At 44.9% G+C, this 279,478-nt stretch overlaps 4 protein-coding genes across 14 annotated transcripts; 2 read left to right on the top strand and 2 right to left on the bottom strand.

Moving 5' to 3' along the window:
* Positions 1–3,562: 3,562 nt before the first annotated feature.
* LOC106970565 (proline-rich protein 36) lies at positions 3,563–9,373 on the bottom strand. The gene is made up of 2 exons (XM_015067240.3): positions 7,596–9,373; positions 3,563–4,151 (listed from the first exon to the last, which is right to left on the bottom strand). The coding sequence occupies exon 1, from the start codon at positions 9,199–9,201 to the stop codon at positions 7,645–7,647; it is 1,557 nt and encodes a 518-aa protein (XP_014922726.2). The 5' UTR covers positions 9,202–9,373; the 3' UTR covers positions 3,563–4,151; positions 7,596–7,644.
* Positions 9,374–47,054: 37,681 nt separating this feature from the next.
* Positions 47,055–62,016, top strand: LOC106970474 (group 10 secretory phospholipase A2). Its single transcript, XM_027043203.2, has 4 exons — positions 47,055–47,192; positions 50,173–50,323; positions 52,034–52,140; positions 61,250–62,016. Exons 1-4 carry the CDS (start codon positions 47,141–47,143, stop codon positions 61,390–61,392), a joined length of 453 nt encoding a protein of 150 aa, XP_026899004.1. The 5' UTR covers positions 47,055–47,140; the 3' UTR covers positions 61,393–62,016.
* A 1,889-nt stretch (positions 62,017–63,905) lies between these two features.
* On the bottom strand, positions 63,906–97,975 carry BFAR (bifunctional apoptosis regulator). Of its 9 annotated transcripts, none has more exons than XM_053213591.1 (9): positions 97,832–97,849; positions 84,883–84,942; positions 83,147–83,483; positions 81,391–81,595; positions 80,157–80,326; positions 77,325–77,469; positions 69,315–69,488; positions 67,164–67,366; positions 63,906–65,235 (listed from the first exon to the last, which is right to left on the bottom strand). In XM_053213591.1, the coding sequence occupies exons 3-9, from the start codon at positions 83,407–83,409 to the stop codon at positions 65,043–65,045; spliced, it is 1,353 nt and encodes a 450-aa protein (XP_053069566.1). In that variant the 5' UTR covers positions 83,410–83,483; positions 84,883–84,942; positions 97,832–97,849; the 3' UTR covers positions 63,906–65,042. The 9 variants fall into 9 exon arrangements, with proteins under 9 accessions (XP_053069566.1, XP_026899007.1, XP_026899006.1 ...); XM_027043206.2 differs by lacking the exon at positions 97,832–97,849 and adding an exon at positions 97,726–97,794; XM_027043205.2 differs by lacking the exon at positions 84,883–84,942 and having other exon boundaries at positions 97,832–97,975.
* Positions 97,976–101,550: 3,575 nt separating this feature from the next.
* PARN (poly(A)-specific ribonuclease) lies at positions 101,551–265,741 on the top strand. Of its 3 annotated transcripts, none has more exons than XM_027043208.2 (24): positions 101,552–101,711; positions 102,160–102,237; positions 103,660–103,739; positions 104,205–104,272; positions 104,357–104,438; positions 111,388–111,448; positions 116,357–116,522; positions 117,714–117,779; positions 118,514–118,552; positions 119,875–119,917; positions 122,685–122,765; positions 127,021–127,077; positions 131,026–131,103; positions 135,403–135,446; positions 136,540–136,582; positions 137,721–137,796; positions 140,255–140,365; positions 140,684–140,753; positions 161,768–161,823; positions 163,232–163,318; positions 166,553–166,627; positions 224,357–224,546; positions 254,520–254,713; positions 255,111–258,515. In XM_027043208.2, the coding sequence occupies exons 1-24, from the start codon at positions 101,693–101,695 to the stop codon at positions 255,125–255,127; spliced, it is 1,881 nt and encodes a 626-aa protein (XP_026899009.1). In that variant the 5' UTR covers positions 101,552–101,692; the 3' UTR covers positions 255,128–258,515. The 3 variants fall into 3 exon arrangements, with proteins under 3 accessions (XP_026899010.1, XP_026899009.1, XP_014922730.1); XM_015067244.2 differs by lacking the exon at positions 255,111–258,515 and adding an exon at positions 264,667–265,741 and having other exon boundaries at positions 101,553–101,711; XM_027043209.2 differs by lacking the exons at positions 131,026–131,103; positions 255,111–258,515 and adding an exon at positions 264,667–265,741 and having other exon boundaries at positions 101,551–101,711.
* Positions 265,742–279,478: the final 13,737 nt, after the last annotated feature.

Raw genomic sequence — 279,478 nt, 5'->3', positions numbered from 1 at the left:
TAGTGGACCCCTACTGGTCGGGTGCCACGAGTATTATCTTTTTGGAGTCAAAGCATCCCTTAGTCAAACTGAAGAAACCAAAGCTCTGGTTAACACCAGCACGCAGAGACAAGGGGCAGCCGGGATTCGAACTAGGCTGCTCCACCCAGCATCTAGTGGGGGGGTGGGGGAGGGCTCTATACCCTCTGCGCTATCCTCACAGACTTTGGAACTAATCTTATCTTTGCGGAAACTGAGGTTTGACGGAGCGATTTACCCAGAAAACTCAGAGCCGAAATAAGAGAGGAGTCAGTTTTCAAGAGGCGTTAGTCCTTGAACTTAAATTTTTTTTTTAATTTATTCATTAATTTTGAGACACAGAGATAAAAGCATGAGTAGGGAAGGGGCAGAGAGAGGAGAGAAAGAATCCCAAGCAGGCGCTGCACCGCCAGTGCAGAGCCCAACGCCGGTCTCCATCCCGCAAGCTATGAGATCATGACCTGAGCTGAAATCCAGGGTCCTCAGTAGCTTAACCCAATGAGCAACCCAGGAGCCACTGAACTTACATTTTTAAGGGAGGTCCAGGGGTCCGCCAGACCTGCTGCAAGCAGGGAAGGGTCTTTTAGTATAGGGAAGGGCAGGGCCCAAGGCACGGTGGGGGGGAAGGAAGCAGAGGGAGCCCCACCCCTTAGTTTCTAAGAATGGAAAATGTTGCAACCTTTGGAAACTGTATAGAATTATCAAAAGGACATTAAGCCAGCTACAGCGACTTGTTACATATAAAGCACTGTTCGATTTTGCAACAGTGTAAAATAAGTAACTCTCTGCCAACTCTATAAGGCACCACCATTTCTTACCCCACTGGTTTAGGGTTCCTTCAGAATGTTGGGCAGAGATTTTCAGTGTCCTGAGAGCAGGGGAAATTGTACCCTAGCTCACAAGGATTTCTCAAGACAGCCGTTGAAGTGGGAATCTCTTCCCCTCCATCCCCAAAGCAGAGGGGGGGAAAATCACAATTCGTTGGAACTCTCATACACTGTCAGAAGTTTAACTCTGCACCGCCAAGCAATTTGACAATTACTTATCCTTTCATTTTTTTCAAGTCTGACATGCACGAAAGAGTGTAAGTTAAGAGCTCCCGGGTGGCTCAGTGGGTTAAGCGTCCCACTCTTGATTTCAGTTCAGGTCATGAACTCATGGTTCATGAGTTCAAGTGCCGTGTCAGGCTCCATCCTGACAGCGCGAAGCCTGCTTGGGATTCTCTCTCCCTCTCTCTGTTCCCCTCCCCTGCTTGTGCACTCTCTCAAAATAAACTTAAAAAAAGAGAGAGAGAATATAGTTAATCTAAGTTATAAAACATAATAAATACCTGTGAATGAACGTACCACCCAATTTATGAAACAGAACATTAACCCTTACTATGGAAGCTTCCTGTGTGCTCCTCCCAAGTCCCACCTTCTCCCTGCTTCCTCCTAAAGATAATTACTATCCTAACTTTTTAAAACCATTTCAACTTTTCTTTAGGTAATTACTATATATATATATATATATATATATATATATATATATATTCCTAAAGTACATATGTTTTTGCTTGTCTTTCCATCATAAAATTATCTCCATTCTGCATTATACCTTCTACTGGTTCATCCCATTCCTGTTATATTAGTTGTTTCTCGCCATGTAGCATTCATCCATTATATGAATATCCCACAATTTATATTTCCATTTTCCTATCACCAACATTTAGATTATTTTTCCTCCCCCCCCCCCAATTATGTACATTGCTGTGAATATGCTTCTACAGTCTCCTGAATCATGTGTGTGAAAATTTTTCCAAAGTAGAATTGTTGGCTTAGAGGGCATATAAGACATGTTGAGTTTTCCAAAGTGGTTGTGCCAATATACATTCTCAGAAATATCTCCTTAAATTTAAGCACAGCTCCTTCCTTATTTTCCCAAAGCACAGTGAAGACTAAGCTTCCATGTTAAAAAATTTTCAGCGGAAGCTTCATCATAATATAAGGAAAATCTGAAAACTAAACAGCTTAATTCACTGTTGGGAGTTCTTTGATCATGTCTCTTCATTGAAGATTCTCAATTCAGTTACCCTCTTCCATGGGCCAACTCATCTTGCCTTTTTTATCCAGTTTTGCCTTCCCTGGAGTCCCATCTCTTTTGGTCCCCAGCTCTAATCTAAGAAGGTAAAGGCTGGAGCACCTGGCTGGCTCAGTCAGTAGGCCATGGGACTCTTGATCTCAGGGTCATGAGTTCAAGCCCCACGTTGGGCATAGAGATTACTTCTGGAAGGAAGGGAGGGAGGGAGGGAGGGAGGGAGGAACCTCCAAATGAGTAACAGAAAGGCAAACAAGTATTAACACACAGCATGTAAAGACAGCCTTGCCCACAATGTGGTTGTTCTTATACATCACTGAGCATTGTACTTGTTCATAATTGTTCTGAGCTTCTTCATTCCAGGATGAATTTTTGCTTTACTTTCATACACCCAGAAGACCCATTAAACTGTTTTTCAGAAGAGCGGCCTTCCCCTAGAGATGAATTTTACAATCATCCCTAGAATAGTTCTGTTGGTTAAAGTTTCTTGGCCTGAAAGTAACAGAAACTATCTCAAGAGGGCTTAAGCAGAAAAGAATTTGATACTAATGATACACGGATGTCTTAAGGCAACAGAAAGTAATTTCTCATTGGCGAAGTTTGAGTTGAGTGCCCTTCTCTAACTCAATCGAGAGAGGTGAGGTCATAGTGTACCAAATGGCTTCCAATGAATACTTGCTACAGATGAGAGGTAGTTTATTTATTTTGAGAGAAAGCCCGCGTGTGCTTGAGCAGGGGAGAGGCAGAGAGAGGGAGAGAGAGAGAGAAGCCCAAGCAGGCTGTGCGCTGTCAGTGAAGAGCCGGACAAGGAGCTGGAACTGTGAGATCATGACCTGAGCCAAAATCAAGAGTCGGCTGCTTAACAGACTGGCGCCCCCAGGCGCCCCTAACCATTTCTAAGCATAGCGCCCAGTAGTGTTAGCTACATTCACAATGTTGTGCAACTACGTCCAGAATTCTTTTCACCTGAAACTTGATGCCAGTAAACAACTTCCCCTTCTCCCCTCCCCCCAGCAACCACCATTCTTTCTGTCTCTATGAATCTGATTCTGTCATATGAGAAATGTCATAGAAGTGGAATCATACAGTATTTGTCTGGCTGTGAATGGCTTACTTTACTTAGCTGGATTACTTCACTTCCGTTATTCTTTTTTTCCAAATATCTGCCATGCGTAGTCTTTCAGCCTGAGTTAATTATTTTAAATTATAATATAGAAATATAAAATAGAAATTTTAAATATAATATAGAAATTATAATATAGAAATATAATACAGAAATACCAAAGCATGGGACAGAAAGGGGGAAGAAATATAAAACAGCTAACGTTTTTGGGAGTTTTGATCAAAAGTATCGTACCACCTGAAAACATGCTTTTGCCTATAATGGAAATCTCTAAAGAAAACTATCCCGATTTTAGAGCATTCTTGCATAAATAACCTACTGATACAAAGAAAGAATATAAGAAGACACTCTCAAATGAATTTTATTTGATTACCAATAAAATGTACAACCCAATCAGATTTTAAAAGCCTTGGGAAAAATAAAAATCCTTGGGAAAATGGGAAATTCATGTTCACTAAATGAAATGAACATATAAATATAAATTGTAGCATGTTACAATGCATTGATTGTGTTGACTTTTCTATTAGTTAATGAGGTCACAAAGTAATCTTAAATTCAGAGTTAGATTTTCCACTGTCCGTTTCTGTGGGGACTACACTTACTTCCGTCTTCACCCAGAGTTTGTGAGGCATTATTTTCTACTTGGAATTCTCTCACAAGAAGTCTATTTTAAAAACAAACTTTTTTTAAAAACAAAGATCATTTAGAATAGCATAGTTTATTATGGCTTAAGATTCTGGCAATAACTTTATGATCTGAAGCTGGAAAATCCTCCCCAACACTGACACACGTACACTTGGCAAAGGCCGTCTAGTAGGCCCACTGGCCTGAAAGAGATCAGCACTCCACATGGAGGTTTCTGAAACGAGGTTAAGAGGTAAGTACTTGTGCTTTTATAAAGTTGGCACTTAAGTCTGTAGAAACACTGGTGATTCTGGAAAGAAAAAAGCAATTTGTATTTGAGATGATATTTATAAACAGAGTGGAACAAAAAAATTACAGAGTTCTCTCTGGGAACACAGCTTTCGAAAGAGGAGCCACCCATAGGTTGATGTGGGGTATTACAGCTCAAGTTACAATTGACGGGCTTACGAAGAACGCTCTTTAATAACTTTAACTTGAAAGGAAAGCTTATAATCTACGCCTTATAACAAATCACACATCAATTATACCTCAATTCCGGCTCCAATGGAGCCCACCTCTGATTGTTAGGACAAACAAGACAATCCCTGTACATTACTTAGTACCGTGTGTAGTGTATTATAACACCCAATAAATGTTAGCTGTTGTTATTGACAAATGCCCCAAGTGCATCTTAATTCAAAATGGGAATATGATGATAAATATAACAGGGGCTCCTGGCTGGCTCAGTTGGTAGAGTGTGTGACTCTTCATCTTAGGGCCCTGAGAACAAGCCCCATGTTGGGTGTGGAGACTAGTTAACAAAATAAAAATTTAAAAATTTAAAAATAATTTAAAAAGAAAAGATAAATAAAACAAAGGTGAATAAGATCTTCATGGTCTAAAAGATACCATGACTAATTAAGAGCTAATAAGTCCTCTGAGGATAAAAATATTTTTCTTTAAGTACCTCGTGAACTACAGAGCAATTTTTTTTTTATTATTCTAGATCAGGGTTCCTCAATCTCACAGTAATAATGGTTTGGGTGGAATAATTCTGTGTTGGAACGGGCCAACCAGGGCACTGTGTTTTGCAGCACCTCTGGTCTCTACCCACCAGATATCAGGAGCGCCCCTCCTCAACTCTGCATCTTTCTGTTGCTGGGGACTATCACTGTGAGTTCAAAGGCCAACGTGGGCATCAGTTTCCACCCCTGCTCCCCCCAGAGCTCCCGATGCCTGCCTGTCTGGCCAGTGTCTGCTCAGGGCCTGAACATCACCATCTACACATTCTAGACTCCACTAGGGGCAAATGCCAGGCACCAAACAGTGGAATCTCAATCTGGGAGTCAAAGACTCTGGAAATCACCTCCTCTCAGGCCAACGGAACAAGAGATGACCAGGTTCCCTGAAAGATCAATGCTCTTAGATGAAAGCCTCCAGATGACTCAACGGGAGTCAGAGGAACTATGCAACCTACCCACACACACTGGGGGCCGTTTTCTTTTCTCTCTCGGTATATAAGCAATCACATAATATCCTTGATTTTGCCTTTTGGCCCATAGAGCCTAAAATACTTACTATCTGGGTCTTTATAGAAAAAATTGGTCAACTCTTGTTTTAGGTAAGTATCTTACGGTCAATATAGAGAAACGTGTCATAACATTTGGTGTTCATTCTACCTGACGTCATCTTTGTAGCAAAAAAAGGGGTGGGGGGGTGTGCCTGGGTGGCTCAACTTGTCAAGTGTCTGACTCACGGTTTCGGCTCAGGTCATGATCTTATAGTTCGTGAGTTTGAGCCCCTCATCAGGCTGTCCGCTGTCAGCACAGAGCCCACTTTGGATCCTCTGTACCCCTCTCTGCCCCTCCTCTGCTCGCTCTCTCTCTGTCTCAAAAATAAGTATTTTTAAAAAGGATTTTAAAAGAAGTTATGTGCAAGTAAATAAACATCTGAAAGCATTTTCCAAGATGAATGCCCATGGAGCCTACACTTGGGTTAGAAACTGTTGCTAATGTCTAAGAGGCCCGTTTTCAGCTTACAACTGGTAAAGATCTTAGAATTATTATCTAATTATTGGCCTACTGCCATTACCTTACAACAGAGACCACAGGTAGAATTGTAACACATCTTATCTTTCTTTCTTTTTTTCTTTTTTTTAAGTAGGCCTCATCCCCAGCACAGAGCCTAACAAGGAGGGGCTTTAACTCATGACCCTGAGATCAAGACCTGAGCTGAGGTCAAGACCCCAAGGCTTGGGGCCCCTGGGTGGCTCAGTCGGTTTAGTGTCCAACTCTTGATTTCAGCCCCAGGTCATGATCCCAGAGTCATGGGATGGAGCCCCGTGTCAGGCTCCACTACTTGGGATTCTCTTTTTCTCTCTCCCTCTGCCTGTCTCCCCTGCTCACGATCTCTCTCTCTCTCTCTCTCAAATAAAAACATAAAAATAAAAATAATTTAAAAGCTTTAAAGAAAAAGAGTCAGAGGCTTAACCGAATGGGCCACCCAGGCGCCCCCACACATTATCCTTCTTAACAAGCCTAAAGAAGAAAGAAATTAAGAGTTTGACTTCCACAGAATATTCAGTTGTTACCCCTCGCCACCCCCCCCCCCGGAAATGAAACCAACCAGTATGAAATAACCTTCTTGGATAACATGTTGATAGCATTTAAACAGGGAGCATTAACATAACCTCAAAATACTGCTCTGCTCTATACTCTCCCCACCTCCAGAGCAGGTCATTTATGGAATAGGATTAGAGAAAAAGATCAGGAAATTGATACTCAGCAGTGAATACCATTATGACAGCACTTAACCCACTGAGCAGGGTCACCAATTTTGACCTTCACATGACCTTTTCTACCTTTCTAATTGACAGAAGGTTGAGGAGTTAAGTGGAATTGGTCCTCAATAGCCTCAAGCATAGAGTTCATCAAACAGGTTAGCACAGAGAGTCTTGTGACCTAGTAGAAAGTTCATGGGATTTAGTACAAATAGCCAAATGTTTTCCAAACTTCAGGATCATTCAACCTTCACTATACAATTAATTTTTTACCTTTAAGTTGGCTCATGTAAGTGTTTGAGTTTTTTTGGTTTTGTTTTGTTTACTTAACTATGAAAAGTTACTTACTTTACTTATACTGTGAAAAGCAATTGGCACTATTGTAAATAGAAAAACCAGTTATTACTTGGCATAAATAGAAGTCACCCATTGAAATAACTTTAACACACACGGTATTAAATCCTAGCTGGGTACAGTTGTCCTCTACCAAAGCATAAGAGAGGTGCTGGAGATCACGAACCCCAAACTAAGGATGTTCTCCCGGACAGAATCAAAAGGACCACAAAAGAATTTAAAGGGGAATAACTTCCACCCCTGGAGGACTTGTTGCTATTTAATGCTGTGCCCCTGTACTGCCTACAATCATCCTGTTTCAGAAAAAATGCAGAGTCCCTCTCCCCACCCCCCCTACAGCTCCTGGTGGAATGTCTTACTTACCACCCTGTCCTTAGTAAGCCTAAATAAGAGAAATCGATCTCACTCTGGGGGTGAGCAGGTAAAGCTTTAACAACACTGTTCCACGCACAGCACTAGGTTTCAAAAACCTCCCGAAGTTCAAAAGATCTAATCCATGCAGGAACAGACCACTTCACCTCCACTTGCCTCATTTTTTTTTTTCCAACAGAAGGGAGTGAGGAAACCAGCAGAACACAGACCCGGAAACAATCAAGGAATACTACTTCCAAAGGCACTTACTTGGCAAAGGCCTGAGCAGCCACTCGGATGGCTGGGGTCTGGTTCTGTACTAGGGAGGGTGACTTCTCGTCTCTGAGGCAGGGACAGGTGTGTTCTCAGGGGGCACTGACTGCTGGGCCTGGGACCCAGGGGGTGGAGATGCGGTGGCAGGGGGTTCCTGACTCAGCTCCTGGCTCGCTGGTAGGGGAGTCTCAGAAGCCTGTGCAACTGGCTTCTGAAACTCTTGGGCAGACGCAGACTGGCTGGGAGTCATCTGGCTGGGAGTCATCTCTCGAACTAAAGACATGATGCTCTGGGGGTCCTGCTGGGTGTGACACAGGGCCTGAAAGTCCGGGACAGCAAGGGAGAGCCGCAGGTCCACAGTTTGGTTCTGAAAAGACTGGGATGACAGAAGCTGGATCACAGACACTGGGGTGCTCAGGGCCTGGGCTTGGGGAGCCAGAGCAACTGGAGATGTAGTTTCAGAGACCAGAGAAAGATTCTCAGTCTGGCTCTGTGAGGCTAGGGGGGCTTGGAGGTGGCTCTGTGAGGCTGCAGACAACAGCCGGTAGCTTTGAGAGGCCAAAAGGGCCTGGAGGTTGCTCTGCGCAGATGCTGGCACCAGGGGATGACCCTGAGAGGCCACGGGCACCAAGAGGTGGCTCTGACTGGCCACGGGCACCAAGGGTTGGCTCTGCGTTGGCAGAGACACCAAGGACTGGCTCTGAGAGGCAGGGACGAGTCCAGGTTGACTCATGGAGGTCGAGGGGGCAGCGGGCAGACTCTTAGAAGCCAGGATGGGCGCAGCCTGACTGCCGGAAGCCAAGGAGTGGGCAGGCTGACCCGCAGGGGCAAGACTGACTGCAGGCTGGATCCTCAAAGAACGCACAGCTGGAGGCTGGCGGGCGGAGGCCCAGGGGACTCCGTGCTGGCTCCTGAAGGGGAGGACGGCTGGGGCCCGAGGCCGGTCGGGAGGAGACACAATGAACTCAGGCAGCCCCAGATGCGTGGATGACGATCCCTTCACGAACCCTGGCAGCCCGGCCCCAGGGCCTGGGGAGCGAACTCCCTCGGAACTTCCGACCGGTTCAGGTTTGGGGCCCAGGTCCTCTGCGCGCAGGTCTTGCGCGTCGCCGCTCTCCTGGACACTTTGCGTCGCGTCTTTGTCCTGGTCCTCCTTCTCCAGCCGGTTTTCGAGCTGGCCCGTGACGGTCATATCCAGCGAAGCAACGGTCTGAAGGAACCTCCTGCGGCTGCAGCGCCGCCGGAAGCCCCTCAAGTTCCGGGACACGTTGCAGATGGTGAGAGAGAAGCGGTGGCTGACCGTCTGGCTTAGCGCGTCCACCATGGTGGAGGAGAGCACGTGGAACGGCCTCTTCGAGGGCTCTTCCGCAGTCAGTTCGATGTTGCCGGTGTACCAGAAGACCCACCACAGCAGGCTGAGGAAGATGATGATGGAACCCAGGTAGAGCAGCAGGTCGGAGAAGACCAGGCGCGCGAAGACCCCTGTGAACAGCACGGTCGCGCCCACCGTGTCGAAGGCGACGCCCAGCCAGAAGAAATGCCTGCAACGGCCGAGGCCCGTCCGCTTCCGGGTCTCCTCCACGGAGTTTCTTGAAAGCTCCATGAGTTGCCACTGTCGCCGCCGCCAGGTCCGCAGAGGAGACCAGCCCGCCACCCTCCGGTTGTGGCCTCTGGGTCGCCATGGCAACGCCCCTGACGGGAGGGGGGGTAGAGTGGGCGGGGCGAGAGGGAAAAAGAAGCCGCCTATTACCTGCCGTGAGAAAAAAAAAAAAAAAGGGCGGGGGCACCGCCCAAGCGAGGGGCGCATGCGCCGTGCATCCCGTCGCCCGCGCGCACGACCGCCCCGCATGCGCAGTGTTTCCGCCCAGTGCGTCTCTCGCGTTTCCCCAGCATCAGGACCCGAACGTGGGGAATTTCGCGCTGGCGCCGGTGGTCTCTGTCCCGCTTTCGGCGGGTGAAGTGCTGCATTCCGCTCCCCACGCCCTGCCTTTGAGGGCCCGGGCGAGCTTTGAAGGAGAGCAAAGGTCAAGGACCCTCTTCTAGTAACTTCGCCCGCAGCTGGGAGTACAGCGTGGTCCCAGGTGCTGCCACCTCCTGAGGAGTTAATGGTGTCCTTTGTTTTGGTGAAGAAGCGGCTAGATTAGGATCTATTGTTAGAGCTTAATTCCCATTTTATCTATTTGCTGGTAGTTACGTTCTTGCCAGTTAACAGCACACCTAGAAGTGAATTCTCTGAGGGTTTTTCCACTCTCCATTGTCTTTCCTTTTATTGTTACCATTTTTGTTCACCTGTTGGCCCTGGCCCCTGGGGATACTTAAGTATCAGCGTTTCCCACTCTTCCCAACAGAGTAAGGTAGGAAAACTGTGTCAAAAATAGGAACACCGACTGGAGCCCGAAAACCACAGTAGATTAAAAATGAGTTCATTGGAACCTTGGGAATTGGGCGTGAGAAAATTAAAACCAGCGTAAGACCTGGTGTCATTCAGGTTCTGTTAATAAAAAGTCACAGCCAAGCACCGGCTCCTGGTCTTTAAGTTGCTAAAGGTGGAATTTTTTTTTTTGATGATCTTTTATTTTAAAATACATTAGATGTGCAGAAAAGTTGTGAAGAGAGTATAGAGAGTTCCTCTATACCCCCCAAACACCCAGTGTCTGCGCTTTGTGTTTTAAAATGGATTACAAAGCAGCACCTTAATTCTCTTTATAGATATTTCTACAAGTTTAGGAACCAATGTTTCATGAATTTCTTGAATCAGTCAGTAACATTACTTCTGAACTTGAGTACTCCTGAAGTATGCTAAGGGATACCTGATGTCCCAAGACAATATATAGTCTCTCTTCCTACAATGTCAATTTTCCTTGATGGCAAGTATTTTAAAACAGTAATATTACAAAAAATAAACATGTTTTATGGAATAGAATCTAAAATGAGAAAGTAGGGGCACCTGGCTGGCTTGGTTGGTAAAACATGTGACTATAATCTGAGACTTGTGAGTTTGTGCCCCACCTTGGGTGTAGAGATCTCTAAAATCTTGAAAAAGAAAGAAAGCCCCTATCCTGGAGATACAGCATAAATCTGTTCCTCCTATTAAATGCATAAGGATATTCTGTTCTCCATAATTTCTTTGTGTTTATTTTGATATTATTGAAACAGTTAAAAATATATAAGAAAATAAAAGTTAATATTTCATGTAAAAATTTCTCCAGTTTGTTACTACCCCAGGGCTTGCTTTCTTTTAAAATTAGGAATACTAGATTAGAAAATTTCTTTTGAAGGGTTCCTGGTTGGCTCAGTTGGCTAAGCGTCCGACCTTTGATTTTGGCTCAGGTCATGATCTCATGGTTCGTGAGATGGCACCTGAGTCTAGCTCTGTGCTGACAGCGTGGAGCCTGCTTGGGATTCTCTCTCTCCCGCTTACTCTCTCTCCCCCTCCTCACCCACCCTCCCTCAAAAATAAATAAATAAACATTTTTTTTTAAATTCTGTTTGAGAAATACTGCTGTATATAGGATGGTGGCATAAGAGAAACTCCATTTTTGGAGGAAAATAAAATAACCCTGCCAACAAAAGATGTCCATACCAATATAAAAGAGAGAGAAAACACAATTTATTACTGAGTAATTACTAATACGTTTATATGCATGTAAGGAAACACAAAACCTTTGGGTTACCTTTGTGGTGTCGATGTGGGAAACAAAGGCAAATGAAAAATTAAATTCCCTTGCCGCCTATAGCCCATTGACAAGTCCTTGAGACCAAGAGGGTCACCTCCCTCTAGGAGCCCAGCTGCCTGGATGATGACACTTTGCTAAGGGCAAAAGGCAATCTTAGCTTAACATTATCCCAACCCCAGGATCCTGTTAAGTCTGCTTTGACATCGAAGAAATTCCTTTGGAAACTGCTTTTATCTCTACATCCCAAGATACTTGTTGGCAATCCAACTCCAAGCTTATGGCCCCCTGATATACATCTGAAGGGTCTCATGACTGAGTTTTTACCACACGGGAATAAATGGCCTTTTCCTAACAACAGCTAGCGCCTCAAGGTCCCGGAAGCCTTGCTTCTAGAATGCCTCAGAGACTTAGGTCATCCCTAACCCCCTCCCAAGCTGAAGGTATATAGTCAGCTATTTCTCACAAACCCAGTGCAGCTCTTTCTAACCATGGGTCCTGCCCGTGCTTTAATAAAACCACCTTTTTGCGCCGAAGATATCTCAAGAATTCTTTCTCAGCCAACAGCTCCGAACCCCAACACTCCAAACCACATCATTATTAGGATATGCCTGCTGAAGGAGGTGCCCCTGTGACTTCAGAACCAACTTGGTGCCCTATACATACCGAGGAAATAATTTTCTTCTTGCTCCATGACAGCTCTGCCGAGCCTTCTCTGGAATCATATTTCCCAATTAGCAACCACTGAACCTTGCCTATTCTGGACTCTTTCCCTTCTCGTCTGACATTTTCACAAGTTTTTATTGTACAAACTACCCATTTATGGAGAGATCTGATGCTTCCCAATCTTAGCATGCTAAAGTATTCTTTACAGACTCAGGACTGTTTCTGGGGAGAGAAATTCTGCTACAAATTTAAAGAAGGGAAACACATTCAGTCAGGAAATGAATATACAAAATATCGAGACCTTCCTTCCAAGAAAATAGGTAGGGCATGCAGCCAGTGCCCAACCAAGTCGTATTGATCGCAGAGGTGAAAGAAAATGTGTGCTGGTACATTTACACTTCTGTTAATTTTTTTTTGTGGTTAATTTTCCCTACAGTGTTAAAACAGTTGAAACACATTGAAAAACTAAAGGGGCGCCTGGGTGGCTCAGTTGGTTAAGTGCCCAACTACAGCTCCGCTCGGGTCTTGATCTCACGGTCCAGTTCGTGAGTTCGAGCCCCATGTCAGGCTTTGTGCTGACAACTTGGAGCCTGGAGCCTGCTTCAGATTCTGTGTCTCCCCCTCTCTCACTGCCCTTTCCCTGCTCTCACTCTGTCTCTCTCTAAAAAATAAATAATAGGGGCGACTGGGTGGCTCAGTTGGCTGAGCGTCCGACTTTGGCTGGTCATGGTTTCACGGTTTGTGAGTTCGAGCCCCGTGTCGGGCTCTGTGCTGACAGATCAGAGCCTGGAGCCTGCTTTGGATTCTGGGTCTCCTCCTCTCTCTGCCTCTCACCTGCTCATGCTCTGTCTCTCTCTCCCTGTCTCTCAATAATAAATAAACATTCTAAAAAATTTAAAATAAATAAATAATAAATATTAAAAAAAATTTTTTTTAACTGAGAACTCGGGGCACCTGGGTGGCTCAATTGGTTGAACAACCAATTCAGCTCAGGTCACGATTTCACAGTTCGTGAGTTTCAGCCCCTCGTTGGGCTCTCTGCTGATGCTTTGGATCCTCTGTCCCCCTCTCTCTCTGCCCCTTCCCTGCTTGTGCTCTCTCTCAAAACTAAACAAACCTTAAAAAAAAAAAAAAGAAAGAAAAAGAAAAGAAAAACTGAAAAGTGAAAAAACATTATTTTAAGTTTAATTGTAATATATCAAAATTAGAATTACAATTTTATATTCCTAGCTCTAATGGAAACAAATATTTTTTTTGATTTTTTAAATGTGTATTCATTTTTGAGAGAGAGAGAGAGAGAGAATGAGTGGGGGAGGGACAGAGAGAGGGAGACAAAGAATCCAAAGCAGGATTCAGGCTCGAGCTGACAGCACAGAGCCTGACACAGGGCTTGAACCCACAAACCGTGAGATCATTACTTAAGCTGAAGTGGGATGCTCAACCAACTGAGCCACCCAGGCACCACGCAAATAATATTTTTTTAATGTTTATTTATTGGAGGGGGGGGGGCAGAGAGAGAGGAAGAGTAGAATTCCAAGCAGGCTCCTGGCTGTCAGCCTGTCAGTACAGAGTCCCACAAACCTTGAGACCATGACCCCAGTCAAAATCAAGAGTCAGATGCTCAACCAAATGAGCCATGAAGGCACCCCAGAAGCAAATAATATTTTCAAAATATACTTCCTGGTGTATCTTGCTTCAGTAGAGAGAATTGCCATGTTTTGCATTTTCTCATGAACCAGTCACCATCACAAATAATTTCTGATTGCTTTTGGGAATGCAAGCAGGTGCCGCCCCTCTGGAAAACAGTATGGAGCTTCCTCAAAAAACTAAATATAGAACTACCCTACGACCCAGCAATTGCACTACTAGGCATTTATCCACGGGATACAGGTGTGCTGTTTCGAAGGGACACATGCACCCCCATGTTTATAGCAGCACTGTGGACAATAGCCAAAGTATGGAAAGAGCCCAAATGTCCATCGATGGATGAGTGGATAAAGAAGATGTGGTATTTATACACAATGGAATATTACTCAGCAATGAGAAAATGAAATCTTGCCATTTGCAACTACATGGATGGAACTGGAGGGTATTATGCTAAGTGAAATTAGTCAGTCAGAGAATGACAAAAGTCGTATGACTTCACTCATAAGAGGACTTTAAGAGACAAAACAGATGAACATAAGGGAAGGGAAACAAAAATAATATAAAAACAGGAAGGGGGACAAAACAGAAGTGACTCATAAATATGGAGAACAAACTGAGGGTTGCTGGAGGGGTTGTGGGAAGGGGGCTGGGCTAAATGGGTAAGGGGCACTAAGGAACTTACTCCTGAAATCATTGTTGCACTATATGCTAACTAATTTGGATGTATATTAAAACAAATAAAATTAAGAAAAAATAAAAAGAAAAGAAAAAGAAAAAAAATAATTTTTGATTACTTTACACTTATTGAAACATTTTTCAGGACCCCAACATTGTGACTGTTATTGTAAAAAATATATATATATATATACATAAAGGTAGCTTCCAAATTTAGATAATACTGCATTAAGCAAAATTTGTGACTCAATTTTAGATGAACAAAACACAATGGTGAATTTTCAAAATACGAATTGTTGATCCTGAATGCTGCTTAAAATCACTGGAGATGAAATTTCAGCAGGACTTAATTTTGTCAGAATATTGGGGAGTCAAATCAGTGGCTACTGGCTCTAAATCAGATCTTTTTGAAAATAGTTTTCATAGGGGCACCTGGGTGGCTCAGTCGGTTAAGCGTTTGACTTCGGCTCAGGTCATGATCTCATGGTTTGTGAGTTTGAGCCCCGTGTCGGGCTCTGTGCTGTTTGCTGGGGGGTCTGCTTTGGATTCTGTGTCTCCCTCTCTCTCTTTCCTTCCCCCTCTTGCAGTCTGCCTCTCTCTGTCTCTCAAAAATAAATAAATGTAAAAAAAAAAAAAGAAAAGAATTTTCATCATATAATATCTGAAGACTGTTTAATATCCTAATATTTTTAAGTATGTCTATTTCCCATAATTGATAATTTAATCCAGTGGCTCATACATTTCCAGTTTATTTTTTAATTCTTTTTTTCTAATTCAGAGGGTATATTCATATATCTTGCTGAATTTTTCTGTGGATCAGGCATACTTACAAAGTGACTTTCCTTTGTTGTAAGCAAGAAGATAGGGCTTCAAAGAAGGATGAAACTTTATACGTTGTCAGGTTTTCTCACTGGAGGATAGTATGCTTTTTTTTCTATATGATTCAAAATTCATCTCACACTGAAAGTTCCATTAAAAATGTGTGATCTGTTTGCATCGAGATGCTTTTGATTTCAGCAGAGTGTGTTTCTTCATTTGACATTTTATGTGTTAGTATTGGGTGACAGCTAATTTGTGGGGTAAAAGCCCTGACTGCATCTGATCTTGATGTCCATTGATATCCTTATGTGTTTATGTTTTTATTTTAAACACACCCACCACAGAGCCTAACGCTTTGGGGCTCAATCCCACGATCCTGAGATCATGACCTTAACTGATATCAAGAGTTGGTTGCCTAACAGTCTGAGCCACACAGGTGTCTTTATGTTTTTAGAATAGACATAAGAATAGCCCATCTGCTTGTTGAATGTGCTGAATAAATTATAAGTCATTTATAAAACTTTTAAAAGTTATAGTTGAATCATAGACACAGATGTTTTGCATGTGAAATTATGGCAGAGCAAGGCACAAATGTGGGATAATCATTTGCGGGGAGGAAATGATGGTTTCTACTCTTTTATACACCTGCCATAGTTGCTCCATTATCTTTTCTCGGGCCACAAGCATTTGTATGTCAATATCATCCTCTACCAATTAAGAATTTCCAGGGGTGCCTGGATGGCTCGGTTAAGTGTCCCACTTCGGCTCAGGTCATGATCTCTCAGTTTGTGAGTTCAAGCCCCGCATCGGGCCCTGTGCTGACAGCTCAGAGCCTGGAGCCTGCTTCGGATTCTGTTTCTCCCTCTCTCTGTGTCCCTCTCCAGCTCACGCACTGTCTCTCTCTCTCTCTCAAAAATAAACGTTAAAAAAATAAAAAACAAAAAAAGCATTTCCAAAGCTTGGGGTGCCAGCTGGCTCAGTTGGAAGAACGTCCAACTCTTTATCTTGGAGTCACGAGTTTCAGCCCCACATTGGGTATAAAGATTACTTAAATTAAAAAAAAAAAAAAAAAAGAACTTTCTAAGCGTGACCATGTCAAAATTTTTCTTTCACTTCAATCAAGTCAATACATCTTTCTTGTACTGTTATGATAGTACTCAGTGTGAACATAATTTATAATCTGACACTTTTGTGTATGATGAGTTGCACCTGTTCTACTGCATCAGAAAGTAAGAAAGAATTTTCCTTCTTACATTCTCCATGGTATTTCAGGTCTAATGAGATTTCCTACTAGCATTATAAATTCCTTTTAAATTCAATTAAACAGAAGCACCTGGGTTGCTCAGTCAGTTCAGCATCCAACTTCAGCTCAGGCCATGATCTCACAGTACGTGAGTTCAAGCCCCAAATCGGGCTCTCCGCTGTCAGCTGAGTCTGCTTTGGATCCTCTGTCTGCCGGTGTCTCTGCCCCTCCCCCACTTGCACTCTCTCAAAAATAAATAAACATTTAAAAATAAATAAATTCAATTAAGTAAATAAGGCACAGATCCCCTTCTATCATTAGCTAAATCAACATTATCATAAGCCATAAATTCATCTAAATCTCAAAAGATTCTAGGGTTTAGTCTTCTAATGCTCTCTTGTGATCCTCTAAGAGGTATATATTTTTTTTGCACAAAACGTAACAACACCTAAAATCCCTGGCAAATATTCCACCTTTTTTCTCTGATTTTTATGACTCTCTACTAAGCATCATCTAGCAAAGTGTCAGTTTGAGTCTTTTTGAAGCTTCTATTTTAGAAAACGTGATGAAATGTTTTCCATTTCATGATGATGCACCTTTATGGTCGCAAATTCTGTTTACATTCATCCTATCTTTGGGTTGTTTGGGTTGTTTTTGACTTGCAAATATTTGATTCTGTTGAACTACTGCCAAAAAAAATACACATGGAACTAAAACAAAGATTCTTTGGAATAAGAGAGACAGTAAAAATGAATCAACTTGCCATTAGAATATTTTTATTTACGAAGCAGTCTTTGGAAAATGTTCAGCCATCATATGAAATGGATTCTCCAAAATCTGAATCCATCTCTCGTCTGGAGTGACCCACTTTTTTACAGAACCATTACAGGACACAGCCAGAACAGACCAGAAAACCCATAACATCATATACAATAGACGATTTTATGCTTATTTTTTTAAAACACCAGAATGTAGAAAGTAGATATACTTTTTTAAGTGTATATTAGTTTGTAGTATTTACTTTTCTTTGTTCTACAAACATGCTATTACTTAAAATTTTTTTAAACATGTATTCATTTTTGAGAGACAGACACAGAGTGTGAGTGGGGGAGGGGCAGAAAGAGAGGGAGACACAGAATCCGCAGTAGGCTCCAGGCAGGCTCTGAGCTGTCAGCACAGAACCTGCCACGGGGCTTGAATCCACGAACCTGGGTTCAAGGGATCATGACCTGAGCCGAAGTTGGACACTTAACTGACTGAGCCACCCAGGCGCCCTAAACAATGCTATTACTTTTAAACAAAATAACAATAGGACTGGTTAATAGTGGCAAGAAAACTTTGCAATTTTATTTTATGGTTTTTTTAATGTTTTATTTATTCTTGAGGGAAAGAGAGACAGAGCAGGAATGAGGGAGGGGCACAGCAATCCGAAGAGAGGGAGACCCAGAATCCGAAGCAGGCTCCAGGCCCTGAGCTGTCAGCACAGAGCCCGACAGGGGGCTGGAACTCATGAGCCGTGAGATCATGACCTGAGCCGAAGTCGGACGCTCAACCGACTGAGCCCCCCAGGCGCCCCACTTTGCAATTTTAGAGTCTCAAAATTACGGAGTTCTAACACAGGCCTAGGAAACCACCATTCTTCAATCTTCAGTAGAAGGACTCACCAGTGGCCATCTTTTATGGAATGGGACAACCACCTTCTCTCTTACTTATTGCAACTTCTTCAAGAAAGAGTGAATTGTCCAGCAGAGAAACATTGTACTCTATCCTCCAGAGTCCTTCTTTTTCGGTTTCTCCATTTTTAGTTCAGGCTGGGTACAGTCATATTTTCAATTTGGGTTATGATAAAGTTCTCACTAGCGGGAGCCATCACCAGTATGAGACCCTATGTGAAGTTTGTACCCCCATCTTTTTTTAAATTAAATCTGTCAGTCTGATGCTTCATAGTTTTTTATAGTTCTTACAAGTTTGCATTTACACCCTTTACACACGAAGACAGATTTCCTTGTATTACTAGAAGGTTTACAGTAATAGTAATAGCTTCACTTAAGTGCTTTCTTTGTGGTGGGACTGTGCACACTGACCTCTTTATCTGCACCGTCATTAATTTTCAGAACAGTACCGTGAAGGTTATCATCAGTGTTTTATGGTTGAAGAAATTGAGAAAAGGAACCAACTAGTTCGAGGTCAAATAGCCACTAGGTGGCAAATCAGGACACAATTCAGAATAGTGCAGGGGACTAGAAGGCAGGAGATAGGGCTTCAAGACTGAAGCATTTTTTTAAATTTTTTTTAACATTTATTTATTTTTGAGACAGAGAGAGACAAAGCATGAATGGGGGAGGGTCACAGAGAGAGGGACACAGAATCTGAAACAGGCTCCAGGCTCTGAGCTGTCAGCACAGAACCCGATGCGGGGCTTGAACTCACAGAGTGTGAGATCATGACCTGAGCTGAAGTCGGACGCTTAACCGACTGAGCCACCCAGGCACCCCAAGACTGAAGTATTTGAATACACACTCTGTGATGAAAGCCGTGGCTCTGGGCACATTTGAGTGGGATGCTTAGAAACAGTTTACAGCCTGGGCTGCCTGGGTGGCTCAGTTGGTTAAACATACAATATTTTTGATTTGGGTTCAGGTCGTGACCTCAGGGTGGTGATTTCAAGAGTCGTGAAATTGAGCCCCAGGTCAGGCTCCAGGCTAGGCATGGAGCATACTTGGGATTCTCTCCCTCTCTTTCTCTCTCTCAATCTCTCTCTTCCTCCCCCTTCCCTGCTCGCATGAACAGGCTCTCTTTTGCACTCTCAAAACAAACAAACAAACAAATAAATAAAATGTAAAATAAAAAGATGATTGTTTATTAAAATAAATAATAGTAAGAGCAACGCCTGGGTGGCTTAGTTGGTTAAGCCTCCAACTTCAGCTCAGGTCATGATCTTGCAGTTTGTGCGTTCGAGACCCACGTCAGACTCTGTGCTGACAGCTCAGAGCCTGGAACCTGCTTTGGATTCTGTGTCTTCCCTACTCGCATTCTGTCTCTCTCTCAAAAAAATAAATAAACATAAAGAAGAAGAAGAAAAATTGGAAGAAGAAGAAGAAGAAGAAGAAGAAGAAGAAGAAGAAGAAGAAAAAGAGGAAGAAGGCAGAGGAGGAAAAGAAGAAGAAACCACTTAGAGCCTGATGGAGAGAGATCTATGGCATCACATTTGTGTTACAGGTGCTGGAATAAAGGTACATACGAGGGACAGTGGAGAAATAGTGGCCAAGAAAGTGCACAGAAGTGGAGTACAGCTCTGTTCTGTTCACCTTAAAAATAAAACTGCCAATTATTCCATCAGCAACAGCTGGGTTTATTCAGGAATAGCAGAGAATTGCAATTAGGGATAAGCAAGCTATGGCAAAACCATAGGCAAGCCTTACAAAAAAACAAAAAAGAGAAAAACTGTTGTTTTATGGAGAAGGAGGAAGTTGGGAGGGGTTGTTTGGAACAAAAGTCCATTGGAGAGAAGCAAGAGTTCAGGGTGATGACGGTTTCTCATCGGCTGAGCTGCAGGGGTGGTGGATTTCTCCTAGGAGATGTAATGTACGTCTTTTCCCCTTTGGGGTGTGTAAATGATTCCTGTTGAGATTCTTCTGGTCTGGAATCTGTAATTGACAATTCTTCCTGTAACTGACACTGGGTGGCAGGGCTCCCCCTTCTGGCACCCAGAATCCACCTTAATGACATTTCCTTTCATTAATATTCGCCTTTCCCCTTTTTGATGAAAGTCTTTCCTTGAAAGCATCACTCATCAAAAGTTAGGTTTTTTTGTGTATAGTGGTTTTGTCCGTCAGTGCCAGGAAGGACCCTTCCTGGTTGGAATGTCCCACCCTGGAAGGAAAGCGCATAGCAGTTGGAAACCACATAAGGCACATCTGAATAACAAGGAGGTAAGAAGAGAGAGCTCTCATGAACTTCCCATCTGAAGTCTGCATCTTCTCAAGGTTGTGAGTGTTGGGGATCGTCTTGAAGGATGGAGCCAGCATCACCTTATTGGGTACACTGCTTTTACAAAAGATTGACAAGTACAGAAGCAAAAATAACATGACAATTCCAAACTGTATGTTGGTACTAAGCCATGACCCTAGGTCTGAGGGTAACCAGCCCAAGATATTTATTGGCACTTTTTCTGACCTAGGAAAGAAAAGTTTGAAGGCAAACCTGGACTCGTATGCCTCCTGGAAGTCCCTGCTTAAAGCGGCCATATGAAAGCAGAATGGTAAATACTGCCAAGAGCACGCTGAAAGAGTTTACCTAGTGCTTTTGGGAACATACAGGGCAGGTATACACTTAAAGCAATAGCCGATGAACTTTAAAGTATTGTTATGTCAGGGTACCTGAATGGCTCAGTCGGTTTATGGTAGGGCCCCCTCCCTAAGGAGAGAGAAAAAGAAAGAAAACTTCAAGGTAACCTGGCTATGCACCTGCGTGACAACATCCCTCATGACCTTGTAAACTGAGACTACTTAATCAGACTGCACGTTTGTGTGTGTCACCATATATGGGAGACAAAGAAATAGAAAATGTATAAAAAACTAGGTCGTGTGACATTCGGTGCCCAGTTCTTCGGGTACGAACCCAAATGAGCAGTCCCAGCACAAATAAAGTTGCTTCCTGGAAATTAAATAGCCTCGTTGTCAGGACTCTCTGTGTGAGAATCCTGCTACAGGTTAAGCTTCCGACTTTGGCCCAGGTCCACGATTTCCCCGTTCTGTGAGATTGAGCCCCGCATCAGGCTCTATGTTGACAGCTCTGAGCCCGGAACCTGCTTCCGATTCTGTGTCTTCCTGTCTCTCTCTGCCTCTCCCCTGCTCACACACTGTCTCTCTTTCTCTCTCTCTCAAAAATAGATGAACATTAAAAGAAAATTTTTTTTTGAGTATTGTTATGTCAAAAGAGCTTTTGTGAAAACAAATGTTATTGAATAGTACAGTCTATAAAGTTGTAAATTAGGAGACCATGAATTTGGATAAAAACCCAACATCAGTAGTTCTGATGAATTCTGAACCTTCTAACCCTTCAGAAAAAGCAAGTGAATCATGGGATCATGATGATGCTGTTTCCAAAAAGCATAATCAAAGAAAAGTTTTCCCCCTTTCATAAGGGTTTGGGAAATGCAGACAAAGATGTGGTGTTTTCATGGGAAAGAGAAAAGAAGCAACAGTAAGAAAAAGTTATCAGGGCGGGTCAGGACATCCCAGGAAAGCTGTCTTTCCAGACGTCATCCTCAGCCAGGAAATCTTAAAAACTCACTTCGCCAGATGGTGTGCAGACCCACTCGGGGTTTGCTGCTTTCTTTTTGGATTGAAAAAAAATTTTTTTTAACGTTTATTTATTTTTGAGAGAGAGAGAGAGCGTGTGTGCGCGCGCAAGTGGGGGAGGGGGAGAGAGAGAGGGAGATGGAGAATTCAAAGTAGGCTCTGTCAGCACAGAGCCCAACGTGGGGCTCAAACCCCTCAACTGTGAGATCATGACCTGAGGTGGAGTCAGACACTCAACTGAGCCACCCAGGTGCCCCAAAGCATTGCATTTTTAATAGAAGCAATTGGGTCTTTACGTTCTTGAAGCAAATCTCCTTTTATCAACTGTGGGTCAAAGGAGGCAGGGGCCAAATGTATGACTTGGCCCTTGACTGTCTCAAAGGGTAAGGGTCCATGAGTTCCAAAGGGGTTGGATGTGAGATTTAGAAACACTAATGGCAGGGTGCCGGGGTGGCTCAGTTGGTTAAGCATCCAACTTCGGCTCAGGTCATGATCCCACGGTTCATGGGTTTGAGCACTGTGTTGGGCTCTGTACTGACAGCTCAGGGTCTGGAGCCTGCTCCCGATTCTGCGTCTTCCCCTCTCTCTACCCTCCTTCACCCCTCCCTGCTTGTGCTCTCTCTTTCTCTCTCTCAGAAATAAATGAACATTTAAATACTTTTAGAAGGACCAATGACAATGCTTTAGGGCAGGGTAGTTGGAGGGTCTTTACAGATTTTGCCTATGGAGTCTTAACAGTGCCATTGGTGTGTGTGACTAACCCTCAGGAGGGAGGATGATACTGCGCAGGGACAAGAATTTCTGTCCTCTCGAAGTTCCTTCCAGCTGGATTATGAATCAGATTGACATGACATGAGACAAATCAACAGGAGAAAACGGAACGTAGTTTGCACACGCAGAGAATCCACATAGACGAGCAAATTCCAACAACAAGCGGAATGAGGTGTAGAGGTCTCCCTGAACTAAGGAGAAGGAGGTAGGAGTCTGGGACTTCAAGGGAAGGAATGCACTTCCCAGGGCGATAAGAAGGGCAGATGTTTGCTAATTAGATGTTTGCCCTGCTCTACAGATGGGTCGCACAGATAAAAGTTCTCTCTTGTAATAACCCTCATTCTGAGAAAGACGCCCAATTTATATTCTTCTAGGTAGTTAAGGGAGGGGCAAAGTTTCTTCTGAGCCTGCAGGCTCTTGAGTGACTTTGGCTCAAGATAATCTTGGGGTGCTTGGCTGACTCAGTTGGTAGAGCATACCATTCTTGATCTTAGGGTCGTGAGTTCAAGCCCCACATTGGGTGTGGAACTTACTTAAAAAAAGAAAGAAAGACAAAGAAAGAAGGAAATAAAGAAAGACAAAGAAAGAAAGAAAGAAAGAAAGAAAGAAAGAAAGAAAGAAAGAAAAAGAAAAAGAAAGAAAGAAAGAACCTTCATGCCAGAGTGGCTTGTGACAGCTCAGAGTCCGGAGCCTGCTTCAGATTCTGTGTCTCCCTCTCTCTTTGCCCCTCCCCCGCTCGCACTCAGTCTCCCAAAAAGAAAATAAATGTTAAAAAAAAAAAAAAAAAAAGATATTGGTTAGGGATGCCTGGCTGGCTTGGTTGGTGGAGGGTGTGAACCTTGATCTCAAGGTTGTGAGTTCGAGACCCACGTTCGGGGTAGAGATTACTTAAAAAAAAAAAAAGATACTGGCTCTCCTTATCAGTGCAAAACTGCACAGCATAGATCAGTTACAGTGAAAAATTTGCTTTTGGAGGGGAATATACGTGAGTGGCGCACGGGGGTTAGGAAAAACAGAGTGCTGAAGAATAAAAGTGTCATTTACTGTTTGACGTCCTGAACAAACCTCCATCCTTGGCAGTGGGTTTTCTCACAGGTAAAATAGGGGTATTACAGGGAATAGTGCAGGGGATTATGAGGTTCTGAGCCTTATAATCTTCTATTACAGGCTTGATGCTTTGAAGGGCTTCTTTACTTATAGGAAATTGATTCATTAGGGGGAGAGGTTTTGAGGGATCTATTTGAGTCTTGATAGGAGATGCACTGTGGATTCTGCCATCAGTTGAGGACTTTTCCCATAAAGAAGGTGGTGGCTGATTCAATAGGAACAAATGCCCCGTGTCCCCAGACACTGCTATAGTCCCATCAGAGACAGAGCCCTGAGGAGATGCCAAAAGGTCATTTATTTCCCCTGGTTGGTTATTTCAGTTACTGCTATCAAATTCTAGAATTATGTCTTTCTTTTGGGAGAAAGGAATTCCAGCATGGTACTTTTCTAAGAAATCTCAGCCCAAGAAATGAATAGGGCCAGAGGAACTAAGGAGAAAAGGGTACATTATCTCTCAAAGAGCCTCGACAAAAGGGAATGAGTTCAGACATAGGAACCTGTTGAGGTTTATTAGAGACCCCCACGTTTGAACTGTTTTAGTACTCCAAGACCCAGGGTGCTTTATAGCAAAGGGGTTGAGCACCAGGAGTGTGCTTCCAGTATAAACAGGGATAGAGTGATTGATTCCCAATGTGGAGACTGCTTTCTCTGAGCCGGTGGAGAAGGAGGGTTGGAAAGAGCCCCTGTAGTTCCTTGGATCCCCATCGTTGATAATTGCTTCAGTGGGTAACTTTGTTTTTGTTTTTGTTTTTTTTTCAAATGCCCTGGCTCTTTGCAATAATAGCAGAAACTAGGGGATTTTTTTTGTTTAGAACCTTCATTTGCTGGAGGTGAAAACTGAGAATTTTAGCAGTCTTTCTTTTAGGAGACTCATCTAGGACGTGAGCAAGCCGGTTTGCCAAATTACCTAACTCTGGAGTGGGCACCTATGTGAAAATGTTGGGGTTCGGAGGAAGAGGTCAAGAAAGAATTCTTGAGACATCTTTGGTGCAAATGCGTGGTTTTATTAAATAAAGCACAGAGAAGGGATCCATGGGCAGAAAGAGCAGCACTGGGACTGTGAGAAAATGGCTGGTTGTATACTTTCGAGAGGGGAGGGGTTTAGGGAGAGCCGACTTCTTCTCTAAGGAATTTTGGAAGCAAGGTTTCCAGGACCTTGAGGGGTTAGCTATCGTTAGGAAAAGGTCATTTGCTACTGTCTAATAAAACCTTAGTCATGAGACCCTTCCGATGTATATCAGTGGGCCATATGCTTGGAGGGGGATTGCGAACATATATCTTGGGGGGTAGAGATAAAGGAAGTTTCCAAAGGACTTTTGTGTGTTTAAGTGAGACTTATAGGATCCTGGAGGTCAGGATAATGTTAAGCCAAGATTGCCTTTTTCCCTTAGCAAAGTATTAACCTCCAGGCAGCTAAGAACGTAGAGGGAGGTCACTCTGTCCCAAGGACTTGTCAATGGGCTGTAAGTTGTAAGGAGATTTAACTTTTTTCTTTTGCCTTTGTTCCTGACAGGAGGCAGTTTCCCATTCCATCCTGATCTTTTTAACTAAAAGTGAAGGATCTCGGTTCAGCTGGTTAATAACCACAGTGTTAAATGCGACTGGGGTGGATTCAACATCTAAACGGAGGTCAGGGGCGCCTGAGCGGCTCAGTTGGTCAAGCATCTGACTTCAGCTCTGGTTATCGTCTAACGACTAGTGAATTCGAACCCCGCCTTCAGGCTCAGAGCTTGGAGCCTGCTTTGGAGTCCGGATTCCATCTCCCTTTCTCCCCTCCCCTGCTTGTGCTGTCTCTCTCTCAAAAATAAATAAACATTAAAAAAATAAAAAAAAAATTTTTTTTAACACTTACTCATTTTTAACAGACAGAGACAGAGCATGAGTTGGGGAGAGCAGAGAGAGAGGCAGACACAGAATCTGAAGCAGGCTCCAGGCTCGAGCTGTCAGCACAGAGCCTGATGTGGGGCTCGAACCCACGAGCCATGAGATCATGACCTGAGCCGAAATCAAGAGTCGGATGCTCTGACTACAGAGCCACCCAGGTGCCCTAAATTACTTTTTGTTAAGTCAGTAACCTTAGTTACTAACTTCGTAACTTAGTTGTAAATGTACATGTGGAAGGACTGTAGTTTTGCTTTTGTTTTTTAATTTTTTTTTTAATGTTCATTTATTTTTGAGACAGAGACAGAATGCGAGTGGGTTAGGGGCAGAGAGAGAGGGAGACACAAAATCTGAAGCAGGCTCCAGGCTCCTAGCTGTTAGCACAGAACCTGACACAGGGCTCGAACCCACGAACCGTGAGATCATGTCCTGAGCTGAAGTCAGACGCTTAACCAACTGAGCCACCCAGGTGCCCCTTGCTTTTGTTTTTTAAATCAATGTTATCAACATTTCTGGGTGTTTTTTTATGCTTATTTATTTTGGGAGAGACAGAGAGAGAGTGCTCAAGCAGGGGAGGGGCAGAGAGATTGGAGAGAGAAAGAATCCCAAGCAGGGTCTTTGCCGTCAGTGGGGAGCCCCATGAGGGGCTTGAACCCATGAACTGTGATATCACCACTGAGCTGAAAGCAAGAGTTGGACACTTAACCAACTGAGCCACCCAGGCACCCAAAAGGACCATAGTTTTTAAACATAAAACAGGCCAGAGTTTCAGTAGGGAGGGAAGAATCCCATTTCTTAGAGTGGAAAGAGAACAATGACTAAACAGCAGTTTCAGCAGGAACAGCCTGGTCCCAAAAAGGAGTCAGACCAAAGGCCAGCAGTTTGGTAGGAACAGTCCAGTTCCAACTAGGACTGATACCAAAGGGTGAAGAAGTACTCTCAGAAGGTAAAAGCAAACAAACAAAAACAAGAAAGACAAGAAAACCCAAGGCCTTAAAGTAGATCTTGAACATACGGCATACAGCTTGAAATTCAGGAGAAAACTTACCTTCAATCTCCAGGGTTGGAGAGAAAGCAGTGAGCCTGATTGGGTGTGTGGGTACTGGCACCTGTTTGCACACCAGCGTCAGAGTTTTTAGGGGTCTTCTCTGGATCCCACATCGGATAATCAAGTAATGTTCACCCTAAAAATAAAACTGCCAATTATTCCATCAGCAACAGCTGGGTTTATTCAGGAATAGCAGAGAATTGCAATTAGAGATAAGCAAGCTATGGCAAAACCATAGGCAAGTCTTACAAAAAAAAAGAGAGAGAGAGAGAGAGAGAGAAACTGTTGTTTTGTGGAGAAGGAGGAAGTTGGGAGGGGTTGTTTGGAACAAAAGTCCATCGGAGAGAAGCGAGAGTTCAGGGTGATGACGGTTTCTCATCCGCTGAGCTGCAGGGGTGGTGGATTTCTCCTAGGAGATGTAATGTACGTCTTTTCCCCTTTGGGGTGTGTAAATGATTCCTGTTGAGATTCTTCTGGTCTGGAATCTGTAATTGACAATTCTTCCTGTAATTGACACTGGGTGGCAGGGCTCCCCCTTCTGGCACCCAGAGTCCCCGTTAATGAGATTTCCCTTCATTAATTTTCACAGTTGGAAGCATAAATCTGAAGGGAAAGGAGGGCCAGCATGCGTAGTGGGTCTTTCAGCTAAGCGGGGCCATTGTGTGAGCAGGGGACAATGAAAACAGCCTGGCATATTAAGGAAACTGCCAGTGGACCAGTGTCGTTGCTGGAGGTGCCTGTGTATTCGGGGAGAGTGCTGGAGACATGGGATAGAGACACACACGTGGACAGATGAGGCTAGAAGGGGTTCAGTGGTCAAAGAGTTTAGGACATGATATAGCGGTTAGCATTTTGTGAGCAGGGGGAAACCACAGAAGGGCGCTAAGCAAGGGAATGATAACGGAATTATGGTTTCTGAGACTGCGCTCTTAGGTAGTGTGAAAGGTAGATCGAAGACAACAAGTTTATCATCAGCGTCCCAGTTGGTTAAAGTTCAAGCATTATTTCAGCGTTAAAAGTATGGACTGAGGCAACAGGCGTGGGTTAAAGAATTAATGCCTGACACGGGGCACCTGGGTGGTTCAGTCCATTAAGCATCCGACTTCAGCTCTGGGCATGACCTCATGGTTCATGAGTTCGAGCCCCATGTCAGGCTCTGTGCTTACAGCTTGGAGCCTGGAGCCTGCTTCGGCTTCCGTGTCTCCCTCGCTCTCCCCCGACCCCACTCATGCTCTGTCTCTCTCTCAAAAATAAATAAACGTTAAAAAAAAAAAAAAAAGAATTAGTGCCTGACAAGAAAAGAGTTAAGAAAGTAGAATTGACAAGGGAGAGTATGAGGGAAATTTCACTGATGAGTCATAGCCCGCAGCTTAAAAACACTGTCCTGAGGTCCCCCCTGACCCGGTGGCTTTTTTGTAGTCTGAAGTGTTTTTTGTTTTCTTTAAAAAAAATTTTTTAACGTTTCTTAGTGAGAGAGAGAAAGATGGACAGAGCGCGAGTGGGGGAGGGGCAGAGAGAGAGGGAGACACAGAATCCAAAGTAGGCTCCAGGCTCCGAGCTGTTAGCATAGAGCCTGATGTGGGGCTCGAACCCACAAACCATTAGCTCATGACCTGGGCCAAGGTCAGACACTTAACCGACTGAGCCACCCAAGTGCCCCATATAGTTTGAAGTTTTATACACTATATCTGCTATTTGTTTGTTTGCTTTATTGAAGTAGAATCAACATACAATGTTCTATTAGTTTCAGGGGCACAACATACTGATTCAACCATTCTGTACTCAGTGCTCACCATGACCTGTGTGGTCGCCAGCTGTCACCATGCAAAGTTATTACAATATTGAGTCTCTTCCCTACGTTGTATTTTTCATCTCTGTGACTTATTTATTTTATAACAGGAAGTTTCTCCCTCTTAATCCCCTCTTTCCTCCCCCCCCTCCCGTCCCCTACACCTCCCCACCTCCTCTCTGGCCACCACCAGTTTGTTCTGTGTATTTAAGGGTGTGGTTTCTTTGTTTGCTTGTTTTGATTTGTGAGATTCCACACATACAGTAGGTCCTTTAAATCACAGGCTTGGAACCTCTGTGAAGTCAGGGCCCAACATCCATCGTGCTCACCACTGTATTCCTGCTGAAGGATCCTGAAACAGATTTTAAAATAGCTATTACAGGGGCGCCTGGGTGGCTCAGTCAGTTGAGTGTCCAACCTCGACTCAGGTCATGATCTTATGGTTCATGGGTTCCAGCCCCACTTCGGGCTCTGTGCTGACAGCTCAGAGCCTGGAGCCTGCTTCAGATTCTGTGTCTTCCTCTCTCTCTGCCCTTCCCACGCTCACCCTCTGTCTGTCTCTCTCTCAAAAATAAATAAACGCTAAAAAAATTAAAAAAATAAAAAATATAGCTATTACAGACCAAAGATTAAACAGTATGTTCTTTGACTAAAAGAGTTAAAGTCTGGCATCAGATGTGAGAAGAAAATTCAAGTTACTTAGCCTGATACAAGCAAAGTTTTTTTAAAAAATCGTTTAAATGTTCATTTTATAATTTTTTGAGAGAGAGAGAGAGAGAGACAGAGCACGAGCAGGGGAGGGGCAGAGAGAGAGGGAGGGAGACACAGAACCTGAAGCAGGCTCCAGGCTTTGAGCCATCAGCACAGAGCCCAACGCAGGGCTCGAATTCACTAACTGTGAGATCTGACTGAACCACCCAGGCGCCCCACAAGCAAAGCTTTTGGGGGGCTTAAAAGAAGACCACATCAGAAATTTTATTAAGAACTGCTAAAAGTTAATGACATGTGAGAAGATTTTCAAATTCTTCAAGTTGAACAGGGCTTAGAAGAAATTACACCTGCATTTTTCAGTGTTTTTTTTTTTTTAAGCCATAAGATATTTTTTGAGTACTCAAAAAAAGTTATTATTTTTATGAAAGAAATGCTTACTTTACTTACCTGATGGTGAAAAGTAGTTCTTATACAAGAACATAGAACAAAGCCTTTCAAGACAAAAAGCACAAACGGGCAGTGGATTGTTAAAAAGCAATGCCATGGCAACTCTTTCTTTGAGGCAGGGTCTTGATTAGATACTTATGACAACATACCTTCTCAGAGGAAGCCACTTTCACACCTCAGATGAAGTGAATCTTAATTTTTTAAAGTTTGTTTTTTTTTACTTCACTCATTTTTTAAAAATGTGGTAAAATACACGTAACATAAAACTTACCATTTTAACTATTTTTTCCAGCTTTGCTGCGATGGAATTGACATCTAACATTGTGTGAGTCCAAGGTGTAAGATAAGTTGATTTGATACACTTGCAAATTGCAAATTGATGACCACCATAGACTTAGGTCACATCTCCATCACATCACCTAATTACCATTTTCTTTCCATGGTGAGAACAGGTGAGGTTGACTGTCTTAGAAACTTTCAAGTATATAATGCTGGATTTTTTTTTTTAATGTGTATTTATTTTTGAGAGAGAGAGAGAGAGAGAGAGAGAGAGAAAAAACAAGAGTGGGGGAGGGGCAGAGAGCAAGGAAGACAGAGGATCTGAAGCAGGCTCTGTGCTGACAGCAGCGAGCCTGATGCAGGGTTCGAACTTATAAACCATGAGATCATGACCTGAACCGAAGTCGGAAGGTCAACCGAGTAAGCCACCCAGGTACCCCGATAATACAGGATTATTAATTAAAATCACCATGCTGGATGTTAGATCCCCAGAACGTACTTGGCTGATAACTTAAAGTTGGTACTCTTTGCCCAACATCTCTCTATCCCTTCTACCCTTGCCCCTCGGTCCCCTAGACGCTGGTGACCACCATTTTCCTGTTTTTACCAGTTTGGCTTCTTTAGATTCCACTAACACTGTATGTGATGAACAAACAGCCCTTGTCTTTCTCTTGCTTAATTTCACTTAGTAAAATGTCCTCAGGGTCCGTCCGTGTTGTCTCAAATGGCAGGATTTCCTTTTTGCTGATGGCTGAATAATATGATAGTGTGTATATGTAGCTCTTTCCTTTCTGATTTTATTTATGTGAGTCTTGTCTTTTCTTAATCTAGCTGAAAATGTGTCAATTTTGTTTATCTTTTAAAACAATGCTCTCAGGGGCGCCTGGGTGGTTCAGTCGGTTAAGCGTCCGACTTCGGCTCAGGTCATGATCTCACAGTTTGTGAGTTCGAGCCCCACGTCAGGCTCTGTGCTGACGGCTCAGTGCCTGGAGCCTGCTTCAGATGCTGTGTCTCCCTCTCTCTCTGCCCTTCCCCTGCTCATGCTCTGTCTCAAAAATAAACATTAAAAAAATTTTTTTTTAATAAATAAATAAATAAATGCTCTCTGTGTCACTGATCTTTTTTATTGTTTTTCAGGTCTATATTTCATATATTTTCTGCTCTGATCTTTGTTATTTTCATCCTTCTGGTAACTTTGGGCTTAATTTCTTCTTTTTCTAGCTCCTTGAGGTGTAAAGTTAGGTTGTTCATTTGAGATCTTTCTTTTTAGGAATTTATAAAGTTGCCTCTTAGAACTACCTTTACAGCATCCCATAGGTGTTGTTGGAATGTTGCATTTTCATTTTGGTATGTTTCCCTTTGATTTCTTCTTAGACTAATTGTTTGTTCAGGATTGTGGTGTTTAATTTCCATATATTTGTGAATTTTCCAGGTTTTCTCTTGTTGATGTTTTTTGAAGTTTTCTTTATTTTGAGAGAGAGAGAAAGCAAGCAGGGGAGGGGCAGAGAGAGAGGGAGAGAGAATCCCAAGCATGACACCCCAGAGCCCCACTCAGGGCTTGATTCCACAACCCTGAGATCATCACCTGAGCCAAAATCAGAAGTCAGACACTTAACCAGCTGAGTTACCCAGGTGCCCCTCTCGTTGATTTAAAAAAAAAATTTTTTTTTAATGTTTATTTATTTTTGAGAGAGAGAGATTGGGAGACAGAGTGCGAGTGCGGAAGTTGGGGGTGGCGGGGGCAGAGAAAGAAGGAGTCACAGAATCCGAAGCAGGCTCTAGGCTCCGAGCTGTCAGCACAGAGTTGGACGTGGGGCTCAAACTCACGAGCTGTGAGATCATGACCTGAGCTGAGGTTGGAGGCCCAACCCCCTGAGCCACCCAGGTGCCCCTCTCTTTTTGATTTTTAATTTTATACCACAGTGTTTGGGAAAGATACTTGGTATGATTTTAATCTTCTCAAATTTGCTAAGACTTGTTTTGTGACCTATTGTATGATCTTACCTGGAGAACATTCTATATGCTATTGTATAGAATGTGTATTCCGGTGCTGTTGGATGGAATATTCTGTATATGTCTGTCAGATGCATTTGCTCTACAGTGTTATTCAGGTCCTCTGTTTCCTTATTCAATGATCTATCCACTGTTGAAAGTGGAGTATTGAAGTTTCCTTCTATTATGGTCTTATCTATTTCTTCCTTCAGATCCACTAGTATTTGCTTAATATGTTTAGGTGTTCATATGTTGGGTGCATATGTATTTACAATTGTTATATCTTGTGCATGAATTGATCCCTTTATCATTATATAATGAACTTTTTTGTATCAAACCATTTTTAGCTTTAAGTCTATTTTGTCTGGTAGAATGGTAGCTATGCCTGATCTCTTTTGATTTCTACTTGCACGGAATATCTTTTTTCCATTCCTTCACTTTGAGTCTAAGTGTATCCTTAAAGCTGAAATGAACATTTTGTAGGTACATATAGCTGTGTTGTTTTTTACTTTTATAGGGTTTTTTTTCATGTTTATTTATCTTTGAGAGACAGAGCATGAGCGGAAGTGGGTCAGAGAGAGAGGGAGACACAGACTCCCAGGCAGGGCTCCAGGCCCTGAGCTGTCAGCGCAGAGCCCAACGTGGGGCTCGAACTCACAAACCGCGAGATCATGACCTGAGCCAAAATCAAGAGTCGGATGCTCAACCGACTGAGCTACCGGGTGCCCCCCATAACCACTCTTCTACCTTCTATCTCCATGAATTTGACTATTCTATGTCCTTCAGAAAAGAGGGATCATACAATATTTGTCCTTTTGTGTCTGTCTTATTTGGTTTCTTTATTTTAATTTTTAATTTTTTTTCTGATGCAAAAAAAGGTGTTTTTATTGAAGCCCAGTGACAGGAGCCATGGACAGAAAGAGCTGCCCTGGGGTTTGTGAGGAGCAATGGCTTATATACCTTTAAGTTGGGAGGGTAAAGATAAAAGAAGTTTCCAAAAGGATTTTCCTCTGTTAAAGAAGACTTGTATATCTTGGAGGTTCCGGCTGTGGTCGAGCTAAGCTTGCTTTTTGCCTCTAGCAAAGCATTAACATTTAGGAGGTCGTGTTCCTTGAGGAATGTCATACTCTGTATATCTCAGGTATTCATCAATGACTGCTGCTTGGAAGGAAATTTATCTACATTTCTTTTGTCTTTGTCCTCCTTATCGCTTACCCCTTGAACAATTTTGACCACCTGGAGCCAAGACTCCTTCACTGCCAAAACTTCAAGCCAAGAGATGATCCTTTTTTTTTAAAGTTTATTTATTTTGTGGTTTTAAAAACAATTTTTTTTTAAAGTTTATTTCTGAGACGGAGGAAGACAGAGCATGAGCAGGGGAGGGGCAGAGAGAGAGGGAGACGCCGAATCCAAAGCAGGGTCCAGGATGCAAGCCGTGAGCACAGTGCCCAACGCGGGGCTCGAACTCACGGAGTGCGAGATCATGACCTGAGCGGAAGCCGGACGCTCAACCGACTGAGCCACCCAGGTGCCTCCACATCATCCCTTCCACTCAAGGAGATTCACACGTGTTGTCCACCTTGGATTCGGCGACCTCTACCTTTCGTAACTCTGATGTATAAACTCCCCAGCTGACCAACGTTGACCCATAGGCGACATCTCTGTGCCCCAAATCAGCAGGAAGAAGTGACAGAAGAGAAGACCTTCCGCTCTCAGCAACCTTCGAGATTTAAGCGTCCGTCTTCTTTCAGTTAGCACCCATGTCGTTCAGGTTCATTGTTGTGGCACGTGTCAGGATTTCATTCCTTCCTGAGCTCATTCATTTCCATTGAATGGATAGCCTGTGGGGCACCCCGACTGAGGGGAGACCGGCGGCCCAGGTGGAGAAAGAATTCATCCAGAGCAGAACAAAGGGGATGGAAATGTACCGGATACACCACCAGGGAGTGGCAAGCAGGACCGCAGGGGAGAGACTGTCTACCACAAGGCAGTGGTGGGGGCTGTAGTTGAGAGGGAAGGTGAGGAGGTAGGGGAACGTAAGGACTTTTCGTTTTTATGGTAACTGTATCCAGGTGCAAGTTACCCAAGGGTCAGCTAAGGCTTCTGGATATTTGGAGGTGGGTCACTTGATGGGCCTGTTTATAGCTAGTCGGGAGGCCACTGTGGGTCCTCCTACCTTCCTCAGTTTTCCATTGTTGAGGCTGGTTGCCTAAAAGAAGCTTCTACACAGACATTCTGTTTATCCATTCATCAGTTGATTGACGTGGGCTCTTTCTTCCTTTTGGCTATCTTGTCTTTAATCTTTTTTTTTTTTTTTTTAATTTTTGAATGTTTGTTTATTTTTGAAGGAGGGAGAGACAGGGGAGAAGGAGGAGGAACAGAGAGAAAGGGACACACAGAATCTGAAGCAGGCTCCAGGCTCTGAGCTGTCAGCACAGAGCCCGACACGGGGCTCACACTTATGGACGGTGAGATCTTGACGTGAGCCAAAGTTGGACGCTTAACTGACTGAGCCACCCAGGCTGCCCTGTCTGGGCTTTAATGTTGATCGTCAGTCCAAGAATCCTATAAGTAGTCCTCCCCATCAGTGTCATTTGAGGAAAGTACGAGCTGTCTGGAAATGAACGAATTCCAACCTCCTTGCAATGATCTTTAAGGAAATGATAGCCGAAGACCCCTCCACGTTACATGTAGAATCTACCATTTGAACTTTAAAAATGCATTTTTTTTATTACTGGTATCTGTTTATTTCTATGCCATCTGTCTGTTGAACTCTTTCCTCCTTTCCTTTAAGAAATTTAATACTTTAGGGGCGCCTGGGTGGCTCAGTTCATTGAGCATCCAACTCTTGATTTTGGTTCAGGTCATGATCTCAGGTTTGTGGGATCGAGCTCCGCGCTGGGCTCTGTACTAACAGGCACAGAACCTGCTTGGGATTCTCTCCCCTTCTCTTTCTGCCCTTCCCCTGCCCATGCTCGCTCTCTCTCTCAAAAATAAGTAAGTTTTTGAGAGAGAGAGAGAGAGAGCGAGCATTCGTGCAGGGGAGAGGGGCAGAGGGGGAGAGAGAGAGAATCCTAAGCTCAATTCAGAGGCCAACATGGGGCTTGACCCTGGGATCATGACCTCAGCTGACATCAAGAGTCAGATGCTCAACGGACTGAGCCACCCAGGTGCCCCTCACCTGGTTTTACCTGTTCCAAATTTGCCAGAGTGAAATATACTAAGAGAAGGATAATTGTCGTCCGCCTCAGTTCAGTTTTCTCTACAAAACGATTAATTTTAGCCATTTATTAAAATAAGAATGGGACGCCTGTGTGGTTCAGTCAGTTGAGCGTCCAACTTCAGCTCAGGTCATGATCTCATGGTTTGTGGATTCGAGCCCCATGCTGGGCTTTGCGCTGGCAGAACCCTGGAGTCTGCTTCAGATTCTGTGTCTCCGTCTCGCTCTCTGTCCCTCCCCCACGCATGCTCTGTGTCAAAAATAAAAACATTTTTAAAAAATCTTCAAAATAAGAACGTGTATTTTTAGAAGACAGATGTTTATTATGAAAAAGATACATCATGAAAGGGAACCTGGGAAAACAGAACAAATGAAAGTGTAATAAAGAAAAACGTATCATGCATAACAAAGTCTCCAAGAAAACGCACCAAAGGTCAATGGCAATTAGGATTAGAGAGGCACTCAAAAAACATGAGTTACACAATTTTTTTTAAATAAACTTTTAAGTAGGAAGAATTCAGAATAATTTAAGTTACTTTCTGGAAGAGCCCTCATTTTCACCGTGGGGGAAACAATCAAAGCACTAAACCCTATTTGTTGCCCGTATATAAAAACAATGCCAGGAAAGAGGCCAGTTAAGATACTCACTGTATCTCTCTAATACTTTTCAAGTTAAAAAATATTCTGAGGACCAATACCCATTATAATCCTTTCTAAGCAAAAAGATCTTACCTTCACACGAAGGAAGTGTTTGTTTCAAAGGAAAAGTAAACAACTTCTGAGTAACACCAAGGCATTTTATAAGAAATTTTTATTACGTTTACCAATTACAAAAAAAATAGCTCTTAAGCAAGGAATTAGAAGCCATTATAAGAAACAGGCAAGATATCTTTTAACCATTAGAAACCACCTATTTCTGCAGAGAAGAAATAAAACATACAAGTCTTCTCCACCTCTTGCCTGTTTTAAATATATGGGATGGATTGTCCTTAATTACAATACCATCGGTTTTCAGAGGGACTCACGTTTACGGCTCCAATTTGTAATTTTTTCCCCTAATTAAGCTTGTGGCTTCGTGTTCTTCTCTAAGTGGTGAAGGATCTCATTAACAGAGGCTGTGAGCAATATTTCTTACTACGGGGAATGTTTCTCAGTCCTGTTGCCTGGAAGAATCAAACATCTAAGTTGCTTTAAAAAATACAGATGTGGGCGCCTGGGTAGCTCAGTCCGTTAAGCCTCCGACTCTTGGTTTCGGCTCAGGTCATGATCTCACAGTTCATGGGTTCCAGCCCTTCATCTGGCTCTGTGTTGACAGCATGGAGCCTGCTTGGGAGTCTGTCTCCCCCCTCTCTCCCCAGCCCCCCCACCTCTACTCCCTATCTCTATCTCAAAAATAAATAAATACACTTAAAAAAAATACAGTTGCTTCTGCTCTGCTCCAAACCACCTGACAAGAATTTCTGGGGGCCACATCCTACACCAGAAGAAATGAAAAGTTCCCAGGTTGTTCTAAAGATCATCCAGGGTCAACACCTAGTACTGTAAAAGAAGTAATTTGAAGGTAATTACGTATAAAATTAGAAAGTAATACAATGATTTTATGTATTAGTTTTATTAGTTAAAATATCTTCAAAAAAATTTTTTTTAATGTTTATTCATTTTTGAGAGACAGAGACAGAGCATGAGCAGGGAAGGGGCAGAGAGAGGGAGATACAGAATCCGAAGCAGGCTCCAGGCTCTGAGCTGTCAGCACAGAGCCCGACACAGGGCTCGAACTCATGAACTGTGAGATCATGACCTGAGCTGAAGTTGGTTGCTCAACCGTCTGAGCCACCCAGGCGCCCCTTAAAGTATCTTTTTTTAATAAAGCACTATAATACCCCTGGACGTGCAGTAACGCTGGGTTAAATACAGGATTCCCAGTTAAAACAGGAGTTTCAGATAAACATTCAATAATTTCTTAAGTATAATTTTGTCCATAATATTGTCTACGATATACTAAAAAACTCATTGTTTGGGGACCTGGCTGGTTGAGTCGGTGGCACATGCAACTTTTGATCTCAGGGTTGTGGGTTTGAGCCCCACGTGGGGTGGGGCTTAAACTTAAAAATAGAGTCTTGGGGCGCCTGGGTGGCTCAGTTGGTTCATCATTTGACTCCTAATTTCAGCTGAGGTAGTTCTGAATAGGGAGCCTGCCTGGGATTTGCTCTCTCTCCCTCTCTCTTTTCCATTCTCTCTCTTCCTTTCTCTGTCTCTCTCAAAATAAATTAAAAAAAATTTTTTAAAACTTAAAAAATTCATTGTTTATCTGAAATCCCCATGTAACTGGGCATACCATATTATTTATTTATTTATTTTTATTTTATTTTTTAAGTTTATTTATTTTGAGAGAGACCACAAGCAGGGGAGAAGCAGAGACAGAGAGAGACAGAGAGAGAGAGAGAGAGAGAATCCCAAGCAGGCTCTGTAATGTCAGTGAGGAGCCCGATGTGGGGCTTGAACCCATAAACCTCAAGACCATGACCTGAGCTGAAACCAAGATTCGGACACTTAACTGACTGAGCCACCCAGGTGCCCCCTGTATTTTTATTTTCAAAATCTGGCAATCCTATTTAAATCTCCCCAACATGGTTTTAAATTTTAGAGCTGTAAGAACAAGATGAACACACCCTTTTCAGAATAAATGCTTTTTTCTTTATAAAAATAATTTCATATAGAAAATTTGGAAATGATGACTCAGTTAAAAGAAGAGAAAAAGCATCCCATTCACTGAGAATTCAGTGTGGAAAAAATACACGAGAACGTTCACAGTGTTTATGCCAGGTGGAATGCTATCATGAGTAAATGACATTATTTCCATATAGACTTGAATTTTGAATAATTCAGAACAGTTTGAGTTATTCAGAAGTATTCCCATTTCACTGAGGCAACATGAAACACAAAAGGGGGTTCTCAAATGATTTAAAAAACAAACAGAAAAGAAAAAGAAAAATCAACCTGTTACCTATTTGGAAAATTTGTAGAGAAACAGAGAGTTTACTTATGGAGTCTTTATTTTAATTAGTTTCCACTTCTCTCACTGGACAACTTCTGCTGTGGGGAGGAAGGTCCTGGAAAGAGACAGATTAAACATGGAATTTGGTGGGGAAAATGGAGCCTGGTTTTGGCATTTGAAAACATATTTTTAAACATTTCTGTTTCAGGGGTCCCCTGGGTGGCTCAGTCGGTTCATGAGTTTGAGCCCCGTGTCGGGCTCTGTGCTGACAGTCCAGAGCCTGGAGCCTGCTGCTAGGTGCCCCTCATTTTTTTTTTAAAGATTTTATTTGTAAGTAATTTATACACCAATGTGGGCCTCGAACCTACAACCCCAAGATCAAGAGTTGCACGCTCCACTGGCTGAGCCAGCCAGGAGCCACCCCCCAAAAGAATTACCTTCTTCTTAAAACATGGTTTTAAGAAACCAAAACATAGTTTTAAGAAACTGATTGGAAAAGTAATATTTATTTTTTTGTGCAAAAATTAGAAAATTATAGAAAAACACAAAGGATAACAACCAACAGAGAAAATTTTATTTGTATACAGTATTTGTGACTTTTTTCAACACCATATAGACCTCTAACAAATGAAAGGGTATATATTACTACACTTAGTGTCTTGTGACCTAATTTTTTAGCCCCAAACATATATCAATCCTTTCTCAGATAATTACATTTTCCCTCACATAATTTTGATGGGGACATAGTAGCTACTTATAGGAATGGTTATATAATTCTGTACCCCTCCCCATTGTTGATTATTTACTTTTCCTAGGTTTCCCAGTTGTGGATATGGAACATCCTTGGATTTACGTGTGTGTGTGTGTGTGTGTGTGTGTGTGTGTGTGTGTGTGTATGTGTTTAAGATTTTATTTATTTTAAAGTAATCTCTACACCCAACGTGGGACTCAAACTTATAACCCCGAGATCAAGAGTCACACCCTCTACTGACTGAGCCAGCCAGGCGCCCTGATCCTTGGATACAGGTTGTATTGTATATATCTGATTATTTCCTTGTCCTTAGAAGGGGCTTTTCTGGATCACAGGGCATTCTTGTTAAATGCAGCCACAGGAATTTCACAGGACATTGGGGAGGACTTTCCTTGATGCTCCAGAAATGGCAAAAAGGACCAAAGTCCTTCGCAGGGGACAAGACCTTCAGCCACCACCCTGACCATCCATTCCCTTGCTGTCTATTTAAACTGACCTGGGAAGGAGAGATATCAGGCTTGGGAGCTTTGTGGGCAGTGCCAGCAAGGAAGCCCCAGGCAACGACTTACAGAAAGACTTAGAGGAGGAGGAGGCTGTAAAGAAGGGAGAGCGGGTAGCTGGATGTGTGCTAAGGCAGGGAGAGAAGGACCTGGGAGATGGGAAACCAGAATGGTGTTGCTGGACAGGCCAGCTTTCTGCCATCTGCTGTAGCGAGGATGTAGGAGTTTTCCCTGCCCAGGTGGACCCTGGGGAGGTAGAAGGTTTTCAATAGAAAATGCAAAAAATATAAATTTTGAGAGATTGAGATAAAGATGAAGCAAATAATATATACATCTATATTTTTTGTTTCGTTTTGTTTTTTGAAAGGGCGAAAGAGCATGAGCTGGGGAGGGGCACAGAGAGAGGGAGACACAGACTCCCGAGCAGGCTCCAGGCTCTGGGCTGTCAGCACAGAGCCTGACGCGGGGCTTGAACTCACAAACCATCAGATCATGACCTGATCCAAAGTCGGATGCTTGACCGACTGAGCCATCCAGGTGCTCCATGAAGTAAATGATGTTTGAAAAAATCTCACCAACCACAAGAGCATCATCCTGTCATTAACTGATACCTGGAGTTCTAATGCCTAGTTAGAGTAAGTTTCAACGTTAACCATCCTGGACATAAAAGCCTTTCTTCAAGAAGCCTTCTTAATAATTTTCCATTTTCTTGGTGGATTATTATTTTTTCAGATATGATTAGATTGTTATTTTTACCTCCAATATAGTTGGACAAGAGCTCCTTGGGGGAGTCAAAGAGGCATCAACTCTGCCGTTTTTTGGTTTCTGCCCATTTTGTGAAGGTCAAGTTAGAACTATTTTTTTTTAATTTTTATTTTTAACGTTTATTTATTTTTGAGACAGAGAGAGACAGAGCATGAACAGGGGAGGAGCAGAGAGAGAGGGAGACACAGAATCTGAAACAGGCTCCAGGCTCTGAGCTGTCAGCACAGAGCCCGATGCGGGGCTCGAACTCACAGACCGTGAGATCATGACCTGAGCCGAAGTCGGACGCTGAACCGACCGAGCCACCCAGGGGCCCCAAGTTAGAACTACAGGGGCCCCAAGTTAGAACTATTTTATAATTTGTAAATCCAGTGACTACCCACAGGGGTACACACAAAATCCTGAAAATGAACAGGTGAGAGAGAATGTCACTGTCAGCTGCTTTCTGTTGTGGTTCCTGTACTCTCCTGTTAATAGATCTGGGTGCTGACATAACCCATGGGAAATGTGGCTGTGACATCACGTATTCATCTACATTAAGTTACCAGCAAAGTTTCACATCTTTCATTTTCTTTATAAACTTAAAAAAAATTATTTTAGAGGTGGAGGAAGGGGCTGCGGAAGAGAGAAAGAGAGAGAGAGAATCTTAAGCAGGCTCCACATCTAACATACATATACATATATATATATATATACATATATATATTTAACGTTTATTTATTTTTGAGACAGAGAGAGACAGAGCATGAATGGGGAGAGGGGCAGAGAGAGAGGGAGACACAGAATCGGAAGCAGGCTCCAGGCTCTGAGCCATCAGCCCAGAGCCCGACGCGGGGCTCGAACTCCCGGACCGCGAGATCGTGACCTGGCTGAAGTCGGATGCTTAACCGACTGAGCCACCCAGGCGCCCCAAGCAGGCTCCCCATCTAGCATGGAGTCCAACGCAGGGCTCGATCTCACGACCCTGGGATCTTGACCTAAGCCAAAATCACGGGTTGGACGCTCAACTGACAACTGGCTCAACTCACCCAGACAGCCCTCGTTTTCTTTTTAGATAAAAAGAAATGTAAGTAGAAGTTTCCATCTTTTCTCTCACACCCCCACTGGATTACTGGATTTGTTCATTCCTTTAGGTTCAGGCACCTCTCTATGAAGACTACTGGCTTAGGAAAAAAAAAAAAAAAAAAGGAAAATGAGGATATAGATGATGTCCTGCCTCCTCCATTTCATCTCTGACTGCAAAATGGGTAGGAGGAAGAACCACACATCCTTTACAACAGCGGGTTTTTTAATGAAAGTGGAATTTTTCAAAAAAGACTTTATTTTTTATTACTTTTTAAAATGTGTATTTATTTTTGAGAGAGAGAGAGAGAAGAGTGCGAGTGTGGGAGGGACAGAGAGAGAGGGAGACACAGAATCCGAAGCAGGCTCCCGGCTCTGAGCCGTCAGCACAGAGCCCATCTCGGGGCTTGAACTCATAGACTGCAGTTCCTGACCTGCAGGAACTGGGTCGCTCAACCGACTGAGCCACCCAGGTGTCCCAAAAGACTTTATCTTTTAAAAGCAACTTTAGATTTACAACAAAATTGAGAAGAAGGTACAGGATTTCCTGTGTACTTCCTGTCCCGGCATACGAATACTCTCTCCCGTTATCGACATCACTCAATGAGCCTACGCTGGTCCATCATCATCACCCAACATTCCTAGTTCGCTTTAAAGCTCACTCTTGGTGTTGCGCCTTCTGAGTTTGGCCAAAAGCATGATGACTCAGATTCATCATTATAGCATCATATAGAGTATTTCCACTGCTCTAAAAGTCCTCTGAGCTATGCCTGTTCATCTCCCCGAACCCCTGCAACTATGGATCATGTTGTCGTTTTCATAGTTTTGCCTTTTCCAGAATATCATAACGTTGGGATCATATAGAATGTAGCTTTTCTGGGAGAACTTCTTTTCACTTAGTGACATGCATTTATCAAGTTCTTCCATATCATTTCTCTTTTTCCTTTTTTTTAAAAAATATATATTTTTTAATGTTTATTTACTTTTGAAGGAGAGAGAGACAGAGTATCAGAGGGGCAGGGGCAGAGAGAGAGGGAGACAGAATCCCAAGCAGGCTCCACACTGTCAGCACAGAGCCCCATGTGGGGCTCGAACTCAGGCACCGTGAGATCATGACCTCAACCGAAGTCGAGTCCCACGCTTAACCAACTGAACCACCCAGGCGCCCCTCCTCTGTATCCTGCGTGGCTTATAGCTCATTGCATTGTAGCACTGAATACCATTCCATTGTCTGCATGTACCACAGTTTATGTAGCCCTTCACGTCATAAAGGATATCTCGGTTTGTCTCCAAGTTTTGGTCGTTGTGGTTCAAGCTGTGTTCAGTTTTTGCGTGCACACGATCTTTCAGCTCTTTTGGGGAATCCCAAAGAGAGCAATTGCGGATCACGTGGTAAGAGTATATTTGGTTTTGTAAATTGCCAAACTGTCTTCCCACTGAGGCTGCACCATTTCACGTTCCTGCTAGCAATGAACGAGAATTCTTGTCACTGCACATCCTCGCCAGCATCTGGTGGTGTCAGTGTTGTGGATTTTGGATATTCTAACAGGTGTGTAGAGATACCCCACTGTTGTTTTATTTTTATTTTTTGTTTTATTTTTCTCGCTGTGGTTTTAATTTGCACTTCCCTGCTATAATAGGGAGCATCTTTTCCTATATTTCTTTGCCCTCTGTATATGTTGTTCGGGGAGGTGTTTGTAAAGCCCTTTGGCCTATTTTTAAACCAGGTTGTTTCCTTTCCCCCCTTCCCCCTTTCTTTTTTATCGTTTTAAGATCACTGATAAGAGACTCACAAGAACTTGCAAAAATAGCACAGAAAGTCTCCATATACTTTTCATCCAGTGTATCCCAATCATTACATTGTACATAATTATAATACAATGTGAAAACCAGGAGATTAACACTGAAATGATATGTGTATATGGTTGGATGTTATTTTATCACATGGGTAAATGATTGGCTTCATATTTCTGTTTTTTTAAGTTGTTTATTTATTTTGAGAGAGAGAGTGTGCATATGCAAGCAGAAGGCAGGGAGCAGAGAGAGAGAGAGAGAGAGAGAGAGAGAGAGAGAGAGAATCCCAAGCAGGCCCCACGTTGTCAGTGTGGAGTCCATTGCGAGGCTGAGTCATGATCAAGAGTCAGATGCTTTGGGGGGCGCCTGGGTGGCTCAGTCGGTTGAATGACCTACTTGGGCTCAGGTCATGATCTCATGGTTTGTGAGTTCCAGCCCACATCGGGGTCTGTGCTGACAGCTTAGAGATTGGAGCCTGCTTCAGATTCTGTGTCTCCCTCTCTCTCTGCCCCATCCCCACTCATGCTCTGTCTATCTCTGTCTTAAAAATAAATAAAACATTAAAAAAATTAAAAAAAAATAATTCAGTTGCTGGGTTGAAAGGTAAATGCATATGTCTTTATATTTATTAAACAACAACTTCCTCCTTTTTCCTCCCTTAGCTCCTAGTAACCACAAGAATACGAAGTTTTCTAAAAAATTCAAAACGGAAAACCCCAAACCGATGAATATTTCTACTTTTATGCCTTTGTTTTTGTGTTTTTAGAATAATACCAAGACAACTTTTCAATCTTTTTTTTCAATCTTTTTTTTTTAATTTTTTTTTAACGTTTATTTATTTTTGGGACAGAGAGAGACAGAGCATGAACGGGGGAGGGTCAGAGAGAGAGGGAGACACAGAATCTGAAACAGGCTCCAGGCTCTGAGCCATCAGCACAGATGCCTGACGTGGGGCTTGAACTCACGGACCGCGAGATCGTGACCTGAGCTGAAGTCGGATGCTGAGCCACCCAGGTGCCCCTCAAGAGACAATCTTTATTGAATTAAAGCTTACGGCTTTGTTTCGATTTTTTCCCCCGTCTGAATCACAAAAATTGAGGTTCTCATAGAAATTTGAAAAATAAAGAGATAAAAATAAGATCCAAGCAACTCCAGCCTCAGAAAATAATCAGAATCTGGGGCGTCTGGGTGGCTCAGTTGGTTGAGCGACCTACTTGGGTTCAGGTTATGATCTCATGGTTTGTGAGTTCAAGCCCCGCATCCCGCTCTGTGCTGACAGCTTGGAGCCTGGAGCCTGCTTGGGATTCTGTGTCTCCGTCTCTCTCTGCCCCTCCCCTACTCATGCTCTGTCTCTCTCTCTGAAAAATAAATAAAGAGGAAAAAAATTTTTTTAAAAAGTACATTTATCATGATAAGTTCTGGGGATATATAGAATTGAATTACTATATTGTACACCTGAAATGAATATAACACTGTACGTTAATTATACTGGAATAAAAATAAAAAAGATAATCAGTATTACATTTTGATACCTTTCATTCCTTTTTCCTATCTTTCTTTTCCTTCTTCTTCCAGAGAGCCCATGGATCTATGTGCACTGGGTATGTGCATAAAGGCATGCTTATACATGGCTCTGTCTCAGTTGTATAGTCTATAATTATAAAGGTAGGATTATACTGTAACTTTCTGCTTGTTTAAGTTTTTTTTGTCTTTTTTTTTTTTGTCTTTTTTTTTAGAGAGAGAGAGAGAGCATGTGAGTGCAGGAGAGGGGCAGAGGGAGAGAAAGAGAAAATCTTAAGCAGGCTCCACACTCAGCAGAGCCCAACTTGGAGCTCAATCCCACGAGTCTGGGATCATGATCTGAGCCAAAAAATACCTTTCTAAAGTATTTTTAAGGGCACCTGGGTAGCTTGGTTGGTTAAGTGTCCGACTTCAGCTCAGGTCACGATCCCACGGTTCATGGGTTCAAGCCCCACGTCGGGCTCTGTACTGACAGCTCAGAGCCTGGAGCCTGTTTCGGATTCTGTGCCTCCCTCTCAGCCCCTACCCCCCTCTCAAAAATAAACAAACATTTAAAAAATTAAAGTATTCTTAAATGGCCACTAAAGGTTCTTCAAAAACATCCTCTATTAATTAGAATGGATGTGTATTCTGGCAGATGAAAATCCCATGAAGTTACTACTATCTTATTGTTGGAAACTTAGGTTGTTTCTAGGTTTTTGCTCTCTGGTCGTGACCAATGTGGTGCCTAAATCTTGTTTAGAGCGTTTGATTTTCTTAGAACTAGCCCCTAGAAATAGCTGGGTCAGAGGATGTGGGAGTCTGAGAATTCACTGTTCTGTTTTCCTGGGTCTCATGGGCTGGAGAAAGCACACAGATCCACAAGCTCCCCTTTAAGTGTAGAGAGTTATGTTAAGTGTAGAGGTCGTAGAAGATACCCACTTCTGTCAGACAGAAGAAGAAATCATTTCACTTAGCAAACATTGGTAGAACCTTTTATCAATGGACCCGGATGAAACCTGAAGGCATGTTTAGACTCAGACCTACACCAGGGCACATCTCATTGGTCCATATAACTCCCCCTTGGGAAGTGAGCCCGTTTCTGACTGCATTCCATTCTGTGATATCCCCTCATCTCTTAGCACATTCAGCTGAGGCGCCTTTGCACATGATTTATAATTTTGGTTATTTTTAATGTGTTAATGGAGAAGAGCGTGACTTCAGTATCTTTGGGGATGGACCCAATGCCTCCATTTTTTGACATAATTGTGAACTGATTATTCTGTGCACACGAGCCTTGCAGATGATGGAGGCTAACTAACCAGTTAAAGTGGTCAAGGTTGGGTACACAAGTTCTGATGCTGAGAACAGTTTTTCCTTACTTCTTAATTATAATGGACCTATTGTGTCAAGTTGGCTTTTCCTCAGTTTATATTGACTGGGAAATTCCTTGAAAGCGAAAACATTTCTCCTGGGTTTACATGGGTGACTTAATCTCCCATTGCTCGTGGGAGACCCTGAGAAGAAAATGTTTTTTTACCCCATGTTTTGGAAAGTCTGACACCCATACTCCCTGAGTGGGGAAGCCTGCATAGAACACTTTTTCTGTGTCAGGCAGGCCCCTTCTGGGTGTTCAAGAGAGGCCCAGGCCTTGCCTTGAGGGGCTCACTCCATTTGGGGGGACAGTGAACGCAGAGTGGGGCTCACTGCAGTGGGGGGACAGCGAACGCAGAGTGGGGCAGCTGCACGGCCTGATGTCTCAGGCTTTCATAGAAGGAAGCAGACAGTGACTGAGCACCAGGCCAAAAGGAATTTGAATCTGGACCCTCCTAATTCTTGGTTCTTCGCTTCTCTGATCCTCAGTGTCTGTCTGTGAAATGGGGACACTGGGGGTCTGAGGTTGTGATAAGATCTGGTGCCGGCTGCCCTTAGCACACGACAGCTGATGAGCCATCGTCACCTTTGTTACTATTACCTTCACCAGAGCTCGGCTGCTGCAGGTGGGGAAGGTGGGGGGTTCCGCTGGCAGAAGTAGTTATGACTCAAAATCAACAGAAATTGCTGACTAATTTGGGTAGGGCTAGCACCAGAGACGAAGGAGAACCAACGAGTGTGAGCGTCGCGATTGTCATCTGTCTCCAGTACCGAGCACCTGCTGCTGTGGTCGACCTTCCCAGGCCTCACGTCGTCGCCCCTCGCGGCCCTTCTTTGCCCCTGAGCGGATGGGAAGCCCGAGGCGAGAAGGGACCGCGGTGTGGGTTTTGCTCAGACCCGCCTGCAGCCTCGTCCCCCTCCCCCACGACTCCAGCTCCGTCTAGGAATCTAGGGTGGGGGCGAGGGGGTGGGCGTCGCGGAGGGTTGATTCCGCGAATCAACCCGCATTTAAACTGTTTAAGATCATCAGTGCGGTTCCCGCACTGTTCCCGCATGTTTCCCGCATTTAAACTGTTTAACATCATCAGTGCGGTTCCGCCCACCCCGCCCAAGACTTGTGCTCCTTTGGGGCGCCCAGGTGAGCGCCGGGGGGGGGGGGGGGGGCTGCAGGTGACCACCGTGAGCAGAGCACCTCTGTTGCACGTTTGCTCCTGGACCCGACCCGTGCCCTCTCTCCGTAATTCTCCCCAGTTCCCCGTCTGAGACCCCAGGGCCCGATTCTCCCTCCGGCCCGGCGGGCCCACTGCCCACCTGGGGGCCCAGCTGCGGAGGTCCTGGAGCGCCAGCCCCGCCCGCCCGCGTGCCGGGGGCCCCGGGGCGGGGGGGGGAGGGGGGGCCGGCTGAGGCCGGGGGCGGGGCCAGGCGGGGCGTCCCGGAGCGGGTGCGCCCTGCCCGGAGGCTAGTCCCGCCGCCTGAGCGGCCCGCACCTGCAGCCGTCCCTCAGTCCGCCGCCTCTGAGCCCGCGCGTAATGCTGCCGCTGCTGCTGCTGGTGCTGGGACCCGGACTCGGGCTCGGCGCGGGTGAGTGAGTGAGGAGGGGGGGCCCCGGAGGACCCGGGAGCCCCGCCGCCCCGTCCCTCTGCAAACCCTCCGACCCATCAGCCTCTCCAGCGTCCCCGGAGCCCTACAGCCCCCAGCGCTCCTTCCTGGCCCCACTGCTGCTTTCCTTAGCAAGTTTCCAGGAACTCTGTCCCCCCTCTCCCCCCCAGACACCCGGCCTGGGGTCTGTGAACCGATCCTTCACTCCACCTGTCCCTGAGGTAGGACTCCCTGGGGGACGCCTGGGAGGAGCAGGGGAAGTACACAAGGTGGCTTTCTCGCCTGCCCCTGGCCATCACCCTTGGGGAGGTCTCCTCGGCAGCTGACTATTTCTGGGGTGCACAGACACAGCCACTCACAGGAAAATACACAGACGCGCCACAAGCAGGGAGACAGGCGGGCACAGGACACCTTCAGCCTCACACATGCAGACACAAAGATACCTCGGAGGGAACACACACACACACACACAAACTCACACATACCAGACAGCCCCACATAGACACACACACACACACACACACACTCTCTCTCTCTCTCTCTCTGTGTCTCTCTCTCTCAGGCCCATGGGACGCCTGGATAACCTTGGTGCTGTCGTGGGCAGACAGAGCAAACAGACCCCAGAATGACCTGCCTCACCTAAGTTGGCATGGAGGGAGTGTTTTCCTTGGTTCCAAACCCAGTGCTGGGCGTCTTCCCCATGTCTTGGTTCTGTGTAGGGCTGTGCCCAGGACCCTGAGATGCCAGAGTGTGGTCAGGTCAGGGCGGAGGACCTCTAGGGAGCGCTTTTGGGTGTGGGGTTAGGACTGGGGCCCTGTTAGATATGCTGGGACTGGGAGTGTTCCAAGGGGCTTGCTGGATCCAGGGATCAAGGGACTTTTTCTGGAAGCCCACTTCATGCCAGCGAGATCATCTGGACCTGTCTACAGCAGAGATCCGCCCTCAAAGAGCTCCCAGTCCAGAAGGGCCACTCCCATAGGCAGACAGCAGCCCAGCGTGGTGAGGACCCCTGTGGTCACCTGGGGACCAGGCAGATTATAGAAGGAGGTGACAGGTGAGCTGGGTGAGCATGGGGTGAGGGCATTTGCAGCGAGGGGGTGTATGTGATAGGAAGTTTGGAGGAGAGGGTACTGGTGAGCATGGTCCATGTGGGGGCGGTGAGACAGGACTGCTCCTATAGGACCTCTGGGTCGTGGTGTGGCCCCCGAGCTTTATCTGGAGGGTGGGGGGAGCCACAGGCAGAGGTGTGGGCAGCTGGGAGCAGCACCTGGCCAGTTCGACAAGAGCAAGGACTGATCACCGAGGAAGGCGAAATTTTGAACTAAACTCGTTTCTACCTTTTCTGTTTAACTCATCACTCTCCTCCTGCCCCAATAAATGTGGTAATTTTTTTTTTTCCACTGAGAAAAAACAACAGTGGGTTTAATTTTGGCCAGGACTCTTCACAAAAAGTCAGGGTGGGGCGCCTGGGTGGCTCAGTCGGTTAGGCGTCCGACTCTTGGTTTCGGCTCAGGTCATGATCTCACGGTTTGTGAGCTCGAGCCCTGCATCGGGCTTTGTGCCAACAGTGCAGAGCCTGCTTGGGATCCTCTCTCTCCCTCTTTCTCTGCCTCTCCCCTGCTAGTGCTGTCTCTATCTCTCTCTAAATAAATAAACATTAAAAAAAAAGTCAGGGTGATGAAAACTTGTTTCAGATGAAGAGTTGAGATGTTATGGGCGGGTGGAATGCACAAACCCTCTCTGGACCCTCAGTCCCTGAGCGGTGGAGAGCAGACGCCCAGGAGTCAGGCACAACCCGGCGGGGGTTACTGCTCTGGGCCTTGCCAGCCCTGGGAATCTCCTACCCTCAGTCTCCCAATCTGTAAATGGGGTAATGGCTGCCCACAAGACAAGGCCGCTATGCTGTTGACAACAGGAGATGCCTGTAAATTGGGGAGCACAGTGCTTGATGGGAGGTGAGGTTTAAGGGATTGGTTTTGACCAAACACCAGAGAGCAGACTCGTTGCTTCACCAGAAGGAGGAGGTGCTTTGCGATTCACGGATGCCCAGGTCACAGCGGGTTTGGGGGCCCCTGGCCCCAAGCCGTGGCCCCATTGATGCCCCTCGACTCTGTCACCCTGACTGGCCTCCTTCCCTTGCTGTTATTGGTGAAGAGGAAGGTGTGGAGGTCATAAGCCTGGGCTGGAGCCCCCGGGTCAGATCAGGTTCCTGTTGACTGTGGGGGTCGTCCTTCCTACGTGGCTCTCCTGTTCCTCATCTGTGAAATGCAGGGCTGCGTGTCACAGCTGCACGGGGATCCAGAGAATGGCTGGGCACAGGCTGCAGGGCCTTCCAATGTGGGAGCAAGCCATGCCTGGGCAGTGGAAATAAGGAGATGCAGAGGGCCAGAGCCAGACTCTGGAGGGGACTGGTGGGGGAGGGAGGGCAGGGGAGACCCAGGGATAGCAAAGCACCTGCAGAGGAGCCCTCCTGGGTGGCAGGGACCCTGTTGAGCTCATCTCTGGTGCCCAGTGCCCGGCACAGGCAACTGGACAGATATTTGATGTGGGACTTGCGATCTGACTTCATCTGGAGTTGACTAGGGCAGGAGATTAGAAATCAGGACATTCCAGGAAGAGGGGCCAGCCCGTGCAAAGGCCCAGTGGTGTGCTCTTTCAGATACGGTGGCTCTGGAACTTGTTTTCTCTTTCACGGCTGCCTTGAAGATAGTAATAACAGAGCTTGTCATGTGCCACGTGTTTTACATGTGTGATGTCATCTCATTCTATGAAGCGAGGTCTCCTTGTCTCCCTGTTTTATAAATGAGAAAACCAAGGCACAGAGAGGTTGAGTACATTGTCCAAGGTCACACAGCTAGGAAGGAGGAGAGGCAGGATTCGAACCCAGTCATCCAAGCCCTTCTTGGACTAGTGCCCTTACTCAAGCCCTGCCTTGCAACCTCTGACCTTTGTTTCCCCCTAGCTTCCTGGAGGTCACATGTGCACCGGCGTGGGCTTCTAGAATTGGCAGGGACCATGAACTGTGTTGGCACCCGCAACCCCCTGTCCTACATAAGCTACGGCTGCTACTGTGGCCTGGGTGGCCATGGCCAGCCCCGGGATGCCATCGACTGGTGAGTGCACGCTCCAGCCTGGGCTTAGAAGGTCCCCCACTCCCTGGGGTAGTTAAGGCCTATAAGGAAATACCCACAACTGAGGTTGCTGTTTGGACTAAGAAGATTCCAGCACATGGTACAGCCTTGCAGGAGGCTCAGGGCCTCCTGGGTAACATGGCCAATGAGGGCACACCTTGGTGTCGGCTGCCCCCCAGCCTGGCTGTGGGCTGATTACTTTGGTTGAAAAAAAAAAACCCATAAAGTTGATCCGACTTATTATGCACCAGGATCTGTCCTGAGAACCCCTCTCATCCTCACAACAACCCATTTCAGAGATGAGGACACTGAGGCAGGAGATGAAGTAACTTGTCTGGGGCCACATAGAGGGCAAGGGGTGGGGGCTGGGATCTGAACCCAGGCAGTGTGGCTGGATTTGTGCCCCTAATCACTGTGCTCCGCTACCATGTGAGAAGTGCCTGTTCTGTGCAAGGCTGTGGGTTTAGATCTTTCCAGACTGGCTTTCATTTATCCTGGTCATCCTTGGAGGCGGGCAGGCGGGCCGTCCCCGGAGGCTCAGGGAGGCACAGCCACCCGTCCATTTCCACACAGCTAGTAGGTGGCAGAGGGCAGAATTTGACAGTCTCTTCCCTGGCTTAGAGGATTTGATTGTCAAGGACAGCTTTTGGCTCCTCCCTGCCCTTCCCCGGCTCCTGCTGCCGGCCCTGCGTGGTTGTCTGCTTTCTCCAAGCCCTCCAAGTGCAGCCCAGGCACTGCCCCCTTTGGGAAGACTTCCCCGAAGGCTGGCTGGGCCTCGCATACCCATTCTGGCCTCTGGCTCCCAGAATCCCCATCCCTTTTCCCCCACTTTCCAGCACTTCTCACCAAGCACGTGGGGTCTGGTGGCTTGTTTCTCCCCCACCAGCCTGGGGGCTCCTTGAGGGCGGAGCGGAATCTGGCCGACCTCTCCCTGCAGGACCCCACCGAGGGCTCCACAGAGCGACTCCACTGGCGGCTGGAGGGAGACAATACCAGTGAATGAAGGAAGGAAGGACAGGGTTAGGGACATTTGTGGATGTTTCTCAGAATTTCGCAACAGCCAGTTATTATTATTATCACTGAGATCCTCTTATGCAGCAGGCCATGGCTGGACACGGGGGACACTGTGCAGAATGGAGCAGAAATGGTCTTGTCCCCATAGAGCTCTGGGGCTCTGGCCATTGAGGAGGACAGAAGCTGATCAGTCTTCTCCGGAAAGTGAGGGTCTCATTGTAAACCTGCCCTGAAGGGAAGGACCTAGTTTTATGAGAGGGTGTAACCAGGACGCTGTTATAGACTGGGGAGGCCAGGGGCTGGATGACATCCTGGGATGGGAGCAGTTCTTGGGCTGAGACCTGAGGGAGGAAGGATGGGCGGGAAGCTGCCCCAGGCAGAGGGCAGGTCACGTGCAAAGTCAGGAGGCACGCGGGGCTCGGCTCACTCCCAGCACAGAGAGGCAGCGGGTGTGGCTGGAGCTCAGAGACACAGAGTGAGACAGGCAGGGGCCAGGGGACCGTGCCAGGGCGCCCCACACTGGGATCAGCAGAATCATTTCCCAGGGGGGGATTCTCGGGGACAAAGCTCGGCCCAGAAGATGCTGACCCCCTGCGAGACTTCGCTTACCCGGGAGGATGGCCGAGAGGGCATCCCCGCCTCCACCCACCTGCTGGCCTGCCCGTCTGCCACCCACAGGTGCTGTCATCGGCACGACTGCTGCTACACGCGTGCCGAGCAGGCCGGATGCAGCCCTAAGGTGGAGCGGTACTCGTGGCAGTGCGTCAATCAGAGCATCGTGTGTGGTGAGTCCCCAGCGCCACCCGCACCCGCTTCCGCGAGTGGCCCCGGGCGTCCCGGCTGCAATAGCTCACCCCAGCTTCCGATGGTCGACACCACCCCCCGGGGGGGTTTACTACAAGCGATCTTCAACACGGAGCGCTGACAAAAACAAAGAGGGGCACGCGGGTGGCTCAGTCGGTTAAATGTACAGCTTCCGCCCAGCGCATGATCTCGCGGCTGGTGAGTTCGAGCCCCGCGTGGGGCTCTGGGCTGACCGCTCGGAGCCAAGGGCCTGCTCCGGATTCTGGGTCTCCTTCTCTCTCTGCCCGTCCCCCACTCGTGCTCTGTCTCTCTCTATCAAAAATAAATAAACGTACCAAAAAAAAAAAAATGCAAACAAAGAAACCTATTTCTTTGTTGTCTGGACCAAAGCTAAAAGAGATATCACCAGGTACCTCCAGCCCCCATGCCCATCCGATGGGGCCTGGGTAAAGAAACCCATGAGGTATTCTTACTGCGGGAGACGACTGTAGGGAGCGGAGGAACAAACCACAGAATGATATGTCCAGGAAAGCACCATTTCTGTTAAAAAAAAAAAAAGCAGCAGCAGCTTGCAAACTAGTAGCCTACTTGCTTTCCGTGGCTACGTGTAGACACTTGCAGAGCTCAGAAAAAGGTATGTAAAGATACACTGCATGACGGGATCAGGCTGGGGGCGGCGGTGGCAGAAGGCAATTTCACGTTCCTGTAATGTTTTCCTTCCCCCCTCCCCCCCCAAAGAGAATGTCTTCATGAATTACTTGTGAATCACAGCTTAAAAAGAAAAGGAATAGGGGTACCTGGGTGGCTCAGTCGGTTGAGCGTCCGTCTTCGGCTCAAGTCATGATTGCGCAGTTTGTGGGTTCAAGCCCCGCGTAGGGCTTTGCACTGAGAGCACGGAGCCTGCTTCGGATCCTCTGTCTCCCTCTCTCTCTGCCCCTCCCCCGCGTGTACTCTCTCTCTCTCTCTCACAAATAAACATTAAGAAAAAAAATGCTCTTTGAAAGAAAAAAGAAAAGGAAAGGCATACACAGCCTGAACTGTTGAAGGGTAAAGTGCCTGATCTCTGCAAATTACCCTGACCGGCATTGAAACAAAACACAATAAAAAGGTGGACAGACAGATGGGTGGGTGGACAGACGGAGGGGTAACGGGTGAAACAAAATGTCAATGGTAGCCTCTACGAGGTAGGTATGCAGATGTTCTCTGAACAGTTCTTTCAGCTTTTTTCTGGGTTTGAGGTTTTCTACAACAAAATGTTAGGAAGCAAAAGCAAATGAAAGCAAAGAGCTTAGTGAGAGGGGCCCACGCCTCCCTTTCCTCACCTCCCAGCCCCAGTGGGTGAGTCTCAAGATGCAGGCCAGCTCCACCTTGGTGTGGTTTGATGACCCCCCTATGCCATAGCTCTGAGACTCTGGCCTCAAATGTCCTTGCTAGGAGGACCAGAGGCTATGGGTTCTTTCCTTGTGAAACGGGGGTGGGGGTGGGGCGGGGAGTAGAACTTGGACTGACTTTGTAGTGTGAGTGCTCATGTCACTGGCCCTTCCTCCCTAAGGCTGAACCGGCAAAACAAGTCCGTGTTCTACAGACATCTACCACTCACCATTTGGGGACCCCAGGAAAACCCTTTCCTCTGTCTGGAACACTGTGGGCTCCTCTCTCAAAATAGGGATAACAGTATCGCAGTTTGGTGTCCTGTGGGCTACGTTTATCCTGCAAACATCTTGCCTCACCTGCACAATGTTTGGAACAGTTTGAGCCAGTATTTAAAAAATCAGGGGTGCCTGGGTGGCTCAGTTGGGTGAGCGTCCTACTTCGGCTCAGGTCATCATCTCACGGTTTGTGAGTTCGAGCCCCGCCTCGGGCTCTGTGCTGACAGCACGGAGCCTGGAGCCTGCTTCGGATTTTGTGTCTCCCTCTCTCTCTCTGCCCCTCCCCTGCCTGTGCTTTTTGTCTCTCTCTCTCAAAAAAAAAAAAAATAAATACACATTAAAAAAATTTTTTTTTTTTATTAATAAAGTAGGCTTCACACCCGGCACGGAGCCCAAAGTGGGGCTTGAACTCATTATCCTGAGATCAGCACCTAGGCTAAAATCAAGAGTTGGATGCTTCACTGACTGAGCCACCCAAGTGCCCCCTCTTTCAATTCTCTTGATTTTTCTAACTTTGTGGAGGAGAAGTTCTCAGTTCATTGCTACTTTAGCTTTCACATCCCTGGAATATTTGCTGACTTTTTTTTTTTAAATGTTTATTTATTTATTTTGAGAGAGAGAGAAAGAGAAAAATCCCAAGCAGGCTCTGTGCTGCCAGTGCAAAGCCTAACGTGGGACTCAAACCTACGGACCATGAGATCGTGACCTGAGCTGAAATCAAGAGTCGGATGCTTAATCACTGAACCACCCAGGTGCCCTACTTTTTTTTTTTTTTTTTTTTTTTAACAGAACAGGCTTCTGGCTTATATCCAAGAACACCAGTTCATCAATTTAATTCTGGCTTGAAAAAAAATTCTTCCTATCTACCCATCCATTTATCTACTTATCTTTACTGCCAAGTGGCATGCATTTAATGAGGATAATTGTAACAGAATCTATCCTAACCTTACTGTACATTTTATAGGCCCAGCCACTTCTGAAATTAAAAGAACAATAAAACAGCAGTTAAAAATGTTAAGTGTCCCTCAGGGCAATCTTACTGGTTTTTTGTTTGTTTGTTTGTTTGTTTGTTTGTTTTTTAAACAAAGCAGTAAGAAAAGAACTGGGGCATTTATTTTTAAGATTACCTTCTGATGGATGGATGATATTTTCAATTTACAGCTTCCTTTCAGTTAAAAAGTGGAATCCATTTTATTTTATTTAAAAAAAATTTTTTAATGTCTATTTATTTTTGAGAGAGACAGAGAAAGAGACAGCATGAGCAGGGGAGAGGCAGAGAGAGTGGGAGACCCAGAATCCCAAGCAGGCTCCAGGCTCAGAGCTGTCAGCACAGAGCCCGACAAAGGGCTCGAACCCACAAACCGTGAGATCATGACCTGAGCCAAAGTTGGATGCTTAACCGACTGAGCCACCCAGGTGCCCCTAGGTTCACCCATGTTGTAGCAGGTAGCTAAAACTCCTTCCTTTTTACGGATGAGTAACACTCTGTTTGTAGGGATCAACCACATTCTGTTTATCCATTCATCTGTTGGTGGACATTGGGTTCTTCACACCTTCTGAGTACTGGGAATAGTGCTAGTCTGAACATTCGTGAACAAGTGTTTGTTTGAGTGCCTGCTTTTTATTTCTTTGGGGTACATCACTGCCAGTGGGATTAACTGGGTCATCTGGTAATTCTCTGTTTTACTTTTCGAGGAGCCACTCAACTTTTCTACAGCAGCCACACTGCATCACATTCTCATTCAGCCGTGTCTGAGGGATCCAGTTTTTCCACGGCCTTATCAACGCTTGTTATTTTCCATGGTGTTTTGTTTGTTTGTAGTGGGGGTGATGTGTGTGCCTCAGTGATTCTGGTGTACATTTCCCTAATGGCTAATGCCGTTGAGCGTCTTTTCATGTGCTTGTTTGGCCGTTTTTATATTTTCTTTGGAGAAATGTCTATTCAAGTCTTTTGCTCATTTTATTCATTCATTCATTCATTCATTCTTAAAGTTTCTCCTTTTAAGTAATCTCTACACCCAACATGTGGCTTGAATTTGCAACCCCAAGATGGAGAATTGCGTGCTGTACCAACTGAGCCACCAGGCTCCCCTTAGCTCATTTTTTTTTTTAATGTGTGCTTTATTTAAAAGATTTTTTTAAAAGTTTGTTTATTTACTTTTAGAGAGAGAGAGGGATGCAGAGAGAGACAGAGAGAGAGAGAATCCCAAGGAGGCTCCATGCTCGTCAGCACAGAGCCCAACTCGGGGCTCAAACTCACAAACTTTGAGATCACGACCTGAGTTGAAATCAAGAGTTAGGTGCCTTAAAAATTTTTTTTTTAAGTTTATTTATTTTGAGAGAGAGAGAGAGAGAGCAGGGGAGGGGCAGAGAGAGTGGGAGAGAGAGAGAATCCTAAGCAGGCTCCGCACTGTCAGCACGGAGCCTAATGTGGGGGTTGAACTCACGAACCATGAGATCATGAGCTGAGCCAAAACTAAGAGTCGGACACTTAATGGACTGAGCCACCCAGGTGCCCCATCCCCTTTGCTCATTTTTAATTGTGTTGTTTTTATTGTTGAGTTATAGGAGTTTTTTATATATTGTTGGTCCTGGATTCTTATCAGATACGTGATTTGCAAATGTTTTCTCCCAGGTTGTAGGTTCTCTTTGCATTTTATCAATAACATCTTGAATGCACAAAAGTGTTAATTTTGATCAAGTCCAGTTTATCTATTTTGTCTTTGGTTGATCAGGTTTTTGGTGTCCTAAGAATCCACTGCCAGATCCTACGTCATGAAGACTTACCCCTCTTTTCTTCTGATAGTTGTATAATTTGAACTCTTACATTTAGGCATCGATCCACTTTGAGTTCATGTTTGTATATGGTGTGAGGTAGGGGTCCAACGTCATCCTTTTGCCTGTGGACATCCAGTTGTCCTGGCACCATTTGTTGAAGAGATTCATCTTTCTCCATTAAAGAGTCTTGGGACCCTTGTTGAAAATCACGTGGCCCTAGATGGATACCTCCCTGAACTTCCATTCCCTTACCTGGAAGATGGGTGTTGTACAGATGAAAAAGGGGCTTATAACATGAGAAACAGATCCGATGGGGGTTGTTATTCTCTCTCCTCCCTTCTCCAGCTGTCCTCCTGATCTGAACCTCTCTCTGACCCCTGCCACCTCCACCAGAGAAAACAGAGGCTCTGGCATGACTCTCCATTAAGCCCGCAGCTTCTGTGCTGCAGGGAGGAAACCGTCAGAGCGGTTACCCGAAGGGCTGGTCTTAGGTATTCATGGGCTCTCAGCTGTATCTCCCTAGCATGAATCAGCATTTGGCACAGAGCAAAGCTGAATTAGTATGGAGACATGGTATCAGTTTTTAGGAGCCGAGAGTACCTCAGACATCCTCTCCTTCAATCCTCTTACTTAGAGTTGGGGAAGCTGAATGAAGGTCAGGGAAAGAAGTGTCTCACCTAATGTGGTGGTCACGTGTCTACTCCCAGGCACATCCCCTGTCCCCCTCCCATTGTGAGCAGAGAGAGGAGGTGAAATAGGGCTTGCCTGGGAAAGCTGTTAAAGATCTCTGCCTTCTCCCTCCGACCTGCATGTTTCCCTTGCCCCTAATCATATGAAAGTGGTGTCTATAAAATATTTATTGGTGTGTCTGCTGGTGGAGCCCATGGCTGTTTACAGACCTGTCCTCCCTGAACCAAACGAAAAGAACCAAAATATCTATTCTGCATTTTAGGGGGGCTAAAAATATTCTCTTATTCTGTTTGGAGATATTCTGAACATAGCTGTTTACCTAATTACAGGTGTTGCCCATTTTCCATTTATGGGCCTGGCTTCAGTATATTAACATTTTTTTAAGCCTGTAATAATATTTACTGGCAGGCCTTTATTTTAAACTTAATCCTTGGGGGCTGCTTTTCCTTTTAAGTTTTTGTTATTCCTGTTTTTAAAACATGTTTATTTATTTTGAGGGAGAGAGAGAGACAGCATGGGCGGGGGGGGGGGAGGGGGGTGCAGAGAGAGAGATGGAGAGACAGAATCCCAAGCAGGCTTTGTGCTGTCAGTGCAGAGCCTGGTGCGGGGCTTGCTCCCCCGAACCGTGAAATTATGACTTGAGCTGAAATCAAGAGTCGGACGCTTAACTGGCTGAGCCACATGGGCACTCCCAAGTTTTTATTATTCTTGGATGACCTGATGCTGTTGCTTTCCTAAGGCCATGGAGCAGTGAGGCCAAGTCTTGCTTTTGAGAGGAACTTTCTTGCTCAGGGAAAAGGGTGATAGCATTAGGCAGATACAGGCATGGGGTCAGCCGATCCTGGGCTGGAATCCGGGTCCCCCCTCTGCTTAGTGCTGTGACTTTGGACAAGTTACTGAATCCCTTTGAGCTCCTCTTTCCTCAGCTGTAAAATGAGGATAATAAACTTTAGGTGCTGGGCTTGGATGAGAATTGGAAACGGCGTATGGCTTTGCTATTGTTCTCCCAACAGATGGTAAGAATCTGCTCTGTGCCCGGCTTCATGCTAGGCTTTGAGCGGGAAGGAGAAGCAGGAAGCTATAGTCTAAGAGGAGGAGAGGGAAATCGTGTCTGTGCTAATTGCTATTGTAAGTGCTGTGTTGGAAAGTTAAGGCAGGAGAAGTATCACACCTGCTACGAGGTGGATGAACCTTGAAAAAGTCATGCTACGAGAAAGGAGCCGGACGCAAAAGGTCACCTAATGTGTGATTCCACTTATGTGAAAGGTCCAGGATAGGGATAGAGACAGAAAGCAGATTCGTGGTTGGCAGGACAGACTGCTGGGACTCAGGTAAGGGATCATGGGGAGTGACTTCTAAATGGGAGTGACTTCTAAATGGGGTTTCTTCTGGAAGTGATAGAAATGTTTCGGATCTAGATAGAAGTGATGACTGCGCGATGTTGTGAATGAACTAAATTCCACTGACTTGTGCACTGGAAAATGGTAAATATTGTCATGGGAATATTGCCTCAATAAAAAATGCAGCAGAGCAGGTGGGGGACACTCTTTTCTTTTTAAATTTTATTGTTTGTTTGTTTGTTTATTTGTGAGAGAGTGCAAGCAGGGGAGAGGGGCAGAGGCAGAGAGAGAGACAGGGAGGAAGAGAGAGAGAGAATCCCTAGCAGGTTCCACCCTCAGTGTGAAGCCAGATGCAGGGCTCAATCCTGTGACCCTGGCATCATGACCCTAGCCAAAACCAAGAGTTGGACATTCAGCCGACTGAGCCGCCCAAGCACCCCAGGGATACTCTTTTAGACCCTGGGTGCCGTTGTGCAGATAAATACCTTTAATCAAGTCTACTCACAGCAGGGCCTGGGAAGATGATTTCCAGAGAGTGCCTGCCTTCTGCCTCTTGTCATCCTGTCCCTCCCTCCTGGTGCAGCCAGGCCTTCTGGCTCTCATGCTTCACCTTGCGATGGTCTCCGAGGAACATTTTAATTTTTTTCTTAAAGGAAGGAAGTTCTTTTTTTTTTTTTAATGTTTTTTAAAAAAATGTTTATTTTATTTTTGATTGAGAGAGAGACAGCATGGACAGGGAAGGGGCAGAGAGAGAGGGAGACACAGAATCCGAAGCAGGCTGCAGGCTCTGAGCTGTCAGCACAGAACCCGATGAGGGCTCACACTCATGAACTGCGAGATCATGATCTGAGCGGAAGTTGAACGCTTAACCGACTGAGCCACCCAGGCGCTCCTAATGTTTTTTTATTTAATTATTTGCTTCAGAGAGAGAGAGCACAAGTTAGGGTGGGGCAGAGAGAGGAGGACAGAGGATCCAAACAAAGCAGGCTCTGCGCTGACAGCAGGGAGCTCATGTGGGGCTTGAACTCATGAACTGAGAGATGGCGACTGAGCCCTAGGTTGGATGCTCAAACGGCTGAGCCCCCAGGCGCCCCTCCAAGGAACACTTTAAGAACGGATCCTTAAGGAGGTCAGCTGCAGCTTACTGAGTGCCTGCTGTATGCTCTGCATTTTACACGTTGGGTAAAATGACCTGTTGGGTGTTTTCTCACTCTCCCAGAAGCCCTTAGAAGTAGGTATTATTAGTATGCTCACGTTGGCCTGAGGAAGCATCTGGAAGGGGTGAAATGATGTGTCTGAAGGCACAGAGCTGCTACATCCGTGGCTGAGCCGGTTAACTCCAAAGCTGGTGCTTCACGGTGCCTCTGGAAGGAAATTTGGAAGGATTTAATGGCGGGTGGGTTTTATATTTACATCTATGTGAATAACTAAAAGCTAGCACTAAGAGGCCACGGGTGGCATGGTTGGGGGGGGGGGGGGATTTCCAAAGCTGTTTCAGGCATTATACCTTCTAGATTAGTAAGATACCACTTGAAGATCACCAAATCATTCTAGTCCCAGGTCGGGAATCTCTAGTGGGAGGATCACCAAGGTAGAAGGAGACTTTGGGTGGCTGCCTCTGTGCCAGGCAGGTCCTGGGCTGGTGGGGACAGATGGACACTCCAGAAGAAGCATGTGGAAGCGATGTGGAGAAAGAAGGCAGAGATATGCGGGTGGAGCCAACGTTGACCAAGTGTACGTCCTGTGCCAAGCCCTTCTGGGTGCTTTCTGTGGGAGTTGTCACTCAGGCTTCCCGGGAGCCCTGCCAAGTGGGTATGCCCCTGGTTTTCCAGGAGGATTTGGCTCCGAAAGCTTAGGCAAGATCACACAACCAAGAAGTAGCAGAGCAGGTACCCCAGAAAAAGCTCTAGTTGGTTCCCGGGCACCTACCTACTGCTTATCAGAATGGATCCTCAGATGAAGGGGTATGCAAATATATATACTATATATATGTACATATATATATACATGTATATATATATACACATATATATACATGTATATATATATACACATATATACATATATATGTATATATAGTATATATATATAGTATATATAATATATATATACTATATATATGCAAATATATATACTATATATTATATATATATGCATATATATATAGTATATATATTCATATAAAATGTTTTGGGGGAGAGACACAGAGAGGCAGAGAGAGCCTCAAGCAGGCTGCACACCCCAGTGTGGACCCCGACGTGAGGTCGATCTCATGAACTGTGAGATCATGACCTGAGCCGAGATCAAGAGTCGGACGCTTCACCGACTGAGCCGCCCAAGGCTCCCCAAAGCGGTGTAATATTGATGCGGAAGAGAAGCCAAAAGGTCGCACGGACTTTGAACTTTGCATCTGAAAACGCTTCCCTGGCCACTTCGATTTCCTTTTCTGTAAAATGGGTTGGACGCCACCTCCCTCCGGAAGCTGCCATGATGGAGATCACGCGGTGACTTGTCCCGTGTCGCATAGATGCGACGTATGACGCTTCCCGCCTCCAGCGTCGTTGGCTTCCCTAGTGCCTGTTCTCGAGTCTCTGCCACCGCCTGCTCTAACTCAGTCTCCCCACTTCTTCCAGGACCCGCGGAGAACGAATGCCAAGAAATCTTGTGCAGGTGCGACCAGGAGATCGCTAACTGCTTAGCCCAGACTGAGTACAACCTAAAGTACTTACTGTACCCGCGTTTCTTGTGTGAGACAGACTCGCCCAGGTGTGACTGACCAGCCTGACGTGGAATGTTCTTTTGCACGAGGAAATAAAACTCTTTTTCACTCATCAGCAGCTGCGTTCAGTTCTTGGCAGGAGGGAACGGAGGCCGAGTGTGAAGGCTGCAACCCTTGTTTGCTTTCTCTCCCGGAACTTGGGCCGGAGCCTGTGTGGTTTCCAGTTGAAGGTCAAAAGTCCCATGCTTATTTTATACAAACCACAACCGTGCTTGTGGCTGTATTGGGTTTGGTGCCATTTTTGAGGCTCGCCCTTTATATGAAAAGGGCTGAACTTGGTCTTCTATCCTGCTCCTGATGGCGGGTGGTCAAACGTGAAGGAACACCCACCGTGTGCCTGGCCTGGCTCTGGGTTTCCGGACGAGGCCGTAAACAAGGTGCTCGCTCTTGGGAAGATCTAGTCTAGGAGTTAGGAGCTTAAGAAAGAATATTCTTTCCCATCCCTCTCTGCCTAATGGTTGAACTTCCTGATTACAGAAGTGGTATATAGTCAGTGTTTACAAAGATAAAGGAAAACAAAGACAAATATAAAGGAGGGAGAAAAATCACTTCCACGATCCAGAAAAACTACTTGTGGCATTTCTGTGTGCTACTGTCATTGTTTTCTGTAATGTTCAAAAATGCAGTTGAGACCATCACATGGGATTTTTCTAAGTTTTTCCCCAGGTCATTAAAAAACCTTTGATAACTTCATTTTTAAAAACGTTTTATTTATGAGAGAGAGAGAGAATCCGAAGCAGGCTCCAGGCTCCAAGCTGTCAGCACAGAGCCCGACGCAGAGCTCGGACCCACAAACTGTGAGATCATGACCTGAGCCAAAGTCGGACGCTCAATCGACTCGAGTCACCTAGGCACCCCCAGAATTTCATTTTAAATGGTTACCTACTGTTTTATAGGTTGTCGACTTTGGGGGTACTGGTGATATTTCCAGTTTTGATCGATTGTTGATGTGATGAGGATGCTTGTGAATCTTTGCCACACCCCACCACCCATGTTTTGATTGTTCCTTAACCCAGAGTAGGGGCCGAGGGCAGGCGGCCCCAGCACGGGAAACTCTGGCCTGAAGATTATTTTGAGCTGAAGCAACAGAGACCCTGCAGGCTCAACAAGAAACCCCTGCCCCTCCCTTAACTACCTCGAAGCATCTAAATTGGGGTCTGTCCTAGAATAAGGGTTATTACCAGAGATAAATTTTATCTGAATGGCCCATCTGTATGGCAGGGCAAACATCTCATTACCAGACATCAACTCTTATTGCCCCGTGAAAGGCATGCCTTCCCTTTGAAGTCCCACACCCCTACCCCCTTCTCCTTAGTTCAGGATGGACATAAAGGCCTCGTTTTGCCCATCTTTGGAATATCCATGCCCGTGTGGCTCCCCCTATGTACCAAGTTAAATTTGATTCTCTGTCTCCTATGAATCTGATTCTTACTCGACCTGGAAGGACCCTGAATGGGATCAGGAATTCTTGCTCCCTGACAGCAGACTTGCAGAAGTGGAGTGTTTGCATCAAAGGGTCTGAATGTTTTTGACCAACGCCTCCTTCTGATGTACCCAACCTGCTATGATCGAGCGGGTCTGAGGGAGGAGGCGGCCAGTGGCCCTTGCCCTGACTGTACCTGTCTCTGCTCTGGCAATAAGAAGCCAGAGTCTGGCCCAGTCCGCTTGCTCTAGGCCAGTCTTTGCCCCTCCTCCTTCGCAGGGCATATGTGGCTATTACACACTCATCTTTGGAGCAGGATGTGGGGAGCAGGTGGGGACAGCGTGAGGCCACAGGGTGCAGGTGGGGGCACTGGACCGGCAGCGTGGCCTGGGCCCAGCTCCACCAATGCCAGCCAGCCTCCACGTGCTCATCTGGACAGGAGAACGGTGGCTCAGCCAGGCACCAGACCAGCGATGTCAAATACTGTGTGGTGTCTCCAGACCTGTCGCTGTCCGTGAAACACGCAAAGTCAGGCAGCCTTGGGGCCTGACGAGCAAACGCAGGAGGTAAAAAACGCTGTCCCTCCTTTCACTTAAGACACCTTGGGGTGGCTCCCTGGTTCCATGTTCACAGCAGGCTGGGGGATTTAAGCGTGACTAGTAGGTTGGTCAGGCAATGCAGATTTTCTGCACAGTTTCTAAGCAATTTTTTCTCTATATAGAATTAAAAAGATTTTTTTTTTAAGTTTACTTATTTTGAGAGGGGGCGGGGGAGAAAGAGACAGAGAGAGAGTGAGAGGGAATCCCAAGTAGGCTCCACTCTGTCAGCCCACGTGGGGCTCAAACTCGAAATGTGGGATCATGACCTGAGCTGAAGTCGGACGCTTAGCCGACCGAGGCACCCAGGCGCCCCTAAAACGTTTTTTAATGTTTATTTGGGGGGGGGGCAGAGAGAATCCCAAGCAGGCTCTCCGCTATCAGTGCAGAGCCCCATGAGGGGCTTGAATTCACAACCTACGAGATCACGACCTGAGCCAAAATCAAGAGTCGGACGCTCAACCAACTTGAGCCACCCAGGCGCCCCTATAGAACTTTTATCTATATAAAAATCTTTATTTTACTTTCAAGTGATTTCTTCAAACTTTCAGATGCAAAGTTTGAGTGAAATCTTCAAAGATCAAAGGAGTAACGAGTGGTTCACAGAGTCACAAAACTTACCTCTGGAGCCAATCTTCAGATGGCTCAAATTCACACTTGATGTCTTCATACCAGAAAGAAATAAGGGCCCTGCCTCATCTTATTCATATTTACAACTACAGCACTTGGTGTAATTATACCTTGCTGTTTTATACATCAGAACAGGACAATAAGAGAATACAGTGTGAGGTCAAAGTACAAAATGTTTCCTCATTGAACATAAGGGCTCTCCTGGATTTTACAGATTAAATTCCTGAAAACCAACCATATAAACCCCCACACAGTAATTTTAAGTGGCACTGAGGCAGCGCGGCCTGATGAGAATGACCCTCCGTTACTGCTTGACTTCGTCCTCGACACCCCCCTGGGAGTTAGGGATCCAAAGTTGCAGTGATTAAATGCAGAGAACACTGACGACAGTCTGACCACCACTCCGTCTCGAACCCTTTTAGAGGCTTCCATCTGAAAAGCCTACCACCTCTTTAATAATACAGAATCGTCCATCGGATTTGGGCTTTTCCTCCGTATTTTTTATGCGCAACTGTCTGTGCCTATGACAAAATCTTTTCCCGTTTTCCTAAATTTGATTCAGAGGACAGGCCTGGCCCCAGCAAGCCTGGTCTCAGGCTCAGCCTTGTGCTGCCAACTCGCCCTGGGAGCCTCTGTCCGTCACTGAGGTCAGGGCAAGCGGGACTGCTGACCCAGCAGCCTTCTGAAGTCACCAGACTGCATCCTCTGGGGACCCCAAGTCCCTGACAGCCCCGGTGGACGGGGCCTCCCAAGTCCCTGTGAGGAGGGCGGCTGGGGGGAGAGGTGCTGTCGCTGTGTCAGCCAAGCTCTGGGATGTCAGTCCCCGCTGCCATGATGCCGCAGGCAGAGGGACAGAGGACCTGGTTGTAGCCTGACAAAGCAGCACCTTGTTCGCAGGGTGGAGAAACAGGAAGTCCACTCCCCCCGCCCCCTACTCGAGCATCGGTGCGCACATGTCGAGGAGCTGGAAGAATCCTTCAGAGCCTGGGCACTGCCAGTCACAACACCTGGGTTTCCAGCCGTCGGACTTCCTTGACCACAAGATCGATATTAATAATTGGGTTGAAGTACAGGGCCCAGTAAAATAGACAGTTGCAGACAAACTGAGGAATGAGGGGCCAGAACATGGCCACAAAAAGCCCCTGTGTTGATACTTTCCAAAAATGGCTCCACATCCTCTGAGGCACAGTCCTGTAAAAAGAAGAGAAGCCTCTGAGAGGTGGACTCGTGACGGGGTCCCTCGTGACGACGCCCAAGTGCTCGGACGCCGGGCCTTTATCCTGATGCACAGCCTGGCTGCCTGTGCTGCGCTGACATTGCTTCCTCTCCCCTGGGGCCTGAGACGCACCTCTGCCTGACCGACCCATCTTCCACCCCCAGGAGGCAGCCCCACACCAGGTGAGGACCCCCCAGCACAGCCCCACCTGCTTCATCGCTGTGTCGCACTTGTATGTATCTTACAGACACGGTTTCTCTGTGAGGCTGTAGGCCGTCAGGGTCCAGACTGTCTTCTCTTTTTGTTTTTTGTTTTAATGTTTATTTATGTTTGAGAGAGAGAAAGAGCACAAGCGGGGGAGGAGCAGAGAGAGAGGGAGACACAGGATCCGAAGCAGGCTCCAGGCCCTGAGCTGTCCGCACAGAGCCTGACACGGGGCTCAAAACCATGAGCCGTGAGACCATGACCCGAGCTGAAGTCAGACGCTTAACTGAGCCACCTAGGTGCCCCCAGACTGTCTTCTTTACCAAAACATCTGCAGTGCCCAGCAGAGAGCCCGGGACAGAGCGGGGGCTCAACTAACTGTGCATGAACGAACCAATAGGAGATTCTTGTCAGGTTTTTGGAACTATTTATAGGGCTGTTACTGACTGACGAGGCCAAGAACTCTTTGAGTCACGGGATGTTTAAGGCCGGTGCGATGCTGGTGTGGGGCTGTGTTACTTCTACCTGTCTAGGAGCCACCCCCTTTCTTCTGGAAATGCCTTCTGAGTTTTCCTTCTGGGGGCCTCCTTCCTCATTCTTTGCCATGTGGTCTCGGTGGGGCTGATGAAGCCAGCCCTTGGTTGGGGGGTGAGAACAGGTCCTGAGCCTGGATAAGGAGAGCCTGGCATGACTCTGCATCATGTGGGAGGTCTGGGTGGGCATGTGACCCAGGCTGGGCCAATCAGAGCAAAGGAGCGTGTGCCCCCCCCCCCGCCCGACTGTCAGTGCTACGGGGAAAGAAGAGCCCTCTCTCCACCAGGGTTGCTGAGCTGCTCAGATGTATGCCCGGAGTGACTAAGGGCCCTGCATGAAGTCAGCTGAGGCTGAACAACAACACAGCAAAGAGAGGGAGAGGGCGAGTCCTGATGACAGCATTTGGGTCTCTGGGTCCAGCCATGCGGGAAGCCTTGACTGGGCATTTCTCTTTTTAAGAAAGCCAATTTAGGGGCACCTGGGTGGCTCAGTCCGTTAAGTGTCTGACTCTTGGTTTCAGCTCAGGTCCTGACCTCACAGTTCGTGAGTTCAAGCCCCGCGTCAGGGTCCAGGCTGACAGTGTCGAGCCTGCTTGGGATTCTCTCTCCCTCTCTGCCCCTCCCCTGCTTGTTCTTTCTGTTTCTCAAAAATAAAGAAATAAACTTAAAAAAAAAAAAAAAAAGGAAGGAAAGCCAACCAAGAGGCACTTGCAACCAAGAGTCCCGGCCCAACTCTCATTTTATGCATTAATCTAGAGAAGTTATTAGTGTCCCGGCTGACGGCACAGCAGGATTAGAACTCATGCCTACAGAATTCCTCACCAGATCTTCTGCTCTACCCTACTGCCCCTTTCCATAAAGCACCCACTTCTCCTCACTTACGTATTCCTTCATCAAACCCTTCACACACACCCCCACCCCCGGGAATGACATGGTATGTTCTTACACGGGGAGAAGATAAATGGAGACACACTTGTCCAAACCCACCCCCCCCCCCGCCCCCAGACACGAGGAAATTTTCCCATCTGCTGCTTAAGCCACATCTACAAATCAGAGCAAGGAGTGTTTTCACGTCTGCGTCATCAAGAGGACTCTTCTACTGCCTGGGACCGCTTTCTCAGAAGTGCCTGCTGCTCCTGCCACCTCCAGTGTAAACACACACTTACTTCAGTTCACTTCGTGACCAGATCCTCCAAAAGGAGAATAATTCCAGAACCGAGAGTAACATGGCATTGACGATGAGAAAACGTGATGTCCAGTAATGGACCTCCAGCCAGTCCCAAGCAAATTCAGCAATCAGCTGGTATGGAAGGAAGGAGTATTTGACAAGGAATTCTCTCCATTGCTTCCAGGTGGGCTCTCTTAGATCCTTTAGAATAACAAAAGTAAGCAAAAGGTGGACACAAAAAATCATTAGGATTGACTCTTATAGACTATACTGCAGTCATCACGGTGAACTTCACATTTACTAAAACACACAGATATCCAACAACATAACACGAAATTTTCCACCCATCGACTCACCTTTTAAGAATCTTATACTGCATAAATGTTACTGAGGAAGCCGAACAGAGATGCTGGTTATGGAACTGTGGAAGCTCAGAAGTAAAAGTAAAAAAACTCCGAAGCCTGAGTTATAAATAATGAGGGTGCAGGGGCGCCAGGGTGGCTCAGTCAGTGGAGCATCCGACTTCAGCTCAGGTCACGATCTCATGGTTCTTGAGTTCGAATCCTGCGTCAGGCTCTGTGCTGACAGCTCGGGGCCTGGAGCCGGCTTCGGATTCTGTGTCTCCCTCTCTCTGCCCCTCCCCCACTCATGCTTCTGTCTCTGTCTCTCTCTCTCTCAAAAGTCAATAAACATTAAAAAATAAAATAAAAAAAATAAATAATGACGTTGCAATGAATGGAAATTAACCAGTTTTAAAATTTCTTCATCACTGCATGGGTAGCTCAAACGATTTCCTAAATTCAACATCTTTGCTGTGGTAGGATAACAGATCATGGGAAAATTAAACATACACTTTGAAAAAGTAATTTTGGGGAAAATAAAAAACTCACTACAGTTATTAGCAGATAATAAACCAGAGCATTTAAACAACTCATCGAGGCATCCAGAAGGCTTACGGAAGTGTAACAGGACTGTGCACTATGGAGCAGATACTAAGTATCCCAAGAAGAAAGTGAGCCTCATGAGCACAGGGGTTGTTGAGGCTTGTGACAACGGAAAGGTAAGAGGTGGGGTCTCTGTTCTCCCAGTCCAGAGAGGGCAGGTAATAGCAGGAAACTGGGTAATTAGGCAAACACTATGCCTAAGGGCTAATTAGCAGGCTTTCAACTACATCCAAGGCTCAAGTCAGGCAGATACCTGACTTTAGTATTTTAAAAAGGGTTTTTGGAGATTTAGAAATTCGTAGTTTTTTTTTTTTTTTTTTTAAGTTTATTTATTTGAGAGAAAACGTGGTGTGTGCATGTGTGAGCTGGGGAGGGGCAGAAAGAGGGGGAGAGAGAGAATTCCAAGCAGGCTCCATGTGGTCAGTGCAGAGCCCGACACGGGGCTTGATCTCATGAACTGCCAAGATCGTGACCTGAGCTGAAATGAAGAGTCGGATGCGTGACCGAGGGAGCCACCCAGGCACCCCTAGAAATTATTTTAACATTTATGGGTGTAGATCATACACGATGCTTCCTACATCCATGTGACTTTTAATTTAAATAGATCAGAGGGACTGCCCCAAGAGCAGCAATGCAAAGGACAGTACCCTGCAATGACCAAGCAGACACAGAGACAGCCCTGTGCAAGTGGGATCCACCAACAATTCTGAAGACACAAAAGCCAATGTGGGTACCTATCTCTGCCAGGGGCCTATGGTCAGCTGAGGTGACCACTCCCATCAGTGAGCTGGACAATGGCTTACTTTTCTGAGGCCCCCAGGATGGATGCTAACCCTCCCTTGCAGTGGGACAAATGATCATCCTTCGGGGATCCTCTTCGAGACAGACCACCAAGCTGGAAGGTCCATAAATTTAACCCTCAGGCAATCTGAACTTATTCTATCTTCTTTTATAACAAAAGCGATGCCGGTTTTTCCCCCCGTAAATATTTCAAGTCCAGAGGGTAGCCTTCTTGTTACGCAATGCAGGAAATAAAACAGGCTTCTGGGAGTGGGGAAGTTCTGCTTGATTTTCTTTTGGAGGGGCTCTCCTTGCAAAAAACAAATGAAGGCTGGGCGTCATTGGCTCTTCTGTGACAGCTACAGCCCCGTCTCCAATTCCATACCGCACCAAGGAGTGCCATTCAAGGCACTGTGCAGACCTACCAGAAGCTTGGTGATGATGTCCTCCCCAGAATTGTCTTCCTGCAGGGGGCAGATGGTGTGGATGAAGGGCAGGAAGGTGTCTGTGTAGTCAAATAGGTAGAGGTATAGCAGACCAAGTCTCGGGGAGCTCTTGAGGGCATACAGCAGGAACAGGGACCTGCCTGGGTTCACCGCCTGCAGAGGACAAGGCGAGCGTGGGGTCACATCACAACCACGGCAGCCAGCTCCCCACCCATGCTCCCTCCACAGTCTCACGCCCTTTGCCTTCAGCTTTTGTGTGTGGTTTGCACAGTGAATGAATGGATGAATGAATGGGTGGCAAGAAGAGGCCAAGGAATCAATCTGTCGGGCTCTATTTAATAAAGACCCAATCCTTCTCCATGGCTTTGGTGTGTGCGTGTGGGGGAGGTAGGGGGGTGCTGAGACATACACTCCCAGGCGCTGCTAGGAAAACCCAACTTTTTTGGAAAACAATTTTGTAAAATGTATCAAAGAGTCTTCAAAATGTTCAATTTAACCAATGTATTAGTGGGCACCGCTTAAAAGGAAATCAGAAATACAGAAGGCTTTATGCACAAAATGTTTCGTGCTGCACTGTAAGAGAGAAAAAGTGAAATCTGAGAGCTAAGTAATGAAGTTACAGTGGATGTTCAGCACAGAGTTCACGCAGCCCATTGAAAAGTGAATATGGGCATTTTTGGATGATGCTCTTGTTACAGTGTTAGGTGAAAAAAGGATTCCAAGACATGTGGCAATCCGATCTCTGCGGTGTCAGCCCCACACAAACCAGGCCTCTTTCGTGACCCTTCCTAGAGCAGCACCTGGCTCACAACAGATATAAAGATTTGTGGAATGAATACATAAACAAAAGCACAATTAAACTACGCACAAAAAAATTGTCTAAGACGACAGAGCAAAATGCAACATTAGCCATGTCTGGCTCTCAGGTGGGATTATGGGCCATTTATTTTCATTTTCATCACTTTGGTCAATTTTGCTACAAAGAACGTGTATTTATGTTTTTCCTGATTGTAAAAGTAACTTCAGACGATTCTGTTTACTTGGTGCTACTAAGCATCAAATAAAATGGCCAAAAGATATGAATGGCCACTTCACCAAGGAAGATACAATAAAATAAGCACATAACAAGATGCTCAAGAGAAAGAGAAAACGGAACCAGTTTTCCACATTAGCACCGCGTACTTTATTTGATGGGGAGGGGTGGGGAGCAGGGATCACAGAGGGGCAGGAGGTGGCTTTGGGGACAGATGAGTATGTTTGTTAGCTTGATTGTGGTGATGATTTCACAGGTGTGTGCAGTATGTCCAAACTTACCAAATTGCTGAATGCGGAAAGATGATGTGGTGTATATACACACCATGGAATATTACTCAGCCATAAAAAAGAATTAGATTTTGCCATTTGCAACAATATGATGGACCTCCAGGGTATTATGTTAAGTGAAATTAAGTCACACAGAGAAAGACAAATACCAATGATCTCACTCATATGCGGAATTTAAGAAACAAAACAAACAAACGAAGAAAAAAAGAGACAACCCAGACTCCTAACTGCAGAGAACAAACTAATGGTGACGAGAGGCGGGGGGTGGGCGGGGGGGGGGGGTGTGTGTGAAGCAGGATGGGGATTAAAGAGTACACTTATCTTGATGAGTCCCGAGTAATGCACGGAATCGTTGAATCACGATCACTGAAGCTAACATAACAATGTACTTTAATTATACTGGAATTTACAGAAACTTATCAAATTATACATTTGAAATATGTGTATGTTAACTGCAGCTCAGTGAAACTGTTAAAACACATTCAACTTATTTGATGCTATTAATAGCTTACTGTTAAATGTTAAGAAAAGAGTCCTTCTCTTCAGAGATTTACACTCAAGTATTTCAGGGTGAAATAATATGATGCTTGGCTATGCTTTAAGATAACCCCATGCATTGCGGGTGTGTGGGGTGTGTAAGAGTGGGTGGAGGGGTGTGTAAAAATAAGAATGGCCACTAGTCAATACTCACTGAAGCTGGACAGGTGTATACTCTTCTATTTCTGCATGCACCTGAAATTCTATAGCAAAAAGGTTTTTTAAAAAGGCCCAACCTATGAAATGGCTGATTTCAGGTCTGGGATAGAAAAGGTACAAGAATAACTTGAACATCTGTCACATAAGGAAAGAAAGTATCTGGATAGCAACACGCAAAAGAATGAAAATGGACCACTTTCTTACACCACACACAAAAATAAATTCAAAATGGACTCAAGACCTAAATGTGAGACCCGAAGCCATAAAAATCCTAGAAGAGAACACCGACAGTAACTTCTCTGACATCAGCCATAGCAACTTTTTCTAGATATGTCTCTTGAGGCACGGGAAACAAAATAAAAAATGAACTATTGGGAGTACATCAAAATAAAAAGCTTCTGCAAAGTGAAGGAAACCATCAACAAAACTAAAAGGCAGCCTATAGAATGGGGGAAGATATTTGCAAATGGCATATCTGATAAAGGGTTAGTATCCAAAGTGTATAAAAAACTTATAAAACTCAACACCCAGGGGCACATGGGTGGCTCAGTTGGTTAAGTGCCTGACTCTTGATTTCGGCTCAGGTCATGACCTCTCAGTCAGTGGGCCCTGTGCTGGATGTGGAGCCTGGTTAAGACTCTCTCTCCCCCTCTGCCGCCCCCCTCCCCCGCTGATGTGCTAGCTCACTCTGAAAACAAACAAAACACAGAAGACAAAAACAAAAACAAAAAAACCCTCAAGATGCAAAAAACGAACAATCCAATTAAAAATTGGGCAGAAGTCTTGAACAGACATTTTCCAAAGAAGAAATACAGATGGCCAACAGACCCATGAAAAGATGCTCAACATCATTCATCATCAGGAACATGTAAATCAAAACTACAATGAGATACCACCTCACACCTGTCAGAATGGCTAACCCAACAACACAGGGAGCAACAGGTGTTGACAAGGATGTGGAGAAAAAACAACCCTCTCGCACTGCTGGTGGGAATGCAAACTGGTGCAGCCACTCTGGAAAATAGTATGGAGGTTCCTCAAAAAGAAAAGTTCCTTAAAAACAGAACTACCCAACCTACAATCCAGCAATTGCACTACTAGGTATTTACCCAAAGAATACAAAAATACTAATTTGAAGGGATACCTGCACCCCAATGCTTATAGCAGCATGACCTACAATAGCCAAATTATGGAAACAACCTAAGTGTCCACTTATTGATGAATGGATAAAGAAGATGTGATGCGTATATACAATGGAATAACACTTAGCTGTAAAAAAGAATGAAATTTTGCCATTTGCAATGACGTAAATTGAACTAGAGAGTGTTACGCTGAACGAACAAGTCAGTCAGAGAAAGACAAAATGCCGTATGATTTCACTCATACTGAAGGAAAAAAACCAACCAAGCAAATGGGGGTAGGGAGAGAGATGCCAACTACGAAACAGACTCTTAACTGCAGAGAACAAACTGATGGTTACGGGTGTGTGTGTGTGTGTGTGTGTGTGTGTGTGTGCGCGCGTCTGTGTGTGTGCATGAAACAGGTGATGGGGACTAAGGAGCATACTTATCATGAGTATCAAGTGTTGTATGGAGATGTTGAATCACAAGTATTGTACTCCTGAAACTAATATTACACTGTATGTTAACTGGAATTTAAATAAAAACTTAAAAAGTATCAGACTTTTGAGGTCATGTCAAAAGGACTCATGGGCAAGTACATTATACCTCAATTCAAATGTTACATTTTAAAAATAGACTCAAGGGGTGCCTGGGTGGCTCAGTCAGTTGAGCGTCAACCCTGATTTCAGCTCAGGTCACAATCTCAGGGCCGTGGGATCGATCCCCACGTGGGGCTCCACACTCAGTGTGGAGCCTGTCTGGAATTCTCTCTCTCTCTCCCCACCCCCATTCCCTACCCCATCCCCCTACTCTCCCTCTCTCTCAAAATAAAGCTCAGGGGCATCTGGGTGGCTCAATTGGTTAAGCATCTGTCTTCAGCTTAGGTCACCATCTCGTGGGGCATGAGTTTGAGCCCTGCACTGGGCTCTCTGCTCTCAGCACAGAGCCTGTTTCAGATCCTCTGTCCCTTTCTCTCTGCCGCTCCCTTGTTGTGTGCTCGCTTGCTCTTTCTCTCTCAAAAAACAAACAAATGCTAAAAAAATAAATCTTAAAAAAAAAGAACACAAAATAATTTCAGGAGACTTATACTCCAAAAATATGGGACAATCTGAGCATCAATTAGAGTAATTACTGAAAGGTATTCAAACATATCAAGAATTTTAAAATCCTTAGTTAATAATGATCCTAAAGAAAGAAACTGGTTACCTATCTAGGTAACAGAGAACCAAATCATTATTATCAAACTGGTAAATAAAGGGAAAGAATCAAGCATTTAACTGACCTTTCTGTATAAACTGTGCTTAGGGTAATCAAAATGGTTGCTGAGTGAAATTTTCCTTTTTTTTTAAATTTAATTTTTTTAGACGTACTTAGCTAACACATGAAGAAGTGACAGAATTACAGAATCACCATTTTGCAGGCAAAGGATGAACGATCATGGTGGCTGCTACCATCAGAGAGAGAGAGAGAGAGAGAGAGAGACAATTAGCCATGCTGAGCCTCCTAATGGGAGAAGATGCCACCAGCTATGAAGCAGTCTTGTCAAAATACCTAAACCAATGCAAGCCGCTAGATTTCCCTACTGAATTATGGGATGTACAGGACACATTACGTGTCTGGTGACAGAGGAGCCTGTCAGGGGACACCGCAGAGGGACAATGAGCAAAATTTAAGATGTGGGCAAACTACGGAACAAAATGACCTGGTTTCTTCAACAAATAAATGCAGGGTGACAAAAAAAGGGAGGGAGAATCCAGACAGTAAAAGAGACTTAAGACACATAATAACCAAATGCAGACCTTGTTTGGAACACGTCAACTGGAAGAAGAAAAGATGTGGTCTATTTGAATACCGACAAGTTACCTGATATCAGAGAATTCAGTTTTGTCTTTAAAAGAGTCTTTACTTTTTAGAGATTCCCAATGAAATACTTACCTATGGGAAAATAAGATATCTTAGATTTTCAAAACAGTCAGGGGCGGGAGGTGGAGGTTATCACTGAAATGAACATGGCCATAAGTTGTTATAGCTGGTAAGGGTACATGGTAGTTTTGTACTCTTATCCTGTTATTGTGTGTGTTTGAAATTAAAAAAAAATATATATGTAACTTAAAAAAAATTTTTTTAAGGTTTATTTTTGCGACAGAGAGAGAGAGCATGTGTGCGCACATGAGTGGGGGAGGGGCAGAGAGAGAGAGAGAGATACACAGAATCTGAAAAAGACTCCAGGTCATGAGCTGTCAACACAGAGCCCGACGCAGGGCTCGAACTCAAGAACAGTGAGATCATGACCTGAGCTGAAATCAGGCGCTTAACCGACTGAGCCACCCAGGTGTCCCCCTCAAAAACCTAACTTCTAAAGATATCTTTGCCTCCTAACTTAGATGAGAAATAGGGGGTAGTTCTTTATCAAAAGTGTTTCCCAACCTGTTTTTTTTTTTAAATCAGCCCTTAAGAAATCTGTTAAAAACTTTTTGTTTTTCCCCATAATCCTGCCCCCATGAAATGTTAACAACACAGATATACTATAAATCTGTTTATGTACTGTGGTCTTTTAGAGGGGGCTGCAACTCCTGTATTACGGGAGACTTGTGTATTCCACGCCTATCGTTGCCCTGGGGGCAATCCTGCTCTTGCTGAATATGCAAGCTCTCTCGGAGCACCGGTCCCAGAAATAAAGTCTGCATGTGTCCAACCACATCATGGTTAGTACAAGAGAAAGGGAGAAGACCAGGTTATGGATTTGTAGGTCTGGCGTCAGGGTGGGTGCTGAGGCGGTGAGTGCTTGGCTATTTCCTATCAGATAAGGAGGAAAAACAACCACCCAGTAAGGTGGTTACCAGGAGGCACTTCAATGGGGAGCAGTCTCTTTCCCGTCTAATGAGAACAGGAATTGCACCAGGCACTAGGGTTGGAGGAATCTTATCACACACCTCTCGGCCTTTTGGCTAGTTGCCTAATTGTCAAATGACCACCCGCAGGGAGGGGCTGGTGGCACAGAAGAGCCGAAGGAGCCCACTGATAAGATTCTGCCTGCTTTCACACTGGGTGCGGAATCACGTGCCCATTTGCTCTGGTTAATGCTAAGATTACTTTTATGTTTTTTAAATAGAGGGTCATCGCTGGATGTGTGCCCCACGAATGTTCTGCCAGACACTAAAAACCTACCAGAGGGCTAATATTGGCTACAAAAAGCCCAGAGTTTACTGCATAAACAAAATGGGTAATTTATGATAAAAGCAGGGATTTTCCAAAATTAAACAAATAACAGCGATAACACAAAAAACAACAAACCTACCTAAGGACCTCCAAGCCCATTTGTCAAAATTTCTGAAACTAATGTTTTTTTGGGTTTTAAGATAATACGTGTACATAGTAAACACAATGTTTTCCAAATGGCACAGAAATGTGTTAAGTGACACATAAAATTCTCTCTTCCATCCAAGTCTCAATCCGTAGAGGAAAATACTGTAACAGTCTGCGTATCCTTCCAGACACATTCTGTGCATATAACATACAGATACGTACACGTGTGGATTTTCCAATGTGCTTTTCCCTACTTTCAGTTAACAATACAACATGGGCATCGTTCCTTATTAGCACACCAGCGTCACCACCTTCTGCAGTGGACCCATGTTGGGTGGGCCCAATTTATGGAACCTGTCCTGGTGACAGGCACTTCGCTTGGTTTCTTTGTGCTGCTGTTACCAACGACGCTGCAGTGAACGTCTTGTTTAATGACGTTTTGGGGCTCAAACTTCAGCTCTCACTGCGACTGTCACTCTGTGAAGTCATTTACCGAGGAGCAGATGGGCACACAAGGCCCGGGTGCCTGCTGGTGTCCCACAGCCAGCGTGTCCTGGAGAAGCCCAGCGAGCAGCCCAGGCAGTCAGGCGCCTAGCCCTGCTCTTCACCTTGACCGCCCCCCCACCCCCCACCATGCCGCCTGTGTTCCAGGTGCAAAGAAGTGAAACAGCAGATCACAGGGCAGGTGCGGTTTGAATTTGAACACTTATTGACAAACTGTTCTACAAGGAGACTGCGTCAATTTAGCACCCACCACACCCACGAGTGTCTTTTTCTTCGTATCGTAATGCTCTCTCATCCTTGACAGTAACATGGGTGAAAACGATGCCATCTGGTTGTTTCAGTTTACACGTCTTTAATTATGAGTGAGCGTTTTCTCCCGTGAACTTACTGGTTATGTGTAATTACTTTTCTCCATGCAAATGCAGAAATTTGCCATGTCGGCACATTCCAGGTATCTTATAATTAAAAAAATATTCATTTTATAGCACAGCATTTGCTAACTCTTTGTGAAGGAGAAATCAGCTGGTGCAGTCAGAGCGAAGAATAATTTATCAGTACCTCATAAAGCTGAAGATGCCTATTACCTGTGAACTACTAATCCCCTGCTTCAGTATACAACCATAAAGTATAAAAACTCCCCAAGAATTTCCACAGCGGCACTGTTTCTAACGGCAACAACCTCCGTGTGCATGGACAGGAATATGCACGAACTAAGATACGCTCAAAAGAGAAAATGCGTGAATTGGAGCCAGAGAGGTCAACGCTCAAAGCTGCTTGCAGAAGGACATGCTCAGTTCATGCCTCTCACGTTCAGGCTGAGGGCTCCTAGCGCCTGCGTGTACAGACCCGTAGTCCAAGGAGGGAAATGCGCCCACTAAGGGCGCCTGGCTCAGCTGCGGGAGCATGGTTCCGCTAGAGAGGGTGGGGAGCCGGGGGCTTCAGTTGTGTCTGCGGTTTTCCTAAGCAGCGGGCACGGAGATGACGGACGGGCCGTTCTCTCTACTTTTTTCAATTAAAAATAAATAAACAAAGGGCTCACCTTATATTCCCAGAGATTCTGGGGGGGCTTCACCCCCAGTGCTTTGACACGCTCCAGTTCCAGGAGGATGGCTCTTCTGTGGCTGCTGTTTTCTATGTTATATGGCGCCCTTGAAAATTCTTCCTCTGTCAGAGTTAAAAGCAACCTGTTGGGGGGGAGGGGAGCAGTAGATTTCTTGTGAGATTATACACCGGAAGCCAACTCTTCACACCCAGGGTTCCAACCTATCAACACAAATACTTCGGGCTTCCGGTAAGGCAAGATACCTGGTATATGAAGTAACAGTAATAACAGCAAACTACTGAATGCTTGTTAATTGTTAGTGAGTCTCTGAAAGTACTTCCACAAACTGTCACCAATCCGCTAAACAATTCTGCAGAATAGGTGGAATTATGAGCATTACGTGCATGACAAAATGGTTTGGAGGAATAGAGTGGCTCGGCCGAGGCACACCCCGGTCTGTTTTGCTCCTAACTTCTGATCTTTCAGCTAAGCAGCTGAGTTCTCCCAGGGTACTCTGTTTTGCAAAGAAAAATGGAGTATATATTTTACATAGAATATAATATTCCACATAAAATTATATATATTTCTGTAACATATAGAAAAAAATTGGAAAGAAATCCAATAAAATGTGATGACTCGAACAGGAGCTGTTCTGGGGTGGGGGTGGGGGTGCGCCTTAGTGGCTCAGTCGGCCAAATGTCTGACTCTTGGTTTTGGCTCAGGGCACAATCTCACATTTCATGAGTTCAGGCCCAGCATCGGGCTCTGTGCTGATGGTGCAGAGACTGCCTGGGATTTTCCCTCTTTCCCCCTCTCTCTGTCTGTCCCCCGATCACACTGTCTCTAAATAAATAAGTAAATAAATAGAAGAAAAAAAGTAGCTGTTTTGGGGTTGTAATTTAATAAAAATATTTGTAGATCCCTTATCTGGTCCCTTCCATTGGAAAATATGACTCTGACTCCACAAGAGCCAATCGTTAAAACCACCCCTGTGCACCAGCAAGCGGAGACCCAGCAGGCACACAACCACTGGGGGAGGGATGTAAACTGATGTCCTCTCGTGGGTGATTTGGAAACATTGATCAAAGTTATAAAGGCTTATTTCCTTTGACGTGGAAATTCCAGTTCTAGGAATCCATCTTCTGGAAGGAAGGCAATGAGGCAAAGATGTATCAGCCAGGTAGACAACAAAAATGTTTTTAACCGCAATTCGGGGAGGCGCCAATTCTTACAAAAAGCAGACAACTCATCTGGGAGCGTGTGGCTTTCCCAAAGGAGAGTTAAGAGTTGAAAGTTCAGTTCGGGGGGAAAATGTGACTGGGGTGTGAGGTGGGCAGGCAGGGGCCTGGATGGTGCATCTGAAACAAGCAGATTAGCAGGAGTGGCTGTTCTCCGCACTGCGTGGCACACTATACTCTCCCTACACAGTCCCTCCAAGGAAGGAAAGAGCCCAAGAAAGATGGTCAGTGTTCTGGAAGGGGGCATGGGGACATGCTAATGGGCAGAGGCAGGCCTGCCCATAGCCTGGCAATCCCATCCTGGAATTCCTTGTATCAGGGCATTTGCTACAACACTGCTTGGAATTGTCTGGGACAGGAAAAAGGAAACAGCCCAGACGTGCCTTGGTGAGATCAACTAAAGAGACTCTAGTACACACACATACGTACGTACATATGTATACGTATGTGTACCTATAATCACAGATCTGTTTAATACGGTTGTATTTCCAGTTTAAACAAATAATATACACTTATGTGTATCTCTGTATAAACGTGGAAGAAAATCCAGAAAGATGTTCAGAAACATGCTAACAGTGGTTTTCTCTGGAGAGTAGAATTATGAGGGTATTTCACTTCCATACCCTACAGTTCTATGTTAATTTTAAAATAACTAAAAAAATACATGGTTCTTTTCTAATTCAGAAGCAACACACAAAATGCCAGTCACATAAAATGGTTCGGCTGCTCTGGGGAGCGGTGTGACATTTCCTCAAGAAGGGAAATACAGAAGGTGACTTCAGGCCCCAGCAACGGCACTCGGGCCGACATGCACGGGCCCTCGGAAGCACAGGGTTACACAAAAACCCACATGCAAAGGATCAGAACAGCTCTGTTCGTGAGAGCCCCCAAACGGAGCAACCCGAACGACTGAAGGATGGGTACTCGAGTGCAGCGTAGCCACAAGTGGGAATACTGCTCAGCCATAAAGATGAAGGAAGGATTAGGGGTGCCTGGGTGGCTCAGTCAGTTAAGTGTCTGACTTTGGCTCATGTCATGATCCTGAGGTTCGTGGGTTTGAGCCCCACGTCGGGCTCTGTGCTGATAGCTCAGAGCCTGAAGCCTGCTTCGGATTCTGTGTCTCCTTCTCTCTCTCTGCCCCTCTCTCGCTCGGTCTCTCTCTCTCTCTCTCTCTCTGTCTCAAAAATAAATAAACACTAAAAAAAAAAAGACGAAGGAAGCACTGACCCATGTGACAACTTGGATAAACCTTGAAAATGCTCTGGCAAGGTGAAAAAGCCAGACACTAAAGGATTCCGTTTACAGGGATTACTCTAACAGGCAAATCCATGGAGCCAGAAAGGAGAATGGTGGTCGCCTGGGGATGAGGGAGGGGGCATGAGGACCAAAGAGGGGAGGGTAAGAGCTTTCTTTTTGGGGTGATGAAAATGTCCTAACACTAGACTGTGGTGATGGCTGCACATGTCTGTGGATACATTAAACGACATGGATTGGACACTTTCAATGGGTGAATTTCATAGTATGTGGGTTATGACTCAGTAAAGCAGCTTACAAAAAGGTCAATGACACGTCAGAAGAGCCAGCGTCTCACCTTCCATTCACTCTTTCAGATAAAAACCGGTCTCTGTAGAGAGAGGCCCAAGGGCCCAGCTGCTCCAGCCAGAGGACCACTTCTTCTGCTGTCCATTTGGCCACAGCCTTGTGGACCAGGAGGTCGTGCTCAGATTCCCTGCTGCTCCAGTGATACACGAGGAGGACCACCTGGGGACAAGGGACAGAGGCCTTAAGACACAGAAAGGTCAGAGAAGCCAGCTTCTCACGAGTGTGGGGTGGGGAAGGGAAGGCTGAGCTTGACGGGAACGACGCCGAGTCGGTACAAGGAACCACTGGCACCGAGAGTTGCGGAGGAGAACTCCAGGTGGGCCCCTGTCTCTGCTGGTTGTGGGGCTGTGAGGGAACAGAGATGGGAACAGGACTCGGCATAGAGCATCTGGGAGCGCAGCACCCTGGGCCCCAACATCCTGGCCAGCATAACTGCCTCCTGTGCCTTTTCTACTGGAAAATTTGTAACCTTTAAATTTGTGTAGCATGGGGCGCCCGGGTGTTAAGTTAAGTGTCTGACTTCAGCTCAGGCCATGATCTCGTGGCCCATGGGTTCGAGCCTCACATCAGGCTCTGTGCTGACAGCTCAGAGTCTGGAGCCTGCTTCAGTCTCTGTGTGTGTGTGTGTGTGTGTGTGTGTGTGTGTCTTTCTCTCTCAAAAATAAATAAACATTAAAATAATAATAATAATAAATTTTTGTACCAGGGAACCAAGAATAAAACAGTCTCCGTGTGAGATGTTAGTAAAGGGCTATGCTCAAGACTCAACCACCCAGGTAGACACGGTCTCGGATTCCAGTTCTCACACCTTCCTGCATCTGTTCCCTCACCTCTAAAATGGGAATAACTGGGGCACCTGGCTGGCTCAGTCGGTATAACATGCGACTCCTGATCTCGGGGTTGTGAGTTCAAGCCCCATGCTGGGGATAGAGCTTACATTAAAACCAAAATAATAGAAATGGACAAATGGGATGGGAATAATCACGGTGACTATTGCAGGGGTGAGGAAGAGGATGAATGGAACGAAGCTAAGAAGAACTGGGCCCTCAATATTATATTGCCTACTTGAGTACACAGCTTCCCTGAAGAATCATCTGACCCAGCGGATGTCAAATGCATGCAATGAATGACCACATACAGGTAAGCTATCAATTTCCACAGAAGTGATGTCAGTGAAAACTGGGAGTGGGTCAGGGGGCAGAGAAACACAGCGGTACACTTACTGCCACACCAGTTAAAGCGGTGAGCACTCCGGAAAAGAATCCCCCACCTCTCTGTGCATTCACTCGGCCTGTGTTGGTAGCCAAAGGAGCCTGATCATTCCCGTATTTGTGAAAGGCTGCAAGACTCTGGATTATGTCATTATTCTGCTGAATGTCCTCAAATCGCATTCTAATGGCATCAGGAAATAATTTTTCAGTGGCATCCCTATGAAGAATAGGAAAAAAAATCACGTGACAGTTGTTTGACTAAATACACTTAGGATGGTTAGAGGCTAAAATAAAACTAACAGTCAATATTTAACAACATACAGGCACTTTAGAACAATGGTCAAGACTGACTATGGCCCGGTTGGTAACACCAAAAAGGACTGGAAACAACCGATGTGTCCACTGTTAGAGAAACAGTCAAATTATGGTCTATTCACACAATGGAATGTTACAAAGTTTTAAAAATGAATTTACTGGATATCATTTGTATCGAGATGGATAAATTTAAGACATACATATTGTTGAGCGGAAATAATAAACGATGGGGTCGCCAGGGTGGCTCAGTCGCTTGAGTGCTCGGATTTCGGCTCAGGCCATGATCTCACAGTTCGTGGGTTCGAGCCCCACGTCAGGCTCTGTGCTGACAGCTAGGAGCCTGGAGCCTGAAGCCTGCTTCGGATTCTCTGTCTCTCTCTGCCTCTCCCCCGCATGCACTCTGTCTCTCAAAAATAAATAAACATTAAAAAAAATTAAAAAACAAAACAAAACTGTGGAGCCTTATAGATAGTACCCCACTGATGTGAGGAAATACTTGCATTTCCTGCTGGCACACATAGGTACAAAAGTATCGTTAAAATTCTGAAGGAAATCACAACAGAGGCATGACTGAAATGACTCTGGGGAAAAGGAAGGACGTGGTGTAAGATGGGGAGGGGGAGGGCAAAGGGATCTTTATCAGTAAACACTCTCATTTTTTAAAAAGAATATAAACAAATGAAGGTTATCTATGTATTGCTGATGTTATTCAACATTGATTCCAGAAAACAAGTGGAGCTGTCTTCGTTTTCAATTACACATAATCAGAGAACCTTCCTTCAATTTAAGATCAATCTGCAGGTACCCCAGGCTGAGAGGTGAGAGCAAAGCGCTTGTCAACGTATCTCGCATGAAAAAGAGAATGTTAGGTTAACGTTTTCAGGGAACTTTCTGGTACTCTGTTAGTATCAGGAAGGCAACAGAAGAAAAGCAAGGACTTTAGGCTCGAAGACGTGACAGGTGCAATATGCATGCAAGCAGAAAGGAACCCTCTCTCTGAAAGGTCTTGCCATCTGTTGTGTGAAGCTATACACGGGAGACCATCTCTACTGATATGAAAACTGGAAGAGTTTATCAAAGATTATGAAAATCAGCAGCAAACCGATTCGTACAGAGTCGTGCGGTGACGCCATTTTCTCTATGAGACCTGGGGTGTTCTCAGCGGATACAAATCGATAAAAAGTGTTATAGGACAAAGCATTACAAGCAATGGTCTGATAACCAGAATTTGTTTTTTCCTTTATGATAAATAAACACAAACAAATCACGGTCACCTGTGAGGAAGGAAGTCTGGCTTTGCAGGTCCTTGAGCCCCCCGACTCCCAGGCCAGCAGATCTAGAATGACAGTGGGGGTCGGCCCTGCGCCTCTGGCCTTCTCAAACATGGCTGCTCCCATGAAGACAAAGCATAGTGCGCAAGCTGTATGGGCTACCGATATGGACCGAGCGTTACCTGAGGAGAATATTGACTTTGGGGAAACCTTCCCATTTTTCTCTGCATTCTGGACACTCTGTTTTCTTCGAAGAGGCCCACCATAAAGCTAGGCAGTGCCGGCAGAAGCTATGCCCACAGTTCAAGGTGGTGGGGTTAACCAGGATGTCGTAACAGCAGTGGCATGAAAATTCACTAACAGAAATCTGAGGGGTGGTGCTCTTGAGAGGGTCACCTTCCTCATGGGTCATCTTGTTCAGATCGTACTGTGCAGGCCCCTCCATCTCTTAGAAAATCCTGGGGTTCACAAGCACAGAAAATTTCAGACTTAGGAAACTGCTCCAAAGCATCATTAAATCTAGAAAAAAAAAAAAAAAAGAAAAGAAAAGGCAACAGAATTAGGACAAGGGTTTGAGATTACTGCCGTTCTGTTAAAGCTGGTTTTTATAAATGTTTTTCTTTACATTTTGTTTACTTTGAGAGGGAGTGAAAGCATGAGTGGGGGAGGGGCAGAGAGCAAGAGGGAGAGAGAGAGTCCCAACCAGGCTCCTCGCAGAGCACAGTCATGGGGCTTGATCCCATGTCCATGAGATCATGACCTGAGCTGAAACCAAGAGTCGGATGCTTAACTGACTGAGCCACCCAGGTGGCCCCATTAAAGCTCATTTTTAAATGTGATCAATTTGACTTCTAAAAATTCACATTCCAGAAACCAAATAAACCTACTGAATTTCTTTCTGCCCTGTCATACTTCTGAAAATTAGGTGAAGCAAAATAATGCAATAGAAAGTTCAGGGGACTTGGTGACAGTGGGGAATTCTAGATCCTTCTCTTTCACTAACTTACTTGGAAAATGTAATTCCTCTGGCCTCAGTGTTCTTAATTACATTTCTAAAGTCCTTTCTTGTGTATGATTTTACATAAAGCAACTTCTTGGTGGAGGGGGGTGGGTCCCTGGGTGGCTCAGCCAGTTGGGTGTCCAAGTCTTGATTTCAGCTCAGGTCATGATCTCACCGTTTATGAGATGCAGCCCCACATTGGGGTCTGCATTGACAGCATGGAGCCTGCTTGGGATTCTCTCTCTCCTCTCTCTTTCTCTGTCCCCCTCCCCCAATTGTGTACTCTCTCTCAAAATAAATAAAGAAATAAACATTAAAAAAAAAAACACAGCTTCTTGGGTCAGTTAAATGTCTGAAGTTGGCAATAACAGATGTACTTCATGTAAATAATGCATTTTTTTTATCCAAATGTTTTCCCAGTAGATAATTATTTATGTTTATTTCATAAACATGTGATTTCAGAGGCTCCCACAGGTACAGTACCAAGAAGTGAGTGAAGCCTTATTTTGTGAGGTGCCCTGTGCCAGGTCAACTCCCTAGAGGCTCAATATACCCTTTCCTCCCAACTCAACCCGAACACACATCATGCCCTCTGGATCTGGCCAGTCGGGTGCCACAGAAACATGCCAATGTCGCTAATAAGCAAATGGCAGAGGACCATCTTCTCGTTCTCATCCGGGTCTTAGGAGACTGTTTTATTGAGAGGCAGGACGGTGCAGGACACCATGGAGTTAGAGTCGCTTGCTCTGTGACTGTGCACAAGTTACTTGAGCTCTCTGAGCCCTGTGTTCTCAACTGTGAAATGGTAGTTAACAGTATAAAAACCGCCAAGGTTTCTTGTGAGGATCAGAGAGGTTGAAAGTAAAGTGGCAGGGACGGTGTATGGTGTAAACAGGGGTTAATGCAATGACTATTCACACTACTCCTGGTATTAAGACAGTGGAGGCCCTGGTGAGTAAGGGTTTCTCCATCTCACTACTGTGAAGAGAAAGGAAGTAGTAAATCACTCTCCGTCACCCACAGCGATCATGTAGAGAAGGGCTCTTGTTTTTGCAGTAGGGTTGCCTGCGTTCTTACTAAATCTCTGCCATTCGCTAGCTGTAGGGTCTGGACTTCTTGGGAGTCTCAGCTTCCTCGTGTTTAAGTGTGCGTGTGTGTGTGTATGTGTGTGTGCGCGTAAGAATAGCATTTACCCCCACTGGGAGGTTTAAGAATTGAACAGGAGAATGCAAGTGAAGTATCTGATCCTACAGAGCCTGACATGTGGTGAGTAAACCATATAGGGTAGCAATTTGCCTGATTTTCAAATACAGTCATGAGAATCTTATCTTTTATTGAGTGACATATTATGCTTATAGAATACCATATTTTACTTATTTATTTATGAATGTTTATTTATTTTGAAAGAGAGAGAGCGTGAGAATGTGCAAGCAGGAGAGGGGCAGAGAGAGGGAGAGGGAGAGAATCCCTGACGGTGTGGAGCCTGGGGCTCTATCTCATGAACTGTGAGATCATGACCAGAGCTGAAGTCAAGAGTCAGACACTCAACCGACTGAGCCACCCAGGCACCCTTAGACTACTATAGTCTAAATAAGCAAATCTATAGGGGCACCTGGGTGGCTCGGTCGGTTAAGCCTCCAACTCTTGGTTTTGGCTAGGTCACGATCTCAGGCTTTGTGGGTTCAAGTCTTGGTGTTGCTCTGGACTGACAGCATGGAGCCTGCTTGGGATTCTGTCTCTCTGTCTCTGCTCCTCCCTCACTTGCTCTTCCTCTCAAAAATAAATAAGTATTAAAATAAACAAGCACATCTATAAACAAAGACAGAAGAAAATACAATGAAGTATTTGTAGTGGGTCTGGGTATGCTGGGTGGGGGAGGGTCGTGATTATTTTGGTTTTCTGTATATACCAAATTGTTTTTAATAAAAATGTATATTATAATAATTACAAAAACACATATAAAATTGTAAAAAATATATTGTATTCCCTTTGACACAACACTAGTGGGTGATTTTAAACTCCAACAATAAACACAGCTAAATTTTAAACTCAGTGTTAAAGTGGAATAAAGGTCCTCATCAGTACTAAAAAGACAATTAGGTAAAGATAAATATAAAATTAAAGGATTAAATATAAAATATAAAATTTTAAAATATAATAATTACATTCATACTGTTATTCACAATAATAAATTATAGTAAAGAGGGGGACCACCTTCTGTATAAGCCTAAACTGTTGTTTTTGGGGCACTTGGCTGGCTCAGTTGGTGGAGCATGCTACTATTTAAAAAAAAAATTTTTTTTAATGTTTATTCATTCTTAAAAAAAAAAAATTTTTTTAATGTTTATTTATTTTTGAGACAGAGGGAGACAGAACATGAGTTGGGGAGGGGCATAAAGAGAGAGAGACACAGAATCAGAAACAGGCTCCGGGCTCTGAGCTGTTAGCACAGAGCCCGATGCAGGGCTCGAACCCACAAACCGTGAGATCATGACCCGAGCCAAAGTTGGACGCTTAACCGACTAAGCCATCCAGGCGCCCCATGTTTACTCATTCTTGAGAGAAGACACAGCATAAGTGAGGGAGGGGCAGAGAGAGAGGGAGACACAGAATCCCAAGCAGGCTCTAGGCTCTGAGCTGTCAGCACACAGCCCGATGCAGGGCTTGAACCCATGAATCATGAGATCGTGACCTGAGCCGAAGTCAGACGCACAACGGACTGAGCCCCCAGGCACCCTGGAGCATGCTATTCGTCATCTCAGGGTTGTGAGCTTGAGCCCCACGATGGGTGCAGAGATTACTTAAAAATAAAATCTGGGGGATGGGATGCCTGGGTGGCTCAGTGGGTTTCAGCTGTGGGTTTCAGCTGAGGTCATGATCTCATGGTTCTTGAGCTCAAGCCCCATGTCAGGCTCTGTGCTGACAGTGCAGAGCCTGGCTGGGATTCTCCCTCTCTCTCTGCCCCTCCCCTGCTGGGCTCTCTCTCTCAAAATAAATAAACTTAAATAATAAAAATAAAAAATAAATAAAAATAAAATCTTGAGGTGCCTGGGTGGCTCAGTCAGTTAAGCGTCTGACTCGATTTTAGTTCGGGTCATGACCTCACGGTTTGTGAGTTCAAGCCCCACATCACGCTCCAACTGTCAGTGTGGAGAGTGTACCCTTTTTCTCTCTCAAAATAAACTAAAAAAAACCAATTTTTTTTAATCTTAAAAAAAGCTGTTCTTTTTGGAAGAAAGAGTTCAAATAAATACTCTTAATGACAAACTCTAAATCATTTCTGATCATATTTACTTATTAGTTGTATGTTTAGTAACACTAAAAAAATTCCTAAGTGCTTTCCTATAGGCAGTCCCTTCACATTGCTAAGTGGGAGATCTTATGCAGATTTTTAGAAAAAGGAATCATTTGCATAAGGTAGTTCCTTTATCTGGCTAATATTGATTAAACAACTGCTACGAGGGGGCCATTATCCCAGGAAATAAACAACTGAACCACTGCTATTAACTGAGCACCTCCTACGAGCTGGGCACTGGGCTTGCCTTCTAGGTACATTCAGGATCTCATCAGGATTCAGTGTCAGAGGAAAGATCCCAAGTGAAGGAGGGGCAGGGGAGGGGTCAGGAAAGATGGGCTGGACTCAGTGCCTTCGTGGGGAGCAGTGAGTGACCCAGAACTACCGGTCTGATATGGGGTCGTGTGTACCTAGGTAATGAGAGGTGGGCCAATGGGAGAAGAGAAAGGTTTCAGAGGCAATGGGATCAGCAAAGCGGTGCCAGAGGATGATAAATCTCAGGAAGGAGGGCCGGGCTAGGACATCCTAGAAGTAAAATGTTTCATCACTTCTGGGACTGAGGGGATAAAGAGGGAAAACAGCACAAGAATGACAAGTGATAAAGAAAGGGATCGATGCTATCTGAGGGCTGTTAAAGAAATAACTTACAGGCTCTGGGGACGAGAGAGAAGAAAGACCAAAGATGCTGGCCAGGTGTCAGAGCTGGGGAGGAAGAGAGGTTCCCTTCAGCAAGCCTCAGAGAGAAGGTTAAGTTGAATTTTAGAAAAGGTGAGTTCGAGGTGATGACACGACTCCCAAGTAGGATGGTCTAGTGAGCAGCTGGAGGGACCAAACTGCAGCTGGGAGTTAAGAATGAGGCCACTGCACGCACTTGCGAGTAATCTGCAGAGAAATGACAACTTTGTACTGAAATTAGTTTCTCACCAATTAGCCTTTTAAAACTAGAAGGTACCAGTCGTTCCCAGCTTACCCGATCTGAAAGTTTATTTCTCCTGAGAGAAAACAAACCACACGCTGACATCTAAAATGTACTTTTGGGGCGCGTGGGTGGCTCAGTTGGAGCGTCGGACTCTTGACTTCGGCTCAGGTCCTGATCTTGTGGTTCATGAGTTTGAGCAGACCCTGCTTAGGATTCTGTCTGTCTGTCTCTCTCTGCCCCTCCCCTGCTTGCTCTCTCTCTCTGTCTCTCACAATAAATTAAAAAATAAACTGAAAAAAATAAATCAATAAAACATGTTTTTTAAAATTAAAAAAAATTTTTTTTAATGTTTATTTTTGAGATAGAGAGAGCACAAGCAGGGGAGGGGCAGAGAGACGGAGACGGAATCCGAAACAGGATCCAGGCTCCGAGCGGTCAGCACAGTGCCCGACGCGAGGCTCGAACTCACAAGCAGTGAGATCATGACCTGAGCCGCAGTTGGGCGCTCAACCAACTGAGCTACCCAGGTGACCCTAAAGCATATTTTTAAGTCGTATTTTGAGAAGCTGAGGTGGTTACTACCTTTGTCTTATGATTGTCTTTAACAAACTAGAAACGGCATGGACTTGGATTACATCTTGGGAATTTTGCTAGTTTCAGCTTCCCCTAAATCCAAAATGTGAAAGCGAACAGAGAAAAGAGTCCACATCTTAACCAAATTCAGTTGATCTTTTCTGCTATTTCTGTCTGCATTTGGGTCACTTCCCTGAGGGAAAACAGCACTTTCAGGGGAAGAAAGTGCTCTTCAGGGATAAAACGCAGTTCAAACCCTGAACTTCCAAGGTGTGGGTCAACACACCCTCCTGCACTGGCAATGACTGAAGGCCTCTTGGGAGCACAGCGTTCCCAAGGATGTTTACAGATGTTCTGTATAAACTCGGCCCATGGCAGGAGCAGTGAGAGGCTCTGCTGGCTCTGAGTTCCTGCACAAGTAAGCACACATGAGAACTGAGAACGTCCCTGTAGCCTGCTGTCCCGTCCCCCCCCCCCCCCCCCGCCCCCGGTCTGGAAGGCCTCAGAGAGGACGCTGGGGGTGGGGTGGGGGAACGTCGGTAGGACTGGGGGAGGAGACTCATTCCCTTTTCCAACTCCTGTGCCCGGTCCACACAGATACACTTTGGTTTGTGTTTAAGCATCACGTGAAATGACAAGTGTTAATTATCTAGTTCAAAGCTAAAGGGGAAGAATGCCTGAGTTTGGAAAAGTCTGCAAGACTGCAAACAGAGACAGGATTAAAACGACAGGTTGAACACCGCAGCATTGAAGAGTACAGTAAACCTCTGGGGACTGAGCCACTCTGAAGAGCTGTGGTTTCTGGATAAAAACTTGGGTCTTTAACTGATGTCTATAAGGCACGTCAAGAGGTCTGTGCACGCAAAGAAATTATAAGCCAAGCTTGCAGTTATCCTTATGAGGATGTAATATGAACTCTTGCCTAAAGAAGTCGATAGGTTTTACTTAATTTTTTAAAGTCCTATTTAAGTAATCTCTACACCCAACGTGGGGCTTGAACTTACAACCCTGAGATCAAGAGTCGCATACTCCTCTAAGCCAGCCTGGCACCCTGGGAAATCTATAGTTTTTATTAGGCTCTCAAGGAGGACCAAGACCGAAATAAGGTTAAAAACTGTTTATCCACTAGGATAAAGACTTTTAAAATGTTCGCCATCCCACTGGTCCTGGAGCGGTCACGATGAACCCAGGTGAGCCTTTCCACAGTGACGTAGCATCATCGTCATGCACTCCCACCCTCTGGGTCCTGGAACCGTCTCAACACCAGTAGCCACCACTCCACTGTGGTGACATCTGGCCTTCAGGCAGGCTTTCACATGCTGTTTCTCTTTCTCCCTCTCTCCCTTTCTCTTGAATTAGGTGCGGCCTTTAAAAAAAAAATCTGATTTCAGGGGCACCTGGCTGGCTCAGTTGGTTAAGTGTCTTGACTTTGGCTCAGGTCATGATTTCACGGTTTATGAGTTCGAGCCCCGCATCAGGCTCGGCACTGACAGCACGGGCCTGCTTGGATCCTCATGATCCCTCTCTCTCTCTCTCTCTCTCTCTCTCTCTCTGCCCCTCCCTGGCTCTCCCTCCCACTCTCTCTCAAAAATAAACAAACAGGGGTGGCTCCGTCAGTTGAGCACCCGACTTTGGCTCAGGTCATGATCTCGTGGTTTGTGAGTTTGAGCCCCACGTCGGGCTCTGTGCTGACACCTCAGAGCCTGGAGCCTGCTTCGGATTCTGTGTCTCCCCGTCTCTCGGCCCCTCCCCTGCTCATGCTCTATCTCTCTCTGTCTCTCGATAATAAATAAATGTTAAAAAAAATTTTTTTTTAATGTTTATTTCTGAAACAGAGAGAGACAGAGCATGAGCGGGGGAGGGGCAGAGAGAGAGGGAGACACAGAATCTGAAGCGGGCTCCAGGCTCCCAGTTGTCAGCACAGAGCCTGATGTGGGGCTCGAACTCACAAACCGTGAGATCATGACCTGAGCCGAAGTCAGTCGTTCAACCGACTGAGCCACCCAGGCACCCCTAAAAAATTAAAAAAAACAAAACAAAACAAAACATTAAAAACCTTTTTTTTAAAAAGGAAAGGATACATGCACCTTTATAAAAAAAATTTTAAAAATTCAAAAAAAATCTGATTTCACATAAAAATGCAGACTCTTGGTTTCTCCTGAAAAAAATCCGATCAAGCAAGACTGGGATTGCACATGGAGTGACAAGAATCATCGCAAGCTGCATAACTCAGCAGCTGCACTCTTCAGGGAGGGCCTCTCTGCTCTGGTTTGCAAGTCCTCATCCACTTGTGTTCCTCCCTGACCTTGGGGGTATTTGCATTTTCGTGACCCCTCCGTAGGTGAGGCCGGCAGAGTCTACTGATGAGCTTATGATGTTTCTGGGTTAACTGGTCTTAGGCTGGTAAGCTTTGGGAGTTCTATCAGCTGAGAGTCTCCCTGTCTCTGGATTTGCTGGCAGGTTGTTTATCATCATTGCTGAGAAAATGATTGCCTCTGAGGTCTTTCACCAAGTTTTCTGAACTATTGCTTCTATTCTGTTACAGACCCTGAGGTCGGACACCCCTACTCGGCAGACTCTGTGTGTGAAAGGCTGTGGGTGAATCGGAGGGCAAGTCTAAAGATTCTAGGTTGTCTTTTTTTCCTCTTCCTCATCATTTCCCCAGAGACCTAGGTCAAAATGAATGAAGAGTTTGTGGGCTCTTCTGTGAACCACATATTTAGTACAGGCGTTTAAAACGCCTGCTTTAATATTTTGGAGGTATTTACTTCCGGGTTCTGAGAAACTGTAATTACACCACATTTTTTTTCCTTCTGTTTACTTGTATCATATAACAATGATGTATACTTCTCAGTTTTAAAGTCAGATGACACGTTCTGAGTCCCCTCCCTTTACTACTTATGAGCCATGAGACTGTGGGCGAATTACTCCCTCTCTCTGAGTCTCACATGAGCATATATAAGGCATGGGGTTCCCACTCCGACCTCACAGGGCTGTCGTGAGCATTAAGGAGACGCGTGTAAGCACCAGCACAAAGGGAGTATTCAGTAACTGTGGTCTCTTCTTCCACATCATGGTTCCGGCGGGACACTTCCCAAACCGTCCAAGTGAGGAATCCCAAAAGCTGTTCGCATGCTCAGGCCATACAATCAACAACTTATTCTGACATCTCATCAATGTAACTTTTAAATGTTTATTTTTTTGGAGACAGAAAGAGAGAGAGAGAGGGAGGGAGAGAGGGAGAGATCGGGGGTGGGGGAGGGGCAGAGAGACAGGGAGACAAAGAATCCCAAGCAGGCTTCCCACAGTCAGCGCAGAGCCCTTTGCGGGGCTTGAACCCGCGAACCGTGAGATCATGATGGGAGCCGAAACCAAGAGTCAGATGCTTAACCGACCGAGCCACCTAGGTGCCCCTCACCAATGTAACTTTTAGAAACACCTGGAGAGATATTATTTCCTGAGGAAAATGCCATCTCTAAAATTTCAGGGTCAAGAAATGGCATAAAGTCTTAGAAAGCACGACATGAACGAACTGGGTCATTGAGCTTTTCTAAAATGTTGAGCTGTTGGCACAACTGACAGGAAACAATTATCACAGCGTCACGACTTGGGCAACTGCAAGAGCTCTAGCACTGGAACCTTTTCCGTGTTTCCGCAAGAAATACCTAACTGGCATGGTACAGTTATCTGAAAAATCTAGGAAGGAAACAAAAGGACCGGAATACCATATCCCAGCTATTCTGTGTGATTAAAGAACTGGCAATAAACGTGGCTATTGCTCCCTCGGAAGGAAAACTGTTTGATTTGGTCAAGTACCGATCTGTAGAATCATCTAGAAGAAGTGGTGGAAGGAGGTGGTGTCACTGCCATTAACTGTTTGATTCTTTAGTCACCCCGAGGTCAATTAATACAGTAATTGTCATTGAGTTCAAAGAAGTATGCATTCATAATGAGTTTAAATGGAGGATTTTTATACCTCAGCTTATAAAGACTGCATGCAATGAATCACTAAATACTACTCCTGAAACCAATGCGACGCTATATATTAACAGACTTGAATTTAAATAAATGAAACAAAGATGTCACGTAGTGATAGTTAACTCTTTAGAAGTCATAATCTTCAAACTACTTTGTTCAGTGACATATAATTATGGTTCTACCTTTTTGTTCAACAAGATGTTTATTGTGACAATAGTACATACCTAATGTTTTAGGAGTAAGCTTTCGGAGGACTAATTTATTGGGATTCTAACCTGAAAAGAGGATCTCAATCACTACTTAGCAAAGATGTTTCCCTGCAAGAATAAAAAAGATTTTGCCTTTATATCGTCTTTTAACTAGGTCATTTACTTCTCTTCATTACATATTACCTGACAGCAAAGAAGAATGACAACCACTAGCATCTAATGAGAGCTTATCATGTGAAAGATGATCCTATGAGATGATTATTGCTCTCATCTCCACTTTACAGATGAGAAAAATGGAGGCCTAGTTAATAGAGGACAGAGCCAGGTTTTAAACCATGGTCTGACTTCTGGGGCACCTGGGTGGCTCAATCGGTTGAGCGTCCGACTTCAGGTCAGGTCATGATCTCACAGTTCGTGAGTTCGAGCCCCGCGTCGGGCTCTGTGCTGACAGCTCAGAGCCTGGAGCCTGCTTAGGATCCTATGTCTCTCTCTCTCTCTGCCCCTCCCCCGCTCATGCTTTGTCTCTCTCTCTCTGTCAAAAATAATTAAACATTAAAAAAAAATTTAAACCATGGTCTGACTTAAAGCCTGACCTCATAGCACTACATTATTCCAATAAGGTAACCAATATGTTATTGGTTCAAAGAATTAATTGGCCCCTCTATCCTGCTACTACAAAAGCTGAGAAATCCAAACTGCAGAAAATAAACCAGGAAGGGACAACACCACTGCATTTCGGAACATGAACTCTGGCTCGATGAGCATGGTGTTGCGTGAGACAAGCAGACGCAGTCACAAGAGAAAGTGGGGTGAAGGGTGCTGGGTGGCTCAGTTGGGTGAGCATTAAAAACTCTTGATTTCTTGATTTCAGCTCAGGTCATGATCCCAGGGTGGTGGGATCGAGCCCTGCGTCTGACTCTGTGCTGAGCGTGGAGTCTGCTTAAAATTCTCTCTCTCTCTCCCCACCCCACCCCGCCATTCTCCTTCTCCCCCACTAGCACTCTCTCTCTAAAAGTTAACAGAAGGAAGGAAGGAAGGAAGGAAGGAAGGAAGGAAGGAAGGAAGGAAGGAAAGAAAGAAAGAAAGAAAGAAAGAAAGAAAGAAAGAAAGAAAGAAAGAAAGAAAGAAATAGGGATGTGAGGGGTGCCTGGCTGGCTCAGTTGGAACCGTGTATGACTCTTGACCCTGGGGTGGTGAGTTCAAGCCCTATGTTGGGCATAGAGATTCCTTGCATAAACTAAACTAAAAAAAAAAAAAAAAAAAAGAAAGAAAGAAAGAAATAGTGGTGAGAGTAGTTGGGAACTCCCTTATTTCTGGCACCCCAGGTCTACTTCTGGGGACACCATTATAATCACAAGTAGAATACTACAGACATTTTAAATGTCCAAAGAGTGACCACACATTTCTAGCGACTATGAAATGAAATGTGCCCAAATGCAAGCAAGGCAAAGGCCATACATGGCAAAAAAAAGAGAATATTGTGTACACCTCTTGTAGGTGGCAGAAAGTGGCTTTCATGAACACAAGAGAAGCACTTCCAGGCTCTTCCCATAAAAAACCTTGTCCAAAAATATTTTCTTTCTGGACGGAGTCAGACATTACTAGGGCAAAGGTAGCTAGCTAGCGCACTGGCTGACGTGCTGCCTGAACTTTGAGACCCTGTGATTCACTGCTCGTGAGGGATGTTGGGCAAGACAAGAGAACACTGACAAGAGTGTCCTGGCTCTCCCTAGAGACTCTTCTTTTGTTTATGTTATGTGGCGTATATTCAGCGACCTATTCCGTATTAAATGCTGTAGATGTCCAATAACTTGGTATAAAAAAAACTGATTAGAAACCATACTTTAATTATTGGTTTGAGTAGTCTCTCCTTCTCCAATCAAATTCTGAGCTTCTTGAGATGAGGAACCAAGCCACAGAATTCTATCATCGTATTTGCAGTAGCTGGCACAAGGATGGGTTCTGGATACTTGTAGATGAAAATCAAATCAGCATATATCTGACTCCCTATCACAGTGAATTTCTTAGAACCTCTGACATAATCATCTGAGTTTTGTGAAGCTGAAATGAAAAAGGATATCTGACAGAGAGGCTCAAGAATGTACATTTTATTTTATTTTATTTCATTTTATTTTATTATTTCTAAGTAAGTTCCATGCCCAGCATGGAGCCCAACGCAGGGCTTGAATTCATGACCCTGAGGTCAAGACCTGAGCCAAGATCAAGGGTCAGATGCTTGGGGTGCCTGGGTGGCTTAGTTAGTTAAGTGTTTGATTCCAGCTCAGGTCATGATCTCAAAGTTTCACGGGTTCAAGCCCCGTGTCAGGTTCTGTGTGGACAGCTCAGAGCCTGGAGCCTGCTTTGGATTCTGTGTCTCCCACTCTCTCTGCTCCTCCCTTGCTTGGGCTCTCACTCAAAAATAAATAAATAAATAAACAAAAAAAACAAAAAACAAGAGTTGGATGCTTAACCGATGGAGCCACCCAGGTCCCCCAGAAGTGTACATTTTAAACAAGCCCCTTAGGAGATTCTTAATGCACACAGAAGTTTGGGAACTAGAGAGTTGTTACATACAAATAAATAAACACGTGTGTGCCTAAATACATGTTTCAGACAAGGTATAGGTAAGGTGTGAACAAAATAAAGTTTAAACAACATTTTCAAGCTCATTTCCTCTACTCTCCAATCTCTCCTCTCTCCAGTGCCTGAATCATCCTGCTGTAGCAAAATTCTGATCAAACATTTCCTTTGCTCAAAACTGTCTTGACCATGAGAAACTAAAACCCATAGTTGTAAGCTTGTCATTTAAGAATCTTTATGGTCCACAAATCAACAGAACTTTTTAATGAGGTCTTTTGTTTTTGTTTTAAGTAGGTTACATGCCCAATGTGGGGCTTTAACTCATGGCCCTGAGATTAAGAGTCGCATGCACTACAGCTTGAGCCAGCCAGGTACCCCAACACAACTTTTTAAACAAGAGCACATCATAAAAAAAAAAAATTAAAAAAAAAAAACAAACCAAAAAACAAGAGCACAAAGTCTGGAGCCAGAATGATCGATTTCAAATCCCAGCTCACCAATCACTAGTGTGATCTCAGGCAAGTCACTTAATCTGTGTGCCTCAGTTTCCTCATCTGTAAAACTGGGATATTAATACCACCTTACTGATGGGGTTGTTGATAGGATTAAATGAGTTAATAATATACACACCGCACTCAGAATAGTGGCCAGCACATTAGTGCAAAGTAAATGTTAGTTATTACTATTATTACAATTATTCCCTACTACTCATCTACTCACACACTACACTTTGGTCCCATCTATTAATTCCTGCTCCTTGGGCATTTTTCTGTCACATTGTTTCCTTCATCTGTAACCCAGCTATGCACCATCCCTGGGTCAAAAGTGTTCAATTGACAAGACCCGAATCACCTGCCACTGGAAAGTCTTTAATGGCTAATTCCACTCACACCCAAATTAATCCTTCCTGCCTGTGTGCATTACTGTAACTTTCATTTGTGTGTTTCCTCATCTCCTAGACGGCTATTTCCCCTGAGAGGCTTGTATACTTAAAACGTTATGCTCCCAGGAATGGAGACCTGGGTGCCAAACAGGTCACATTTATTCTCCCTAAGCCTCATATTTCTCATTCATAAGTTCAGGATAATAATATCCACTCTGAAGGAGGTTTAAATAACAAACTCTATCCATAGGTAGTCAAAGAAGAGTACCGAATGATTAATAGCTGCCCTTACTGATGTCAGCTACGTTACTGGCGTCAGTGCCAAGCACTGGAGGAGACAGTTTTTCCATCTCGTTTATGGAAACAGGCAGGGAAACGCAGAACACACCATACACCCAGACAGGCTGTTTACAAAACAGCCCGGACAAAAACAAACCAAACTACCTAACTCGCACGAGCGCTCTGCGCCGGCTGTGGGGCGTGTCCGGAGGACAGAGCAAACCTCTTTTCTATTGGCCTTTCAGAGGGTGACATCAAGACCACCCCCAAAGGACAGACCAATGGGCTTTAGCGGGGAGGACCCAACGGCGACAGCTGAGGGCATGACAGTGTCTAGACTTTATCACCTCTCCACCAAAGTTGGGGGGCCGTCTCCTGCCCCGCCAAAGAGCCTCGGCTAGACACCGCCTGATCTTCATTTACCCCTCTTTATATTTTCTTTTAACGAGAACTTTTTGTACAAGTTCCCATTAGAAGCCGTGAGCATGGAATCATAACAGCTGTGTTCTAGCCTAACCCTAGTGCGACTCTGGGGTTTCACTTTCCCTTTTGAGCGCGTCCGTTACCCTATTTTATAACGGGAGCAATCGTTCCGCGTTTGGGCACTGCCTCTCCAATCAGACCCGTAGCTCAGTCTAGCACCAACCTGATCAATTCTGGACGTGCAACCAACGGCTGCGGCAGGGGCTCCTGGGAGGCAGGCGTCCCTTCGTTCCACTCCAAAATGTGTGGAAGCGATGCCTCCTCCCTCCCGCCCTGGGAAGATCCTGGAGCGGTAGGCTCTGACCCTGACCCCTGAGGGGACGCAGGCAAGTCCCGGCGATCCGCCCTGTCGACGTAGGGCTCTCGGGAAAGGACGGGGAAGTTGGCCACGCGAGGGTCCGGGCCCGGTGGCCGAGACCGCGGATGCTTAGGACTCGGGCCTGGGCGAGGAAAGCCCCGCGCACCTGCTTCTCTAACCCGTCCCCCACAGCCGTCCTCAATACGCCGCCCCGAAATGCAGCCCGGGCCTCCCTTTGCCCTTTCCCGCCACGCTGGGGCTTACCACTCTGTTCCTTCCGGGCCCACCCGGCCGCCGCCCTCCTCCCGGACCCCCACGGAAGCAGAGGAAGAGGTGGCCACTTCACTTCCGGAAGTAACCGAAGACTTACTGGGGAGAAGAGTGCCCCGGCCCACGACCATAGAGGAGAAGCCGCACTCTTCTCCCAACCCTCTCAACCCCGCGACCTCCCCGCTGCCTAGAGCGGCCACTCCCCGGCCGAGGATTTCGGCGCATGCGTGCCACCGCCGGCCCCGCCCGTTCCTCTCTAGAAATAAACTCGGGGCCCCGGTGGCGTTACCCCCAGAGGGTGAGGCGAGTGTCTGGTTCAGGTCCTCTTGGGAGGTTGTGTCTGTGTCTGGAGGAAACAGCTTTACCCAGAACTTAAATAAGACCGCACTGTACTCTCCACAAAGATTTTTTGCAGAAAATCCCAGGACTTTGGCGGAAGTTCTCTGTGTAGTGTTAAGAACGGGAATTAAAGTGACTTTATGAACCTTTTTTTCTCCCATTGTTTCGGGGCGTTGAGAATTCTTGCTGGGTATTTTTAAACAACTGGCCTGGAGTTTGTTAAACTGATCATTTGGAGTGACATTTTTCTTTCTAACATAACAGATTGGCAAGGAATTAAAAGACTGGTCCTATGCTAGGGCAGGGAGTGTGAACTCAATTTCTGGAGGGTAATTTGTGTCAGTGTCAGTGTGTATGTGTGTGTGATACGACATAAAATTCACCATTTTAACCATTTTTAAGTGTACAGTTTAGTGGCATTCAGTACTTTCACGTAGTTGTACATCTATCATCAGCATCCATCTCAAGGACTTTTTCACCTTAGCAAACTGAAAATCCATGCTCATTAAGTATTTCCAACCCGCACTTTCTCTCCAGCCTCTGGGAGCCACCTTTCGACCTTATATCTTGTCAATGTGACTTCGCTAGGTACTTCACGTGAGTGGCATCATACTGTATTTGCCTTTTTGTGACTGGCTTATTTCACTTAGCATAATATCCTTAAGGTTTATCTACCTTGTAACGTGTCAGAATGTCCTTCCTTTGTAAGGCTCGATAACATTCCATTCTAAGTATATACAACTTTTTGTTTATCTGTTAATGGACACTGGGTTGTTTCCACCCTTTGGCTATTGTGAATAGTGCTACTAAGAACACGTGTGTGCAAATACCTATTCAAGCCTCTGCTTTCAATATTTTTAGGTGCATGCCCAAAAGTGGAATTGCTGCATTACATGATAATTCTATTTAAAAAATTTTTCAGAATCTCCATACTGTTTTCCACAGCAGCCACACCATTTTAGCTTGCCACCAACAGCACACAAGGGTTTCAGTTTCTCAGCGAAGGGATGTGAAAGGATTGGAAAAAAAGAAAGGCAGCTCTTTCTGCCCACAGGTCCTGTCCCAGTGCTTTAATAAAACCACCCTTTTTTTGCGTCAAAAAAAGGGGAGGGGATGGGAAAGGATATCTCATTACTGTTTTGCTTTGTGTTAGTGATGCTGAACATCTTTTCATGTGCTTACTGGTGATTTGTGCATCTTTGGGGAAATGTTTATTGAAGACCTTTGACTATTTTTTTTAATCAGGTTCTTTTTTGTCATTGAATTGTAGGAGTCCTTTATGTATTGCGGATATTAGTCCCTTATCAGATATACAGTTTGCAAATATTTTCTCCCGTTACATGGGTTGCGTTTTCACTTTGATGATAGTATCCTTTCCTGCACAAGTGTCATAAATTTTGATGTCTGATTCATCTATTTTTTCTTTTGCTGCCTGTGCTTTGGGTATCATATTTAAACAATAAAATCATTGCCGAATACAATGTGAGGAGGCTTTTGCTTTATGTTTTCTTCTAAGAGTCTTATAGTTTCACCTCTTACATTTAGATGTTTCATCTATTTTGAGTTAATTTTTTAAAATGTTTATTTATTTCTTTAGAGAGAGAGAGAGCATGTGTGAGCAGGGGAGGGGCAGAGAGAGAGAGGGAGAGAGACCCAAGCAGGCTCCCCTCTCTCAGTGCAGAGCCCAATGTGGGGCTCAGTCCCACAAACCTTGAGATCATGACCTGAGCTGAAATCAAGTCAGACACTTAACCAACTGAGCCACCCAGGTGCCCATATTTTGAGTTAATTTTTATTTTATATATAATTTTTATTTGGTATAAAGTAAGGATCCAACTTCATTCTCTCCCATGTGGACATCCAGTGTTCCCAACACTATTACTGGCAAGACTGTTCTTTTCCCACCGAGTGATTTCAGCACACTTGTATATCATATGTCCTTAAATGCAAGGGTTTATTTGGGGGAAGGTCTCTATTTCATTGGTTTCTAGGTTTTTCTTTATGCCAATACCACACTGTTCTGACTACTGTAGCTTTGTAGCAAGTTTTCTTATGTATTTATTTAAATTACTTAAATTTTATTTAAATTACGTAAAATTACTTATTTAAAATTATTTAAATTACTTAAAATTTAAATTTAAGTGCCCTATATATTTAGTAGTTTCTGTATTTGACTTTTTTTTTTTTAAGTAGACTTCACACCCAGTGTGGAGCCTAAAGCAGGGCTTGAGCTCATGACCGTGAGATGAAGACCTGAGCTGAGATCAAGAGTCCAACGCTTAACTGACTGAACCACCCAGGCACCCCGTATTGCACTTTTTAAGCCGAAACAAAAAACGGCAGAGAAATATTTCAAGCCTGAGTTTCGACTACTTATCATATTTTTCTCCTTCCCATTTCCCCTGAACTCTAGAATTCACATTTACTCTCCGCTGTTCACATTAAGATAGTTGACATAATTACCTATATGTAAATTTCCACTGAATGAGGCAAGGGAAATGAATTTGTTGAGGGAATTGGTGGGGAAAATATGGCCAGACTCTTATGTGTTCTTTAGAATATTTAATACTGCATTTTGGGGGGGGGAATGGTCATCTTTTTTTTTTCAAAAAACAGAACGGATTTTGTACTCAATAAATGTCAAAGTAAGGTGTGAACGCAAGGGAATTGTGGCAAGGCACAACTCTAATCCTGTCTTACATTGACGCAGCACTCTACACTTCATAGACATCATCACCTATCCTCAACCCTATTTAGTGGATGAGAAGATCGAGGTTTAGGAATGATGAATACGTTCCAAACCTAATTAATGGCAAAGGTAGCCTTTGAAAGCTGGTCTTCTAACCAACTACATAGTCGGCTTTTGTGAAAGATGAAAGTGAATTCATTCACTCAGCTATGTTTATCGAGCATCTACTATGTATCGACACCGTTGTAGGCTCTGGGGATCCACAGTATACTCCAAACCAACCAAACCAAGACTTCATCTATTTTGTTCGCCAGTCCCGGTGGCTAGTGCAGTAGGTCTCAGCTTTGTATTCTCTTCACCTCTCTTAGGTAACCCTCCCTCCAGTTATCACCCCCCCCCCCCCCCCATTATTTTTATGGCAGGACCGGGCTCTCGCTCTTCATAGCGCTGATTGTGTTTCCAAGTGGCAAGTTTGATACCTGCCTGACTTTCCCCCTTTTCCCCCAAGTTAAGCTCCAAAGGGGCAAAGATTTTGTCTCCTCTGTTCAACACTGTATCCCCACCCGTTTGAGAGCGCCTGGCGCATAATATCGCCAGGAAATATTTGTTCACCAATTGGGCGTCAAGACATGATTATTTCTTAATCTGAACTTGCTGTCCCACGTCTGGCCTCGCAAGTTAGCCCAAGTCTTGGCGATTTCCATAGCCACGCCCCTTCTCCAGCCCTGAAGTAGTGAAAAGAGCCCAGGCTGGCCCCGCCCCCGCCGCTGACGCAGACACACGTGACGCGCGCCGGCGCGCGCTGTTTCCGGAAGTCGCCGCCGCGGTCTCCGCCGCTTCTGTCTTCGCTGCTGCTGCGGTCCCAGCGGAACTTTTCGTGTAGAACGGCCGAGGCGGGCCCAGGCGGGGCCGGAGTTCCGGCCACTCTGCAGAATGGAGATAATCAGGAGCAGTGCGTGTCGCGCCGTGCATCACCCCGAGACTCAAGGCCCCCTCACCCGGCCTGCTAGGCCCAGACCAGCGCCGGTGTGCTTGGCGGGGCCTGGGGCTGAAGCATCCCCTCAGGGGTTTGCCTCCCCTGAAGTCTGTGAGCTTTAGGGGGTCTTGTCCCTGCCTTGTCCTGCCTTGTCCTGCCCGGGCGTCCCCCAGGGCTGTGTGCCTCTGTGGCCCGTGCACCCTCGGGGCTGGTCTTCCTCCGGCCCACGCACCCACTGGGGACTTGATCCCCTCCCACCATGCACCCCTCGGGGACTTGATACTCTGTCTTGTTTATCCCTCTAGGACTTGTCCTCCTCCCGCCTGAGGTCTCAGGATCTTCCCAGCCCTTCCCTTTCCCATTAGGAGCTCTTGGGCAGGAAGCCCGGCCACCGGTTCTGAGCCTCTTCTCGGTTTCTCCGCAGATTTTAAGAGTAATCTTCAAAAAGTGTACCAGGCCATAGAGGAGGCCGACTTCTTCGCCATCGATGGGGAGTTTTCAGGTATCCCTCGCTTGCAAGCTGGGGGCTAGCGATGCATAGCCAACGCTCCTCGTGACCCTCTGACTCCCCGACCCCCCCCCCCCCCCACTTCTGCCTGCTGGCCCCTCCTGTTTGTGGCCTTGGGCGTTGGTTATATGAGTCTCAACGATTTCTCTTAAGCGTTTCAGTGGCATGGAAGACGTGCACTGGGTTTGTGAGGGTTACAGATAGAGATTATGGTTTTGGTGCAGCTTAAAACTGACATGCACGTGGTAGGGTAAAGGTCAGGCTTTTTTGTGCGTATGATAAAATATACATCACTAAAATTTACTGTTTTATTTTTTCTAAAGATTTTATTATTTTTTAAGTAATCTCTGTACTCAGGGTGAGACTCGAACTTACAACCCCGGAGATAGTCATAGCCTCCACCAAGTGAGCCAGCCAGGTTCCCCTAAAATCTTACTATTTTAACCATCTTTAAGTGGTTTTACAGTTCAGTGGCATTAAGCACATCCACATTGTCTTGCATCCATCTCCAAAACTTTAACATTTTATCAAACTGGTATTCTACTAATTGGACAGTAACTCCATTTTTCCCTCCCCACTGCCTCTGGCAGCCATTATTTGTGTCTTCTATGAATTTGACTGTTCTAGGTACTTCCTGTAGGTGGAATCATCCGATATTTTTCCTTTATGACTGACTTTAGCGTCAGGCTCTTGGAGGTAATGAAGGTTTTCCTTTATGCATTAGTGGAAGTGTTCATTGCCTACCTCCGCATGGGTGTGTATGTGTGTGTAATGCTTTACCAACACTTACAGGTGCAAAGTTTTTTTCTCCCCCTTTGGATGAAAGACTAATTTCTGAGTTTTTGAAGTCAGTGTGAACAATTGCTATAGATAGCCACTTTTGCTAGCAGATTTTATGTTAAAAACACTTCAGACCTTTCTAAAGGAAATATGTTCCTTACCTTTAAGCATGAAGTGTTAAGCTGGAGTCAGTTCACTGAGAAGCTGTGCTTTCACCAGAAATAAGTTTTCTCTTTGACCTTCAAAATTCCTTTGTTGTGTATAGATCTTTCTTCAAACTGTTAATCAAGACTTGTACTCTAACAATAATATACGTCATGTTTCCTTGATGTCTGATTATGCAGTAATCCTTTTGAAAGCAGAAAACTTAATTATAGAGATTGCTTTCTTAAGTCATTACTGTGTTTTGAAACCTATTTTAGACCCTGGAACTGGGTCTAAATGGAAGCATTTACATCTCTGAATTCGTTATTACAGAGTTCAGCTTGGTGGTCAGTGAAATTAATACTAATTTTGAAAAAGTGAAGTAAGGAGTGCTTTCAAGTAATCTTAATTCATAAGAAAATGAAATTACACAGCCTTTGAATAGTTGACCTTTTTATATTAGTGTTAAAATTTTTTATTTATTAAAATTAGGAATCAGTGATGGACCTTCAGTCACTGCATTAACAAATGGTTTTGACACTCCAGAAGAAAGGTATCAGAAGCTTAAAAAAGTAAGTGAAAATCTTTTTCCCCCCACGTTGGTCTTCCTTACGTTGAATCGTAAAGAAACGTTGTCATAAACTTGCACGTTAACTTCTCTAATCCCAGCTGTGAAATGATATTTTAGTGATGTTAAAAAACAACAGCAAAAATAATTGTTTGCTGGAAAACATTTGGGGAAGGTTTACTATTTTCATTGTTAATTTGATTGATAGGAAGTATGATGGGGGGATAGTAATCATTTGCAGATCGGCCTACTGTGATGCTCTGGTTGGTGGATAGGTGGTTAATCAGGAAAAATATTAAGAAGCATTTATAAGTTAACGCTTCTGAATCAAAAGGTGTAGCCTGTTGTAATCGGAAGTATTCTGCTAAAAGTCCAATTGAGTAGTTAGAAACCCCACCTGCCTGAGTGTACTCTTGTCACATTGAATATACAGCATTGATTTGACAGGTGTTTTGTTTCCCTTTTCTAGCATTCCATGGACTTTTTGCTGTTTCAGTTTGGCCTTTGCACTTTTAAGTATGACTACACAGATTCAAAGTAGGTTGTTTTAACAAGCAGTGGATTTCTTTTCTCGTGCTATAATGTAGCCCACTAAGACCCCTTTTATCTTATTTCCCCCAGGTATATAACGAAGTCATTTAACTTCTATGTTTTCCCGAAACCCTTCAATAGATCCTCGCCAGATGTCAAGTTTGTTTGTCAGGTTGGTAGCAGAATTGATTTTCTTCTGTTATGAATTGTTGATGAGGCAGTAACGTGGAATCAGAATTCTTTTTTAAAATTTGGTTCTACTACTACCTTTGGGCTTTCGGCAAGCTGTTCCACCTCTCGGACTTGCAGTTTTAGGATTGTGAATGAACAACACTGCTGTCTTCCTCTTTGCTTCAGAATCAAGAGATAAGAGCAAGAAACAGGCAGATGGAAACCAGAACACGAGGTGTATTGTGAGCAAAGCTGACTTTGGGAACATGGCTTTGTTGGGGACTTTTAACATCTGGCCCCTGATTTGAACCCATAGATCAGGTCCTTCAGGCTTCTTCCCACCCCTTTATCTTTGTTCCCATCTCTAAGGGTGGAGCTTTATTTTCCAGAGGAATAAGTATGCGTGTATCTCGTTTAAAAAGAGAGAACCCAGTTGGGATGAGCACTGGGTGTTGTATGTAAGCCAGTTTGATAATAAATTGTATTAAAAAAATAATAAATAAAAAGAGAGAACCCAGAAGGGGCTACACTGCATACATATGCTTATTTCTTTTTCCCAAGTTTCCCAGTTAGGAAAAAGAGTCCACGGTTTGCCCCTGAGGAGGAGAGGGCATACTTTCTGAGCCATGGTAAGGATACAGGGAGATTTCCCTTTAGAACATCACCTTTAGAATTGGAACCCATCTGTTTGACACTAAATATCAGTTTCCTCTTACTGTATTCTTAATAATCTGTGATAGTGATAAGGAGGGTGTGAAAAAGCTGTGTAGTATATGGAAATGTGATTAGGGCTGAGGGTCGATCTTGTTTTCCCTTCCAATCTTGTGTCCTCGCTTCTCTCCGGGTGGCATTATTAGTTCATGTGAGTCTTGCCATCCTTCCCTTCTCTTCCACATAACTAGGAACACAGCTGGGAAAGCCTGGGGGTAAGCTTCTGAGTGACTGAGCCGTACCAGATTCTTTGTGTAATATGGCAAGAGAGAAACAAGTGAAATAATGAGTTATTCATATGTCTGGGGCTGAAGAGAAAAGGTAAAGGCAGTTTTGGTCTTGTAACCTGGCTTCTCAAATTACCAAGTAGGCCTTTATTCAGCAATTGGTTGATAACTACTTAACAATTCCCTTAGTAGGGGATACTAATGAGACAGTATTTATAGATTCTAAAGTTTTCCAGCGGTACCAGGAGAAGACAGAAACGTAAGTGGGTTCTATGGCTTTAGCCGGGAGTCAGTCAGGCAAAAGTGGACACTGGCCATGAGACACCTTTGGATGATGCTTTGTTCTAAAATGCCACCACAAGTACAGTTATTCTAGGAGATCCACTAGAAGTGGATCAGAAGAATCTACCTGTTGTACAAAGCTATTCTGTGGCTACACCTGGAATATTTAATGCAATCTAGTTGCTAGCCACTCCCTAAAAAAAATACGATAGATTTGAACAGGCTAGAGACCCCTGTCTAAAATGGACAATGGGATAAGCGTGTTAACAGTGTTTTAGTCTGAAAAAGCAAAGGCAGAGAAAAGATTTACACTCAGTATGAACTTGTGAATTGTTTGGCTGGAGTGAATGATAGTATTTTTGGGGCGTCTGGGTGGCTCAGCCAGTTAAGTGTCCGACTTCGGCTCAAGTCATGATCTCATGGTTCGTGGGTTCGAGCCCTGTGTGGGGCTCTGTGCTCACAGCTTGGAGCCTGGAGCCTGTTTCAGATTCTGTGTCTCCCTCTCTCTCTCTACCCCTCCCCTGCTCATTCTCTCTCTTTCTCTCTCTCTCTCTCTCTCTCTCAAAAATAAACAAACATTAAAAAAATTTTTAAGTGAACAATAATATTTTTGAATTTTCTTATTTTTGGTTCTCAATCTAGGGTGGTTTCTGTTTTGTTTAAAATTCTTTGAAAGAATTTTTTTTTAATGTTTATTTTTTGAGAGAGAGAGAGAGTGAGCAGGGGAGGGGCAGAGAGAGAGACACACACACAGAATGGGAAGGAGGCTCCAGGCTCTGAGCTGTGAGCACAGAGCCCGACACAGGACTTGAACTCACGAACTGCAAGATCATGACCTGAGCTAAAGTTGGATGCTTAACTGACCGAGCCACACAGGAGCCCCTGTTTTGTTTAAAATTCTAAGACTGCAGCACTTGCATCTTACAAGGAAGTTAGCTTCTTGACTCACAGAGCAGGGTGAAAATTGTGTCTGGTCAAAAACCACTCTTGGAGGGCACCTGGGTTCACGAGTTCGAGCCTAACATCAGGCTCTGCACTGACAGCTCAGAGCCTGGAGCCTGCTTTGGATTCTGGGTCTCCCTCTCTCTCTGCCCCTTCCATGCTCGCTCTCTCTCTCTCTCTCTCTCTCTCTCAAAAATAAATAAAACACTAAAAAATTTAAAAATTAAAAACAAAACAAAATATGAGATCATGATCTGAGAGCCAAAATCAAGAGTCAGACGTTCAATCCACTGAGACACCCAGGCGCCCCCATGTTTCGCTTTCAATATGGTATTCAATAAATTACATGACATACTTAATGCCATATTATAAAATGCTTTGTGTTAGATGATTTTGCCCAATAGCAAGCTAATGTAAGTGTTCTGAGCACGCGTAAGATAGGCTAGGCTAAGCTGCAATGTTCAGTGGGTCAGGTATACTAAAAGCAGTTTCAACTTAACACTATTTTCGACTTAGAGTGGGTTTATTGGGGCATGCACCATCGTAAGTGGAAGAAGTTCTGTGTATGTATACATGTATGTAAAAGCTAGAAGACAGATGGGGAAGGAGGTGGCACGTGGAAGAGGGTATTAAAAAAAGAAACTCGTTTCTTACCCTAGAGTCAGGAGGAGTATTTTCATATGTCACAGTCATTTACGTATTATTGTCAGTGAATTCAACATTTGATGTTCAGCTAGAAAAATGGAGAGAAAGAGTTGAAAACAATGTGAATGCCTAAATATAGATGGTTGCCAGAGGGGAAGGAGGTAGGTGGATGGGCAAAGTGGGTAAGGGGAGTGGAAGGTACAGGCTTCTGGTCATGGAATGAGCAAGTCATGGCAACAAAAGGTACAGCATAGGGAACACAGTCAGTGATGTTGTAATACTTTTGGAGGGTGACACGTGGTAGCTACCCTTGTGAGCACAGCATGACATACATACAGAGATAGTGAATCACTATGTTGTACACCTGAAACTAGCGTGATATTATATATCAGCTGTACTCAAAAAATTTTTGAAATAATGTAAATACCTGCCATCCCACAGGATGGGTACCTTCCCTGGGAGTGTGTGTGGTTCTCAGTCTGCCCATTCTTCCATATCCTGTCCAGTGTGTGAGCATCTCACTGTGCATACAGACGCTTATTTTGCAAGGAGCACCTTCAGTTGCTTTGTTTCCAAACTCTATCTGCTTTAACAGTGATAAGAGCTTTCCAAGAGTGATTTTTTTAGAAAAAAATTTTTATATTTATTTATTTTTGAGAGAGAGGGAGAGAGAGAGCAAGCAGGGGAAGGGCAGAGAGAGAGGGAGACACAGAATCCGAAGCAGGCTCCAGGCTCTGAGCTGTCTGCACAGAGCCCAACGCAGGGCTCGAATCCACAAACTGCGAGATCATGACCTGAGCCGACGTCAAGATGCTTTACCGACCCCCATGATCTTATGGTTTTGTGAGATTGAGCCCCGTATCGGGTTCTGCACTAACAGTGCAGATTCTCTCTCCCTCTCCCACTGCCCCTTCCCTGCTTGTACTCTGTCTCTTCTCTCAAAATAAAAATAAATAAACATTAAAAAAAGAAAGTGAAACACAGAATGGTTGTAAGTGCTGGTGTTTGCATGGCTGACTGAGAGCTGCGGCTGGTGCCGCTGTCCAGTATCGTGAGTCTTGTACTGTGTATCACTAGTCTGGAAAAGGTCCAAGTTCAAAACTCAAAGTATAGTTTCTACTGAATGCACCACCATGAGGTGGAAAAATCCTGACTTGAACCATTGTTAAGTCAGGGACCATCTGTATCTGTGTGTCTACACACATGTATGTAACTTTAGTTCTTTTCTTTAATATACACAGAATTCTGATACTCATACTTTAAATAACTTGCATTTTCCACTCAACACAGTTTGTACGTATTTCACAGCGTGGATGTGGGTAATTTATTTAATTTGAATTTAAAAGTTTCCAAAGGTTCTCTATTTTAAATAATGTTAGAGTCAACGTTCATGTGCAGTGTATCTTTGTGTATATGTAGGAATTAAAAAAAATTTTTTTTTAATGTTTATTTATTTTTGAAACAGAGAGCACGAGCAGGGGAGAGGCAGAGAGAGAGGGAGACACAGAATCTGAAGGAGGCTCCAGGCTCTGAGCTGTCAGCACAGAGCCAGACGTGGGACATGAACCCACGAACTGCAAGATCATGACCTTAGCCGAAGCCGGACGCTTAACAGACTGAGCCACTCAGGTCCCCCCCCCCCCCTTTTTTAAGTAAGCTCTACATCTAATCAGGGGCTCAAACTCATGACCCCGAGATCAGGAGTCGCATGCGTGTTCCACTGACTGAGCCAGCCAGGTGCCTCCTGTATGTAGGAATATTTTTATAGGATAGATTTCTTAGAAGGGAAATTGCTGAATCATAAGGCATATGCCCTGAAAATTTTGATGGAGGCTTGAGATTGTCATCCCAAATAACTGTGCTTATTTTTTGAATCCTGAAAATGATACATTTAGGATGAATCAAAATTAGTGGATACTAAGCACAAATATATTGTGTAGGTTCAATGGATTTTTTTTTTTAATTATGGTAAGAAATACATAACATAAAATTCACCATTTTAAGTAATTCTAAGTTCAGTGGCATTAAGTACATTTCTCTTGTGTAACCTGAAAGGTGGTATTTCAGTGGAAAATACAGAGCTTCAAAAAGGGATAGATGAAATTTTTTGTTTTACATTTATTTATTTTTGAGAGACAGAGACAGAGTGCAAGTAGGGGAGGGGCAGAGAGAGAGGGAGACACAGAATCTGAAGCAGGCTCCAGACTCCGAGCTGTCAGCACAGAGCCCAACGCAGGGCTCGAACTCATAAACTGTGAGATCATGACCGAGCAGAAGTTGGGTGCTTAACCAACTGAGCCACCCAGGTGCCCCGGAAAAGAGATGCAGTTTTAACTGGATATTGATTTTATTTATTTTTTTTAAAGTTTACTTACTTATTGTGAGAGAGGGAGTGAGCATTCGTACCATGTGGGAACAGGGGAGGGGCAGAGAGAGAGAGGGAGAGAGAAGGAATCCCAAGTAGGCTGTGCTCACATCACGGAGCCCCGTGCAGGAGAGATCCCAACAACAAGGGGATCATGACCTGAGCTGAGATCAAGAGTCGGATGTTCAGTGACTGAGCCACCCAGGCGCCCCTGACTGGATATTTAAAGGAAAGGAGGTTAGGGTGTTTTGGAGTCTAGTGAAAGGAGGACAGAAATGCCTTTCCGTAATCCATCTTTCAGCGCCTCTGTCAGTGGGGGAATGTTTTGTGGGCAGAACTGCAAATATTGAGGCATGGTGGACAGAAAGGAGGCTTGTGGCCCAAGCCAGAAGACATTGGATCTTGGTTCAGAACAAGATAAAAAGGGAAGATGTGGAGGGAAAAGTTGCTTGTTCTAAACCACAGAGAAGCTGGAGATGGTGAAAATAACGTGCATGCACCCGAGTGTGTGCGCGCGCGCGCACGTGTGTGTGTGTGTGTGTGTGTGTTTGCGTATGTTTGTGTGTGTGCACGTTTATGTGTGTGTGTGTGTATGGTAGGGGGTTAAGATTGCCATTTACATCTCATCACTTTTTAAGAAGAATCTGTTGTTGATAAAGATAAATATAGTGTTTACTTCTTAGCATAAGGCTTACAAAATGAGTCAAGGAAAAATTGGAAGAAATAAAAAATGAAGACAGGATTCCTACAATATGAATAGAACACAGAAATTTGTGCTAAAGAAAGTCTCTGCGCTTCCTAGCAGCTAAGACAGGGGAAACACACAATCGCTTCTGTGGTCCACAGGATCAGCACAAACCAGGGCTCGGAAGTAGAGCTTTGCTCAGGCTAGAGGCCTCAGGACGTGTGCCTTTCGTTATTGTATGGAAATCACGCATGTAGAAACCCTTGTCTTCAGCTGTAGCTTAGCGTGAACACCGTCACGAGTGTAATGGGGCTGACACAGCGTCCCTCATCTGGGCTGATGGTGTCCTGTCATAGTACAGGTCAGGAAAGGTAGTTCTGTGAGGAACCAGATTAAAATGGCCCAGGCGTGTCGCCCTCTCATGTTCTGATGAGATATTAGAGTAGCTGCGGTCCTTTTTGTGGCTCTTCCGTTAGATCGAGTCCAGAGCTTTGTGGTGTTTGCCATTCTTGTGTACCATGTGTGGTAGTATCTTTAATATTTTCACTGAAATTTACTTCTGTATTGTTGCTCACTGCATATTTGAGATGTGTTGGTTTAATAAGTCGTTACCAAGAACTTTTCTCTATTTTAATCTCAAGTGTGAAGAATAAGTTATTAGAATCTACCTTGAGGTGGATATTGATGTGTTAGGATTTCTACATGTGAGCTACTTTAAACTTGAACTGAGTAGGGGGGGGGGGTGGGTCAGATAATATCAATACATTTTTTTTCTTTTTATAGTTTCCTACTCAGTACAGCGATCAGGAGTTTTCCGCTTCTTGGAAGGCTGTGATGTTTACCCAGTATATTTTTCTTAAATATTGTGAAACAAAGGATATTGTTTGTAAGCCACAAAGGAGAACAGCCCACCTAGTTTAAGTGAATGGATTATACAGCAGCCTTGGAGTAGAAATCTTAATTTTCTGACCTTTGACCTGCTCCTTCGTTGCCTGGCTGCCTTTGTTTACTTGTGTGAGTTATCTCTCTGTGTCTGTTCACGTATCTGCCACCAACATCACCAAAATGTATGTTCTGTTCACTCTTGTTTCAGAGCTCAAGCATTGACTTTCTAGCAAGCCAAGGATTTGATTTTAATAAAGTTTTTCGCAATGGTAAGATTACATCTGACCTCTCCTTAGCGCTCGTAAATTTGGGTTTGATTGAGAATGATCTTTCTGTGCCTGCTGTCTGAGACAGAATCTCAGGGTCCTGCCACACCATGTGGAGCCTTAGAGTTGTAGACAACTCTTTTATCATGCCTTTGAAAACCTTTAGCCTCGTCAGCCACGAACGGGGAGAGTAGACAGTACTTCATTTCGCCCTAACGAGGCCATGCCAACTCCTCATTTTATTTTATTTAAAAAAAATTTTTTTTTAGTTTATTTTTTTTTTTTAAAGTTTATTTTTGAGAGAGAGAGAGAGAGAGACTGAGTGCAAGTGTGGGGCGGAGGCAGAGACAGAGGGAAGCACAGAATCGGAAGCAGGCTCCAGGCTCTGAGCTGTCAGCACAGAGCCCGACGCGGGGCTCGAACTCACGAACCGTGAGATCATGACCTGAGCCAAAGTCGGATTCTTAACTGACTGAGCCACCCAGGCGCCCCTGTTTATTTTTTTGAGAGACAGAGAGAGTGAGCAGGGGAGAGACAGACAGGGAGAGAGAGAATCCCAAGCAGGCTCTGCCCTGGCAGCCTGGAGCCTGATGCAGGGCTTGAACCCATGAACCACAAGATCATTACCTGAGCCCAAGTCAGACACCCAGGCAACCGAGACACCCCAGCGCCCGATTCCCGATTTGATTGAGTGGAATTTATTCTCCTGCTGGTGTTGTGACTCAAGTGGCCTAACAGACCCGCTGTGGAGAGCACAGTTTCCCCCATTTTCTTCCAGTGAGACAGGTGTTAGAGGACTTAAGAAAGGACCTGCATTCTAGTAAATGCCGTAATGAAAAACTCCCTCTTCCAAGTGATGCTTGTTTATTATTCAGAGAGAGTTGCTTAGTTCCTCACACACGGCGCAGTCATGACAGCTCACCGGGTCGTGTGACAGATGGGTGAACGTGCTTAGGAAAGGGACTGCATCTTATACATTTCATGTCCCCAGGGCATAGCCCAAGTCATCTTCTGTGTCAGGGAGGTGACCCTAATATTCGATGAGCGAATATTGGCCGTGAAAGTCCCTACCGGAGTTTTTCCCTTCCTTTTGTTCCTGAAAAGTGTTTAGGAAAGCCTCTGGTTTTCCCAGCGGTTTTCAGCACCTGCTGCTGTAAGGTCAGTAACTACTTCTACCTAATCTCATAAATTGTATTTTTTTTCCATAGTGAACGCCCAATTATTGAGTGAGTTAAGGAGGGAGATTTTTTGTAATACAAGTGTTGGAACACATATTCAAAAACTTCTCTTCCCCTCACCAGGATCACCTTGTGAGCCCTTCAGAACCCACACCATAGTGTTTTTTAAGTTGACTCAGTGGTGCTGCACCTTCACTTTTTTTTTTTGTTTATTTTTGAGACAGAGAGAGTGAGCATGAGTGGGGCAAGGGCAGAGAGAGGGGACAGGGCATCCGAAGCGGGCTCTGCACTGACAGTAGAGAGCCCAAGGCGGGGCTTGAACTCACCAACAGTGAGATCATGACCTGAGCTGCAGTCGGATGCTTAACTGATTTAGCCACCCAGGTGTCCCTTAACTTTTATCGATTTTTTAAAATGTGTATTTAATTTTGAGAGAGAGAGAGAGAGAGAGCATGAGCGGGGGAGGAGCAGAAAGAGAGGGAGACACATACTTGAAGCATGCTTCAGGCTCTGACTTGTCAGCACAGAGCCCAACTTGGGGCTCGAACTCATAAACCAGGAGATCATGACCTGAGCCAATGTTGGATGCTTAACTGACTGAACCACCCAGATACCCCAATGTTTTTGACTTTTTGAAAAAAAAAAAAAAAAAGATTTTGGAGCCCAAAACGCTTAATGCAGTGAGTGAACCAGCTGGGCAGCACAGTTTGGGTATTCTAAAAATTTTTTTCCCTTTGGCTCAAACTTGACTCTGAAAGCTGTTATCAAATACAAGTTCCAAATGTAGTTAGAGCGCTCTATTGGAATAAGCGCAAAAATCTGTTGAAGGAACTGCTTTAACCAGTCTCCTGTGGATGTATAATTTCCAGCCTGATGGTTTTATTTTCATAAAAGGAGAGAAACAGCCAAGTTGGAGTGTGTGCCTCATTCTCCTTGTTTTATAGTCAGACCTCGGAGTATTTTCGTCACAACTGAATCGGGACTCCCAGGACATCTGTCATTGCCAGACTCTTAGCCCCACACTGTGGCTGATACTCTCTCAATCTGTTCTCGACCATCCCTTCTCTTCCTTACCAGTTTTTTGCACTCGGGCTCTGCAAATCCAGACCCTTTTCTTCTGGCCGTTCTCTCAGAAGTGCCTTTGACTTCCTTGCGTGAAAGGGAATCAGGTGACTCTTGCTTCACTTCCCCTGCACCCTCTGGAGCATAGGTGGTTTTACCTCTCTCTCTCTCTCTCTCTCTCTCTCTCTCTCTCTCTCTCTCTCTCCCTCTCTCCAGGCAGGCATCGGTGGGTGTCCTTGTTCTACCATGTCATGTGACAGCCACGTGGATTCCCTCTTCCCAGGAGCCACGGGATGTGTCACGGGCTCTACGGCCCCTCTTTTTGCTGATTTCATGGGTGTGGCATTCACGACAGCCTTGGCTTCGGCTTTCTGTCTTCTCTCCATTCCTAACTCTCTCCTCATTATGGGTGACATCACCACCCACAGGGATGACCAGCAAATGCCCTGTCCTGTCTGTTTCTCGACCAGTTGCTCAGCGGTCTTTGCTTCCAGCTCCCCTTAGCCATCTCTGCCCTTGGGAGCACCGTGGGTCTCCTCACCAGTAACTGAACGCACCTCCAGCCTTTCTTTCTGTGACAGCACTACCTCTTGTCCTTCTCAAGTACTCAGTCTCATCACTGGTGGTGTTACCTTTTTTTTTTTTTTAATTGTGGAAAAATGCGCATAGGATTTACCATCTTAACCATTTTTAAGTATTCAGTTCAGTGCTAGTAAGTACATTAATGTCGTGCAACTGATGGTGTTATTAATGTTGATCGCCTTTTCCGCCAATTAGTTTTAGCATTCACCGATGATTCTTGCATGGAATGATTAGTATGACTGATAAATGGTGATTTTTCTAATTCTATCATCAAAAAAGTTCATTACTGTCCCGTGGCTTTTAATGCCACCCGTATTCTGATGATACCTAAATTTATATCTCATTACCTTTTTCCTGAGCATTAGGCTTATATCCACAGCCCTTAATTCATATATACCCTTAGCTTATTTATGTATTCAGATGGTAGGTTTTGATTTTCATGTCTTGGGCCCCAAAGCTATTCTTTGCCCAGGGTTCCCTACCTCTGTAAGTACACCTGCTGTCTTCCCAGCTGCTTACACCTAACAACTAGGTAGCGTTTTCGATTCTCTGCTTCCCTTTATCCCTCCCTTCCAGTATATCAGCAGGTTATATCTCTCCTATCTCTGTATTCATCTTCTCTGTCTCTAGTCTAAGCTGGGTCACAAACCAAGACCCACAGCCCATTTTGCAAATAAAGTCCTATTGTAAATAAAGCCATGCCCATTCATTTACCCGTCATGTGTGGCCATTTTCATGTTACAAGAGCAGAGTTGATTGGTTCCAATAGAGATTCCCCATGTGGCCCACAAGCCTAAAACATATACTGTACGCTTTAAGAGAAAGATTACTGACCTCTGATGTAAGCAGTTATCTCTTGCCTGGATAATTGCTTTTAACTGGCTTCCCTACTTCAATCTTCATGGGAGTCGAAATGATCTCTTTAAAAAACAAACAGATAATGTAATTGTCTTGCTTAAAACCTTCTAATGGCATTCTGTTGCTCTTCAAATAAAACGTTCTTTTTTTTCAATTTAAAAAATAAAAAAAAAATTTTTTTTTTTTTATCATTTTAATTTATTTTTGAGAGACAGAGAGAGACCGAGCGTGAGCGGGAGAGGGGCAGAGAGAGAGAGAGGGAGACACAGAATCCAAAGCAGGCTCCAGGTTCTGAGCTGATAGCACAGAGCTTGATGCAGGGCTCAGACTCACCAACCGCGAGGTCACGACTCGAGCCGAAGTCGGACGCTCAACAGACTGAGCCACCCAGGCGCCCCTTTAATTTTTTTTAATGTTTATTTATTTTTGAGAGAGAAAGAGAGTGAACAGGGGAGGAGAAAGAGAGACTGAGACAGAGTCCAAAGCAGTCTCCAGGCTCTGAGCTGTCAGCACAGAGCCCTGTGTGGGGCTCGAACTCACAAAACCGTGAGATCATAACCTGGGCCAAAGTCCGACGCTTAACTGACTGAGCCACCCAGGCGCTCCCAGTGCCTCTGAATAAAACAAATTCGTATCATGACCTGTAAAGGCCTGCACAGTCTCACACCACCGTCTCCATGCTGACATTGTGCCATTCTCCTGTTCCCTGTGTTCCGGTCACGCCAGCTTCCTTGCTGTTTCTGGAGCTGTCCACACCATTCCATCCTCTGGGCGTTGATCGTTTTTCCCCAGCCTGAAATACTCTTCTCCTGGCTCCTTGCTGGCCTGACTCCTTCTCACCCTTGCGGTCTTTGCTCTCAGTGGCCTTCTCCGATCCTCCTGTCAAAAGTCCTTCCCTTCACTATGGAGCAGAAGCTGTCCGCTTTGTTCCCTGTTAGATCCCTTGGGCCTACTGCAGTACCTGGCCCGGTGTAAGTGCCAAAAAAACATTTGTTGAAAGAAGAATGCATGGTGCAGAAGCAAAGACCAGTGTATTTCAAAATCATTTGTCTTTTCTGTTGATTTTTTTGGGATATAGTTAAATATGGTAAGTCTTGCCTGAGCATTTTAGATTCACTGGTTTGCTAAAAAAAAAAAAAAAAAACAAAAAAAACCAAAACCCAACTTTTTATGTTGAAATTTTTATGTTTAGTTATCTCTGCTAATGCATTCTTTTTCAAATTACACTTAGGAATTCCCTATTTAAATCAGGAAGAAGAAAGACAGTTAAGGGAGCAGTATGATGAAAAACGCCTACAGTCCAATGGTGCAGGAACTCTGTCTTACATATCTCCCAGCGCGTCAAAATGTCCTGTGACGATTCCTGAGGATCAGAAGAAGTTTATTGACCAAGTGGTGTAAGTTCCCGGACTAGAAGAACGCATCACGCAGATATGTTGGGGCAGGACTGACGTCTGTATCTCAGGCTTGTGCTGCACGAGCACTGCACACACGGGTGTGATATCGTGAATGGCAGGATTCCACTGGGTCATATCTGAATTTGTGCAATCACAGCACATTGTAAAATAGAATTCTGTGTGCTGTACTTAGACTTGTAGCGTGTCACCCGGCAAGAGACTATCTCAGTAAGTGGGCAGACCTCCCAGTTGGATCGAGTAGGCATGGATCAAGGGCCTGATAGGCACTGTCCAGTTTCCCCGAAGGCAGAGGAATGAAACAGGCCTACCCAGATATTTACAACATATCCACATTTTTTAAAATTAAAAAATAAGTTTATTTATTTATTTTGAGACAGAGAACCTGGTTAGGGAAGGGGCAGAGAGAGAGGGAGAAAGAATCCCAGACAGCCTGTGGGCCAATAGCAAACCGTGAGATCGTGACCTGAGCCAAAATCAAGAGTCGGATCCTTAACTGACTGAGCCATCCGGAGCCCCTCGTTTTGTTTCTTTGAATGAAGTTTCTGACAAGTACGCGTGCCATTGGAGGAGTGTCTGGTTTCACTGGGTTTTCAGTATAACTGCCTTATGAGGAAAGTAAAAATTAATCACTTGATTTTATTGGAGTATAGTTGACATGTTGTTACATTAGTTTCAGGTGTACAAGGTGGTGATTTGACGGGTTTATATATTATGCTGTGTTCGCCCCGAGTGTAGCTACCATCTGTCCCATTACATCACTGTTATACCATCATTGATGGTATTCTTTTTGTTCTCTTTTTATTGCTGCGACTTACTCATTCCATAAGTGGAGGTCTGTATCTCCCCCTCCCCTTCACCCGTTTTGCTCAACCCTCTACCTCCTCCCCTAGAAAAGTAAAAATTTAAGTTCCTTGTATCAATGAATCCTTGAGAAGTTGTCACGAACTCATGAATAACAACAACGAAAAGAATACGTCCAAATAAAGTATTTTTCTTTAAGGGTAACCAGGTATAACTCTAAGTATAACTTACAACTTATAACCTGATTGGGTAGAGTTACATTGTCCTGGGTTCTTACATTTAAATTGCTTCAGAGTATGATTAATCTGTTGGTTGGTCGCTTCATTCCTGAAAGGTACTGATGGCGATGTTTTCATTTTAACTCCTCAGAGAGAAAATTGAAGATTTATTACAAAGTGAAGAAAACAAGAACTTGGATTTAGAGCCATGTACTGGGTAAGTTGCCCTAAATATTTTCACATGTTCTTTTTTTGGAGAGTGGATGATTTCTGGCATGTGCTCTATTTTGGGTTTTTAAACCCACATTCATAAACGGCCTTTTTATTATAGGTATTTTCCCAAGATGTAAGCCCTAACTTTAGCATTAACACATTGGGCTCACTGGTATATTGCGACACTGAGTGAACAGTTTGTCCTGTCCTGGAGGGGAGAAACCCCTTGTTGCATCTTTGACTTTACGTTATGCTCCAGCTATGCTCTAGCATGGCATAGCTACTTGAGCCTCGAGGGGTGCTTAATACATAAAGGCTTCAAAGAAAAGAATTCGCCGTCGGGCTACGTCTATCCTTTTAATTTCTCTCTGCAGTAGAAAACATCAGTGTTTCAAAGAGTCAGTGGCTCAGATAATTTGTGCCTAGCTTCACAAAAGCGTTTCAGTGTGTGTGTCTACTTTAAACTCCTTGTACAGCCACAGGCAGTAACACTGGGGTTGGAGAAGAACTTCTCCCTCTTCGACCCATGCGATACAATAATATTAAAGAACATTCTGATGAGGACAGTTGGTAGGAGATCCTGCCACTCAAACATCCTGCCGGGTTTTGTTTGTGTGAGACCTGTCGCTTCTCGTGGAGTCGCTTTGAAAAATTAAATGTCTTTCCTAACCAGTGCTTGATCAGTTAGGATTTTCTTTCAATGAGCCCCAATCAGTACCTTCTCTTTTGTTTTTATAGGTTCCAAAGAAAACTAATTTATCAGACTTTGAGCTGGAAGTAAGTGTTTATATTCTATGTGAGAGCTCTGTGAGGGACCCAGGATTGAAAACTAAGTATTATGTCTTAGCTCTCCTTTCACTTCTGAGATTCTTGGTGATCTGACCATACCATGTTCTTGGGCAGTGCTGTGTTGAACTTCCCCTTACTTCTTAAGTTCCTTGAATACCCACTGATTTTTTTTGTTGTTATTTCGTAGCGGATGCTTTGAAACCTTTTAAATTTCCTTTCAGTTGTCACTTTGGCGATAAGTTCATTAAGTTCCGGATGTATAGTGTTTTGTTCTTTGAAGGTTAAATGATAAAGATTGGGTTTTAAGATCTAGGAAATAACTCAGATGAATGCTCTTTCTCAGGCAGGGGTTAGACCATGGGTATGTCTTAGGCGGTTTGTGAACCCCCTGAAATAATATCCAAAATTGTGTGCCTGTATTTCTCCGGCGCTGTATCCGTTTGTTTCACTGTATTTTTGAGCAGACCTCTAACCCCAAATTGAATATCGTTGTCGAGCAGGGGGAAGTTTGCATTCGACTTTATTTGGGCCTCTTGTTCTTCCATTAGAATCTACCAGTGATGTATGTACCTGGAGTTTACTTTGAACAAAACTGGAGAAGGGCCACTGTCCTCTGACTAGGCTCCTGGCCTGTCATGTTGTCCTTTCAGTGGACTCCATGGGGGTTCCAGATCCCTCTCCTTGGCTAATGCACGCGCTGGTGCCAGACTATAGTAGAGTTACTCTTCTCAAACCTCCTCTGTGTATGCCCCATACCATTTAAAACAACCTTCACAATTTCACTTAGGAAGTAAACGTTATTGCATTTGGGAGCAAGATGCCTGTGTCCTAAAACGTTAATTTGAAATCAGATACGCTCTGCATTTTTTTTTTTTTTTTTTTTAGTTTTTATTTTTTTTAATGTTTATTTTTGAGAGAGAAAGAAAGAGCACGAGTGGGGAAGGGACAGAGAGAGAGAGGGAGACAGAGGATCCAAAGCAGGCTCTGTGCTGACAGCAGAGAGCCTGACGCGGGTCTTGAACTCACGTCAACCATGAGATGATGATCTGCATCGAAATGAAGTCGGACACCCAACTGGCTGAGCCACCCAGGCGCCCCTACACTCCTGCATTCTTAAAGCAGACATAGGGAAACATTCAGTAGCTGAAATATTATGGAATAGGTTTACTATAAAGTCTTTGTTGTAGTAGTATTTATTTTATATTTAATAAAACTTCTTAACATAGCTGTCAAGTTGCTTTTTAAAACACCTAGGGTTTTAGCTGTCATTGGCTCATCTAGTGATGTCCTCTTGTCTCTCTCTTCTTTAGGTATCCCAAAGGCATTCACGTTGAGACTTTAGAAACTGAAAAGGTAACCCCAAGAACTGTCCAGGGCCAAACACATACAATGATACAATGACGTGCTGAGAGTCAGAATTGACTCCTGGCTCTGCTTCCTGTGAGCTGGGTGACCTTGGGCAAGTCACTTCACTTCTCTAAGCCTCGTCTTCCTCCTTTGTACCCTGGAGATGAGCATGGGGATGGTGATCTGTGCCTGTTTTGATCACAGCTGTTTTGTGGTGATCAAGCAGGTCAACGGATATGAACATGATTTGTAAACTTGAAAGTATGCACATGTTACTTTGTTAGTATGTTAGTATGTGTTCTTGTTACGGCAGAAAGCTGTAGTGGTCTGCATGAAAAACTGGCTTCCTGTTACGTGGGCACGGGAAATGAAATTCTAGAATCTGGGGCATAAGCGTGAGCATTGGGAATACATTCAGGCATGTGTTCCCAAGGTGCGCTGATGGAACCGTGATGGGTAATGGGAGGCTGAGGGCGGGTTCCTTTAGCAAAATTTTAGAATTTTAGAATTTAGTTGTTAGTCTTTTTTTTTTTTTTCCACTCTCTGTTGTTGCTCTTGAGTCAGATGTCAAATGAGAGATGAAGTAAATTAAAAAAAAATCTTGCTTGAAGATAAATCTCAAACTTTGACATAGAATGTGGTGTGCTTACTTGATTCAAAATGGAATATATGAGAAAGAAGGGACTAGTTTTCTGACAAGTTACCTGGAAATCCAGGATATGTTTCTAATGTCGATGAAATGAGATACAGACATTTTATTTTTCATTGAAAAAACATTTAAATTGTAGTTAACATACAGTGCAATATTGGTTTCAGGAGTAGGATTCAGTGATTTATCACTTACATACAACACCCAGCGCTCATCATGACAGGTGCCCTCAGTCCCCATCCCTCATGTAGCCCAACCCCCACCCACCTCCCAGAATCAACCCTGTTTGTTCTCTTTCGTTCAGTCTCTTGTGATTTGCTTTCCTCTCTCCCCCCAACTTTTCCCCCACTCCCCTATGTTCATCTCTTTTGTTTCTTAAATTCCACATCTGAATGAAATCATATGGTATTTATCTTTCTCTGATGCACTTATTCAGCTTAGCATAATATGCTCTAGCTCCATCCACGTCATTGCAAATGGCAAGATTTCATTCTTTTTGATGGCCGAGTAATAGTCCGTTGGTGTGTATTCACACACACACACACACACACACACACACTTGCGCATGCACACACGCCTATACACACTACATCTTTCTCCATTCATCGGTATGGATATTTGGGTTTGGGTTCTCTCCATAGTTTGGCTATTGTTGATAACACTGCTGTAAACAGTGGGGTGCCTGTGCCCCTTCGAATCAGCATTTTTGTGTCCTTTGGGTATCTAATAGTGCAATTGCTGGATTGTTGGGTAGTTCTATTTTTAGAAGTAACTCCATACCCTTCTCTAGAGTGGCTGCACCAGTTTGCATTCCCACTAACAGTGCAAGAGGGTTCCCTTTTCTCCACTTCTGCGCCAACACCTGGGTTTTGTGTTGTTAATTTTAGCTATTCTGACAGGTGTGAGGTGGTATCTCAGTGTGGTTTTGATTTGTATCCCTGATGATGAGTGAGGTTGAGCATTTTTTCATGTGTCTGTTAGCCATCTGGATGTCTTTGGAGAAGTGTCTATTCGTGTCTTCTGCCCATTTCGTCACTGAGTTATTTGTTTTTTGGGTATTGAGTTTGATAAATTCTTTATAGATTTTGGATATTGCTTTATCACATATGTCATTTGCAGATGTCTTCTCCCATTCCGTTGGTTGCCTTTGAGTTTTATAGATTGTGTCTTTTGCCATGCAGAAGTTTTTTATTTTGATCAAGTCCCAATAGTTCGTTTTTGCTTTTGTTTCCCTGGCCTCTGATGATGTGTCTATTAAGAAGCTGCTTCAGGGAGCCTGGGTGGCTCAGTTGGTTGGGCGTCTGACTTTGGCCAAGGTCATGATCTCACGGTTCGTGGGTTTGAGTCCCGCATTGGGCTCTGTGCTGACAGCTCGGAGCCTGGAGCCTGCTTCCGATTCTGTGTCTTCCTCTCTTTCTCTCTCTGCCGTTCCCCTGCTCACACTCTGTCAGTCTCTGTCTCGAAAAATAAATAAACATTAAAAAAATTAAAAAAAAAAAGTTGCTTCAGCCAAGGTCAAAGAGGTTGCTGCCTGTGTTAGAAATTTTATTTTAAAACTGACTATTTAGAAATTCACGTTCACGTGCAGTGTAACTTCTTAGTGTTAGTCGTGGAAAGTGTCTTATTCTCATGGTCTATTGATACTTCTTTAAAAAAATTTTTTTTTTATTAAGTTTATTTATTTTGAGAGAGAGAGAGAGAGCACAGCAGGGGTGGGGCAGAGAGAGGGAGAGACAGAATCCCAAGCAGGCTCCACACCATCAGCGCAGAGCCTGATGCGGGTCCTGAACCCATGAACTGCGAGATCATGACCTGGGCCGAGATCAGGAGTCGGACGCTCAACTGACTATGCCACCCAGGCGCCCCTCATAGTCTACTGATACTTCTGATGTCGGTGGGGGTGAGTTAATAAACTGCAGGAGGATGTCATTTCGGCGCAGAGGCAGAATCTTGGTTTGTAATGCATCAACTCAGTTTTCTGCGGCGTTTCAAAATGCTTTCAGGGTATTTAGCCCAGAAAGGCTGTGTGGTGATAAAACATATAACTTCAAATGGTAGCAGTATCTGAATTGCTTGCCGTCCGGTTGCTTGCAGAAAGTTGTACGTCTGGCTTATGTCTTTCAGAAGGAGCGATACATCGTCATCAGCAAAGTAGATGAAGAGGAGCGTAAAAGGAGGGAGCAGCAGAAACACGCTAAAGAACAGGTAATGGAGTCATGGTCACGTCGTTTGGGTGAGAAACAGCATCTAAGTACTGATTTAGTCCTTTCGGTGTGCTTGCAGATCACGTGTCACATTCCAGTGTAATGAATAGTTTCCTATCACGGCAGAATTGAACTGGCAGAAAAACCTAGAACGGAATGAGGGCAACTTAACGGTGAAAAGTGTAGACATAGCCACCAACAAGAGCCTGACATGGTGGTTGACCACCGTTCACCTTTGTGAATCTGTCTTGAGGGAAGTGTTCTTGGTGTGCATTCAGATTGTGTGGCACGGAACCTCATGCCCGTTAACTGATACTGCTGTGTTGAGCCTCGGGCACAGTTGCTGTTTTCCTAAAACGAAGGGTAGTACGTGTGATTTGACAGGTTAGGATGGCTTGGTTGGATCTGCGTCGTTAGCAGCCTCTTCCTGGTTGCTGTTATGTGCTGTGGAATAAGTCACCTGGCCAAGAGGTGTCGGTGAGCGAGAACAGAACAGTGAGTGAGTAGCAGTTGAGGTGGAACCTGGAAGCATTTAGAAGGTAGAATCGGTGGAATTTGGGATGGGGTGTGGGTGGCGAAAGTGGAAGGGGAGAGAAGAACGATAGTTAGGCCAGAGATTGGAGCTGCTGAGACGGATGGCAGGTGGGGTGGCCTGGAGTGATACGTGGGTGGAGGAGGCCAGGAGGTGACCCAGGGGTGAGTAGGGGCCACACCTGACCGATTGAACCAGTAAAGATGCAAAAAGCCACTGTTGGATTTAGGCAGCTTATTATATAAAGAAGGAGGATCAGCCAGTGGTGCCAACTACATCTGGTCCCTGTCCCACACACCAGAAAGACGACACTGAAACCAAAGGGGCCAGGGGACTGCGGCGTGAGTTGTGGCTACCCGTTACCGAACAGTCAATTCTAGACCACAGCTAAGTGCTTTTCTGTGCCGTAGCTCCATTCTGCAAAGGAGGGTGGGGCAGAAAACCCGCATGCCTCATCAGAACCTGAGAAGCGGTGAGAAACCCGTATGACAGCCTCCTGGGAGAGAGAGGGAGGCGGGCGGGAGATGGCCGAGTAGCAGCTCCTCACAAGCCCCTGCATCCCACCCATCGGCTCCCCCTGGGGTGTTCCAACAGGAGATTGGTCCTGACTCAGGCCTTGGCCTGTGTGTCTTCAGTGGATATGTGCAAGGGTGAGTGTCCTGTAGGCAGGCTTTTCATTCTGGAGCTCAGGAGAGAAGGTGAGGTGAGGGCTAGGTGTGGCTGTTGTGGGCGGAGAGACTGGGCCTGGGTTGGAGTACCTCCCATGTGCTGAAGAATGAGAGTAAGATGGTCTGGGGTGGGTTCCTGAAAGATCTAGCATTTAAATGTTAGGCAGAAGTAGAAACATGTGCCCAGAGAGTATTGTGGCCAGCAGCCCAGGAAAGAGAATGTTCAAAGAAGGGGACGTAGGTGTGGAGGAGTAAGGATAAGGACTGAGATGTGGCCGTTGGCTTAGCCTTGGGAGGAGTTTTTTTTTTTTTTTTTTAAAGTGTTGCAGTAAAAGTTTAGTAATAGTTTTGAGAGATAGAATTCCAAATATCTGTTCTAGTTTGCCAGAGGACAGAGGAGAAAGAGACAGAAATCTTGAGACCCAAGGGAACCGGGATATTTAGCTGGGACCCCAACCCAGCACTCCCCACCACAGGAATTCATGCACTTGATGAGAAGGACCTCTGGTCACAAGGAAGAATCAAAACTTTGGTATAGGAATTAGGGTCAGATTATTCACCATTTATAACATATTCCCCATATGTTCAAGCATTATGGTAGGTACAGAGGGTATAAGAATAAATGATTCCTGGCTTTCCTGTCTAAGAGTCTGTCTGGGAGGAAGCCATCAAAATGTCATTAAAAATTTGCATAGTGATGTGAAGTTTCTAAAAAACGGTCTTAAAAGTTAAAAAAAAGTTTTAATTGTGGCAAAATACACATAAAATTTACTATCCTATTTCTTTTTTTACATTAAGATTTTTGTTTTATGTTTTATTTTTTATATTTGAGAGAGAGAGAGAAAGAGAGAGAGATGGAGTGTGAGCAGGGGAGGGGCAGAGAGAGAGGGAGACACAGAATCTGAACCAGGCTCCAGGCTCTGAGCTGTCAGCACAACCTGATGCGGGGCTCAGACTCACGGACCATGAGATCATGACCTGAGCCGAAGTCGGATGCTTAACCCACTGAGCCACCCAGGTGCCCCTAAACATTTATTTATTTTTGAGACAGAGAGAGAGAGAGAGAGAGAGAGAGAGAGAGAGCACGAGAGAGAGAGAGAGCGAGCAGGGGAGGGGCAGAGAGAGGGGGACAGAGGATTAAAAAGTGGGCTCTTTGCTGGCAGCAGAGAGCCTGAGGCGGGGCTCAAACTCACAGACTCAAACTGTGAGATCATGACCAGAGTGGAAGTCAGACACTTATCTGACTGAGTCCCCCAGGCGCCCCATCCTATCTCTAAGTGTACATACAGTTCTGTGGTAGTAAGTATGTTCACCTTATTGTCTAGCCATCACTGCCCTCTGTCCTCGTAACTGTTTTCGTCCTGCAAAACTGAAACTCTGTCCCCATTAAACACTGGCTCCCTGTCTACCCGCTGCCCCAGCCCCTGCCACCCACCATTCTACTTTCTGTCTCTAGGAGTTTGACTACTCCTGGTACCTTCTCTGAGTGGAGTCCTACAGTGTTTGTCTTTTTGTGACTAGCTTATTTCACTTAGCGTGATGTCCCCCGGGTTCATCCATGTTGTAGCAGGGATCAATATTCCCTTCCTTTTTAAGCTGAATAATAGTCCATTGTCTGTATATGCCACATTTTCTTCACTCATGCATCATGGATACTGGGTTGCTTCCACCTTTTTGATCTTTGTGAAATAACGCTGCTGTGATCAAGGGTGTGCAGATATCTCCTGCTTCAGTTCCTTTGGGTATATACCCAGAAATGAAATTGCTGGATCATATGGAAATTCTTTATTTAATTAAAAAAATTTTTTTAAAACATTTCTTTATTTTTGAGAGGGAGAGAGACAGAGTGCAAGCAAGACGGGGACACACAGAATTCGAAGCAGGCTCTAGGCTCCAAGCCGGCAGCACAGAGCCCGACGCGGGGCTTGAACTCATGGATCTCGAGATGATGGCATGAGCTGAAGTCGGACGCTTAGCCGACTGAGCCACCCAGGCGCCCCTATATATTTAATTTTTTGAGGAACCACCATACTGTTTTCCGTAGTGACTGTGCCACTTTCTGTTTCCACCAACAGGGCACGAGTGTTACAGTTTTCTCCACATCCTGGCCAACACTCGTTAGCTTTGGGAGCTGTTGAAAGAGAGGAGCAGCTTCAGTGAGGGAGAGGCCAGAGAGCAGAGGGCTGCAGGTAGCTGGCAGGGAAGCTGGAGCTAGTGAGCAGAGGGAAGACTTGAGTTATGTAGCCATGATGAGAGCAGACGGGGCTGCGGCTGCTTGCAAGATAGAGAAATTGAGCCCATTTACCCACCACCGGGAAGAAAGGAGAGACGAAACCGAATGGGGATGGGTCTCAGAATGTTGTACTATAAACGTGGTATAAAAAATGCATTTGACGAAAAAGCCGGGAGAATTTGGAGAATGCTTGATGGGATCCGTCAACTGCTGGATAGGTTTCCTCAGAATTTAATGCAGTGTTGAATTTGGTCAGCAGGTGGCAGCTGAGAAAAGTTTGTGGGTTTTTTTTTTTTTTAATGTTTGTTTATTTTTTGAGAGAGAGAGACAAAGTGTGAGTGGGGAGGGGCAGAGAGAGACAGACACTCACACACACAGAATCCGAAGCAGGCTCCAGGCTCTGAGCTGTCAGCGCAGAGCCCGATGTGGGGCTACAACCCACCAGCTGTGAGATCATGACCTGAGTCAGATGCTTAACTGAGCCACCCAGGCACCCTGAAAAGTTTGTGTTTTTAAGACTGCTTGCTAGCCATAGAAATTTCAGCAAATGTTGTGCAGTGATGGGTAAACCCTAGGCACTGTTAGTACAGTAACTAATAAATAATTTGCTCCTTGCTAGTTCCATGTTCTAAAACAGAAGAGTGGTCTATACATTGATCATTTCAGATGCAGTTGTTTAGGATGATGGAGACAGAATATGGGAAACTAAAGCTGTCTTAACTCGATGTAACATTTCAGTGCTTTTTGGGGGCTAGGTTTTAACCTGTCCAACTAAGGAGTATATGTACGTCAATAGTTTCCTTGGTTTGTTTCTCTAAATTAGGAAGAATTGAATGACGCTGTGGGATTTTCTAGAGTTATTCATGCCATTGCCAATTCGGTAAGTGAACCAGGGTCTATCTATTTCCCTCCCTCCCTCCCTCCCTCCCTCCCTCCCTCTCTCTCTCTCTCTCTCTCTCTCTCTCTCTTTCTTTCTTTCTTTCTTTCTTTCTTTCTTTCTTTCTTTCTTTCTTTAAGTTTATTTTGAGACAGAGAGAGACTGTGTGTCAGAAAGAGGGAGGGAGAGAGAATCCCAAGCGGGCTCTACACTGTCAGCATGGAGCCCATTGTGGGGCTCGAACTCATGAAATGTGAGATCACAACATGAACTGAAACCAAGAGTTGTACCTTTGACTCAGCCACCCAGGAGCCCTTTTCCTCTTCTTCTTTTTTTTTTTTTTATTTATTTGTTTATTTTGAGAGAGAGGGAGCGAGAGTGGTGTGTGGGGAGGGGTGGGGGCGGGCAGAGAGATTATCACAGGCAGGCTCCGTGCTGTCAGCATGGAGCCTGATGTTGGGCTTAAACTCACGAATCATGACCTGAGCTGAAGTCCGACGCTCCACTGACTCAGCCACCCAGGCACCCCCAGGCTTTTTCTTTTTAACTAGGTTTCTGAATATAACATCTAAGGTGAGATGCTTAGTTATGATTGTGGATGAGCCATTTGGTCACGTGTAGAATGTTTACCTGGTATGGAGGGAGACTGGTTATAATGCACTGGGTGGGACATTGTAATTGTTGATTGGATCCACACCATTTTTCGGAAGGTTTTCTCGTAGGGGCACCTGGTTCCTCAGTGAGTAGAGCGTTCAGCTCTTGATCTCGGGGTTGGGAGTTCGAGGCCCATGTTGGGTGTAGAGATTACTTTAAAAAATTGAAAAGAAAAGGTTTTCTTGTAAAATGCATAGGATTATACTACAATGTCTTTCTATGGCTGCGTGAAACTAACATTTATTATTCTCAAAACTAGTAAGAAGTGGAATAAGAAAGGACAGAGTGTGGGGAGAAATAATCAGGTTTCTGACTGAGGGCGTTTTTGTTCCTTAATTAGAAGAATCTAGAGGACAAAAATAATGGAGTTCTGTATAACTGTAACTGAATCTTCTATCTTGATAGCGTTGATGATATTTGATGAGTTTTCAAAATGTGTTGACCATTTGTGTATATATGCTAGAGGGTTCCATGATAGGTATGGTAGACATTTTTGCTCGTTTCCTAAGTTCCTTTGGCAAAGAGGCCTCCACATCTTGCACAGATAAACTGGGTCAGGCTGCTGGTGGTTTTGCGGATTGTATATCCGAGTCAGGCAGCTTGCTGGGTTGCTAAATAGCCTGGAGTCTAAGACTTTCTGTTCCTTGAGTGTCGGCCATGGAGAAGGAATTGTCCCCCCTAGAGACGGAATCATCTTGTCCCTTAGATGCCCAGCTTTGTATCAAGGACACTTTAAGGCTGTAGAGATCCCCCCAGAGTTCCGTGTCTGTCCCACCACCAGGTGTGGGCTTGTCAGATCAGGTCTTGAGGGCAGGCCTGCCACTGTCCTCAACTGGGGACAGACAGCAGTGACAGAGCCCTGAGCTCACTGGGAGCTGTTGATCTGAAGTGAGTGAGGTAGTCAGAGTGGAATAGAAAGCCAGATGAGTCTGGAGAGAAACAAGGTAAGAGTCTGTTCAGAAGTGGCTAGGATAACAGGTATCCAGAGGAGCAAAGAGGGTCTTCTGGTCACATTTGCTTCCATTATACACACTCAGCCTGCGGACTTCAGTCAAGTGGTTAATTTGACTGAGGCTGGCCTGTACAGACATGCGGGGCATCATTTGGCTTTGAGCTCTGGTAGCCATCCTGAGAGTGTTTGTTTTCCTGGTTCATATTCAGATGCCTTCGCTGGCTGTGTGTTTGTTGGTTTTCCCTCCCTGTTGTCCTGTCTCCTACAGAATAATTCATAGCATGTTGATGACCGTTGGTAGTTAACGTCACAAAGCCTACTACTGAAGAAAAGTCCTATTTCTTAGCAATCCAGACATTTAATATTTCTAAGCCACGTCCCTTAAAAACAGAGTCGGGCTATGTAAAGCCAGTGAACACTGAACACTCTTAAATATTTATATGACACCACGTTCTCTCCCTGGCACTGTTCGTAGTAAATATGTATTTTCTATAGTTTAAGAAACTATAGACAAGTTGCAAAAATAGTAGAGTTTCTGTAGATCCCTCGCCCAGCTACCCTTACACTGATGCCTCATATAACCACGGGGGTATCAGAACCAGGAAATTAACGCTGGTACAGTATTATGAACCGGACTCCCGAGCTTATTTGAACTTCATCACTCTCCCCACTGACTCCGTTTTCCATTCACAGTTCTTTCCAGGATCCTACGTCGCATTGAGTTGTCCTTTCCCTTTAGTCTTCAGCCCTCTGAGCAGTCTCTTTTTGTCTTTTCTAATTCGATGTGCTTAAAGAATGCTGATTGTAATTTTGTCAGATATCCCTCAGTTTGGGTTTGCCTGATCTTTTCTCACGATTGGATTGAGGATGTACAGTTTTGGCAAGAATCCCACGGAAATGATAGTTTGTGATGTTGACCTTGATCACCTGGTTGAGCTGGTATCTGCTGGAATTGTGTACTGTGACATTATCATTTGTCCCTCTGTGGCTAATAAATTCGGGGGGATACTTTGAGACTATGAAAATGCTGCTTTTTCTCAACCTCTTGCCCACTAAAACAGCATGTCAGTGGATTTTGTCTGCAGCCATTATTGCTTTGGTGTTTTAATGGTGCGTTTATATTTTCTTCTTTCTTTCTACCCTTGTTCTTGGAATTCTTCTGTAAGGAAGCGATGTCCCTTATTTCATGTTTATGTATTCATTTAAAAAATGTTTAAAGAAGCACACACTTCGAGGAATTTATGTTATTCTACAGATTGTAATCTGATATTTTTATTGTTTATTTTGTTGCTCAAAATGTATCACTTTTGGCCATTGGCGCTTCTTCAGCTTGGCTCCTGTGTCCTTTGAACAGGCCCCCATCCTTCTTGGAGCACCTCCTTACTCTCTGGCATCACAGAATGTTCAGACTCCTATTGTGTTTTCCCTGCCTTAGTCCTAGAACCGTAAGGTCTCCACGGAGGCCTGGTTCCTTTTATTGGATAATGGTGTTTAGAAACCAGATCTGGCAGTAGGTTCCTACTGTGGTAGTTACTGCTGTGGCCGAAAGGAGAGCTTGTCTGTTGGATTTGGAAGATTTTGTATGGAATTATTTATTTCAGAGAATTGTGGTTAGCCCTATGAGTCAAGGAGTATCACTCTCGAGGTGCACTGGGACCCGGTCAAAAGCTCCATGGTAATGACCAGATGCTTTATGTTAAAAATGGTGCCACCTGGCTAGCTGAATGTAGGTCAGTGTTCCATTTTGATAGTTAAATTTTTATCATGATGGAGTAATTGATTGAACACATATTGTAGTTCAGTTGGTTGAAAAGCAAAGCAGCAAATGGCACTGGAAATGCACGTGAATTTTGACATAGATGTGAAGGAAATGGAAATTCATCCTGTTTAATAGAACTCAAGTTTATTTATTTTTTTTACCTTTCAGCGTTCTTGCGAATGTATCTTTTAAAAATAAATGAGTTGTTTTAAAGAACACACTCCTAGAATAGATGTATTGACAGGTCAAGGTAGTTAGCATTTTCAGTTACTTTTTTGAGCTCTTCAATAAAAATTTTACTACTTCTGATTCTTGAAGGTGGCAAGATGAATAAAAAGCAGAGAAAAACATCAATGAAATCAAAGTCATTGGTGCTTTTACTTTGCATTCTGGATCTAATATGCTGAGATTAAAGAGGAAGAAAGCCGGGCCCAACTTATTTATCACATATAAGGTTTTTTTTTTTCCATGTCAAAAAGTAAGTTTAGGACAGAGTCCTCATAGAATCTGAACCGCACATTTCCGTCTCAAGCGCCAATATAATTTTGTGCCAAGAAGTCTTTTTCCTGACCTTGACTTTCTGTAGGGAAAACTCGTCATTGGACACAATATGCTCTTGGATGTCATGCACACGGTTCATCAATTCTACTGCCCTCTGCCTGCGGTAAGTGACTCAGCCTGGGTCCAAATTTTTTTTTAATGTTTATTTATTTTTGAGGGAGAGAGAGAGAGAGAGCGAGTGAGCACAGGGGAGGGGCAGAGAGAGAGAGGGAGACACAGAATCCCAAGCAGGCTCCAGGCTCCGAGCTGTCAGCACAGAGCCCGATGCAGGGCTCAAACTCACGATCTACAGGATCGTGACATGAGCCGAAGTCGGACGCTCAACGGAGTGAGTCCCCCAGGTGTCCCAAGCTGTGTTAAAACTTCATGATTCTTTGCCATGGCAACGACGTTGGCGGAGCTAGAGAGTATCATGCTAAGTGGAATAAGTCAGAGAAAGACAAACACTGTATGATTTCACTCATGTGGAATATAAGAAACAAAACGAACGAGCAAAGGAGAAAAAGAGAGAGAGGCAAACCAAGAAACAGGCTCTTGACTGTAGAGAACACGCTGATGGTCATGAGAGGGGAGGCGGGTGGGGGATGGGCTAGGTCGGGAGGGGGAGGAAGGAGTGCACTTGTTGGGATGAGCTCTGGGTGACGTGTGGAAGTGGGGAATTACTATGTCGTCCGCCTGAAACTAATATTACACCGTGTGTTAACTAACTGGAATTTAAATGAAAACTTAAAAGAAGAGAAAGAAATTCCCAGTTCCTCATTACTATGACAGTGTTCTCTGCATGAGAGCTGTTTCCTTGTAGGCACCATGTTCCCAGGGAGAGAGTCTCATGTGCTTAGTCGTACATTTTTGAAGAGATGTACTTACAAGCCGTTATCGGGAATCTTCAGTCATCCGCCATTGCCAGAGCAAAGTTGGACCTTTGTTCCGTCTTGACGCCAGTGGTTTGCTCAGTTAGCGCTGGCCGGGGCTTCTTCGGCCACGGCTGTGGTCTCCCAGTTCGCTGCTGCTACCTTTAGCTATAATGGGGCCTTTGAAGGCCAGTTGTGCTGCAGGTCAGCCGAGCTGGATCAGGTCCTACAAAATTCACGATTACCTCTTGTGGGGCTGCCTCCCTTAGATTCTCTGTCAACCTTGCCGTTTTTGCTCCTGGAGCCAAGTTGTCTCAGTGCACCAGGGCACAGGCTTCTTGGGCCCTGCAGGAAAGGAGGTTCTCTTCTGTCTCTTCCTCCTCTGCTCCCAACTGTGCACGTGGCCTCATCTTGCTTACCTCCCATTGCTCGTCCTCCCCTCTCCTTTATTGGCTCTCCCTACTTTCCGCCTTCGGGGATCTCACCCACACTCATGCCGTCAGCTGAAGACAGTGCCATCTTTATCTCCAGCCGTAATCTTTCCCCGGATGCAGGTGCACAGTTCCCGCCGCCTCCACACGACTCCATCCGGATAGTCTTCAGACCAGGTGTTTGTGATTTATAGGTCTCAGATGAGATGTGTAGCTTACACTGCCTTTCTTCCCTTCTCACTCTCTCCCAACCAGTTATCTCTCCTTATTCCTTTACTATAAATTATAAATGATACCCTCTCACCTGTACTGTTTTTTGACATTAGTTGGGCCTCTTCCTCGTCACTTACAGAATCCTGACCACTTGTCTCCGTGCTGTCTCTCACATTTGGACCTCTTCGTTTTAACTGCAGGTAGCCTTCTCATCTGGAGCCTAGCAGACCCCAGGCAGGCTTCCTTGTCTTTCAGCTCATCCTTTAAAACAAAGGTTGGCAAACTTTTTCTATAAACGGCCAGATAGTAAGATATTTTAGGCTTTGCAGGGTGTACAGTCCATATCACAGCTCTCAGCACTGCCATTATAGCCCGAAAATGGCCATAGAATGGATAAACAAATGGGTGTGGCTTTGCTCGAGTAAAACTCTGTTTAAAAAATAGGTAATGGGCCAGATTTGGCCTGTAGGCCGTGGTTTGCCAATCCCTGCTTTCAGCTGCCACCACATTAATCTTTTATGACTTCTGGACTGGAAGAGCTCCTTCAGAGCTCAGTGTCACTTATACATAGGCAAAGCCTGAGTTATTTCATGTTTCTTATGAGACGTTATTCCATCGCCGTCTTGATTGCTTTCTTTGGAAAAGTCTAGCAAAGCCCAGCTGAGAATACAGTGGATCTGCTGCTCCCCTTGTCCTATTTCTGTACCCTCAGGACTGTCAGGGCTTTTAGGACAACTGTATCACCCTCTGGGACTCAAAGTTTTCGTAGTGGTGAGTCTCAAAACAAATAGGACCGGTGTGAATTTGCAGTGTATAATCGAAACAGCTAATGTTTACTGCAGATCAGCCACTTCTGTTGGCCAAGTACAGCAGCTCCTCTCGTGACTTTTTTGACCTTTAAACCAGTGAAGTGATTGGTAAGGAAAGAGGAAAGTGTATTACATCCTGCGTCTGAACGCCAAATAGAGCTTGGCACAGAGGAGGCATTGAATGTTAACAATTGAGCTATCTTCCGACTGTGCTAGTTTTATAATCTTCTGATATATGGCTCTGTTCACATCACTGACCCTGCTCAAAAGTCTGAACCTAATCCCACATTCTTTGCTTTTCTATACAGCTGATTCTTTGTAGCTTGGCGTATCCAGCTTCTCTGTGATCTGGCCCAGCTGTCCTGTGCCTTCTAGTCACTTGTTGGTCTCCTTTCGGCCAGCAGGCCCGGCTCATTTGTTCCTGGGAGCTGCTTTGTGTTTCAGCCTGTCCGTGGTTTGGTCTACCATTTCCTCCACTTTGGATTTTCTCCATGTTTGCTGTGTGCAGCTTTCCCTGTCTTACCAAGGTCCAGCAAATGCATCTTCTGTGAAGTTTTCCATGCCCGCTTGCCTTGCCCAAGAGGTGATCTTTCCTTTCTCTGAACTCTCACAGAACTGTGTACCTCTTGTGCCTACAGTTTTTGTTGACAACTCTCCCCCTTTCTTCTAGGTGATCGGCTCCTCTGGAGAAGGGGTTTACGGGTCCAAACGCCTAGTATAGCACATTGTCCACGCGCTTAATAAATGTCACCTTGAATGAAACTATTGTAGTTCTGAATCCAGTTCTAGTAGAAAGGGCATGTGATTTGCCGCAGAGTCGGACACGAGTTAGGAGACTTGGCTTCATCCCTTGCTTTATTACTAAGGCGACCTTAGTAAGTAATTGAACTTTGTGTTCTGTCCGTCAGAAGGAGAAAATGGTTTTCTTCCAGCTAGTTTTGGAAGAAGCATTGAGAATAAATGCGAAAACATATTTAAAATGGGAGAACTTTTGCATGCACTAGTAACACATTTTGCATTTAAAAGTGTTCTGAAGAATCCATGTTTTGGAGCTGCCTTTTAGGGGAGAGTCTCTTCTGAAGAATCTTCTTGGTACTTAGGCATGACCTTTTAGAAGGCATTGGTCCAGAGCTCTGTTATATATGCTAGCACTGGAAGGAGCCAGAATTCTAATTTTTTCTTGCTTTTGAGGCTCTGTGATGGCATTGAGGGGTGACAGCAGTCATTGTATTTTTGTTTGGCTTCAGCACTGAAACCACTTGTTCATGTATTGTCTGTTAATTTAACGACAGCCACTGAAAAGCTGGTAAATATTCCAAACTAGCTAAATACAGTGTGTATTTATAGACTTGGAAAGCTAATTGGAAGTGGCAGTTTGCTATGAAGCATGAATAACGCTGAAGAGAAGTGTAGTTACAAAGGGTCAGGAGTATGATGATTCAGTCTAGCGTGGCAATTATGTATGTAAATGAGTTCATTCAAAATTGGAGTCGTCTCCCTTCAGCTTTAGACTTCCTGATCAAAACAAACCGGGAAATAAATTGTCTAACTTAGGCACTTGCTACTGGTGCTTCTTTAGCAATTTTCTGAGCAGTGAAAGCATGCATCTTGCATATTGGAAGGTCTGTGCTTTAATGGCCTTTTTAACTAGCATTTCAGAGGCGTTCTCAGTAACGGTATAGCCTAGTTTACACAATGCCCATTTCCTATATAAACCATTCTATTTAAATAACTGTGCTAGTCTCGCTGTTAGGATGGATTTGTTGAATAGAGCTATTACTAAAAGCTTTCTTTGTGTAACAGAAACCTTTCCCCCTCCTGTTTCAGCCATAAGATACTGGAGTTTGTCTATTTTGGTTATGCAAAGGTTTTATTTCAGATCATAGGATCCCAGTCAGTGAGGAGATTGTGAAGATTTTCAGAAAGTAATTATTAACTGGAAATGAATCTGGCCGTTGAGTTTAAAGGGCCCGCGTGAGTATCACAGTTTGAAGAGAGAGCTGTAAAGCTTGAAATGTTCATGTATGTTTGCAGTATTGTGAGTGTGTTTAGTAAAATCGCAGCAAGTCATCGTCCGTGTTTTGTTGTTGTTTTTTAGGACTTAAATGAGTTTAAGGAGATGACAACATGTGTTTTCCCCAGGTAAGCTTTCTTCAAGGATTCTTTTTGTCTTTCATTCAAAACAGTGCTCCTACTATCTGTGATACAAACAGGTAATAAATAGTAATAATAGTAATTACCCGATCATGGTTACGATCCAGTTGATACGAGCTGGGAAATGTTTTAACAGGTCCAGCTGTGATGGTTTGATTTTATAATCGATGGTTTGTTTTATTCCATTAAAAATCAAAATTTGAACTCAGAGTGAAAATAGACGGCAATTTATTTCTTCTTGTCCCACACCCTGCGGTCTGAAAAACCGGTGGAGACTTCTTTGATTGGCTCTTGTCTCTCTGATACGTTGAACCTGCCTTGTCCTTGTCAGGTGTCCAGTTGAGAGTATTCTGTAGTTTGTCAAGAACTTTCTGGTTAGAGATTTTTTCCCTCAAATCTGAGTTTACCTGTTAGTGTCACAGGTCCCATGTCAGCCATGTGGAGCCTCCAAAGCGAGGGTCTGTGTGTGAGGACAAGTCTGAAGAGGGATGGGCATGGTAGCAGAGCCGTCATTCTTCTCTCTGGGCTAATTCTGTCCTGTTACCTACACTGTTCACATTTATGTCAAAAGAGACAGCGTTTTCATATTAGTGTCTCTCTCCTTTTTTTCTCTTTTTTCCTTATTCTAATCTCTGAAACCGAATTCTAACAAATAACAAGAATACCATGAAACTAACAAATGCAGATTTTTCCTTCCACGAGTTTATTTTGTACAAATCTGGGTAGGACAGCAGTTGGTAATGGTGTTGGGGGATGGGGGGTGGGTGTTAGACCTGCAACCATATTTGAACCATGTAAAAACTTGGGAAGATCTTTGCTTTCTCCTTGAGACTGACATAGCCCACACCCTCTCGGGGTCCAAGCAAATCTAGAGCTGTGCTCTGAGTGTGGTGGAGTCCTGTAGTCTCGTGATGAAGAGGGGTTGAGAGGACGGAGTCCCAGTCTGATGTGGAGATGCCAGCCCTATGTCAAAATGGCTCACGTGTTTAATTCTCCTGTCGGCTTTTAGGACAGTAGGCTTTTCATTTGAGTAACATACGTTTTGGACCGTTTGCCTTATTGAAAATTCTTTTGTTTTTAGACTCTTGGATACAAAATTGATGGCCAGCACACAGCCTTTTAAGGTATTTTTAAAATTTGAGCTATCACTGATAAGCTATGTTTTGATGTGTTTCGAATTGCCACTAGGAGCTTGAAATTCTGGTCTATTTAAATATCATTTTCTTTCTTTTTTATATATATATATATATTTTTTTTAACATTTATTTATTTTTGAGACACAGAGAGACAAAGCACAAGCAAGGAGGGACAGAGAGAAAGAGAGAAAGAGAGAGAGAGAGAGAGGGAGACACAGAATCTGAAGCAGGCTCCAGGCTCTGAGCTGTCAGCACAGAACCTGATGTGGGGCTTGAACCCAGGAGCCCTGAGATCATGACTTGAGCTGACGTTGGACACCGAATGAGCTACCCAGGCGCCCCTAAATATCGTTTTCAAATATACCCAAAAAAGAAAAAAAAAATTGGAAAAGAACTAGAAATAAATATATCAAAATGTGAATAATGGTTGTCTTTGGGTGGTGGAATTATTTTTTGTCCTATATTCTTTTTGAATATAAACGTTTTTAATGTTAAAATATATAACGTGTTTTTTTGAGGGAGTGCGCTTGGCTGGCTCAGTAGAGCATGTGATTCTTGTTCTTGGGGTTGTGAGTTCAAGCCTCATGTTGGGCATAGAGCCTACTAAAAATGTGTGTGTGTGTGTGTGTGTGTATAATGCATTTTTTAATAGGTTACACATGCACACACTTCATTATTTTGCTGATTTTGTATATTTTGGTTCTATTTTCTAATCAGGAAAATTCAGGTAAAAGTATAGTTGTCTGCTGTTTTGTGAAGTGACTTTATATAACTGAGCAAAATGAATGCCAGAACTGTATAGGTTTCTGGCCCAAGTTCTGTAGGTACTTAACATGACTTAAAAACCTTTCATGTGGTGATACTTACCAAGCATGGTGAAAATGACACTTAGCTGTCTTTCACATTGAGTGAATGATGACTCTTGTGTTTCTTCAGAGAACACAAGGGGGCAGTACTAGATACTGGGTTTTTTTTTGGTTTGTTTTTTTTTTTTTTTGTTTTTGTTTTTGTTTTTGTTTTTTGTTTGTTTTTTTGGGGGGGGTTCTGACATTCAGTGAATCTCTGCTGTAAGTTGTACTGAGATGATTTAAGCTCATACATAATTCTCTGCTTTTCTGGTTTGTAGGATATCATTAACAACACATCTCTTGCAGAACTGGAAAAGCGGTTAAAAGAGACACCTTTCAACCCTCCTAAAGTTGGTAAGAATATAAAGTGATCCTGATAGTGCCCAAGGCCCTTGTGATCATTACTGACGTATATCACACAAGGAAGGAGAAGTTGCTCTGGAAACCAGCCGTGTACATTTGTGGATCTTGGCTGAGTTGCCTTCCTCCTGCCCTGTGTTGACTTATGCTTTCTGAACAAAGCTGGTCTCATAATCCTATATCTGTTTTAGGTTAATCAGTCAGGTAGCCTTGCATTGAGAAGTTTAGCAATTAAAGCTTCAGGGCTTTTATTTCTTAATGCTTGGAATTCTCCCAAAACTTGATGTATCTATCTTTTCTATGGGGCATTGTTTAAGCAGAGACAAAGAGTTGGTGCTTAATTGCCAGGGGTCGAATGGAAACACACTTTTTGTCTCAGGAAAGCCCAAGAACTGGGGGTCTAGGAAGGAGGGTCTCCACCTTTGCCTCCCGTCATTGGTGGCCAAGCTATGGAAGGGCAGCAGCGAGGAACACCAGAAGTAGGGAGGAATGTTTCTCAGGGCAGAGATGTTTTACCATGTCTGGTCATGGCCCCTACCCAGGTAGGGCCCTACCCAAGCCACGTGTTCCTTCCTTAGTTCCCATTCGCCTCATTTTGCTGCTGATACCATAATTGGCATTCCATTAGCTGTAGTCTGCAAACTTCTGAAGACATTGATAATTGGACTAATGGTTCAGAAATTGACAATGGAAGGTACTAAAGCAGCCAAGATTGCAGCCAAGATTACAGCCATTTGTTTCCCTTTCTGGGTAATAGTCCAAAAAAGGAATTAAGAAAAGGAGGGAGGGTGAGGGAGAAAAGCCTAGACCTTTTTGTCTAACACTATGATGGAAATCATTGATTTTGGAAATAAATGTGTGTTTCAGTTGATGGTAGAGTAGAGCCTCTTACCTACTTGGCGTCATGTTAACAGATTTTTTTAAAGCTTAATGTCTAATATTTAATACAGAGGTTAAAAAAATTCTTGCTTAAAGACCCTTATGTTGACTTAAGAACATTCACAGTCTAGGGGTGCCTGGGTGGCTCAGTCTGTTAAGCCTCGGACTTTGGCTCAGGTCACGATCTCTCTTTTAAGAAAGAAAAAAAAAAAAGAACAGTCACAGTCTTTTTGTTGTTAATTTCCATTCATGCTTTTGGTTTTGTTGCAGCATTTTGATACTCATTTCCAGAATGGTGCTAGGAAATATTTATGAGTGATAGTTGTTTTTTTGTTTGTTTGTTTTTGTTTTTGTTTTTTGTTTTTTTTTAAAGAGTTAGAGTTTTACCCTATTCTTTCTGTGTAATATTCTGGGACGTGGCAGAGAATTTACTCTAAAGCAGGTTACTCTTCCCAGACACTGCGCTCAGCATCTGTGCGTTGATCAGTGTGACGTAAGAATCGCGTAAAGCGGTCTCTCCTAAGAAGTGGCCCCGTATTTGATGGGCAGCATTTTTCTTTAATGTTGTTTAATGTTTTATTTATTTTTGAGAGCGAGTGAGAGATACAGAGCGTGAGCAGGGGAGGGTCAGAGAGAGAGGGAGACACAGAATCCGAAGCAGGCTCCAGGCTCTGAACTGTCCGCACAGAGCCCGATGTGGGGCTCGAACTCACGAACCGTGAGATCATGACCTGAGCCAAAGTCGGACGCTTAACTGACTGAGCCACCCAAGCACCCCTCCATGGGCAGCATGATCGCACGTTCTGATCCAGTTTGGGAGTTAGTTGTACCGTCATCCTTAGATCCATACGTTTGAAAATGTGGCAGAGGGCAGTGCTGATCATTGGCAGAGTTGCCAATGTCGAGTGGCGTCTTTTGCCTTCTGGGAGGGTTACCTGGGGTATTGATGGATGACAGTTACCAGGCATTTACCACGTGCCAGGCACGATGTGAGAGCTTTACTGACATTAGGTCGTTTGATCCTCACAAAAGCCTAACGAGGGAGGTTTTCATCTCCATCCTGCCAAAGTGGAGGCCCCGAGGTGAAGCGACTTGCCTAAGATCACATAGCAAATAAATGGTGGAGCCAGGATTTAAACTCAGACGGCGGGACCCACAAATCCATGCTCTTAGTCATGACTGAAATACCGATTACGTCTCTCTATCATCAGGGAAGAAATTCCTCGTGACCTCAGAAAGCGGTCAGAAGACAGGTCATTGTCATAGAGCAAGTTATACATGATCGTAAATAGCACCCGCCCGTGTGCAATCGGGAGGCCTGTGGCTGGGTCTCTGATGATGTAACTGAGGCATTTCTCCAGTCTAGACCCAAGCTCTCATGTTCAGTGACCCTTTTTTCTCATATTGCAAGGTCTTGTGTGGAGAGAATGAAGAAGTAGATAGCCTTTTCCTGCTTGTCTGGGATATTTATACAGCATACCAGTGCAATTTGGATGTGGTAGGGTAGCGTGCCTACTAGTCTTCATGATGTGTGATGTCCTTGGGAAAACCCTTTGTTTTTTTTTCTCTTTAGAAAGTGCAGAAGGTTTTCCAAGTTACGACACAGCTACTGAGCAACTCCACGAGGCAGGCTATGACGCTTATATCACAGGGCTGTGCTTCCTCTCCATGGCGAACTACCTAGGTACTCACTAGACCTGTTTCCTCCAAACACACCATGGTCGGGGGCGGATCTTGCCTGTCTGCCCTTTACGTGGGGCCCACTTTCCCAGGTAGAAGTGGGGGGGGGTTGGAGGTCAGAGTGGGAGGGCTTTGCGGTAGGGCGTGGAGAGTGCACAAAGAAGACCCGTTGACACTTAACTGGTGTGGCGCCTGGCGCTTGGCCCTTACGAGTGCCTCTGACCCTTCTGACCGGGAGAGTTGATTGACATAGGCTGTCGTCTGAACTTTCAGGCTCTGTCTCCTTGACCGTGTGTAACACTCTGCTTTTTTTCTTCATTAGGTTCTTTTCTTAGCCCTCCAAAAATTCACGTGTCTGCCAGATCAAAACTCATTGAACCTTTTTTTAACAAGTAAGTAAGCAGAGCCCCAGTGGCCACGTTCTCTCATGATGTCAGGGTGATTGGGAGCTCTTGTGCATTTTTACATAAAGGATTTCTCATCTCTAGTGACTCACGTGTTTTTTTGAAAACAGAAATTGACCTTCTGGGAAATAATTTATTAAGTACATTGGCTTAAAAAGAAAAGAAAACACTGCCAAAAGTAGTGTGTCTCTTCCAAGACGAAGAACTGGTGGTTTTGGCATTTGAATTGCCTTTAAGGGAGACTCTGAGAGAGAGAGAGAGAGAGAGAGAGAGAGAGAGGGAGAGTGTGTGCGTGTGTATGTATACACAGTTGGACCTAACACTGCTAACATACTTTACACGTGAGGTTATTATTTATACTTGCATTATTATCTCATTAAAATTCTTTCTAAGGAGATGTTGGTTACACAAATGGCTTTTAAGATAATCTATGGAGAAGTCTTGATTGTCATTTCATCCTGAGCTTTCATCTGCGTGGATTCAATGAAGTAAAAAGCTTGCTCGTGTACTTACAGTTGGAAGAAGTCTGTGTGATTTAGGGAGACGTCAAAGTTCAGAGCATTTTCAAAGACTCTCGAGATGATGACTTCAAAGTGTGGCTTTTGCTTTCTTGGCATCGTTGAGACTAAAGTTATGGATGTGACCCTCAGGCCGGCCACAGTCGGGCTCTGTGCCAGAGCCCTAAGCCTTCTTTACCCCTGCTTTCTTAACAGAATTTGTTCTAGGAGATTCTGGGTGAGCCAGAAAGAATGAGGCAGCCCACATCAGTCATTCCCACTGGGAGAAAGAACTGTTTGAGCGTTGGGTTGGTTACATCATTTCCTCACATTATACACAGCACTTTACAATTCTTTCAGTGAGAACACCATCTCCTTTGGATGTCTATATAAATGCTAGTATCGCAGTGCTTGTACTTAAGTGACATGCTGCAGAGACAGATGTTAATTGCAAACATCTGGATTCCTACAGGTTTGGAATTTGTGTAGTCTGAGTTAGTAAATTTTATCACACTGTGGCTTCTGATTTTTAAATCTTCTTTTATCTGAAAGTTCAGAGGTAAATGTGTTTGATTTTTTTTTTTTTTTTTTTATTTTGAGAACGAGGATGGTGGGGGGAGGGACGAGGGGGAAAGAGAATCTTAAGCAGGCACCACATTCAGCGTGGAGCCCAGCACAGGGTTCACTGCCGTGACTGTGAGATCATGACCTGAGCCGAAATCACGAGTCAGATGCTCAACCGACTGAGCCACCCAGGTGGCCTTCTACTGTGTTTGACTGTCAAAACGTCTTTCAGAGAGGAATGGGAAGCAATGTAGTATATATTGAAAATCAAGTTGAAATTTTTAATTAAGTTTTTAATTTTAATTCCAGTATAGTTAACATACAGTGTCATGTTGGTTTCAGGTGTATACTGTAGTGATTCAGCAATTCTATACATTATTCAGTGTGCATCATGCTAATGTACAGAGTTTAATTTCTTTTTTTATGGAAAATTAATTCTGCCAACAGTTGAGCCCTTGCTGTCTATCCAATTCCTTATGGGAAAAACAGAATATTCTTAGCTCTTAACTTTTATTTTGGGGGTTGTGTTTATCTTTGTAAATCGTTGAAAGGGCAGCTTAAGTCATAGACCATGGAGTGTGCAGGTGACCTTAAATATTGTTTGGGTCATGGCCATTCCTTGCATTTTTATGTGCAGGATGTTAAGTTCATTGTTCAATGATATTTTTCAACTGGGACATGTTTACTCATTTTTTTAATATAATTTTAAAAATCAGTTTATTTTTTATTAAAAAAAATTTTTTTTAAACGTTTATTTATTTTTGAGACAGAGAGAGACAGAGCATGAACGGGCGAGGGTCAGAGAGAGAGGGAGACACAGAATCCGAAGCAGGTCCCGGGCTCTGAGCTGTCAGCACAGAGCCCGACGTGGGTATTTTTAATTTTTAAATGTTTGTTTTGAGAGAGAGAGAGCCTGCGTGAGGGTGGGGGAAGAGCAGAGAGAGAGAGGGAGAGAGAGAATTATAAGCAGCTCCACACTGTCAGGTGTCAGCACAGAACCCCATGCAGGGCTTGATCCCAGGAACCGTGAGGTCACGACCTGAGCCAAAATTAAGGCACCCCCATATTTACTCATTTTTAAATATTTAAAACAATGATCCTGCTTCTCCACTAACATCAAGTCCTTATAAAATCAGGTGATAGATACAAATTGGGTTTGATAATAGGCTGCATCTAGTTTATCAGTAATCTGCATGACCGACATGAAGAGCAATCAAAATTAGCTTTAAGAAATTTAACAAAGACTTGATATATTTCTAGAGGAATTTGTTATTGCTGATAATATGCAAGGCTATTACTCAGAGAACTGGACAATTTCATTAAAAATTTTTTTATGTGTATGTATTTATTTTAAGAGAGAGAGAGCGAGAGCATGCGTGTACGCACAAGCGTGAGTGGGGGAGGAGCAGAGAGAGAGGGAGACATAGAACCCGAAGCAGGCTCCAGGCCTTGAGCTGTCAGCACAGAGCCTGACGTGGGGCTTGAACTCACGAACCACGAGATCATGACCTGAGCCGAAGTTGGTCACTTAACTGACTGGGCCATCTAGATGCCCCAAGGACAGTTTCAGTTTAAATTTGGAATGTTCATTTATATTTTTTTCCTGAAACCTCTCTGCATAGCAAAAATGGTTGAGGATTCAGGAATCCTCCTGTGATATTGCACTGAAAATTCTTGATTTTTTGCTCCATTTCCCCCTCCATCTGTAAAGGAAGAATATTTTCTTCGTCTTTGAAGGAAAAAAAGTCCAGCAGGATTTGAAATGCAAAATAGGAACTATTTTTATTGTGTATTGGAATAGCATGGTCAAGTACAGTCATCCATTTTTCTTTGAAAAATAATTGGTATGCAACGTTGTGTTAGTTTCAGGTGTACAAAGTAGTGACGTTATATTTACATACATTATGAAATGCGGTCATCCCTTCTCAACCCATTTAGAAAGTGGGAAAAGCACTTGCTTCTTTGAACATCTCTTTCTGTGTTAGTGACCTCATTCTTAACTTCCATGCATGTTTGATTTATGACATTAACCTTGATTTTGCCATTTTTTTCAAGATACCCTTGTAGAGAAACATCCAGAAATGGCCATCAGCATTCCCTCAAGTGGTTGATTTTAGAAAAATCTGTAAGTTTTTCTGAGAGTTTGTTTGGCACCAGGCTTTTCTCAGCGTGAGCTTAACTAAATATTGCACAGTCCTAACATAAATTTGGATGGAAATCTAACTGCCTACATATGCAGAGAACGTTTTGTTCCTCTCTCGCCAGATTTATGTTTAAAAAGTAAACCTTGAGGGGGGAATAAACTGCACGTATTTCTGCATTATTCGGAATTAGCATTTGGCTACATTAGTTATGCCTTCTTGGGAAGTTTTTATTGAGAGCTATCGGGAGCTCCCTGAGACAGCTGGCATTGGAGAGGTCTGCAGAGACGGAATGAAGCGTGAGGTGCTTTCTGAGCCATATTTGTCTGGAAGATCGTCCTGTGAGGACTTTGCATGCTGCCATTTTGTCTCTTTCATGGTCCTGGGCACCTCCTACATTTCTCCTTCCTTTGTTGGAAACCGAAGGAAAGTCCTAAAGGAGTAGAGCAGTGGTAGTCCGCATCCGACCGCTGCTGCTGATTGGCTGTGTGGAGTGTGCCCTTCGTTTATGTTGTAGGCTCTCTGGGCAGGAAGTGATTCGCCTCCTTTTAGAACCTTGGTCAGTTTTGATCAATGCGTGGAAAACCAAACTTCGAGAAGATCCTTTGGTCAAATCCTTTTAGGCTGGAAAGAGCTAAAAATACTCTCTGCTTTCACTTCTTTTCATACCACAGAAGGCACAAAATCAGGCTTTTGCCTTAGGTTTTGTTAATAGTCATCTGTGTCTGCAAGGCACGTTGAACTCTCGCTTGATAACCTTTTCTGAAGGTTTTTGGGAAGGTTGTTTTCTGTTGACCTCATTTCTTAGAAGGAGGAAGGAAATGAGCAAATCTTTTATTTTGGCTAATCTCTGCAAGTAAGGGAATTAAAAAGGAAGACTTGCCTGCAGTTTGCTGTAGAGGATGGCCGTCTTGTTCTTGACCCAAGTGTCCTGAGTAGGAACAGGATTCCTCTAGAAATCTAGGCCTTCCTGGGATGACATTGCTGGATTTTGTCCCTACACTCGAGGTGAGGACAAGCCAGAAGAAGGAGTGATAGGCTCTTGGGCAAATTGTTTCCTCCCCTGTAAATTGGGGATAAAACTATTCATCTCCCATAGAAGTTACCAAGATTGCATGAGGTGTTAAAGTTCATTGCCCAGTATTTATTATTTTCCTTTCTCGAAGCGTAAGAGAATTTAGCACGCTGGGGGATCTGAAAAGGAGATGCGGTGGTGGATGTGTTTTGTGTTAATGGTTTCATGATAAAGGAGAAAGTTGGTTATCACGTGGATATAAAATTAGAGCACATGGAAAGTGTTCACTCTTTTTTTTTTTTTGAATGTTTATTCACTTTTGAGAGAGAGACAGTGGGAGTGGGGAAGGGGCAGAGAGAGAAGGAGACAGAGAATCTGAAGCGGGCTCCGGGCTCTGAGCTGGCAGCACAGAGCCCGACGCGGGGCTCGAACTCATAAACCGTGAGGTCATGACCTGAGAAAGTCGGACACTTAACCGACCGAGCCACCCGGGTGCCCCAGGAAAGTGTTCACTCTTGCTTGTACCCACCTTTTAGTGTTTGCCTGTGAGAAATCAGGTGGTGAGGAAGTGTTTCAGATTGGTCCATGGCGGAAGCAAGTTTGCTTTGGTTTGGAGCATTTATATTAAAGTTCTGTTAGTCAGATGAATGCAGCAGTTTTTGCAAAAGGTTGTGTAGGTACCAGTAAATGTGATTAGCGTAGAGGGGGAGGGGTCATTATGATGCCTGAAATAAAACACACTGTTTTTTCCCATTTCCTCTGTGGAAAGCAATCACGTGCTCGCCGCAAGTTGTTTTTTTTCCTTTTGTTTAAAACCTCTATTCATTATTTTATTTTATTCTACTTATTTATTTAATTTTATTTCTTTAATTTACATCCAAATTAGTTAGCATATAGTGCAATCACGATTTCAGGAGTTTAAGATTCCTTAATGATTCCTTTAAGATTCCTTAAGATTCCTTAATGCCCCTTACTCATTTAGCCCATCACCCCTCCCACAGCCCCTCTAGTAACCTTCTGTTTATTCTCCATGTTTGAGTCTCTTATGTTTTTCCCCCTTCCTGTTTTTATATTATTTTTGCTTCCCTTCCCTTGTGTTCATCTGTTCTGTGTCTTAAAGTCCTCACATGAGTGAAGTCATACGATATTTGTCTTTAATTTCGCTTAGTGTAATATCCTCTAGTTCATCCACATAGTTGCAAATGACAAGATTCCATTCTTTCTGATTGCCGAGTAACACTCCATTGTGTGTGTATGTATGTATGCATATATATCTATATATCTATATCTATATCTATGTCTATATATCTTTAAAAATTTTTTTTAATGTTTATTTATTTTTGAGAGAGACAGAGATAGAAGGTGAGTGGGTTAGGGGCAGGGAGAGAGGGAGACACAGAATCCGAAGCAGGTTCCAGGCTCCAAACTGTCAGCACAGAGCCCGATGTGGGGCTCAAACTCAGGAGCTATGAGATCATGACCTGAACTAAAGTCGGACGCTTAGCTGACTGAGCCACCCAGGCACCCCACATCTTCTTCTTTTTTTTTTTTTAATTTTTTTTTTTAACCTTTATTTATTTTTGAGACAGAGAGAGACAGAGCATGAACAGGGGAGGAGGGTCAGAGAGAGGGAGGCACAGAATCTGAAACAGGCTCCAGGCTCTGAGCGGTCAGCACAGAGCTGGACGCGGGGCTCGAACTCATGGACCGCGAGATCACTACCTGAGCCGAAGTCGGACTGAGCTTAACCGACTGAGCCTCTCGGGTGCCCCCACATCTTCTTTATCCATTCATCCATCGATGGACATTTGGGCTCTTTCCATACTTTGGCTATTGTTGACAGTGCTGCTATAAACATTGGGGTGCATGTCCCCCTTCGAAACAGCATCCCTGTATCCCTTGGATAAATAGCTAATAGTGCAATTGCTGGGTTGTAGGATAGTTCTATTTTTAATTTTTTGAGGAGGCTTCGTACTCTTTTCCAGAGCGGCTGCACCAGCTTGCATTCCCACCAACAATGCAAAAGAGATCCTCTTTCTCCCGCATCCTCACCAATATCTGTTGTTGCCTGAGTTTTTGATGTGAGCCCTTCTGACGGGTGTGAGGTGGTATCTCATTGTGGTTTTGATTTGTATTTCACTGGTGATGAGTGATGTTAAGCATCTTTTTCATGTGTCAGTTGGCCATCTGGATGTCTTTTTTGGAGAAGTGTCTATTCATGTCTCTTGCCCATTTCTTCACTGGATTCTTTGTTTTTTGAGTGTTGAGTTTGAGAAGTTCTCCATAGATTTTGGATAGTAACCCTTTATCTGATATGTCGTTTGCAAATATCTTCTCCAGCTCCGTCGGTTGCCTTTTAGTTTTGCTGATTGTTTCCTTCACTGTGCAGAAGCTTTTTATTTTGATGAGGTCCCAATAGTTCATTTTGGCTTTTGTTTCCCTTGCCTCCAGAGACATGTTGAGTAAGAAGTTTCTGTGGCTGAGGTCAAAGAGGTTTTTGCCTGCTTTCTTCTTGAGGATATTGATGGCTTCCTGTCTTTCGTTTAGGTCTTTTATCCATTTTGAGTTTTTGTGTCTGGTGTAAGAAAGTGGTCCAGGTTCATTCTTCTGCATGTCGCTGTCCAGTTTTCCCAGCACCACTTGCTGAAGAGACAGTCTTTATTCCATGGGATATTCTTTCCTGCTTTTTCAAAGATGAGTTGGCCATACATTTGTGGGCCCATTTCTGGGTTCTCTATTCTGTTCCACTGATCTGAGTGTCTGTTTTGTGCCATCGTTTTTTCCCTTGTAATATATGCGTGTGCATCACACTTAACATCAGAGAGATTCGGAACTGAAGGACTGTAGGAAAACAAAATATGTCCTTTCTGTCCAGCCCTTTCACTGACCATGGGGAGAGCCATGCTCATTTGCCCCATTTGCTAGCAACTGCCACTCGTACGGAGCAGCGTGGAGTGCCGGATCACTCGTGAGTTGTCCGTGGGCACAAGTGTTTGGAAGTGCAGACCCTGCTTGTCTCTCGAGAGTGCTACCCAGTCACCTGCCAGGTGATTGCTTATCCTCTTCCTCGTGGTCCCTCCCTCATACAGAAGGTGCTGGAATAACAGGAGGACGAGCCTGCTCTGTTCTGATTCCCTGTGTTGGCTCTCAGTTTTTAACATCCTGGCTGATGGGTCAAATGTGTCTTTACTGACTGTTCCGGTCGAGTATAAATTAAGTCTGTCCTTAGAAGCGTTACAGTGATTTCCCCCACCATGAGACTTCTGACGTCCCAACATAAGTGAGAGTTACAACACAGTTTGTACCATTGGTAAGGCATGGCGGGGGCTGTCACAACAGTCTGCATAATTGGTTCCATTTGCTTCTCAAATTTTAAAAGACTTGTTTAACTCCTCTAGTAGAATTGTTTCATTTTGGGATATCGGGTGGTAGCACAGTGCACTTGTGGTCTGTGTGGTCAGGTACCTGGGTTTGAATTTGAATCCCAGTCCCATTTCTTAAACCTGTGCCACCTTGGGCAAGTTACTTACCCTCTCTGTGCCTCAGCTTCCTCATCTGTCAACGGAGAACGTTCCTGCTCATTTGATAGGCCTGTAGTGAGCGTAGAATGAGAGAATGTGTGTAAAATGGACAGTGGCTGGCAAATCGTGGTGCCCGGTCAACCTGGGGCTGCTACGCTGCCGGGGGGACATTTATACCTGGAGGAGGATGTGCTTCTCTGACCAGCTTCCAGAAGCACACACAGGGCTGTTTGACTTTCATAGAAGACACCCTACGATCATCCCTCCTGTGCTGCCCACACCCTGAAAGTACGGTTCTCTATTCATTTACGAGCCTTGATCAGCAAAGGGAAGGCGAGGAGGAAAGGCCGCCTGTAACTGAGTGGTGTCCAGGGAGAGGACCTGAATGTGTTCTCTTCTTTTCCTTATTGCTTTTGTCCTTTGAGGCCTGTGGTTGTTTCTCAGCCTTTGTGCTGTGTAGCATTTCCAGGTGTGGATTTTTACTGGGAGAAGAGAGGAAAGAGATAGCATTTACTTAGTGACCTGTGGGAAGCTGTTTCTTTTTATTTTTTTTAACAGCTTTATTGGGATGTAAATTCACACACCATATAATCCACCCATTTAAAGTGTCCGATCCAGGGCGCCTGGGTAGCTCAGTCGGTTGAACGTCTGACTTCGGCTCAGGTCATGATCTTGCAGTTCATAGGTTCAAGCCCTGCATCAGGCTCTTTGCTCACAGCTCAGACCCTGGAGCCTGCTTTGGATTTTGTGTCTCCCCCTCTCTCTGCCCCTCCCCTGCTCATGCTCTCTCTCTTCCTCTCTCAAAAAGAAATAAATGTTAAAAAAAGTAAATAAATCATACAATCCACTGGTTTTTGGTATATGACATTGTTACTTCTTTTAAATTATTGTAAAATATGTGTAACATCCAATTTGCTGTTTTAAACACACATTTTTAAGTGTACAATTCAGTGGCATTAAGGACATTCACAGTTTGGTGCAACCATCATCCTATATTTTCAGAGCTTTTTCCTCACCCCAAATAGCAACTCTGTAACCATTAAGCAATAACTCCTCACCCCTGCCTCCCCTCAGCTCCTGGGACCTTCTTCTGATCTACTTTTTTGTCTTTATAAATTTTTTCCTTTTCGTGAGCTGTTCCTTTTTGAGCACCTCATTGCTTCAGTGAGATTTTAATCTGTTAGAACAGATTACACTTTGCAAACACCTGGGGCATCTTTCTTTCCCATTTGTTTGCTGTCTTCTGTTTCGGTCACTTCTGAGACACACGCGCCTCGAGATCGGTGGATGCGACGTTGTGCGAGTACCTCGGCCGAGGGTTGCTTGTTGGCAGGTCTGCGGAAGCCTGACAAGCGGAGCAGAGGCCTCAGGCTGGGCCATCCCGCCACGCTGCTGGGACAGTCATCCTTTGCGCCGCTGGGCTTCTGCGTCTGGGAAGCGGGGTTAATAAACTTCGTCCTGGTCGGGTCGACCTGTGGCTGCACCGCGGCATCGGCGAGGCCGCTCAGCGCGGTGTGCGGCCTGTCGTGGGCGCACAGAGTGTGGTTGTCGCTGTGACTTTGACCGAAGTGAACCTCCAAGAAGGGAACGTGATTCTCGTTTTTCCTGGTAGCAGGGGCAGTGGTAGATAAAGCAAGCAGGCTGTGTGTGCGTCGCTGAGTTGTCTTGGGGCCGAGGTGCACGATGTCAATGAAAACCTTTCTCTAGACGACAGCAGCCCGGGATCTGCTCAGAGAGCGCCGCCTAACTGTCTTCGCGTTGGAGTGAAAAAGGTCTTGCTGCGAGGTTGTGTCGTGAATGGGAACCGGAGACTCTGCCCGTGTGCCGGTCACGCTCGCGTGTGTGGAGACTTACGAGGCCGGCGAGGCAGCCAAGTGAGGCACACGGTGTCCTCCGTTCGTCTGCCACGGGGAGCGGCTGTGCCGTGTGCGCGTCTCTTGCCCCAGCAGCCTCCGGTGATGCCGGAGCCGAGGAGGTCAGGGAGGCGGGACGGAGGCAGGCCGTGGTAGTGGTGATCGTGGGACCCTTCGTGTCCAGTGGGCTGGCTTCCCCAAAAACATGTAGCGGTTGTCCTTTAATTCCGTATTCGCAGTGCTGGCATGAAGGGGTCATGTTCTCTGCCCCTCACCTTCTTCCAAAACTGGATTTTGCACCAGGGACAGGGAGCAGAGTCCATCACTCATTCTGAACTGAGTAGAAGGGGACTGTGGTGCTATTGTGGAGGTGACCTTTTCGTCATGAAGAGCCAAGCAGTAGGAGTCCAGGGGGCGCCCGGGTGGCTCAGGGGGTTAAGCGTCTGACTCTGGCTCGGGTCATGATCTCACCGTTGTTGAGTTCGAGCCCCACATCGGGCTTCACGCTGACAGTGCAGAGCCTGCTTCATTCTTGCTCTCTGCTGTCTCTCTGCCCCTCGCCTGCTCATGCTTTCTCTCTCTCTCAAAATACATAAATAAACTTAAAAAAAAAATGGAGTCTGGGGGGCGCCTGGCTGGTTCAGTCGGAAGAGCATGTGATGCTTGATCTTAGGGTCATGAGTTTGAGGCCCATGTTAGGTATAGAGATTACTTAAATAAATAAAAGAAAAAAACTTAAAAAAAGAGTCCATTTTCAACTTTTCCAATTTGTGCAAATCTTGGAGTCTGGCACCATGAGGAGTAAAATCGCAGCACTGCAAATGCTTAGAGCAGCCTCCCAGATTCCAGAAGGATTAGAGCCGGTTTCTCCCTAGCTTCCAGAATGTGTTTTACTCTAGTACACAGGATGTATTTTATCCTCACATGCCTTAACCAAAGCCCTTTGTTTATTAATTTTTTAATTTATAAAAAATGTTTATTTATTTTGAGAGAGAGCACACATGCACAAGCGAGAGAAGGGGCGGCGGGGGGGGGGGGGGAGGAGAGAGAATCCCAAGGAGACTACGTGTTGTCAGTGCAGAGCCCAACTTGGGGCTCGATCCCATGAACCGGGAAATTATAACCTGAGCTGAAATCGGGAGTTGGACGCTTAACCGACTGAGCCCCCCAGATGCCCCCAAAGCCCTTTATTTAAACCCGAGTCATGTTTGCTTCACTCTTGGTTCCCCGAGTTACTAGGATAGAAAGAATCTTCAAGAATTGACTTGGTTTGATCACCCCAGAAATTCTTAAGTACGTTGGTTTTCAGGAAGGTAGAAAACTGCTGAGTCTCGGGCACATTAAATTCTTCTCAGGCCTTTAGTCTGGCATAAGACGGGGACCCTGTGGTTGTTTCCATGACTTCTTCAGGGAAGAGAGGGCTCGCCTCAAGTTAGTATCTCCTTGTCTAATTTTGACCTTGCTGTCTTGATTGCTGGAGATCAGCTGAGATGTGTCTGCGGCTTTATCAAAAGGCTGCTTTTGAAGAAAACGTAAGGGGCACACCACACACACCTCTTCTTGTGTTGTCAGCCCCGCGGGCCCTACGGCGGCTGTGCACCTGCTGGGCCGTGCCAACCTTGTGTTGGCTCTCCTTACTTTAAACTACATTTCCCCCTGGCTTAATAACTTGTTTATCCTTACGATAAACATATCAGTTGTAGAGGTAAAAAAATCAACCAACCCCCAGGTAGGTATGTAAGCATCGCCCTCTTCCACAGAAGGGTTTTGTATTAGTTTTCCTGTTGCTGCTGTAACAAATCACAGCAAGCTTTGTGGCTTTAGACAAGAGGAATTTATTCCCTATTCCCTTCTGGTCTGGAGGCCAGAAGTTTGAAATCGAGCTGTCGGCAGGGCTGCATTTCCTCCAGAGGCTCTGGGGAAGGATACGTCCCTTGCCTGTTCTAGCTTTCGGTGGCTGCTGGCAGTCCTTGGCTTCTGGGCACATCTCTCCACTCTCTGCCTCCATGGTTACATTGTGGCTTCCTCTGTGTGTGTGTGTGTGTGTGTGTGTGTATGTGTGTGTGTGTGTGTGTGTGTGTGTGTGTGTGTGTTCTCCCTTTGCCTCTCTTGCAGAAGGACACTTGGGCTGGCATTTAGGGCCCACTTGGGTAATAATCCAGGATAATGTTCTCAAGAGGCTTAACAATGATTAATTACATCTGTTGGGACCCTTTTTCCATATAAGGCAACATTGACGGGTACCGGGATTAGAGTGTGTGTCTTTTTGGAGACCACCATTCAGCTCACTATAGGCTGTTAGTAGTAAAGTCAGCATTCTTAGGTATTCCTCGCCTTGCTTTAGCAAGGAAAAACCAGGTGGTAGTTATTTTTAAGACTGTGTAACATTTCATTTGTACAATTCGAGGGTCACCAGTGTACCTAATATCTGATAGTGGCTACCCCAAAATCTTCTCTGTTGAACACCTTCCACTCTTCGGTGAGTTCCCTACATCATTTATTCACATTCGCTCTAATTGCTTCCAGCAATGCTCAGAGGTAAATAATAATGTCCCCACTTTAAGTTCTTAATTTTTAAAAAAATTTTTTAACGTTTATTCATTTTTGAGAGACAGTGTGAGTAGGGGAGGGCAGAGAGAGACGGAGACACAGAATCCGAGGCAGGCTCCAGGCTCCAAGCTGTCAGCACAGAGCCTGATGTGGGGCTCGAACTCATGGACCACGAGATCAGGACCCAAGCTGAAGTTGGACGCTTTACTGGCTGAACCCCCAGGCGTCCCTTGAGTTCTTACTTTTAAGTAATCTTTCCACCCAAAGTGGGACTCAAACTCACAACAACACCAAGATTAAGAGTCACATGCTGTACTGACTGAACCAGCCAGGTGCTCCAATCATGTCCCCATTTTATTTTTTTAATTAGTTTATTTAGAGAGAGCTCACAAGTGGGGGAAGGGTGGAGACAGAGAGAGAGGAAGAGAGAGAATCTTAAGCAGGCCCCACACCCAGCATGGAGCCCAATGCTTACAACCCTAAGATCATGACCTGAGCCAAAATCACGAGTCAGATGTTCAACTGACGGCCCCCCAGGCCCCCCAGTCATGTCTGCATTTTAAGGCTAAGACTGTCTGCCGAGGGTCTCAGAAATGGCGGAGTCGGGGATGACCCAGGTCTGTTCTCGCCCAAGGATGGTTTCTTCCTCCACAGCACGCGGTTTCTAAAGAGTCAGTTCTGTGGTGGTTTGCTCTTTTTTGTAAGAGACGGTGCCAGTATCTTTGAAGGGTTTCCTTTTCTCTTGGGGTTTGGCCTGAGCAGTGATCATAAGAGATGTTGACTTTGACCCCTGGGTTCTGCGGGACTAGTTTCCTGTGACATTTTACAGTCCACCCTTCCATAGGCCGCACGCGTGACTTCTTTGTATAATGCTTAGTTTAACGTTTTTATGTGATGCCATTTGATACGGTTCATTTGATGGGGACTGTTCACATGAGCTGCTGCTCTCACCCCCCTTCCTTGTTTCTAGTGTTGTATCTGTTTAAGAAAGGCCATGAGTTGGCTTCAGGACAGATGTTGGGTAACGCTCTATTTGTCAAAACATCAAGTGACTATAGATGGAGAATTGGGTGCCTCCCGCCCGAGTGAAATTAAAATAACTGATGCCACAGCCAGTCCCTTCCAGCCCGCGGATGTCTTCGTATTTTGCACGAGAGCTTTAGCGAGCAAAATAAATGAGCTTGTTTTGTGAGAGATGTCTGCATGCTTCCTACCCTGGATGATGAGATTAGTTTTTTATGGCACATAAATATGTATAATGATGAGCCCTTGCGTACAGGGTTCTCATGAAGTGCTTTTCCCGCTGTGCCCTGAAGGAAGTACCGAGACCGTTTGCAAGTACAGGAGAGCTGGCCGCCGTTAAAGGTTGCAGTTTGCCTTTGGAAGGCTCAGGACGTGGGGCGAGCCTCAAATTAATCCACTGCTCACATTGTGTAGAGATTAGATTTTACTCCACATCTCTGTATCCCAGTCTTCAGTGGTGTGAGGGGAATGCAGTTTTACTTGGAAAGCTGAGACAAAGCTTCTTAGGAACAGAAGCGCAGTCTGGAAGAAAGCACTTGAGCGAATGCAAATGTTTAACTCATTGAATGAAATCCTGCGTTTCTAGGAAGAAGAGCAAGGCGTTCGGGGGCTAAAGGTTTTTCTTTTCGTTGGGGTGGTGGGGGGTGGGGGCAGGGATCAGATGAGCACTGTTGTACTTTATTCAGACATGCCATAACATTAGAGATCCTTCCAGATCATTCAGACCTGGGTGTTATGTGTACAACTCTGATGTTACAGGAGGCAGACTCTCGTATTCAGGCGCCTATAGGTCTCCCAGGCTGGGATGTGCCGGTTCGAGAGTTTGCCTGAGGGCGATCACCGCGCGTGGGGGCAGCTGTGCCTGGGAAGCCTGGGAAGCCCGGGAAGCCCGAGGCCCAGGCAGCCCATGGTAGCAGTATTGCAAACAGGGGAAGATTGTCCTTTTCTTTTCTTTGAAGATTATATTATTTATTTTGAGAGAGAGAGTGTGTGTGCGAGTGGGAGAGGGGCAGAGAGAGAGAGAGAGAGAGAGAGAGAGAGAGAGAAAGAGAGAGAGAATCCCGAGCATGCTCTGCACAGAGCCTGACGCCGGGCTCTGAACCCACAAACCATGAGATCATGGCCTGAGCAGAAACCGAGAGTCAGACGCTTAACCAGCTGCGCCACCCAGGAGCCCCAGAAGGTTGTCCTTTTCGTCTGTTGACAGCCTGGCTTTCCTTGCGGCCTGTCCTTCCCATTGCCTTGAAATTTCAGCCTCCCCGCGGCTCTTGCTCAAACGGCAGCCTCATTATGTGCCTGGGCTTGGTTATAATTTAATCGGCCATTAGAGCATTACCAAACAAATGTTTCTGGGGCCTTGTGTCTGAAGCTCTTGCTTCACCTGGGGCTTGGGTAGCGACTGAGGACTAAAAACGTGACTCGTCCCTGTTTGTTCCTGCTGGGGCTCCAGCCTCAGCATTTCACATCGAGGCTTTGGAAACAGCTCAGGTTCAAGCCACACGTGAGAGGGGTACCCAGCAGAGGCGGGCGGGCATTACTGTAGAGCTGGTAGTGAGAAGCTTTGGGCCTGAGTCCTGTCTCTGCTCCCGTGGCGGCCAAAGGGAAGCCAGTGAACTTGGAAGAACCTTCCTCCTTCCTGGTCTGATGAGACTGGTACTTATCTGCCTGTCCCGCAGACACCAGATGAGATAGGGTAAACGTACAACAATACGTTTTGTCTTTCTGGCCAGGCACTTTGTGCTTCATGTTTTTTTGTCTCATTGAAACACAAAATACCCACTCATAATTCCACCAGCCAAAAAAAAAAAAAATCCCCTCACTTTAGAGCATGTCTCAGCAGTGTGTTTTCTGTGTCTGTTTCATTTACTAATTGAGATCAGTATGATTCATTTACTGATTGAGATGGTACTCGTTTTATAATTTTGTAACTTAAAAAAATACAGTAATGAATTTCCAAAAGATATTCAAGCCAGTGGCCAGCATCACGTAGATGGCTTTCAGTGGTTCGTCGGGTGGATGTATCATGGCCCTCTTACAACCTAACCTTCGTGTTTGGGCGTCTTGTCAGTCCCCACGTCCCCTGCACTGTGATGGGCATGACCATTTTTTGCCAGTTGCTTTTTTTTTTTTTTTTTGAGAGAGATGGAGTGTGAGTGGGGGAAGGGCAGAAAGAGAGGGTGACACAGAATCCGAAGAAGGCTCCAGGCTCCGAGCTGTCAGCACAGAGCCCGACGTGGCGCTCAGACCCATAAACCATGACATCATGACCTGAGCCAGTGTCAGACGCTTAACCCACTGAGCCACCTAGGCACCCCCCTGCCAAGTTGCTTCTTAAAGTGGCCATCGACACACCGCTCTGATTTGCTTTCTTTCTCTACCTTTGGATTTAGCCCTGGAAAGCATGTTACTGTGGGAGCAGAATTAAATATTTTCTTTCATTTCCAAATAGAATCGCTGATCTTATACATAGTTATGGTTATGCAGAATTTCAAAGAACTGTAATGATCTTTTCAGTTCCCCGAGATTTGAGCCTCTAGTGAATAGTATTCCTGAATCACCTTTGGGACTTCTTGCGTGCATTTTTGAATATCACTTTTGCCCTCTTTGTTTTCTTTCTTTCTTTCTTTCTTTCTTTCTTTCTTTCTTTCTTTCTTTCTTTCTTTCTTTCTTTCTTTCTTTCTTTCTAATATTTATTTATTTTATTTCTGAGGTGGGGGGGGGTGGGCAGAGAGAGAAGGGGAGACACAGAATCCAAAGCAGGCTCCAGGCTCTGAGCTGTCAGCACAGAGCCCGATGCTGGGCTTGAACTCATAAACCCATGAGATCATGACCTGAGCTGAAGTTGGACACACAACCGACTGGGCCACCCAGATGCCCCTGCCCAGGTCTTTGTTTTCTTTAGCAAGAATTAAAACAAAAAATTTTTTAACGTTGATTTTTAAGAGATAGACAATGAGCAGGGGAGGGACAGAGAGAGAGGGAGATACAGAATCTGAAGCAAGTTCCAGGCTCTGAGCTGTTAGCATAGAAACAAGTTCCAGGCTCTGAGCTGTTGTTAGCACAGGGCCTGATGTGGGGCTTGAACCCAGGAACCCTGAGATCATGACCTGAGCCGAAGTCAGATACTTAACTGATTGAGCCATGCAGGCGCCCCTGCTGTCTTTGTTTTCTTGAGCTTAGCTGCACAAAATGGGTTAACACTGGCATCAGCTTGGCAATCCGTTTTTATTCACCAGACAACTAGGGAATGATGGTTCAGAGAAGCCATAGTCCAAGGCAAGCTGTCGTGTCATCAAAGAATAACCTTTAATCTAAGTGTACTTCTTTGAGCAGCCCAGTGTGCTTTGTGGTTGCCAGAGTCAGAGTCTGACACTTGCTGGTGAGGTCAGAGAATTTCGATAAGGTTAGAGGTGTCTGATTCCGTGTGTCGGGCATGTTACTCACGCCAAGTGTTGGCCAATCTTCGGTGCCGCGTTAGTGCTGAAGTTTAACGCGTGATGCTAGAGGTGTTCATCTGTAGCCAGTTCACAGAACCGGGGGGACTTTTGCCTTAAGTTGGCAAGAGAGTCATATTAGTGATCTTTTTGCGCCTTTCTAAAAAATGAGAACCACAGTTGTCAGCAATAATGTCCCCGCAGTTTAGCTCTTGCAGAGAAGCTAGTTGCTGGTCACAGTTGACCTCCTGGTCTCAGGGAGTGGTGGAAGACTTATGTCATTGCTTCCTTGGTTTTTGTTTTGGTAGTTCTGTGTTTTTCTAAGCCAGACTCATTTAATGTACACACATCATTAAGACTGATGCTTTTTTGGAGCCGTTGGCACAGCTTCTTGGTCCTTCTTATGCTGGTTGATTACTGAATCATCATTAATGGCAATTAGCACGAGATTGAACACGCTCTTTTCCTGTTCTCTCAACTTGGTGGTTCTCAGTCTGTAGAGTTTCTGAGTCGGTAGGTCTTCGGTAGGGCCCGGGGATTTGCCTTTCTAACAGGTCCCCAGGTGGTACTGATACGGCTGGTCTGGGGAACCCCATTTTGATAAGAACTCAAGGTTCTGGGCTGCTAAGAAGTTTTATACCTGGAATGAGCTTCTTCAGTGACTAGCAAGCCTCCTCACGTAGTCTAGGTCCCAATGTCATACTGCCCTGGGCTGGAAAGGATATGGGCAGATGGCTTTTCGTGAGTGCTATGCAGCATATGGGAGACTTTAGAGATAAAAACATTGTGCACAGTAGCCCATTAAAGAGGCTGAGCTGAAGTTACCTCGTCTGATGAGCAAAAGACCTTGGAATTTGCTGTGCTTTACTGTTGGATCTTTCCAGACGTGTTTGAAAGCCGAGATAAACAGCATCATGAATCACTGGAGAACACTAAAAATCTGACAGACGCCCACAAGGGTAAACTTTGTTTCGCGGCATCTAGAATGTGAACTTGAGTTTACGGTTTCCTAGAGTAGAATCTTGGTATAAAATTGGCGATTGTACCAAATAGGAGTTTTAATTTTAACCTTTGATGGAGTTAGTAGCGTCAGCCCTTTTAGAGGGTAGGTGCTAAAATAATATTTCATCAGAAAGCTTGCAGGGATGTGGCAGGACTTCTGCCCTGTCATGTCTGTACTCAATTACAGCCATCTTGAATCTTCTCGAAAATAGAAATACCGTGTTGTGCAAGTGTTGGTCCAAATGTCTTTGACACCCGCAGATTCTGAAGGCCTTCGGCAAGAGCATTTTTCAGCACCGTTCACGGCCAAGGAACACTCCTGAGCGTATTTACCGGCGTTTCTGCCTGCCCAGTGCGTTGTCTCGTGTGTTAGAATGAACACCGTCAAGCAGATGACCCCCGTGTGAAGTCTTTGATCACATCATTTCAGGCCTTTTGACAGCCAGTTTGTATGAGGCAAGCGTACAATCAAATGTTGTAATTTTTTACTTCAAAAGGGCAGGGATGTGACCAGAGCGGTGGCTTGCAGACAGCCTGGCACACAGAGGTGGGGGGGGCCACCGGGGAGTTGACTTTGGTTCAGTTCCACCGACGCTCAGCTACGCTTTTAGGGTCGGTTTCCCAATGACACAGCTTTCTCCAGAGTTGCAGTTGGCCAAGTCACACGCGCACTTGGTTTGCGTGTTCTTCCAGGGTTTAGGGCTATTCATTCCTCCTAAAGCCCAGACACAGAGGCATCGGGGAAGAGTGAGAAGCGCTATTAATAATTTATTTGAAAGGGGTTTCTATTTAGTGAAAGTGTTGAGTGAGCAAACAAGATAGTGTGGAATTAAGTAACTTAAAAAAAAAAATCTTTGTGGAGTCTTTTTGCCAAGAACAGATTTTTATTTATTTCAGTCAGAGGAAATATGAGAGAACAAATAGCCTGTATGTTGGGTGACGAAAGATACCTTTCAAAAAAGGGTTTGAAACATTTAGATGGTGAGAGGGATTGGGGAAGTCTCCTTTTTAAGTATAATTCTTGTTGCAATTCATAGCACCGTTGATTTTCTCAGTGTGTTAGTGAGGTCGCATGATTTTAGAAACAAAATGATACTTTAAAAAAGAAATCAAGCAATTTCAGACTCAGACATGTGATTTTACTTTATATTCCTCTCTCCACGACGGGTAAGATGGGGCACAAGATTGATCTAAGTGGCATTTTTCAGTCAGGTGTCTCTGGCAGTCTGTAGTTATTTCCCCTGGGCCTCTCAGTTCTGCTAGCCTTTAGTTTTTTTTTTAAGTTTGAAAAGTAATAGTGGGGGCACCTGGGTCGCTCAGTCAGTTAAGCGTCTGACCTCGGCTCAGGTCGCGGTCTCACCATTGGTGGGTTTGAGCCCCGCGTCGGGCTCTGTACTGACAGCTCAGAGCCTGGAGCCTGCTTCGGATTCTGTGTCTCCCCCGTCTCTGCCCTTCCCCTACTCATGCCCTCGCTCTCTCAAAAAGAAATAAACATTAAGCAAAAAATTTTCATTGTTAATTTGGATCATTTAATGCTGTTAGAGAAGATGAGCTATTATTTACCGACAGCCCAGTGTATTATTGAACCTTAAGGTCACTTTTGATTTTTGGGGTGTTTGTGTGGCAATGAACATGTTGATTCAAGCTTTTATTCTTCTGTTGAAATTAGAGTAAACATTTTAAATTATTTTTAGGGTGCTTGCTATGTTGCATTAACTTTTAAATTAAGGTTTTTTGTTTTTTGTTTTTTTTTAATTTGGTTTTTAGAATCGGGGACTATCTCTAAATTTACTAAATGGAAAATTGAAAACTTTATGAAGCATAAAAATATTGAGCCTTCTCACCCAGGAGTAACTTCATAGGTTCTGGTCGGCAGTAGTAGTAATAGCTGCTGTCAGTGACAGACTCCTTTGTGACGGGTGCTCTGTGCGATAGTGTCTTCTGGCGTCCCAGGTAGTGTTGATTGAATTGGGTAAAACGGCTCCCCAGGGCGCCTGGGGGGCGCAGTTGGTTAAGTGTCTGTCTGTGGCTGAGGTCATGATCTCATGGTTTGTGAGTTCAAGCCCCGCATCAGGCTCCATGCTGACAGTGCAGAGACTGCTTGGGATTCCCTCTCTCTCTCTGTCTCTGTCCCTCTCTCTCTCTCTCTCTGCCCCTCCCCTGCTCACGTTCTCTCTCAAAATAAATAAATAAAAACTAAAAAAACCAAAACCAAAAACGGCCCCCAGAGCCAGAATAGTGTATGCTTGAGCCTAAATTAGTGAACTAAAAATAAAATTGGTTTCTTAGCCATAGGATTTGGTTTATTAAATTGTAGGCCAGGCAACAAGTTCTTAAACCACAGAGTACCATGGCTTTGTTTTTTCTGGCATTAACCAAACAGTGTTATTTATACTGATGGTTCCATTTGTAAACTAGATCATGCCCTGCTTGGCGTTTGAATGCCTGAATAATATGCCTTAATTGTGGGTCAGTGAAGCCAAACTAATTGCTTATTGGGCTCTTGGATTGCCTTTTTAATTTGCTGTATAATGCAGTCTCCACCAGAAACATACCATGTATTGTCATCTAAGCAAAGCTTATTAAAATCATCTTACAAACAACGGAATGCCTGATATTTTGTCCATAATCTTGCAAATAAAAAAATTAAATGTATTACAGAGAGTTGTAAGTTACAAATACGCTTTTTTGAGTGCCTTTGTATCTGTATCGGAAAGTATACATAAAATGCCTGTTCTATGTTTTATATCAATGTGATTGCTTTCTTTACCACGGATTGTTTCGCTTTGCGCTTTTAATATGTTTTAAATGACAGTAATGGCATGAGCTTCTAAGATGATCACTTATTTCAGACTGTGCAATTCACCCAATAAGATTGGTATTGGTATTCATCCAGTGACTTTCCGTTTCAGTAAAAAAAAAGAAAAGACACATTTGCTGTCATTCTCAGTTCTCCAAACACCAGTCATAGGAGTTCCCTTTATAATTTGTAGGGACGGTTGTTCAGAAGTCAGTAAGATCGTTAGCATTCTCCGATACTTGTTTTCTCTCAGTTTCTCTCAACTAACAAGCAGACCCGCAGAGGACTTTCTTTTGACTCTCTGGTCACTGATTTCGTCCATGTAGCTAATATTTATTGAACAGCTGCTGAATGCCAGGAACTGTTGTAGGTGGAGTGATGCCACAGGTTAGTGGTTGGTTGTTTTTTTTTTTTTTTTTCTATTTATGATTAATATTTAGTCCTAGAGAAAAATCTTTGAGGTGAATTGTAAGAGCTTTTTAAAATGATTTTAGAAATGGAGTAATATATTTAAGAAGTGTCTACTTAAGAATTTAATAGATGCCTATGTCGGGTTTTCAGTAGAAATTAGCCCACTACCTGTTTTTCTTTTCTTTTTGTAGGTTATTTCTTATGAGAGTCATGGATATCCCCTATCTCAACTTGGAAGGACCAGACTGTAAGTGAATTTGTATTTTCTCTTTGCATCTGCACATGTGAGTGTGTGGTCTGGAAGGGATAACAGGAAAAGTACGACTGAAGAAAGAGCTTTATTTACTTAAAAATAGGCAGTGATTTTGTGGTGGATATGAATACTATGCTTAACGTAATGGTACCCTTGGGTCTTGATTAACTCATCTCTTGAGTTACATTTTCCAGTTTATGCATGAGTTGAAGGATGAAAAATGTGTATCTTCTCTTCATTATTTCGTTTTCACTCAGAACTCTAAATTCATCATTTCCCATAAGCGCACATGATAAATTTTGAGATGTGTTAGCTGTGTTACTAACCATAAGTTCTCTATTTTCCAGTTACTTGAGTATGTATATTTTTTGGTTGGGTAGGGTTTTTTTGTTTTTTTTTTTTCATTTTCCTTTTTCATTGAGAACCTTGGAAGTCCAGTCCTTTAGGGAGATGGTTACTGCCGCTTCAGATTAGTTTTCTACTTCATCCTCCTCACCTTGCCACTTTTCTTTTTTCCATCGCTTTCTTTTTTTTTTTTTTTTTTTGATTTTTTAACATTTATTTATTTTTGAGAGACACAGAGAGAGACAAAGCGCTAGCAGGGGAGGGGCAGAGACAGAGGGAGACACAGAATCTGAAGCAGGTTCCAGGCTCCGAGGTGACAGCACCGAGCCCGATGTGGGGCTCGAACTCACGAACTGCAAGATGATGACCTGAGCTGAAGCCGGCCACTTAACCAACTGAGCCCCCCAGGCACCCCTCCATTGCTCTCTTTCTAACCTTGGTTTATGGGCCTCAATCCCTGCCATTGGATATAGATGTGGGAGAACGGTAACTGATGGTAACAGTCCTTGCGGTGATGATCAGAGGACATAGGTGTTGCATTCCATATCGGAATTCTGTTTCGGTGTACTCTTGTCACAAGAATTCTGCCACCTCAGTGCCCTCATTCCCGGTTTATAGCCACGAGTAGCCAGAGCGGTTCAGTCCTAGGACTACCTCTGCTTAAACTCAGCCCATTGAATGTGGACGGTGCGTTACCTACACATGCAGACAACTAGATTAAAGGGAGAAAGTTAAACACGTAGTGAAATATCTTGAACAGAGTAGCCTTTTATTTTTCCCCTTTAAATAATTTTCATGGGAACTTCGTGAGTTCCTGGGGTCTGCATAGAATTGTCAGGATTCAAATTGTTGTGGGTTTAATAAAGTATCAGAGCCTGAGTCGAGGGTGAGATGGCAGAGTGCTGCCGTTCCAAAGAATACTTTTAGGAGTTGTTTGGTAATCATGAGTCCTTCACAGCAATTCCTCAAGTTAGCTTGGAGGCAGTTCCTTTAAAGAACCACTGGTATATCATTCACTTTTCAGCTGTCAACCTTTTACCCAAAACTTGTCTCCTAGTGCAACCAAAACGTGATCATGTTCTCCATGTGACATTCCCCAAAGAATGGAAAACCAGCGACCTTTACCAGCTTTTTAGTGCCTTTGGTAAGTAAATCACAAGGACATATGTACTCTTAGGATTTTGCTATGTTTTTGGTCTGTGCAGGTGGCCACAGGTATATGACAGCTTCAGCTCGGATGTGAAAGAGTATTGCTCTGCAAGAGTTTAGTCGCACTCGTGGAGTATTTCAGGGTTTGATATATTGCTATTTTTGTGCTAATGTGACCTGAGGAACTTTTAATAGCGCCCCACAATAGAGTGCTATTATTAATCCACGGAAAGCAGGATACTATTACTGTGACTGCCCTTAGTGCTGACCATGGAAAATAAATCTAGGCAGAGGATAAATCATGTTTAAGATTAAATTCAGAGAGAACGTCTGTTTCGTAAGGGCAAGTCACGGCTTGACACTGAATAGTCCAAGCACATGAACACAGATGTTTAAGAGGACTGAGATAGGAGTTATGAGGGCGGTAGGGCACCGTTTCATCAGGTCAGGTGATAGGTGGAATCGAACAGTCTTCCGATGAGGGTTTATAATGACCCTTCTGAAGTCTTCAGCAGTTCCTCTTTAACCAGTGAAATATTTAAGCTGTTCTCCTTTGAAATTTTAGGTAAAGGCAGCACGAAATCTAAATGGCCAATACTAAGACTGTCCGTTAATGTTTATGTACCTTTTCACCGGGCTAATATCCTCTAAAATGTAGCCATTTAAAGAATATCTGAAGAGTTTATTAAAAGATGGTAAAGTGTTTATATTTTAACATTTCGTGTAAAAAGCAGGTACAAAGTAGGATTCCTATATAACTTTTTTGTTAACACTTTGTATAGAAACCAGACTGAAAGGAAGCTTCATGCTATTACCACTGACTGTTTTGAGGTTTTTTTATTTTTTATTTTTTTAGACAGAGAAAGTGCGAGCAGGAGCAGGGAGGGGCAGAGGGAGAGAAAGAATCTTTTTTTTTTTTTTTTTTTTTTTGAGAGAGAGAGAGGGCACAAGTGAGCAAGGGGCAGAGAGAGAGAGAATCCCATGAGGGACAGAGAGACAGAGAGAGAGAGAAAGTCAGGGCTCATGTTTCTTGCCCCAAGCAGGGATCGAGCTTACCCGAAACGGGGCTCATGGAGAGAGAGAGGATCTTAAGGAGGCTCCACGCTCAGAGTGGGGGTCCAACACAGGGCTCGATCCCACGACCCTGGGATCATGACCTGGGTTGAAATCGAGAGTCAGACGCTCACCTGACTGAGCGACCCAGGCGCTCCATCGCTGACTGTGAGATAGGCTTCTTTATGCTTTTCTGTATTTCCTAAAATAAGCGTATATGTATTAGATTTTATAAGCAAAACACTTTACAGACTTAACTTTTAGAAACGTAAGCGAAACAAGGTATGTTTCCCAGTCTTTGCAGCCATCTCAATGACGTCTGAAATTCTGGTCTTGCTTGTTAATTTAAATACAGATCTGGAAATGCAATTGAATTTCATGGCTAATTTGTTTTGAGAGCTTTTGATGTTGTTGCCGTTCTTTCTCAAATTGCGAAGTGCTTACCCTATTTAGTCAACCTTTAATTGGGTAAATTAAGTAGAAGGCTCAGGGGAGAATTTTGTTTTCTTTTTTTTTTTTTAACATTTTTTTAAAAGTGTATTTATGTATTTGAGAGAGAGAGAGCACAAGCAGGGGAAGGACAGAGAGAAAGGGAGAGAGAGAATCCCAAGCAGGCTCCACGCTGTCAGTGCAGAGCCCAATGCGGGGCTTGAACCCATCAACCCTGAGATCATGACCCGAGCTGAAATCAAGAGTTGGACGCTCAACCAACCGAACCACCCAGGTGCCCCTCAATTTTTTCTTTTTAAGTTTATTTATTTTGAGAGAGCGAAAAAGCCTGGGTGGGAGAGGGGCAGAGAGAAGGTGAGAGAGAATCCCAAGCAGGTTTTGCACTGCCATCTTGGAGCCTGATGTGGGGCTGGAACCCATGAACTGTGACATCATGACCTGAGCCTAAGTCAGACGCTTAACTTGACTGAGCCATCCAAGCGCCCCTGTTTTCGTTTTACTTAAAAAACAAATGAGTTGTGTGATACTGGACAGATAATCTCTCTGTGTGTCTGTGTCCTCACTGGAGATGCTGATGATGCCACTTACTGTATTCAGCATTTCACGAGGACTAAATGAGCTAATTCGTGGAAGGCATTTAGCATAGTTTGTGGCCTACAGCGACTAAATAAATGTTGACTATTATTATTTATCTAAAACACACACAGTAGAGAAGGGACTTTAGTCATTGAGGAAGTCATTATGGTACCTTGCTGTGCAACAGGAAGTGAGTTTTTGTCCTATGACAATGAGTTTGCAAGCATTTGTAGCCTTTGAAAATTTCAGCAGGAATTAAAAACATTTTTTTCACTACTAAATTCCAGTGATGTTTACCCAGTTTTAATAATTCCAGTCTTGCGTGTCTTTTGGAGGAGAGCGGTAGCAGAATAATTAGGCCTCTGCTTCCCCTTCAGTTTTCTCGAGCTCCTGCCCCACCACGCCTGTCCTTCCTTCTCCCCAGCGCCCTCATGCCTTCTGTCTGTCTGCAGGTGGTTAGCCTTTCTGGAAGGTCTGTCTCTCTTCATGTGAACATCACTTGGTTTCGCTAGACTGCTTTCTGCCCCTCTCGGTTTTTTCTTGCCTCCGTTAGTCTGTCTTGGTTTCCTCTCTCTGACACCTTCTTTTCTTTGGTCCTCGTCTACCTGCTACCTGTTTGCTTTACCTGGCCTTGAGTTTTTCTCACTTCTTGCTACTTGGATTCCTTTTGTGTTTTCCAGTTGTAATTTTCAAAGCTTATGCCTCTCCTGAAATGCTTAATGCAGTAATTGCCATCGTCATCATCTGATGAGGACAGAGATGCAGAGAGATTATCTGTCCAGTATCACACAAGTCATTTGTTTTTTTTAATTAAAATGAAAACAGGGGCGCCTGGGTGGCTCAGGCGGTTAAGCGTCCGACTTCGGCTCAGGTCATGGTCTCACGGTCTGTGTGTTCGACTCCCACATTGGGCTCTGTGCTGACGGCTCAGAGCCTGGAGCCTGCTTCAGATTCTGTGTCTCCCTCTCTCTCTCTGCCCCTCCCCTGCTCATTCTCTCTCTCTCTCTAAAATAAATAAATATTAAAAGGGAACACTAGGGGAAAATTTTTAAAAAATTAACACATTCTGAAATATATCAGACATGCAAATGAAGTCTGGTAGTGATCTGAAGGGTCACATGTTCCCTTTACTTTTATTTCGCTATTACAGGTAACATTCAGATATCCTGGATTGATGACACATCAGCGTTTGTCTCTCTCAGCCAGCCCGAACAAGTACAGATTGGTGAGTGCTTGGGGTAGAGGTTTTGTATATGAATGAAAATGCAAGCTTGCCCTCTTTATGCGGTGGCTCCAGTCCTCTGATTCACAAGCATTGCTGCCTGGTTTGTTTAGAGCCGTGTCTAAAATAAAGGGGGTAATCAGTCAGTATCACGTGTAGATTGCCTCCTTTCTGTTCCCCTTGCGTTGCACTTTTTTAAAACGAGTTGCAGATTGGCTTTGAGAATTAAAAGTGGCAAATTGAGCAGAATGGGGAGCATCAAAAAGTGATACCTGTATCCATTGTTCGTCTCTGTACTTTTTCCATTTATTTATGTTTTTGTCATCTATTCATTTCATTAAACTTGTCTCGAATACTTGTTTTACAAACACACTGGAAGATGTTTTATTTGCTTTCAAAATAGAACAGTAAAAGATGGAACACCACATCTCTTACTGGATCCTAAATAACTTTGCTATTAACCATCTGAAAATGTATTTCCTTAGGATTGAAAGTTATTGATAAAATATGTGTTGTTAAACAGCTGCTTCCTCAAATAGATTTCAAGTTTCCCTGGTGCTTAATGATGTAAGCTGTGTGGAATTTTAAAGTGTTATGTCTTTTTTTTTTTTTAATGTTTATTTATTTACTTAGAGAGAGTGCTTGTGTGAGTGGCAGAGGGGCAGAGGGAGAGAGAGAGAGAATCTTAGGCAGGTTCCATGCTCAGCAGCACAGAGCCTGACGCGGGGCTCGATCCCACGACTGTGAGATCATGACCTGAGCTGAAATCGAGTCTGACTCTCAACCGCCTGAGCCACCCAAGCTCCCCTAAAGTGATATGTCTAATTAAACTTTTGTTTATTTAACAAGGTACCACATACTGAAACTATATAATTCTGATAATGTAACTAAATGAGTAACTATATATGAAAACTTCCACAAGTATGCCCATTCAGATCAGAGTATTTTGGTGTTTCTTCTTAATTATATGACCACTGCAGGAATATAGGTTACATTGCAGTGAAGAGCTTAGGCTCTGGAATCACACTGCTGCCCTACCTGTAGTTATATGACCTTGGGCAAGTTCTTTAACCTTGACAAGCTTCTGCTTATCTCTGTAAAGTGAGGATGACAGTATGAATTTATTGGGGTTATTGTGAAGATTACAGGAGATGATGTACGTGAAGCTTGGCACAGCTTTGAACGTGTATGACGATTACTTGGTAGTGGATTTCAGTGTGAAATGTCCTTCAGGAGCATGTGACACCGAGAATAGTGTTGGATACAGGGTGTGAATGATGTTGCTTGTTAAATGTTTTGGTATTTGCTTATTTCTGTGATTCATTCTCCTGCGATCCTTAGAAAGGCCGTTCAGATGGCCCCCAGAGGGACTGATTATTAGAGAGGCAAAGATAACTTCGGGGAGGGGAAAGGGACTCTGAGATCGAGAGTGTAACAAGACTTTCTTGCGGCTGCAAGGACACAGAACTAGAACTTTTGGCTGGAAGTCTAGCCACACCTCCTTAGCCCAGCATCACCCTTCACCTCCCTCACAGCGCATACTTGTGTGACACTGAAGCCACACGGTGGGGTAGAGGAGATTGCAGACTGCCCCGGGGCCTACCCTCGCCCCACCGCTCGTCGGCTGTGTGTCTTTGGGCAGGTTATGTGAACTCTCCAAGCCATGGGCTCCTCATCTGAGAGGTGGATTCGGTGACGGGTACTTTGTGAAGCGAGGTCACGGACATTAGTGGGGGGCCTGGCACTCCACCAGCGGTGCTTGACAAATGCTAGGTGATTATTCCCATATCTGCTTGGCCTCCCTTGCCGCGAACAGTAAAAATGAGAGTGTGCGAACGTGCCGTGAGATGTGTAAAGCACCAGCTGGTGGTATTTGCTTGCACACACGAGCAGACTCCTCGTTTATGTGTGTGCGGTATCACAGCTTCTTGTGACATTCCTTTGGTACCATGTTTGACGTCTAGTAATGCTTGCTCCCTTACTTACGATCGCAGTATGCCTCCAACGGTAGCTTTCGAGCTCAGTATTTCATTCAGCGATACCTGAAATCTGGGAACTGCATTTCAGAATCACGTTGCTCCGGAGGCACATCATTTGATTGGTTTTGTGTGTTGCTTCCCTCAGGGCAGTATTGAGTCTGCCTCATTCCCCACTGACTCCTTCTCCAGTGCCCGGAACTCACCGTGGCATGAGTAGAAACGTGTGTTTGAGTGGGTAACATGGGGAAGAGGCCAAGATGAAATTGTGACCTTTTTACCTTTTTCCTCCTACCTGAAGTAGGTGACTATTGTGTCTCAAGAGATGCAGCTTTACTAGTAAAGTCTCGGTTTCCATTGTAGGTTCTTACACAGAGGACAACACTTAACAGAAATACCTGGCCATTTGCACATGCTGTGCCTATGACCATAAGTTTCTTTGCCACAAGCCACCTCTTTACCATCCTTTTCCTCCAGAGCTTGGCTATGTCCCGTTTCCTGCCTCATGTCGGCTTAAACATCCATTTCTCTGGATGTCTTCTTCTCTGGGCCCCATTTCTGTGCAGCCTGGCATCGTTCATGGATATACCTTGTTTGATTATCTTCCTTTGTGAACTGTAAACTCTTTGAGAGCAGGAACCAGACCTCTTGCTCACCGTGGTGTTTTTAGTGCTGAGAGTAAATGTTTATTGAGCTGGGTAAATGATAGTCAAAGTATCATGACTTGGAAATGCCTTTTTGCTGGGGCACCTGGGTGGCTCAGTCGGTTAAGCATCTGACTTCAGCTCAGGTCATGATCTCACAGCTCGTGAGTTTGAGCCCCGTGTGGGGCTCTGTGCTGACAGCTCAGAGCCTGGAGCCTGCTTCGGATTCTTTGTCTCCCTCTCTCTCTGCCCCTCCCCTGCTTGTATTCTGTCTCTCTCTCAAAAATAAATAAAAAAACATTTAAAAAATTTTTTTAAAAATGCCTTTTTACATGGGATGGATATTTATAATGTCTCTGGTCTTTTGCCGTGATGTCTAAAATTATGCAGTTTCATTGAAAGTGTAAAAATCTGTTTTTTATAGTAGTAATTCTGATGATGAGAGAGACCTAGGATAGCTAATGTGCTGCAAATCCTATTAGTGTTAACTTAAACAAATTACTTATTCATTTCAGCGGAAACAAAGGGCCTGTTAGATCAATAATGCAACATTGGAAAAATCATTAAATGCCTATTTATATAGCAGCTTGTAATGGCTTCTTTGGCTCTGTTACAAACTAATTTTTGATTTACATTTAAGAAATGGCTTCTAAACTGACACCTGTCTTTTGATAATACTAAGTCTAACCAAGATTTAAAAAAAAAACCAAAACATTTTCAGTATCTTGAATATGAAAGTTCTCTTTTTCTAGGGAACGTTGTTATACTAATAATTAAAATCTTTCTACTGAGTGCCATTTGGTTTGATTCCTGATTGTTTTGTTTGTTTGCAAAACATCAAGGTGAGGGTCTTTGTGGCTTTGGGGTGTTCAGGTGGTGATAGCCCATTCAAGCCATACATTGAGCATTGTTCCCCGGTAGCTCTTGAGGTAAGGTAGTTCGTGACCATGGAGAATGTCACTTAATGTCACTGTTGGGGAATTTTCCTCAAAGAACTGGAGTGAGAAATCACCTTTCATTGTAACTTCTGAATTGCTCATTCATATTTAAGATTCTTATATTTCTGGGGCACCTGGGTGGCTCAGTTGGTTAAACATCCAGCTCTGGGTTTCAGATCAGGTTATGATCTCATGGTTCGTGGGATTGAGCCCCGCCTCAGGCTCCGTGCTGATAGCTTGGAGCCTGCTTGGGATTCTCTCTCCCTCTCTCTCTCTGCCCCTCTCCTGTGTTCTTTCGCTCAAAATAAATAAATAAAAATAAACTTGCAAAAAAACCCAAGATTTTTATATACCTAATGTAGTTTTGTTAGGGAGGGGCCCAGCAATATTTCAAAAGTTCAGAGAACCTTCTAGTCATACCCTCAATGTTTAGACATTGAGTATTTTTGTCTTGAGTGTCCTAAATGCATCATACATTTTCATAGTAATAGCTTGAGAAAAAAAAACTTTTCACTTATGTTGAAAGCTGGAAATTGTAGCATACTGCCAGAAATATTTAAAAAGCAGAAATTGATAAAGGCACTTCAGAAGAGGTAGAAATCTGACAATTATTTTGTAAAGCCAGCAGGTAGTTGTATAAATTTCTGATATGCTGCCTTAGGAGCTCGTTCAGGACAGTTTGTTGGGATGGAGGGAGAAACTTGCTTCACTTCACTTTAGAGTATGAGCATGTTTATATTAAATTGTACTTTTAAACGCACAGCTTTTATTTGCGCAGAACAGGCAAATCTTTGAGTTGTGGATATGACCCGAGGCGATTAGTCAGCATTGTTTTGCTAAAGGGTGCTTATAACTTTAAAATTTACCTGTGCTTTTTGTTTTCCTTTTAATGCCTGCAGGGTCTGTAGTGATAATGCCTTGCTTCATATGTGATATTAGTGATGTGTGTTCTTATTTTTCCTTGATCATGCTTGGTGGGGGTTACTAATTTCGACGGTCTTTTCAAAGAACCAGCTTTTGTTTTAATTCATTTTCTGTATTGTTTATTATTGCCTATTTACTGGGTTTCTCCCCTTTTTTTTTCTTCCCTTTTTCCTTCCTTTTATTTGCTTAGGGCTTACTTTGCCCTTCTTTTTCCCACTTCCTGAAGTAGAGCCCTATGTGATTGATTTTTATTTATTTTATTCATTTTATTTTATTTTATTTATGTTATATTTTATTTTTTTTGGGGGGGGGTACAAAAAGGTGATTTTATTAAAGCACAGGGACAGGACCTGTGGGCAGAAAGAGCTGCCTTCTGTGATTGATTTTTAAACGTTCTTCTACACTTGTTCACCCCTGGCTTCCTAAAGGTCGCTCAGTGGTCAGCCAGGGAGTGGTCATGTGTGTGCTTAAACACCTTGAGCCGGTGAGGCTTCTACCTTTTGCCAGCTGGGTTGGGGAAGATATGCGACGTGTAAGCAGTTTGCACGTCTGCCCTGTTTCTTACTCTCAGCTGTACCTTCTTACTTTCTGTGTGGGTGTGCAAGCCCTCACAGCCAGCTAGCACTGTGGATGTAGCCGAGACTCTTTCCTAGCCATTGACTTTGACCTTTTTTGTTTCCAATATAAACATTGCAAGCCACAAATTATTCTCTAAGCACTGCTTTAGGTGCCTCCCACAAATTACGTGTTGTAATCCCATTATTATTAAATTAGATGCATTTTCTAATTTCTCCTTTGACCCTGGATTGTTTAGAAGCATATTGCTTCATTTCCAAGTGTTTAGAAATTTTCCTTGAACTCTTGACACTAATTCCTAATTTAATTCTGTTGTGATTAGAGGTTTCGCTATGATTTCAGTCTTCTAAAGTTTACCGAAACTTGCTTTATGGCCTTACGTAAGGTCTACCTTGCTGAACATACTGTGTGCCCCGGAAAAGAATGTGGGTTCTGCAGTATGTGGTTTGGTGTGTAAAGGTTACTGGTGCTTAGATATTCAATGTCTTTACCAGTGTTTTATTTAATCTATTAACTTTTGAGAGAGGGTGTTAATAAAATCTCCTGTGATTATGGAATTGTCTATTTCCTTTTAATCGTGTCAGCTTTAAGACTGTGTTATTAGGTGCATACACATTTTTTTAAGTGTTATTTATTTTTGAGAGAGAGAGAGAGACAGAGAGAACAAGTGAGGGAGGGGCGGAGAGGGAGTGGGGGGCACAGAATCTGAAGCAGGCTCCAGGCTCTGAGCTGTCAGCGCAGAGCCCAAAGGCGCCTCAGTGCTTTTGTCATTTTAAAATTTGTTCTTTGTTCCCTCTACTTTTGTTCCTTTGTTTCTCCCTCTCCTGTCCTTTTTTGGGTTATTTGAAGTTTTTAAAGAATACCATTTTAATTTCTCTCTTGCCTAATTCTCACTTCTTTGCATTATTTTTTAGTGGTTGCTTTAGATATTTTAACATCTGTTCATAACCTTTCAGTGTAATTAGAGTTCATATTATACCACTTCACACATGATGTAGAAAGCTTACATTCCATACAGGTTCATTTATTGCAGTCCCCATTGGTTTTCAAGCTGTATTTGTATAATGTATGTATACATTATACATGTATGTATAATATTTGCATGCATTATAAATCCTACAAAGTCGTGTTATAATTTTGCTTTAAGCAGTCATGTGTATTTTAAGATATTAAAAGGGTGGATTCTTTTCTCTTTACCCAGATACTTACCAATTCAGATGTCTTCATTCATTCCTGAAGGTCCAAGTTTCTTTAGAGTATCATGTTGCTTTAGTGTAAGGAACTTCCATCAGTATTTCTTATAATGCTGCTGTTGTGGCAGCTGATCCTCTTAGTTTTCCTTTATATGAAAATATCTGTATTTTGTCTTCATCCATGTAGGTTATTTTAGCTGGGTATGGAATTCTGGGTTTCTCTTTTAGCATTTTAAAGATGTTGTTCCACTGTCTCCTGGTCTCCAACGGTTTCTGAGGAGAAGTGTACAATAATTGCATCATTGTTGCCATATAGAAATATAGATATTCAAGATTATCTCTTTATCCTTGGTTTCAGCAGTTTGACTATGATGTGTTTAGGAATGGCTTTATTTGTAATTATCCCATTGGGTGTTGACTGAGCTGCTTGAATCTATAAATGTATGTCTTTCACCAGATTTAAGAAGTTTTCAGACATTATTCACATATTTTTTTTTCCTGTTCTGTATTCTCTTGTATCTCCTCCTGGGGGCTCCAATTACCTATATGTTAGAGGCTTTTTGATGTTGTTCCAGTAGTTCATTTTTTTTCCTACCTTTCTTTTCTTCTTGCTGGGTATTTCTGTTGATCTACAAGCTCACTGGCTTTTCCTTCAGTTCTCATTTTTCTACTGTTAAGCTCATCCAGTGAATTTTACTTCGTGTATTATATTTTTCTGTTCTGTTATTTCCATTCAGTTTATTTTTATCTTTCCTTTTTCTCTGTTGAGGTTTCCTGTCTTCATTTATTTTGAGCCTCTGTTCCTTTACCTCACTGAACATAATTAGAATAGCTTATTTAAAGTCTTTGTCTAATAATTCTAGCATCTGCATCACTTATGTGTTGGTACCTGTTGATCACGGTTCCCTTGAGATGGGTCATGTATTCTTGGCTCTTCACATGCTAAGTAATTTGGGATTGTTTTCCTGGACATTGTGAATATTCTTTTCTGGAGACCCTGCGTTCACTTAGATCCCTCAGAAGAGTGTTGATATTTTTAGTTCTAGCAAGCATTTAGTTTAATTAAACTCAGACTACAAACTCATGTCTATGGCAGGTCTGTGGCTCAGATCTCAGCTCAGACTGCTTTCAGTCTGCCACATGTGAGGTTAAGTAAGGGTTGGAGCACCTGGTTCAGTTGGTAGAGCATACAGCTCTTGTTCTCAGGGGCGTAAGTTCTAGCCCCATGTTGGGTGTAGGGATTACTTAAAAATAAAATCTTAAAAAGGTTAAGTAAGCATCATGCAGACACATGGGCTGAGGCTATACACCAAATTTGGAGTTCCCACTTTCTGGTTTCTTCTGTTCTGGGATTCCTTTGTCACTGGTTGCCTCACGCTTCTGGTTCCTCTTACCAGGAAGACATAGGATTCTTCTTTCAGAGTTTTAGTTGCCCTATACCCCTTTAGCTGCAATTTCCCTTGAGGGCATAGTCTCTCTCTGTCTCTCTCTGTCTCTCTCTGTCTCTCTCTCTCTCTCTCTCTCTCTCACACACACACACACACACACACACACACACACACACACAAACAAACCCCCAGGAAATTCACTTTGTGCCAGCTGGCTTCCTCCAATTTTTGACTCCTTTGCAAAATCTACCTGTTTCTGTTTATATTCCAGAGCCCTCAGATACTTGGGGTTGTTTTTGTTTTTTCACTTTTTCTCAGATCAGCAGAAAAGTTGATTTGTCAGAAGCGTATTTCTCCAGTACTGGAGGCAGAATACCTTTATTTGTGCTTTTAAATTGTGTAGTATATGATTTCGGTGGAACACTTCCTGCCATATTATTATGTCGTGCTTAACTACCTCTTTCTGTTTGTTAAATAACATTTATTAAAAAAATTTTTTTAAATGTTTTATTTATTTTTAAGAGAGAGAGACACAGAGCTTGAGTGGGGATGGGGCAGAGAAAGAGGGAGACACAGAATCTGAAGCACGCTCCAGGCTCTGAGCTGTCAGCACAGAGCCCGACACGGGGCTCGAACTCACGAACTGTGAGATCATGACATGAACCGAAGCTGGACACTCAACTGAGCCACCCAGGCGCTCCATGTTAAATAACATTTTAAAATCTCATGTTAATGCATTTAAAAACAAAAAATAAAAAACAACAAACAACCTGGGACTTAGCTCCTTTAACCAATTAAAAGTGACTTAAATTCAGTTCTTTTTGGGTAGGCATGTATGCCAATAGACAAAATCAAAGGATTTGATATCTTTGCTTCTTTCTATTTGTTGCCTTTTTCATTGTTGGCTCGTGCGTTATTGTGTATTTACTCTTGTCAAAGAGGAAATGTACAGAACATTCAAGAAAGAACCAAAAAAAAAAAAGAATGTTTTTCCTTTCATGTTAATTTTCCTAATCTTAAACTCTGTGTAGTGTTACTGTACAACAGTTATCTTGAATTATAAATATAGCAATAGATAAATGAGTTCAGCTGTGACATGACTTTCTAATGGTTCTATTAAATGAGCTCGTTTTAGAGGGAGGCCCTAATAAATTACTTGTGTGTTTAAATGATACATGAGTTTCATGCCGTAAGTACTGCATCCGAGAAACAATGCATTTTGTTTTTATACAGGCGAAGTTTTTGTAGTAGTGGCTTATTGGCAAAGGAAAATCATTATTAGTGAGATAGTGTGAATGTCTTGTTTTGTGTATATATATCTTCTGTTGAAAACTTCGTAAAGCAATTGGCTTTTTTTTTTTTAACTCCTCTAAATCACTTAATCTGCAGAAAGTACTGTGGAAATTTTTAATAATACTTATTAAGAGCCTTGTTTTCCTAATTCTCCCATGTGTTTAATCTTGAGAATTAGCAGTGTTGCACATCTGTCCTATGAGATCTGTATCAGGCAGGTTTATTTAAGAGAGTAGCGATAACTTGAAATCTCCCTAATTAGTATTCTTTAGGGCATTAGCTGGTATGAGAATAGGGCAGAAAGCTTCCTGACTGCCAGATAAGGCTTCCCAAGTTCTTAACATAATTACCCGCTTTAAAGCAGCAATAAGAAAATGAGTTCTGTGGCAGTGAGAATGTAACCAGGAGAAAGAAATGCAGTGTTAGAGCTCTGGAGGCTGAATCTTCATGTTCTGTTAAATTGTTTCTGGTCCATAGCAAAGCATGGGATTTGATTTTTGTGTTCTCGAGCCCATGTTGTCTGGATCTAAGAATGTTGGCTTTCTGTTACACTATCAGAGTATTTAGTGGATCTGTCATATTTAATTGTAGTATCACTTGTAACAAACTGCTTTTGTTGTGCTCTCTTGCCCCCAGTTTTAGAAGTAAATCAAATTCATTGTTCGAAATGTGAAAAATACTTGAAAATATGAAGAAGAAAATTCTACCATGGTCTCACAACCTAGTCATAAATACTAGTATTATTTTGATTAGTATTTCTTTTTAGTTACTGTATTTTGTAGAGATGAGTATTTTCATGACTTTTAAAAATCAATTGGGATCTGACTTCAGATGCATTTTTGAGTCTGCTTTTTTAGTTAATATTAGGTCATGAGCGTTTCTCGTGCTGTCACACGGTTTTCTGGGAGTGTTTTCTTTTTCGGATGCATTGCATTTCACGTAACTTATTTAACTATGTCCCTTTTGGATGACAAGTGTTTACTATTTTAAATTCTTTAATTTAAAGAGTGTCTTTATTAATGCCTTAGTCTATCTTTCATTTCAAGACATTTTTTTTCAAGTTTATGTATTTTGAAAGAGAGAGAGAGAACAAGCCGGGGGTAGGCAGAGAGAAGGAGGGACAGATTCCAAGCAGGCTCCGTGCCATCAGCGCAGGGCCTGACGGGGCTCAGACTCACAATTTTATTTTTAAAATAAATTCTGGAGATGCAAAAATCATTAGATTCAAATGAAAACGAAAAAAAAAAATCTAAAAACAGCTCATTTTTTTCTTAGTAAACAGTGATGATTTATTGTTATTAATAGTAACATTTTAAACTACCAGAGAACTCAAAAAATTGTCCAGTGTCCCTCTCTTTATTAACAAAGATAACTGCAGTAATATTTGGGATTTACCTTTCACTTGTGTATATGGTATTTAAGTGTATATTTCATCTAAAGTAATGTATGCTTTGCGTATTGTTTCACAGTTTGTTCTTTTAACAGTTTTCTTTGTTGGACATTTAAGCAATTCTAGGCCTCTTGACTCCTATTCCAAAATAAGCTTTTATTTATTCTTCTGATTGAGCTTTAGAATCGTTTTGTTAGGGTCAAACAGCCCATTGGTATTTTTTGCTGACATCTTAACCAATTAATTATATTGACATCTTTATTTGGACATACTGAATCTGTATGACTAGGGATATGATGTGTCCCTTTATACACTCAGATAATTCTGTGTATCCTTGAATGGAGTTGTATGTTTCATTGTTATTTTTATCGTACATACTATTTAAGGTTATGCAGAATACTAAATCGTGCCTGATTTAGTGCCGTGTCGCTCTTAGTACATTTTTGGAATGTTGGTGGTAGTAGGATGTTTAAAGCTGTGAGGCCGATCTGTCTGATTGTTTTCAGGCCCCTGATAGACAAACTTTGAGGACTCAGTGTGAACGTTGTGTCTGAGTGTTGTTCCTGAGGCTTCCAGTGCCAGTAGGTGTTGTGTTTTTGTCATCAGAAATAGCAAACTGCTGATGAAGTAGGTTAGCTGTGTCCGTCTTTACGCGTTTACGTTGTTCTCTCATCCGTGATTCCACATTTTACAACCTGATTATTTTTAAAAATGAAATAAATCTGGTTTTAGCAAATCTGAAATGGTATACGTGAAATAATTTGGGGGCACATCAATGGCTAATTCAAAATACTATTTTGTTACTAAAAATGTCACCAGCGAGTCACTTGGGGTGATGGAATTACAGGTAGTTTTACTTTATTGTGTGTTGTGGTTTTTCTTTTTTTTCATTTTCTGACTTTTCTAGAGTGAACAGGTTTTAAGTTTTACCTATGTGTTAAAATATTTAAATTTAAGACCGAAACATTACTTGCCTTTATATACGTGCAGGAGCACAGCAAAGGGAAACATTTTGCTTTTGAAACAGACGGCTGGCAGAATAGTTCCTTCATACGGTTTGACTGTAGTTATTGTATGTGTCTGTTTTCTAATCCTGAAATTTATGGAATTAGTTTCTCTGAATTTTCCTCCTTCAATTTCTTGGCTTAAATCTGCTATTCTGAAAGGATGAATATGAAATATTTTTGATACATGATATTTGTTGATAATATTTTCACTGTTGAGTATTTTTACAACCTGTCTTTTCTTGTTTGTCCTGGAAAGAAGCCCAGATATCACTTTAGTAGCAGGCTAAACGTCACTTCATTATGTTTAGCAAAAATGCCAGAAAATGCTAGACAACTGAAGTGTTAAGTAACTTATAATTGATGGTGGTGATGGCCCCTAACACTTCAGACCATGGCTTTGCCTTAACTTCCATACCCCACTTCAATATATCTAGGTATTAGTGTTTTTCAAGTTGTATGATTATAAGAAGCAAACATTGCTTAAAATAACTGTTTAGTAACAAGGCTTTATATTAACACTGTCCAGTTAGAAGGAATGGCCTTTGTCCTTTCTACATGTTAATTGGAGAAATGTGGGGTACTGTTTTTTTTTTTTAAGTTTACATATTTATTTTTGAGAGAGAGGGAGGGGGAGAGAGAGGGACACTGTGAGTGGGGGAGGGGCAGAGAGACAGGGAGGGAATTCCAAGCAGCCTCCGTGCTGTCAGTCGTGAGTCAACTAGGGGCTCAATCCCAGGAACCACAAGATCATGACCTGAGCTGAAATCAAGAGTTGGGATGCTTAACCCACTGAGCTAGCCAGGTGCCCCTTGGTTTGTTTTCTAATTGCATCAAAGGCAGGGAGCAACCTGCTGTAGTATTAGGAAAAGGGAGCCTAGAAAAGGCAACACATTAAAATAAAACTTTAAAACTGAGTTTTTTTCCCCACATGCATCCTTTATTACCATGTAGTTAACAAGGGAAGGGAAATAAGTTATGACAGCATATTATGTAGCAAAAAGAAAATATGAGCCACTTACAGGACATCTGATTTTGGTAATTGTTTATTTTTAATGATTTAAAATAATTATTTAATAATTTAAAATCATTAAAAATTTAATAATTTTTAATAATTAATTGTTTAGTGTTATTTATAGTAACAACGTAGAAGAGAATAATTATGAAGGTATGTTGCACAGTTTTTAATAACATGGTTTTCTTCTGAAATCTGCAGTGTTCATCTTTGCATAAATATTTGCCGGTCTACTCTTGAAGAACGGAGGGACTAAATTTAGATGGGAATAGATATGAAATAATAGTCTCTTCACTCAAGGAATTCATGGCCTAATGATGCAGATGGGTATCTAGGCAGCTAGCGCGTCCACACGCGCTCAGTGCCATGATGAGGGAGAACCCGCCCCGCCTGGCGTGGAGTTGCAGACGGGGGGGGGGGGGGGGGGGGGGACAGGGAAGGCTTCCTGGAGCAGGTGACGCCTTTGCTCACCCCGGCAGGTAACCTGGTACAGGAAGGCTCAGAAAGCTTTGCTGGAGAGCACGACTGGCGCATCCTTTGGTGGGACTGGAGCAGAGGGTCCATGTGGTGGATTGGCTGGAGGGGAAGTTAGAAGGTAGAAACACAGAAGTTTGTGTGTTTGAATTTTACCCTTTGTACACATCTTGCTGTAAGGTTGGTTCGGTGTTTTGCTTTGTTTTGTTTTAATTCAGTCAAGTTTTAAAAATAAAATACTACGTCTGACTAGTTTTCTTTTAGAAGCCGGGGCTTTTGAGAGAATTTCCAGGTGTTGAGTGCCAAGTTTGTCGACCAAACAGGGAGCCGCCTTTGGAAAGCCTCATTGTTGTCGGAGTTGGCTCCCCCGTCCCCACGGCACTCCTCCATATGTGTATGGTGGCGTTGTGGTACCGAGTCAGAAATAGACGGACATATTCGAGCAAGTTCTATTTATTTTTAAAAGTCTAGAAGCGTGGTTTTTGCATTTACTCTAGTTCATAGCCCTCTCTGAGAGACTGAGGCCAAATTGAATTTATCTGGGAAGCTGCCACCTCTATAAATGCTGCACAGAGTAATAAAGGGGCCATTGGCTTCCAAGAATTGGTGACAGTGCACTTCGGTTCCCAATTTAGACTTCATGAAAATTATCCCTTGACAAACACGATTATAAAAAAAAGAAATTCCACTTGATGGATCCATCTTTTGATAAACTGTTAAATGTCGTTTACGGAAGCATTTCTGGGGCGAGTCAGGGTGGGGAGTAAATGACCGAATGAAGGAATGCCGGTGGCAGGTGTTTTGTGTTCAGGGCAGGGGAGGTGTCTGAGCCAAATCTTGTTGCGCTCGCTTTGTCTCAGTAGACTAGGGTGGGAACCAGCTGTGGTTGTTCATTTACATCCTTGGAATCTGGGAAGGTGCTGGGCGCTGAGCTGGGGAGGCTTTGAGGAGAGGCCTGGGTGTGGTCCTCGAGAGGGCTGCCTCTGGGTTAGCTGAGAAGAGGGAGGCACGTGCAAGCACCAGAGGGCTGAATGAAAGTGGATGCTGGCGACAACGTTTATCAGACGCTGCTTCACACTCTCTCTGTGGGTTGTGAAATCATTTTAGTGAGCATGACCAGCTTTTTAAAAAAAATGTTTAGGGGCGCCTGGGTGGCGCAGTCGGTTAAGTGTCCGACTTCAGCCAGGTCACGATCTCGCGGTCTGTGAGTTCGAGCCCCGCGTCAGGCTCTGGGCTGACGGCTCAGAGCCTGGAGCCTGCTTCACATTCTGTGTCTCCCTCTCTCTCTGCCCCTCCCCCGTTCATGCTCTGTCTCTCTCTGTCCCAAAAATAAATAAACGTTGAAAAAAAAAATTAAAAAAAAAATGTTTAGGGGCGCCTGGGTGGCTCAGTCGGTTGAGCGTCCGACTTCGGCTCAGGTCATGATATCGCAGTACGTGAGTTCGAGCCCCACGTCGGGCTCTGTGCTGACAGCTCAGAGCCTGGAGCCTGTTTCCGATTCTGTGTCTCCTTCTCTCTCTGAACCTCCCCCATTCATGCTCTCTCTCTCTGTCTCAAAAATCAATAAAGGTTAGAAAAATTAAAAAAAAAATGTTTATTTGTTTAGAGAGATTGAACGTGCGCATGTGTGTGCGTGCAAGTCAGGGAGGGGCAGAGAGAGAAGAGAGAGAGAATACTGACAGGCTCCATGCTTTCATCACAGAGCCTGGACTCAGGGCTCAATCTCCTGAACCGTGAGATCACGACGTGAGCCGAAATCAAGAGTTGGATGCTCAACTGACTGAGCCACCCTGGCACCCATGAGCAGCATTTTTATAAAAGGAAGGATTTAGGAAATTTCAGAGTGAGTCCCATATAATAAAGGTAGGCTTGCTTTTTTTTTTAAATTATTAGTTTTTTAAAATTTACATCCAAATTAGTTAGCCTACAGTGCAACAATGATTTCAGGAGTAGATTTCCCTAATGCCCCCTACCCATTTAGCCCACCCCCTCTTTCACAACCCCTCCCATAACCTCAGTTTGTTCTCCACTTTTATGAGTCTCTTCTGTTTTGTCCCCCTCCCTGTTTTTACATTATTTTTGCTTCCCTTCCCTTATGTTCATCTGTTTTGTCTCTTAAAGTCCCCTATGAGTGAAGTCATATGGTTTTTGTCTTTCTCTAACTGACTAATTTCACTTAACATAATACCCTCCAGGTCCATCCACGTAGTTGCAAATGGCAAGATTTCATTCTTTTTGATTGCTGAGTAATACTCCATTGTGTATATATACCACATCTTCTTTATCCATTCATCCATTGGTGGACATTTGGGCTCTTTCCATACTTTGGCTATTGTGGATAGTGCTGGTATAAACATGGGGGTGCATGTGTCCCTTCGAAACCGCACACCTGTATCCCATGGATAAATGCCTAGTAGTGCAATTGCTGGGTCGTAGGGTAGTTCTATGTTTAGTTTTTTGAGGAAGCTCCATACTGTTTTCCAGAGTGGCTGCACCAGCTTGCATTCCCAAGGGTCGCGTTTTTTCATGTAACCTTTTTAGGTATAAATCTGTACATGCAGATATACGTGTATGTGTACCAGGTTGTAATAAAACAATACCATTGCAGGTTTGGTCCCCAAGGTTTGAGCTCGCATGCTTTAGGAGACCGCCATGCATGCAGAGCACGATAGCTGGTGTTAGTAGTGGGGGAGGAAGTGAGGGTAACGGACAAAGATCTTGATCCTCGGGTGCTTCCTGTCTCTAGACCAGTCTGGCGCCACAGGTTCGTGTGGACAGCACCTAGGAGGCACGTTCATTCCTTTACGTCGCATCTCCAAGGGCCAGGAGGAGACCTTTACGCTTGTCACCAGGAAAGGGAGATTACGGTTAAACATCTGACCCTGTTGTCTGTCCCCCTTGTTTGGGCCTCCCTGTGGAAGGAGGACGGATGTCATTATCTGATTATCTCACAGCCAAGGGCCTTTTTGGCCGGGAGGTAGGGGTGCTGCATTGAAGAAGGCAGGCCTGGAAGCCAGCTGTTGGGGTCCCTTGTGGCAGCACAGACTAGGAAGCAGTGGGGAGTGTAGAGGCTCCTTGCAGCCGTCCGGTCTCTTCATGATGGGGTCTCCTGGGCTGGTTCTTTTTGGCGGTGGTAGCAGCTGTGTAGTAGGAGGCTCCGTTTACCTCAGGCCCAAGATCCATCTCCGACGCCACCTCCTGAGGAGTCCTCGACTTTGGGGGACACAGAAGCGAGGCTGAGTCACATCTTCCATCTTTCTCTCGACTTGTGAGGACACCTGAGACAGGGTGATGCTCCCCACCTGCCATCCAGCAGCAGTGGGAGGTGTGGTCGGAAAGGGCCAGATTCTGACGGCCCGGGTGGCGGTGGCTGGCCCCGTCACATTTCGGTGTGGCATGTGAGCCACGGGAAAGGCTTTCTGCACACCCAGCAGGGTATGGGTGTGACCCTGGGGACATGGTGAGGAATCTCTTTCACGGGGCATGACAGGTTCTGCAGTGTGGGAGGGCTGAGAGGCTGGGTGGGGCTCTAAAGTTTCCAGAAGTGGAATGACAACCAGTAGGGACCCCTGGTTCAAATTGTGTCTGTTCAGGGGCGCCTGGGTGGCTCAGTTGAACGTCTGACTCTTTATTTCAGCTCAGGTCATGATCTCATGGTAGTGAGATCCAGCCCTGCATCGGCCCGATCTGGGTGTGGAGCCTGCTTAAGGGTTCTCTCTCTCTCTCTCTCTCTCTCTCTCTCTCTCTGTCTCCCTCTCCCTACCTCTCCCCCCAAACAAAAAAAATAATTTCTTTTTTCTGTCCATGATTGGCCTCTTAGGGTGTTACTTACCACTGACATGGTTCAGATTTCGTGAAAGCTTCATTTTCTAGTTTGCCTCCCCTCTGGGTCAATTACCAAACTTGAAGGGCTGTTTAACTCCACAGCCGACTTTGTGTCTTAGTTACGTTTCACCAACCAGAAGATGGTGCTGGCGTGCTGGCAAGCCAGTCCTCCGTTCCCTCTTGAAGGGAAACTTGTCAGCCGAATGCTTATTCATGCTAAGTAATGCAGACAGATTTAGCAGGCTGTGTGCGCCGTGTACCCCTCATGCAGTGTGTCGCCGGATAGGCAACAAGGAACATTCGAGGGATCAAACCTTCAGGACCTCGGGCTATAGAAAGCTGACAGAGGGGCCCTGGTTTTAAGGTGCTCGCTCGGGGCCACCTTTGCACTTGGGGTAAAGTGATACTGTTAGAGTCAGAGTGAAAACATCCTTTAGGTGCTATGTGCGTTTGTAAACTGACCCCCGTACTCACAGAGGACACGGGGAGACAGCAGAAAGAGGCAGACCTCCCCAAATGGGTAGGCAGCAGGTTTAATAAGGGAACTTACGAGGCTTGTCACGGGCGCCACAAGACAAATAGATCTCTGCTCCTGCCGGCCAGAATCTTCCAAGTTTATGTAGGGGCCTTAATGAGGTTCAGTCACGTATACTGCCCAGATGGTTGCAACACCACCTTGTGGTCTCAAGGCTGTGTCCTTGGAACAGCTCCCACTGTGGGAACGGTAGGCAGGCAAGGACAGGGGAGGGGGTGAGGATCCTCCAAGGGCCCGGAGCCAGCCCGTGGGTCAGCTGGGGATCATGCCCTCACCATCATCTCCTGTAGCATGCATTTCATCTGCGTGCAGTCTTCCATGATTTGGTTTGAAGATTTCTGAATAGAGACAAGAACAGTTTCCATAGATGGAAAACATTTTTTCCTGTTCTCTTTTTGGAAAAGATCTGAGTACTTAGAGGAAGACTCATGAATTAACTTGTAAGAGATACTGTGCGTGGTTCAGGGCTTAATTAAACCCTGAACTAGCGTTCAGCTTGGAATACCTGAGCCATCTCTCGATTTATTTTAACCTCTTGAAAGAAACCCAGATGGGATGATGGACTTGGGAGTAAAGTTGTGTGATCTTGGGTGCCCGATTGCACCTCTCTGAGTCTGCAGCTGCGACCTGACGTTGGAAAGATCCACCGCTCAGGTCTGGGAAACATTGACGGAGGTCATAAAGGTAATGTTCTCAACACAGTGCCTGGCACCGGCTGCTTGGTCAGTGTCCACTTCTTCCCCCCATGTCACCCCTTTCAGAAGGGACATCGGATTAATTCAGACATTAAATAATATTCAAACACGAAAAATCAGAAATTCAGACATTAAAATAAGCTCTTGGCGTTTGCTCAGCTTGCAGGATGATGTGGCCTTCAGGTGAGGCCACGTTTGTTGCTGTAAGGGACTTCCAGTTAGAAGCTTCTCCTGCCTGTACCTTTTGAACAGAAGGCCCGAACTGTTGCCACAGTGGTTTTTAGTTGTCTTTCCTTTTCTCTTCCGTGGCTTCCGACAGCCGGACTGCCATTCTAATGAATCCCTTATCCTTGTAATGAGGGCTCTCCCCCCGAACCTTCTCGGTGGGTCCACCTGACAGTTCCTGGCTCAGCTGTCCGTGATGGAGGGTGGCTCTCCAGCAGATTCCTCAGTAACAGGAGGGTTCTGCAGACACAGAGAATTCTGTAAGATTGCTCTGAGGTCGGCCTATGGATTTATCCTCAGACTTGGTTTGGGTAGCTGGTCTGGGGACGGTCTCCAAAGTACAGTCAGTCCTCATTCTGCACAGATTCTGTGTTTGCGAGTTCACCTACTCGTGAAAATTTTTTTGCAACCTCAAAATCAGCACTCTTGGAGTTTCTGCGGTCACTCACTGACTTGCGCAGAGTGCTGAAAATTCTAGTCACCCAACGCACGTGCTCCCCAGTGGAGGTTGAACAAGGAGACACTCTGCCTTCCCGTTGCAGCCCTCAGACTGCAAATGAGTGTCCTCGCACAGTCTGTTTAGCGCCACGTTTTCTACATCTTTGTGCTTTTTGCCGGTTGGTCTTGCTCTCTGAAATGCCCCCCTCCCCCCGGCACAGTGTGCAAATAATGTCAAGTGTTCTTGGGCCCGAGAAGCCTGGGATGTGCCTTCTGGAGCACATATGGGTGTCAGACGCGCTTCGTCCAGGCACGAGTCGTTGTGCTGTTGTTAGCAAGTTCAGTATTAATGAACCAACAATGTAGATCAAGTAAGGTGTCTTGGAACAGAAGCACGCATAAATCAGGAGTGCGTGTTGATTGGTTTACGGAGATGGGACTAAAGCCTCGAAGGAACCTAACCCTGGTTTTCTGTGGGAGCAGTGGGTCACAGACCGCCGTTTGTTCCCTTCTGCCTTCCTTTCTCCTCCAGGGGGTTTGGCCCAGAGCCCTTAGGGAAAAGGATTTCTGGGCCACCTGCTTTTTATTTGTTTTACAAGGGCAGGTACCTATTCATAAGAGCATCCTGGCCCTTACTTGACAGGAGCACTGGGTTGTCTCCGCGACGCAGTGTCGCAAGTTGAGTCGCATACTCACTGGCTGTGTCATAGAGGATTAGGTGGATGGAGACATAGGGTCTTTCTTTGGTGAGACGAGAATGTCGAGCCATATTCTCAGTTTATTACAACTTTGGTCACTTTTTAGAAATTGTAGTCCCTATAGCTAAAGGATTGAGATTAAATTTATTTGTGTATTGAACATCTGTGCTTTTATTTATTTATTTTGGTTTTATTTATTTATTTTGGGAGAGTGAGAGAGGGAGAGTGAAAGAGGGGCAGAGAGAGAAGGAGAGAGAATCCCACGCAGGCTCCATGCTGTCAGCGCAGAGCCCGACGTGGGGTTCAAACTCATGAACCTGTGAGATCATGACCTGAGCTGAAATCAAGAGTTGGAGGCTTAACCAACTGAGCCACCCTGGAGCCCCAAATATCTGTTCTGTGCTTTTTATTCTGTGCCTTGAATTTGACTGTAGTCAAAGATGATGTTGTCTTTTTCTCTCGATACCTCCTGTCTCCAGATCAGTCCTCCGATGGACTTCTACCTTAACTGTTTCCATCGTGGGGTGAGGTTTGGCAGAAGCACGGCCACGTGGTTTGCCTTGCCGGCCCTTTCATTTCAGGCTCATTTTAACTGGTGAGAAAATTTCAACCCTTGAGGGAAGAAAGGACTGAGATGGGAGAAGAGTATAACCTAGTGGAGGACTCCGTTAGTTCTTTCAGCAGGTAGCTGGGAAAGGAACGAGTAGCAAATTTGGTTGAATTCACAGGAAGAACACCCAGCGTCGCGCTCTGTGTTCTGCCTTCCCACCTCTGCACATGTGCCGCACGGACCTCCCCCTGTGGAGCCACAGTGAAGGAAAGTGCCGTGTTCACTCTGTCAAGCGAATCAAATCCTTGGATTCACTGCGCAGCTCTGACCTGTCCTTTGGCCTGCAGGACCCCTTTCCAGGTGGGCGATAATGAGGAGAGGCAGCAGGGAATGTGGTGGACGTGCCCAGCTGGACCGTCCTGTGCCCCCGTGACCGCCCGGCTGGCCCGCCACCACCTTCACTCATCCACCCGGGAGCCTGTTCCACAGACACGGCCTCACTGACTTTCATCGGAGTGGGGTGTCTGCACACCCTGCCTCCGTCTGGAAACGACGGGGTGCCCTGCCTTGCTGTCTTGGACGGGTTGCCCCTTTGGTGACCGTTGCATCGACGGGACCATTATCAGTATTAACTACTGACACTGACAAGCCTTGGCCAACTTCAAGCCAGGCTTCCTGCATTTTCCAGACACATCCCTATCTTTCAGATGGGAGGGCGTCATCTGTTTCATTTCTTGGCAGAGAATGGCCTGTATCCATTGGTGCATTTCCTTCCTCATCTGTAGTTAAGAGTGGCATAGGAACCTAATCTGGTTGTTTTCCCCAGAGGTCTCCAAACTGAAATTCTGTGACAAGATTATCTGTAAGTATTCTGGATCACGTCAGACGGGCAGAAACAAGGAAATACTTCAAGACCCCCGTGTGTTGGTTTTTAAAAAACTTAGGAGTAGTAGTATTTGTTCTGGAAAATATCTAGCTTAGACTGTTTTAAAATCTGTCATCGTTTAAATCCTCCTTTTTGTCCTTCCTCATGAAGTTAGACCTTTCTTCCTTGCTATTACATATACTGGGTCGGGCTGTATTTGAAAGGATGTATATACGTACATATGTAAAATGCAACCGCAGTTATCTAGTAATAGAAAGATTTGGTGGATCTGAATGAGGAAAGATACACACCATAACCATAGGCCAGGGTCTGAATAGCACCACCGATGACTATATTTTGTTGATGTTCACTCCTTGGAGAAATTTTTACAACCAGTCGATAATCAGTTTTAATATTGCTTCAGAGACATTTTAAGGGAAAAATGTGTGCAAAATTACATAAAAGTGGAGAGGAAGTGTTTTCAGGAAAGCATTTTAAGTAACTTTAAAGACTTGCCTCTAAATTTTCATTGGATTTCTCATTTGAATACAGGGAACTTTTCCCCTGCCATGCTTGCTAACATTTGGAAAAGTGATTATGTCAGAGCTTGATCTTCGGCTTCTTATCTTGATAAATCGAATCCTCTTAACGCTGCCATCTAGCAGCCTCGGTGAGCAGCTGCCCCTAGGAGTAAAGATCTTTTTTCATAATTCATGTTTGGACAGGAAGGTGTACCTGGTAATGAATCTTGATTATCTCAACTGCTGGTGGACCAGGGGTATGATAATATACTGGTTTGCCTTCAGGCCTCGGCTTTTCTTTGAGAGCTTACTGATAAGGAAAAACAAAACAAAAGAATCCATAGGTAGTTGTCCTGGGGAAACAACAGCTCCTGAAATGTTTTAGGCGTTTTAGACTGAGGAAGAAAGAGAATTTAAATAAAGCTCACAGGTTAGAACCAGCTACTTGATTCGTCTCTGGGCTCCCCTGAAGGACTTAGTCCTTTGTTGTCTCCTTGATCCTTCATGGCTCCCAGGAGACACTGGGGTCAGGCAGGTTTTGTTTTCCTCATGTGGTTAGCTGCTCTGTCTTTGATATTGTGTCATAATCATTCCTTGTACTATATGAACGTATAGCCTTTCCTGTGGTCGTACAGGAAGTCTACGTATATACAATATTCGTGTTAAGTTAGCTGGAGGACAGACTGTTCTGTGCTCAGAGAAATGGGGCAGAAAGTAAGGATTGTTCCAGTTTGTACCCCAGTCGTCACCACAGAGTTCCTGACTCTTTTCACATCATGTTACAGACTGTGGTTGAGACGGTCTTGGGTAGGGGCTCCTGGGTGGCTCAGTTGATTGAGCGTCTTGCTCTTGATTTCTGCTCAGGTCATGATCCCAAGGTTGTGGAATTGAGCCCCGAGTCGGGCTCCGCACTGAGCGGGGAGCCTGCTTAAGATTCTCTCTCTCTCTCTCTCTCTCTCTCTCTCTCTCTGTCTCTCTCTCTCTGTCTCTCCCTCTGCCCTTCTCCTCCACTAGTGCCTCTAAAAAAAAGGTAGTCTAGGGACATCGGGGTGGCTCAGTCGGTTACACATCCGACTCTTGATCTTAGCGCACGTCATGATCTCATGGTTCGTGGGATCAAGCCCTGAGTTAGGCTCTGTGCTGACAGTGTAGAGCCTGCTTGGGATTCTCTCTCTCCCTCTCTGCCCCTCTTCTGCGCACACACTCTCTCTCAAGAATAAATAAAGAAAAAGAAAAAGATAGTCCATGGTATTGGTTGAATCTTGCTTTATGACCAGGTTCATTTTTGTACAAATTCCAAGTGTGTTCGGAAAGAAAGTATAGTTTTCTAACTGTGAAGTGTAGGGTTCCATATGTCCGGCAGATCCAGCTTGTTAAATATGTAGTTTTAACGTCTTACTTATTTGCGAATTACTTTTGTTTGTTTGATCTATAAATCTATAATTGGGATTTTTTTTTTTTAACTCCTACAGTGCTTTTGACATGGTTGGTTTTCCTTCATAATTCTGTCCATTTTTGCTTTGGATAGTTGAATGTTGTCCTTCTAATTAGTGATTTGTTGTCTCATGGTTTGGACCTGAACCCAATTTTGTCTGATATAACTTGTTGCTAGTAAGTTGTTGCTTTCTTAAGCTAGTATTTGCCACAGATGTCTTTGTACGTCTTCTTACTTCCAGCCTTTCTGCGTGGCTCCAGGCGTGCGTATATGTCTTTGGTGAGTTGCATCTAGATGCAGATTTGCGTCTCTTCAGTCTGAGAATGTTTGTGTTTTATTTATTTTAATTTTTAACTTTTTTGTTTTTTAATTTTTTTTTTTTAATGTTTAATTTTGACAGAGAGAGGGAGAGACAGGTAGAGTATGAGCAGGTGAGGGGTAGAAAGAGGGACACACAGAATCCGAAGCAGGCTCCAGGCTCTGAGCTGTCCACACAGATTCTGATGCAGGGCTCAAACCTACGAAATGTGAGATCATGACCTGAGCCAAAGTCGGACACCTAACCAACTGAGCCACCCAGGCGCCCCCAACTTTATTTTTTTTAATGTTTATTATTTTTGAGAGAGAGAGTGCGCGTGTACGTGGAAGGGGCAGAGAGAAAGGGGGAGAGAGAGAGAGAGAGAGAGAGAGAGATGGAGGGAGGGAGGGAGGGAGGGAAGGGAGAGGGAGGATCCCAAGCAGGCTCCCACTGTCGTGTCAGCTCTTCATTTGGAGACATTGGGCTCGAACCCATGAACCGTGAGCTCATGACCTAAGTTGAAACCAAGAGTCAGATGCTCAACCGACGGAGCCGCCCAGGCGCCTCAAGAATGTTTGTCTTTTAAATGGTGAATCTGGTCGGGATGCCTGGGTGGCTTGGTCAGTTAAATATCTGACTTCGGCTCAGGTCACAATCTCACAGTTGGTGAGTTCGAGCCCCGCGTTGGGCTCGGCACTGACAGCCTGGAGCCTGCTTCAGATTCTGGGTCTCCCTCTCTCTCTCTGTCTCAGCAATAAATAAGTAAACTTAAAAAAATTATAAATGGTGAACTTGGTCAATTTATCTTTACTGTTTACCATGCTTGTTTCTTTTTTCGTCACACCCACTTGTGGAGGAGGCTCGAGGTGTGATTTCTTCTCTCTTCCCAGCTGCAGCCTTCGTCAGGGACAGATTTGGTCGGCCCTTCTCCGGGCCAGTTGGCTGGTCTCTGTGAGAGGGCAGCTCTTCTGTGTGCCTGGCTTGGTGCGGGGCCCTCGGGTCAGCTTCCCGCCCACACACGCCTGCACCCGGGTCTGGATCTGTGTGTGGCTGCTGGTGTTGGGGCCTCTACCCAGTTCTGGTCCTCCTCTCAGAACCGCCTCTGCTGCTTCTCTTCTGAACTCCTGGCTTTATGTTCTCTTCTTGGTGACACCTAAGGGTTTCCTTTTCTTTCTTTTTAGCTCCGCTGGACGTTTGGAGGGGGGAATGTGGTGCTAGTTTGCTTTCCCTGCCATTCCTGTGTGTTTCTGGTGGGAGGAAACGCTGCATCGTGTGTTAGCTCCCTCGGCCTCCTCGATGGCACCTCCCTCTCTTTGCTTCTTCACGTGATATAAGTGACGGCTGTGTCTGTGGGTCTTCCTGTGGTGGTGGGTCGGGCTTTTTTGCTTTTACCTGCTGAACTGCTTTTACCTTTGACGTCGCCCCCTGGTGATATTTAACAGAGATTCCGAGTGGAAAATAGCCGTATTTGTCTGTTGGCGTGCATGGATGTTCAGTGGCTCCACATGTTCATTTACTGATGCGTGACTCTGTCCAGATTTTACCACGCGTCGGATGTTTGCCCTGCTGGAGGATCAAGGGTGGCTGGGACCTGTGGCCGTTGAATTTTTTGGCAACCCTGGTTTGGTTTCAGAAAACTGCTATAAAAGCTTGAGTTTGGGGATGTGTTGGCTCCATTTATTGCTTGAACTCCTAATGCCCATGAGAGTGAATGTTCCAGGGGAGCCAGATTGTGACTTAAGCCAAAGATGTCTTAGCTGATGCCTAGGCCTCGTCTGGATTATTCTGGAAAAAAAAGATTAGAGGAACTTGGTCTGTTGCATGTCAAGTGCTCTATTTTCCTTTAACATGTGAAAAAGAAAAGAGAATGCTTTGGTTTGCCAGAGTGTGTTGTTATAACAGCTCTTGGGAGAGCTGAAAAGCAGCAGAAGCGAAAATGCCGTTCTGACAAATCTTTTACCTTAGTTAATTAAGCTCTTTGGGGAAGTAGAGTGGAAAACCGAAGGGTAACGCATTGCAGCATAATTACCATAGAGGCCAGTACGATGGAGAGTCTTGGGCCACAGAAAATTCTTGTAGGCTCTTTGAGGGGCATGAGGAGGGGAGGGCAGAGGCTCCCGTAGTCTGGTTGTCTACTTGGGTGAAGTGTTTTTTGTTGTTGTTATTGTTGTTGTTATTTTAATGTTTATTTTTGAGAGACAGAGACAGAGCGTGAGTGGGGGAGGGCCAGAGAGAGAGGGAGACACAGAATCGGAAGCAGGCTCCAGGCTCTGAGCTGTCAGCACAGAGCCTGACGCGGGACTCGAACTCACAAACCATGAGATCATGACCTGAGCTGAAGTCAGACACGTAACCAATTGAGCCACCCAGGCGCCCCTGGGTGAACTTTTTATTGTAGATAACTTTTAAAGATAGCCAGAAAAGACAGAACAGTGTCATAATGAACCCTTCTAGGACTCACCCTTTCCCCCTTCCTCCCTACCATGGCCAATCCTGTTTGATCTCCACCAACCCTCACTCTCTCCCTTTTTGTCTTACTTTGAAGCATGTTCCAGATACCACATCATATTCACTGGTAAAAAAATAATACTCCACTGTGTATGTCTTAAAGACAATTTTTTTTTGCAACAGAGCCAAAATATTATTATTGCTCTTAACACATAAGTTCTTAATACCATCAAATATTCATTTGCTGTTAAAGTTTCCAGTTATCTCACAAATATGACTTTTTCTTTTTCTGTTTGAGTCAAGATCCATGTAAGGGCCACACATTGCCATTGTTGAAATGTCTCTTAGGTTTCTTAACCTGTAGGTCCCTCTCAGAGTCTCTTTCTCTCATTTATTGAGGAGACAGGGTCACTTGTCTGCAGTTTCCCTCAGTCCTGATTTGACTGATCGTATCCCCTTGTGTTGTTCTACGTATTCTTCTGTCCTCCTCTTTAACCTAGATTCATTATTTCATTAGCAGTTGCTATATGGCAGCTATTGTAATTCTCGCATTGCTTTTCCTGTATTTGTTGGGCTACATCTATATAGATTAACTCTCACTTCCCTCCTGTGTGGCTTGCAGTTGGGATAGGAAAAGCAGAATATATATTTGATTCTTTCCTTTTGTTTACTGCTTGTTGAAAAAGTGAGTTGCTTTACTAGAATTCTCCATTGGTGACCAGTCAGTTAGTTACTTTGTTTTACTGTCCTTATGAACTCATGGACATACGACATCTAAATATCTTCAGTGTGATGCAGTCATTTACAGTTTGACACTTACTAGTGATCTAGTGCAAGTGAGAGCCTCTCTAGGTTGGCTGAGTCCTTTTGACTTGCCCTGCGATATGACAAGATGTTCCTAGGCTCATTTCGTACATTTTCTGCCCCCTGCCTGCAATCAGCACTTCTCTAAGAAGCTCTGGTTACTTTTCATTAAAATACTGTTTCAAGACCACGACCTGAGTGTTAGAGTTAGCTAACCAGTACTCGGTTGGTCGTAGTTTCTGAGCCTTTAATAGAGCTAAGAAAATTTATTTTCTCTTTGTTTCTCTCTCTTTCAGGTAAAAATACATCTTGAGTTCAAACTAGTATTCCTTATTCAGCATCAAGACTACAGTTTTTTTTATTTAACCTCTCTGTGTCCTACATATGTATCTTCTTTATCCTATACGAAGAATCCTGGTTCTTAATGATACCAGGAATGGTAGAAATAGAGTAGCATATAATTATTCATTTGCATTATCTGAAAATACATACCCAGCAGTCTCAGAATAACAAAACCAATGCATTCACCAACAGTATGACAATTGAGAATGCTTTAATATTTTTTTGCATTCCTTTTTAGCTTAGAGTATCTCCCTTGATGGAAGCCCAGTCTGATAGCTGTTGTAAAGCTTCCTCAGTTCTGTCATTATTTTATATTACATACGTATGTGCACAAGTCTTTTATACAGATAGTCTTTCTCTATATGGTCTGTTTTATTTATTCTCTTCTCCTTTAATTAGTATGTTTTTTGGTTATTTTCCTGTCTTTTTTTGTTTTTAGAGCAACCTCACATTTTTATTCTGAGGGCTGCATATTCTAATGCCACTAAATAATTCCTTAGCCACCCCCTTGTTTTATCATCTGTTAGTACCCTTTCTGTGCATGATGATTGTTAATATGCCTTCAGCTGAAGCAGATCACCTGACAATTTTAGATTCAAGGGAGAAGTAAGTTTACTCTTGATGAAAAGAGTAGGAAAGCCACATTGCAAAGGGTGTACCATAAAAATAAGGCAGAATTTTTGGCCATTTTATAATCTGCCACAACTAACACTATGTAATATTTTTATCTGGTCTACTTTTTGTCATTGTCTGTTGGTTTCCCACGGTGAGCAGTATTGAAATTTAGCCCGTAATCTTTCATTTTCCCTGCTTTCCCTCTCCCGGGTATCTGATTCGAAGAAATACCCTTTTACTCACCATTGTTAACTGTAGGGAGGCACCCCTCTCTTTCTGCTTTTCTTGTATACCCTCCCTTGTTTTCTTTTTCTTTTTTATTTTTTTAACGTTTACTTATTTTTGAGACAGAGCATGAACGGGGGAGGGGCAGAGAGAGAGGGAGACACAGAATCGGAAACAGGCTCCAGGCTCTGAGCCATCAGCCCAGAGCCCGACGCGGGGCTCAAACTCACAGACTGTGAGATCGTGACCTGAGCCGAAGTCGGATGCTTAACCGACTGAGCCACCCAGGCACCCCTCTTGTTTTCTTTTTAAATAACTATACCGTACCTGCATTGTCAGAGCAAATGGCCCTTACACACCACACTCTCTCCCTCACAGCCATCATTTGGTCTTAGTTGGACAGGTGAATATGTAATGCTCCCTTTTAGTTCCTCCGATGACGCTTCTTCAGTTTGGCTATCTGAAACTTCTTCTCTAGTAAGGTTTTTAGGAAGTCGTGGGAAAAACGCTCCCAGAATTCTGGCATGTTGGTTTGAAAGGCAGTTTAGTTAGATATATATTTTTATTTAGAAGAGTTCAAATATTCTTTCCTTGAGTATTTTGAATATGGTATTCCATTTCCTTCTGACTTATAGCACTTCTCTCGGAGTGTTAGGGCAATTTGATTTTTTTTTTTTTTTTCTCTTCTAAATTTTTTTTTCTCTAAATGACTTCTTTTTTTTTTTAAGTTTATTCGTTTGTTATTTCTGAGCGCGCGAGAGAGAGCACACAAGCAAGGGAGGGGCAGAGAGAGAGGGAGACACAGAATCCAAAGCAGGTTCCAGGCTCTGAGCTGTCAGCACAGAGCCCGATGTGGGGCTCGAACTCACGAATCTCGAGATCATGACGTGACCTGAAGTCAGACGCTTACCTGACTGAGCCACCCAGGCGCCCTGCAGTGTGTCTTTTTGTTGTGCAGGAAATAACCGTGTCTTTTTTTGTTGTTGGTTACTTCAGCCAAGTTGTCTTGAGTTAGCATTGTCAGCATTGTTCTGTTCCGGTGCTTTTGTCTTTGTCTGTGCAAACACAAACCCATCTGGGCCTTTTTTTACCTGTCTTCTGTGTCACTTTCTTGCATGTCGTTTTGAATCTCTTCATTCCTTTTGGTTTAAAACGTGTCTTCCTTCTCATCTTTTCTCTCCTAAGACCCGTTGCACGTACTCACCTTTGTATTCCGATTTCGTCATCTATAAAAGTATTTCTTTTGTGTCTCATTCTTTCTTGAGTTCTGTTCTCTTAAGCGCCGTCACCTCCTTTCTGAGTTTTTCTTCTTGTGATTTTGTCCTCGTGCATTAGATCATGGTCTTAAATTCTTTCAGTTCCTTTCAAAATATTAGGTTCAGTTTTCATCTCTTTTGCAGGCATGTCTGACTGGCCTGCTCTCACCCGCTATAGGGATAATTTTTCCACTGCTTCTTTATAATAACTTCCCATGGGATTTGAGCACAGTCCTCTTCTGTTACTCATTTTGGCTGTACTCTCTTTTTCTTTTTACTACTAAAACCCCTGAAGAAACATTAAATTGGCAATAAAATATGTTCTTGTACACATACTTGAGCTCACTTGTCAGTCCAGTGATCTAACGGCAGTGAAGCGTACCTGAGATTCACTTCCTGAGGTGAGTTACAGCCATTTCATGTTTATGTTGGGGACATTGTTTAAAAAGGAAGTGAGGGGCGCCTGGGTAGCTCAGTCGGTTAAGCATTCTACTTCAGCTCGGGTCATGATCTCACCCTCTGTGGGTTCGAGCCCTGCGTCAGGCTCTGTGCTGACAGCTCGGAGCCTGGAGCCTGCTTCGGATTCTGTGTGTGTGTCTCTCTCTCTCTCTGCCCTTCTCCCACTCGTGCTCTGTCTGTCTGTCTCTCCCCCTCAGAGATAAATAAACATTAAAAAATTAAAAACCACAAAATACGAAAATAGGACGCGAGCATCTCCCCAGTCCATGGGTCCAAGTTATGCGTGAAATGCTTATGTCTGAACAGTGAGAGTCAACAGCAAGTACGTATTTTAGAATTTGACCAACACAATGACATGGGCAAATTTGGTTCAAGGGGAGAGTAAGGAACGGGCAAGTGTTGCTTTGGGCCTCCTGTAAAGACGTGTGTTCCCTGGACCACGTGACGTGTTATTACCAACAGAGGGGTTCTGTGACGAAAACTTTGCTTCACCTCTGCAGCTGTGATCACGAATAGTTTCACTTCACATGGCTCCTCTGTGCCCCGTCTCCTTTGTATCTCCTTTGTACAGAACGTCATTATCAAGTGCCCACTGTATGCCGGCTTGTTCCAGGCTCACTCCTGCTGTGGGCCTTTCCACTGGCTCCTTCCTCCACTTGGAATGATCTTTCCCCCAGAAATTTGGTGACTCACACTCTCACCTCAGCTCCTGTGAATCAGTGCTCAAAAATTCTTCGTGGTGCTTTGCCTTGCCTCACTCCACTGAAAAGTCACTCTTCCATCCCCGCCTGCTTCCTTGCCTTATTGTTCTCCAAAGCAATGTGACTGTTTGGTTTTCCATTTTGCCAGCACCGCCCCACCCGCCCCATGTCTGTTTCCCCTTATCAGAACCTAAGGTCCAGGAAAGATCCCTGGATCCTAGAACAGTACCGGATCCACTCTCGGCACGCAGAGGTTTATTGAATGAGTGCATGCATGCTGGGCCCTCACCTCGGTGCTGAGGATAGTGCTGAGAGCAACAGTTGCCCCCACCCTCATGGAATTTTGGGGGCTAGTGGGAGAGGGGACTTAAATTAGTCCAAGTGGGGAAAGTGCTGTATGAGAGGGCAGAGCAGGGATGCAGAGCTAGTCCGGGGCAGTCGGGGTGGGCTTCTCCAAGGGAGAATTTTGAGCTAAAAAGTGAAGGAACAGTGGCGTATGAGCTTTGTGACCGTGGTGGGGAGTGTTCCAGAAAGACGGAGCACCTTTCTCAAAGACTCAGTGGCCAGCGGGAGCAAGGCTGACCTGTTCAGTTCAAGGAATTGGAAGAAGGCCAGTGCAGCTGGAGCCCCGGCGGGGAGCTGGAGAGAGGTGAGCGGGCGAGAGGTGAGCAGGCAGCTGGGTGCAGCCGCCCGCCCAGCAGACCCTTTAGGCCCAGCCCTCGACTAGCTCTCGGTGAACTTCCGGAAAGCTATACCAGTCACAGTCACGTCGCTTGGGTCAGAACCTAGACAGTACGGTCTATCACAAGATGTATAGTAAACACAGGATTTTACAGGACATCCAGCATGGCATTAGAATGATTAACAATGGAATCCATTCTTCACGGCCCACAAATGGTTCCCTCATAGCGATTTTGAGAGCCCTCGGATAAAATGAACTTATGTACAGTAAATGGTTCATGTTTGCATTATGTGTTAGCAAGGTTATGGTACTGTGATGTTTTTGTTCTTACTAGTACACTTATTTGCTGAATTTTGGCAAGTAATATTTTAAGTGCTCCTGGAAGAGAAGCATTTATTTTAGTTGTAAGATTAAAAAAAGAAGGGGGGGAGGAAACCTTTAAAATGTACTAGATGGTTGCTTTCAGTGCTAGTCTCCCTCGGAAAGGTCAAGTTTTATAGATCCGTATGGATGAAAAAAAGTATCCAAGGCACTAGGGCAGAATGGACAGGCCTGTGTGACTTCTGGGTCCTGGCTCTTAATGGCTGTGTGACATCGGCCAGTTACTTGTGCAGTCTTTCTGAGCCGAGGCTTCCTCCTGTTTAAGACAGAGCTGAAATCCTACTTTGCCCACCCACCTATAGCAAGTCAGGGAGCCTCCCCTCCACAGAATCAGGAGCTTCCCCTCCTGGGAATGGAGCCCCATTCCCAGTAGCCGCTTTGTCACAGGCCCTGGAGGCTGGGTGACGATATGTGAGAGGCTGACTAGCGCCACACTCAGCCCGGGCCTGGCCCTTCGGAAGCGCCCAGCTAAGTGCTAGTAGCTCTTACGTAGGGAACGGAAGACAAAGTTATGGGTCTTGCTGGGTTTTGTACACAATTAATGGCTTTTAAAATATGCCTTCTAAAAGGAGAAAATAAAATCACTTATTTTTAGACCCTGGAGGTTTTTTTTAGAATTACTTTTGGATGCATTTAACCCTTTGGGTCCATGGGTCTCAACTTGAATCTGTTAAATGTAGTAACTGCAGAGGCATACGAGAGCCAAGAGATCTCAATCTTAACTTTGTCTTGATTTCAGTGCATTGATTCAAGCTTATGTTATGTGTGATGTGTTTATCAGCTACCCTCTCTGACTAATGTTGTAATCATCTCTTGCTTGAATGCATCCCAAGAAATTTTTTTTTTTTAACGAACCATCAAATAGGATGTGGCTTGGGGTTTTCTCAGCAATGGGAATATACATGTGTTAATATGTCTAGACTCTTCTTTCCCCCTTCTTTGTGATCAGCAGAATTCATTTCCAAGCAGGGTGTTAGGGATATAGACTGTGTCCCTAGAATGAGCCAAGCTGTCTCATCCTTGACCTTTAAAAGATAACAGGAGCTTGGACTTTCCGCCCTGCCCTGTGTTAGCTCATGGAGATAAGCGAGGTCTGTGCTTTATAGTCTGAGCTGGCAGTGAACTAAAAAAAAAATTTTTTTATGTATAAGGGAAGACCATTGTACAACTTAAAGAAATATTTGTATAGATTGTAGATAAAATAAGAGTAAGAATTTGTGATCTGATTTTTGTGTGTTCTTGGGACTTTGAAATGGAAAATGATCCAGAAAGTACCTTTATTGTACAACCTCATGATTGGGTGGCGTTCAGAACTTTGGAAATTGGTGAACGCATTTTTTTTGCTTTGTGGTTCGGTTCTTTTCTACCTTTTCTGCTCTTTGTGTGGGTTTATTTTCTTCTCTTGTCTTTCCTCCTTCCTGGTTTATCCTAACAGAAGAGCAAGCTTGGCTGGGTGATAAGCATTGTCTGCATAGCTAAGTCAAAACACCATGTCACAAAGGGGGTGGTAGGTACATGGTCTGATGCCCTGTGCTTCCACTGTGTGCAGACCCAGGGCTCCAAATGCAGGGACCTCCCGTGGTCTTTGGAAAAGCAGAATGGTAGATTAAGGAACTAAGTCCGGCTGTCGGTTTGGGCTTCCTTCTTTGTCATTGTCACTAAGCAGTTATTTCCTTGCCTAGATCATCCTTTTTCCTCTTCAAATCATACAGATTAATCTCTCTTCTTGTGCTTTAAAAAAATGAGTGTTTAGGGCCTCCTGGGTGGCTCAGTTAAGCGTCTGACTCTTGATCTCGGCTCAGGTTATGATCTCACAGTTCCTGAGTTCGAGCCCTGCATCAGGTTCTGTGCTGATGTCATAGACCACCACCACCCCCCCCCCCCGCCCCCCACTGCCAATTATATGCTTGCTTGTTCGCTCTGTCTCAAAATTATTAAATAAACTTTTTAAAGAAGTGAATTTTTATAAATCCCTGTATCATTTGTGGTTCTACACAGGGACTTAATTATCCCTAAGTAAATAGTTTTCCCAGCCTTCATTTTTTTCTAGAATTTGTAAGAATGATAGAAAAACACAGTACTGGTTAAATTAGCTATTATAATATGTATTAGGAGTTGCCCTGGATGGCAGTTTATAGTTTTAGGAGAATATCTCTTTTTTTTGCAATTCTTGTTGAAATTTGTTTGCTGAAACTCATTATTACCCCCACGGTTTGGAAATGGCTCTGACCTTTTCTTTTCCTCACAAAGGAACAAATCCCCAGCCCTCTGCTGTTGTATTTCCCCTCCAGGGAAGAGTCTTAGGCAGCAGACAAGCTTGAAAGTGCCCCGTGGCAATACTGAGTAGGTTAAATTAGTAACCGTTGGATTTCTGGGAGTCTTCTCTGAATACAAGTGTTTCTGCCAGCTGTTTCTGTCACTGTTTTGTTGGGATGTTTTGGTTTGTTTATTGGCTCTGGATAAGGAGTTAGAACTTTCTACTGAAAGAAAATTTAGGACCATGGTAGCACGATGGGTTGTCTACCTCCACTCTGGAGAGTTGTGAAGCCCATTTCTTAGGGACCAGGAGGAACAAGGGCACTTAACCATATTCTTCCCTAGTAATGAAAGTTGCTACCCGAGTGTTTATTCCTTCAAGACTAGAAAAATATATATAATCCGCCCCACCTCCCGCATGGGTTAGAAAATGCACTTTTTCCTTTTTTTTTTTCAAAAAATTTTCAATGTTTTATTCTTGAGAGAGAGAGACAGTGCACGCATGCATGCGCCTACGGGGGAGGGGCAGAGAGAGAGAGGCAGACGCAGAATCCGAAGCAGGCTCCAGGTTCCGAGCTGTCAGCCCAGAGCCTGACGCGGGGCTCAAATCCACAAACTGCAAGACCATGATCTGAGCCGAAGTGGGACGCTTAACCGACTGAGCCACCCAGGGGCCCCAGAAATGCACCTTTTCTTGTGAAAGGAATTTCTGCCTGGAACACTAGATTCTGTAGGCTTCTGTTTGTTTTTTACTTCAGCTATGCAAGTCTCTAATTTGCTTTAATACATTTTTACCCTAACACAGTGTTTCAGTTAATACTACAAATAAAAATGCTTTTCAGGTGCTCTTAGATATTGTGATCTTTGATCAAGTACTAGAGCTTAATATTTGTGAGTTTTAAATCATAACAAGAATGATCAGAGTTTACAATTTGATATTCATTTGATAGCTCTTACGTGATGGGTAGGGTTAAGAGTTTAGTTTAAACATTTCGTCCCCCAAGTATTCCTTCCCGTGAAAGTGGATTGGTAGTTACAGTGCTTTACCATCTGTGACATTTCAAAATAATCTCTTCTAGCTGCAGAGAAACTTAGTAACTAATCATGCAATACATCATATTTTTTGGATAGAGTCTTCTCTTCCCCTTCTGGCCACCCCCAGTTCAGTAACTGTTAAGTGCACACTGTTTGTTCTTTCTGTGGGGAAGCAGCATGGCCAGTGTAATGACGACATTCTCACGACGGAGGCTGGAGTCAGAGTACCCGTCTGTGCGGTGGTGTCCTTGTCTGCATGAAAAAGGGGGCCGCCCGGGGAAGTCCGAGAAGCAGGTTGACACAGTGTTGTTTACTCTGGCAGCTTGTAGCCTCCTGGGAAAGGTTCCCTTCTCAGTAGAGGGGGCTTTCTTGGGAGATTCGTCTCAGTACACACAGTCCACTACGTGGTTTATTTTATGGCAAACTTTACATATGATTTCAGAATAATTTTTATTTTTTAGTCATTCAGCTTATTTGGAAATTTTACCTCCGGGATCCTCATAATGATTTTATTATTCTCAGAATACTATACCTCTAAGAGTAATTTTTAAATTCTATCAAATGGTAGAAATTGTCAAGTTAAGATGTTGATTTGCATACGTTCCACAATGATAGGCGCCTGGGTGGCTCAGTCAGTTGAGCGTCCAGTTCTTGATTTCGGCTCAGGTCATGATCTCGTGGTCATGGGATCGAGCCCCACCTCAGGCTCCGTGCTGGGATGGAGTCTGTTTGGGATTCCCTCCCTCTTTCTCTCTCTCTCTCCCCTCTGCCCCTTTCCCCCACCTGCATGCACACTCTCTTTCTCTCTCTCAAATAAAAAGATAAATTTTAAAAAAGAAATGATAGAGGGATTTCCATTTACTTTGTGATCTCTTAAGCCAGTGAGTAGTCATAAATGAAATGAATTGTGGAATTTTGGTTGTGTCTCGATTAGGATTTTTGAGGTTGAGCTATAGCCAAACACCGAATTAATTAAATAAAATATTGAGACTGCATTTATTTCGGTGTTGGCTGGCATTAAATCAATCCTTTTGAGTATCTAGCATTTCAGCATATTAATAATAATTTGTGTAAACTTATTCATAACTCATAGCCTTCCTCTATAATTTTCAGAAACTTTGCTATACCGCGGCCAGATAAAAAGTTTTCTTTTTAAATAGAGCTCTCTCCCAGTTATTACAGAGGACAGCACTGTAGGAACATGAGCCTGTATTCCCTGCACCCAGTTTTCAGGTCATCAGACAAGGTAACTACAGTAACAGAAATTTCACTATGTTTCAAGTCTAAGAATGCCAGTTTTTTTGGTCTTTTATTTTTAAAAGACACTTTAAAAAATTTTTCTTTAATATTTACTTTTGACAGAGAAAGAGACAGCGGGGGAGGGGGGGGGCGGAGGGAGAACGAGCAGAGGAGGGGCAGAGGGAGAGGGAGACACAGAATCTGAGGCAGGCTCCAGGCTCTGAGCTGTCAGCACAGAGCCCGACACGGGGCTGGAACTCACAAACTGCAAGATCGTGACCTGAGCGGAAGTCAGATGCTTAACGGACTGAGCCACCCAGGCAACCCTATTTACTTATTTATCTTTAAAGTTGATTTATTCATTTTGAGAGAGACAGAGACACTGCGAGCAGGGGTGGGGCAGAGAGAGAGGGAGAGAGAGAATCTCAAGCAGCCTCCATACTGATGTGGGGCTCGAACCCAGGAACTGTGAGATCATGACCTGAGCTGAAACTAAGAGTTGGACGCTTAACCGACTGAGTCACTCAGGTGCCCCTAAAAATACTTTAAAAAAAAATCGGAATACATGCTCATTATAAAATTTCTTTAATGTTTTACTTTTGAAAAAGAGAGAGAGAGACAGAATGAGCAGTGGAGGGACAGAGAGAGAGAGGGAGACACAGAATCCAAAGCAGGCTCCAGGCTCTGAGCTGTCAGCACAAAGCCCGACGTGCACCCTGAATCCATGAACTGTGAGATCATGACCTGAGCGGAAGTCGGAAGCTTAACCTACTGACCCTCCCAGGTGCCCTGAATACGTGCTCATTGTAGAAAATCAAGTAGAGACACACAACACACCAACAGAATTAAAAAACAAAATCACCTAGAAATAATCGTGATGACTTTCAGGCATATTTTCTTGCTGTATTTTGCCTCTTTATCTTATGTGGGTAGAATCATACCATACACAGAGCTTGAGGTTTTGTTTTTTTTCAATAACAGTTGTGAGAAGTTTTCTCAAGTTATTTTAACTCTGTGAAAACTGGCTGCATTCGTTAAATCAGTCTGGGTCGATATACCATGATTTACCCAACAATATTATTAGGGAGTTTTTAAGCTGTGTTTCATTTGTAGTGTTACCAATAACACTGTCAGACCTCTTTGGGCACAAGAATGTTATATGAAGGAAGAAACTCCATGTGCAAAATTCCAAGTCTCTGGAGTGTCACTTGGTCTCTGTCTGTGGCACGATTTTTGGTTTTATAAAAGGCTTACAAATCAGAGTTTCTCATATTGCCAGTTTGCCCCATGCAAAGGTGTTATGTCGGTTTATAATCCATCCAGTGTTAGGTATTTTTTTTTTTTTTTCAAAACATTATCAGCACTTCTTTGATTGCTGAGGAAGGATGTATTTTCTTTCTTTGTTTTCCTTGCAGTTGGACTTGATGCATTTTATTTTGTTTAGTTTTTGCTATTTTCCCCAACTTTATACTTTGAAAAGTTTCAGACCTGTAGATAAGATAGCAACTTTGTCGTATCTGCTTTAACTCCCCCTTAGTCTCCAGGCACATACATGTGCACACACACATATACACGTACATTCATAACAAAATAGCGTATATCAATGTGTGTGTGTGTGTGTGTGTGTGTGTGTGTGTGTGTGTGTGTGTGTGTATTTTTCTTTGTAGGAAATGCATGATCTTGGTTTAGGTCCCAGTTAATGCCTATTAGAGTTTTTTATTATTTTGAAACGAGAACCAGTCATCACGTATTTAGTCCTCATGGCTCTTCAGTGTTCCTTATTCTAGAACAGTTCCCCAGCACGTTTTTGTTTTTCACAGCGTTGACATCCTTGAGGAGTTCAGCCCAGTGGTCATTTTGCTCTGTGTGCTTTGTCCGTCCCATAAGATTCCAAGTAAGAGCTTGTGGCGCGAGTCTTACCTAGGCGATGTGTTCTCAGCGACAGTGTGTTCCATTATTACTGATGTTGCAGTAGATGAGCTCGTTAGGTGGTGACTTCTCTCTCCCCTGTAGCTTTCCCCCTTTGTGATTAATAAGCACTCCACAGATAAGACTTGTGCAAGGATGTCATCTGTTCAGTGTACTTGTTGTCCCAGCGGCCCTGGAGTTACTTTGACAGTTTAATTGGTTCTTCTTATTTAGAGAATTGTGTGCTTTTCTTACTGATTTGTAAGTATACTTATGTTATGATTGTGATTTATTTTTAATACTCGGCGAACCATCGGTTATTAGATATTAGATGCTGTTATCAAATTTTCCTAACAACTCTGTGGAACACAGGTATGATTTCCCCCCTTCATTTCACAGAAGAAATGGGCGCTTAAGGAGATTAATTCTGGGTTTTGTGTTTGCAGATATTTACCCCCGTTTGTCATGTACTTCCTCACATAGGTCTATTTGACTACACCACACCTTTGCATTTTTCCATAGTAACAGCTATTAATTTATTTTTTCATAGTTTCTACCTTTGGCATCTTCTTTAGAAGCATGAAATATTTAATCCAATAGGAACGAGTTTTGCTCAAATGACACTTGTTGGTAAATATTTAGGGTTGCCAGATTTTGCTTAAAATAAGTGTGTCCCAGATATCGTATAGAACGTACTAATACTAAACAATGATCTGTTGCTTATTTGAAATTCAGCTGTAACTGGGCATTCAGTATTTTTATTTGCCTCCTCATCAGGAAGCCTTTCTCTATGTCATTTAAAACTGTAAAGCCATCTCAGCACTCCCTGCTTTTCCTTTTTTCCAAAGCACGACTCATCTATGGTGTATTTTCAAGTTTTTGTTTAGTGTCTCTATTTTTTTTTTTTTTTTTTTTTTTTTTACATTTATTCATCTTTGAGAGACAGAGACAGAGAGAGACAGAGTGTGAGCAGGGGAGGGGCAGAGAGAGAAGGACACACAGAATCTAAAGCAGGCCCCAGGCTGTGAGCTGTCAGCACAGAGCCCGACGCAGGCCTTGAGCCCAGGAACCATGAGATCATGACCTGAGCCCAAGTTGGATGCTTAACCGACTGAGCCACCCATGCACCCTTCTTCTTCTTCTTTTTTTTTTTTTTTTTAAGTAGACTTCATATCCAGCACAGAGTTCAATGTGGGGCTTGAACTCATGACTCTGAGATCAAGTCCTTAGCTAACTAAGATCAGGAGTCAGACGGTTAATTAACTGAGCCACCCAGGTGCCCCTAGTCTCTGTATTCTTCTATTGGAATGCAAAATCCATGAAGGCAGGACTTTTTTTTTTTTAATTGAAGTTTAACATACATAGAGAGAAGTGCGTGTATTGGGGCACCTGGGTGGCTCAGTCCGTGAAGCGTCTGACTCTTGGTTTTGGCTCAGGTCATGATCTTATGATTTCGTGAGTTCAAGCTCCATGTCCGGCTTTGCACTTAGCAGCACGGAGCCTGCTTGGGATTCTCTCCCTCTCTTTCTCTCTCTCTCTCTCTCTGTCTCTGTCTCTCTCTGTGCCCTCCCCCACTCATACTCTCTCAAAATAAACTTAAAAAAAATTTTTTTTTAAAACTGCATGTATCATAAATGTACTTCTCAAAGAATTATCTCAAAGTGAACATACCCATCTAACCACCATCCAGAAGGGCAGAGTTTTATTCTAAATGTATTTTCAGTGCCGAAAATAGTGCCTCACGTATAGTGGGTGATCAGCACGTATTTGCTTGAGTGCATCAGTATTGTAACCTGTGGGCTAGGCATCCAAGTTACTTTTGTCCAAATAACTAGCCAGAGAACTTACTGATTATTTGTTTGGTTATTATCCCTTTGAAAGGCATAACTTTTAGTGAATATGACTAGCACATTATTTAGCTTTTACCCTACTGTTGAACATTTAGGAGGTTTATTTATGTTTCTCTTTTTAAGTTTTATTTATTTATTTTGAGAGCAAGAGAGAGCACGAGTAGGGGAAGAACAGAGAGCAAGAATCCCAAGTAGGCTCCACACTATCAGCACAGAGCCCATTGTGGGGCTCAGACTCACAAACTGTGAAATCATGACCTGAGCTGAAACCAAGAGTTAGAGCCTTAACTGACAAGCCACCCAGGTGCCCCTATTTATGTTTTTTTAAATGTATGTATATACATTTTCACCTCCAAACGTCTCTGTGCATAAAAAAATCAGTTCTCATCTTAGGTTGTTTTCATGGACTGGTTTCCTAAAAGAAGAATCACGAGGTCAAAGGATATGAGCTTCTTTAAGCCCCTTCTCATGTAGATAGAACATTCACTGACAGTCTGTGGACTGTCTGCTGCAGAAGGCACACAGAGAGGACTGACGGGATGGGACTGTGTCCCCTACGTCTGAGAACAGCTAGGGTAGGTGGCCAGTGGGTGGCAGCTTCCTTGCTTTGGTCGCTAGAGTGACCGAATGCCTTTTCTGGGAATGCCACTTTCTCGCATTACATAGGCTGCAAGACTTTGGTCCAGTCAGTTCGCAGATTTCAGTTTTCTCCTCTTACACAATGTGGGGAGCAGAGGGTAGCGTCAGCGGTGTGGACCATGCCGGACGTGGTCTCAGCAAGTGTCAGCGGCTCCTTCGGTGCACGTGGCCCCCGCTGCTCAAAGTTCCCCCAGGCCCTGGTCCGTACCATTCAGACGAGCTAGCTGACTGATGCAAGGGGACCCCTTCACCCAGGCCAAGACATAGTTGTCCGGTCAGTGAGGGATGGGGTGTGAGCTTGCAGGACAGGATTCCCACCTTCCATTGTGCCCACACCTCCGTGGGTCAGAACCCCTTTTGGACAGATTTATTTGAACTTTGAGAGCGCACCCTCATAGCACGGGCTGCCCCTGCCTTTCCTAGCTGGTCCATGATACATCCGTTTCTGGCACCTTTGCTGGAAAAGTAGATATTGCATTACCCATTACCCTTTTCTCATACCAGTCAGCTCTTTCCAGGACTGCTTCTAACTATAGAGAACTCCTCTAACAGCTCCATGAATGTCGTTTGTGAATCTAGAGTACAAATTGTCCTGTGTAAGCTACTCTCTATGTATATTACATCCACCTCCTGGCTGCCAAGAGAAAGTGGGGGTTCCTTCTTCCTTTTTATATTCTCACTCTAGCAGAAAAGAGAATTGGTCATTCATTCAGCCAGTATTTATTCCCAAGGGCCTCTGTGGGAGAACGTGATTCTTAAAATCCTGAACTTCCACTAGAAACCGCTAACACCAAAGGCGTGCCGGTAGGAATGGTCAAGGGCAGTGGGGGCGAGGAGGGGGGCAGTGGAAGGAGAGATAGAGGAAGGAGTTGGCATTTCTGTGCAGCCTCGTGTTTTATTTAAACGCTTCTCACAAATTTAAAAAATTCCACGCTATAATACATCTTTTATTTTAATATTAAAATGTTTTAAATTACCAGATTAATTATTCAGCTTTTCCTTCCCGATCTCCAGTAAAATCCATGCCCCGGGAAAGTTCAGATGTGGTTATTCAGTGGCCTGTAGTCAGTCTGCAGGCACGGGGCTGTTCGGAAGCAGAGAGGTAACCGTATGAGATATTCTCTCCCAGAGAAACGTCACTGGTGATACAGGATGACTGAAACACATTCCTTGTCTTCCGAGAACTGGCCTGGGCGTGTGTGGTTCGAGGACAGGCACAAGGCGTGGATTGTGTAGTCACTAGTTTTCCAACCACAGTTGCTTCATAACATTTTTAAGCTTGAGTAAATTCAGCCATTCAAACTTACTCATTTGGGGGGAGGTGGTTTTTTTGTTTTTTTGGTTTTTTTTTTTGCAGCAATACTGGTTTTGCTGGTCGCTCCACCCAGTGAAAGGATGCACCCAAGTGAGTCAGAGATGAAATGGGAAATACGGATCTGCTTCTGCCTTGTGAATATCAGTTCTCCCCTTCTGCCCGTAGCGAGCTGTCTAGAGCGTGGTCAGCCGCGTGGTCCTCACGTGCGCCCTGTCTTCCGCCTCTGGTGTGGGAGGGAAGAGGAAACGCGGCGTACGTTCTGACCTTGAGGGGAGGAACAGCCACGTGGGATGCCAGTGTGGCACCTCCCAAGGGCATTTTGTCTTCTTTTTTAAGTTTTATTTATTTATGTTGAGAGGGACAGAGATGGCGTGAGTAGGGGAGGGGAGGAGAGAGAGAGAGGGAGTCAAAGAAAGAAAGAATGAGAATATCTCAAGCAAGCGCCACACTGTCAGCTCGGAGCCCGACGCAGGGCTGGAACTCATGAAACCGTGAGGTCGTCACCTGAGCCAGAACCTAGACTGGGGCGCTTAACTGACTGAGCCACCCAGGTGCCCCCAAAGGGCAAACGTTTTCAAGGGTAACTTTGACGCAGTCTTCCTCTTTAGCCTCCCTGCACACATGCACACTCTTGCAACTCCACAGCGCTGGTCGCCCGCCCCCCGAACTGAATGCGGAAACACCTCGACTTGTCAAAGATAAGACAACAGTCGTCCGGGGAGGCTCAAGTGCTGGTAGCCACTCAGTCCAGCGGTAACTGCCCAAGCCCAGAAGACACATCCTCCCACTGGGCCTGTGCGCACGCGGTCTTAGGAAAGTCTTTCAAACCGTGAGGCGATCACACCGTTTTCCTCCCTTAAATAACCCACACAGCATTGAGTCCAGGCTTCCAGGGAACCGGGGACTGGCTCTGCCCGAGCTCTCTCTTTGGCAACTGCGGTGCCTGCCGGCCGCGCTCTGCCTGGAGTTGGAGAAAGAATATGCCCCCTGATCGGCAAGGCCGCCTTCAGGTAGCTACTCCTCGCGTTTCACCCCTGCCCCCGCCCCCGCCCCCCATGTTTGTGGGGAGAGAACGCTCAGGGGGAGCCGCGGAGCGCCCGGGATGCAGCCTTCCGGCCCACCCTCGGGACTCCGCCGCCCGCCGGCCGCTGTGAGAAAATGTGGACGTGGGGCGGTGGGGATTTCTTTCCTCCTTCCCGTACCCAGAAGTCCTGCGTCAGCGCCTGCCGACCGCTCCGGGAGGAGTAGCGGATAAACTTGGCTCTGCGGGCCGGCCTCTTTAGTGTTCATGCCTCCGCCTGCGCTTTGACATTTGCTGTCTTTTCCGTTCTCGTTTGCGTGTCATGTAGTTGGACGCTCAACTGTCTCAGCCACCCCGGCACCCCTAAGTGTTTTTAGCAGCTGGACGGTTTGACTCCCACATCGAGTCCTGAGGGGAGTTAGCTCCCGAAAACACGCCCTTTTGTGTAGAGGAGTCGGCATTACTTTGTTTTTCTTTTTTTAATTTAATTATCGTTTAATTTACATCCAGCGTTACTTCATTTGTGAATCAGGCCCGTGGCCGGTCTCCCTGAGCGCCAGCCGCGTAGCAGCAGTCTGTGGCCAGGCGCATCCTTGCTACGGATTTGGTTTTGACGACGAGCCAGCCTGGCTCGTCCTTGTCCTGCGGTTGAAGGCCTCCGACGGCTGCCCCATCCTGGCACAGGGCGCTGCGTGTGAGCTTAATGAGAAAATGTGCTTTGTGGAGCTCTGCCTCCGGGTCCCAGGGACGTCGCTGTCGCACACTCCCGTCTTCCTCCGTTACGGTCATAGCACGGTGCCATTGCAAAGGCAGCGTGAGCACGTCCAGTCACTACACAAACATGCTGGAGCTGTCAGGCCTTCAATCGAGACGGCTGGTTTCAGAGGCCCTAGATGCGGGGCCTCAGAGGTATGATTTAAAGGACGGTACCGTTTTTGTAGGGAGAAGTAAACGTAGAGTACTTTTAAAAATCCACGGATGCCGCATGATCAAGCACTCTGCGTTCTGGATCGATACGAGATTTTCAGAAGCCATTGTCCAGCTTCCCAGTTTGTGTCGGCTGTTTTGACGTTGTGGGAAACCCTTGGGTCGTTGGGAATTTTAAGAGAAAAATGTTACAGAACATTCCAAAATACGTCAAAGTGTAGTGATGTCATGACGCTTGCCACTCTATTGTTGTTTTTCATGTAAACGGCTTTGTTATTTATGTACGTAGGTAGTTATTTTAATTGCTTTTTTCTTTTCTGCATGTAAATGTTTTTAATTAATTAATTAACTAATTAATTTTCATTAGAGAAAGAACACGAGCAGGGATAAGAGTCACAGGGAGAAGGAGAGGGAGAGAGAGGGAGAGAGGGAGAGAGGGAGAGACGGAGAGAGAGAGAGAGAGAGAAAGAGAGAGAGAGAGAGGGAGAGAATCTTAAGCAGATTCCATGCCCAGCACACAGGTGATCTCAGGACCACAAGATCATGACCTGAGCCAAAATTGAGAGTCAGACGCTCAACTGTCTCAGCCACCCCGGCACCCCTAAATGTTTTTAAGTGTGACACTTGGTTGCGTTATCTAACCAGTTGGATTTGGCATTGAATGTCCAAATAGACAAAAATATCTACATTACTTTCTCCTTAAGATGTAGAAGACAAAATGAGTATTTAGAACAACTTAAGAGATAGTAACAACTCGAGGCAGGAAAGCTTAACTTAAAAAAAAAAAATCAGAGCGCCTGGGTGGCTCAGTCGGTTGAACGTCCGACTTCAGCTCAGGTCCTGATCTCGTGGTTCACGAATTTGAGCCCCACATCTGGCTCTGTGCTAACGACTCAGAGCCTGGAGCCTGCTTCGGGTTCTGTGTCTCCCTCTCTCTCTGTGCCTCCCCTCCTCGCATTCTGTCTCTCTCTCTCTCTCAAAAATAGTTGAAAACATTAAAAAAAAGTTTTTAAATCTACCTCGGGGTGCCTGGATGGCTCAGTCGCTTAAGTGTCTGACTCTTGGTTTCAGCTCAGTTCATGATCTCCTGGCTTGTGGGTTCAAGTCCCGCATTGGGCTCTGTGCTGACAGTGCAGTGCAGTGTGGAACTCTCTTGGGATCCTCTCTCTCCCTCTCGTTCTGTTCGTCCCCCACTTGCGCCGTCTCTGTCTCTCTCAAAATAAATAAATAAAGCTTCAGAAAAAAAACCCCAAACCTTCCTTTTTCTCCTGCTGGCAGAGAGGCTTGTAGGTTCTTCAAACGTTCGGGAGCAGAGAAGCACTCGTTCTCTGATTTTCCGGGAGGCACCGCCTTCCGAAAGCACTTACCACCCGCCCACTTCCCCTCCTTGTCCCTCTGTCCCTCTCTTCCTCTCTCTCTCTCCTTCTCCCGCTCGCTCTCCTGTGTATACATATGTTTGACTGGAGAGAAGTGTCACTGAGTCGGCCTCAGCAGCTTTTGACAGCCTCACGTGCCCTCGTCAGAGCCCAACACTGCCTGTCGGGCTGACCACGGATTCCTGGCACCGGGAGCCTGCCATCACAGGGACACAGACTTACTTAGCAAATAAAGAGGGGACCACTCTCCCTCAGATTGTGAAGTCCCTAGAGAAGTGATTTGGTAACATGAAAGGAGAAAAACGATGCAGGCGCAGAATGAACGTGTTAAGTGCCGAGTGGGGAGGGGCTTGGAAATTGAAATAGTTCTCATCCAGTTTCCTGCTGTCCCTTTGGCATGTTTGGGCATCCTTAGCGTTTTAATGTGTCCCCTACACACAGGACCCACCCGTGAAATACATTAGTCTTTGGGCACATCTCAGCAAAGCAGAGTAAACTTGATGTGGAAAATGAGACTGCACTTTGTAATTCTTTGTTTGCCCTTTGGAGAAGTGTGTGATTTCTTTTTGGATACTTCTCTTCTGAGGCCAAGCATTGCCAGTTACAACAAATGCATTTCATTGTGTCAAGGCAACCTGTATCTGAAGAGCAGATTTCATTCCTTTTGTTATGAACTGATTACCTCCCCACAAAGGGTGGGCCCCGGGCCAGCCAGGAGGGCTCCGTGAAGGCGCGGAGGTGGCTGGCCGCAGTGTTAGGTGAGGTTGTTTTGGCATTTTTCCGAACCTTTCTGGTGGTGACAGATCCTACGTGGGGTGTCCCGGAGACGCTGAGGAGGCGGGTGCATTTCAGAATGTTCTGTAGGCACATCGCAGGCGTAGAGTAGAGGAGAGGAAAGGTAGAGCTCAAGAGAACGTTCGCGTTCACATGGTGGCCTCGTGGTGCCATCATGAGAGCGCCGAGTGGGGCCAGACTGGCGGCATGACAGGAAACAGTTAACGGGACCCACACGCAGAACTGTCAGGGTTTATGTGGAATCCTTTCCTTATTGGGAAAGGCTTCTGGTGGCCGACACCCTCCCTCCCAGGGGTGATGACTCACCTTGCAGGTGAGATGGCTTGGCCCTGCCTGGCTGATAAGGGCCTGTCATTCTTGTCTCTCCAGGGCTCTCCTTCCCTCCCCGGTTCACTTGGTTAATGAGTAAGCTGAGTCATGAGGTGTAAGTAAATAAATGCCTTTATCCAATGAAAACCACATCAAAACATCCAGCAGAGACATTTAATGAAGGTGTAAATATTACAGCCCAGCATCCCATATCTGGTTGGCTTATAAACAAACAGACTTTAAGCTTTTCACTCCTGAAACCTTTAAATCTGAAAATGGAGCTGCCCTGTCAGGCTTTTTGCAGACAGCGCTTTGGGAAGTAGAGGGAAGATGGGACGCTTATGCTTTATCGCAATGGCACTGACATTGTGGCAGATTTAATGCTTCATAAACAGCGCAACAAGCCGCCAGAAGTATTGTCCTGGCGTGTGTGGTGTGCGTTGATACTGGGCGCATATCTGGATCTGGCATCCGAAGTGTTAGCGAGAGCTAGTCCAGATTAGAGAACCCACTTAAGTCGGACTGCGGGCCCAGCCACTGCCTCCAGCCGGCACGCAGTTCAGTTACAGGCATGCTCTGGTCAGTGAATAGGTTGTGTCCTAAAAGTTCCTTTGTTGACTAACCTTTGAGAACACAAAGCTCATTGTCGCACAGAAATGCCGTTTTGAATGGTGGGTGTCAGTGAGCCGTGGGGTGTCTCAGACTTCGGATCAGGGCCCATTTGTGGGCCAGGAAATCAATGCTGGTCGACAGCAGTATGAAAAAAGAAGGTAGAAAGAAACAGAGCAGAAGACATCAGAGTGGGTTGCGTGTCGTCAAGGTGGGTATTGTTTGGCGATGCTGTCACAGCTTAAAACTTACTGCGCACTGCTGCCTTTGGAGCCCCAAGGACTCTGATGCAGGGGCGTTGTGCCCGCCGTGACTTAAGTCTGTCCATTTCCACTGTCTAACACTGTGACATCAGGCAAGTGACTCGTCTGGGGCTCTGTCTTGTCATGTTCACAATAGGGCACTTCTGTGGAGGTAGGGTTACAGACGGAACGTGTGTTAAGATTAATATATTAAGATCCTACAGAATATAGGGTAACATACCAGGGATGGGAGCTAATATCACACTTTGTGCACGGTAACCGTTCCGTAAGCCATGATGATTTTTTACTTGTGCTCCTTTGTGATGTATATGGCCAGACCTTAAAGACACTGTTAGAAAATAGTGTAACTGAGGCATGTACTATTTATATTTAGTCTTCCCCGGAGTAGAATTTATTCAGTGGTCTTGACGTTTAGGGTCTGATGTTTCAAATCTGCTGTGCTGCAGAATCTCGGAGATCTTTGATTTTACCTTAAATTATTCCTGTGTATTTGAGACATCAATCTTGATCTTCTCCCAGGGAGGATGAAGAATGGTGTAAATTACTTAGGTCTTTCAGCTGTCAGGTTGACCGAGACTAGTAAGTATGGGATTCTTCCCAAGTCCTATTTTAAGTTGTGTGTCTTAAATAAAAGGGTGGGGGGCATTCTCTCTCTCTCTCTCTCTCTCCCCGCCCCCACTCTCCCTCAAAGTAACTCTCACTTTTAAACTTTGTTGGAAGTTGGTCCACTCCTGTGTGACTCCATCGTGAAATCCCTTCTTCCTTTCTGGTCTCCACGCCTCAACACCACTTGTAAGGAGCTGTGTCGGCACTTGAGACCTGCTTTTGTTCGTTTGTTTGTGTGGCTAAGGTTTAGAGCCGCTGCTTTGTGGACGGCCGTGAGGGGTAGGTTAAAACAGTCATAGAAGCATGGCATCAAAGTCAGGGGCGTCTGTCAAAATAGAGTTTACTGCCCAGCTCGTGGGGTTGTTTTGAAGAGAAGGTGCAGGGGCGCGTCGGTAAGTCCGCACAGATGGCTGCTGTCTCAGGCCGGATCCTCATCTCATCAGCAGCTGGCCCCACAGCTGTTCTCCCGTTCTCTCGATCTGCACCCCGGTGCTCTCAGGAAGACCCAATCCCTCACCCAGGAAACAGCCAACTTCCGGGTGCTGCCTCCTACCCCTGGATTCCTAAAGCTCTGCGCCACACCTCCCTTCTCTCAGAAGCAGATCCCATCATGTGCCCGGGGCCCCGTGTCCTCTCCGGGGCCCTGTGCTGCACCTTGTCCCTGTGTCCACCCGTTGACTTCTTCCCAACAGCGTGGAAACCTGCTGAATCCCTTCTGTCTTTTCAAAAGACTCGCAAGATCCCAGTTCGCCTTTGCTCCTGATGATGGCTTTCCTTCTGTAAAGTCAAGTGCCCTGCATGTGTTGCCCCGTGTCCCCCCTCACTCGGCTGTCGGTGGACCCCGCGCACCACTCAGTCACTCTTGCAAATGTCCCTGTGACCTCCGTGCCATAAAGCCACCAGGCTCTCCCCTCCTCTGGCCTTGGTCACTCAGTCCCCTGTCCTGTTCCTTCTTGGATTCCACAGAGCCGTGCTCTCTAGGTTAGTCCCCCTCCTCCTTGGCCTGTGGCTTCCCGGGCGCCCATGCCTGTGCTTCCCCACGTGTATGATGAGGAAGTGTTGGCGTTCCTTGGAGTTCTGTTACGACTTCTTTTCTTACTTCGGGCTGTCTCCATTCCTCTTGTTCTTGCCCCATCAGGGGCAGCGGTCTTGTAGAAACACACATCAGATCACATCCCTCCCCCTGACTAAACACCCCGTGGTGACTCCCCCTGCATGCAGCGTGGCCTCAGGCCGTTGCACTGTGCCCCTCGCTCTAGCTTTAGCGTGGGCTCCTCTCCGCCCCCTCCTCCGTGTCCGCCATGATGGTCTTCTACTTCCTCGGCCAAGGCTGTGCTTCCTCATTCAGAGATTGGTCACTTCATGTTCCTTCTGCCCGGAACACAGTTCCCACCCCCAAGTAGCCTCCCAACATTCCAGTCTCAGGAAAGAGCCCAGTGTCTTTTCCTTAGGGAACCGTCCCCGCATCCTGGGCCTGGCCAGCTCCCCGTGGGGCCCCCAGAGCGCCTCTCCATTTCCATCCCTCCGTACACGTGTGGTGCTCTGTTCACAGTCTGTCTCCCGGCGAACACAGGGCCTGTGTCTCTGACCCACCCTCACAGCCCCGGTCACTGAGGCTTAGAGGATGGCATGTTTGTTCCTGAATGAATGGATAGATGGATGAATGGACAAATGAGAATTTAATACATCAGTGTCTGTATTCATAAACTAATGGATGCACGAAGAAGTGACCAAGTGAGAACTAAGTACATTTGTTTGTAAAGCGTTAACATAGTTCTTATAGACAGTAAATACTCAGTAAATGGGAGCTTTATTTATTTCTCGTTGACTTTTCAGCTAGGAACTATGAAAAGAAAAAGAACAAACGCAACACCAGCCGGTTAATGGAAGCAGTGTTCCTTAGTGACCTCGTTCATTGGATGCTAAGGCGCTTGGCGTAGGCCTAGGCCTCGGGGGCTTAGAGCCCAACTCTCACCCTCGCCCTCAAAGTCTACCTTTAGCCAGTTGGTGTTGGTCCTCCCCTCTCCTTCCCTCCTGCCCTCATGTGAACATCCTCATGCCTGGATTCTCGCCTACCGGGTGTTCGCTACCAATCTGTTCCCTTCCTGTCCTCCTCTGGATTGTGGGCCTCTTCAGGGCGGAGAATGTCCCATTTCTCCTGCCACACCCCGGCGCCCAGCACATCACGCGGCGCCTGTGTTTGTGAATGAATGATTGAGGTGAATGTCTGTAAAGCTGACTGTGGTGTTGTCAGCAGAGTTAGTGAAAACGATTGGATTTGTTTTGGCCTCAGTACGGTTTTGAAAAATATAGTTACAGACTTCTGGATTTTACACTTGTCGAGTACGGTTGGTATACCGGTCCCCCCCCGTTTTCCGTTTGGTTTCCACGCTTTTGCGCGGGAAAGCTTTTGCTAGACGGCATCCGTGTTCTAAACGACGGCGTGTCCCATGAGCTAGTGCGGACTCGGGGATGTCAGGCCACGCTCGCCTCGGGCACAGCAAGGTGTGGTGAGTTACAGCTCGCTGATTCCGTGTCAGCTGTAGAACATCCATATGGGCCGCAGCGCCGTTCTCTTTGTCCGAACTACATGTTTTGTGATTTAACAGCAGTAGCCTCCCTAATGAGGCACCTACTGTGTGCCAGGCCCTGTGCTAAAAGCTTTGCATGCACAGTGTCCACTCTTCTAGCCGCTTCATAAAGTAAGTAGGGAAGCCCATTTTATGGGTAAAGAAAAGAAGCCAGGGAGCACGTTAAGATTCAGGCAGGATTTGAACCCAGGCCTCTGTGGCCTCAGAACCTGTGGTTTTGCCACTTCGTTGTCTTCCTTTTAAATAAGTCAGAGGTGGGGGGGCGCCTGGGTGGCTCAGTCGGTTAAGCGTCCCACTTCGGCTCTGGTCATGATCTAACGGTCTGTGAGTTCGAGCCCCGCGTCGGGCTCTGTGCTGACAGCTCAGAGCCTGGAGCCTGTTTCCGATTCTGTGTCTCCCTCTCTCTCTGCCCCTCCCCCGTTCATGCTCTGTCTCTCTCTGTCTCAAAAATAAATAAACGTTAAAAAAAAAAATTAAATAAGTCAGAGGGGTTTTAAGGTTTTAAGTCAATGTCATCCCATCTACATGCCAGCCTTTCCGCACTTTGCAGAGTAGGTTTTCCTTGCCACTTCTTCAGCCTTAATTAGAGAGCTGGGAGGTGACATGAGGCATGGGAGCAGCGGGCAGAGTGAGTGGCCGTCTGTCTTTAATGGAGGGGGTGATGTGGAGAGAACACGGTCACGGGCACGGCCTGCAGGTGGCAGAGCCAGGGTCACACGCACTTCCTTCTCTCAGCCTTGTCAGCACGCAGGGGCGCCGCCTGCCCTGGCGGTGAGGAGCCTTGAGCGGGCTCGGTAGCGCTCAGCTCTCCCTCCGCCTTCACATTTCTGTAGCCTGGTCCCCGGCCGCCTTCTCTTACCGGGCGCCTCCTGTGCGTCAGCCGCTCCGTGGGGGACCTCGGGGAAGCAGAGATGACAGCATCACGTCCCCTCTGCCTCTTCCCTCGTTATTTCTGTGTGTCCTCTTCCACAGGCCTTGAGGGCTTTCGTTTCCACCCTTTTATTAATTAATTATTATTATTTTTTAATGTAATTTTTTGTGAAGTCACCTAACAAACAGTGTGTACAGTGTGTTCTTGGTTTCGGGGGTAGATTCCCAGGATTCATCGCTTAATACAACACCCCGTGCTCATCCCAACAAGTGCCCTCCTCAGTGCCCATCACCCATTTCCCCCTCTCCCCTGCCCCCCACTCATGAACCCTCAGTTTGTTCTCTGTATTGAAGAGTCTCTTATGTTTGCCTCCCCCACTCTCTGTGTGTAACTATTTTTCCCCCTTCCCCTCTCCCATAGTCTTCTGCTAAGTTTCTCCAGTTCCACAAATGAGTAGTGAAAACATATGGTATCTTTCTCTGCCTGACTTATTCCACTTAGCATAATACCCTCCAGTTCCATCCATGTTGCTGCAAATGGCAGGATTTCATTCTTTCTCAATGCCAAGTGGCATTCCATTGTGTATATAAACCACATCTTCTTTATCCATTCATCAGTTGATGGGCATTTAGCTCTTTCCATAATTTGGCTGTTGTTGAGAGTGCTGCTATAAACATTGGGGTACAAGTGCCCCTATGCATCAGCACTCCTGTATCCCCTGGGTAAATTCCTAGTAGTACATTTGCTGGGTCGTCGGGTAGTTCTATTTTTAGGTTTTTTGAGGAACCTCCATGCTGTTTTCCAGAGCGGCCGCACCAGTTTGCATTCCCACCAACAGTGCTAGAGGGTTCCCCTTTCTCTACACCGCCGGCATCTGTAGTTTCTTGAGTTGTTGATTTTAGCCACTGTGACTGGTGTGAGGTGGTATCTCAGTGTGGTTTTGATTTCTATTTCCCTGACGAGGAGTGACATTGAGCATCTTCTCATGTGCCTGTTGGCCATCTGGATGTCTTCTTCGGAAAAGTGTCTATTCATGTCTCCTGCCCATTTCTTCTGGATTATTTGTTTTTCGGGTGTTGAGTTTGGTGAGCTCTTTATAGATTTTGGATACTAACCCTTTATCTTATATGTCATTTGCAAATATTTTTATCCATTCCATCAGTTGCCTTTCAGTTTTGTTTAGATTGTTTCTTTGCAGTGCGGAAGCTTTTTATCTTGATGAGATTCCAATAGTTCATTTTTGCTTTTAATTCCCTTGCCTTCAGAGACATGTCAAGCAAGAAATTGCTGCCGCTGAGGTCAAAGGTGTTATTGTCTGTTTTCTCCTCTAGGGTTTTGATGGTTTCCTGTCTCACATTTAGGTCTTTGATCCATTTTGAGTTTATTTTTGTGTATGGTGTAAGAACGTGGTCCAGGTTCATTCTTCTGCATGTCTCTGTCCAGTTTTCCCAGCACCATTTGCTAAAGAGACTGTCTTTTTTCCATTGGATATTCTTTCCTGCTTTGTCAAAGATTAGTTGGCCATACGTTTGTGGGTCCATTTCTGGGTTCCCTATTCTGTTCCATTGATCCGAGTGTCCGTTTTTATGCCAATACCGTACTGTCGTGATAATTACAGCTTTGTAATACAGCTTGAAGTCCAGGATTGTGATGCCTCCTGCTTTGGTTTTCTTTTTCAGTGTTACTTTGACCCTGAATGACCCCATCTGGGACCCTTGCAACGCCCATGGTGTCATGAAAAGAATGTAGGCTTTGGTTTGGATCCTAGCCCAAGCACTTCAGGTCCTTGGGCTAGTCCCTTGGTCTGAGCCTCACTTTCTTCACCTGTGTAGTCACGATAACGCCCACAGGATTCCCTATGCCTGGCGGAGGGAGCATCCAGTAAATTTCTCCTTCCCGGAGCGATTAGACTAGTAAGAATGAAGCGTGAGACATTGAGAACTTAATGTCTGCTGTGGATGGCCGTTGCAGACGCCACACGCGGGGCTGATGGTACACCTCACCGACCTCAGCCGTCAGGTGGCCAGGTGGCCCTGATGTGCCTGGCTTCCTGAGGAAGTTTGGAGATGCGGCACCGCCGTGTCACTGAGGACATGGAACCTGGAGAGACTCTCACCTTGTCTTTGAGACACCTTCCAACTTGGAGCATCTGTCCCAGAAACGGCCCTTAGTACTTGGACAGGGTAAACTACAGAAAACCTGAAGAATTTGTTTGTTTCAGATGTAAGGAACATCTGTGAAACTGCCACTCAACCAGGGACCTAAACTGCTAATAAATTACATCTTTCTGTTGTTCCTTCCGGTCCCATCCTTCTGGTTCCCTGCCGGGGGCGACCGCTCTCCTGAAAGCTGTGTTGATCATTTTCTTGCTTTTTTGTTCTCTGTCTCTCTGACTGTCTCTGTCTTTGTTTCTGTCTCTCTCTCACACACACACACACACACACACACACACCCCGCACACCTCCTGGGATATATTTTTTGTTCGTTTGATTTTTGTTTTAGAACACAATAAAAAGGTGTCATTCTGCAAATGAACTTCTAGGACTTGAATTTCTCATTCACTATTACATCCCTAAGATCCATCCATTTTATTATATGTTGTTGTAGTTCATTTGTGTTTACTGATACATAGTATTGCATTGTGGGAATATACCACAATTTGTCCATTCACCTGCTGATGAACATTTGGATTGCGCCTGCCTGCCTGCCTTCCTTCCTTCCTTCCTTCCTTCCTTCCTTCCTTCCTTCTTCCCTCCCTCCCTCCCTTCCTCTTTCCCTCGCTGCCCCCCAGCTGTTAATAACCAGTGTGTTCTTTAAAAAAAAGAATCCTTGTATTTACCTTGTAATACGTAGTATTTTATATTTAGGAGTGGAATTGTTGGGTCATAGGGTATGTGCATCATGGTCCACTTCAAATGAGAATGCTTAATTGTCTTCCATAGTGGTGGTACCAGTGGAGATCCTATTGCTCCACATCTTCCTCATCATTGCTCTTAGTCTTTTCTGCTTTTGCCAACAAAACAGGCACAAAGTGAGATCTTACTGTGCTCATAATTGACTTTGCCTAAGCTTGAGCATCTCTTTAAATGATTATTGGCTTTCTGTGCTTCCTTTTCTGTGAAATGACTGTGCATGCTTTTCATGTCTTTTGCCCATTTTTGTGTTGGGTGTTTTCTTTCTGATTTGTAGGTGTTTTTACGTATTCTGGTGCTAAACCTTCACCAGTTCCACGCATTACCAACATCTTCTCCCGGTTTGTGGATTGGCTTTTCTCTCTAAAGTGTCTGCTGATGGACAGGGTTTTATTTAATGTAGTCCTACTAACTGACCTATTTTAATGCTTAACGTTATTTGTGTCTTCATAAATTCTTTCCTACTTCAAGCTCAGAAAAGATATGCACTTATATTTTCTTTTCAAGTTTTCAAAGTTTGCTTTTGACATTTCATTTCTTCATCCATCTGGAGTTGATTTCTCAGCGTGATGTGACTAAGAATCCAATTTCGTTTTTTTTTCCTATGGATAAACAATTTTTCCAACTTTTCCTTTCCCACATTTTCTGTCATGCTGTCTCTGTCAAAAATCAAAGTTTCAAAGATGCATCAGTCTGTTTCTAGGCTCTTCTGTACCCTTGGTCAGTTTGTTGATCTCTGTATATTTATACACCATCTTAGTTACTTTGGCTTAAAGGAAGCTTTTATAGCTAGCAAGGCAAGTCCCCCTTCCTTATTCTTCTTCAGAAATGTCTGGGCCATTGTTGGCCCATTTGTTCTTCTGTTTAACTTTTGGAATCAACCTTTCCAATTCCACAGAATAATTGGGATATAATTTTTGTAGAGTAAAAATACCCTCTTTGTTGCACAGCTCTGTGTTTCAGCAAATGCATATAGCCCTGTAACCACCACCGCAATCAAGATATAAGACTGTTCCATCGCCCCCCAAAATTCCCTCATCCCCTTTGTACTTCACCTCCTCCCCCAGTCCCTGACTAACCCTGTTCTGTTTTCTATTGATACTTGTTTTTAATTTCATTTTTAATTTTTTCGATCTTTTATTAAAATGTGGAATTAAGTCTATAGATCAAGTTAGGAAGGAATCTATATCTTAAGTCACCTGATCCATAATCTTAACGTATCCACCAACTTCGTTGCAGAGGCTTTGCGTGACAGTAATAGAAAGTTCTTAAATTTTTAGGGAAAAATCTAAACATTCTTTAAAACCCCTAGTAAAGGAAGCATTTTAGAAGACAACCATCAATCTAAATAACCACATAAGTACATACAAATATATGGCAGCACATGGTGGTATCACCTAAAAAGTCATGTTTTGGTTCCACACCAGCTTTGTCACTTGCCTACAAGACCTTAGGCCAGCAGCCTGGCTTCCCTGATGTCAGTCTCTGTCCCTGGGTGGTGACTAGAGCATCCCTTCCCTGCGGGGGCCCCCCGTGAAGATGAAATGCTGTAATGCGTGCCGTGCCGGGTGTCAGGAGATGAGCAGCCCTGGCCCAGGGAAGCTGTGGTGGGCGGGGCTGCCCTGGCTCCCCTCCAAGGAGGCGGGGAGGGCCATCGGCATGCGCGCTTCCCCAGAGGCTCTAACCAAGTGGCACCACCAAAAGGTGGCCTTGAATCATTTCCCTGACAAATTTGGAAAAGGTTAGTATTACCGCGCGGCTCGCTACATGCTGCTGCTGACAGGCGAGCTGGAACCACTGGAGGACACAGCTGACAGCCAATTCATTTTGCTGATTCATCCGTTCGAGGAGGGGTGGCTGTGAGCCAGAGCTTGGCTTCCAGATGAAAGGCCGCGAGCTCTGGAGCTGCTGGGACGTGAAGGAATGCTGGTAAATGACTGCCATGTGAAGGCCAGCGGTGAAAAGTGGCTTGTTATTTGTTTCCCCTTTTAAGTGATCCCCATTCCACATGTTCTCGGGTAAATTCCCCACCGTGGTCAGGGGCTTGTTTGTAACATTTGTCCGTGGGGCTGCGCGCTGGATTATTGGAAACGACCAGATACTGTTAAATAGAACATCTTGGCTCCTTTATGACCCTATCATCACCTTTGCTTTCATGGGGAATATTGACTCAAGCCTACTCTTTTACTTGGGAGTCCAAATGAAACTCGAGAGAGGAATCATTGCAGATGTCATCCCTTTGGCGCATGCTCGCAAAATAAACCTGCTGGAAGAAGGAATGGAACTTAAGACAAGGAAATTCGGGAGCTGCTCATTGGCCGACCATCAGGACCGAACAGTGATGATAGAATCTTTGGGTTCTCATCATAGATCACGCTGAAAGTTTAACCCGTGTCAGTAAGGTGGTCTTATGCTTCCAGTGAAATCCCCTCCACGTGACGTTTGCATGTGACAGGATAAGCTTCAGAGAGTGGAAATTGTGTCTCGTTCTCCCGAACATCTGACACGGTCCCCGGGACAGCGAGCAGTGGCCAGGTGGGAAGCATGGGTGGTTGATGTGTATTGGATGCATAAATGGTCGGGTGGTTAAGTGAGCGGAGAAAGTCAGAAATGCAGTCCACTGAAAGCAGCAGAAGTAGCTGTCCCACGGAGTAAGATTTTCAAGAAAGGATCCCGTTTTCTGTGGTTCTGTGCTCAGAGTGACTTTGGCTGGTAGTGCGTCTCCAAAACTGGATGCTTCTTCTGTTTATCTTCTTGCGAGTGAGTCAGGGCACGCCGCCTTGAGCACACATCTCAGCAACTCACTCTCCTTCTCTGGGAGACTCGCTGTAATAGGGAAGTTCTGTAATACTCTGAGGGTCCTCCCTCCCACCTTTTTTCCTCTTTAACTCTAGAGTGATTATTTGAAAAGTTACAGCAAACTTCTTAGTAAAAATACGTGTTTTTCTTCAAGAGTGGAGTTGGTTTTTTTTTTTCCCTTTCTTTCTTGTTTTGTTGTTATGTTTTGCTCCTCAGATGGCTAAACGTTTAGGGCATGACATTCTGTAAACCACTGCTGTGCTTAGAAGTTTTAGGCAAATCTGGCCCACTTAGAGCGAAGGTGAGAAGCGTTAGGTGTCAGATATGTGGAGCCTCTGCCTCTCATACAGTTGTCTTTCCCTCTGATTTAAGGTCCCCGATGTCCTGGAGGCCCCTGTCTGGTTCTGATGTGCTCATGGGCCGTGTGTGCTTGTCACTGCCGTGCATTTGTTTGCGTGTTATTTAGTGAGAACTACTCCGCACCCAGGACGTTGCCAGGAGTGGGGACACGGACCCACTTGTAGACATCATGGTGCTTTTGCAGCTGTCCAGGTAGAAGGTCTGCCCTTAACGGCCCCTGCCAGCATGGCCAGGCTCTTGCCGTCTCACCGCCACTGTGGGCAGTCACTGTTGGTGGTGACCGTGGGCTCGGAGAGTCTATGCGCAAGCTGCAGAAGCCAGAACCAGCAAAATGGCCGCCCAGCCACCAACAGGTCTTCCCCGGGTCGTCGGTCCCACGCTCCCAGAGCGTTCTGTCCACCAGCCTCTGAAGAGCAGGCAGCGAAGACTGTAAGAAAACTGACCTGGCCTTGGTGAAACGTCAGCACTAAGGAGGGAATGAGCTCCAGCTTCCAAGCGCTCCCGCCAGCCAGAGGCACATTGCAGAGAATTAGCAGTCTTTCGGTGTGGAAGGAGGAGAGGCGTGCTTGTGGGGATATCTTGAATTTGCACAGTTGAAAGTGACGTGCAGAGTGACAAGAAGGGCCCTGGCCTTCGGGTCCAGGCAGCCTGGTGTTGCTTCCCAGCGCTGCCACCAGCCCGCCGCGTGGCCTGTGGCAGCCACCCAACGTCTGTGCCTCGCTTGCGAATGTGTTGTGAGGTTAGACATCTCGTATGGAAGGCACTGGGCACAGACATAGGGTAGACCTTCCATATCGGACACGGTGGTCTCAGCTCTGCTGTCAATATTGCTTTCATTTTCATTTTCACTTTCTAACAAGGAGGAGTTTACAGTATTCCCTTAGTGGGTTTTTTTTTCTCCCATTTTCTTACTCTGAAAATGAGTAATTTTCAAGCCAGTAATGTTACCTGCAAATGCACTTTACTTATCTCATAATGGTTCTTTATAGTTTACAGAGCACTTGCACAGAATCACAAAGATTGGGGTATGACGGCTGTCTTTTCTCCCAATGAGAAAACAGATTTGAAGAGCCTGTGGGACATTCCCGAGGCCACCTGGCTTCTAAATGGCACAGCTGGGGTCAGAACTCAGACCTGAATCCCTGGTTTCTTTTACTACCTCTGGCCACCTTTTGAAAGTGACATCTCCAGGGCAAGGCCAGACATTTTTACACGGATTTTTTTTATTTTCCTCGTAGCCGTCAATACCAGCAAATATGCGGAAAGCTATCGGATCCAAACCTATGCTGACTATGTGGGAAAAAAACATGAGGAGAAGCAGATCAAGAGAAAGTGGACAGAAGATAGTTGGAAGGAGGTTGAGAGAAAGCGGTTAAACACTCAGTGCATATCCTATGCTCTGCAGAATCACTATCACCACGCCAATAGGTAAGAGTTCTCGGTGCTTGATTTAAACGGGCAGAGTTGTTCTAGCAACGGCTTTTCTTGTTCTCACAGGACTAGAAGTCATAATTGTGACTTGTGAGAAAGAGTGTTTTCTAACTCTCCACGTCATACCAGAAGTTATTGCCACCTTCATTCCTTCTGCGCCATGTAGACCCAACTCCTGTGCTTAACACTCACACGGCCCCACTGAGGCAGACCGGATATGGGTTCTTCCCAATTGAGGGTGCGGCAGCTGGGGCTCTCTGACCTGCCCGCCAGTCCAGTGAGAGAACCAGGATCAGAGCTGAACCCCTTCCGTGTCCAGTCTATGCCCCCTTCCTCCCCCCGGTCCACCATCGTGCCCCTGCCTGAGTGTTCGGCCTCCTTGCAGATCCCATGGAGACACTGAACCACATCCCTGCTGTAGAAAGAGAACTTGACTTACTACCCCTCATGACCCATAACCCTTCCTTCAGAAGATATAGGCTGGTCACATGCTGTCTCTTAGTAGAAGGACAAAATACAGGTGTAGAAAACCAGGAGGGAAAGTTCATTACAGAAAACGATGAAGATTAGAAAAGTGTGAACTTAAAGAAGAAAGTATGAGCCATAATCCCACCACCCAGAAACAATCACTGTTAATATTTTGGATTGCGCTCCATGTCTTTTTTCTTTTTGTTTCTTTCTTTTTTATTTTTTAAGAGTGTGTGCGAGCAAGGGGGAGGGGCAGAGAGAGAGAGAGAGAGAGAGAGAGAGAGAGAGAAAGCATGCAAGTGGGGCTGAGGGGCAGAGGGAGAGAGGGAGAGAATCTTAAGCAGCCTCCATGCCCAGTGCGGAGCCCAAAGCTGGGCTCAATCCCACAACCTTGGGATCATAACCCGACCTGAAATTGAGAGCCAGATGCTCAACCAACTGGGCCACCCAGGCCCCCTGATCCTTCATGCATTTTAAGTGGTTGTTTAGAGATTTTAAAAATTGAGATATAATTAATATATAATAAAATGCACAGGTCTAAGATGTTTATTTCAGAGTTTTTTTTTTTTTTTAAGGAAAAGATTTTTTTTTTTTTTTTTAAGTTTATTTCTTTTTGAGAGAGACAGAAAGAGCACAAGCAAGGGTGGGACAGAGAGAGGGAGAGAGGGAACATCCCAAAATGGCTCCATGCTGTCAGCACAGAGTGTGACCCGGGGCCCGGTCCCATGAACCGTGAGATCATGACCTGAGCCAAAACCGAGAGTCGAATGCTTAACCGACTAAGCCACCCAGGTGCCCCCTTCCTTTTTTTTTTTTTTTTTTTTAAACAGTTAATACTTTTAAAGAAAATAAGGGTCTAAAACATGATAAAAATGGCATACGTATACTCACAAAAATTCAGGCCTTCCTAGTTAAAGGTACAGTTAAGATTGTGGGGGCCCTTATGGTCGAGAGGAAGGACCCCCGCAGCTGCGTGCCTCACTTCTCTCAGCCTTAGCGAGTGGACTCCGAGACCCTGGGAGCGCTGTCACCACTGCTGAGCTTCTCCCGGGGGCTATTAGCAGTGCTGATAGAAATGGACATTAGTTTCTCCAGCTGCTTGCATTGGTAAGGCACATGCTTCTTTTCTTTCCGGTGAGAGATTCAGTGTCCAGAATATTCAAGAAGTTTAGGTTGATAACTGGACAAAACTAGGGCTGAGATTCTGAGAAACTGGACCGGACATAAATTTGCTTGAGGGAGAGATTTGGTTGGGCGGCATGAAATCTGAATAAATAAATACAGGTTAGCACGGTGCCTGAAGAATCCTTCTTTACAGTAGATACTTAAACACTTAAAATCTCCCTAATAGGTATTTAGTCCCCATAAACAAACACTGATGCTCGAAAGATTCCTGAAAGGCAGGTGCTGTTACCATTCTCATTTTATCAAGAATGTTCTGTAATTAGAGAAAAAGGTTTTCCAAAGCCACTTTGTCCTCAAAGCCACCTTGCCCTTTCGAGATTTGGGTCGGTCTTATCTACAGATTATTTGCAATTTGGCATTTTTCACCTGTTGGGAAAAACCCTTTGGCTCGTCTCTTCTTTCTAGTCTTTTCTGTCTGTGAGACTCCACTGCGGCCTTCCTTGACAATGTAGTAGCTCCTGGGAATTCCTGCTTATGTAAGAAACGCTAAAGCATACATCAGAGTTACGGTTTTCAGATTCCACATGATTGTCGTCAAAAGTTAGGGCTTTCTCCAAGTGACCAAATGAGCTTATTACAGTAGGGAAAAGGAGGGGCTGCCCTTTAGAGACCAAGAATTCTGATTAACCTGACTGTATTCCAGGACCCATTGCTTTGTCAGACTGCTGCTTGCACATTTACTTATAAATATGGGACAGGTGTTTTCTCTGTTCCTACTGAAAAATGCCCTGGAGACAGCAGGAGCCATGGAGTGGCGAGGCCATGGAGGGGCGAGGCCGTGGAGGGGCGAGGCCATGGAGGGGCGAGGAGGCTGACTCTCCAGGCAGCTAGCAGACAAGGGTTCTAGTTCAGGCTCTGCCGGTACCTTGGAAATGACATCGTTCCCTCTTCCCTTTAGTAAATACCCTTCCAGAGCCCAGTATCTGCCTCTGTCTTCTCATCTTGAAAGAGGCATTTTGTTAAAGTCCATTTGGCTCTTAAATTCCAGATGTATTTACTATGTACAATGCGAGGAAGAAATGGACGCACGCTTTGGAGACCCTTTGACTTTCTCCTCAGGGAGCAAGTAGTTTCTTCTCAACCTGTGAATGAGAGTGCTGAAAATGCCCCTGGTTGGAGAAATTTTAGATAAGGAACATATAATAAAGACCAGAATGGGTGAACCAGTGTCACAAGCAGACCTACAAATGCCTTTTACTGCAACGAAATCGTAAACGACGGTGCACCAAATGCAGAAAAGATCCTTGACCATTTCAGTGGGCACTGCCTTTTAACCTCCTCCCTGCCACCTGTACCTACTCTAGAATTGCTCAGAAGCTCTTCTCCCTGTGATTCAGGATGATCAGAAACCACTAGCCCGTGGTGCATCCGACTGGGTCTCAGCCCTTTTTGTCCTCTGTGTCTTGGTCCTTTGCTTACACGTTCATTGCCTTCCCGCTTCTGTGACTAGAGGGGTGGCCTCTCGCCTTCAGGCCCCCCGCACCCCTCCCGCTGTCTCAGAATATCTCTGTAGCCGAGCGCCACCCATTTTACCCTGGTGGCAGCTCACTCTCAGAGACTGGGCAGTGCATTTGCAAGCTCCTTGTTGACCATCGCTTGCTTCTTTTTTCTTGCCCTGGCTCCATTGGTCCATGGCAGAGATCTTCGTTCAGCTTTTTCTTCTTCTTCTTTTTTTTTTTAAAATTAAAAAAAAAAAAATGGAAGTAAGGGCACCTGCATGGCTTAGTAGGTTAAGCATCCAACTTCGGCTCAGGTCATGATCTCGCGGTTTGTGGGTTCGAACCCCGCGCCAAGCTCTGTGCTGGCAGCTCGGAGCCTGGAGCCTGCTTCGGATTCTGTGTCTCCCTCCCTCTCTGTCTGTCTCTCTCTCTCTCTGCTCCTCCCCCGCTCATGCTCCATCTCTCTCTCAAAAAAATAAACATTAAAAAAAAATGGAAGTGTAGTTGCCATATGATATTATATTAGTCTCAGGTGTACAATACAGTGATTCAGTACATGACTGTATCCATGACTCAGTGCTCATCATAAGTGTAGTCACCATACAGCGTTATTACAGTGCTGTTATCTGTATTCCCTTCGCTGTGCCTTACACCCCCGTGACTGGTTTGTAACTAGAAGATCGCACCCCTTAACCCCTTTCCCCTGTTTCGCCCATTCCCCCCACACCCCTGTGGCAACCACTAGTTCCTTCCGTTCAGCTTTAACTGCTGCTGCTTCTCCTGGAGGAGATGCCGTTGTTTTCCTTCTTGTCTGCTTCTGGGTTCTGTACTTTAGGAACAGACGTGACATCCAAATGACGTTTCCCCAGTTTGCATGTTCCCTTGGATAGACCTTACACTTCCTGGAAGGGCTCCTGAAGTTTTCTCGGCTAGCCACCTTGCAACCCTTCCTGTATTTGGGAAGGGCGGGTGTCGGCAGATTCAGTGTCGAGCCTGTGGGTTGGGTACGTTTGAGCAGAGATGATGTTTCCCGTCACACTTTTTAAACCATTGAAATGATAAACGCACATAGTCTTTAAAGATTTGCCTAGGACAGGAGTATATAAAATGCAAGAGGAGAGAATCATTGCTCCTCCCTCCCCGCCTCTTCTTCCCAGTGCCTGCTACTCTTCCATTTTCTTTCTTTCTCTTTTTTTAGTTTATTTCTTTATTTTGAGAGAGAGAAAGAGAGAGAGAGAGAGAGAGAGAGAGAGAGAGAGAGAGAGACAGCCAGCGTGGGGGAGGGGCATAGAGAGGGAGACAAAGAGAATCCCAAGCAGGCTTTGTACTGTCACCACTGAGCCTGACGCAGGGCTCGCATTTACGAACTGCAAGATCATGACCTGAGCTGAGATCAAGAGTTGGACGCTTCACTGATGGAGCCATCCAGGTGCCCCTTTTCCTTTTTCTTTCGGTGGTTTCCGCTCTACCTCTCTTACCAACTTTGACCAATATACCTTGGTCAGTTCTATAAAAGACAAATTTAGCACGTGCATATTACCTTCCATCTCTCTGTTTCTCTTGTCCCCAGGGTTCGTTATATTATTTATATTGTTCACTACTTTTTTGTGTCTCTACTTTTGTGCTCTTTTGAGAAGTGGATTTTAAGAGATGGCAACAGGCATACGTCCTGTTTATATTATGATTATGTAAATGCAATTCTCTGAAGGAAAAATGTTGCAGCAGGGCCCACGGGGAAGAAAGTGTATTGCTGTGTCATAAAACTTTGCTGTCCAACCAAGAATCTTCTAAATATCCCAGGCTTTTTTGTGTAGGTCTTTTTGAGAGAAGCAATTTCCTTTTGCTTGAGTGATTTTGATTTTTTTTTTTTTTGCGTATATAGTGTATGGTTAGTAAACCCTATGAAAATGTGTCTGTTTCACCTTCATAATTGATAATGTTGCTGGATAGAGAATTCTAGATCATAAAATTTTATCCTCTCAGAACTATAAATACATTGCTCTTCCCACTGTAATCAATAATCTGCTTTCCTGTTTTCCTTCAAGGCAGGTGCCACGTTTTCTGTGTCTTTTTATCTCTCGCACCTACCCTAGAGTCTGACCCAGAGTTACATTCGCAGACGTTTTTGTGAATTAATGGATGAATAAGTACTGGAGTGTCCGTTTCCTCAGTGTGGGCTCTGGGCTAGGTCATGTTTTCGCTCGTGTGATGCTCACAAGAAGCATCATGAGGGAGGTGAGGTCTGTCCCCCTCTCCCAGAGGCGCCGGGAAATTAAACAGCTCTTGGCAAAGATGTGGGTTTGATACCGGGATTATCTACAGAGCCCTGTTCTTTCCACCATGTCCCTCCCCGCCCCCTACATCTTCCCAGATCTGGTAGATCCAGTCCTGTCCTCAAGGGAAGAAAGGACTCAAATGATTGCCTCTAGGTACGTGCCACATAGGGGACAATTGTCTTGACTGTAGTCCCCACACCAGCAAAGAAAACGTCTTAAGAGCTTGTATCTTTTCATTTAAAAGCAATATCCTGGGAAGCACAAGAGAGGCCCTTTTGGATTTCTGCTTAGAAGAATCCCAAAGCTTTTGTTACAGAAAAATCTCAAGCATAAACAAAAGTAGTAAAAATAATATAAGAAAGTCTTAGCGTGCTATCACAGAGTGTCAACAGTTAGTGTGTGGACGGTCCTATTTTAATTAATACTCTTTCTCTCCTTCCCCCTTCTGGTCATTTTGAAACAAATCACAGACTATTGTTTCAGCCATAGGTCTATGTAAGCATGTATCTAAAAGATAGGCAGTCACTTAAAAACAGAACTACATTGCTAGTAACAACAAAAAAATTAACAATGACTCCCAAATATCAGAGAGCCGGTGTTCAAATTTCCTGCTCACTGATTATTTTATTTTTATTTTTTTAACTTTTAATTTTTTAATTTTTAAGTTAAAAAAAATGTTTTATATTTATTTTTGAGAGACAGAGAGATACTGAGCATGAGCAGGGAAGGGGCGTGGAGAGAGGGAGACACAGACATCAAAGCAGGCTCTAGGCTCTGAGCTGTCAGCACAGAGCCGGAAGTGGGGCTCAAGCTCATGAGTTGTGAGATCATGACCTGAGCCGAAGTCAGACACTTAACCGACTGAGCCACCCAAGTACCCTACAGATTTTTTTTTAACAATTGTTTTGTTTGAGCTCTAGTTTCCAAATAATTTGTGTATTACATTTGGATGATATGTCTCATCTTCTCTCAATTTAGAATCCCCTCTGTGGATTCTCCCCCAACCCCCAGTGTGCTTAAGAAGGTAGGTTGTTAGCTCTGTAGAATTTCCCACATTCTGGTGTATTCTTTTAAGTTTAACACATCCCCTGACTACTGTATTTGAAATGAACTGGTAGTGAGATTTACAAACTTGATCAGATTCAGGACTGAACTCATGGCAAGAATATTTCATAGGTGGTGATGTATTTTTCCTATAACATCACATTGGGTGGCACCAACTGTCTACTTGTCTGTCTTTTTGTGATAAGATTGATCAGGTGGCTTCAGATGTTGCCATCCTGGTCCATCCAGTGTAAAGTTCCCTATCAGCTTTTTACCTGATGGTTTTACTGACCATTAATGATCAAAGGCTACATTCATTATTTCATTAAGGATGCAAATGGTAATATTCTAGTTTACTTCATTTCTTATCCCAAATGCTCTTACTAAATTAAAAAATTTCTGGGGTGCCTAGGTGGCTTCGTCCATTAAGCATCTGACTCTTGATTTCGGCTCAGGTCATGATCTCAGGGTTGTGAGATCGAGCCCCTGCATTGGGCTCCGTGCTGCTCATGGAGCCTGCTTAAGATTCTCTCTCCCTCTGCCCCTCCCCTGCTCACTCACTCACTCTCTCTCTCTCTCTCTCAAAATAAAATAAAAAATTTCTTCTCATCATCTCTTTGGTTACCTGGAGATACAGTTCATGTAGGAAAAGCAGAATAAATTGTTTAATCTCTCCCCCCCCAAAACACCTTGTAAAAACCAGTTTTCAGGATAATTATTTGGTTTCCTATCACCTTCTAACAGTGGGCAATGAGATTTTGTTTTGTTTGTTTGAATCATGAGGTTTCTAAAATACATATGTTTTATGTATTTTAGTGCATTACAGTTGCTGTTTTTTTTCTTAATGTTTATTTAATTTTGAGAGAGAGAAAGAGAAAGTGAGCATGTAAGCAGGGGAGAGGCAGAAAGAGAGGAAGAAAGAGAATCCCAAGCAGGCTTCTCGCTGTCAGCACCAGCCTGATGCGGGCCTCGAACTCAGGAACTGTGATATGACCTGAGCTGAAATCAAAAGTCAGAGGCTTAACCGACTGAGCCACCCAGATGCCCCACTGTTGCTGTTCTTTTTGATGCTCTAATTATCTTGTTTCTGAGCACTGGAAACAATTTGGAGTTGTCTCTTGAGCCTTCTGGTACAATCCCAGTAGCCTTTAATAGCCTCTTTCACTGCTAGTATTTTTTATCCCAGGCTCTTCTGTGTATTTCCTACCTTATGTTTAGAATCAGCCATTTCTCCAAGGGGCCTGTTCCTTTTGATGGAAAATGGTATTTAGAAACCGTAATCTGGGTTCTCAGGGTGTTTATTGATATTGGATTCATTGTTGTTTATAGCCGTTTTGAATTAAAAGGGCTAACAAGGAAGTCTTCCTTCTTTCTTCCCTTTTTCTTTTTAAAATTATTTTATACTGTTATTTCCAAGTCCAGTTAGACTCCAGGACTTCTTTAGCTTTTTAAGATTTTGTTTCTTTTTTCTTTTTAAAATTTTATTTAAATCAAAGTTAGTTAACATAGAATGTAATAATGGTTTCAGGAGTTTTTTGTTTTTTTGTTTTTTTCTTATGTTGACGTTATGGTTCTCAGTGATATTAAAGTAGTTTTTTTATTTGCTTTATACTACTATATATAATAATTTCAGAATAACTATAACAGTACCATTACAAGTAATATAATTACTGAAAATAATTTTTTTGCAGTAATTTTTCCCCCTAGAGTTTATCTGACTAGAGATGAACAAACCACCTTATTTTAAAGTCACTTGAGATAATTCCTTTGTGTGGTTAATCTGCCAACCTAATAAACATTTATGTTTGTTTCATTTCTAACTTTAGGGATTGCCTTTTTTCAAATCAGTTTTGCCTTAGAAGTATGCGGAACATTTATGTGGTTCCAGAGTCAGATCTCCTCAGCTCTTCTCCCTGCCTTCCCCGGCTGGTTTTCTCCCTCCCTCGTGGCGACCAGTTTTGTTAGTTTTTAGCATATTCTTCTATTTTACAAATGTATTAAGCAACTTCATATATAAACCCTCACCTTCTGCTAGGTAGATGGGAATGGACCGTATGGACTTTTCTCTACCTTCCGTTCTTTATTTAGCCATGTGTCTTGGAGGTCCCTGTTACTCTGCTTTAGGTGAAATGAAATTCTTTGCACTGCAGATGGCTTTAGTGTTCTTGAGCCTCCATAACAGAACATCCCACACAGCTAAGTCTGGTGTGTGTTCCTAGTTCATGGGATCAACCTCATGGTGAAATTCACGAAGATTGTATGTCAGATGGTTTGTGAAAAATGAATCCATGACCTGTACTCCTTTTGAGAGGCGTCATTCTTCATTTCCCTTTTCTCACCTTCCCATCTCTTCCTCTGTCCCATCAGTGTGAAGGTGTAAAACTCACCGACACCATGCCTGCTTTTGGAATATCTTTGGACCTAAGTGAAAAGCAAGAAAATGTTCATATATATTTGTTTTTTAAGCAGATTCTTCATTCCAGGCACTGTGCTAGATGCTTTACATCTTTTAAAAAAATCTGTTTAACAACTCAGTGAAACCCCTGGTGATATTTTTAATTTATGTACGAGAAAGTTGAGCCTCAGAGAAGCTGAATAATTTAGCTGAAGTGACACACAATTCTTACTTACAGTGCATTACGTTGCCTCTTAGGAACATAGCACATCTACACCTGTGAGCCTGCAAGTTTGAGAGAGATGCGGTCTCATTTTAATAAATTATGTTTTCTTAAGAAAACAAAACAAAACAAAACAAAACAAAAAAACCTGTGTTAAACCCTTAGTCTGAAACCTCTGAATTTCAACCTTACTTCTTTGGGGAGTGGATTTAGATGTCTAGTCATCATCTACATCATCAATGTAAAATTGTTAGCTTAAAAATAATTTTTCTTAATTTTTTTTTTTTTTTTTAAATTTTGAGAGAGAGAGAGAGAGAGCATGCGATCATAGGCAGGGGAGAGGGAGAGAGAGAATCTCAGCAGCTCCATACTATGTGTGGCTCAAACTCACGAAGTGTGAAATCATGACCTGAGCTAAAATCAAGAGCCAGTCGCTTGGGTTGCCCGGGTGGCTCAGTTGGTTAAACCTCCAACTTTAGCTCAGATCATGATCTCACGGTTCATGGGTTTGAACCCCTCGTCAGGCTCTGTGCTGACAGCTTGGAGCCTGGAGCCTGCTTTGGATTCTGTGTGTGTGTGTGTGTGTGTATGTGTATGTTCCTGCCCCTGCCCAACTTGTGCACATGTGCACAAGTACACACTCTTTCTCAAGAAAGAGTCAGACGCTTAATGGACTGAACCACCCACATGCCCCAGTTTTTAAAAAATTTTAAAAGAAACAGGAATGACCCTGTACAAGCCAATAAATATCAAAAATCCTGAAGTGTCATCCCCTGGTATGTTCAACACTTAGTAGAATCCAGTCTTGGGCTTCGATGGGTTGAGGGGTTGATTTTAAGTAGAGGAACTACAGCGAGGCCGGAGGAACATGACTTGGCGGTGAGAAAGGACAGACACGCATGGTGTGTTCAGCCTGGGACAGCCACTGGAGGGAAGGGCAGGAGGAACCATGGTTAAGGTCCTGAGGTGCCTACGAGAAGAGCAGTGATTTCTCTCTCCTCACCCAGGGCTGAGGAAGAACCTGGGGGAGACTCAGGTGGCATTATTAGTGTGTGTCCTGCTTGCCTCCTAAGAAAACTCAGAGAGGGACATGCCTTGTTCCGGATCCTGGAGCTGGTGCTGCCATAGACGGAGCTCTTTCTGCTGCCTTCCCCTCCTCTCTGCTGATTTTGGCCAGGCCTAATTGTCTTCTGCGGGCTGTGCTACTTTCAGACTGCAAAGCTGGTGGAGACCTTTAACATCTGTTCTGAATGATTTTTTTGTAATAACTGAGGAAAAATGACCACGGCCCTCCACTCAGCCTTCCTGCTTCTTCCTTTCCACATCTGAGCAGTTGGAAGAAAGGATCAGTCTGGTCTCAAGGGGGTATTTTAAGATATTGGAATTAAACACGGAGCATAAAACTAGAGTCTGGTTAATATAAAATACGGAGTTTTAAAGTACGTAGTTACTAATAAAATGGAATGATTAACCATGCAAATTGGGTTTACCACAGAATGTCCCTAAGACATAAAACCTAGGAGGGGCGACTGGGTGGCTCATTCAGTTAAGGGTCCAACTCAGTTTCGGCTCAGGTCATGATCTCACCATTTGTGAGTTTGAGCCCCGTTGTCGGGCTGTCTGCTGAAAGTGCAGAGCCTGCTTGGGATTTTCTCTCCCTCTCTGCCCCTCCCCCACTCAAAATAAATAAATAAACTTAAAAAGACATAAAACCTGAGAGATTTTAAAACAGGATGTAGGAGCAACTCTTAAGAAATATCCCTTGTCCCATCCACTGGCCAGCATTAGGGAGAAAGGAACTGATTTAGCTCGTCTCTCCCCTTCAACTTCTCTTGGGCCAGTAGATCAGGACACCACTGCTTTCTCTCGGAGGAGATATGTCCGTAGGATTCCTGAGAATCATATAAAAAGAGGCACAAGGAGATTGGATAAACAGAATGTGGTTGATGCATACAGTGGAATATTAGTCAGCTTCACAGAGGAGGGGGAGTCTGACATGTGCCACAGCATGGGTGAACCTTGAAGACCTAGCGTTCAGTGCAGGAAGTCCGTCTCGCAAAGACACATACTGTACGATTCCCCTCCGATGAGATAACCTGGAGTTGTCGCGTTCGTGGGCGTGAGGTGGAATAGTGACCACCATGGTGGGGGCGCGGGGGGGCAGAAGGAGTGAGGAGCTGGGCGTTAGCAGGTGTAGAATTTCTGTTATGCGAGATGGAAAGAGTGTTAAGAGGCCCGCGGCGTTGCGGGCATACCTAACGGTACTGGCCTGCACGTTTCAAATGGTTGAGGTGGTAAATTTTGTTATGTGTATTTTATTTTATTTTATTATTTTTTAATGTTTTATTTATTTTTGAGACAGGGAGACAGAGCATGAGCAGGGGAGGGGCAGAGAGAGAGGGAGGCACAGAATCCAAAGCAGGCTCCAGGCTCTGAGCTGTCAGCACAGAGCCCCACGCGGGGCTCGAACTCACGGACTGTGAGGTCATGACTTGAGCCGAAGTTGGATGCTTAACCGACTGAGCCACCCAGGTGCCCCATGTTATGTGTATTTTAGAGCCTTTCTTTCTCGCGGTACCTGGGGAAGGGAGGGCGCTGATGATAGACCTAGAATACTTTAAAGATTTGAATAGAAAATTATGAATTTGATAGAAAAAGAGGGCATGAAGTCATCTTTTCAGTTACTGCTCATCTGTTTTATACTTTATTTAAATGTGTTTGTAGATGAAAAATTGTCAAGATAAGACGAGAAGTTGTTGAATTTGGTTGGAATACGCTGCTGAGATCTGGCCTTTCTTTTCTCGTCTGTTGTATGGGCTGTCGTGTGGCTGGCACCCAGATGGGTTGATTTGTAGATGAAGGTCTCCCGTAACAGATCTAGAGTACGAAGCGTCAACGCTGCAAAAACTGACAAAAGCAAAAAATGGAAAAGGCTTCTTTTCCTTCACAGTTGAAAGCGGAATGTCCTGTCAAGATTTTATGTTAAAGAACACGGAAGCTCAGTTGAATAGCATCTTGAGCTCACACGACTTCTGATGACTGGAAACGTGTTCATGTCTCATAATGGCAGGGGTGTTTGAGAATTGGTGTTTTCTTTCCATATGCTTGGTGTTATTTATTTGATCAACCATAATTAAAAGTAATTACCTGTGTTTCTAATAATGTGTTACATTCCTCATACTTATCTTCATGTAAGAGTATAATTTTTTTTACATTTAAGTTTATTTTGAGAGAAAGAGAGAGAGACCATGAGTGGGGGGGAGGCAGAGAGAGAGGGGGAGAGAGAATCCTAAGCAGGCTCCCCACTGTCAGCACAATGCAAGGCTCTAACTCCCCAACCCTGAGATCATGACCTGAACTGAAACCAAGAGTCAGATGCTTCATCAACTGAGCCATCCAGGTGCCCCGATTATAATTTTTTTTAATGGTGCTAACAATTGAAATTGCCCTCGGCAGGCTTAGATAGGGCAGGGAAGTACTTGTTTTTATATGTCTGTTAACTAAAGAAAAACACATTTCCTGTTTCATTTCCGCAGATCAGTGCAGTTAGGATTATTTCTGTATTTCTTGTAGTACTTATAGCTGAAATAAAATATGAAATGTGAAAATTGTGTAGATGGATTTCGAAGTATAGACATTTTTCACGTTTTTCTGGCAGTTCTTTTTTTGACACTGTATGCTTTTAAAAAATTCTGGGGGCGCCTGGGTGGCTCAGTCGGTTGAGCGACCGACTTCAGCTTCAGGTCTTAATCTCACAGTTCGTGAGTTCGGACCCCGCATCGGGCTCTGTGCTGACGGCTCAGAGCCCGGAGCCCGCTTCGGATTCTGTGTCTCCCTCTCTCTCGCTGCCCCTCCCCCGCTCACACTCTGTCTCTCTCTGCCTCTCAAAAATAAAGAAAACTAATAAAAAATTTTTTTTCAATTCTGCTAGTCCATCCTAAGTCAGCAGAAGCAACAGGAGGTTTGTGTTGATTTGGCGAAGGTCAGCTGTGAGGCCCAGCTATGGTTGCTGTGGCCCAGCACCACGTTGGTCTTTGTGCTCGTAGGCGCTTCCGGGTGTAAATGCCGTCCACAGATTTGAGGGGCTCCGCTTTGTCTGTTCAAGGATCCCTGAAGCACAGATTCCGTTTCGCTCAGTCGCGCTGCTGGTAGTGCAGACAGCACGTGGATGCTTGCCAGATGGGAGCGTTCACAGCCTCCCTTTTGTGCCCCTTTTCCCAAATGCAAAAGAACTAAACTTTGCTGTATATTTTCGTATCTTCAGTCCCAAAGTAGAACTAATCGTAGAGTCTAAGTGATGGCTAAATGGATGTTTACTGTGCGTTTCTTGAAACTTTTCTGTGTATGTGAAGTTTTCATACTGCTGGGGAAAAAAACGGAACCGTGTCTTGTGGAAGCCTCGTGTACATTTCCAACAGGGTAGGGCGTTTGGGAGGTTCTTGACGATCTGCAGGTTCCACGCACCCATGAGTCGACAGGTGGCAGTTGGCCGATGGCTTCACGCCCGCCGGGGAGGCTGCTGGACACCTGCCCTCCTCCCCCCTGCGGCCCGTACGACCTGTGCAGGCTGCTTGCGACTCCCTTCCGCTCCCCCTTCTCTCTGTCTCTGTCTCTCCTCCTTTCCTGATGGGTTGCGAGGGTTTGGACCCCGGCTCTATAGACTCACATCAGCATCATCTCCAAAATCATGCCCACCCATGCCCACCGCATGACAGGGAGGGGACAGCGAAGGGACAGCAAAGGCACCGTTGTCCAGGTGTCTGCCACGTGCCAGGAACTGTAGCTTGGGCTCTTGTATTTCTTTTTCTTCCTTCGTCCTCGTCATAGCCTATTCCTTAACTGAAGAGACTGAGACTCACCAAAGTACAGGAATTTGTCCGGAGTCCCCAAACCAGTAAATGACGGAACCCGGATCCGGGCCCTCATCGCTCTCATCCCAGATCCCATTTGTGCTCTTTCCAGAGTGTCTGCCCCCTCCTCATACACCCTTTTGTGATCCTTCTCTGCTCCCAGAAATGCCTTCTGAGATGCCGTCCAGGCCACCTGGGATCCTCGGGAATTCTCCGCCTTGGGGAAAAGCTACCGTTTATTTATACTGCATTCCAGGACCTAACGTATGCCTGGTGGTCACTCAAAGAAAGGTTTAAGTAACTGAATGGATAAGAGAATTCATAACACCCTGGGAACATACCTTCTAACCTAGTGTCGTATTGGGGAAAGGTCCTGAAGACTACTTTTTCCCTTTTTTCTTTTTTTGAGGGAGAACGTGCATGCCTGTATGTGCAGGGGTGGGAGGGGGAGGGGCAGTCGGAGAGGGAAAGCGAGCCTTAAGCACACTCCTTGCCCGGCACGGAGCCCAATGAGGGGCTCGATCTCACCACCATGAATCACGATCTGGGCCAAAATCAAGAATCAGCCGCTTACCTGACTGAGCCACCCAGACGCCCCTGCTTTTTCCTTTTTGAAAAATATAGATCATACTAGGAATGCTTTCTTTGCTAAAAACAAGGCTGAAAGGAATGACATTCTTTTATAATTATACCATAATCCACTTTATTTTATCGTCTTGTTGTTTAGACTGAAAGAGCCGTATGAAGGTGGGTGTAGATTGACCGGATCCTTGGAATATCAGCTCTGCAGAAGATTGTTCACGTGTGCCTTATCATAATGTCTTAAGGGAACATAAAAGGCAGTTAATCTCATGCTACAGAAATCAGTGTTCAGGCCACCATTTTCTGAGTATCACATCAGTTGTCCTCGATTTGGTAGAAGAATCAGGGAATTCTTGGGAGCAACCATGAGGTCGTCATCTTAGATGAATGGTTGTAAATTCTTGGAAGGGATTTGATTCTAGCATGCTGCAGTCACAAATTACTCCAGAAGGGTCTTCAAAAACCGAACCAGGATGCAAGAAGCGTGTGGTTTCCTGATGTCAGAACAGCTTCCGGGAGGTCCTCTGTTCCGAAGGAGCAGAAATGATGTTGTCTTGTCCTGGTAAAGCCATTATACCCTGTTGATTCATCAAGTCAGATCGGTAGTGCTAATGAAGTCATCGCAGCATTAATTTGATTAAATATGTGATGCGAATGTCCGTTCAGAATGGCGGAATTGATGGCTGTAGTGAAACTACTAGACTTTAGAGTGGCATTTTCCATGTGGTCAGTAGCGCTCTCTCTCTCTCTCTCTCTCTCTCTCTCTCTCTCTCTTTTTTTTACTATCTTTCGTCGCCAGTGTCTCCCTCTCCGTTAGTTTAGACCATTTTGGCTGCAGTTAGCGTGAGTGCCCATCCAGGGAGGAAGAGTTGGATCCTTCATGAATATGATATCCCACCTACCTACTTTCTTCTTCATCATTTGTGGAACAGTTCTCTTCCAAATTTGAGCCTGATGCTCGCTTGACATGGGTTTTTTTTCCTTCTCAGGTTGGATTTGGTGGGTTTATAAGAAAAACTGGGGCACTGGGGTGGCTCTTTCAGTTAAGCGTCCAACTCTTGGTTTCTGCTCAGGTATGATTTCTTGCTTTGTGAACTCGAGCCCCACATCCACACAGAGCCTGCTTGGGATTCTCTCTTTCCCTCTCTCTCTTCCCCTCCCCTGCTGTCTCTCTCAAGATAAATAAACTTTAAAAAAGTCAAGAGAAAAAACACCAGTTTCCAAAGAGATGGGATGTCTTAAAAAATATATAGGATTAAAATCCTGATGCTTTGAATTTCATTGTTGTTTGGGTAACTGGTTTTAATTTTTTTCTTAAGAGTCGTTTCTACTTGCAAATGCTCATAACTATGCAATCCTGTGTTACCACACTAATTCTGACGGATGGAAATGTAGACTGAAGACTAGTCTACATTGTAGGACATTTGCAAAGAAGTGAGATAGATTCTTTGAAGGACTCGGTCGCACCTGTAACTGTGTGAGCAAAAGTTTTACTTGATCACGCTGTACGCTCGTGGAGCCGGAAGATGCTTGAAGGTGATCTCGTCCGCTCTCCCTGGAGTTAGAGAGCAGAACTGGAGGCTCTGAAAAGCGGTGTCTTATTCGAAGTCTCAAAGGTAGTGGGTGTAGGAGAGCTGAGCATGCCCGTTTAACATGGACAAGTAAGGACCTACTACTGGTATGAAGGTTTTTCACAACGCCAAGTGCATCTTTGGGAAGTCCTTGGCTTTTTTTTCTTTCCGATTGTTTTCAGCGAAATACACGAACATTGTTTTTTAAAGCCAAGTAATAGAAAAATTTTTTAATTAAAAGCAGCTGTCCCTGATGCCCTCCTCCTTTCCCTGAGGGCCAACCACTCTCCACTCTTTTCTTTTGATACTTACTTTTTTCAAGTAATGCAATTATTGCTGTGTCTTAGTTTTTCTGTTTATCCCTTGACTTAGAAAAATGGTAGGCTTGTCCAGTCATTTTTATGGTCCTAATAGTGTGTGGAAAGACTGCCCATAGTGGTTAAAGTTTTCCCGCCTCCCTGCATTGTCTGTTTCCTCAGAGTTGATTCTCTCTTTATGCTGGTCTGCTCTGGGTTTTGACTCTTGTGTTGAAGATTTTCTTCAAATATCTGACTCCTTTGGTTTCTTTAAGAATAAACTGAAAAGAGATGAGAAGCTGTGGGTGTGGAGGCTAATGTCATTGGTGTCTTTTCTCTGTGGAGCGATGAGGTGAGAAGCTGGCTTTGCAATTACATGTGTTTTCCCCGAGGCTTCCAATTTTCTTTACGGCTTGTGCTTTTTGTGATCTACTTAAGCAACCCTCGCCCAAACCAGACTCAGGAAGACTTTCTTATTTTCTTTTCTGTAAAATTTTAGTTTTTGGTTTTATGTTTAGGCACGCGATCTATTTCGAGTTGATTTTTCTGTGTGGCGTAAGACACAGGCACAAGTGCATTTTTTGCACATAGGTGTCCATTTGTCTTGGCAACACTGCCCTATGTTGAATTACTTTGACTTCTTTGTCAAAAGGTGTCTACATGTCTATCCTTTTACCAGCACCACACTGTCTTGATTACGACAGGTTTACAGGGAGTCTTAAAATCAGATACTAAATCCTTCATCCTTGTTCTTCACTTTTCCACATAAAGTTTAGGGTCATTTTGTTGACTTCTCCTAAAAGCCTGCCAGGTGGGGTGCCTGGGTGGCTCGTTTAGTTGAGCATCCCAACTCTTGACTTCGGCTCGGGTCACGATCTCATAGTTGGTGAGTTCGAGCCCCACGTCGGGCTCTGCACTGGACACTGTGGAGCCTGCTTGGGATGCTCTCTCTCCCTCTCTCTCTCTGCCTCTCCCCCACTTGCGAGCACGCGTGCTCGCTCTCTCTCTCTCTCTCTCTCTCTCCCTCCCTCTCTCAAAAAATAAACTTAAAAAAAGCCTGCTAGAACTCTGATTGGGGTTATGTTGCATCTATAGATCATTTTAGAGAGAATTCACATCTTAACTATATTGAGCCTTCCAACTCATGAACGTGGTATATCTTTTCACCTGTTGAGGTTTTCTTTGATTTTTCTCATCAGTTTATTATAGTTTTCACCATACAGATTTTACATATGCTTTATTACAGTTGTCCCTAAGTATTTTGCTTTTTGATGCTATTGTACGTCATGTATTTTCAAGTTCTGATTCCATTCATTCATTTATAATATAAAGAAATACAGTTGATTTGTATATCTTGACCATGTATTGTTGAAACTCACTAAATTCACTTCTTAGTTCTAATAACTTTTTTTTTTAGTTCTAATAACTTTTTATAGAGTATTTGATATTTTCTGTTTAGACAACCATATCTGTAAGTAAAGGCAACTGTATTTTTCCCTGCCCAATGGGCCATATACATTTTTCTTAAAAAAAATTTTTTTTTAAATGTTTTTATTTATTTTTGAAGGAGAGACAGAGCGTGAGCAGGGGAGGAGCAGAGAGAGAGAGAGAGAGAGGGAGACATAGAATTTGAAGCAGGGTCCAGGCTCTAAGCTGTCAGCATAGAGCCTGATGCGGGGCTCGAACTCACGAACTGTGAGATCATGACGTGAGCTGAAGTCAGACACTTAATCGACTGAGCCACCCAGGCACCCCTAAATTTTTCTTTTTTAAAACAAATTTTTTAACGTTTTGTTTTAGTTTTTGGAGAGACAGAACAGAGCATGAGCAGGGAAGGGACAGAAAGAGAGGGAGACACAGAATCTGAAGCAGGCTCCGGGCTCAACGCTGTCAGCACAGAGACCGACACAGGGCTCGAACTCACCAACTGCTCAAGATGACTTGAGCCAGAGTTAGACACTCAACCGACTGAGCCACCCAGGCGCCCCATATATAAATTTTATCTCTTTCTCTTGTCTTATTGCACTGGCTAGGGCCTCTAGCACACTGTTAAGTAGAAATAGTGACAGCCAGCCTTGGCGTCTTATCCCTGATCTTAGGACAAAAGTATTCAACATTGTGGCATTAGCTGTAAGGATTCAGGTATTTTTAGATGTTGATTTTCTGATTTGTACCTCGGGGGAAGTGAGCCTGACTGTTGGTGCTCTGAGTACTGATCGGCAGGAGGGAGCTGGGGGCCTCCCTTCTCAGGATGTGGGGGATGCTCCTTCCCCTGTTCATCGCTCCTTATTGTCCTAGTCAATCCCACTCTGCACTTCTGGGATTAGTGCCTCTGGGAGAAAGCAAACCCCCGTCCCACTCCTCTTGGCCTGGGGGTATGCTGGTCCCCGGCTTCCCTGGGACAGGGGCGGGGATCCTAGGAGGCCTTTCCTGTCTTGTCACCTCCTTGTTTTAGGAATCTGGTGCCTCTTATTTGCTGAGACTTTGCAGGGTTCTGTTGAGAGTGAATCAGCTTTTTATACAACACTTAGCTTTCTGTTTCCTCCTCTGTGCAAAGTTCTTTGGCACTCTTCTTTGTCCTTGTCGTCTCCAAAGAGTGTCTCCAAAGTGAGCTGACATCCTGTCCTCTGATGCTGCCTCTCCTGTTCTCTGTGCCTTGGTCAAGTTATTTATATCTCTCTACAGATAAATATGTGTGTCCAACTGGTCGTGTTTAACTTCCTGGAAATTTTTAAAAAGCTGTTTATTTTCTGCAATAGTTGGACTTTTGGTATAGGGGGAGTTGTTTTGATTTGCTCACATTACTGATTTGATTAGTAAATCCATTCATCAGAGACAAAAGTAAACTTTAGTGCGAAAGTAAATTTCATCCCAGCCTCTGAAAATTTCACGTTTGTTCTGAATTTGGCTTCAACTAATTATGTGTTGAGTATAAATTCCTTATCTAGGAATTATTATTAATTTCTCTGTGCATCATCAGTTAATTTTTTCTGTGTTGAATTAAAGTGAGTCCAAACCACGTTGAATGCCATTGATTCTTTGCAACCAGAACCAATTTTTCACTTATTTAGGCCAATCTCCTATTTAACTATGAACTTGATACCTAGGACTGAGCCACATACTCACACAATATATTCATATATTCTCTTTCTTTTCCCTGCTTCCCCCATATGAGGGGGGAATAATGCTTCTCTCATTCCTTAAGAGATATCCCTTAATCATGGGTAGCTAGCATACAGACATACCTTATTTGATTTTAATTTTGCTTTTCAAACTCAAATTCTTTGTTAGAAATGAGAGTCACAGTTCATCAGCTGTGTCCAAGGGATTGCCTTCTGAATGGAGCGTAGCCTAGTAAACATCCTCCCCTGGCCACCCAGATCATGCCCACAAACACAGAGACACTCATGCTCGTGGAATTTGAATTCAGCATGAGAATTTGTGAGGACAATAAAAATGCATTTTCTAGCTCCCACTTCCGCAGATTTTTCCAGTTCAGTTTGCTTTGTGAGGTAGTTTGCTCAGAGGGAGATTAGATTCCTTCTTTCCGTTAGGTATATCTCATAGGGAATGTGTTTTTATCCAGACAGATAGGGAAAGTTGACTATATACTGGAATGTAAACCATGTTAACATCATACATAATTGAGGATGAAATGAGCAATTTGTTGTTTGTCACTTGCCTTCTTGCTCTTAGAGGGGAAGCATTCACTTCATTTATTCCATCCCTTCAGCAAACCTTGACTGCAGAGGGTTGACTGATAGCCCCAACCCAGGTACTGAGAGGCCCCTGGCCATCAAGGATTGTGAGAACCTGTTCTCACGGAACTTACATGGTAGTGGCAGAGAGAGAGAATAAACAAGCAAAGAAGTAAATGCAAAGCCCGGACAGAGATGAATCTTCAGAGGAAAACAAAACAGGGGCAGGGGCCTCTCGGGCTCTGCAGGGTGTCCAGGGAAACTTTTCGGAGGGCCTCTTTTTTCACGTGGACCTACAGAAGGAGCACTAGCGCTGGGAACTGGGACTGGGCAGGGCGGGTGGGTAGTGAAGCAGTTTGAAGGCCCTCTCGGACTGGGAGGACCATCTCAGATCTACCTAACCGGCTGCCCAACCAGGGGGAAGTCACTTACTCTGAAGGTGAGGTTTCTCGCCTGTATAGGGGAATGAAAACACACATCCAGCTTAAAATGTTCATCTCCAAGTATCAAACGAGAGAATTTTGTAAACTGGGTAGCCCTTTAAAACGAAAAATGGCTATTTTATCCAGCAGCATGAACCTCCCAGCCAAATGAAGGACTTATCCTCTGTCTTTAAGACTTACTATAAAGCTACAGATATAATAACAGTGTGGTGCTGGCATACGGAACGACGAATAGATGATGAAACAGAATAGAGTGTCCAGAAACACAACCACACATTTATGGTCTGTTGAGTTCCAGCAGCGTTTCCATGCAGGAATCTCTTCCTGACATTTCTAGGGACTTTTTTTTTTAATTTAAATTTAAATTTTATTTTAGGGAGAGAGAGTGTGCACAAGTGGGGGAGAGGGACAGAGGGAGAGAAGGGGATAGAGGGAGAGAGAGGGAAAGGGAGAGAATCTTAAGCAGTCTCCATGCTTAGCACAGAGCCCGATGTGGGGTTCAGTCCCATGACTAGAGGATCATGACCTAAGCTGAAATAAAGAGTTGGATGCTCAACCGACTGAGCTAACCAGGCACCCCTCTAGGGGCATTTTATGTTATTCCAAGTTGTGAGAAAAATCAGTCAACTAATCAGGATAAAGGAAGAAAATCTGTGGGCCTTAAAGTTTAATGATCAACATAGGTATTACTAGTTCAAAGGAATCCACTCACATGAAGTTGAAAGCAAGAGTGGAATCAGTGTCAAAGGTTAAGGTCAGCATTTCAGAGAACAGCACAGGAGCGTACGGAGCAGAAGGGGCCACGGTCACATCCGTCATTCCCATTCGTCACTGCCACCATGTTGTAAGTGTATGGTCGTAGCCTTGGCTGTTGCTAACAGTGAGTCATTTTTATAAATAAAAACATATTAATGAGTTTACTCACATCAGTACACTTTATAAAAATCCTGCAAATCTTGTTCCAAGAAATAATAAGTTTTGGAAGCAGTCTTTAAATTGGCAGTTCTGAAACATGTTTCTCTGTAATAGCTCTATTGACCTTGCCAGGATACCCAAATGTTATGTCATCTTAATGGAATCCAGTGGCGTTCTAGTGTTTGAATATTTGCTGTAAGGCTACAGTTCTTTGTAATTACCTTTATGGAAGAGATGCAAAGGCAAGATGTAAATAGCATCGTGGAATACTTTGATGTGCAATCAGCTCATCCAAAATCTGAATTAGGCCAAGCAATATCAAAACCAAAATCAAGGCAAGCAGACAAAATGTTTTCATCCCTCAAAGAGGAAATGAGCTTACGTGAAGCAATATGTAATCTTAACACCCAGCTTGTATTTGCTTTGGACACACTCAGAACAATTTGACCAACTTCAGCACAACATGAAAGAAACTTTTCTGCATCTGGATTATTTGTCATAAGACAAATAGTAGCAATTAGTAGTTATGTATTTTAAAATCTTATTTAAGAATAACTTTTAAATATTAAATATTTGTGACCTTTTTTAGTTAAAAAATTTTTTTAATGTTTATTTACTTTTGAGAGAGAGAGGGAGAGAGAGAGAGAGACACACATGGAGTGTGAATGGGGGATGGGAAGAGAGAGAGGGAGACACAGAATCTGAAGCAGGCTCCAGGCTCAGAGCTGTCAGCACAGAGCCCGATGTGGGGTTCAAACCCGTGGACTATGAGATCATGACCTGAGCTGAAGTCGGATGCTTAACCGACTGAGCCATCCAGGTGCTCCATTTTTTAGTTTTTAAATGATGTTTATTGGGCATCCATTCAGTGCTAGTGTTTTATCCTTTTAATGTTTTCTGTTACCAAATATATATATCAGGTAGAGATTATTTTTACATGTTATGGAAATACATAATTTTGTCACACTATATAGTTTGTAATCATAATAACCATACATTTATTATTATATCTTATTTTACTGAACTGACCCCTGAAACTTTAAATATAACCCTGTCACAGAAAGGTGATTCATTATTTACGATTGTAACTATTACTTAAAAACATGTAGTAAAGTGCTATGAAAAGTATAGAATAATTTATTATTCAGGAATTCTGACTTCTTGTTCTCAAACTCTCAAGATTAATAACTGTCAGGAAGTTGGAAAAATTCGACATTCCTGACAAAGGTGATGATAATCCAGGAGGCAGAGTTAGGTTTGTCAACAAATAGTTGTGAAACAATTGTGTAGTGGTATGCAAAAATTGAACTTCTCTTAAATCACACTATATACATGGTTAACTTGAAATGCTCATAGACCTAAATTTAAGAATTAAAACTATAACACTTCTAGAAGAAAAGATGGAAGAAAGTATTAGTGACCTTGTGCTATTAGTCTGAATTGTGGCACCTGCACCCCCAAGTTCATGTGTTGAATCCCTGCTTCCCAATGTGATGGTATTAGAAGATGGGTCCTTTGGAACGTGGTTAAAGTTAGATAGGGTCATGAGGGTGGATCCTCATGGTGGAATTAGTGCCCTTGTAACAAGAGGAAGATGGAGAGAGCTGGCTCTGTCTTCCCAACAACAAAACACTGCCAAAAGAAAGAAGATCTTCATAAATGAAAAGATACCCCATGTTCATGGATTGAAAACTTGATATTGTCAAGATGTCAGTACCAGCCAGACTGATCTATGGATTCAGTGCAATCCCTATCAAAATCCCAATGACATTTTTTGCAGACATAGAAAAGTCCATCCTAAAATTTATATATATTCTCAAGGAATCCTAAGTAGCCAAAACAGTCTTGAAAAAGAAGGACAAATTTGGAGGACTAACACTTTGATTTTAAGACTTACTGCACAACTACAATAACCAAAACACTGTGGTATGGGCCTGAAGACAGACACAGAGACCAATGGAATAGAATAGAGAGCCCAGAAATAAACCTTCCCATATACAGTCAAATCATTTTTGATGTAATAATGCCAAGACCATTTTGTTCAGAAAGGACAGACTTTTCGGTAAGTGGTGTTGGGTAAACTGGATATCCAAATGCAAAGAATGAAGTTGGACCCTTACCTTACACCATACACAGAATGAACTCCTGTCTCCGATAATGGATCAATATCTAGCATTTACAGGGAACTAAAACTCAACAGAAACCAACCTGATTCAAAAACAGGCAAAGATCTTGCATAGATGTATCTCTAAAGAAGATATACAAATGGCCGATAGATAAGCTCATGAAAAGATTCTCAACATCACTAATCATTAGGGAAATGTAAATGGAAACCACAGTGAGATACCACCTTATACCCATTAGGATCACTACCGTAAAAAACAAACAAACAAACAAACAAACACAGCAAACCAGAAAAGAACAAGTGTTAAAGAAGATGTGGAGAATTTGGAGCCTTATGCACTGTGTGTGGGAATGTTGCTGTGAAAACAGTATGATGGTTCCTTCAAAACTAAAAACAAATTAACTGTCTGATCCAACAATTCCATGTCTTGGTATATGCCCAAAGGAATTGAAAGTAAGGTCTTTGTACACCCTGGTTCAAATTAGTATTTTTCACAGCTAAAATACGGAAGCATCCCAGGTGTCCATTGACAAATGAATGGATAAGCACACGATGGAATAGTATTCACCCTTAAAAAGAAAAGATGTTCTAACACAAGCTACAACGTGGATGAACGTTGCGTGACGTCGTGCTAAGTGAAATAAGCCAGTCACAGAAGAACAAATACTACCCGATTCCACTTATATGAGATACCTGTTAGAGTAGTCAAAATCAAAGGGGCAGAAAGAATGGTGGCTGCCAGGGGTTGGGAAGAAGGGAGAACAGGGAGTGACCGTTTCATGAGTACAGAGTTTTAGTTTTGCAAACTGAGAATACGGGAAATGGATGGTGATGGTGGTTTCACAACATTACAAATGTACTTAATAACACTGAACTATACACTTAAAGTGGTTAACATGGTGAATTTAATGTTATGTGTATTTTACCATGACTTAAAAAAAAAATCCGGAAAAGCCTTTCCACAAGTGTTCATGGTATTATTATTTATAACAGCAAAATGTAGGAGGCAGCCCAAATGTCCGTCAGCTGGCACGCGAATTGTGGTAAGGCCATACTGTGAAATAATGCTCAGTAATAGAAGGAATAAAATGCCAGTACTTGCAGCCGCATGGCTGGTTCTCAAGGTATAGTGATAAGTGAAAGAGTCAAACACAAAAGACCAAAGACTGTGTGATTTCACGTATACCAACTTCTAGAAAAGGCGAAACGATAGGGATTGCAGGCAGATCAGAGAATTCGGGGCAGAGTGGCCCAAGGAATCTTTTTAGAGAAAGGGAACTCTTCTCTTTTTGTTGTCTTTGTCCTTACATAGTTGTACACACAGTTGCAAAAATTAACCAAACTGTACCCCTAAAACGAATGAATTTCATTGCATGTAAATAATAGCACAGTTACCGACCTCAGGAATTTAACATTGATATAATATTTTAATATACTGTTCATATCCAAGTTGTATTATTTGATCTAGCATTATCTGTATCACTTTCCCCCGTCCATTAGAAGACCCAGTCTGTGAGAATGTCTAACATCTACTTTTCGGTGGCTCTCTGGTCTCTTTTATGACAGTGACACTGTTGAGGAACACCAGCACCTCCCCTCAGCACCCTTTTTCAGTAAAATGGTTTTCATTTGGGTCTGTCTGATGTTTCATCATGGTTACGTTTCTGTCACACAGTCCTGACCGGAATAGTACCTAAGTGATGCTGTGCCTTTGTGACGGTATCACTGTGTTGGGAGACACTTTCAGACCGTGAAGATATCCCCCTCTTCATCAAAACATCTCCCCAGATGGGGCACCTAGGTGGCTCGGTTGGTTAAACGTCTCACTCTTAGTTTCAGCTCAGGTCATGATTGGGGTTTGTGAGTTTGAGCCCCACGTTGCGTTCTGTGCAGACAGCGTGAAGCCTGCTTGGGTTGGGATCCTCTCCCTCTCTCCACTGCACGCGCGCGTGCGCTCTCTCTCTCTCTCTCAAAATAAATAAACTTAAAAAAATAATAATTAAAAAAAAATCTCCTCAGATGTAGCAGCTACCGATGATATTTGCCTCAACCATCCTTCGTGTGATGGTTGCAGAAGGGTCACCTGGGAACTCCTTTTGTCTTCCGCCATTACCATTTCATAGTTACTACTCAACTAGAAGAGCTCTCCCTTCTCCCTCCCCCCACCCCGTATTATGTATTCTCTAAACCCATGGATTTCTATGTTTTCAACAGTTTAGACTTTGTTATTGCCTTTTAATTATTTTGGTGCTTAAATATCTGGCCAGTGAAAGCCCTCTCCACCTGGTCCTTAGGTCCCGTGACATACACACCTCATCATCTCTTGAGCAGTTTCCTCCTTTGTGGTAATATTGTGGGATGTTCCAGGCTCATTCTGTGCCTCCTTTAGGCCACCTGTGGAATGGGCCAGTTCTTTGAGAAGCCCTGGTTGTTTTTCAGGTTATGGTATTAGAAGTTAAGATATGGACACTAGATGTGCTCCTTGCTCCTAGGCCCTTTCAGTGGATAGCGCACGGATATACACACGTGCACACCCACATAGTGGTGTGCACACACGCACGTGTGTGGATGCGCACATGTAACATACTTGTTTTAAAAACCGTTCCACTCCATCCCCATGGGGCTCTTCCTTGTCTTCCCCCATTCTAGTATTTTTATGTCTGGCTTCCAGCAACATCAGCGCATTCAGATTCACTCAGTGCCGTAACGCATCTAAGTGTTTTCGGAATGGTTTCACTCACTGAACAGCAGAAGATGCAAAACTCCTTAAGGGTTCTTCCCCACACCCCACTCCAGATGGGGAGTACTGGGTTCATAAGTTGCGTTTTTTCACCTTCCTTATTAGAAATCCTTCCCTATCAGTTCTCTGAGATCTTCATTGTTTCTTACAACCGCTCCGAACTTCATTGATTATGTGTACACAGTTTACATAACCAGTTTCCCATGCTTAGACATTTTGGCCATATTTCCTAATTACAAATAAAGCTGCAGTGGGGCACCTGGGTGTCTCAGTTGGTTAAGTGCCTGACTTCAGCTCAGGTCATGATCTCAGGGTTCAAGGGTTTGAGCCCCACGTCGGACTCTGTGCCGACAGCTCGGAGCCTAGAGCCTGCTTCAGATTCTGTGTCTCCCTCTTTCTCTGCCCCTCCCCTGCTCACATTCTGTCTCTTCTCTCAAAAATAAGTAAACATTTTTTAAAAGTTAAAAAAACCCCAAACAAACCGTAAGCTGCAACGAATCCCCTGTGCCTACATATTTTTGCAATGTTGGAGGTGTGCCTTCCAGATTCCTAGAAGTGGGATTGTGGGCTCAAAGAGTAAATGAATACATAGTTTTGTTAGATGTTGCCACCTTTGCCTCCATAACAGTGAATTCATAGCTTTGCCCATTTTTCTGTAGGATTTTTTATCCTTTTTTCTCTTCAGTTTGAGAGTTATTTGTATATCAGGTACATTAACCTTTCATCTGTGATGTATGTCACAGATATTTTTTCTTGGTTCCTCATTTGCCTTTTGATTTTGCTCATCTCATTTCTTGCCATGCAAAAGGTTTTTATGAGGTCAAACTTATAAATTTTTTATTGCATCTGGATTGTGAGTCATAGTGAGAAAGCCTTTTTCTATACCCAGAATTCACCCATGTTTTGTTGTGGTACTAGAGAGTTTCTTTTTCTTTTTTTCTTTTTCTTTTTCTTTTTCTTTTTCTTTTTAAGTTAGAGAGACAGAGAGCAAGCAGGGGAGAGAGAGGGAGAGGGAGAGAGGGAGGGAGAATCAAGCAGGCCCCATGCTCAGTGCAGAACCTGATGCGGGGCTTGATCCCACAATCCTGGGATTGTGACCTCGGCCAAAATCAAGAGTCGGACACTCAGAGCACCTGGGTGGCTCAGTCACTTAAGCTTCCAACTTCAGCTCAGGTCATGATCTCACGGTTTATGAGTTCGAGCCCTGTATCAGGCTCTGTGCTGACAGCCAAGAACCTGGAGCCTGCTTTAGATTCTGTGTCTCCCTCTCTCTGTCCTCCTTCCCTGTTCATACTCTGTCTTTCTCTCTTTCTCTCAAAAATAACATAAAAAAAAAAAGAGTTGGACTCTCAACCAACTGAGCCACCCAGGCGCCCCTAGATAATTTCATTTTTTACACTTAGATATCTGATCCATTTGGTGTTTATTCTTTTGTACCAAGTGAAGAATGGGTCTGATGCATCCTTTTTCAGCTGTTCCAACCCTGGAAAAGTGTTGAAATGTTCATCTTTGGCCCAGTAGTTTGAGATACTACCTTTATCATACTCTAGATTTCTATGATGCAGTTGGGGCTATTTCTAGACTTTGTATTTCTCAAAGTCGCAGCTGAGTTCTCATTAAACATTTATGTCTCAGAGGCTACCAGGTTCCAGGATTTACAGTACAGAGGAATTTTTTGGCCCCTTCCCCTTTTTTGGTAGAAAAGCAGGTCCTTATTGTTTTTTTTAACACTTTTTGAATTTTCTGAATGTTCAGAAACCGGCCAAAATTATTTTTGTCTTTAAGAAAACTTTTTGTTTATTTATTTTTGAGAGAGAGAGAAAGAGAAAGAGCGAGTGAGTAGGGGAGGGGCAGAGAGAGAGAGAGGGAGACACAGAGTCCAAAGCAGGGTCTAGGCTCTGGACTGTTAGCACAGAGCCCGACGCAGGGCCTGAACTCATGAACTGCAAGATTATGACCTGAGCTGAAGTTGGACGCTTTACCTAAGACTGAGTCACCCATGTGCCCCTTTAAGAAAACTTTTAAAAGATATTATCAGGGTTTTTTTTAAGTTCATTTACTTTGGGGTGCCTGGGTGGCTCAGTCAGTTGAGCGTCCAACTTTGACTCAGGTCATGGTCTCGTGGTTCGTGGGTTCAAGCCCCACGTCAGGCTTTGTGCTGACAGCTCAGAGCCTAGAGCCTGCTTCGGATTCTGTGTCTCCCTCTCTCTCTCTCCCCCCTCCCCTGCTCATGCTCTATCTCTCTCTGTCTCCCAAAAATAAATAAATGTTAAAAAAAACTTTTTTAAGTTCATTTATTTTGAGAGAGAGAGAGGGAGAGAGCAGGAGCAAGGGAGGGGCAGGGAGAAAGAGAGAGAATCTCAAGTAGGCTTCATGTTGTCAGCACAGAGCCCCACACGGGGTGTGAACTCACAGACCATGAGATCATGACCTGAGCTGAAATCAGGAGTCCGTCACTTAACTGACTGAGCCACCCAGGCGCCCCAAGGTATTACCGGTTTTTAAACCGTAAACTTCAGCATGAATTTTTAATAACCTCCCAAAATATTACCATTGGTATACCCCCTTAATATCCCTTCCATAAAAGGGGTGTTTCAGAAAAGTACATGTAACGTATGTGAAAAAGAGGACACGTGTGAAAAAGGGGCCAGCTAGTCTTTCGAGGCCGTGTGCTCTGAGCTCTGTTCTGCCTCTTGTGGCTTCTAAGAACCACCAGGGAAGCAGTTTATTCCTCTCCTTCACGTGAGTGAACGAGTATAAAGTACAGAGCAGCTGTGAGTGCAGGAGTAACATGGAGGAACTGGAATAATCGGCTGGCCAGTGTTGTTTTGTATGCAGCGTTTTAAGTATTCACTTCCTAGAAAAGGCTTGAATAGGGGTATGTACGCATTTGCTCTCTGCCTTCCCGCCCCCTCCCTGTTCCCGAATGGCCTCCCTCAAGTGGAATGAGTTGATTCTTAAATGTTTCTCATAACTTGGGGGCTCTAATAAAAAAAAGATCTATTTATAAGACCCATTTAGAGGAGACAGGACTCACATCGGCCATGCGGTCTCTGTTTTTATCAAGTTATATTTCAGGGAACATATTTTCTCAAGGAGAAATCAGGACATGTAATTTGATTTAATTCAACATGTCACATCCTATAAAGCTTTAAAAGAGAAGCCAGGTTTAATTATAAATTTGACAAGTCACTGCTTTGGAATAGAAGAGAATTCTGTGAAGGTGGGCTCTGCCCTGTAAGTGTATTCAGATGACGAGCAACGTGACAGCTGACACACTCAAGAAGTGCCCTGTTGTCCCGTGTGTCCGTGAGGCAGTCATGAAGGGAACAGGGCTGTCTTCCAATGTGGCGCCACGACGACTCTTATCTTGTTATCTCAGCTCTGCTCTTCTGTTCTGCTCTTCTCCTGCCAAACAGAGACCAGGAACTTTCTTTAAAAAATGTTGTCCTTTGAAGCACTCAGAGCAGCTTAGATTCGTACGCATAGGGACACAAGCGTAACGTAGAACGTGCTCCTGGATAACCTTGACTTGTCATGGGGAAACCTTTGGATTTCAGTTCGCATTAAGGTCTTTAACTCGTACTTGCAGGTGGCAGCCACCCATGTTGTTGACTGCTAGTGAAGTGGTAATGGACTTAAGAGTATTAAGACACGTTATAGGCTCGTCTTCCTGATAGTCTCCACACCTTTCATGTCGTCCCTCTGTGTGCCTTTCAGTCTTACCTCGACCAGCGCGGTAGGAAAGAGAAATCTGAGCCCCAGCCCAGCAGAAGCTGACTTGGAGACCAGAATATCAGGGGAGATTTCTGACACTGAGCTGGAGCAGACAGAGTCCTGTGCAGAGTCCCTCTCCGAGGGAAGGAAAAAGGCCAAGAAATTAAAAAGGATGAAGAAGGAGCTTTCGCCAGCAGGTTTGTATAAGGTCTTACTCAAGTTCTGGAGGTGTGTACTCTTTAACGCTCTAGAAACTCATATTTTGGGGGAGAAATGATAGCAGGGCTTTGGTCGGTGGCAAAGCCCGTGTGCAGTAGTCTCCCCTTGTCCACGATTCGCTTCCCGCGGCTTCAGTGACCCACAGTCCACCAAGGTCCAGAAGCACGTGATCCTTGTCAGAAGGTCAGATGTATCGTCCGAAGGTCCACAGTCGCCTAATGCTAGGTCATGGTGCCTACGTTACTCAGCTCACTTCCGTCTCGTCACGAGGGCATTTTATCATCTCCCATCCTCACAAGAAGGGTGAATAAGCTATTTTATTTTACTTTATTATTTTTTTTTAATTTTTTTAATGTTTATTTATGTTTGAGACAGAGAGAGACAGAGCATGAACAGGGGAGAGTCAGAGAGAGGGAGACACAGAATCTGAAACAGGCTCCAGGCTCTGAGCTGTCAGCACAGAGCCCGACGAGGGGCTCGAACTCACGGACCGTGACATCATGACCTGAGCCGAAGTCAGCCGCTCAACCAACTGAGCCACCCAGGCGCCCCTGAATAAGCTATTTTAAGAGAGAGACCATGTCACAGAACTTTCATCATAGTACATTGTTCTAACTGTTCTCATTTGCTATTAGCCATTGTCGATCTCTTCCCGTGCCTCATTTATAAATTAAACTTTATCCCGCATGTGTATGTGCAGGAAATCACGTGGTACCTAGAGAGGTTTCAGGCTTCCTCTGGGGGGTTTGGAATGTGTCCCCTGCAGATGAGGGGGGCTGCTGTAGTTTTCCATGGGACCAGCTGCTTTTAGGATCCATTTAATTTAATTTGAGGAATCCCTAAAAAGCCCTGTCTCTTGATAGAGGAAGGCTTGGCAGGGGCCTTCTTAGTTAAAGATGGTTAGTCCATTTTGGTAATCCTCTCTCTCTCCTCCATGGTTTAGAGGTTTTGCTGATGTGTGTAAGTAGCCTCGGTATTTTAAATGTGCATTTCAATTTGCACGGAGGCCTACTCCTACACATGTTATTTTCAGCGGCAGAATTTTCACCGTTCCCAGCAAAACGCCAGGCAGCCTAGATTTCTCTCATAAGCAGAATTACATAAGGAGCAGAGGAAACCGGAGGCCAACCCATGTTGAGAGTCTAGTATGTGCTAGGTGCTGTGGCAGGAGCACCAGGCCTGCCCGAAGCCGAATCCCACATTCTCTCCACCACCCGGATGCTGTGGGGGTGGTTTTCGTGACCTAACCCAGCCTTCCGTGCACAGACCCTCTACGGCGCCGGACCGTGACGTGAGGGACGGGCTTGCTGTCCGCGGGGCCAGTTCCCTGCCCGGGAGATCCAGCCATCACCTACCGGGTCCACCAGCTGTCACAGGGACGACAGTTACGGCCCCTGCTGACCCCTGCTTGCTAAGGGTCCGGCCTGGCATCTCATGCCCGGCAGAAGTGCTTGGCTCTAGTGTTCTGAGGTAGTCACCATGGTCCATTTTACAGTTCAGAGAATAGAGGACTTAAAGTTTAACGTGACTTGCCCAAGGTCACGGAGCCCATAAGTCTGCCCTGCAGGAAAGCCAGGGCTTACAAGCACAGTTGCATATTTTCTGCTCCGGATGGGAGGGCGGGAGGGCCGCTGACCGAGCCCCCGTGGTTCCTCCTCTGTCTCGGATCACCGCGGTCTCTGGGCAGCAGAACCTACAGTCAAATCAAAGGAAAGTGGTAAAGCCCTGGAACTTGGTTCATACACAAGCTAAAGAGTTCATCGTGTTTCAGATCAGTTCCTTCTTTTACATGTGGCCTGATCTGACCACAGAGAGTTTTCTGAATCTCCTTGATAATAATGAAATCAAAGAAGCAGCAGAAATGTTGCATATGTTTTTATACATTATGCTGAGGTTTAACTTCAACTAAAAACTGAACTCCTGTTTGAAGCCCAGATTGTTTATTCTTTTAAATGTTTTTTAACATTTATTTTTTGAGAGACAGGGCGTGAGCGGGGCAGGGGCAGAGAGAGAGGGAGTCGCAGATTCCAAAGCAGGCTCCAGGCTCTGAGCTGTCAGCATGGAGCCGGACGCAGGGCTCGAACTCATGACCTGAGCCAGAGTCAGGTGCCCAACCGACTGAGTCACCCAGGTGCCCCATCAGATTGTTTATTTTAGCTGCCTCCTTGAATCCCGGGTTCTCCTTGACTTGCCACCCTTCCCTTCCCTAAATTGAGTTTTGGAGAAGTTTTTAATCTGTACCATACTTCGTCTTCGCCTGTGATACCTTCTTACCACTGGTACATTGTCCTTGCTCGGCGAATGTTCATATTAAATGTTGGCATGACTTTCAGAGATCACGAGCAGCATGCCGCGGGGCAGGGTCCCCTCTTGTATTCTTTTCCTTCTGACCTCATTCTCTTCTGAATTTTCAGCTTATCTGTTACTTCTCAGGGACAGGATGACAGGTGGTCTCCCCCCCTTCTGTCTCAGCATAATCTTAAAGGTATTAACATTAGAATACCTAACAATAGACCACATGAATAGATTAGCTCCTTTTTATAACTTTAATCTTGCGAAGTGAAAACTTTCTACAAGCTATTTGGGGTCTCGAATGTGTAATGCCATCATTAAAATAGGTTTTTATTCTCCTCCCATTGACGGTAAATCTGTCACGGCCTCAAAATTGGGGCTAAAAAAGAAAAAAAAATGATAAATTTTGTATTTCTTCACCAGTCCCACTAAAAGAGAAAAACATCTTGACAGCTTTTAATTGAACCAGAGACCTGGAGATAATTGGGCTTTCTGGAGCAGCATTCACCGAGTGAGACCTTCCAGCAGCACAAAGCTGGGAGTTTAACGGGTCATTCTTAGCTGCTTTGTGGTAAGCATTTAGTGCTAATGTTGTCAGCAGGATGTGGGTTGGGATATCAGGCTCTGAACCTGTGGAGTCAATGACTTCGGTGACTTTCACGAGGTCCTGTATCGAGGGAGAATACAAAAGTCTGACCCCACAAAGGCTCCGTGTTAAGCTCTGAAGGGTTCAGAGGATTCCAGGAGCTGTGAAGGTTGGGGGGTGTGCGGCTACCGGGTCGGACACTTCGGTGCAGCCTGGGGAGGTCTGTCTTGTCCAGGCAGCTCCCAGCTCGCCTCCTGGCGAGAGTGTCTTGACAGGACCTCAGGTGATTCACGAAGGTGTGTTGGGTGCCCAGCACTGTCAGCAAAGGCACAAAAAGTGTAAAAGAAAGCGTTTCATCTGTTAGGGAGCTTGCTGTTTTCCAAGGAGGAAGTTGCAAAAAGTAGGACCGTAGAATATTGTCTATAGTAGCAGTCCTGGGGCAATTGGTGCTCAGTGAATCCCACACAAAATTGTCTTCTGTGTCAGTTATACATTTTAATATCTAAGATACACAGGAGTTCACTAGACCCCTTTCCAGCTAATAAAATGACTTAAATTGCAAAAGGAATGACTGTTAATTTATCACGTACCAAGCATTGTGCCAGGAGCATCCTTTACTGTCTGTCCGTGTAAGAAGCTTGTAAAGTATAGGTGTCATTATTTCCAATTTCTAGAGAGGAAACAGGCTCAAAGAATTAGAAACTTGCAAAGCAAAATATAGCTGGTATTGGGGGCCGTGGGGAGGGCTCACACATTGGACCACTCTGCAGTATGTGAAATCTACCCAAACTTTTTAGTTATTTTGAGAGAGAGAGAGAGAAAGAGAGAGAGAGAGAGAATGAGCATGAGCAGGGGGAAGGGCAGAGAAAGAGAATCCCAAGCAGGCTCCACGCTGTCAGTGCAAGGCCTGATGCAGGCCTTGAACTCAACGAACCGTGAGATCATGACCTGAGCCAAAATCAAGAGTTGGACGCTTTACTGGCTTAGCCACCTGGGCGCCCCAAAATCTTACGCATAATGTAGGTCCCTCCTTTCAGATTTTTAATGATTAGCGTAGATTGGTAGTGTTATCTACTTTTCCTTGGGAGAATTCAAGGTACATTCTCCATTGGCACATAAAGGAACCCAGTTCCGTGTGTCATCTATGCTGGAATAAAGTATCCCTGGGAAATGTTCTCCGGGCAGTGCTTAATGGATGCGTTTCTACAGCACACTTGTTCTCGAGGATAAGTGAATAGTGTCCCCCACTGTCCTGATGCTGACAAGACTGGCCGTCCTCAAAATACTGATGGACCAGTACCCAGGGGTTCTCTCGGGTCCTGTGAGCGCACGGAGGAGTGCCCAGAGACACTCTCCCTGGTGATCCTTTTCGTCATATGATAGGCTGCTACAAGTCTTTTTCTTCCTTACGTTTATTTTTTTTCATTATTTTTAATGTTTTATTTATTTTTGAGAGAGAGAGAAAGAGACAGAGTGTGAACGTGGGAGGAGCAGAGACAGAGGGAGACCTAGAATCTGAAGCAGGCTCCAGGCTCTGGGCTCTCAGAACAGAGCCCCACTCGGGTCTTGAACTCACGAGCTGTGAGATCATGACCTGAGCCGAAGTCGGACGCTCAACCGACTGAGCCACCCAGACACCCCATTTCCTCCTTACATTTAAAACACAACACATTAGACCTTTAAATGTTTACCAAGAACCAGCAGTTTCACTGGGGTCTTGACTAATCTGTTGAACCTTTCATGCTTAGACCCATAAGGTTACAGCATGGAAAATGGAGGATCTACTTAGATGTCACTCAGTCTGCCTTTGCTGAGCGCTCAGTCCAGGCTCAGGAGGTCCAGCCAAGCTTTTTAATTCCTCAATGGAAATGTGGTTGACGGCCTCCGTGTGACCCATGAGGTGTGTGCTGCTCAGTCCCCATTCCTCATGGCAGCCCGCCAGGGCTCCCCATAAGCCACCCGGGAACCCTGCCTTCTCGGGGGTGGGAAACCGCCCCCTCACCAGGCACTTTGGAACGTTTCCCGGTTAAAAGTGTTTGTGTAACACCCCAAAGGATCTTTCTGTATACAGAATTCCACTCTGCAGAAAATGATATGATGGCACTTTTCCAGGGTACCATGTAGTTTTTTAGATTCTGCTCTGGACTCACCTGAGGGAAGAAATCTCTTACCTCTTAGAATTTCTCCCTGTCAGCTCTGTCAGGAGAAGGGTACACAAGCACCGACGGTCACCTGCTGTGTTGACCACTTTTCATTTTCTGTTGTGGTCTTGTTAATAAAAATCGTGCGCTCACTACCAAAATCTGTAAAATGAAGAAAAACGGGAAGAAAATGAAGCCCCGTGGTTGCCTGATACTCTGTTCATAAGTGTTTTTAGTCTGCCTGGGATTTTTATATGTAGTTGGTTGGCATCATGCTTCTTAGGCAATTTAGTATCCAGTGTTTTTCCCCATTTAAAAAACTCTCAGTCAAATCATTTTAATTAATAGCATATTTTATTTTTACATTTTTTGGCTTTTTTTTTTTGAGAGAGAGAGAGGCACACACAGGGGAGGGGTAGAGGGAGAGAGGGGGAATCTCAGGCAGTCTTCAACGTGGAGCCTGACATGGGGCTTGATCTCACAACCGTGAGATCATGACCTGAGCTGAAATCAAGAGTCGGATGCTTAACTGATTGAGCTACCGGGGCGCCCCAGTTTTTTTTTTTAGCTTTCTTTTTAAATGTTAATTTATTTATTTTGAGAGAGAGTGTGTGTGTTTGAGCGCACAAGCAGGGGAGGGGCAGAGAGGGAGGGAGAGAGAGAGCATCCCAGTCAGACTCCACACTGTCAGCACAGAGCCTGACATGGGTGTGATCTCATGAACCTTGAGTTCGTGACCTGAGCCAAAATCAAGAGTCGGACGCTCAACTGACTGGGCCACTCGGGTGCCCCAGTTTTGTTGGATCTTGAAGCAACATTCCTAAGGGTCAGCTTTATTAAGATACAATTTATGAATAAACTGAGGGTTGATGGGGGGTGGGAGGGAGGGGAAAGTGGGTGATGGGCATTGAGGAGGGCACCTGTTGGGATGAGTACTGGGTGTTGTATGGAGACCAATTTGACAATAAATTTCATATTAAAAAAAAAAGATACAATTTATGTACAGTAAGTCCTCACTTCTAGGTACACAATTTGAGGAATTTTAACACATGTGTACAGCCATCATTGTGATCAAGAGAGAGAATGGTTTTATCATTCCAGAAGATTCCCTCATGCCTCCATCCCTCCTCCCACCCCTAGATCCTGGCCCTGATCTGCTTCTTTCTCAACCAGATGCATTTGAGATACATTCATGCTATTACATCTACCAGTGGTTCCTTACTCCTTGCTGCTGAGTAGTGTTCTTTTTATGGACGTATCCCTGTCAATCCATTTTGCCAGTTGGCGTGTAGGTTGTTACCACTTTTAAGCAAGTTAAAAAAATGCTGTAACCATTTGCGAACAGGTTTTTGTTTGAACTAAGTTTTCATTTCTTTTGGGTAAATACCTAAGAGTGGAATTGCTGGGTCAGGTAGTAAGTGCAGCGTTTTACTTTATAAGACACTGGCATGGCCTTTTCCAAAGTGGCTGCACCATCGTGCATTCCCGCTGTCAGCGTGTGAGGGCTCCAGTGGCTCTGCACGGTCACCAGTATTGGGATTGTCCTTTGTAGCCCATTTTAGTGGGTCTGTAGTGGTATCTCGTTATGGCTTTGACCTGAATTTCCTCTAATGAGTAATGATGCTACGCATGTCTCTGTGCAGTTATTTACCATCCAGATCTCTTCTTGGGTGGAATGTCTTTTCAGATCTTTTGCCCATTTTTTCATGGGCTTGTTTGTTTTCTTCTCATTGAGTTTTGAGAGTTCTTTGTATATTCTGGATCCAAGTCCTCTTGGGTTTTGCTCATTCTTCCAGACTCTGCTTTTCTTTTCATCTTCTTAATGTTATCTTCCAAATAGTAGTTTTCAGTTTTACTGAAGTCCATTGTATCATGTCTGTTTCCTTGCATTATGCTTTTGGTGTCACAACTAAGAAGTCTTTGCCTGACTCTACATTACAAGGATTTTCTCCTGTGTTTTCTTCTAGAGGTTTTATGGTTTTAGGTTTTATATTTAGATGTACAACCCATTTTGAGTTAATTTTCGTGTATGATGCAGGGTATGCATTGAGATCCATTCTAGCAGGAGGCAGATGTCCTGAGATACTCATTTAAAAAGAATCGTTCCAGAGTAATTCTCTGCGCTTTAGTAAAACAGGCCTGTGAAAATGAGCTCCCCCGAACACTGACCCCAGCTCCTTATCCACTAGCTTTGAGACTCATCCCTCAGTCTACAGTGCTCCCTTTCCAGAAAGTGCTGGAAAGAACACCATCAGTGACCTCCAGCCCCCTCTGGTCTAGGTCTCCTTTATACGGTTCTTAAAGTTCTGGTTCCTCTGGACACATCATTGTTGCTCAGCAGCTGTACATTTTAGGCAGTGGAAACTAGGCCCTTCTTGACTGGAGGCTGTTGGCTTCCTGGGCAATGACCATGTTCATTGTCGGGCCACCTTACTGATAAGAAGAAGGGACCTGACATGCATTAAACATGTTCATGCGTCAGGAACTCTGCCGTATCACAGCAGGCCAGTGTGGCATGAAAGTAGTCTTCAGTCCCGCTGATAGGTGAGGCTGTGAGAGTTGTTCAGAGCCATACAGCTAGTCACATGGCCAAGCCAGGCTGGCCTCATCCAGAGCTCCCGCCAACTCCATTCCTCCTCACCAGCTCTTGGGCGAGTCACTTCCTGTGTTTTCTGCCGGCCTGCAGCCACGCCCACACCCAGTCCCATCCAGCCAGCAGCAGGTGCTCTTGTAAGGATGACTTACGCTTTCAGCCATTTAGCTGTTTTATTTGTTTTCCTCGCAGCTAGTTTTAATTTACTTCAGTCCCCCACATTGGGCAGTGTGGCTCTTGCCTTTAAAATGGCTCATTGGCAGGGTGCCTGGGTGGCTCAGTCGGTTGGGCGTCCAACTTCGGTTCAGGTCATGATCTCACGGTTCGTGAGTTCGAGCCCCACCTCGGGCTCTGTGCTGACAGCTCAGATCCTGGAGCCTGCTTCGGATTCTGTGTCTCCCTGTCTCTCTGCCCCTCCCTGACTCATGCTCTGTCTGTCTCTCAAAGAATTAAACATTAAAAAAAATTAGAAAGAAATCTTTAAAATGGCTCTTTGGCTGCTGTAATATTTCTTTTGGTATGTGAATCATGCAGATGCCCTCATCGATGTTTCTTTTCCTCCTTCCAGTTAGGCATTGTATAAATGCATGATTGAGAAGGTCAGGCTGGCCAGGTCTCATCACAGCCCGTCTGCAGTATTTCCTTGTTCTGGGGAGGGGAGCCTCTCTGCGTTTCCTTCTCTGATCAGCCTGGATCCCCAGAACATCTCCTGTCCCTCATCACTGCTCACCGGAGGGGCCTCACGGTCTTTACTGTGAGTGCCGACGCATGAGTGTCCGACACAGAGATGAGACCCAGGGCAGAAGACTTCCCGAGTGTCCCTCTGCTGGACCCCTCGTCCCATCTGTCCACACTCTATCTCCGGCAGTGATCCCACGCGGAAATTCTTGCCTTGGGTGACCGAGATCCCGTGTTACTTGGTGTGTTCAGATCTGGTTGTCTTTGGACAATTCCTGTCCCTCAGGTGGCCACTGGTGGCCAAATGATTTCCTACTTTGCAGGACGCCGCACCTCCTCCGTGTTTTAAACTTCCCATTTTAGGCAAGCGTCAGAGCCCTCTCTCCTTTTGGAATGCTGGAGCATTTGCCGCTGGGGTTAGCCTTGCCGGCTTTCCCTGCCAGCCCTGCCTGAACCCCGGGGCCACCCCTCCCCGCCCCGGTCTGTCCCACTTTCCATCGCAGACACGCTCTTCCCTGACTTGATTCCCCTTCTCTCAGCCCCGGGCACGCCTGGTCCAGGCCCAGCCCAGCTGTGCCGCTGCTGTTCCAGGGAGTGTCCTGAGTGGAGAAGAGCCTCCAGCTGCCTGGTGAAACTGTTTGGAACTGGAGAGGACCTTCAGGGCTTGGCCAGTGTTGCCAGACTCTGAAAAGGCTGCCTTTTGGGGTCTCTCTGAACCCCCATAGGTCAGCTTCTCTCCTCTGCAAAGCCACCAGCCCCTCGGGTTTCTCATTTGGGTGCCGGTACGGCCCAGCACAGAGGAGCCTGGTGTCCTGGGACGCGACAGGGCCCTGCATGCCATGGGAGGAGCCAGTCCCATCTCAGCCTCTCTCTGGCAGTGAGACTGGTCATCTTACTTAGCCTCTCTGAGTCTGCTCTTGCATCTGTAAAATGGGGATATTGGTACCACCATGCTGGGCTTTTATGAAGATTAAAAGAACGGAGGGCTGCCTGGCTGGCTCAGTAGAGCATGTGACTCTTGAACTTGGGGCCTTGAGATATAGCCCCATGTTGGGTGTAAACCTCGCTTAAAAAAAAAAAAAGGAGGGGCACCTGGGTGGCTTAGTCTGTTGGGCAGCTGACTTCAGCTCAGGTCATGATCTCACAGTTCAGGAGTTCGAGCCCCACATTGGGCTTATTGCTGCCAGCACAGAGCTCACTTCAGATCCTTCCTCTCCCTCTCTTTTTCTGCCCCTCCCCTGCTTACAAACCTCTCTCTCTCTCTCTCTCAAAATAAATAAACATTAAAAAAAAAAAAAGGATTAAATGAACCGAGTGCCCAGTGTGGTGGCAAAGAATACAGTACGTGCTCCCCGAGAGATATGTGAGCATCCTTGCTTTAACCCCCGTGAAGTTAACAGAGGCGTCCGTTCAGGGAGGCGCGTCCCTAATCCTACGTGCGAAGTTTCTGTGGGGTCGCCGCCGTCTGCTGGGCACTGCCGTCCGTGGGCAGGGCCTGTTGTGAACCATCTCTGCCCAGCCCAGCCCCGTCTGCCTCGGCCTTTGCGGCTGGCAGTGGGCGCTGTGCTCCCAGCCGGTCGCTTGGTCCCCCAGGTGCTGTCCCTCTTCTTGTTCACCTTGTTTTGTCCTTCCCCCCCGCAGGAGGCCTCCCGGGCAGCCCTGCCAAACTCTTCGAGGTTCCCGACACGTGGTAACTGAGACCCGAAGGAAAACAAATCGCTGGTGCCGTGGCTGAGGAGGACCCAGCTGGCACATTCAGAAGCCATACTGTATTTAATTTCATGAAATGTGGTATGGGAGGGGTTTGAAGCCAAGTCTGTGTCCTGGCAAAAACCCAGTTTCTTTTATTTGTGTGGCTGTGTTTCTTTTGTTCCTTTTTAATGAAACTGTCTGCTGACACTCAGCAAGGTTGTAGGCCGTCTTGAATGTGCACATTATTAACCAGTTGATGATTTGTTGCTCACGTGAAACCCCTTTTCCAGTGTCGTGAATTTTAGCGCGTTTAAGAACCTACCTGGTGGGGATCGTCGGCTGTGAAATAAGCGAAGAGCCGACATTCTTGGGCGCCGGATCGTGAGTTTTGCGGTTGAAGTCTTTACTGCTTCGAGAGGTATCTTTTCGTGTTCTCGTGCGCAGATTTGGGGGCCTCCGCAGCACGCGGTTACAGTCTCCCCCGTGGAGAGACCCCTCACGTCTGCCCACTTCCCGCCATAGCTGCCTGAAAATACTAAGCACTCCAGCTTGTTTTTCCAGTAGGAAAATGTCTAACGCCGTCCACCCATAAAGACGCTTACCATATGCCTTGGCCTTTGGGGCATTTTTATTTAGAGTCCTTCTTCCTAACTTGTGAGTTTCTCAAGGCGAACTGGACGAGTACAAAAAGTTCACTTCTGTTTTTACACGTAGTGCTGTGTTCCCTTTTCCGTACCTTAGCCTGCTCGCCGTCTCTGTTCGGGAGTGTGTCCGGGGGTAAGGTGGCATGTGTGTGTACACGTGCGTGTGTGTGTGCGTGTGTGTGTGACATCACAGATTACAACGTGTACCAGCCTCTCTCTGTCGAAACAGATCACAGCAGCGACAGGATTTCATGGATCTACTTCCGTAGGTCTGTTTCATGTAGATCATTGTTAGATATTTAACATTTTTTTTGTATCATGGAAAATAAAAATGAAAAATGTATTTCCAAGAGATGAAAATTAAAGAAATTTTCCTAGGATTCTGGTTTTCTCCTGTTTCTTTTTGGTAAGCGAATGACGTATTTGATCTTTACATAGACGTATTTCTCTCTAAAGATCACCCCTAAAAAGCTCTGGTAAGTCAGGAAGCCTGGTGTTCGTGGATTTTTTTTTTCTTTTTTTTTTAACCTCCAACTCCTTATACTTGCGTTAACGAGTCAGATGCCCGTTGCTGGAGCCGAGCCCTGTGGAGAATGGCTGTGTAGGAGGGTCTGGGTGTCCTGCGTGGCGGGTGGAGCCCTCTGCCATCAGTGGTGCTGTGTGAATTCGGATCAGTGAGACACTCTCCCCAGTTGAGAGCCTCTTAGCGCTTCCCCTCCCTCCCCCACCCCGCCTTACCCAAGAGTTTGCGGAGTTACAAACCCAAACTTGTCTGGGAGGAGCTCCCACCCCTTCTAGAGCTTCGTCCCTGCTCACAGCCCAGCGGGGTGGTGCACAGGGAGGTGCAGATAAAGGCTGATGTCTACAGGAGGCTTACAGGGCACTGCCAGGGCTGTGCCGGGTCTCAGAAACTGACAGGTAGGAACAGGTAGTGCCTGATACTTTCTAACGTAGTAAACAAGAGGGAAAACCAACCACAGACTGTGATTGGCGCACGTCGGAGAAGTACGTGTGGCCTGAGGAACACACTTGCGTGGCACCCTGAGCCCGGTTCTCCCTGCTCAGAAAGCTTTACACACACACACACACACACACACACACACACACACACACACACGGCGGCTCCGACTCCAGAGGAGGGCTCGGGGAGGGGGCGTGCTAGAAGGGGCCTGTGCTCTGGAGCCTTCTAGAGCTGGACTTGCACCCCAGCTCCAGCCGTGGGTTCTCGGACACATTGCCCTCTCCCCGCCTCTGTTTCCTCAGTGATAAAATCAGGGCGATAAACCTGCCTCTCAGGGTGGTTGCCAGGACTAAAGGAAATCACGTAAAAGGCCCAGCATACACAAGTGCGCGGTAAATGGCAGTTAGATTTGAAGATGACGCTTTTGAGACCCTGTGTCATCGTCTGTCAACTGGAGCTGAGTCACCGGGGATTTGGCTCAGGATTAAATACATGGCGGAGCCCTCATCCGTGCTCAGACCCCTATTTCCTTCCCAACTGGACCCCGTCACTTGGAACACTTGTCCTGGGTTGGCCCTCAACCCACCCCACACACACATACAGTCTTTCTCGATGTCTCTTGGGGCATCAAACCCTAGGGTGGTGCTCTGGCTTTCGAGGCGGAGGCCCAGGGCCATATGATGATCATGGATCTGTGTTTCTGGCTTTTGTTACGTGTGGAGCCAAAGCTGCAGGTGGGTGTGGAAGTGGGACCTCCGTTTTTCCCTGCAGATAGTTCTGTGGTCCTTTGATTTCAGAGCTGGGGTGGAGACTGAATGCTGTGTTCTGTCCTTGTCTATAGTTTTGAATTCACTCAGTACCTCCCCCCCCGCTGCCCCGCCACATTCTGTTGTCAAAAATTTCAAACATGCAGAGAAGTTGAAAGAATTATTCAGTGAACACCCATTTACTCACGTGCCTCCTAGATGGTACAGCTACTATTTTGCTATCTTTGCATTAGTACATAACCAGCTATCCCTTCTTCCATCGGTTCATCCTAGTTTTTGTTTTTGTTGTTTATTTATTTTGAGAGAGAGAGAGAGAGCAAGAGAGGGGCAAAGAAGGGAGGGAGAGAGATAGAGACAGAGAGAGAGAATCCCAAGCAGTCTCCATGCCATCCACACAGAGCCCCACACAGGGCTCAAACTCACAAACCGTGAGATCATGACCTGAGCCAGAATTAAGAGTCAGACACTCAGCCAGCTGAGCCATTCAAGCGCCCCAATTCAGCCTAGTTTTTGATGTATTTTGAAGGAAGTCATAAACTTGGGTGCACGCCCCCTACCAGATACTTCAGCATGCTTCTCATTAGCCAGGGTTTAATATTTGTTGATGATGGGGGAGTCAGTGGGGATAAAACATACAGTGAAATGCTCAAATCTTTTTTAAAAAATTTTTTTAATTAACATTTTTTTGAGAGAGACAGAGCACAAGCAGGGGAGGTGCAGAGAGAGGGAGACACAGAATCGGAAGCAGGCTCCAGGCTCTGAGCTCTCAGCACAGAGCCCGACGCGGGGCTCAAACCCACGAACCGTGAGATCATGACCTGAGCCGAAGTCGGTCGCCCAACTGACTGAGCCACCCAGGTGCCCCTGAAATGCTCACATCTTAAGTGTACCAATTAAGAAGTTCTAGCAAATGCAACCATAACTACCAAGATACAGACATCCCCATCACCCCCAGAATATTCTCTTCTGCCTCTTCCCAGTCAACCCCAACACTGCTGCCACCCCCCAGAGGCACCCACCAGCCTGCTTTTTTTTCCACTACAGAGTAGTTTGACCTTTTCTGGAACTTCATGGGAATAGAATCATGAAGGGTGTGCTCTCCAGTGAGGCCTCTTTCAGCATGATGTTTTTGAGTCTCATTCATGCCATTGCTTGTGTCAGGAGTTCCTTTTTGTGGCTGAGTCTGTTTTTTAGAGAATTTTTTCAATGTTTATTTATTGTTGAGAAAGAGAGAACAGAGGAGGAGCAGAGAGAGAGAGGGGGACACAGAATCTGAAGCAAGCTCCAGGCTCTTAGCTGTCAGCACAGAGCCCAATGTGGGGCTCGAACTCCTGAACTGCGAGATCATGACCTGAGTCGAAGTCGGACGCCTAACCAACTGAGCCCCCCAGAAGCCCCATGTTTTTAACTGATGGACGCTATGACTGTTCCCGGTTTGGGGCTTCTAGGAATAAAGCTGCTGGGAACATTCTAGAAACTCCCAGGTCTTTCTTAAAGTGGTCGTAGCATTTACGTTCTCACCCACAATGTATGAGTGTTCCGGTAGCTTTCGTCTTTGGCAACACTTGATGTTGTCAGTCTTCAGCCATCCTGGCAGATACATCGCGCATCTCATTGTAGTTTTCCTTTGCATTTCCGTGATGATGGCTGATGATGTGTTTATTGGGCATTTGTATGTGTTCCTCTGTGAAGTATCTGTTCAGTCCTCTTGCCTGTACTTTATCGGGTTGTGTCTCTGTTAGTAAGTTGTAGATGCTCATTATATATTATGGACAGATATATTTGTCTGATAATTATTGTGTAAATGTTTAGTTCCAGTTTATAGCTTGTTTCTTTTCCTTCTTTTTCTTCCAGCCTTACTGAGATACAGTTGATACACAACATTGTGTAAGTTTAAATTTCTTTTAATGTTTATTTACTTTTGAGAGCGAGAGAGACAGTGTGAGTGGGCGAGGGGCAGAGAGAGAGGGAGACACAGAATCCGAAGCAGGCTCCAGGCTCTAAGCTGTCAGCACAGAGCCCGATGCAGGGTTTGAACTCACAAACTGCAAGATCATGACCTGAGCCAAAGTCAGAGGCTTAATCTACTGAGCCACCCAGGTGCCCCAACATTGTGTAAGTTTAATGTGTTCAGCGTGTTGACCCAATACATTCCTACACTGCAAATGATAACCAACCACCATAGTGCTAGCCAACATGATCACATGATCACCTTTTTTTTTTAAATTTTTTTTTAACGTTTATTTATTTTTGAGACAGAGAGCCACAGAGCATGAACAGGGAAGGGGCAGAGAGAGAGGGAGACACAGAATCTGAAACAGGCTCCAGGCTCTGAGCTGTCAGCACTGAGCCCGACGCGGGGCTCAAACTCACAGACTGTGAGATCATGACCTGAGCCGAAGTCGGACGCTTAACCGACCGAGCCACCCAGGCGCCCCCTTTTTTTTTTTTTTTTTTTTTTAATTGGTGGTGAGAACATTCAGGATCAACCTCCCAGAAGCCTGTTTATTTTCTTAACAGTATCTTTCACGGGGCAGAAGCTTCTGATTTTAATGAAATCTATTTCGTACATTTTTCTTCCTTCCTTCCTGGGACCCATCTGTGGGGATATCGTGCCATATCTCTGCCCTTTCTCAGAAACCCCCAGGTTGTAAAGGTATCCTTTCATGTTTCTTCTGGAAGCTTTAGGGTTCCAGGCTTTACGATTACGTGTCCGATCCGTGTTGCGTTCATTCTGTGTGTATGGCCTGAGGCGGGAGTTGAGGTCCCTTTGTTTGCATGCAGATATCTGGTTATTCCAGCCCCATTTGTAAAGAACACTCTTCCAATTGGATTGCTTTGGTGCCTTGCACAAAAATCTTGCGACCTACTAACAAAGCTGGGTCTTAGCATGTGTGCTTTTATCTGGTTTTTTTATTAATTTATTTCACATTTATTGATTTATTTAGAGAGAGTATGAGTCGGGGAAGGGCAGAGAGAGAAGCCCTAGCAGGCTCCGCACTGTCAGCGCAGTGCCCCACGTAGGGCCCAAACCCTCAAGCAATGAGATCATGACCTGAGCTGAAATCAAGAGTCAGACGCTCAACTGACTGAGCCACCCGGGTGCCCCATCCTGTGTGCTTTTAAAGTGCACTGTCACTCTGGCCAGTCAGCAGCACAGAGAGGCTTTCATGCATTTCTGCATGTGCATTTCCCACTCTGACATCTTAGGGCCGTTCGCTTGACGCGGAGAGGAAAATGCTGAGATCCTTGGTTCCTGCTGAGGCCAGGCCACTCTCTCCTGACCTGGGAAACGAGTGAGTGTTAAAAATAGTCCAGTCTTTTTGGATGTTTTTTGTTTTGTTTTGTTTTGTTTTGTTTTGAATCTCCTGCCTTAAGTTTCATGACTTCAACTGAAATCTTTATTCCCCCCAAATGATTCATGGGGTAAGTTGATGCGTCCGATTTTGTCGAGGAGGGGAAATGGAATACCTGGAGGCCAGTTCGTGTTTCCCCTGGTTGTGAGCCACCCTGGCCTGCAAGTTGTCTGGTCCCTGGTGAGAGCAGTTCAGTCTGTCTTCTGCCGCTTGCCCATCTCCGTCTCGGGCCCTCCTCGGTCTCAGCCAGGCCATGGCCCTGAACTTGAGTAAAAGCTCTTGGTGTGGCTGTCCCTGCTGAAAACATTCACGAAAGCTGACAGGGTTAGGCAATTTAAAATTGAAATGTGTTAGACAAGACAACTCTGTCATAAAAGAAAGGACAATTAGAAAGAGTCCCCCACTAGGGGCGCCTGGGGGGCTCAGTCATTTGAGCGTCTGGCTTGAGCTCAGGTCACGATCTCGCAGTTCATGGTTGGAGCCTCGAGTCAGGCTCTGTGCTGACAGCTCAGAGCCTGGAGCCTGCTTTGGATTCTGTGTGTGTCTCTCTCTCTGCCCCTCCTCTGCTCACACTCTATGTGTCTCTCTGAAAATAAATAAATAAAACATTTAAAAAAGAAAAATAAAATAGAAAGACACCCCCCCCCCGTTTTTTTCTTTTTTCTTTTTCTTCTTTTTTTTTTTTTCTTTTTGAGGAAGGGAATGTGTTTCAGAAAAGAGATAGAACCCTTATGCCTGTTTCTTTTAAATGAGAACATAGGGAAATACTAGAACAGAGAGCTTGGAGCCAGAGAACCTCGCCTGTGTGTGTGATGCATGTACACGCGGGAACCCCGTGCAGAGGAAGCCAGTGTACCCAGACCTGTCTCGTGGGATCCATCTGTGGGGATGTAATTGCACATTTCTGAGACCAGCTGGAGGACCAGGTGCCTGCCTCTTGACGCTTGCCTGCTCCAGCACAAGGACGGTGGAGACAGCAACCCTCTGTCCTGCCTCCCCAGCAGGTGGAATCTTCATTACTGGCAAATGGCCAGGCCTCCAAAAAACACTGACTGAAGGGGGTTCCCTCCCTCTTCCTACAGTGACGAGGAGAGTAAACTGTGTTCATATCTCCTCCCCTCTGTGCACTGCGGCCCGGTCAGCCTAGCCTCTTAATTCTCAACACCCAGAATCTGGGCACCCGGTGTCATTCCTTGGACTCAGGAAGGGCTGATCTTACCCGGACGCTTGCCCTTCATTTGTTGAAGGGGGCTCTGTGCCTACAAACCACCTTGATGAATGATCGTGGTCTGGGAGTGTAGCCTTGTGCCGCTTTTGGAGGCTGTATCTAAGTCGGGGAGGTGGAGAGTCCTTGGGTGTTTTCATTTTACAATCCCCATCATTACTCCATGGCGCAGCTGAATCCCTCTTCTGTGGAGTGTGAATCAGGCGCGCCCCACCTTATGGAACCTCAGAGCCCTCATCGTCTCCCCTTTTCCGTCTGCCCACTGCCTCTTAAACTTGGAAGCCTTCCCACGGACACCCCGGCTTGAGAAACCGCATGGCCGAGGCAGCATGCTGTGAGGCCCAGCATCTGCAGTCGGGGATTGCCCAGATCTGAGCTCACGGCCAGGACCAGGACGCCAGCTCAAGTTCAGTCTCCTGTCCCTCCAGCCGGACCCCCGCCACCCCCTCCCAGATAATAGGTCTTTGTCCACTTGGCTGCCGTCATTCACTTACACTGGGAAAAACCCAAGAGTCTCCTGTTTGAAAACACATAACCCCTGTGCTCTGGAACTTTCCATTTCAAAGTAAACTCCTCCTCCAGTCTTCAGTCCTTGCTTTTTGAAAGTAAAATTTCTTGGGGCACCTGGGTGGCTCCGTCAGTTGAGCATCCGACTCTTGGTCTCGGCTCAGGTCATAATGTCACAGTTCGTGGGTTCGAGCCCCGCGTTGGGCTCTGTGCTGAGAGTTCAGAGCCTGGAACCTGCTTCCGATTCTGTGTCTCCCTCTCTCTGCCCCTCCCCTGCTTGTGTGTGAGTGTTCTCTCTCTCTCTCTCTCTCTCTCCCTCTCTCCCTCCCTCCCTCCCTCTCTCTAAAAAATGAATAAACATTTAAAAAAAGAAAGAAAGTAAAATTTCTTGTCTACCCTACTGTGTGTTTTTCTGTAATCATACTGGGGAATGCATACAGAAGCATACTCTATTCTAAATGCTTTGTGATTTTTTGACATGTAGATGTCTTACGCCCCACTGAAGATAAAACCGAGGCCCCGGACAGTTAGGTGACTTGCCCTGGAGGTCACGGCCAGTGGCAGAGCCGGAATTCAAACCCCAGTGATGCCCATGTGCCTAATCAAGACTTGTCACTGCCTTATGTCCACATGAGGGGCATCACGTGGAACAGGAATAAAGAAGTGACAGCAGTATACGTCCTGAGGGAATCGGGGCCGCCGGCTCATGGGGGCACATCCCGTGTCCGGCTGAAGTCCGTGCACTGGACTGTGGCCAAGTTCCCCCTCTCTTCACACCCCCACCCCACCCTGTCCATCCCCAGACCTGCCACCTCCTCGTCCAAGCTACAGGTGATGATAAGGCTTTGTCTGCGTCTTAGACAATTCCTTAAGGGACAGCTTCCCAGAGGAGGATTTACAGCATCAGGAAGCAGAGGCATCATAAAGGCTCTGGACATGCATGGCCAACTCGATCTCCGTTTTAGGATCCCACCAGAAGCCTCCACACTCTGAGCCGCAAGGTGTGGGAAAGGCCCACCTGCCCAGTGAGCCAGCCAGCCAGTCATTTCACCTACGAAGCCCTGGGGGGGATCCAGAGCTGGAAGGCACACCCTGGTCTTTGAAGCTTGTGTGTTCCCAGCAGCTGCGTCAGCATCACCTGAGAACTTGCTAGAAATGCAAATTCTTGGACCTCACTCCCAGTCCTACTGAGTCACAAACTCCAGGGGCGGGGCCCAGCTGTCTGGAAACAAGCCCTCTGGGTATTTCCAGTGTTTGCTCAGGTCTGGGAGCCACCGGTCTTGGGAAAGCTGCAAGGGTAATGCACACGCTTTATAAACCGACTCCGTGAGGGCCGGGAGCAAATCCAAGGGCAAGGTCACGTCCATCTCCAGCTCACGGTCAATATCATCACCTTAGCTGGTTCGCATCTTCAGATGGATAATTAGAACCATGTGGAAAATGTTACTCATTCATGTTAAGGATCTGGCTCTTCTAGGCAATTGTTATTTGTACTTAAGAGGTGTATTATGTGCCAGGCACATTATTATTATTATTATTATTATTATTATTATTATTTATTATTGTTGTTATTATTCCCTCCGGAAGGGAAAAGGAGGGCTTACAGCAGTTTAGCAACAGCCTAACATCACACAGCTTGTACGTGGCAGAACTCAAATTGGAACCCCGTCTGCCAGAAACTGTGCCCTTCATAGCCACACCGCTTGAGAGAAGGAGTTGAGATCCTTCCATAACGCGGGCGCCTTTCAAATGATTGGGTTTGTTGCTGTTCTGAAATCTTCCGAAGCTGTGTAGTAGCTTTCCCCCCGATTCCTGTAGCCTTGTACTTGGACAAACCCAAGCTGCTCTTGGACCCACCGAACTCTTGCCTGGTTGACCATCCCTAGCCGGTTAGTGATCTTTTGTTTCCCTCCACGTGTTTCATTTTGACTCCTAAGGATTTCTTCTAGAGTTTCCGGACTGCTGACATCCCTTGGTAGGTAGGTGAGCGTCTCAGCTGTAGATCATTTGAGTTCTGTGACACTTTAGGCAATGAGCTCTCAAGTCCTGTGTCAAGTGACAGGCAGGGGCCAGAGTCGCTCGGGAGGGCAGGGGTCTGAGGGGACGCTGAGTATGGGCACCTGTGTTTTGTCTGTTATCACCTGCCCCGGGGGGGGGGGGAGGGGGCGGGGCGGGCAGAGAGCCTACAGTTTGGGATCCACACTGGCCCTCTGGCTTCCCCTGGGGCTTGGTGGCCCAGCTTCCAGGGAGTGGCAGTGGGGGATACCAGAGGCCAGACCGAAGAGCCTGAAGGCTTGCCACCACCCCAGAGACATCCCCGTGGAGGGTCTCAAGAGGGCCTGCCATCAAAACAGAAGAGACTGCAAATATTCCCTTTTGGGGCCACGGAAGGGAAGCCAAATGAAATGTGAAGAGGTGTCTGAAAGCCGAGAGGAAACCAGGAAGCCCTTCCAGAAGTTCTATTTGTGGGAAGAAACTTTGGCACGGGGCAGCCGGCCCTGCTGCAAAAATAGACCGAGATGCCGAGAAATGGCTCCATTCTGGAAGCAAATGTCCCTCTGCGCGGAGCTTGAGCGGGGCCTTTGGAAAGCTCGGCCCCGCTCCTCTGCCTCCCTCTGGACCCCAGCACTGAGGAGCGAGAGCGAGAAAAGCCAAACATTTAAAAGCAGTCTTGCCTGTCACTGGGGCTCCACCGTCACCAGTGGGGCCAATGGAAACACAGGGCAAAAAGGAAGGTTTCAAGTCAGTGCCTGGAAACCCAGCAGGTCTGCGGGCCCGGCTCCCCTTTGCCGTGTTCGTTCTCGGCTCTGCCCCCCCACGGGTGACACGGCTAAGAAAACGGGACGGCGCGCAGCAGGAGAAAGTGTGGCTAGACAGAAAACGCAGACTTCTAGAGATCGAGGGCGGTGCCCCTCAGCAAGGTGTCCTTTAACACACCAGCCTGACAGCCCAGCGGGGGTTGAGATGTGGCTGTGAAAGAAGGAAAGGTGGCAGGACAGACTCCTGAGGTCCATCGTGACTCCGGAAGGCTGCTCTCGCCCTCTCTCTGTTCCGTGCTCATCTGGCACTGTCTTAGGAGAGCGACCCTGGCCTGTCCGCAGCAGCGAGGGAGCGGCAGTGACCGCTGTCGGGGTCGGCCGACCTCCTGCTACCGCGGTGGGGCCAAGCCCGAGAGCCATCTGGGTGGTCCTCTGCCCTGGACTCCCGGCCACGCTACGTGCAGGGTCACAACAGAGTCATGTTCCTTGGAAAGGAGCATTTTAGTTTATGGCCCAAGTAGTTTGGAGGGGGAAAAAAACACGCCATAAATGAGTGCAGACCCCAGGTCACCTTGCGTAGAACTGGGACGCATCAAGCAAATCTGACCCGCTTGCCCCTTCCTGCAGGAGCTGGATGGGGTCTCTAACTTTGCTCCTTGTGGCCAAGAACTGTCAACGCCGCTGTGGCTCTCTGAGGAGTTGCAGTAGGAGTTGAAAAGGTCCAGGGTCCTCTGGAATTAGCAGCCTGGCTCACAGGCAGCTCTTCTGTCTTCAGAGGGCACGAGGGCAGCTGTTGGGAGGCTTAGGTGGGGACTGGCGTGGGGGTTCCCTCTCTGCCGACGGAGAAAGCGTGTGCTCAGGGGGACCGTCCTGCGGGGAGAATGGAGGGGTCTGCCCCCCGGGATCACCCCAGCTGGTGGCTAAGATCTCCCTGCAAACACAAGCAGGTGGGAAGGATGAGGGGAGACTGTCAGGAAGACAGAAAGCAGGGAAGAGGTAGAGAGGGAGGCGAGGGGGAGGGAGCCCGCTGCCCGGTTCAGGAGCGGCAGTGCCTTGAGAGCAAGCATCTGCAACAAGCGGGGGCGGTAGGGCACTTGGGTTTGCACAAAGCTGCATCTACGTATTTGCAATGCTGGACTGACGCAGAAATGGATTGTTTTTTGTTTTTTGGTTTTTTTTTCTGGAAGCATCCCATTCCTTTGAGCTCTCATGTGCTTCTGGCAGGACCTGCCTTTCACAGCCCCCCTCCCTGCAAGCAGGGCCCAGGAGGTGGGCACACGCCCCGGGCCCAGCGGGTCAGAGTGCCCCCGTCTCCCCGGGAGGGGCCAGTCACTCCCTGGGCAGTTTGGGGCGCTGCGCTGGAAGAAGGTGACTCGAGGCTGCTGGGCAACCATTTCTCTGGTCGCGTGGAGAACCCACCCGCCATAGTCGAGGAGGCCACCCGCTTTGGAAATGAATATAGACGGCATCCCCGGGGGCCTGGATCCGTGTTTTCCCACCACTGGATCCCTCCACCCCGTCCCTTCCAGTGACGTCCATCAGTGTGTCACCTCCCTCTTCCCGCTTATCTCAATTTGAGTTACATTTCTGTCCCTTGCCACCATAGAAGCTCCGACCATGAGAGGGAATATTTCGGCACAGGGGGGGCCTGCAGTCTGTGAAAACAGCTCGCCAGTATATAGACTGGCTGTAGACTAATGCACAGAGTCAAACGGGTGTGTATAGCTTAGGTTGAGAAAGTCCAGGCTTTTCAGGCCCTTGAGAAACTGTCACTGACCTACGGCAAATCCCTCTTCCCCATTCATCCAGGAAGCTTCGTTAATGGGGTGAGTGCATGGAAGGAGAAGAAAGTCCTTACCCACAAAGAGGCCATGCAGACCTCTGGTTGATGGAAGGCTGCTGTCTCTGGCAGGTTCTGGGGTTTGAAATGGAGTTCACTGCTTGCGGGATGCCCCGTCTCAGCGAGAGCCTGCCCTCCTACTCTGGGGGGGCCTGACGAGGCTCTTCTCCAGAGGGGACGGCCTTGTGCCTTGGAGCGTGTAAGTCGGTCTCTGCTCCGAGAGGGCGTTATTGCATATGGCCCGTAGCCTCCAGCACTGGCTTCAAACACAGACCATCTGTTGTCCAGACTTCTTGCTCTATCCAGCCTTCTCTATCACTTTTTCTGAAGCTGGGAACATTTCCCAAACCAACAACTGCCCGGTCCACAGTGTTCCTTGCTGAGTGTCCCCACAGGAGAGATGGGGGACACGACGAATAAAGCCAGCCATCTTTGCTTCCCACCCTAGCAAAGGGACTGCTTTGCTGCAATCATAGACCACTTCTGTCTTCCGCTTGCCTTCACGTGGTATAAACCGTCTAGAAGATGGGGCGGGAACTTCAGATGATTTCCCCCCACAGATCCCTAGAAGCATCGGGAGAAGGATACATTTTGTCATGAGACAAATTAGAAGTCAAGACCAGGCTATGGGGGCACCTGGCAGTTTAGTCATTGGAGCTTGTGATTCCTCATCTCAGAATTGTGACTTCAAGCCCCACGTTGGGCATGGAGCCTCCTTAAAAAAAAAAAAGACCAAGTTCAATTACTTGCTTGCTTTGGACCTTGGATACATTTTGTGAACCTCAATTTTCTGCTCTGTACAATGGAGATAAGAATGCAATAGGGCTTGAGACTGGTTCAGCTGTGAGCGACAGGGATCTGCATATGGTGGCTTGAAACACTCGTAAAAGACATCCAAGGGTGATTGTTGCCAGGGTGTGGGGAGAGGGTGAATGGGGAGTTAGTGTCCAGTGGGTACAGAGGTTCAGATTTACGAGTTGAGAAGTGTGCTGGGGGAGGATGGCAGGGGTGGTTGCATAGCTGTGTGAATGTACTTAGTACCCCTGCGCTGTAGGCTTACATATGGCTACGATGGGACATATTATGTCATGTGTATTTTAACTCAAAATATAAAATCACAATTAAAAAAATTTAATTCAGAAAAAGGATGTAAGGGCTCCCGGCTGGCTCAGTTGGTGGAGCATGCGACTCTTGATCTCAGGGTCATGGGTTCAAGCCCCACACTGGGCGTGAAGCCTACTTAAAAAAAGAAAAAACAAAAAACAAAAAGGATATTTGCAAAAAACAAAGCAAAGACTTCCAAGGCAGGCAGTCAAGGCTTGTAGGATAGATCTGTGAAATCATGGACCCGGGCTCCTTCAGTCTTCCAGCGCTAGTTTCATTCTAAAGGTCTACTCATGGTCCAAGGTGGCTGCTAGAACTCCAGCCATTACATTCCAATCTGTAAGAATGAGGAGGTACATTCTGACTCACCTTTTAAAGAAGTTTTTATATATTCTTAAATTTTTATTTTTGAGAGAGAGAGAGAGAGAGAGGGAGTGTGTGTGTGTGTGTGTGTGTGAAAGGGGGAGGGACAGAGAGAGGGAGGGGAAACAGAGGATCCAAAGTAGGCTCTGCGTTGACAGCAGCGAGCCCGATGCATGGCTCGAACTCATGAATTGTCAGATCATGACCTGAGCCAGAGTCGTACATGCACCCGACTGAGCCATCCAGGCACCCATGACTCACCTTTTTAGAAGCTGTCCCCGAAGTCCACCATAAAACTTCCACTTATGTTCCATTGGCTACTAGTGAGTCACGTGGTCATGTCTGGCTGCAAGAGAGTCTGGGGGAAAGGTAATTGTGGGAGGTAGCCTCTAAATTGGCCCCAACAATCCCTGCCTCCTGCTGTCCACTCCCTTGTGCAATTCCCTCCCCTTGAGTGTGGGCAAGACCTAGTAGCTTCCTTCTAATCAATAGAATCTGGCAAAAATGTGGGGAGGTCACTTCTGAGATTAGGTTACAAAAAGATGGCGGCTTCTATATTGGGTGCCCTCTCTTGCTCTGAGGAAAGCTAGCTGACATGTGAGCTGCCCTATGGAGAGATCCATGTGGCAAGGGACTGGTGTCTCTGGCAACACGAGTGAGCCTGGAAGGACATCCAGGCTGTCCTTCCATAGCCCTGGTGGGCCATCTTGACTGCAGTTTCATTTGTTTTTTATTTTTTTAAGTTTATCGATATATTTTGAGAGAGACGGAGACAGCACGAATGGGGAGGGGGCAGAGAGAGAGGGAGAGAGAAAATTCCAAGCAGGCTCCACATTGCCAGCACCGAGCCCGGCACAGGCCCAAACTCATGAACCGTGAGATCGTGACCTGAGCCAAAACCAAGAGTTGGATGCCTAACCGACTGAGCCACGCAGGTGCCCCTGCAATTTTTTGAGACACCTGATCCAGAAAGCTCACAACACTGACCCACAGAAACAAAACATGTTGTTTTCAGCTGCTAAATTTTGGGCTCTTTTGTTACACATGACAACCAACTAATACACTTTCCCAAGTGACCACATTCCCAGGGTTCTGCGAGTAAGGAGGAAGGGAAGATGGGCCTGGGAAGCAGCCAGTAGTCACTCCTGTCCCTGCCTACCTGTTGTAAGGATGAAATGAGGCAAGTCTGTAGACTGCCTACCTACGGTCTACCTGCACCCAGAAAGGGCCCAAAG

Source organism: Acinonyx jubatus, chromosome E3, assembly GCF_027475565.1.
Source record: "Acinonyx jubatus isolate Ajub_Pintada_27869175 chromosome E3, VMU_Ajub_asm_v1.0, whole genome shotgun sequence".
Classification (NCBI taxonomy): domain Eukaryota; kingdom Metazoa; phylum Chordata; class Mammalia; order Carnivora; family Felidae; genus Acinonyx; species Acinonyx jubatus.
Note: the sequence above shows the minus strand (reverse complement) of the source record. Positions and strands in the feature narration are given on the sequence as shown.

Bases quoted from the DNA above. Each gene is read 5' to 3' on its own strand.
- LOC106970565 (XM_015067240.3), bottom strand. From the start codon at position 9,201: ATGGAGCTTTCAAGAAACTCCGTGGAGGAGACCCGGAAGCGGACGGGC.
- LOC106970474 (XM_027043203.2), top strand. From the start codon at position 47,141: ATGCTGCCGCTGCTGCTGCTGGTGCTGGGACCCGGACTCGGGCTCGGC. The intron at 50,324-52,033 runs GTGAGTGCACGC...TGCCACCCACAG, and splicing joins CCCCGGGATGCCATCGACTG to GTGCTGTCATCGGCACGACT. The intron at 52,141-61,249 runs GTGAGTCCCCAG...CACTTCTTCCAG, and splicing joins CAATCAGAGCATCGTGTGTG to GACCCGCGGAGAACGAATGC.
- BFAR (XM_027043205.2), bottom strand. From the start codon at position 83,409: ATGGAGGGGCCTGCACAGTACGATCTGAACAAGATGACCCATGAGGAA. The intron at 77,470-80,156 runs GTGAGACGCTGG...CCCCCCCAACAG, and splicing joins TCTGAAAGAGTGAATGGAAG to GTTGCTTTTAACTCTGACAG. The intron at 69,489-77,324 runs GTGAGCCCTTTG...TGTCCTCTGCAG, and splicing joins AGAATCTCTGGGAATATAAG to GCGGTGAACCCAGGCAGGTC.
- PARN (XM_015067244.2), top strand. The intron at 135,447-136,539 runs GTAAGCTTTCTT...TTTTGTTTTTAG, and splicing joins ACAACATGTGTTTTCCCCAG to ACTCTTGGATACAAAATTGA. The intron at 140,366-140,683 runs GTACTCACTAGA...TTTCTTCATTAG, and splicing joins CTCCATGGCGAACTACCTAG to GTTCTTTTCTTAGCCCTCCA.